Here is a 243,793-nt window from a genome sequence, read left to right as displayed (position 1 = left end):
AGACTAATGATAACCAGTGTGATCAGGGAAGACTATGGATTGTTCTCCAATGACTTTTTTTAAAAAAAAATAGATTTTGCTTTCTGATTTCTACATTTTGTTTAATGAAATCACCATCACAATGTCTTGATAACTTCAGTGTCCTGTTGTCCACTGAGTGCATTTTTGATGTGCTTTCTTGGGCCTGCTTTTGGTCAGGCTTCATAATATATCATTGACAGAGTGAGGATTCCAGTTACTTTTGACCTTATCTTTCATATTTTCTTTACTTTTTAATATTTCCCTGGGGGTCTATTCATTTGGCAGTCTATAGTGGTCTCTGTTCACATTCTGTTCCAGATAATCACTGGAAAAGACCATGATGGTGGGTTTATCTTTTTGCTATAGATTCATATGCATGACACCCCGTTACCAACTCCTCTCTGATTCTCCCTTGCTTTCTGCTGCACCAAATAGAGTAGTTCATGGTGATAGGACCTGCTGAGTCTATCGTTGTTAAGCTGAGTGAAGATGTTCTGTTACCTTGTCACCTCTCCCCGAAAATGAGTGCTGAGCGCATGGAAGTGAGTTGGTTCCGATCTCACTTCTCTGATGCTGTCTACATGTACCAGGATGGGAAGGCTCGAGATGACGAGCAAGCAGTGGAGTACAGAGGAAGGACTGAGCTTGTGAAGGACACTATTGCTCAGGGGAATGTGACCCTGCGAATCCACAGTGTCAGGCTATCCGACAATGGACAATACTGGTGCCAATTTCAGGAAAACCATGAATATAGAGAAGCCAAATCAGAGGTGATTGTAACAAGTGAGTTTCTGGGTTTTGTCTTTTTAAATTTCCAATGGTTAAAAAAAACTGGAGTATTTTGCCCCCACTGAGTGGGCAAGTAGAGGAAGTAATTTCATTTATCAATATCTCAGTTACCAATTTTTTGTCCATAAGTCCTACTCTGTGGTTTTGTCAGAAATAGCAGTGGTTCAGTTTCTAGTTCCTTCCTATTTCTTTTCACTTTTTGCTAATATTTTTTGTCTGAAAAATGTTGAATTGAATTAGATTTAATTCTACCCAATACCATTCAACATTTATTAAATGCCCATTATGTGCAAGGGAATATCTCCAGTCCTGTGGTTGATACAACTATTTATAAATAAAACATGATGCTTGCCCTCATGGAACTTACATTCTAACAGAGGTGATTAAAACATCCAAATAATTCTAAGAAAATATAAGAAGTGCACAACTTCTTTAAAAACTCTGTAGAGGGGGAGGTGATTGGCTTGGCTTCACTAACTAGCTCTATGAGTTTTTTATCTTCATAAAGAAATTTTAATTATAAAGCATATCAACAACCAAGGCAATAACTAAGCTCTAAGTTAAATGTAGGCTCATTTAATTCAATATTACACTTGTATTCCTTAATTTCTGTTACCTTATTTATTGCACGTACCAGAAAATGACAAAAGTTATAAACCTTTCTAATTATTCTACCAGAAATTTCCCAGAACTTAATAATACACTGCATACTCTTAGGGAAAATATAAAATAACTAATTTCAATAAATCCTTGTTCTTAAATGAAGATCACAACAGTCTAAAACATGGTTACAATCTTCTGTTTCAGAACCTGAATGAAAATGCAATGCAGCTATATAATTTGTGCAAGTAACTTAACCTTTACAGGTTCCAACTTTCTTCTTTGTAAAATGAGGAATTTGGAGAAGATGTTTACCCTGTTAAGATGGTTTTGTTCCTGAATCCTTTCTCTGAGATAGGGATTTTAGATCTAATCTAAGGACCCAGGGACAATCCTATCTTAACTGAATTAATGTAGACCAATAAAACTCACCAATAGCATAAACTTCTTTTAGAGTGAATTTCAAGTTATCAGAGTCTATTCTCATCAACATATTTCTACTTCTAAATGTGTGAAGTCCTTGTCACTAAGTCTTCCCTGAGTGATCTAGCAGTTTTTTCAGTCTTAGTTTGGGAACAGAGAAGTACCCCAAGGGACAGAAGGGCAGGAATCCAACCAAAGCCCTGATGCTTGGAAAATCCTGGTCTCTTTCCTCTCTTATCCTCTCTTAGGGGAGAATTATTCTTGCCTGACTCCCGAGCTCTGGTGTATTTCATTTTTCTTTCCTTTCTACTGGCGCTTATTGGTCAGTGACCTTACAAACTGAACTGAAAAGCCCAGGGAATTGGGGAGGGAGAGGATAGAAGACATGAGGGACAATTATTTTAGAACCTCTAGAACTCAACTTCATTGCTTTTTTTCCCCAGGTCTTGGCACTGCCCCTCATATTAGAATGGAGGGGCCTGTGGAAAAAAGGATCCAATTGGTGTGCATCTCAAGGGGGTGGTTCCCAGAACCCCAGGCAAAGTGGAGATATGTTGGGGGAGATGAACCACTTCCCTCAAAGATTCAGATCATGGTCATTGATGGGCTATTTCATGTGGAGATGTCCCTTGTGATTAGAGAAAACAGTTCTGTGAAAAATGTATCCTGTTCCATCTATAATCCCATCCTTGATGAAGAGAAGGTGTCCTTCATTTATATCCCAGGTTAGTGAACAGAATGGCAAAGGGGTTATTGTGGCTGTAAGTGGTGGCTAAGAAGAGAGCTATCTGAAATCTCATCAGAGACTTGGATCCCTTAGGGAGAGAACATTCACTCTGAGGGGGAAATAGCAAGGAATTAATGGGGTTGTGAGGAAGTTAAGTTCCTACTATTAAAAAAGTGCCAATTCTGTATATGCATTTTAATTTGGTTGAGAGAGAAAATGGTTTACTTCTCTTTCCTTTAGAATTTATACTTTAGGGGCAGCTAGGTGGTGCAGTGCACCACCCTGGAATCAGGAGGACCTAAGTTTAAATTCGGCCTCAGACACACAATACTCACTAGCTGTGTGAGTCTGGGCAAGTAACCCCAATTGCCTCACAAAAAACCAAGAGAGGGGGAGAGAGAGAGAGAGAGAAAGAGAGAGAGAGAGAGAGAGAGAGAGAGAGAGAGAGAGAGTGAGTGTGTGAATTTATACTCTAGACCATGGTGGGGAACCTTTGGCCTCCAGGCCACATGTGGCCCTCTAGGTCCTTAAGTGTGACCCTTTGACTGAATGCAAACAATTTGTTCTGTGAAGTTTGGATTCAGTCAAAGGGCTGGACTTGAGGACTTAGAAGGCCACATGTGGCCTTGAGGTGGCAGGTTCTCCACTCCTGCCTAGGCTTTGTGGTTTAGAGAGGAGCCATGACTAGCAATGTAAGCATGTATTGGAGTCCATAATTATTGTTAGTATGGTTCTTTAATATCATTTGTAAATTATATTTAAAAAGATAATTATTTTCACTGTCATCTATTATTTCTACAAATGTTAATTGTGGGTTTTAACTGATGAGGTTACGTCTATTTTTTGTTTTGCAGAAAAGCTTGATGAAGAACTTGGTAAGTTATTTTTCCACCTCAAGAAAATAAATAACACTTTGTCTCTTCTGATATATTCAAGTAATTAATTTTATTTCCACCATTCCCATTTCTCATTTAGAGGAGCCTGTAGTCTTCTTAGGATTTTAAGTCTTTTGACTCCATTTCCTTTAACACTTAGTTCAAGGTTTATTAAAGTTTACCCCTTCCCTCCCATACTCCTAACATTCTTATTGCCTTTTCTTAAAATCTGAAATTCATTCACTATTGCCTCTTCTTCTTGGGTAGAAGGGTGATGGGGCAAAGAATCTCAGATATTGTCATAATGACCAAAGGAACTCTGGAATCCTGGTTCTCCCAGAGAGAGGCCAAGGGGGAAACAAAAACTCCCTGTTTTGAGAGTACCCCATACATAGTTTGTATCCTGATAACTCAGTGAGCACATAATAGTAACTCAATGAATAATTATTAATTGAATTTATTATTTTTTTCACATTCTAAATGCCTGACCAAGTATGATGTTATAGGTGACTCACTTTTTTTTTGCTTTTCTCTGTTTAAAAATTAAATTTAAAACATTAATAGGTATTTATTTTCTCTCCCTGTAAGTCACATTGAAAAGAAAAAGAAGAAAACAAATACAATTTTTTCTAATAAATAAGTATAGTCAAGCAAACAAATCCCCAAGCTAGCCATGTCCAAAAATGTACATCTAATTTCATGTCTTGTGTCCATCAGCTTTCTTTCAGGATATAGGAAGCGTGCTTCATCATCAGCCCTCTAGAACTGTATTTGGTCGCTTTAATGAACAGATATTTTCTCAACATTTTTAAGATGTTGTCCTTGTGTAAATTATTCTTTTGGTTCAATTCACTTTTGTCTGTATCAGTTCATGCAAGTTTTCCCAGTTTTCTTTGAAACTATCTCTTTCCTTGTTTATTTCAGGCACAAGTGTTCCACTATATTTGTATGCCATCATTTGTTCAGCCATTCTGCAATTGTTGGGCACCTCTATAGTTGTCTCTTGTCTGCCACAACAAAAAGCTGCTAAATTATTTTTGGGCAGAGCAGTTCTCTTCCTCTTTTTTCCTTTATCTCATTGCAGTATAAGCCTGGGTTAAACAGTATACAGAGTTTAATACCTTTTTTGGGCATAGTACCAAAGTGCTTAACAGAATAGTTAGACCAATTCATAGCCCCACCAATATTATATTAATGTCCTCCTTTTCCCCCTTACAATCCTTCCAACTTTTTGTCATTTCCCTTTTCTAATCTGATGTGTGTGAGATGAATCTTCAGTTGCTTTAATTTATATTTTTCTATTGATAAGTAATCTGGAATATTTTTTAAAGATGACTATTGATAGCTTAGATTTCTTCCTTTGGAAAATTTCTGTTCATATCATTTGATTATTTATCAATTAGAGAATGGCTCTCAGTCTTATAAATTTGAATTAACTCCTTGTATACCTTAGAAAAGTTATATCAGGTAGTTGGTATACTGGATAGAGTCAGATAGAGATACTTGGAGTCAGGAACACCTTAGCTCAAACACTATCTCAGACACTAGCTGTGTGACCCTGGGCAAGTCACTTAACTTCTTTTTGCTTCAATTTCCTCTTCTGCAAAATGGAGATAATAATGCTATTTACTTTACAGGGTTGTTGTGAGGATCAAATGAGATAATCTCTCTAAAGTGCTTTTTGAACCTTAAAGTACTATATAAATGATATCTATTATTGTCATTATTATATGAGATCTTTCATAGAGAAACTTATTGCAAAGGCTCCCCACCTACCCAATTGACTATTTCCCTTCTAATCTTAGATGTATTGGTTTTGCTTGCACAAAAAATTTAAAATTTCATATAATCATAATTGTCCATTTTATCTTCTTTGATCCTGTCTATCCCTTGTTTGGTCACAAATTCTTCCTCCATTCATAAATCTGAAAGGTCATTTCTTCCTTCCTCTTTTATGATGTGACCTTTCATATCTAAATCATGCATGCATTTGGATCTTATCTTGATATGTAATATGAGTTGTCAGCCTAAATCTAATTTCTGCCATACTACTTTCCAGTTTTCCTAATAGTTTTGTCAAATAGTGAGTCCTAAATCTGTAGCTGTAGTGTTTGGGATGATTGATCACTATACCAGTGTGTTCATTTGCTTCTATGTGTTGTTTACCCAATCTATTCTACTGACTAATTTTTCAGTTTTTTTCAAAGAACTGGTACCATAGCTTTGAGATTATCTGTCGTATAGTTTACTATCTGTGCTTGTAGGCTCCTTTCCCATTAAAAAAATTACTTCTCTTATTTGAACTTTTTTCCTTCAGACGACTTTTGTTATTATGTTTCCTGGCTTTATAAAGTAATCCTTTGGCCGTTTTGATGGGTATGGCATTGAAAACATAATTTAATTTAGATAGTAGTGTCATTTTTATGGTCTTGACTTTGCCTACCTATGGGCAACTACTATTTCTCCATTATTTAGCTATGTCTTTATTTCCATAAAGTATTTGGTAATTGTATTCCTGTAGTTCCTGTGTATAGGTAAAATTCAAAGTATTTTATATATACTGTGGTTTTTTAAAAATAGAATTTCTCTTTTTATTCCTCTGCCCCTTCTTTGTTGGTAGTATACAGAAAAGTTGATGATTTATGTGGGCCTATTTTGTATCCTATACTGAATTTATTGTTCCAATTAATTTTTAATTGATTCTTTAAGATTTTCTAAATAAATCATCATATCATATGTAAAAACTACACTTTCATTTCCTTTTATTCTTTTGCTTATTCCCTCAATTTCTTTTTCCTGTCTTATTGCTATAGCTAACACTTCTAATAATATATCAACTAGTAGTCCTCATGATGATTTGCATGTTGACAGCATGTCAGGTATTTTATTAGGCTTTGTTCCTGATACACCTTTGTTTCCAAGAGGAAAGAAGTAGGTTTTTTTCTCTGTCCCTTTGAGACTTTATTCTATATCCTTTTTTTTTAACATTCACTTCCATAAGATTTTGAGTTCCAAATTTTCTCCCCATCTTTCCCCTCCCCTCACCCCAAGATGGCATACAATCTGATATAGATTCCACATATACATTCATATTGAGCTTATTTTCACATTAGTCATAATGTAAGGAGGCATTAGAACTAGTGGGAGAAACCACAAGAAAGAAGAAGCAAACAAACAAAGAGGTATCAAGGAATGTGCTTCTACCTGCATTCAGACTCCACAGTTCTTTTTCTAGATGGGGACAGCATTTTCCATCATGAGACCTTTGGAGTTGTCTTGGATCTTTGCATTGCTGAGAGGAGATGAGTCTGTCAATCTTAGTCATTGCACATTGTGGCTCTTACTGTGTACAGTGTTCTCCTGGTTCTGCTCACTTCACTCGGCATCAGTTCATGTCAGTCTTTCCAGGTTTCTCTGAAATCTGCCTGCTCATCATTTCTTATACCACAATAGTATTCCATTACATTCATATACCACAACTTGCTCAGCCATTTCCCAACTGATGAGCATCCCTTCAATTTCCAATTCTTGGCCACCACAAAAAGAGCTGTTTTAAATATTTTTGTGCATGTGGGTGCTTTTCCCATTTGTTTGATCTCTTTGGGATACAGACCTAGAAGTGCTATTGCTGGGTCAAAGTGTATGCACATTTTTGCAGCCCTTTGGGCATAGTTCTAAATTGCTCTCCAGAATGGTTGGATCAGTTCACAACTCCACCAACAGTGCATTACTGTTCCAATTTTCCCCACATCTTCTCCAGCATTAATTATTTTCCTGTTTTGTCATGTTGGCCAATCTGATAGGTGTGAATGTGGTACCTCAGAGTTGTTTTGATTTGCATTTCTCTAATCAATAGTGATTTAGAGTATTTTTTCATATGATTATAGATAGCTTCAATTTCTTCATCTAAAAACTGCTTGTTCATGTCCTTTGACCATTTATCAATTGGAGAATGACTTATATTCTTATAAACTTAACTCGGTTCTCTATGTATTTTAGAAATGAGGCCTTTATCAGAGATATATTCTATATGCTTTTGAGGGAAAGAAATGCTACATTTAATGTGGGGCATGAAGAAAAAAGTGCTGAATTTGGAGTCAGAAGACTTGAATTCAAGTCCCAGGTCCTCTAGTTTCATGAGACTTTAGGGAAGCTGCAGGATGAATGCCTGAAAAGCACTTGTTAAGTATTTACTATGCATCAAGAACTCAGCTAAGCATTGTAAATACAAATACAAAAGTCAGTCAGTTCCTGCTTTCAAGGAGTTCTAGTCTTAATAGGGGAAAACAACATGTAAGGCAATGGTGGCAATGAAAGGGTGCTCTGTCCTAGAAGGCACAGGGATGGTAAGTTACACCATTAGGTGAGTTTATTGACATGGTTTCTCCAAAGGTTTTGAAGTTCAATTTTCTCACCCGGGAAATAGGGATAGTAGTACTTATACTACCAGCCTTCCCAGGTTGTTACGAGTATGAAATGAGATTATCAATCAATCCACCCAGTTAACAAACATTTATTATTTGACTTCTTTGTGCTGGGCACTGTCCTAAGTGCTGTATGTACAAAACCAAAAGTGAAACCTCACTGTTCCCAAGAAGCTTAACATCAAATGGGGAGGACAGTCATACATATACATATAGGTACATGTAAGACATGTACGAAGCAGATACAAGGTAACTGGGGAGGGAAACACAGTGACAGCTGGAGAGACAAGGAAGGGCCCCCAGAAGGTGGTAGTGGAGATAAATGTTCAAGAAAATCAAGAGCAAAGAGAGAATTCTAGACACGGCTGTAATGTAATGTATTTAATAGCTACAATAGCTGGGGAAGGGGGAAGGGCAGTAGGGAAGAGTGCTGGACTTGGGGTCAGGAAAGCCTGAGTTTAAATCCCAACTCGGACATTTATTAACTGTATGACCTTGGTCAAGTCACTTAACCTCTCTGAGCCTCAGTTTTCTCATCTGTAAAGTGGAGATAACAATAGCATTTACCTCATAGGGTTGTTGTGAGGATTAAAAGAGATAAGTATAGTACTTCACAAACTTTAAAATGCTATATGAATATTAGTTATTATAAAGCTCAGTTTGTATCATTATTATTATTATTTCTTCCATAGCAAATCTGCCTTACTCTTTAACTTGCTAACTCTAGTTTGAGCTTTTGTTTTCTACTTTCTTAAACAGCTCTGAGAAAAGTGATTGGACCTGCCCACTCCATTATCACCAGTCTGGGTGAAGATGTCTTGTTACCATGTCACCTCTTCCCTGAAATGAACGCTCAGCACATGGAGGTGGGCTGGATCCGATCTCAGTTCTCTGAAACTGTCTACATGTATTGGGATGGAAAGGATCAGAAAGAGGAACAGATGGCAGAATACAGAAGAAGAACAGTATTTACAAAGGACACTATCACTGATGGGAGTGTTACTTTGAAAATCAGAAATATCAGAGTTTCTGATGGTGGTCAGTACCAGTGCTATTTTGAGAAAAACCAAGTGTTTCAAAGAGCAATGTTGAAAATAAAAGTAGTAGGTAAGTTATTGGTTTGTATTTTTATATAATAAATTGGATAGCATTTCATATCAAAGAGTATTACTAATCTGTAGATTACAACGTGGAGTATTTTTGCATCTATAGATTCCTCATTGTCATGCTTTCACATAAATTTGATAGATTTGGGGGCTAACTCTTAAGTTTTCAATTTCTTCCATCTATTCTTAATGTTTATTATTGACTTTATGTAATTGCAGCTGGAAATCAGAATCTCCAGTTAACAGGGAGGGGTAAAGACAAATTTATTTTTTCAAACTTTGTTGACTAGAGTAAATAAACATAGAGCAGAGGTGTCTTGGTGATTCAGTGGATGGATTAGAGGATGACATTAATTCTGACATCGTGAAACAGAAAAAGCAAGACTGAGGATATTAGGAATTAGATTTCTAATATAATTTTTCTACATTAATTAAAGATTCAGAAGTCCATCTACTAGAATCCTCTGATGAGAAATCTTCAGTCTTTGTATTGCTTCTTCTCACATTTCTCTATTCTCTATTTATTCTGTTTATTAATTCTCTATTTACTTATTTATTTTCTATTTTTGTACTCACAACTTAGTTAAAGACTAAATGGAGAAAAAAACATTAAAAAAGAGAACATATGTTAAAAAAAGAGACAGATCAATGAAGGAAAACTAAAAATCTATTGCAAAAACATGTGCCATCTCCTGTGTGTATGTGTGTGTGTGTGTGTGTGTGTGTGTGTATACACAAGATACTTTATTCTCTGCAAAATTTTACATGCTGAGGTCAGTTGGGCTTGGGCAGATGTTCTCTTATGTACAAAACTGAAGAAAGTGGGTCTCTGCAGAGAAGTCCAAATTTGACTATGATAGAGAATGGAATAAGAGGAACAAATAATGTGATACCAGGGATTTATCTAGTTGTGCATTGAGGTGGTACTAGGTCTGGAATTAAGGTAAAAAGAAATGAGGCTGTTCTTAGTGGTAGTCACTTCCATGTAGAGGTTGCCTATTGGGCCTGGAGAGTCTTTTATACTACATCCTCCTACTGGGCATCTGAAATGTAGGGACTCCTGGGGCAGGCCATTGTCTGTTTTACCAGCTCCACATGTTCTGGATTCATGGGTATGAAGCTTCTACTGCTCAGTTTATAAACTAATGGAAGGCAAGATTAAGGGCTGTTCAGAAATAGGGATATGCACCTCTGTCTTGACAGCCAAGGTTTCATCTTGGCTTGGGGCTCAAGAGCTGTAGTTAAAAAATTTTATTACTAATTTGTATAAATGTATAAAACTTTTTTAACAGCTAGAGTTTAAACTGGATGTAGGATTTTCCTTTGTCCTAGGCTTATTGAAATTAAATTAAATGAGCTCATTTAAGGTCGGGTGTTAGTTGAATTTAGGTGTCTGGAGCAAGAATCTCCAACCTCTCTAGGGGGAGAAAAGTGGGGATGGGAAAGAAGGGAAGGGGGGGACAAGGATTTATTTAGCATATATTATGTGTGAAGCATTATGCTAAGCACTTTAGAAGTGCTATTATGACCTCAATTTTACAGTTGTGGAAACTGAGGCAGACAGAGGTTTAAGTGACTTTCCTGGGGTCACACAGTTAGTATGTGTTTGAGGTCAGAGTTGAATTCAAGTCTTCTTGACTCCAGGTTAGGAAATCTTCTAGTTCTCTATCCACTGAACCACCTAGGTTCCATAGAAGGAAATAGCAAGAGAAAATAACACTCAAAGCCAAACCCAATGGGAGGAGATTATTTGTTGTTTCTCCTTCATTCTCAAAGAAGACCAATGACGTGGGGTGATGTTTTGACTTGTGTATGAACTGGATTTAAGAGATGATAGGTGTGTTCTGAAGAGGAATCAACCTCTCTAACTTCTAGAAAAGAGGAAAGAAAGTCCTTTTCACTCCATCTCTGCTCTCCATAGGTTGGTTTTACATGAATTACCTGGCTAAGTGAGTTCTAAGACTCTCTCAGCCCACCTCTCCAAATATTCCAATTTCACACACACAGCTATGTCCTAGGAATGGGTACCTATTCCTGGCTGTTCAAGGAAGAGAGAGAAAGATGGGAAATATGGATAGAGAGTATAATAGAGTGGGGCTGGGAAGCAAAAAGTTTGGGAGGTAACATGGGTCATATTCATGTCTACCCTTACTGTTGTATATGTTTCTGTGAAAATTTCAGGATATTTTCCTGAGAGTGATTTTTTTAGACTTAGGAAACCAGGACGAATATTGTGAGAAAGATCCCCAGATATGTAGCCAAAACTTTCCACTCCTTTAGTCTGAGATCAATATCAGGGATTTGGGAGCCAGAAGACTTTGATTCCTGGGTCTACCATGTATTAGCTTTTACATTGAACACATCACTTAAACCTTCTAAGACTCAGTTTCTTTACCATTAAAATTGTGCATTACCTACTGTATTGTTACAAAGATAAATTCTTACATGTAAAATTGTTACAAAGATAAATTACAGTATACGTGGGAACAAAGTGCTAAATAAATGTTAACTATTACATACTTACGAAAGGTGTTCTTCCCTTTCCCACTCCTAGTTATCCTGTATCACCTTCATACTCCCAGCATGAGGGGAAGTAGGACCTTGGTCATATCTGCTGCTCTCGCAGGGTTTGCTGTTCCCATTATCTTTGATCTCAGGAGTCTGGTGATTGTCACACAGTTTGCTGTCTTCTTTTTCTACTTCCTGTGGGATCCGTGGAGGTGTTTGCTCTTCCTTCTTTGTGTCACTTTTTCCTGTGTGTGAGACAGCTCATATGCACCGCTTACATCAGAGAACACCTAGGTATATTGTCAATCTGCCCTCAGCCCATAAAGCCCAGAGGAGTTGTTGGGATTGATTCATAACCCCCTTTCTGTACTGTACCTATTTCTCTCCTTTCCCTCACTTAGCTAATTGAATAGTCCCTCTAACAATTTCTTTATCTGTAGCTATGACAAAAATTGAATCCAGTGTTGATGGACCTGCTCAACCTATCCTTGTCAGGCTAGTAGCAGATTTCATGCCATGGAGGACTTTTCTAAGAAGAACACAAAGTGCATGAAAATAACAAGATTCTGCCCCTATTTCTACCTTTCTTGTTCATATATCATGATGATGCTGAAGGGGCATGAGAGCAAAGGTGGGGAAAATAGTGGGGAGGACAGCATTAATGAAGGAAGTCATTCTGGAGGGAAACAGTAGTGAAAGTATGCCATATTCAAACCTCAGGAGATGACCATTTTTGGTCCCATTTCTTGGAAAGTGTGTGTGGAGAAGCCACACTGGAGATGAAAATATAAATTCAGATGTTTGGTTTGGTAGTTGGTGATTCTCAGTTTCATTTAAAGCAGTGGCTATATTGAGATTCACCAATACCTTAATGGTAGCCCAGATCCAATGTGATTCATAACCCCTTCTCTGCTTCAGTTTGAAATTGCAACATTTCCTAGGAAAGTGTTGAATAAATTTTCAATTCTTGAGCCTGACATTCAAAGCCATCCATTATATAGCCCTAATTTAACTCTCCAATTTTAGCTTCCAATATTCCCTACATACACCCTCTGCTCCAACTAAACTGATTTCTTCTCTATAGATAAGTATGAAATACCACAGACTCCTCTCTGTCTTTCCTTACAAATTTTCTCCGTTTGGAATCCCTTCCATTTACTCACTTATCCAAGTCCTTTAAAGTCCAGTTCAATTCTTTGAACCCTTATGCTCTTTGTTGTCTGTGCCCCTCACACACAATTCTTGAATGAGTGCTTTCAATTGGGAGATGGGCTGTATTCCTCTGTGTATTGCTACATAAAACTGCTCCCATGAACATTTTGTTTACAATGATTACCTGTGTGTCTCTGAGTGACACTTGCTATAGGTGATTGACAGGTAATTAAGATGCAAAGAGGTGGGAAATGTATATAAGGCCTTTCAGGTAAAATGCGAAAAATAAACAAAGCTCATGAGCAGAAAAGCTGGTTATTAATCTGTCCCAATTCTAAAGAGGTGGAAAGGATTGAGAAGACCAGATGTCTCCCTGGAACAAGCAGCAGGCATCTCTACTTTAGGCCAATGGAGCCTATAAGCTAAGGGGTGAATCTGGGCTTACAGCTGGGTTGGATATGCTGTGGGGTTCCAGAGAAAAATACTCTGAAACAGAAAGACATTTTGTATATATCCTTGAATTTCTGAATGAATTTATTTTTTATTTTTTAGTTACAAAGACCAGAATATCAGCAGCTGGGCTTTGGGTATGTGTGGCTCTTTTCATTTGTTTCATCATAAATAAAGAAATTAATTGTCAGAAAAAAGAGGGAGAAGACACTGGAAACCAGCACGTATGCCAAAGAGAATGTTGTCAAAGAGAGACCTCAGACTGGGAGCAAAACCAAGTAATTAGAGCGTCATTGAATAAAGAGAACTATGCAAATGGACGAGAAGAGAAGAGAGACTCAGGAAAAGACTCAGAGTACTGGGGAAAAAGTGAATACCTAGCCAAGGAGAGAGAGTCACTGACTAAAGTAATAGACTCCTTGTATAAAGAGAGAGAATCCTTGGTTACTAAGAGAGAATATTTGAATAAAGAGAGAGAATCCTTGGCTAAAGAAAATGATTTCTTGACTTAAGAGAAGGAATCCTTGGGTATAGACAAAGAGTCATTGGCCAAAGAGAGACAATTCTTGGCTAAAGAAAGGGAATCCTTGGATACAGACAGAGAATTCTTGGCTAAGGAGAGGGAATCTTTGCATATGGACAGAGAATCCTTGGCTAAAGAAAATGAATTCTTGGTTAAAGAGAAGGAATCCCTGGATACAGACAAAGAGTCATTGGCCAAAGAGAGAGAAGTCTTGGCTAAAGACAGGGAATCCTTGAATACAGACAGAGAATTCTTGGCTAAGGAGAGGGAATTTTTACATATGGACAGAGAATCATTGGCTAAAGAGAGAGAATCCTTGGCTAAAGAAAATGAATTCTTAAAGAGAAGGAATCCTTGGATACAGACAAAGAGTCATTGGCCAAAGAGAGAGAATTCTTGGCTAAAGACAGGGAATCCTTGAATACAGACAGAGAATTCTTGGCTAAAGGGAGGGAATCTTTGCATATGGACAGAGAATCATTGGATAAAGAGAGACAATCCTTGGCTATAGAGAGGGAATCCTTGGATACTAACAGAGAGTCATTGAATAAAGAGAACTATGCAAGTAGACAAGAAGAGCAGAAAAACTCAGGAAAAGACTCAGAGTACTGGGGAAAGAGTGAAAACCTGGTCAAGGAAAGAGAGTCATTGTCTAAAGAAATAGACTCATGTACAGAGAGAGAATCCTTGGATACAGAGAAAGAATCCTTGGATACAGACAAAGAGTCATTGGTTAAAGAGAGAGAATTCTTGGCCAAAGAGAGGGAGTCCTTGAAAACAGAGAGAAGGTCATTGAAGAAAGAGACAAAGTCCCTGGGTAAAAAGGGACAATCTTTTACTCCAAAAGAAGAAGTTCTTGGTAAAGAGAAGAAATTTCAAGTTAAGAAAAAAATGACTCGTTTAGGCCCTCTAAATTTGTTAAGGAAAAAGAAAATCTAGTCAAGAAGACAATACCAGGACACACGTAACATGACAAAGAAGGTTGTGCCACAAGATATATATAGGATTTTTTTTTTGAGACATATGAGTGAAGGATGATAAGTGACATAATCTCATCAAGGGGAAAAGGAGGGCCAGCCCTTGGAAGAATCAATGGAATTATTGACCTCTGGAGTAGAGAATCTCTACCAGTATTCATTTATTTAGCTTGTCCTAGGGAGATCTCCCAGAGACTTGGGGCTCTGCTTTGCTTCTCTGCTTTCCAGGCCTACCTGGAGGCAGGAAAAATTTCCTCCCAGAGACATCTAGGCCTAAATTTGGAAAGCTCCTGACTTGTTTGTTTCTTTTTTGCCCCTCTCCTTTCCCGGCACAGGCCAGGCACGAAATTGAGGATAAATGACTATGAATGAATAAGACAGGAAGGAAAGGAAGGAAAGGAAGGAAAGGATCATGGCTTAGTGGATCAATGGATGGCCTGCCTTTTTCTCTTCTCTTGTTCCCTTTACCCTTATCCCAGGAAATAGGGCTGCATCCTGGTGCCCATTCTCCTGTTTGGGACCTGTGGCCTGTGAGCCACTGAGGAAGTCAGAGCTGAGATGAATCTGGCCTTCCTGGGGATCTTACCTAGAATCTGGGGTACTGGGTAGTGACCTGCAGTAGATACTCGCCCAGGAATACCCAGGTAGTCAGTTGCTTTGTCCCTCTGCAGGGCCCTCCATGAGGATTATCAGCATAAAAACTCTTATTGGTACTCTGACTGGTACTGTGATTGTCATAAACATTGCCCCTTTGTAGACAAGTTCTATAGTAAGTTCCCCACATGGGGAAAACATGGAATCACTTCCCTTTAAAAAATTTTTTTTAAAAGAATGGTCTGGAAGTGTATCAGGGGTCTAAGAGACCTCAAGCGAAGGTGTATCCTGGTGGACAGATTAAAATCTCAATATTAGGTAAGATTTTTTTCAAATGTTCAGAAAAAAATCTACCAATCCTCACCCCCCATTTTAAACTTTACCTTAGACTTGTTCTTGACCTTGACCTTGACCCTGAGGCCCATCCAACAGTAGGAAGAGGCCTAGTTAAACTGCCCTGGCTTTCTGGGTGGGTAATAGCTGGCCCTGAGGGTCTCCATCTACTTCCATTCCTTTTCCTGGACCTACAAAAGATCTCAGAGCCTGGGGGCTCTGCCTTTCCTGGTATGGCTGCAGGCAAGGAAAGGATTCCTATCTAGAGAGAGCTAGGCCAGGAGTTAGAAGTCCTTAAACTTCCCTGGTTCTTATCTCTCTCTCCCCTTTCTCAGAACAGGCCAAGTCTCTGAAAACGAGGGTGAGTGAGTGAGCTGAAAGAGTAGTTGAGTTGATGCATGATGACCCTGGCTACACTATTTCTTGTCTTTGTCTTCCATTTTTTCTCCCCCTCATGTCTCATTTCACTTATAATTTATTTAACTGAATCTTCGTGAGCCCTAGAACCAGAGCTGTAAAGACTTTTCAGAATGGAAGTGTCAGTTGTTCAGTCAGTCAATAAACTTTTATTAAACACATATTATGTGCCAGGCACTGTGCTAAATGCTGGGGATACAAAAAGAGGAAAAAGACAGTTTCTTCCCTCAAGGACCTTCCAACCTAATGGAGGAATCAACAAGTAAACAAATATATACAAATATATCCATAGGATAAACAGAAATAATTAAAGAAAGGGAAGGCACTAGAATTAAGAAGAGCTAGGAAAGGCTTCCTATAGCAGGGGGATTTTAGTCAAGACCTAAAGGAAGCCAGGGGATCTAGGAGGTGGAGATGAGGAGGGAGAGCATTCTAGCAATGAGGGAGAGCCAGAGAAAATTCCTGGAGCTGAGAGATGGAGCATCTTGTTCAAGGAGCAGCAAGGTGTCCAATGTCACTGGATCAAAGAACATGTAGTGGGGAGTGAGGTGTAAGAAGACTGGAAAGTTGGAAGGGGCCTGGGCTATGAAGGGCTTTGAACATCAAACAGAGGATTTTGTGTTTGATCCTGGAGTTGATTGAATGGGCTGGAAGGGAGGTGTTGTATGACATGGTCAGACTCATGCTTTAGGAAAATCACTTTGATGGCTGAATGAATGTAGGATGGGTTGGAGTGAGAAGAGACTTGTGGCAGACAGACCCCAAGCAGGCTATTGCTATAGTTTAAATATACAACGAGAGAGCCTGCACTGCAGTGGTGGCAATATCAGAGGACTGATGCAGAAGGGGGGCCATTTGAGAGATGCTGCAAAGGAGGAATTGACAGGTTTTGAATATGAGGAGTTAGAGATAGTGGGGGGTTGAGAGACACCTAGGTTTCAAGTCTGAGGCACTGGGAGGAGGATGTTGCCCTCTACAGTAACAGGGAAGTTAGGAGGTGATGGGAGGGGGGAGTTTAGGGAGAAATATAATGAATTCACCTTTGAACAATATTGAGTTTAAGATGTCTACTGGACAGCTAATTTGCAATGTCTGAAAGGAAGTGGGAGATGCAAGATTGGAGATCAGCAGAGAGATTAGGGCAAGACAAATAGAGTTGAAAATCATCAACTTGGGGCAGCCACCTGAGTTCAAATCCAGCCTCAGACACAACACTTACTAGTTGTGTGACCTTGGGCAAGTCACTTAACCCCATTGCCTAGCCAAGAAAAAAAAAGAGAGAGAATGATCAGCGTAGAGATGGTAATTAAATCTAGGGGTACTGATGGAATCATCAAGTGAGGTAGTATAGAGGGAGAAGAGAAGAGGGTCCAAGACAGAACTGTGAAGGACACCTCATTTAGAGGGCATGATCTGGAGGAGGATCTAGCAAAAGAGACAGAGAAGGATCAGTCAGACAGGTAGGAGGAAAACTAGGAGAGAATGGTGTCCCAAAATTGTAGAGAGAAGAGAGGATCAAGGAGAAAAGGGGCAGTGATATTGTTAATAGCTGCAGAGAGTTCAAGGAGAATGAGGACTGAGGGAAAACCATTAGACTTGGCAATAAGAAGAGCATTGGTAACTTTGAAGAGGATACTTTCAGTGGAATGATGAGGGAACAGGGATGTGAAGGATAGAACCAACTAGGGTGATTAGAAGAATTAATAATCTCTTAATTTTCAGTGTTCCTTAGAGTATGAACTTCTTTTCATTTCTTTTTCAGTTGCTCTCCAGGAAGAAACTGGTAAGTTTCATTTTTTCTTTTAAATTTGACTCTGGTGCATAGAGTGCCAGCCCTGAAGTCAGGAGGATCTGAGTTCAAATCTGGCTTCAGATACTTAATACTCCTTAGTGTGTGACTCTGGCAAGTCACTTAACCCCAAGTGCCTCACCAAAAAAAATCTGACTCTGCTTTTATGACCCTTCTCTGATAAGTGGTTTCTGGCTTTGTCTAACGTGTATATGTCTCTCTCTTTCTGTGTGTTCTTTTTTAGAGAGAAGAAAGGCTCTGTACCAGGCAGGTGAGTGACCCTTATGTTTTCTCTTTATTCCCAGAGAAAGGAAAATAAATATTATTCCTATGGGATTGAAGATGAAGAGCCTAAGGGGAAGGTTAGATCTCTTAAGGTTATTTCTTACCAAGGCAATGTGGTAAAAGGGAAATAGTCTTGTGTTTTCAGTCAGGGGATTTCGGTTCTAATCAGAAGTATGCTACTAAAAGTTTAACTGCTAGTTCTCCAGAAAAAAAGTACAAAAAAAAGACATTTTAAAAAAAGTTTAATGTGCATTATTAACATTTTTCTATCACTTTCTTAGGCCTGTGCAATAAGCAATAAACCAAACTTTGATTTTTGCTGATTTCTGAAGTACAAATGCTCACACTAAAAATTTAACAATCTACTCTTAAGGCTGGTATGAGTTGGCTTCAGCTCATCTCTGGCCTTGAGGAAATTGCTCATCTTCTCTGGTTCTCAGTTTCCTCATCTGTAAAATGAGGGGTTTAGATGAGATAAACAAGAACCCACATTCCTAGGGTATTTCTAGGAGTCCCAGATGGCTCTCTGTTGTCACCTCTGCACATGGGGGAAAGTTATAGTGAGAGGTAAATCCAGGTTAGGCCACAGAGTTTAAAAAAAAAGTCAGTCATTAAAATGTATGTGACACTAATAAGACAATATCTAGGCTTCAGAAATTTGGTTTTCCCTTCCTCCCATTCACATCTGTCAGGACACTGATGAAAAACCTTTCTCTCTATCCCAAATAATTTTTCCTTTGTGCTTGTCTGTTTCTTCATCAGACTGGAGAAAGGCCCACCTCTATGCTGGTAAGTGATGCTGTTATTCTCTCTTGTCTGTCCTCATCAACACTGGGATAAGACTTATTCTATATGGCTTCAGAGAGCATTGTGGTGGTAACAGGGAGAGCAGGTGAATGACATGGCTTTAGAAAAATCACCTTGGCAGCTGAATAGAGAATAGAGCTGAAAGAGATTAGAGCTAGGGAGACTATTTAAAAGCTATTGTAAGAGTCTGAACACTGAATTAGGGTTGTGGGCATCTGAGTGAAAGGAAGTGCAAATATATGAGGGATGTCATGAATAAGAAAAGGTCTTTAGATTTGATAATTAAGAGGACACTGATAACTTTGGAGAAGGCAATTTCAGTTGAATGATGAGGTTGGAAGTCATATGAGGCAGCTAGGTGGCAAAGTAGAAAGAGCACTGGTCCTGGAGCCAGGAAGACCTGGGTGAAAACCTGATTTCAGATACTTACTAGCTGTGTGACCTTAGGCAAGCTACTTATCCTGTTTGCCTCAATTTCGTCAAGTGTAAAATGGGGATAATAACAGTATGAATGTTGCAGAGTTGTGAGGATTAACAGAGATAATATTTGTAAAAGTGCTTAGCACAGTGCCTGGCATATAGTATGCACTATATAAATGCTTCTACCCTTTTCCCTTTCCCATATTTCAAAGGGTTTTGAAGAGAGTGAGAGGAGAGGAAGTAGAGGCTCCAACTGTAGATGTAGATGAAGAGGAATTGAGTCACAAACAGCAGGAGAGTTGTGAGATTCCGGCTGGTAGGAATGGTAAGATCAAATGAGAGTTTCTTAAAGATGGGGAGATGTGGGTATTTTTAGCTTGCATGGAAGGAATCAGTAGATTGGGAAGGCTGAAGATAAAAAAGGGTAGGGATAATAATGGGAACAATTTGCTGGAGGAGTCGGAAGGATATAGGATCACGGACACTTCCCAAATAGTTTGCCTTGGCCAGAAGGGCCACCTCTTGATCTGAGACTCTAAGGAAGGAGGAGATAAGGAAAATATCTGAATGTTTTGATAGGAGGAGGGTAGGGTGCCATAGGAGGTTGAGAAGAGGAGAAGAGTTATTATTATTACTCCTCTTCCTTAATCATAGCCTGGAACATTACTCTCATTTGTAGGGCACCACACTTTAGAATGAACATAGACAAGCTGGGCACATTCAGAGGAAAATGATCATTGATGGTGAGAACACAGGAATCCTTACCATGTGAAGAATAGTTAAAGGAACTAGAGAGGAATAGACTTAGAGGGACATGATCTCAGTCATCAAGTATTTGTCTGTTATGAGGAAGAAAGATTAGTTTTGTTTTGTTTGACCCAGGACGATGGGGCTAAGAGCAAAGGGTGGTGGCTGGAAGAATAAGGAGGTGCTGGCTAACAATTAGAGCTACTCCAAAGCAGAATGAACTAGCTACAGAAGTAGAGAATTCTCCATAGGTAACAGTCTTCAAGCTGAAGTTAGACAACAACCTGTCCATGATATTGTAGAAGGGATCATTGCTCAAGTAGAGGACAAGATGACTTCTGAGCTGCCTTCCAATTGGGGGGCTCTATGAGGAGAGAATTCTTGAGCTGAATCTTGGAGGAGAAGGATATGGAAGGATATGGGAAGGAAAAGATAGTGATGGGGGTGATGGTGGTAGTACGGTGTGGTAAAAGGAAATAGGAATTGAATAAACCAAAGACTTGGATAAACAGCACATACAGAAAATGGAGTAAGCCCTGAGAAAGTATTGAAGAAAGAGAGCTGATAAAGATCACTCTGCGGGGCAGCTAGGTGGTGCAGTGGATAGAGCTCTGGCCTTGGAGTCAGGAGGACCTGAGTTCAAATCTGACCTCAGATACTTGACAGTTACTAGCTGTGTGACCCTGGGCAAGTCACTTAACCCCATTGCCTAGTTAAAAAAAATCCCTTTCCTCTCCCTCCCTCCCAAATCTGGGCCTTTATTCTTTTCCATCACACTCAGACCATGTTGAGTAATAGATATATGGTTTCCTATGAGGACAGTTTACAGAAGATGCTCTTCTCCTCACAATTTTCCCAAACTAGAGGGAAATCTTATAAGAACAGAGCAGTAGGGAGAGAGAAAGATCTTCATTCAGGGTATTTTCAGAGAGCTTTCTTGGGAACACTACCCTTTAGGAAAAGATCATGAAAATAGAAGCTGAGCAAATCCATGAACCCCTCAGAAGGTATGTTGTGAGACTCTTCTCATTGCATATTTGTGCTGTTTCTTTTCAGACTGGAGGAAAGAACAGTTCCAGGCAGGTAAGTAACTTGAGTTTTCCTTTTAAGTCTCAATCCCAGTTGCTTTGTTGATAAGTGGAGGGGAGTAGATTAGGAGAGGATGTTCTTATTTTGAAATAAATAGAGAGACTTCCAAAGATAGGAGAGAATGGGGGAGGAAAGAGGGCACTTCCTCAATACATTTTTCCAGACTTCTAACCCTAGGAGATAAGAAGGTAGCTCTTTGGGGAGGGTAAGAACAGGTGTACCAAATTCCATAAGGATGTCAATAAAGGAAGAGCAGCCAGAGACCTGATGATCATCACAATTGCCCAAGATCCTTGTCCTGTCTCTTAAAACTTCACTAATCTGTCTAAGTCATATCTCTGTGATTGTTGAGGTCAAGTTGAATTAGGCAACTATCCTTGAGAATCACCAGAAATTCTCCAGACTGATCTGGCTCCGTACCCCTCCTTAGAATCAAGCATATCTCAGTGACACCTTGCAAGCCCCCTGGGCCTCCTTGTCCCCTACATCATTGGGTCTGTTGCATTTAAAATTGTTCAGTCTGCAAGAAAAACCACTGAGGCAGAGCTCTGAGCCAATGGTACTTTATTAAAAGGTCCATGGTCCATTATAATGAAGTGGACCTCAGATCTTCCTCACAACATGAGCTGTTCCCTTCCTCCAGGAACTTGGTTTTACAGTGCTTGATACCCAGACAACATAGGTCAAACAGACCAAAAATACAGAATCTCATTGGTTGGTAGAACTTGATCTTGACCCTCCAGGAGGTTCAACACAAAATACAGAATCCCATTGGTTGACCAACAGGCCAATGAGCAGACCCTAACATACGTATCTTGACTTATCAGGAGGTCCTGATGAGCACATCCATGGAATGGTAGAAATGCAGACTGCAGGCTGGCAACCAGGCCCATTTGTTGGTCAAGTGCTCATGGTCATCTCCCCATGCTGGGCAGTGGAGAGATGACAACAGATGGAGGGGCAACAAAAATAGGTTGGGGGCTTTCCATGTAATTGAGTCATTTCCACCACACTGGGCTTGGTCACCATAACAAGGAAAAACAAGGGTAGAGGTCCTCTAGTTGGCTTCTTATGATTAAGCAAGTGAACTTACAATCTGCAGTTTATACCTCTGAGGCCTAATATCAGAGCTTGTAATCTCTAGCCCTATGAAATCATATAAAACTGACTAATGCTGATTGGAATAAAATGGGATTCCAACAAAATAAGGGTCCAATTAATCATCTATCACAGGACTGATCCAGCATTAACCTCATAGCTCTTTTTTGCAGTGCATGTGACTCTAGATCCAGACACAGCACATCCAGAACTTATTTTGTCTGAGGAATGGAGACGTGTTATCCGGGGAGGACGTCCTCAGAATTTCCTTGACACTGCTAAGAGATTTGACTCTCTGCCTTGTGTTCTGGGCCAAGAGAAAATCACCTCAGGGAGACATTACTGGGAAGTAGAGGTTGGAAACAGAGGTGACTAGGAGTTGGGTGTTTGCAGAGAGGATGTGAAAAGGAAAGGAGAGATCACAGTGTCCTCTGAGAATGGCTTCTGGGCTCTCAGGCTATCTAATGACAAATATTGGGCCCTCTCTTACCCTCCAACTTGCCTCTCCTTGAGACAGATCCCTCACAAAGTGGCCATTTTCGTAGACTATGATTTTGGAGATGTCTCATTCTACAATATGAATGATGGATCCCATATCTAAAATTTTACTTCAGAGTTCTTTTGTGGGGCCCTCTGCCCTTACATTAGGCTTTGGTCATGTGACCAAGCTCCTGTGACTGTCTGTCCAGAGCCTTAGAGAAATTTCCTATCTCTACCTACCTGCCTTCCCTCTGGTTCTGGAAGGGGTGTGTGTGTGTGTGTGTGTGTGTGTGTGTGTGTGTGTGTGTGTGTGCATGCTTAAATCCTTAGACCAAGTTCCATCCTTGTTCCCTGTCAATTCTTCTGTGTCTAATTGGGTACCACTTTCCCCCTCCAATTTTGTTTCTGACTGTCTCATGTTACAAAATAAAATTCAATTGGTTTTTGCAATGCTTTAAAAGTTAATTCTTTTAGGTTATTTCTCCATCAGCCTGTTTCTTCCTTCCTTTCCATGCAAGGTATGATGCCAGAAGAAAGGAAATCTTCCTTTGGGTTCTTTCTCTGTCAGGAAAAATAAGACAAAGTTTTGTCTCAGGGGGCTTCTCTCTCTGCTTACTCCTCTTAATTATAAGAGTATAGGATTCCAGGACTTTGAAGAGAAAGACACCTTAGAGATCATCTAGAATCAGGCCCATTAATCATTTTTTTTCCTTAATAGTATTTTATTTTTTCCTTTCAACATTCACTTTTGTAAAATTTTGAGTTCCAAATTTTTCTCCCTCCTTCCTTCCCATTTTCCTTCCCCCAAACAGCAAGTAATCTGATACAGGTTATACATGTACAATCATGTTAAACATATTTTCATATCAGTCATATTGTGAAAGAAGAATCAGAACAATAGAGAAAAACAAGAAAGAGAAAACAAAAACAACAAAAAAGGTGAAAATAATATGCTTCTGTCTGTATCCAAACTCTATAGTTCTTTCTCTGGATGTGGTTAACATTTTCCATCACCAGTCTTTTGGAATTGTCTTGGATCATTGTATTGCTGAGAAGAGCCAAGGCTATCATGACTAATCATCTCACAGTGTTGCTGTTACTGTGTACAATGTCCTCCTGGTTCTGCTCACTTCACTCAGCATCAGTTCATATAAATCTTTCCAGGTTTTTCTGAAATCTACCTGCTCATCATTTCTTATAGCACAATGGTATTCAGTCATTCCCTAATTGATGCTCATCCCTTCAATTTTCAATTTTCTGCCGCCAGAAAAAGAGCTACTATAAATATTTTTGTACATGTGGATCCTTTTCCATTTTTTATGCTCCCTTTGGGATACAGACCTAGTACTGGTATTGCTGGATCAAAGGCTGTGGTTGCACACATGACAAAGTTGAGTTGGCCCTCAAAGTTTAAGTGCTCAGTATCCTTCATTTCTTTTGATTTGATTTTCTGACATTTTTTGGTATTTGATAGCATTGATCCATAGGTTATTAAAACTCTTAATGAACCCATGTATACCAATGAGTTCTACTTCCCAATGGAGGAAACTGAGAGCATGTATGATCTTATGGTTTTCTTCTTTTATTTCTAAAACTGAAATACACGATAAGAAAAGAAAAAGAAACACATTATAAACTTAAACACAAAATCTTAGATACAAAATAAGAAAAGAAAAAAAGTATTGCCATGTGCGCAGCAGAACATAAGAGAGGATTCAAAATATACAGCAAAAAATTTCCATTTCAAGAAAGTGTATATGATGAATACTATACATTGTGTTCAGAGCTTTCTTTATTTCCTTGTAAGTTTTCTTTTGTTCTCTGCTGTGCACTTTTTAGTTTGTTCTTTTTTTCCCACTTCCTCTCCCTGGCCCCCCGGCTATTGTTAAGTAAGGATATATTTACATACACATACACATACATGTATACATACATATACACATCTAAAACATACTTATATATGTATACATAGATGCATACACATCTAAATAGATATTTAAATATATATACATATACACGCACACACACATATATGTGTATATACCTATACATATATATATACATACACTTACATACACGTGCAAATACTTAGATATCTATAATCATACTCACATATAGACATATACATTCATATGCGTCTATATAAGACCCTATTATACTTGTTTGTCCTCTATTTCTCTGAGGCTGGAAAACATCTTCCTTCATGAGTTGAAGTCTTTCCATATTTTTCCAAGTCTACCAACTCATCATTTCCTACACCACAGCAATATTCTAACCTTATACTGTCAAGTTTTTAAATAGTCTAAAACAATATTAATATGGCTGACATATACTGCATGATTACTACCCCTATTTTTTTTTCCTAATAAATGCTACTTCTGATGTTTACTTTATTTTGTGTCTATCTTCTATTTCCTATCCTTGTTGGCTCCTCTACTTCTCTGAATCTTTGTGACCCCATTTGGAGTTTTCTTGGCAAAGATACTGGAGTGGTTTTACCGTTTCCTTCTCCAGATCATTATACAGATAAAGAACTGAGGCAAAGAGGGTTAAGTGTCTGAATTAGTAAGTGTCTGAGGCCAGATTTGAACTCAGGAAGATGAGTCTTCCTGACTCCAGGCCCAGTACTCTGTCTACTGTGCCACCTAATTACCCATAACTTTTATATGCACTGGGAAACAAAAAAATTGTGATACTTACTTTATTTCAATATTCGTTTTATTGCAGTAGTCAGGAACCAAACCCACAAACCAGCCCAATTTCTGAGGTATGCCTGTATTCCTGATCAAACTGATGTCCACACCATTGTTTAAATTGGAAGACAAAAAGAAAAAAAAAGCAACTTCCCATATACATTTTCTTATGGACAAGTAGATCAGTGGGGTTGGGTGAGATATCACTGCAGGGCTTCTTTGGGCCCCACAGAACAATTGATCACAGGGGAAACAGAAGCTTTAAAGGGATGTGCCCTAAATATAGAAGGCAGGAATCATTCATCTTTTGCTGGTTCTGCGGGGCTAATGTTAGCTTTGATAACATTAGGAAAAAGCTCATAAGCTCATTCTTCAGAAGGTTTCTCTCTCCCTTCACCATCTCCACAGATAAGTGATTTTGTTTTAGTTTGTGTCTGTTTCTCACTCCTTCTGTCTCTTATGCATGATGCACTGCAGAAGTTCATTGAGGACAGGCACCATTTCAGTTTTTTTGTACGTGTCCCCAGCACTTAGCTCTGGGCTAGCATATGTAGCAGGCACATTAATGTATAATGAATTTAATCATGTTGAGTTTTCTCCATTTTTTTCTCTGCCTAAAGCAAATCTGTAGAAATGGAGAGGTGAAGAGTGAGCATGTCTCTATAACTGCCCAGAGGAGAAGAGACTCTGACCAGTGGACTCTAGAATGACAATGTATATGACAGGCTTGTCCCAGTAGGGAATTTCATCATGGTCTGATACTTCTAAAGACAGCCAAATTTTGTTCCTTGATCTCTAAATAGCCCTCTGCTTAAAGAGATTCTTGGAATGCTATGATACTGCAAGTCCAGAAGGGGAGACTGATGAGTACATGTGGATTTATATTTTTTAATGGCAGTTCTGTCCCACAGAGAAATGAATAAAGTGGTGTGAGGTTTGTAATTGAGACCTGAGTGAGTTTGGTTTACTCTGAGCCTGTTGCCTTTGAACCTTATTATCCTTGAATGAAAACCAATGACATTCTGAGATACCATATCCTGGATTCTTGGAAACAACCATATCACAACTTTCTGAAAGGCCCAGTAAGACAAACCTCAGAGATAATTATTTCAAAGTTCTTTGTCATTGACTTAATGATAATTATATATGACTATCATAAAAGAATTAATGGTTCAGTCCAAAGGTCCTCTTCCCACTTTTATTTTTTTTCACTTTTTCTCACTGAGCCCTATAGTGGATAGAAAGCCAGCAGGACCTAGGTTCAAATCCTGGTTCTGATACATACTGTCTATGTGAACCTGGGCAAGTCATTTAACTTCTCAGAGCTCTAGGCAACACTCTAACACTATAACTTGCAGAGTAGAGGTACACCTGCATTAAAAGATGAAGCCCCTCATCTCATTGCTCATATCAATGAAGTCACAGGTCCAGTCCCTAACACACACACACACACACACACATGCACACTAATAATGCTTGTTTAGCTGGTAAGCAAACAGGACTTGCTGTCAGTCATTTGGCTTTCCTTCTGACTTTGTGTGGATTGAGTTCCCCTGCCTTTCTCTCTCTTTTAAAATAATATTTTATTTTTTCCAAATTACAGCCATCTTCCAGATGAATTTTGCTATTATTTTTTCTGGCTCTATAACAATTTTTTTGGTAGCTTGATTGGTATGATACTGCATAAATAAATTAATTTAGACAGAATTGTCATTTTTATTATGTTGGCTCAGGCTACCCATGAACATTTTCCCAATTGTTTACATTCGACTTTATTTGTGTGAAAAATATTTTATAATTGTGTCCATATAGTTCCTGAGTTTGCCTTGTCAGGTAGACTCCCAAGTATTTTATATTGTCTAGAGTTGCTTAAATGGATATATTTGTCTACAGTTCCTTTAAATGTTACTTCATTTCTATCTCTTGTTGCTGGACTTTGTTGGTGATATATAGAAATGCTGATGATTTATGTGGGCTTATTTTATATCCTGCACCTTTGCTAAAGTTGTTTATTATTTTAACTAGATTTTTAATTGATTCTTTAGAATTCTCTAAGTAGGCCATCATATCATCTGCAAAGAGTGGTAGTTTTGTTTCTTTATTTCCTATTCTAATTCCTTTAATTTTTTTTCTCCTCATTGCTATAGCCAGCATTTCTAGTACAATGTTGAATAATAGTGGTGATAATAGGCCTCCTTGCTTCATCCCTGGCTTTATTGGGAAAGCTTCTAGCTTACCTCCATTACAGATCATGTTTGCTGATGGTTTTAGATAGACACTACTTATCATTTTAAGGAAATCTCCATTTATGGATGCTTTATGGGTGCAGTATTTTGCTAAAGGCTTTTTCTGCATCTATCGAGATTATCGTATGATTTCTGTTGGTTTTCTTATTGGTATGGTCAATTATGCTGATAGTTTTCCTAATATTGAACAAGTCCTGCATTCTTGGTATAAGTCCCATCTGCTCATAGTATATGATCTTTGTGATATATTGCTGTAATCCCCTTGCTAGTATTTTATTTAAAATTTTTGCCTCAATATTCATTAGGGAAATTGGTCTATAATTTTCTTCCTCTGTTTTTGCTTTTCTTGGCTTAGGTATCAGCACCATATTTTTGTTATAAAAGGAATTTGGTAAGACTCCTTTGCCTATTTTTCCAAATAGCTTACATAGCATTGGAATTAATTGTTCTTTAAAGATTTGGTAGAATTCACTCATGAATCAATCTGGCCTAGGGATTTTTCTTAGGGAGTTCATTGATGACTTGTTCAATTTCTCTTTCCAGGAAGAGTTTATTTAAATATTGTATTTCTTCTCTTAATCTGGGCAATTTATGTTTTATAAATATTCCTTCATTTCATTTAGATTGTCATATTTATTGGCATATAATTGAGCAAAATAGCTCCTGCTTTAATTTCCTCTTCATTGTTGGAGAATTCACTCTTTCCATTTTGGATATTGGTAATTTAGTTTTCTTCTTTCTTTTAAAAAAAATTAAATTAACCAGTAGTTTATCTATTTAATTTTCCCCCCATAAAGCCAGCTCCTAGTTTTATTTATTAATTCACTATTTTTCCCCCTCAATTTTATTAATCTTTACTTTAATTTTCAGAATTTCCAGTTTGGTGTTTAATTAGAGATTTTTAATTTGACCTTTTTCTGGTTTTTGTTTTTAGTTGCATGCCCAATTGCATGTTGCGCTCTTTCTTTATTTTGTTGATGTACTCACTTAGAGATATAAATTTTTGTCCAAGTACTGCATCCCACAAATTTTGGTATGTTGTTTCATTGTAGTCATTCTCTTTAATGAAATTATTGATTGTTTCAGTGATTTGTTCTTTGACCTACTCATTCTTTAAGATTAGAATATTGCTCCCAGTCAATTTTAAATCTTTCTGTAGCCTTTTATTAAGTGTAACTTTTATTGCATAGTGATATGGGAAGGATGCATTCAATATTTCTGCTTTTCTGCATTTGATTATGATTTTAATGCCCTAATGCACAGTCAGTTTTTGTGTAGGTGCCATCTACCACTGAGAAAAAGATATCTTCCTTTGTATTCCCATTCGGTTTTCTCCAGAGGTCTATCATATTGAACTTTTCTAAAATTCTGTTTAGCTTCTTAACTTCTTTCTTGTTTATTTTTTGGTTAGATTTAGCTAGTCCTGAGAGGGGAAAGTTAAGGTCCCCTGCTAGTATAGTTTCATTGTCTGTTTCCTTCTGTAACTCATTTAACTTCTCCTTTAGAAATTTGGATATTATATCATTTGGTGCATTTATGTTTAGTATTGATATTACTTCATTGTCTATGCCATCTTTTAGCAAGATGTAGTTTCCTTTCTTATGTTTTAAGTTAGATCTATAATTTGCTTTTTTCCCCCCCTGAGATCATGACTGTCACACCTGGTTTATTTATTTTTTATTTTTTTTAAACTTTTTTTTATTGCTTTATAATAGATTCTGCTTCAGCACCTTATCTTTACTCTGTGTGTGTCTCTCTGTTCCAAATGTGCTTTTTGTAAACAACATATTCTAGGATTCTGGTTTTTAAGCCACTCTGCTGTCTGCTTCTATTTTATGGGTGAGTTCACCCCATTCACATTCACAGTTATGATTACTAACTGTGTATTTCTTTCTTTCTATCTTCATTCTATCTTTCCTCCATTTCCTCCATTTCCTCCATTTAGCCTTCTCTCTCTCCTTTCATCCTGTCCCTCACTAGTGTGTTGCTTCTGACCACCACCTCTCCCAATCTGCCCTTCTTTTTTTTTAAATCAGTGCCTTCCTTCTGTTATCTCCCTTGCCTCTTCCCTATAGTATAAAATACATTTCTATACCCAATTAAGTATGTATGTTACTCCCTCTTTGAGCAGATGAGTATGAGAATTAGATTCAAACAATGCCTCCCTCCCCCAATCTTTTCATCCCCTGTGATAGGTCCTTCATTCCTCTTCACGTGATATTTTACTCCATTCTACCTCTCCCTTCCCTCTTCTTCCAGTGCAATCCTCTTTCTCACCTCTTAATTTTCTTTTTTGTTTGTTTTTTGATCTCGTCCTATCAAAGTCAGATTATACCTGTACCCTCTGTCTATATATATTTCTAACTTTGGATCTCTTTTTTGGGTGCATAACTTTACCCAGCCCATCCTTTCTGGGGAGTGATTTTCTTTTTAACTTTGGTCACATGGACTTACTCCAGACAGCTATGGAAAAATTACTAACCCAGAGACATCTTAGTGAAAATAATCTCTATGTTCTGGGAAGTTGTTAAAATAAATCATAGAGAGAGAGGGAAAACCAATTGGTTATGGCCAGATAAAGAGATCTCAGAGTTCTTGAACATGGAGGTGGTGCATTTGTGGGTGGTGGGAAGACCAAGAGCAAAAAAGCAGCTGTCGTAAAATGCCCCCCTTTTCTATAAAAAGTAGAGTAGGTCATGAAAAGTGAGTAGATTGAGGAACTGAATGTTTTGTGTGTTTGGGGGAGTGCCAGTATATATATTGAAGTTCTCCAGTATGAGGGAAGGAGTTGGAGAGGATAGTAGGTGCATGATATTTTTTGATTAGAGTATTAATTTTAACCATTTTGAGGGTTAAAAATTCATAACCATAGCTATTGAAGTTGCTTTATCCTATCTGTTTAAAACTGCCGCAACCTTTAACATTCAAGTTGCATTATCATTTTGAATTTTTTTATGGTAAGTGTTACCAGATGTTCATCTTACCCTAACACTAATTTTAACCCTAATTACATTTCTAATCCTCATTCTAACTGTGTTTCTAATGATAATTATAATTCTAACCCTAATTTCCAATGCTAATTCTGTTTTCTAACTTTAATTCTGTTTCTCACTGAATTCCCTTTTTTGTCTCAAAAATATTATTTGTTGTATGGAATGACTCTCTGGGAAGACAGTATGCTAGGGTGGAAATTATGGTGATGTTAAAAAATAAAAGACATCAAAACTTATTTTGAAAACTTAAAAAAAGATACAGAAGGAATGGTTAGGCACTACTGATATTTATCTTTTAAAGTAGACTTTTATTGGTATATTTTGTATGTATTATATATTATATATATTATCTGCATTTCCCCCTGGATTCCATCCCTTGTCTACTTTCAAAGAGTCATTCTTTATAGATTTTTTTTAAAAGAAAAAACAAAAACAAGAGAATACAAAAAAAAATTCAGGATAACCAAATCTATATATGGAATAAATTTGACATTATATTCAGTGTTTGCTACCCATGTTCCTGCTACCTTCGCAAAGATGTAGGGGATGTGTTTTCTGATATCTCTTCATTTGGGTCAAGCTGATTCTTTACACTTTTTTTTTTTGGTGAGGCAACTGGAGTTAAGTGACTTGCCCAGGGTCATACAGCTTGTAAGTGTCATGTGTCTGAGGCTGGACTTGAACTCAGGTCCTTATGACTCCAAGGCTGGAGCTCTACACACTGTGCTTCCTAGCTGCCCTGATTCTTTACACTTTTGCAACATATATTTTCATTTTAAGGGATTGTTGTTTTATCAATATACATTGTTGTAGTCATTTATGTATGTTGTTTTCTTAACTTTGTCCTTTATACTCTGCATCAATTTATGTAGATGTTTCCATTCTTCTCCGTATTTATCACATTCTCATTTATTACAACATAGCAATATTCCATCACATTCATGTGCCACAATATATTTAGCCATTCCTGAATCCACAGGCATCTACTTTCTTTCCAGTTCTTTGTCAGCACAAAAGGAGCTATTGTAAGTATTTTGGCATATATAGAGCTTTCATTTTTCTAAGTGGCCTCTTTGGGGCACATGCCTATCAATGAAATATGTGAATCCAAGGTTATGAACATTTTAGCCACTTTGTTTGCATAATTCCATTTTAAATCCAAAATGGAGAATAGCCATATGTGTCTGTTAATATGTTGTTTATGTGTCTGGGACACTAAACTCTATCAGAGAAATTTGATACAATTTTTTTTCTCATTTATCCATTTCTCTTCTTATCCTTGATGAATTCATTTTATTTGTGCAAACACTTTCAGTTACATATAACCCAGTTATCTATTTTATCTTTTATAATGGCCTCTATCCCTTGTTTGTTTGTGGGAAAATTGGAACACTAATGCTTGTTGGTGGAGTTGTGAAATGATCCAACCATTCTGGAAAGCAATTTGGAACTATGCCCAAAGAGCTATAAAAATGTGCATACTCTTTGACCCAGCAATAGCACTTCTAGGGCTATATCCCAGAGATCATACCAATGGGCAAAGGGTCCACATGCACAAAAATATTCATAGCAGCTCTTTTTGTGGTGGCAAAGAATTGGAAATTGAGAGGATGCCTATTAATTGGGGAATGGCTGAGCCAGTTGTGGTATATGAATGTAATGGAATACTATTGTGCTATCAGAAATGATGAATAGGCTGACTTCAGAAAAACGTGGAAAGACTTCTATGGTCTGATGCTGAGTGAAGTTAGCAGAACCAGGAGAATGTTGTACACAGTAACAACCACGTTGTGTGATGACTAATATTGATACACTTAATCCTTCTCAGCAATACAAGGATCTAAGATATCTCCAAAGGCCTTATGATGGAAAATGCTATCCACATTTAAAGAAAGAACTATGGAGTTTGAATGCAGATTGAAGAATACTATCTGCTATTTTTTTTTTCTTCTGTTGTGTTTTGTTTCCTCTTTCTGGTGGTTCCTCCTATTAGTTCTAATTCTTCCTTACAACATCACTAATGTGAAGATATGTTTAATAGGAATATATAGGTATAGCCTATATCAGATTGTGTGCCATCTTGGGGAGGGGGGGAGAGAGGGGGAGAAAAATTTATAACTCAAAAGCTTATGGAAGTGATTGTTGATAATTCAAAATAAATTAATTAAAAAAAGAAAAAAAAGAATACATCTCTTACCCGTAGCTGTGAAATGTATACAACCTGTTTCTCTTCTAATTTCTTCATAATATGACTTAAAGTCATGCATCCATTTACAATATATTGTGCAACATGGAATAAAGTGTTTGTCTAAGTCTAATTTCAAGCAGTCTTCTTTCTAGTATTCCTAGTGGTTGTTATCAAATAGAGAGCTCATTCCTAAGTAATTTCTATTTTCCAGTTTACGGAATACTAGGTGATTAAGCGCTCTCTCTCTCTCTCTCTCTCTCTCTCTCTCTCTCTCTCTCTCTCTCTCTCTCTCTCCCTTTCTCTGTAATGAGGGGCCTGCATGTGAGGCCCCACATGTAGAGAGGACTCATGTGTAGTGAGGCTCCATGTGTAGCAAAGGGCTTCTCCCACTCCCCTACCTCTAGCATGGGATTGCTGTTTTGTGCCTTGAAGGGAGGCAGAATAGACATTTCTAGCCTCTTGTCCTCCCACCCTTCTCCAAAGGAAGCTTTTATTCCTTCCAGGAGGGGAAGCAGAAAGTTGGAGCCAGAGGCAACTCTACTCTCCAGACTGTTTCCTTAAATATTGTTAGTCTAGGGGATGTCATTAGGTTCAACACTACTTCTAATTACCATTTCTCATTATTGGAGGGGAAAGGGGACTTCCGGCTCTTTATATCCAAGGCTTGACCCATTTGCCACCAAATACCAGTTTCACAATGAACACACAAAGTGAATAGCAAAGAAACCCATTTATCCAAAATACAGCAAAACAGAAATCAGAAAAGGTGTACATAGAAGAATATATACCAGACTACATAGAGCAAAGGAGCTCTCCCACTGGGAGTGAAATAACTCAGCTCAACTGATAGAGAAAGTTTTAGATTTCACCCAAGGGGAAACTGCCAGAAGTCTTTAGTGTAGAAAGCTAGGGATAGGGACGTGATGGAAACTGCTAGCTCCTCTCACGTCTTCCCAGAGTCTTTTAGCTCTGAAATAGGGTTGGCTTCTTCCATCTTCCCCCTTGAAGCTGGAACCTATAAGGGCTCAAAGTGACTTGAAGCTTAAAGAATTCCAAAGGATACTTAAAAAGGCTGGAAGTCTCCCACTATTATCAACTCTACCCTGTCACTCATTCTGTTTGACAAGATTTTATTTAAAATTTTTGAATTGTTGTTTATTAGTTACATGTGTCCATAGTTCTTCTACAGAACTTTATCCTTCCCTGGTTAAACTATTAGGACTATATTTGTCTTATAAAAGTGTAGTGTATATCTCTGTTTCTATCTGTCTGTCTGTCTATCTATATGTGTGTGTGCACACACACACATGCACACACAGTTGGTTGTTGTCCTTTGTGCTTGAAGAGGACCAAAATGACATCACTATGTCAAGGTCAAGGTCGCACAAGTTACAGTGTGTCTGACTGCGGTTGGGTAGACCACTCTGAGCTGGGAAGGCTCTACAACACGTCCAGCACAAATAGTCCATAAGAACACTTGGAGGGGAGATGGCTCTAAATGTGCACATCTCATGTTTTTTTTTTCCTACCACAATTCTGCTTTGCTCACAGAGCACAGTGCCTTCTTTGTTGCAGTCATGCCATACTGGCTGGTTCTGTGCCAATATCTCCCATGTCTCATAATAAATTTTAAAGTTCTTCTGAGAGACCTTGAGAGTGTCCTTGTATTGCTTCTTTTGACCTTCCTGTGAGTGTTTGCCTTGTGTGAGTTCTCCATAAGATAGTGTGGGGTCCCAATTGGGGAAAAACCATAATATACAGAAAGAAGTGAAAAGCCGTTAACTTAAACTCTGTGAAAGGTAGAAGCCCAGACATGGTAACTTGTTAAAAATCATAATTTAGACATTGAGTCATAAGTTAGATACTGTGAATGATGAAAGCCATTACATGGGCATAGTGACCAGTTCATGTCTACTACATGACCAGCATACAATCTTGTGTTTGGGCATTTACCCATCAACATTGGCTTAATGCCCAAGCTTGGGAATGAGCTCATTACTAAGCAGAAATCCCAAATATCCACCAATCAGTAGTGATGCACTCTCTAGCTCCTCCTCCCTTTGTCTTTTTCCTATAATTATCACTGGAATTTCCTGGGGTCTTTGCGGGGATCCAACCTGTGGTCTGGCTGCCAACCTAGACTGAAGATTGTTAACTCTTGGCAGGGATCCATCATACCTCCCCTAAAGTAAGTAACCCAGTTGATTAAACTACTACCTATAATTAGTCTGGAGCTCCTTATCCTCTTCCTTTGGTATTGAACTCACTCCACTATTTGGGAGGGAAGTACATTATTTCCCAAGTGGGGGAATTCTGGACCTTACAGATATTCTTGTAGGTAAGTGTATGTTTGGCATTCAAACAACATTACCAGCCCATTAGAATTGTGCTCTACTCAGTAGATTTTGAATGCTTGATAGATCAGCTTGAGAAAGGACATTAGTATCTTGCTAGGTGATCTTCAGAATGTTCCTAAGACAATTTAAAAGGAAGAGATTCAGTTTCCTGGCATGGTACTCTTCTCTCCCACATATTCCTTCAGAGCCTCCTGAACTCTGGTAATGCATGTGTCAACCTCATCATTTATGTGTACATCCCTCGAAAGTATACTGCCAAGGTAAGTGAACCTATCCATGGTATTCAGAATCTCTCATTTTGCTGTAACCAATTGTTCAACATATGGACTGTGAATATTAAAGTTGTCATGTAACTTTCTTTCCCCCCCCTTTTTCCCTCCCACTCCCCCCACCCTAGAGATGGCTACAGATTAGACACAAATATATATGTACGTATTTATGTATGTATGAATGTATGTATGTATATGTAAAATCATTCTATACATGTCCTATTCATCAATTCTTTCTCTGGATGCAGATAGAGTCTTTCTTCATAGGTCCTTTGTAGTTGATTTGGGTATTTATAATGGTCAAAATGACTTAGTCATTCAAAGTTGCTCTTAAACAATGTTGTTGTTACTATATACAATGTTCTCTTGGTTCTGCTCATTTTGCTCTTCATTATTACACACAAATTCATCCATGTTTTTCTAAGATCAAGCTCATCATTTCTTGTAGCACAGGAGTATTCCATCACAATCATATACCACAACTTGTTCAGCCATTCCCCAATTGCAGGCATCCCTGCAAGTTCCAGTTCTTTGCCACCACAAAGAGAGTTGCTGTAAATATTTTGGAACACGTAGGTTCTTTTCCTTTTCTCCTAATCATCTCTGGAAACAGATCTAGTAGTGGTATTGCTGGGTCAAAGGGTCTAGGCAGTTTAATAAATCTTTGGGCATAATTCCAGATTCCTCTCCAAAATGGTTGGATGAGTTCATAGTTCCACCAATAGTGAATTAGTGTCCTATTTTTTTCCTCATCCTCTCCAGCATTTCTCACTTCCCCCTTCAGTCATTTTAGCCAACCTGATAGGTGTAAAATGATATCTCAAGGTTGTTTTAATTTGCTGAATTTCAATTTTTAGGTCATCTATATATGATAATAGAAGGTATTTGAAATGTGAGATTCCCTTTGAGGATCTAAGGGAGAACATGGACTGAAATCACACAGGATGAGTAGGTATGGATGGATTATGATCTCCACCGATTTAAGGAATTCCCATGTTCCCTGTATCACTGAAGTGGTTACTGCTCCATGACTGTGCTCCATGGTATACTGATGAAAGAAGACACTTGGGCCACTTACAAAAGAGAGCCCTGTTTTCAGAAAAATCAGAAAACAAGTGTATGCAGATATGTTACTTGTGTGGAGATACAATACAAGCTAGAAACAAACAAACAAAACCCAAAGACTCAAATTGCCAGCCTTATGTCTGTTTTACAGTAAATTTTATTTTTAAAAATTCTCTTTTATAGATTTTATTTTTAATTAGAGGGATACTTGAAGATTATCTGAATGTCACCTCTTGGGATAAAAGAAATGTGTTGATGTGGGGGAAAGGAGAAATTAGGACCTGCAATCTAGCCTGGTGCAAGGAGTGAGTGTCATGTACAGTGTCAGAAAATCTGGTTTCAAATCCTGACTCTGCCCCTTATTACTTGTGAAGTAGTATAGGGCCTGAACAATCAGGAAGATGAGTCTTCCTGTGTTTAAATCTGTCCTCAGATACTTATTAGCTGTATGACCCTGGGCAAGTCACTTCATCCTGCTTGCCTCAGTTTCTCCTCTGTAAAATGAGCTGGAGAAGGAAATGGCAAACCAGTCCAGTATCTTTGGCAAGAAAACCCCAAATGGGGTCATGGAGTCAAACATGAATGAAACAACTGAACAACAAGAGTAACAACAATAGCAGCAGCAGCAGCACATATTTACACACACATATACATATCTATCTCAGAAATAAGACATTTATCAGAAAAATGTCATGCTTATCTTTAGCGTTAGATTATTTATTTTCCAATTAATTTTTAATCAGAGTTTTTCCAAAGTTGCTTACCTTTTCAGTATTGTTGTTGTATACATTGTTCTATTTTTGTTCACTTCATTTTTTATCAGTTCATACAGGTGTTCCCAGGTTGTTCCCCTCCCTCTCCATGAACACATTCTTTTCATCATTTCGAATAAAACAATAGTATTACATCACCTTCATGTATCATAACTTCTTGTTATTCCCCAGTTGATGGCTTCCCCTAAGTTTTAAATTCTTTGACACCACAAAAAGAACTCCTTTAAATATTATGTACATGCAAGTATTTTTTATTTGATCTCCTTATGATATAGACATAATAGATGTACCATTGGGTCAAAAAACTTGCAAAGTTTAATTTTTGAGGGGGCCTAGGACTCCACTAGATCCACTGGAGAAGGAAATGGCAGACCACTTCAGTGTCTTTACCAATCATATACCACAACTTGTTCAGCCCTTCCCCAGTTGATGGGCATTCTCTCAATTCCCAATTCTTTGCCACCACAAAAAGAGCTGCTATGAATATTTTTGTACATATAAGTCCTGTTGGGAGGTTGTTATAGAATTTCCTCCCCATCTCCCATAAGACTTTGGAGCACACTCTCCCACAAATGTACACAGGTTTTGTGAGAGGAGTGGGAACAAGCTTGAAGTATGTTGGGGAAGCATACATATAGAGAGCGCACATGAGAAAGGCTACGGATTACTAGAAATCCTTTCATTTTATGGGGTGTTCACATAGCTCTTTGATTAAATCTCAGAGTCAGGGAACTTGCAGAATACTGAAGCTGCCTTTTTGTCCTCAGTTCATTTCTCTTTGCTCCCAGCTATTGTTTGACACTGATCCAGTGTCTTTAATGGTATCCTCAATGAGGGGAGGATGGCTGCCTCCCAGTACAGGGACAAGGGCCTTCCTTCTTAAGGTGCTCTAGAGATTAGAAGCTCCCAAAGCTTGACCACTTCACAGTTGGAATGCTCCAGTGGGAAACCAACTCTTCAACTGGTTGGCTATTTCATTCATAGTCAGAGTGTGTCAGACTCCTACAACTAATCCCAATACATGTCCTGTGTGGCCACCTGATTTCATCTAATGATCAAAGACTTCACACTTTCCAATTTGACTAAGGACTTGTTCACACTTAATTGGTTGAATCACTCAATAGAGGTGGCTAGGGCTTCTGTAATTACATTAACTGGGATTGTGGGTATAGAACATCTTCCCCCACCCCTTACACAAAGTTTTGACTTTTATTTATTAAGCCCTTAGTAGTTAGATGGCACTTTTTTTTTTGTGAGGCAATTGGGGTTAAGTGACTTGCCCAAAATCACATAGCTAGTAAGTGTTATGTGTCTGAGGCCAGATTTGAACTCAGCTGTCCCTGGGTGACACTTTACCAGTCTCTGGAGATGAAAGTTAAAAACCCAGAAGTAGTTCCTGCTTTCAAAGAACTTAGACTTAACAAGAAAAATTTTCACAGGAATTATTTGGTTAATATAGTAGAACCACAGGCTACCTGTTCTTCCTTCCCTTTCTCTACTTCTATTTTTTTTAAAGTTTTTTTTGAGAAATCTGGATGATAAGAGGTTATAACAGAAATGAAACATTCCTGGAGGGATATCAAAGCACCTGGGATAAAAGGGCCTTCTGAGAAGATATAGCTGAGGTACCTCCAGTAATCCGACGAAATGTTATGGGTTCCCTAACCAAATATCTTTTTGGTCCCCATATACTCTGTCGAGGTATTAGTATAGGAGATAAGAGGAAGCTGGGAGTTAAGTGTGAATCGTGGTCCCCAGTAGCCAAGGGTAATGTCTGTTGAGTCACAGAATTCCTCAAAGATGCGACATGGTTGCTTTCATGGCCAGTGGTTCTCTTGGCTTCCCCCAATCTATGCAACATGCCTGAAGGATCTTTACAGTCAGGGGACCACAAGAGGAAGAAGGGACGTAGGGTACCAGAGAAGGAAATGGCTTGGAATGTGTGGATGTGGGACCCATCCATCACATTTTGAAAGGAAAGGAGCCCAAGGTGATAGTCTAGGAAAACACCAATCCTGTGGGGGGATACCCTGAGGGAGAGAAGCTGAGGAGGTGATGTGATAGCCCAGTACTCATTCTCATAGCAGCCCATAACCCAGAAACCATTCTCAGGTGTCACTTGAATACCTCCCTTTCTACTCACATCTTCTCTGCAGATGCCCAGGAACCACCCAGATCCATGTCCAGCCTCCACCTCCCAATAATGTCTCCCGGAAGTGATTTTCTCCTGGCCTAAAACACTTGGAAGGGATGTAAATCTTTGTGGGTTGTCAGGCAGATTCTGTCTTATGTTTCCACGAGTCACACACCTCCCCTTCTCAGAAAAGATGAGTTCAGGATTAGCTGTTTTTGCATCCAGAGTATTGTTCACTACAAAGAGAGATTAGGAGTCAGTCTCAGAGTTTAAGAAAACATTGATATTTCATATATGGGGAATAAGTTGAAATGAAATACATTAATGCCCTAGCAAGAGAAAGAAAGGCAAGATGGAAATGTGGCATTGATAATGAACCCTAAAAATCCTCACCCTTCTGTTTTCAGCAAGGGAAGCAGGTTTGAATCTGAGCACTCAAACTGTTTCTTTGAGTTACCTAGAAGATTCATATGTGGTGTTCTTAATGAGTGCTTTAATATGTCTGTAAACTTCCACCTTTTGGGTCTTATTCTACCCTCTGAAGGTATTCCCCAGTGGCTCTCCTTGGTTACCCTCCTCTCCATGTGTGTTGTCTCCCCTCATAAGAATGCAATTTTCTTGAAGGTAAGGACTGTCTTTGTTTTTATATTCGTATCCTTAGTTCTAATTGTAGAGCTTGGTACATTTAAAGTGTTAAACAAATGCTTTTTCATACATCCATTGTATTCCGTTTGCACTATTATAATTTAAAGCTATAGAAGGTTTGTTTTTTTAAACTAAAGGCAGTGTTACATAGGGGATAAAGGACTGACTGCAGAGTTGGTATGACCTTCTAATACACGCTGTCTGTGTGACCCTGGGCAAGTAACTTATCTTCTTGGTGTGCCAGGCAACTCTTTAAGGCAATAAATTATAGAGAAGTTGGTGATCTTCTGAGAGTTTTCTACTCCACTGCAAGCACAGGCTTTCTCTCTCTCTCCCTTTCCCCTTTGTAGCAAACGACATGGGCAGATGTAATAACCTTTTGCCAAAAGTGTGCCATCACTAACTGTGAGCTATGCTGTACTGAGTCAATTCTCCTTGCCTCAGTTGTCCTTAGATGACTTGGCAGAAGCAACTTTGTGGTAAAGGATAATGCAAAGTGATAGAAGTCATTCCTGGAAGGCATGATCCTCTATGACTCATTTCATTTTCAAGGGGACATCTTGTTGAAATTATAGCAAAAGTTGAAGTTATGAATTGGAGTGTTAGATCAGACTGTTATTGATACTACACACGGTACCAGAATACAGTAGATGTGAGTCACAGTATTTCCTTCAGGTGCCATGTTAGCACTACATGAGAATTTTGGATATTTGGAGTAAGAGAGAACCTTAGAGCAGGTACAAAGGAGATTCTCCTGGCCCAGGATATGTGGCTATGCTTCCTTCTTTTTTTTTTTCAGCCAAAGACAAGGTTTATTAGAACATCTGCTATATTGGCCAGACTCTTAAGGAATCTGAACATTACTGAGGTGTTGGCTGGATTTTAAGATTCTGAGCATCTTAATGGAGACAAGATGGACCTTATATACAAAAAGACTATGGGAGGGATCTAGGAGTGGCCAAGTAGTCTCAGAGACTGTGATGTAATAGAATGCCAGACACCTGGACCACGTGGCCAAGGGAGAATGGACCCCAGCTAGGATTAAGAATGGGAAGTGGCCAGGGGCCATAGGGAGGTAAGACAATGGAGGGCCAGGCTAGGTTAAGGGTAACAGAGAATTGGGAAATTGGGCATAGCCACAATGAAAGGCCAGGTTTGCTTCCTCCTAAAGGAAGTAGAAAAGTTTGTATTTGATTTCTTCTCATTCTCACTCCCTGGGAGGAAAAACTGGTTACTAGAGGGGAGATGGTGGGACACTTGAGGGGGCGTTAACCAGTCCATCCTAGAATTTGTGATACAGCAAAAGGAAAACTGTATTATCTGACATGTGCCCTAGATTTTGGGAAACAGATTTCAGTGGGTTCAGGGAAAATCTAGATAGGATCTAACTTAGGACTAACATGCTTCTGAGGAAGTCAGTCTAGGAGGGATGAAAAATGCTCAAGAATGAAAATTTGAAGACACAAAGAGAAACAAATTCAATGAGGAAAAGAATGGTATTTTTCTGAAGAGAACTATGTAGATGCACAGGGAATTTATCAATCAACTTAGATTTTGAAAAGAAATGTACAAGTCCAGGTAACAGAAGATGAGTATAACAGTGAGACAAAGTCCTATAAAAACAGTGTCAGGAATGCTAAACTTCAGTATGAGCTGAGGCTGGTGGGGCAGCTAAAGACAACAGAAGGGTTGATTATTTTAAAAAATAAATTGGAATAATAAAAGGATTGAAGAAGGGAGGGCCTTTCTTTGAGGTCAAAAGGTCAATGATAAGTGACAACAAACAGAAGGTAGAGCTGCTTAACTCTAATTTTGTGTCTGCTTTCTCTGCAAGGGAAAGTAACCTTTATAATGAAAATGATGGAACTAAAATTACTAAACAGAGGATTGATACCAAAAATAAGTGAGCAGAGAGAGTAAGAGCAGCCCCAATGAATCACACGTTCAGGTCCCAAGAAGACTGGCAAATGTGATTACTGAGCCATTGCCAGTGATCTTGCAAGGAAGGTATCCAAAGATGAGAGAAAGGCAAATATATAAGTTTTCAAAAAGAAGAATAAAGAAATAGAGAAAGAAAGTGCATAGAGCCTGCAAACTAGAAGCCCATGAGCTTGACTTTGATTCTTGGGAAATTCTAGAAAGAATGATTAAAGGGATGATTATTGGATGTGTAGAAAGGGAAGCAGTGATTACAAAGAAGCAGCATTGCTTCATCATAAACAATTCATGCCAGACTAACCACTTTTCATTGTTTGACAGGATTACTAAACTAAAAGAGGAGGGGAATGTTGTGAATGTAGTTTACCTAGATTTTAGCAAAGTTTTTGATAAAGTATCATATGACAAAAACAGAGAAAGATATGAATTAGACAGTAATAGAATCAGATGGTCTCAGAAATTGTTGGATGACTGGACTCAAGGAGTAGTTCTTAATGGCTCAGCATGAATGTGGTAGACTACCTTAGGCATCTGTCGCTGACCCTGTGCTCTTTAATATTTTTATCAATGACTTCAGCGAATGTTGAGATGGCATCCTCATCAAATTTGCAGATGACATAAAGCTGGTAGGCACAGCTAACACATTGGAAGACAGAATCAGGATCCAAAAAGCTCTTAAGAGGCCCAAGCATAGGGTTGAATCTAATGAGATGAAACTCAATCAGTGCAAAGTCTCGTACTTGGGTATAGAAATTCAACTTCACATGTATAAAAAGGGGCCCCAAAGCATGGATACACAGTAGGCATTTGTGACAAAGATTGTAAGTTTTAGCATACTAAAAGGTCAATATGAGTCAGCTGTATGATGTGTCAATCACAAAAGCTAATGTGATTTTGGGCTGCATTAAGAGATGTATCCCTTTTAGGAATAAAGAGGAGATAATCCCACTATACTCTGCCCTTATTAGAATCATCTGGAAAAATGTTTTCATTTCTCAGCACCAGAAAGAACAGTGTTCTGGAGTGTTCTAGAGGAGGGCAACCAAGATGGTGAAAAGCCTTGAGTTCAAGACATATGTAGTTTGATTAAAGTAACTAGAAATGTTTATCCTGAAGAAAAGAAGACCCAGGGAGATATGACAACTTTGTGGAGGTATCTGAAGGGTTGTCATGGGGAGGAGGGGTTAGACATGTTCTTTTTGGTCCCAGAGTAGTGAAATAAGAGCAATCAGTGAAAATTACAAAGAAGCAAATTGAGTCTTGATGTCAGGAAAACTCACTAATGACCAAAGCAGTGTGAAAGTAGAATGGGCTACCTAGCCTAGTGGTGGTAAGTTTCCTTTCTTTGGAGGGCTTCAAGCAGACGGTAGATGACCACTTATTGCATATGTTATGGTGGGAATTCCTTTGTGTGTAAGTTAGACCAGTTGGCCATTGAGATGCTTTCTAGTTCTCAGATTCATTCTGTGATCCTGAAAGTAAAGTGCTATTGATTTCTATTGCATGTTTGAAGAAAATTAATGCTGCAAAGACTCTAATGTATGTGTCACATTTATTATAGGTGCTATTTATTATGCTGTTGTATGTACTAAGTGGTAGATAACATGCTAGACCTGGAATTGGAAAGACTTGAGTTCAAATCTAGCCTCAGATAATTAAAAGCTGTGTGAGCCTGGGCAATGAGATGTCATGGGCAGGTAGGTGGCACAATGGATTGAGTGCTGGGTCTGAAGTCAGGACGACTTATCTTTCTGAGTTCAAATCTGGCTTCAGATACTTACTAGCTGTGTGTCCCTGAGGCAAGTTTGCCTCAGTTTCCTTATGTAAAATGAGCTGGAGAAGGAAATGGCAAGCTGTACTAGTATCTTTGCTAAGTAAACTCCAAATGGGGTCATGAAGAGTCAGCCATGACTGACCAATAAAACTGTATCTTGTGCAGTTTTTCAGGTTTACAATATTTTCACTGGGTGGGTAGTGGTACAGGGAGGATTTAGAACTTTTATCCCTCTCACTGCATAGATAAGCAAGAACCAGGGGCATGTCCATGTCAAAAGGTTTGATGGATAAAGCCAGAGAGTGGGATTCAAAAGGAGACTGAGTTTGAATGTCAAGAGGAAGATGGAAGAAATGGTACCAATCTCCTGCATATATATTATATGTGTATATGTATATGATGTATATGTATATGTATATGTATATGTATATGTATATGTATATGTATATGTATATGTATATGTATATGTATATGTATATGTATATGTATATGTATATGTATATGTATATGTATATGTATACACACATGTGTGTATATCTATCTATCTATCTATCTATCTATGTATGTATGTATCTATCTATCTATCTTTTTCTGCTTGGAGGGACTATGATATTTAGATGGGAAAAAGTCTGGTTTGAAAGGGCAGAGATGCAGCTTGATGTATTCACTTGAGAGAGGTAATGGAGAGGGTGGAACATAGAAGTGAAAAGATTTCCTGCTACAGCTTTGCTTATTCAAGCCATGTAACATTTAGGAGAAGCCCCATTAGGGAGTTATTATTTGCCATATTTTATTAGTGAAGAAATAGGCTCTGAACTGCCTTGCCTGAAGTCATGCAGTTATGTTTTAACAAAGCCTGGGCTAGAATTTAGGTCTCCTGATTGGTCTGCATAATGGAGAGAATGCTGGACCTGGTGTCAGAAAGACTGGAATTCAAATCCTGCTTCAGACTCTTACCAGCTGTGTGACCCTGGGAATATCACTTAGCTTCTTTCTGACTCAGTATCCACATCTGTAAAATGGGGATACTAGTAGTACCTCCTTCTCAGGGTTGTTCTAAGAGCAAATAGGGATATACACATATGTATATATTATAGATGCATACATACATATGCATAATATGCTTTGCCCAATTTAAAACAGCTTTAAAATGTTAGCGACTGCTAGTAATAATACCCCACTCCACCGCCATAATATCATACTGCTTTCAGACATTGTATTTAATGCCTCCTTACTTCTCTTCTAGGTAGAGTGACACCCCTTTGGAGACTGGGATAAATTGAAGAGAGAAAATTAAGCTCAGGATCTCAGACTAGCCTAGAGAGCTTTTAGAAGAGAATTGTACCAAATCTAATTTGAGACCAAAGCAAGCTCCTCCTTCATTGGCTCAGCCAATTTTTGATTGGACAAAGTGTGTTCAATTAACTCCCACTTTCTGACTCCAGATAAAATGCTAGGATGGGGCTACAGGGTTATTGTGGAGACAGAACAAGATAAAGCAGAAGTGCTTTGTAACCATGACAGTGCTGTGCTTGAGCTGATTCATACTAGCTCTTGAGAGCTGATTGTTAAATTTTCAGTGTGATCATTTATACCTTAGATATAAGCAAATCACAATAAATCATGATGATTTATTGTTTTGTTGATTATCTAGACTTTAGAAAGTGCTGGAGAAAATGATAATAATAAAATTAAACTTAAAAGTGTGTCCTTTTTTTTAAAAAAAAAGTACAAAATTTTTTTAAAAAAGAAAACCAGTTGTTAAGCATTTATTGGCACATCCCTGTATTACATCGTATATAATTATGAGGTATTATTGTCTTCTTCTGCTCAAACTTCTTGCTGTAGAATGGGAATGACCTGGGCTTTCTAAGGCTATGTCAGTGGAACAAAAGCTTTTGTAAGTAGTATCAAGCAAGGAAGTTTTGATGGTCTAGTGATAATTTCTGTCTCTGTGGTTCAAGGACCAACTTAGCTAAAGTTGGAAAAGTTCATTACTGAGTTGGCCTCCAGGTGAGGAAATGCTTTGACTGAGGTACGAGGACATTGCCATCGGTATCTGCACAGGAAGTATCTACAATGATGAAGTCGTTGATATTTTGAAATCCTGAATAAACACTTTCATTTTTTCTGCTCGGAGTTGTAATGCCATCAGTGTAGGGAACACTCAATAAGGAAATTCTCTTTACCAATGCAGATTAGAAACTGCTAAAATTTTTTAAGTAATAGAGAGTTGCCAAGGGCACTGAAAGTTGAAAGACTTGTCCAGAGTCACACAGCTGGTATGAGTCAAAAGTAGAATTTGAACTTGTATCTTCCTATCTGCGAGGTGGGCTCTTTATCTGCTATGCTACCTTACCTCTAGTAGTTAAGTACTGTTACTAACAATAAACACAATGCTCTGTACTAGGTCCCAAGAATATAGGACTTTCTTCACTCAACTGTGACTGAAGGTCTAGGACATAATCATCAGATTACTACTTTGGGGTTTCTGTGGTCCTTGCCATTCTGGGAGCTCTGAGAATTGACCTTGGGTGTCTTTGTTGCTCCCATTTTCACTATAACCATCAGTTGCTGGATGGTTACTGATCTGATGATCAGGAAAAAATGGAGGAGGGGAGTGGGGCATAGTAAAAAAGAATAGAGTAAGCAAGGAGAAAAAGATGGTGAGAAGGAAAAGAGAGATAAAAGGAAAGGGAAAGATGAATAGAAGACAGATGAAAAGAATACAGAGGGGAAGGAGACAAAGAAGATGGGGATAGAATGATATGGAGAGAGACAGGTAAGGAGAGAAGAGAAAGAAGAGGGAGACAGAGGAAGAGAAGAAAGGAAGAGGGAGACATAGAGACACACTGAGACTACATAATAGAGATTCACAATTTGTCTCATATATACAAGGTATATTCATATTATGTCTAATGTATATACACATTTTCATATGTGTTGTAAATACAATATGCAATATATATTGAAAGATTCATTTTATTTGCTATTCAAGTTAAAAATAAAAAAATAAATGTGAGAGAGGAGGGGAGAGAGAGAGAGAGAGAGAGAGAGAGAGAGAGAGAGAGAGAGAGAGAGAGAGAGAGAAAGGGAGAGAGTCAAAGACTCAAAGTGAGATGAGATCTCACAACATTCCACATTCTACACCATTTCTCAGTTCTCTGTCAGTCACCCAGCTCTCCTTGCATCAACTTTTTTTTTTCAGATCAAATTACCTTTTCTATAATACTTGTTCCATGTAAGAGCCATAGTTGCAATTAATAGGAAGAGCCCCAGGGTGAGCAGGATCTTCCAGGAAGAGGTCATCCCCAGTGGTGGTGGCTCTGAAACAAGAACCTCAGGGTCCATTAACTATAGGTGTGAAGTGAATATAGTGCCATCTTTTTGATCTGGATGACTCAGGCACCCTTGGGGATGTTCCTTGTGAACCCCCAGGAAGCTCTAGGTCTGCTTCCTCCTTCTCTGTGGATCCAAAAGCAGCATCAGAGAGGATGCCCCTGACTTCCCTGTTTACTATTCAGCCAAGTCTTCAAAGAAAATATTTAATTATCCTTTCTTCCTCCAACTCCTCTACCAACTTACCTGCACCTGCCCAGAAGTCAGTCTGGGAAGGGGGAAGTACTAACAACTCCGACTGACATTATGCTAAGGAATTCCTTTCTTCTCAGCAGGTGTGTGAGGCAGGTAATGTAAGGACGAAAGCAATATGCTACTTCCACCTTTCCACAGATGGGGAAACTGAGGATCAGAGAGGTTTAGAGAGTTGCAGCTACATAGAGTGTCAGAGCTAGAACTCAAATGCTATAGTGCCTTGGACATAGTAGATGCTTAATAAATGTGTTTCTTCCCTTTACCATTTCCTTACATGATGCTATCTCCCAGAATCTAAAGTGCGTCTGTATGAGGCTGGGGCCTATATGAGAGGGGGACTTAATGGGAGCTGAAAAGCTTAGAAGAATCACAAAACCTGATAACTCATGACAGTACTTAACATTTGCGGTGTCTTCATATCTCTCATCAATCTACTTACTATTACAGTTATTTGAGTACATCATCTTAGTTTATTGCATTTTAAACTCAAGGGCAGAGACTTAACCTTGCTCATCTTTTTATCTCTTCGAGCACCCAGCTTTTAACAAATCCCAACATTTAGTAAATGTTGGCTGAAATTTGGACCTATGTTAAGAAGAAACAGAAAGGTCTTTGCTTTTGAACTAGGAATCCCACTGCAAGGCATATACCCCCCCAAGGAGGTCAATAGTAATAAAAAAGGTGCCTCATACACCAACATATCAATCAATTAATATTTATTAAGCACCTACTATCTACCATGTACTGATCTAGGCACTGGATACAAATACAGTGACCCTTACTTATGACTTTTCTTGCAATTCTAACAGGAAAGACAACCAGAACATATTTGAACATATATAGATTAAAGATGAAAAATACAGACAAATACAAGTAGTTAAATACAGTGTAGTTTGAGAGGCAGGGGATTAGTGATTGGAAGTTTCAGGAATGGCTTACAGAGAAGACTCTAAATGAATTTAGGAGGAGGAAAGGGATTAAGGGCAGACCTGCACAATTTGGCAGTAGGTAGGGGCCAAAATTAAAATAGGCTAAACTTTTTTGGGCTGCAGATAGGTTTTCAGTGTCTCACTTTCCAAGTAAAGATATAATTAATGATTAAACTATTTTGCAAATAAACAACATTAAAAAAGGGAAATTTCAATTAATATCAATTAATTACACTTATTAAGATTTTTGTTTATCATAAAGTCACGTTAATGTTAAGAAAATTACTTTGCTAAGTGGTACATGTTTTGATACATTTGATACATTTTTCAGGTTTTCTTACTGTTTACATTTAGTAATGCCTGAAAATACAGCGAAAAGATATGACTCTCACTCCTCTCAGACTAGAGACAGACCGACAATGGTTGGTTGCCAAGAGTCACGTGGCAAACAGGAGAGCGTGCACAGTGGCAACCTGCCTGCCAAGTTACATGATGGGCACAATAATGACTAGTGGAAGGTGGGTTAAGCGGGGCACAGATAAAGCACTCGTTACATCTTTACTTTCTTTACATCTTCTACATTTTTTGCGGGTTGCCTGAAATACTTTGGTGGGCCACAAATAGCCCATGGACCATATGCTGTGCAGGCCTGGATTAGGTAGATGGGATGGAGAGAACTAACCTGGAATGTAGAAAGCAGATACTTCCTGGCCAAGCAAAGGGTTATAGATGGAACAGATCACATTCTCCAGGAGGTAATTTCTGACCACCACAGATGCCTCCACATGGAATAGACCATTTGTGCTCTGTATCTGGACCTCAGAGAGGGCAGACAAATTCTTTCCCCCAACCTCTCTGCACCACACCAGGGGCTGTGGGAACCATCCTTCTGAAGTGCACACCAGTTGAACTCTTCCATCTTCATTTCTCTTCAGGGAGATCTGAGGGGTTGAGCCCAAACCTGAAAGAGCGAAGACAAGAGTTTGGGGCCTGGGGTAAAAGTAATTGAGGTTTTTGGGGTAGGGTGGAAGGGTGAGCTGGGAAGAAAAAGGGACCCTCGATGTTTGGGTAAAGTCAAAATAATCCTTCACCAAAGTATAATTGGGAGATTGAGACCTTTATTGTTTGGAGGGGTATAAAGGATATTTTCAGATCTAATTGTTTCAGAGTTAGTAGTAGAAAGAGAAAATGGCAACTCAATTCTGTTTTTTGTTGTTGTTTTGTCAAACCTTGGTAGCACATGAGTGAATGGCATAAGGCCAAGAGCATTAAAGGAAAGGCATAGCAAGGGAATATTTTCAAGGAGCAAAATCTTGTGAAATGCATACGTTCTGGTAAAGTCGAATTCAAGGAGCATGATTCTTCACTTTAGCAACATATAATAACAACCACCACAGCTAACACTTATATAGCACTTACACAGTGCCAGGAACTGTGTTAAGTGATTTACAAACGTTATCTCACTTGATATCACAACAACCCTGGGAGTTAGGTGCTATTATTATCCCCATTTTCCAGAGGAGGAAATTAGGACAAACAGAAACTAATTACCTCGACCAGAATTACATAGCTAGTAAGTATCTGAGACTGAGCACTGGCCCTGAAGTCAGGAGGACCTGAGTTCAAATATGACCTCAGACCAAACACTTAACACTTACGAGCTGTGTGACCCTGGGCAAGTCACTTAACCCCAATTGCCTAAAAAAAGAAGCAAAAAAAAAAGTATCCGAGGCTGGATTTGAATTCAAGTCTTGCTGACCTTAGGCCTGGCGCTATATCCATTATGCCACCTTGTTGTTATTCAGTCATTTCTGTTGTGTCTGACTCTTTGTGACCCCATTTGGGGTTTTCTTTGGCAAAGAGGGTGGAGTAGTTTGCCATTTTCTTCTCCAGCTCATTTTACAGATGAGGAAACTGAGGCAAACAGAATTAAGTGACTTGCCCAGGGATCACACAGTTAGTAAGTCACCTAGCTGCTTCTTATGATAAATGGGAGAAAAGCTTCCATTAGTATTTTCTGTTGTAAGGGCCAGAAAGCCCCAGCACCAAACTGCAGAAAGATTCTCTTCTAACATTTAGCAGCTGCTCCAGACCTGGAATCCACGGATTGGAGAAGCAGCAAAATTGGATAAGAGTTTGATGGACCTTTCTTTGAGCTCAATGGTCACTATTGAATTAAGTACCCCAAATATCTTCTTGAAGCCTTTTCAGTGGGAGAAAGAGGAAGAGAAAGTTTGTAAGTTATATTCTTTTCTCCTACTTAAGTGAAGTTACTGGTCATTTCTTTCTTCTTTTTTTTTTTAATTTTCCTTCCAGCTTATCTGGCCTTCTATTTAAAACTGATATTCTCTGTACCCAGGTTCACATTTTCTCTAAGAGTTCATGACATAAAATGAAAAACAGAGTTTATAGCAGGTTGATAGAGTGAAAGACCCAGAAAGGAATCTCCAATTAGCTTGTTACTTCAGGAGAACTTGGTAAAAGAGCCCATCATGAGTACGAAGGGACATAACTGGGCCACAGAGAAAAGTGTAGGTGCTTTGAAAAGTTCCAGAGCCAAAGGGAAACTCTAGATGTTATAAGAACCCATCAGTTATAACACCCCCTCCTCCTTTTTTCCTTGCTTATCAACACACACATACACGCATGCACACACACACACACACACACACACACACACACACACACACTCAGTCACTCACATAGAGGAATTCCTATCACCTGCAGACAGTTCAAAACCCCAAGCCATGCTGCTCCTCACCTGCTACTTTTAGCTCCAAACTGGCTTCCTGATGGATGCCATTTTGTTCAAAACGACACCAATATTGCCCATCATCTGATGTATCAACATTGAATATTTTCAGGATCCCTCTCACTTTGTCGATTGCATGTGTCACTAATAATGTCTTTTTGTTCTTCTCTGTTGCTTTTCTGGTCTCATCAACCATATCCTGATCCATGAGCACAGGAGACAGCTGGGCCTGGAACCATTTCACTTTCAAGTCCTCTGCATTCGTCTCAGGGGAAAGATGACAAGATAAGGTGACATCTTCCCCAAGCCTGGCCACAATGGGATGGGTGGGACAAATGACTTTTAATTTAGCTGATGGTGAAACAGAAAACACAGGTCAAAGAGAATCAGAGTAGTATTGGCAGTGTTATCAGCAGGACTATTTCTAGGAAAGGTCACCCAGTCAGTCAATAAACATTTATTAAGTTCCTATAGTATGCCAGGCACATAAGCACTGAGGAGACAAATAAAGGCAAAACAGTCATCTGTCTTAAAAAAGTTATATTCTAATGGAGGACACAACATGGAAACAAATCTGTACAAACAAGATATATACAAGATAAATTGGAGATAATTAACAGAGGAAAGGCATTAGCATTAAGGAGGATCAGGAAAGGTTTCTTGTTGAAGATGAGATTTTATTTGCTACTTGAAGGAAGCCAGGGGCCAGATATGGGAAGGGAGAATATGCCATGAAAAATGCTCGGAGTCTTGATTTGGAGCATTTTGTACAAGGAACAGCAAGGAGGCCAACGTCATTGGATTATAGAGTGTGAAGTGCAGAGTAGGGTAGAAGAAGACGGTAAGAAGGAGTCAAGTTGTGGAGGACTTTGAATGCCAAGCAAGAGATTTGATATTCGGTAACCAGAGTTTATTGACTAGAGAGGTAATGTGGTCAGATACGCACTTTAGAAAGATCACTTTGACAGTTGAGTGGAAAATGGACTGGAATGGGGAGGAGGCTTCAGCAGAGAAACTGATATAATAATCCAGGTATGAGATAAAGAGGACCTATAACAGTGTTGGCAGTGTCAGAAGAGGGAAGGGGGCATAGATGAAAGATTATATGAAGATGAAATCAATAGGATTTGGCAACAGATTTGATATGAAGACTGAGGAGTCTACGCTGACACCTAAGTAGTGAGCCTTGGTTACTGGGAGGATGGTGGGGCCTTTGACAATAATAGGAAAATTAGAAAGAAGGGAGGGTTTGGGAGAAAAGACAGTGAGTTCAGTTTTGACTGTGTTGAGTTTAAGATGTAGAATATCCAGTTTGAAAAGTCCAATTGGTGGTTGGAGATGCAGTCAGCAGCCAAGGAGAGATTGAAGATAAGCCAGAGAGTGGGGTTGATAGCACCCAAGGGTGCATTCAGGGTCATTCCTTGGGAAATGTGAGCTGAGGGCTATGCTGAGGAGGCTACAGGGAAAATGCCAACCTTAGTGAAATACAGGGCAGAGTCATTCCAGGGCAGAGGGATGAAATGCATGTGTATGTGTGTGTGCAGGGATGCATATGCTACTCCACCTAACCAGCTCCGGCTTTGGTGGGTGGGGTAGAAGGGGGTGTGGGTGTGGGGGGGTGGGGGTGGAGAGAGACATAGATTCTTTGTCTAGATTGCCCAAGGCTGGGGATGGTCTGGGTTTAGGGATAATCTCTCTGTGACATGATGTCACTCTCAGCCCCTCATTGGAGTGAGCTCACTTCTCTTTGTAAAGTCCACCTCTCATTAATTGTTAACCAATCAGAGTTGATTGCGACCTTCAAGAACACCCCTCTTCCAAGGGCATATAAACCGTGAGCCCATCTCCATGACTGTCTTTGACATTAGAGGGTGTCACTGACCTTTTATTAAAAATGTTGGCATTATTAATAAAATGATCAAATTATTCAGAAAGTAGGTCTCTCAAACTTTTTAAACGTCACAGTGGATGGCTATTCAGAAGGAAGGCCACTAAGGACATGATGGCCTTCATACAAGTTCTGGGAATACAAGAACTGCTTTGGTGTAAGAGTATCTTGGATGGCTGTTCAGTGCTAACTCCCCTCTATCCCCAAAGCCTTGTCTCTGCAATGAGAACAATGGGTAGGATTCCTTGAAAAGTGATGATCAGTATCTGGAGAAATTAGAAATGTCCATTACAGACTTGTAACAGAACCTAATCTGAATCCGTGCCAGTCCAGAGAGAGGCTATCCTGAATATATGCACTCTTCGATTTGCGGGAAGTGGGAGTGTGGGATTAGACGATGTGGGAGGACAAACTGAACTTACCAAGCTCCATATGCAGTTTCTCTGAAAAAGAGAGAGAGAGAAATTTTGAAATACTTATATATAAAGGAAAAGAATAGAAATTACCTTTGGGGTATGCAACAAAGGCTTGTTTCTTTACAGACATGCTCAATTCCTAAGGAATTACCATAAAGTCTATGTTGAAAGGGACAGTAAAAATCATTTTGACCAACTTCTCATTCCACACAGAGATGACTTCTGATGGTCTCACTTCTCAGCCAAAGAGCCTTCTTAATGTTAGACAGCTCTAATTATTGGGGAGATTTCTTCCTCAATATTGAACTGAAATCTTCATCCTGCTATTTCTGTTACATCTGTCCTGTATGTTACCCACCTCCAGAGAGAGAACTAATGAACTCAGAAGGTATATTGGAGTACACTTTTTTCCTTTTTTTCCTCTTTCTTGCTTTTTTTTTTTTGGTGGGCAAAGGGAAAGATATGGTTAATGCAGAAATTTGTTTTGCAAGACTGCAAATATTTGTGATGAGTTTTGTCTTTCTTTTGTTCTTTGGAAAGGTGAAGAATTTGGAGCTGAAAATAAAATAAAACTCAATTAAAAAAAGAAATGATGAGGACAGTTAGGTGGTGCAGTGGATAAAGCACCAGCTCTGAAATCAGGAGGACCTGAGTTCAAATCTGGTCTCAGACCAAACACTTGACACTTACTAGCTGTGTGACCCTGGGCAAGTCACTTAACCCCAATTGCCTAAAAATAGTTTAAAAAAAAAGAAATGATGAGAAAATGTGTCATTTTTGAAGGGGTCTATGGCTATTGGTATAGAACATTGTATGTATGGTCAAACTAGATTAGGTGTTATTCCCCCTCCCCCCCACCCCATTTTTTTTGTTAAAAGGAATAACTGAGGGAGGAAGGAAGGATATATTTTGGAAGCCAAAAACAAAGCGTTGATCAAAATTATTTTTTAAAAAGCAAGAGAGAACATTAAGCTAGGAGACCTCAATTCCAGGTATAGATCAGTGATTAACTAGTTAGATCATCTTAGGCAAAGCATTTGATTACTTTGGGCCTTATTTTTATAATTTGATACCTTCTTTCACAAAGTTTTCATAATGATCAAATGTGTAGAAATTCTTTGGGGTAGGGGAAAGCTTATAAAGCAACATATGAATAGCTTAAGGCACAGACAAAAAAAATTGTAAGGAAAAAACATTTCTTCCACTGTCCATGGAAGAAAAAACTACTAGAATAAAATCTGTGAGTTTTAAAAAATGAATTATTTTATCCAGAAAAAAATGAAATGACTAGTGTAAAATTGTACAGTAAATTAATAGTACAGCCATATATGTATATATAGGTGGATAAATATAAATACACCTATGTATATATATGTATATTATGCATATAATATACACATGTAATGTGGTTTTATATATTTACTTATAAATATATTGTACACATAATAATAATTTATGCATATATATGTATATATATATATATATTTTTTTTTTTTCTAGACAAAATAAAACAAAACCTCAGCCAATCCTACCACATTTTTAAGGAAATAAGATTACATTGAAAACCTTAGAATCATTTCTCTGCAAATGTTGCTATTCCTATTTGCGGCAGCAGATATGGCTAGCTCAAGGCCAATGTCAGGATAAAATATTCTCCACTGAAGATAGAGACCATTTAACTTTTAGCTTTATGCCTATCATGTTTCAGCACTTAATAAATATTTGTTGAAATGAATCTCACCAAACTGATGTTTGAAAAATTTCACACCTGATTTGGAAATCACTTCAAAGGGAAATAGTCTCCAAGCTCATGTGAGCCCCAGTTCCTGTGATATATGTTCAGAATCATGCTTCCTTCAGCAATGACATCCTTACCACTCCAGTCTTCTCTTTGACCTCTTTCATCTGTTATCTGGCCACATCAGACCCAACCTGATAAACAGTTAGTGGAGAAAAAGTGGGAGTAGAACCACATGAGTACCATGTGTTCTGTACTCCTCTTGGAAGGGTAGAAACAGGGCAACGTACTGTCTTCCCTCAATATGGTTAGGGTGGGATGGGTAGGGCCAATCACTGCAAAATTATTTATACAAGATAATTACCAAGAGGACTTATAGAAAAGACATGAAGTTTGCCCTTATAAGGTTTCCATCCTCCCCAATGAAGATGAGCTCTGAAAGGCAGGAACTGGCTCTTCATTGACTCATGCTATCCTTCCTTACTTCTCCAATGTCAGAGGCAGTGTGGCATAGTAGCTACTAAGGGAACTTAGAGTCAAGAAGACCTGGGCTCAAGGCTGGCCTCTGAAGTATATTGTTTGTGTATCCCTGGATTAGTCACTTAGCTTTTCAGTGCTCTAGGCAATTCTCTAAGAGTATCAACCTGTATCAGTAGGGAGAATTTCCTCATCTAGGACTTCCCTTTATCAGTGAAATCACAGGTCCAGTCAGTCCCTCTCCTTCTTGTTGTCTTTCCCCATACTCTGATAGTTTCGATCCTATCTATCTTTCAAGATCCAGTTCAAATACCATATCCTCCAAAAAGCCGTCTCTGGTTCCCTTAGCTAGCCATGGTCTTTCCCTTATTTATAGTCTAATTTTGTTTAATTTGAGTGTCTTTCATATGCTTTCAAGTTCTATTTTATATTCCATTTATTTGTACCCATGTCTTAGCACCTTCTATTAGACTTTTTGATAGTGATTGGGTCATTGATTTTTTTGTATCCCTATAATGCCTACTCTGACCACAGGATCTTGTACAAAGTCTGGGCTCAATTGAGTTTTGGTTAAATGGAATTGAATTTGGAGTTTTCAATTCAGTGATGCTTAAGAGTTGCTAGAATGCTTTTCATTTCATGATGATGAATTGAGTGGAGGTGGAGATCAGAATGGGGGATGACTCTTTAATACGTCAAATGTAATGGGATTATAAAGAGGAAATTAGGAAGCCATCCTGCATCTTTGAGGTTATCATCAGGGATGGTAACTGTGCCCTCCCAGACGTTTGCTGCCCTGGAGCCACTATTCATGGTTAGGGACGTTCCTTTGGGTAAACTGAGGACTGACTCAGAATGGCATCGCTTATGAGCTTAAGTACACAAAGTTTTTCCTCCCAAAAGAATCCCAAACATGTCACAGCCTGCCTCTTTTCTTCTAATGACATTAGGAGACAAAGTAATTAATTGTCTGGCTCTATCAACAAAAAAAAACTTAGGAGATGACAGTTCAGTGGACCTTTTCTATCTAGATGATTTTTCCTTTTGGGAAATGAGGGATTTATTTGATCAGCCAGGCATTGTAGTCAATAAAGACTTATTATGTTCCAAAAACAATGCTAAATGCTAGGATGCAAAAAAGGGGGGCAAAAATAGTCTCTCCTCTCAAAGAATGAATATTCTAATGGGGAAGTTGCTTAGTCATTTTTTCAGTCATGTCTGGACTCCATTTGAGATTTTCTTTCTTTTTCTTTTTCTTTTTTTATAAAGATACTAGAATGGTTTGCCATTTTCTTCTCCAGATCATTTTACAGATGGGGAAATTGAGGCAAAGAGTTAGCAACTTGCCCAGGATTCACACAGCTAGTAAGTGTCTTCCTGATTCCAGGCCTGGTGTTCTATCCACTGCACCACCTAGCTGCCCCATGAGGATAGACAACATGCAATTCACTGTGTACAAGTTTTAATATACATAATGGAGGGTAATCTGTGGGGTGGTGAGGAGAAGAGTGGAACCAGGAAAGGCCTATTGCAAAATATAGGATTTGAGCTCAGAAGGATAGGGGTGTGTGTGTGTGTGTGTGTGTGTGTGTGACAGAGAGAGAGAGAGAGAGAGAAGTAGAGAGAGAGAGAGGGAGAGCGAGAGAGAGAGAGAGAGAGAGAGAGAGAGAGAGAGAGAGAGAGAGAGAGAGTAGTTAAGCAAATTCTAGTTTATCAAAGGATATTTTGCAAACAGAATAACAGTGATATAGTTGGAAATCTTAGTTTCCTAAGTAAAAATTTCAGGGTAGGACTCCTTACTTTTTGCCAACTCCAAAATAAAATTCTTTTCCCTATATTTTAGAGAAAAGGGTGTTGATTGGCAGGGGGTTGCCCCCTTTACTCTCATTAAGACTGGCTTTTCATTATCTTTTGTACTTTCTCCATATATACCAGAGCCACACGAAAAATAATACTCTATTGGTGGGAACTACATTTAGGTATAATAGCTATGTATTTAATGTGTATGGGGTGCCATAAATCATCAGTGGCTTCTGGAGAACATTTTGTTGATTGTGAAGGTGAGAGGAAGTGGGTAGAAGCTTGCAGAAATGTGCAGGATTTATTACAACTTGAAACTGACCCCAGAGGTTAAAAGATCTGATAGAAAAATATCTTTTGCCCTTGCAAATTGTATTTTCATCATGTTTATTTGCATAGATTTTCCCCTTCCCCTGATTAGGAATGTTTGAAGAATTCTAAATTCTGTAATTTGGTAAGTTTCTTGGTTTTTTTTAGCCCCGTTAAGAATGTAAGTTCCAAGTTATTGTCTGTGTATTCTCAGCATCTAGATCAATGCTTGGTACATAGTAGGCATTTCTTAATAAATGCTTGTTAATTGATTGCTTGATTGATTACTTTATATCTCTTAGTTTCTTCTAGTAAAGTACTTTTTGAAGAACCCAAACCTGTGTGACTCTGGGTAAGTCATTTAACCTCTCTTTGTCTTAGTTTCCTCATCTGTAAAATGGGGATAATAGCAACACTTACCTCCCAGGGTAGTTATGAGGATCAAATGAAATAATAATTGTAAAGCACTCAGTACAGTGTCTGGTACATGGTGAACACTTTATAAATGTTAGCTATTTATTATTATTACTATTACTATTATGCATACTGAATTAGCCTATTCTTTGAAGAGTGGACATTATTCTCCATGCAAGGCAGCTATGAAACCTCCAAGCTCATTTCTTAGCATCTCTTTCAACCTTTGCTCTTCCATACCTTGCCAGGAGTTACTTTGGCAACGACTTCACAACTTATTTTTCTTTTCTTCTAGAGTTGGACTAAGTACTCTCTTAGTTTGAGGAAGGAAGTGTGCATAAAGTAATTTAATTACTTTATGAAATTTAGAACTCAAATCCAGGGCTTGCAGGTCCACCAAGAAGGAATAAATGGAAGAATTAAAAAGTGAAAAAAAGCTCCTACCTTTGGGCATTATGGTCAGCATTAGAAGACAGACTATGATGACACCAGCCTTGTTCAACATTTTCCCTGGGTCAAGACTCAAAGACACCAGAACTGGCCCAAAGATGGTGATTTTGACCCTACAGAGAGACAGAGCCAGAGAGAGAGAGAGAGAGAGAGACAGACAGACAGACAGACAGAGACAGAGAGAGAGATAGAGAAAGACAGAGACAGAACGACAGGAACACATATACACACAGAGAAAGAAAGAGACAGAGACAGAGACAGAGAGTGAGAGAGAGAGAGAGAGAGAGAGAGAGAGAGAGAGAGAGAGAGAGAGGAGAAGATGGCCTTTGGTCGGGTGGTTCCTTTCCAATTCCCAGTTCTGGAATACAAAAGATAGGAATGGACTTTCCACAGCACAAACCTAAGAGCCACCAGCAATAACTTGACATCACAGACTATGACGATGATTATGAGATACAAGTTCACATTTACATTATGATATGTAATTTCAAACTTTTATAATCTTGTAATTGCCCATTGAGTGTTATAAATAAGGAAATGGAGTCTCAGAAAAATGGAGTGGCTTCCCCAAGGTTATATACCTAGTAAATAATAGAGCAAAACTCCTTATATCCAATTAGGTGCCATATCTTTTGCATCAATTCCTTTCTCTCTGTTCACTTGGTTACCACTGTAATTCAGAAACAGTATCTCTCACCTAAACTACTGCAATAATCAAAATGTCTCCCAAAAATTCAGTTTCTCTCTTCTCCACTTCTTATTTCCCTCTCTTCTCCAATCCACACAATTGCTGTTGATTCCAGCTCCAATGATCTTTCTGCTACTGGTAATTTTCTGTCCCTTTCCTCCATAATAATGGCATCCTTATTGAATGTGTGCAGTTTCTGATGATGTGGAGGCTACTCCAGCAGCCCAATTACTGTGACTTTCAGATATATCTTGTGGTATATCTCCTTTTCTGCTTCTGGTGGCCCAAGCCATGCAAAGGCTATTTGGATGGGAGCTTCAGCTAGTTCTCAGAACAATTGTCTAGGACTATAAATACCTTCTCTTTTTGCTTTACCTGCCACTCTTGGTAGCTCCACACTTTTTTTTTAACCCAGATATTTTCTTCCTGAAATGAGAAGTGCAGTTGGTTGAATGAAGCAACAGGAATGCAACCTTTACCCTTGCTCTGTCCTCATTTTCCTCCCCTTTCCTAACCCTATAGTTAACTAATTCAACTACATGCTGTCACCTGTTCTTTTTGCTCCTTGTCCTAGCAACACTCATGCCCAGACAAAGCCTTACCCTATACCTTCTCTGCTACCACCCTATGGTGGCTGAATGACATTGAAGAAGACACCAATGTGTTGACTGGGTCAAGAACAAATATAAACTTGTTCTCTAATTTCTGCTGTGCCCTTAATACCACAGGGTATTCCTTCTATTTTATTCCATGACTGACTTTCTAGCTCACTCCCTACGTCTGTGTGAGAAACTTCTCTTCTCTCCTTAACTCTCAGGCACTTTTCCCTGCCTTCCTTCTCTGCAGAGTAATTCACTTCAAAACCACTGAGTATACAGATACTGTAGTTATGAGTTCCTTATTCTTCCCTATTTTGCACCACTATGTCTGATTCTCCCCTTCTTTGTTCCAGTCTCTCATGAGGAGATGACTTTTCTCATCAAGATCACCTTTTTTACTTTTGTCCTTGATTCTACCCTTTCCTCACTTCCCTTCAGGGGTTTACCTTCACAATCATCCTGGTCCTTTTCTCATCTTCAATGTCTCCTAATTTTTTGGCCATTTCCCTGCTGTTTAAAAATATACTCATATCCCCCTCATCCTTAAAAAACCCCGCAGTAACAACAACAACAAAACACCTTTTTATGACCCTGCCACACCCAAAGTTGTTGTTTCATATATATACATATATATATACATACATATACATATATATACACATACATATATATACATATATATACATATATATATACATATATATACATATCTATATCTATCTCTATCTCTGTCTCTGTCTCTGTCTCTATCTATCTATCTATCTATCTATCTATCTATCTATCTATCTATCCATATCTTCCATTTCATAGTCACCACTTGTATATGGTGTAGTCTACATTTATGTCTGGACAGCTAGGTGGTGCAGTAGATAGAGTCCTGGGCCTGGAGTCAGGGTCACCTGACTTCAAATCTGGCATCAGATATTTACTGGCTATGTAACCCTGGGCAAATCACTTAATCTCTATTTGCCTCAGTTCCTCATCTGTAAAATGGGAACACAATGGAGAAGGACATGTCAAACTACTCCTGTATCTTAGCCAAGAAAACCCCATGGACTCAGAGTTGTACATAACTGAATAACACAACAACAACAAAGCAGATGAACCCTAAATTTATAAATCCAGCCCTCCTTTCTCTTCTGTGTTCATGACAAACTCATATAACAACTGCCTCTGGATATATCTACTGGGATGTACCATAGACAGCTCAAACTCAACATGACCAAAATAGAACAATTTTTTTTCTCCTAAACCTGTACTTTCTACAAAATTTCCCATTTCCTTCTAGTTACTCAGTTTTGAAACTTTGGGGGTCAACCTTAATTCTTCCTCTTTCTCACCTCTACTCCATATCTAATAAGTTCCATATTTTGTCAATTCTACATCCAATACATCTCTTCTAGTTTAAATCCTCACACTGCTCACCACTTGCACTACTGTGACAGTCTCCTAATTGGATTTTCTCCTGCCATTTGTTTTTCTCCCTAATTTCCCCTCTGCATAGATGCTGAAATAATCTTCTTAAAGCTCATACTGTCCAGGTCAAGGATTTTCAGGAACTCTCCATTGTCTCTAAAACCAAATACAAATTACTCAACTAAGTTTTTAGTATCCATTACAGCCTGGTTCTAGTCTACCATTCCAAACTTATTTCACATTGTTCCTCTTGCCATCTTTTCTATTCTAGACAGACACATTTACTTATTGTTGACTAATCTGGAATTCCACCTTTTGCCTCCATGCTTTTGTCTTCCTCAGTTTCCTCAACTACAAAATGAGAGTAATAATAGTGCCTATCACTCAAGGTTGTTGTAAGGATCAAATGAGATAATATTTGTAAAGTGCTTAGCACAGGGTATGGTACACTGAATAAATGTTTGTTTCCTGATCACCCTTGTAATTAGGGTTCTCTCTTTCCTCAAGTCATATTGCATTTATTAATCTGTTTTAATCATGTACTCTCCCTCAAATCTGCCAGTAAAATATAAGTTTTTCTCAAGTGGGGAATTTTTGTCTTATCTGGTCTTTATATTACTAGTGTTTAGTACAGTGCGTTCCACATATTTTGGGGAAGGGCTTGGATTGGATGTGGGGTTTGTACCTATGATTTCATGGAAATCAATCATGGAAACTCTCAGTATGGAAACTCCCTCCACCAATGCATATGGGCAAGTCATCCGTAATTTATAGTCATCAAGGTCACCTGGGTTCAGTGAGAGGGTGAGTGGCACAATGAATATATATCAAAAGCAGGAGTTGAAACTATGTCTTTCTTATTCCAAGGCCAGGCCTCCATCACATACCTTTCATCTTGGCAGTAGTAGGAATTTAATACATACTTGCTACATTGGATAAAATTGGTTCCATTTGGTGTCACTGAGTACATGCTAGGTATATGGAACATTTCACCATCCTTTCTTTACCTGACTCCCAGTAGCTGCCTTAGCTACACTTTCTGTGGTATGCAGTAGGAGGAATTGGGAGTTAGGAGATTGGTTCATAGTCCTGTCTCCATCATTAACTAGTGTGTGACCCTTAGCAAATCATTTCATTTTGCTGCACTTCAGTTTCCTCATTTGTCAAATGGAGATATTACTTCCTGCCCACCCTCCCTTTTCAGAACTATTGCAAGAATCAAATAATAGCATGTATATGAAGGTGTTTTGAAAAATGGTAAAAGTAGCACATCTGTGCGGGGTTGATGCAAAGAGAATTGGCATTTTTGTTGATAGAAGATGTGACTAGTAAAAGGAATACAACCCACTTGCTTTGCCAGGTTTTTTAAAAAAAATTTGACCTAACTTCATTCTGCCTGTCAGTTAAAGAGGATCTTAGAATTGAGGCAGGTTTCATCACAACATCCATACAGCTCCTCTGAGTTTAGGGGTACCAGAGCCTTCAGAATTTGTCTTGGGCACACATGCTCACAATCAAGGGTTAAATGGTAATTACAAGAAATTTCCTAACTCTAAATCAGTTAGTTGTCTGGGACAATAGATCTTGAATGAACACTGAACAAAACATCAGCAAAAAGGTCAGATTTAATTTCAGCTTGGAACCCTCTCCTGACTTTTGTTAACTGCCCAACTGGGTAACAGCCTTGGCTATAATCCATACTCCTTCACACAACCATCAAATTAAAAATTTGAAAGCACACATTATTACTCTGATCAAGGATTTTCAGTGACTCCCAACTACTTCTGGGATAAAATTCAAATTCCCCTTTGTGGCATTTTAAAATTCTTTGTAAGCTCTTGTTTCTACCTAATTGCACATGTGCTCTATGTTCTAGCCAAAGATCAGGCATACTGATCTCCTTGCTGTTTGCTCCATTTGGCATTTCATCACCTGCCTCCATGATTTTGCACAAGTGTACTCTATGCCTGGAACCCATTACAATGCTATTGCAATAGTACAGACATGAGGTTATCAGAGCCTGAACTAGGGTGGTGTATCCATGTGAGTAGAGAAAAAAAGAATAAATGCTAGGATCTTATGGAGATAAAAATTACAAGATTGGAAATGCTTTGGATATGCTTCAAGTCCAGGATGCTTTCCATTATTCCAGAGTGCCTTTTTAGTGCATTATTTCCCTCATTTTACAAATGAAGAAACTGAGGCTCATTGAGGCTGAATGGGAAGACATTCCAAGCCCAGTGCTCTTTAAACTACAGAATGCTTCTCTGAGTTAAACAGATGAATTAACTATTATTACCACAAGACCAGGCACTTTCTCTAGGATGTAAGGCTATTATGTCAAAAGTTGACTATATTCCCAGCTCTCCAAGCCTATTCCCATATGCCCATTCCATAGCCCCGCTTCCAGTTTAAAGAAAATAAACCACTCACAGGGTATAATCAGTTCTGTCCTGGACCTTCTATTCAGCCTGTCCAATCAGGGATACCTGGGCAGCCATCTATGCACAATAGGCCACTGCCATGGAGATCTACAGCTTGGAACACATAGGGCGGAGCAGCAAGAGGGGGTAGAGGAGAGAAGCAGAGGAGAAAACCAAAGGTTTTCTTCCCTGAGTCCTGGACTCAGTAGGGGTGTAAAAGCCAAGATTCAATAATGAGGTCACTAGTAGTAAAGGCAGAACTAGGCTACCTTTGAGAGCTCTTCTGGGTTTCAACATGAACAGCATGACTTCCCACTGGCTGTGGCCACAGCTCAACCAGAAATGAAAGTTGATCCTGAGCAACAGAGACACTGGACTGATTTCAATAACATTTCCATTGTAGACCAGTAGGACATACTATAGAGTCCTGGGGCAAACCCCAGGTGAGCAAATAGATAAATTTCAACAGCCTTTCCTTATATTTGTAAGTTCTCTCCCTGACCCCAGATGCATAGTGTCCTCATGCTGCTTGGGTGGTATCCTATGCTTTAGAGATTTCTTGAAATATTCCTGCCATTTCCCCTGGCCAAGACTCACTCACCACCTTCCATGGTGTCCTAGTTCCTTAGAATTATGACATCCTGGCTGCAGGATTCTGGAGATGGAAGGAAACTTGGAGATTATCTAATGAAAATCTCTTCTTTTAATGAAGAAACTAGAGTCTAGAAAAGAAGACGAAGCAACTTGAACAAAGCCTCATAGCTAGAGAGTAGCAGGACTAGGACCATAGCCCGGAACTGCTGATTTCTCTTCCAATGTTCCTTTCCCAATAGTGTATTGCCTTTATGGTTGCAAGTTTTATCTCTTCTAGTGATTGTGTAATGTGATGAGAGATTTCCTGGAGATAATCCCTGAACCTAAGGGAGTAACTACAAAGACATTTCACTCACTGAGAAATGTGTGCTCCATTTGAGAATCCATTTGAGTGCCATGACATAGCTGGTTGCCATTTGTGATTGACTGCCATCTGTGACTTAATCTCCACTTGTGTGCTGACTGTGGTGTGTACTGTCAGGAAGTAGAGCAGAAAAAGAGATGAAGTCCTTGTCAACCCAATTGCATAGTGAATCTGGAGTGGGGAAGCACTCAGGAACAAGGAGGGAAGAAGATCACCAAGAAGGGTATGGGGAAAGTGACCTTGAACCAGTTAGCACCCAAAAATAAGATCCCTGTAACCTTTACTTACAAGCCATAAGGTTCATCTTGTGCGTTTTCTGTCAAAGAACAAGGCTTCAACCCCATCTCTGCTCCCATTATCTAGCCTCTGTTTCTGTTCTTCATGTCTCACCATCCCTGACATACTCCCAAGTTTCAATCCTAAGGATTTCCTCAAGTTTGTGTGAGGTAGAAAGATCATTAGTGCAGCGAGGCAGTGCAGTGCATAGAGTGCTGGACCTGAAGTCAGGAAGACTCATCTTCTTGATCTCAAATCCAGCCTCAGACACTTAATAGCTGTGTGACCTTGGGCAAATTACTTTATCCTTTTTGCCTCAGTTCCTCATCTGTAAAATGAACTGGAGAAAGAAATGGCAAACTACTCCAGTATCTTTGCCAATAAAATCCCAAAATGAGGTCACAAAGAGTCAGACATGATAGAAATGACTGAGTAATGGAAAGATCATTGGACTAAGAGCCAGAATAACTAGATTCTAGGGTGGGTTCTATTATTAATATCTAGAGGCATAACCTTCATTTCTCTGAGCTTCAGTCTCTTCATCTGTCAAGTGGAAATAATAATACTGGCACTACCCACCTCTCAGTATTTTTGTAGAAATTAAATGAGTTAAAATATGTATTTGAGTGTATTTGAAGCATTATGTATCATCTAGAGGAATTTGTTCACATTTAGGCCCTCCAGAAAAGCTACCCAGGTTCAAGGTACGGGTCTAAATTCCTATAGTTCACAAGTCGCCACCAGTGTGTTAACTTCTAGTGAGACAAAGTAGTAAGTAGTCTAAAACCAAGACACTGAAACAGTGCGACAAGGAGCACTAGAGCATTTGTGCCACAAATCTGGGTATACTTTCACAAACACATAGAATATCAGTAGAAATAATGGATGTGGTTAGGAGACAAATGTGGAGGGGCACACACATATAGAAAGTATGTGTGAACAGGCATAGTGAATGAAGGATACACACACCAGGAATAGGTGTGGCCCATGTTACCACTAGAGGGACAACTCTTGCCTCTTCTGCATAAAGTCACTCATATCTTTTGGTGATAGCTTCACACTGTTCTTGTTGACCTTTCTTCTTGATGGGAGTTGTATCCCATCTCATCTCTGCTAATCCCCTCTTCTCTCTCTTTGCACATTTATCATTGTTTCCACCTCCTGGGCACCAGCCAGAGTCCTCAGCTACCTCTTCCTCACAGGAACAAGAGCATAAGAGGCAAAGGGGGAAAAAACTCAGTGGCTTTTCTTTCCAAAAAGTAAAGAGAGGTCTTTCAGTTCCCAAATTTAATTTTTAGGTATCAAACTCTTTGGGAGCATGAAATGGTCAAGTTAGCTAATTATCATGCTCAAGCATTTTATCTGTCTTTGAACCCTCTTCCTTCTGCTAATGGGATCTGAATCCTTATTGCATGCATTTATCTCATTTAGGGTAAAAAGATGTTCTATTTGACACTCTCGTAGTTATCCCATGCCCCTAAACCCATTGGGGCCCTGCCAGACAAACCCAATAGAAGCTGTATGTATTTCCCAGTATCTTCCCTCAGTCATCCCAAGGTTCTTCGGGTCGCCCATGCAAAATAATATTGGGGGAGGCAAGAGTAACAGTAGCCACCAAAGCCAGATGCTTTAAGTCCTAGCACTCTGCCTTCAGCCTTTATTTCAAATTCTTGCCTTTATATATACATGGCTAGTAACAAGCTCCCCAGGTCTTCAGTGTCCCTGTAATTATAAATCATGATAGAGAAACTAAGTTATCATCGTCATTCTCATCTTTATTAGTATTGAAATGCTAGAAAGGAGAGAAAGAGGGCAAGAAAATATGGGACAGGAAGAGAAGGGGGAAAGAGTGAAGAAACACTGGGCCATGAATCAAGGAGAAACTGTTCTTTTCTTTTTACATTTTATTTATTTCTATTTTTAGTTTTCAACATCAACTTCTATAAGATTTTGAGTTCTAAATTTTCTCCCCCTCTCCAGTCCCTCCTCCTCAAGATGGCATTCAACCTGATATAGATAATATGTACAATCATATTAATCATATTAAGGAGAAACTTTTCTAGAAAGCCTTGGTGAAAAGAGGTGAGTGGGAAGGGAGGAACTGTTCATTACTCTTTCTAAGGTCAGACGGGAATACACCTATACAAGAGATGTAATATAATATAGTGGAGGTGGTGTGGTGGTAGAAGGACTGGATTTGGCACTAGGAGAAATCTAGGCTTGAATCTTCCTGGGTAGCTAGGTGGCACAGTGGATAGAGCTCTGGGCCTGAAGTCAGGAAGACTCCCTGTCATGAGTTCAAACCTGGCCTCAGACACTTCCTAGATGTGTGATCCTGCACAGGGTCACTCAACTCTGTTTGCTTCAGTTTCCTCATCTGTAAAATAAGCTGGAGAAGGAAATGACAAACCACTCCAGTATCTTGGCCCAGAAAACTCCAAATAGGATCATGAAGAGTTGGACAGGACTGAAACAACAACGACAACGACAAAGTCTGAATCTTGCCTACAGTCCTTACTGTGTGCATGACCATGAGTGACACTCTTACCCTCTTTGCTCTTTAGTTTCCTTATCTGTAAACTGGGCAAAACAATACCTGTACTTTCTATAGCACAGTGTTTTTGTGAGGGCACAAACGAGATAAAGTATTTTGCAAACCTTAAAGCACTGTTGAAATGGCAGTTTTTACCAGGACAGGAATCTTATTCTTTGGTGGGTAACGGTATACTCTTGAGTCCCAAAGCTAGGAATGGAGGATTCCTCTATTAATGGGGTATTGGGGTCAAAAAGATCCCCTATAATCTATGAACAGGCCTAATTTATGAGGTTCCCTGCCCATCCATGGATTCCTTCTCTTGACTTCTAATACTACTCTGGCTCCCTTAAGTGTGAGTGTGATGTATGTATTTCACTATGCATAGCTTCTCCAGGCTGAAGGAGAGAGAGAAGCCTGAAGTCAGGCTGCGGTGCCCTGGAATCTGTTCTCCATGACATCATAGGAAAGTCTTCTCTGAGAGGAAGAGAAAATTGAATAGACAACCTGTCCCCACAGGGCATCCTGTCCATTCAGTCTCCATCTGTCCATATCTTGTACAGCAAGCTACCCAAGAACCACTCTATTTTAATTCTGGGCTTAGTTGAGGGGTATGCTGGGGTCAGCTTTTTATCAGTTCATGAGAGCCAGCTGTTAAATTTTCAGTGTGGTAGTTAGCAAATATCTGAGGCCAGAGTTGAATTCTGGTCTTATTCCAGGGTTGGTACTCTATCCATTGTGCCACCAAACTATCCCGTGGCAGGAGTGAGATCTCTATGCATAAAAAGCATGCATAGCAGCTTCATTTATACTTTAAAAAAACATTGAAACAAACCACATACTTATCCAATGATGGTGAAAAGGGGCAACAAATAGTTAACGCTGCATGTAATGGAATATTTTTTTGGGCCACAAAAAGAACATAAAAGAGACAATAAGGTTTAAGGTAGCACTTTGACAGACTTAGGTCAAGAAGACTTGGGTTTAAATCTTGTCTCTGACACTGTGTGACCTTGGGCAAGTCATTTAACATTTATATGCCTCAAACAACTATCTAGGACTCATCTGCTAAACCATAGGCAAGTTGCAATATGTGTAAACATAGCATATTGCTTAGCACAGTGTCTGGAACATAGTAAGCACTTGGTTAATAAAAAGAAAAAAAAGAAAAAAATAAATTTTCAGTGTGAGTATTCACATCTCTGAAATGGGCAATAAGCACACCTCTGAAGTGGGCAAAAAATAGGTTTTGTCCAATGTCTAAATGTAAGAAAATGATGGAGAAAATGTTGACAATGAAGATTAAAAGTTAAACTTAAAAGTATGTCCTGCTTCCATTCTTCTCCCTACTGTGAGAGCTGGTTGTTAAATATTTACCAACACATCACTGTCTTGGTTCCAATGAAGAATGCTAAGGGATGGTGTAGGAAACAGGCCTTAGGGATGCTCCATTTTGGGGAATGTGATCCAGAATTGAGTTAATCCCTAATCAAGGGCTCCTCTCTTTGTCACTATCTTCAATATCTGAGATGGACCATAGATTTCCAAGCGAGCTTATTGCGAGCACTACTTGAGTTACAAAGCACTAATCCATGGTTGGTTATATTGGATTTGCTGATTTTTTCCAATGGAGGGAGAATGTGGGGGACCATGTAAAGAAAGTTACCCTCACCTAGTGAAGGGGTAACATCTATTTTGTCTGAATTAATATGTGAAGGGCACACACAAAATCATCCAAAATGTTTCAACAAGTAGTTGAGTCTGAAAGATGGCTGAGGAAGGCAGAAGAATGTAGTAAGCAGTGCATTTCTAGCCTCCTAGAAGGTTGGGAACCATAAGTGGCAGGTGTGAGTGGTTGGAGGGGAAGGAAGAAGATGCCTACTCTGGGGAACATGTAGCCTCCAAGATCAACTCAAAAACTCTGTAAGGGGTTGACAAATGAATTACCCAAGCCCCTGCCCCAACAAGTGCCATCTCCTATTTCCCCCTATACCCTCAGTCTTCTTGAGAGAGACTGAAGGCGGAGTGAGGGTCTAGGACTGGGCAACATCTCTGGGAAAATCTTGTTGCAATGGGGCAATGTTCACAATCCCTTCCAAATTTGAGTCTTCTTTGGTCGCAGAATAGGAATCTGTGGGGCAAAAGCAGAAAAGCCCAGTCTGAAAAAGCTGTAGTCCTCCAGTCTTTATTACCTTGTCCCATACAATCATTCCAGGCTTAGGATTAGGAGAACCATGTTGGTCCCAGCAAAGAGTCTTAACTCTGTGTGTGTATGTGTGTGTGTGTGTGTGTGTGTGTGTGTGTGTAGAGACAGACACAGAGAGAGAGACAGAGAGACAAAGACAGAGACAGAGACAGAGGCACAGAGAGACACAGAGATAGAGAGGACAGAGACAGAGAGACAGAAACAGAATCAGAGAGGCAGAGCAAAGGAAAGACAGAGATATAAACAGAGACAAAGAGGTAGAGGCAGAGAAACAGAGAAACATAAACAGAGGCAAAAAGATAGACAGACAGAAAGAAACAGATACAGAGACATGAATCGTAAGGCTATCAGAATGTTCAACATAAGACAGGAATATCTTTACTATCCCTGGTAGAGGAGATGAGGGAAAGTGTATGTTCTCTATATTTTGATAAACTTCAAAATCCTCTTCGGTACTGATGTGGTGTTTGGTGTCAGGACAGAGAGCTTCATGGAGTGTATAAATCCTGTATCTTTACAGAACTCTCTGGAAGGAGGCCACTGATGGCTACAAGAAGCTTGAGGAGACACAGGGGGAAGAGCTTTCCTCTTTTTGTCTCAGGTGCCTGGTCTAATGTATTTTGGTTCTTCTAGAGCTAACTTGGTTCTGGGAGATTGGATTTTAATAGCTCCCTAAATCCTAATGTTTGACCTTATAGGTTCAGTTCCCTCCCTGGGATCAACACAGAAGGAAGTTACAATCAGAGCCAGAGTCCAAAACCTTATCTAAGAACCTCTTCTCCCAAATGGTAAGCTCTGGCACCCTTCTTTTACCTTTCAAACTTCTAAGGTGGATGACAAGTCCCACTCCAAGTAAGATCAGTCCAAGCACCAAGCCCCCAATTCCAGTCAGCATCTTAGTCCGGGCAGATTCAGACTGTGCTCCTGGGAAACACAGATCTTGAGGTTACTATACATCCATCTGCTCTAACTTAGGGTCTCTGCTAGAGGTCCTGGAGCCCCTCTCAGAGTATGGGGGTTTGGAAAAGATTGAGGGAGCCTCTGGGAGGGAAGAAGGGAAATAACAAAGGACCATTTTTGGAATCAGGAATTAAGGGGGCTCATTTTAACCTACTGGTTTCAGATACTAGTTTTTCTACACTGGGGTTTCTAAAGGAGAATCAAGAGACCCTGAAAAGGGATTATCTGTTGCAACTGAAGGCTCATCAGGAAAATAACTGGAGCCTTTATATCTCTTGTAAGGGAGAGGACTAGGATTCCCCATGTGCTCTGCCCTGGAATAGAGATCCTCCAGGAGTTCAGGGTTTATGTTGGAGGGAGCAGATTGAATGTGAGAGATTTCAGGAGACAGAGACAGTACACTCGCTCTAAGGGTCCCTGGAGTCTTCCCTATCTCTGGAGTGTAGGGACCAGGGACTCAAGGAATCAACTCGGGGCAGGTAGGTGGTACAGTGGATAGAGCTCCAACCCTGGAATCAGGGGGACCTGAGTTCAAATCCGGTCTCAGACACATAATACTTCCTAGCTGTATGACTCTGGTCAAGTCACTTAACCCCAATTGCATCACTTGATTAAAAAAAAGAAAGAAATAAGCTCTTACTCCAGTCTACGGTGATAGGGCTCTGCAAGCTGACATGGTCCACATGGCAAGTAAAGACATCTCCTCTTTGGGGGGTCACTTCTAGCATCACAAGGGTCTGGAAGGTCCAGTCACCATTCTGGATTTGGCCTGTGGACAGGACTCCAGACTTTTCTTCTTTTGCATTCCTGAACCAGCTGACCTTGATCTCACCAGGATAGAAACTGGTCACGGAACAGAGGAGCAGGTTGTGGTGCCCAAGTGGTTGTATCTTTGAGGGGAAAACCTTCACTCGGGGCTGAACTAGATGAGACATAGACTCATTAGGAAGATGAACTGGTGTCTGATCTTCTGGCCCTTCCTATCTCTGTAGGTCTGTATCCCCTTAGCCAACCCCTATGACTTTAAGATACTCCTTCCTGATTTCCTTCTGCATTAATTCCTTCCTATGAGGCCTCACTTAGGTGCCATTTCTTTCATGAAAATTTCCCTGATTTCCCCAGATGAAAGGGGAGCCTCTTCGCTCAAATTTTCCCAAAGCACTTTGGAATGCTCATTCTACTTTGTATCATACTTACTTGTGTAAAAATTCTTACTGAAGCCCCTTTAATAGATTCTAAGTCCATTAAGATCAGGGACTAAATTGTTTTTATTGGTATATCTTTAGTGTCTTGCATAGACCTTTACGAATAACAGGTACTTAATTTTTAAAGATGGAATTGAAAGCAAGAGAAAAGATAGGTAAGGAAGGCAGTAGAGTCCAAAAATTCAATTCAGTTCAACAAATGTGTATTATCTACAACCTGCATGGGCAAAGCATAGGATGTCAACATGGATAGAGTAGTGGACCTGGAATGAAGAAGACCTGGGTTCAAATGCTACCTTTGATACTAGCTCAGTCTTAGTTTTGACACTTGACTGTCAAACAAGACAAATATACCTGTACTACCAACTCATGGGGTTGTGGTGAGGCTCAAATGAGGTAATATATGTAGAGAGAGCTTTGCAAACTTCATACATATAAATGTACCTTATTATTATTATTATAATACAATGTGGCATTGAGATTGAAGAAGGTCTAGTGATCCCTCTCCAGTGACTGATCCAGAGTACTGTATTGTTCATTTTAGTTTCAGGACTTAGAAAGTAGCTGATCCCTCTCCAGGTAGGTATAACAATTTAAATAAATGCCCTGAAATTTGTTTTTGATTTCCCCAATATGGGATTTTTTTTTTCACAAGAAAATTACTTAATTGAGTGTTGCTTTTCCTGAAACAAAGATCACCTTGTGTGAACTGTTCCAAAAACACGAGGCTAGATTTTAATCTCTGTCTCCAATTGGTCAAGGAAGACAAGTCATCTGCTCCTGCTGCCCTTTAAAAGTGAAGATTGACATTCTAATGAGTTCAATGGTGGTGGGACTATTTCACCAAACTATATACCACTTTGAAATGGAGAATAGAGAGGTGTCTTGTGACATGGAAAGGTTACACTTGCTATTTATCTCTGAACAACAGCTAGGAAAGTAGAAGCAGTTTCCATATGGTGGTGAAACTGTTAAGTCTAGGCCTCTCCAATCCAGTGGAATGAATGAATAAAGGATTTATTAATATATTCATTTATTGCACATGTATACTATGTGCAAAAGCACTGTGCCAAACCCCAGGGATACAAATAGAAAGGTAAGTCAGTCTCTGCTCTCAAGGCACTCACATTTTAATGAGGGAGTCAAGGGGGAAGAGAAGGGAACACACATTCATTAGATGTTTAATATGTGCCAGGCACAGTGCTAAGTGCTTTACAAATATCAACTCATCTAAACTGTTCAGGAGGTTTCAGCTACAAGTCAGAAGCATCTCCTCTGGGGGCATCACACACTCACCCTTTCCTTCCAGTGAATTGGTCCCTGCTTGCAGGGGTGCTCACAGAAATGCCTGGATATGGCAAGGAAAGAGACAAAAGAAAACCCAATTCTTTCTCCTTCCCCAGAGCCTTTTCAGTTGGTCCATACATTTGTGATTGGAAGAACAACAAAAGCCATGGGAAGGAATGTTCTGAACTACCCACAGAGCTATAGATTTCACCTTCTCAAGTCCTGAATGCTTATACTTGAATCAATTCTTCCCATAGATTTGAGACTCTATATTCAACCTAAGTCTCTTATCATACTAATTTCTCTCTCATCTCCTGAAATGCCCTACTAGTGCCGCCTAAATGGCTTCATGTTAAACCAAAAGGGGCCATCTGGTGCCCAGAGGCCTCTCCCACTGGTCTGGTAATCCTCTAAACAGACCCAGTTTGTGCAGGGGAAATGATCATTGCTTCCCTTTGTCTTTCTCAGTTCCTTGAGTTTCCCCTTCAAGGAACAAGCCCCGCCCTCCCACTGGAGAGAACATGATTTTTCCTTTACCTCTCAGACTTCTTTAGTCCTAATTCTGGCTCAGCCTGAGAAGTCAGGGAGGGATTATTGGAGAGTTTAGGGGAGATGGTTGGAGTTTTCTTGCTCTAGTAATAATGCCTTATATTAATATAGAATTTTATAGGTTTCAAAGTGTTTTCGTATATATTCTCATTCTCTCTTTACAGGAACCCTGTGAGATAGGCAGGACAAGAATTATTTATCCTAACCATAGCAATGAGGAAAACTAGTCTGGAAAAAGTGAGGTGACTTGCCCCAAATTACATGGCTAGTAAGTAGATCAGGATTAGTGACCAGTGAATGTGACTCCTAGTTCAGTTCTCTTTCCACTGCATGTGCCACCCATATCAGCCAAGGTCCCTTTTTTGAGTCCCCTACTCACCTTTCCTTTGCACTATGAGTTTATCATATAAAAGGTAATTGTGTCTGCACACATTCACTATGGACCTTGCAGTCTTGACTATTTCCTTCTGACTGTTCCATTTCTGGACTTGGGATCTCCACAACTCCATTTTTGCCTCAAATAGTCCCACGTCACTGTCAAAGTGCACAAACTCCTTCCGGTCATAGATGAGTCTTCCCACAAAGCGGACCCGTTGGGTTCCATTGGTCATGTGACACTCAGACCTCACCTGATGTAGGTAATTCTCTGGGGAGAGAGACCAGGCTATTATTATAGAGGATCCCTCCCACCAACCTAAGACAAAATTCCACTTCCCTCATCTTTGAGTGGGAGATATTCTTCTAATACTGAATCTTGGTTAAAAACAGGTAAATCTCATATGTGTTTGTGGAGGTATATTAGAGTCAAATTCAGGCAGCCTGATTTGTTCTAGCTTTTCCTCCTTCAGTCACACCTGCCAAGCCTTCCCTAGCTCCTCCTCAGATTTCCCTGACATATAGTCTCCACCAGAAGGTAGATTATTAGCCTTAAATGAGCCATTATAGTTTCCAGCAGGGCAGCTAGGTGACCCCGTAGTACCTAGAATGCCGGGTCTAGAGTCAGGAAGACCTCAGATACTTACTACCTGTGCGACCTTGGGCAAGTCACTTAATCCTATTTGCCTTGATTTCCTCATCTGTCAAATGAGCTAGAGAAGGAAATGACAAACCACTCCAGTATCTTAGTCAAGAAAACCCTCAATGAACTCACAAAGAATTGGACATGATTGAAAGTGACTGAACAAAGCAGTTTCCAGGAGGTGACATGCACTGAGGCTGAATGCCAGGCCAAGCAAATCTCTTTATTCATGCGTGTTCTTCTCCTTACTTATAGTCAATCAATCAACATTTTTTCAAGGACTTCTTATACTTCAGAGCTCTGCGCTAATTATGTGTGAGGTACACACACACATGTGCCTCACACACATATATCTGTATGTATGTACAGATATGTGTATATAAAAATATGTGTATATGTATATGTAATGTGTGTGTATTTCTGAGGATAAAAAAAGAAATGGGACCAAAGTCTCAAAAAGAAACATTTTCTTTGCCAACATGTGGTCCTCAGATATTTGTTTACTGCTTTGATTTCCATCTTGTTCACCCTCATATACTAGGAAGAACTACCTAGCCTTTAAAGTGAGTATGAAATTGCTCATTGCTGGCATTCTGAAAATATGGTCTCATTTTTCCTACTCAAAGTATCGTTCATGGCTCCAAAAAATGTCCCTGCCTCTCTAGTCAGATTGTTCTTCTCATTGTCCCACTTACAAGCCATATTTTTTGTGGCTTCTTTGTCTTTGTTTATGGAGTCACTTCTTCCTCTCTGCTGTATTTATTTATTTGAACAAATCTTAGTTTTCAAGGCCCAGTTCAATTCCCACTTACTCCATTAAAGGCTCCCCCGACAGCTTTGATTCATAATATTCTCCTCACTTCCCTGGCTTCTAGATTTCCATGTCGTGCTGTCTCATCCTGGAACTTCCCTCATCTCCTGGGGCCTCCTTGCCCTGGAATATCCAACTATCCCTGTGGCCTTCTCAACATAGAACGTCCCATTGTAAGGCCTACTTCCTTCTCCCATTGATGAGTTGCTCCTGGAGTCTCCATTTTTGGAAGGTTCAAGGTTGACTTTCACTCTCTTCCCTGTTCTGTTCCTGGCTTCTGGATTTCAAAACCATTCCTCTATGCCAGTTACCTTCACATCTCTCCCTCCCTCCCTGTCTGCCGCTTTTAAGCTCCTTTTTCTATGTTGTCTTCTAGATTAGAAAGTAAGTTCCTTGAGGGTATGAGCTGTCTTTCTTTTTGCTTGTATTTGTATCAGACGTGCTCAGCATAGTGCCTATTAGATTTCATTGTTATTCAGTCATTTTTTAGTTGGGTCTAACTTTTTGTGACCCCATTCAGGGTTTTCTTGGCAAAGATACTAGAGTGGTTTGCCATTTCCTTCTCCAGCTCATTCTATGGATGTGAAAAATGGAGGCAAAGAGGATTAAGTGATTTGTCCAGGGTCACACATCTGGTAAGTGTCTGAGGCCAGATTTGAACTCAGGGAGATGAGTCTTCCTGCCTCTGTGCACTATGGTGCTACCCTAATCTCCAAAGTGCTTAATAGATGTGTGTTTCCTTCCATCCCTAGCACTTGTTATACCAATATTTTAGAGCTTAAAGACTGTCTTATACTGTTTTCTAATTGCTTCATGAATGTGTCTGGTCTCTTTAATGAGATTACAAGTCCTCTGAGGGCAGGGACTGTCTTCTTTTTGTGTATCCCCCCACATTGCCTAGCGTGGTGCTGAGAGTTCAGTGGGCACTTTAAAAAAATCCAATGTTTAAGTAAAGAAAAGGAATAACTTCTGGAATTTTTCTCTCAAAACATAAGATCAAAAACGTCCTCAAGATGGCAGAATGGGGCCTAGCTCAAACACACGGACTTCAGCAAGGAGGAAAAAAGAGCACCAGACCACATAATGACCACGACATCTGAGGAAAAAATATAGTAAGAACATTTTTTCATTTTCCCTTCCCAAGTCTTTAAAAAGAAGTGGTCAGAAGCTTCTAGTTACTGGTGTTGGGGGTGGTGGAGAGGAAGATGAGGACAGGATCCAGCTAGAAAAGTCTGCTTGCAAACACAGCACAGGGAAGCCTTTCCAGTATTTGGACAGTTTTAGCTTAGGGAAGTCTGCTGTTGTATACCCAAGGTCAGAGAGGTGGGAACTTGACCATGGACTAGCCAGAGATATCTAGAGGCTACAGTTGTGTCACACTGACCCTGAACCAAGAGACAGGAGCCTGCCGATTTAGAACCTGGAGGGCAATTATCAGCCTACACTCTGTATTAGGTTGCCTTGGCTTAAATCATTAATGAGTTATAACACACAGTGCTCATTACCCAGGCCACAGGTAATCTAGATCAGGACCAAGGAAGCCCCTACTATTCCTTTTGGAGATGTACAAAGGCTGGCCATGACACAGATTCCCATTTCAGGGGGTAAAACTGGCAAAATGAAGAAATAAAAGTAAACAGTAATGATCAAGAAATACTATGCAGCCAAGAATAACCAAGACACAGATTCAGAGGCAGAAAATAATTCTACAATATCCATAACCAAGTCCTGAAGCAAAGACACAGATTTGCCACAAGCTTTACTGGGATTCCTAGAAGAAATTAATCAAAGGTTTGAAAATGATAATATAAATGAAATGAGACCTCTAGAAGAAAGAACAAGAAAGTTAAAGAAAGTTCCAAAGGAAAGAATTGGAAGGGGGATTAACAGTTTAGTATGGGAGGTGCAGAACCTTAATTGAGTAACAGATTCCTTGAAAATTAAATTGGATCCAAGAGAAATAAGTGAATCCATGGAACACTAAGAAATACTAGAATGGAAATAAAGGCCTGAAAAAAGAAGAGAATGTAATATATTCATATAAAAATGTAATATATTTTTATATTTCATGTAGAAAACAACTCATTTAAAAAAATCAAAGAGAAATAACCTAAAAACCATAGGACTATCTCAAAACTTTAGCCATGAAAAATCACAATTATAATATTTCAAGATAACATGAAGCAAAACTATCCATGCCTATTAGAACCAAAGGGCAAGATGAAAATAGAAAGAATTTTCCATTCAGTTTCTGAAAGAAATCCCCAAATGAAAACTCATAGGAATACCTTAGTCAAAATTCAGAGCTTCTAGGTCAAAGAAAAAAGAGAGCTTGGAATATATTTTTCAACAACACAAAAGATAAAGTCTTACAACCAAAAATAACTTACCTGGAAAATGGGATATAATTTTGTGGAGGGAAAGAGACCTTTATTAAAATAGAAAATTCCCAATTATTCCTGATGGAAAGGACAGAACTGAACGAATGCTTTGAAATACAAACACAAGAGTCAAGAGAAACATAGAACAGCAAATATATTTTAGCCATCAGAAGGAATCATATGATAATGATGTGTTTATATTTCAATAAGGAGAGAAGAAACAAATTTCTCTTCAAAACCCTGTTCTTTCTCTGCAAAGGTCATAGAGGGAGTAAATAAGATAGAAGGTTTGGGAGTAGTTTGTTTCAGTGATCCAAAAAGAAAAAAAGAAGGAAATAGGAATATAGTATGGAAGAAAAAAAAGGAGAAAGAAGCTGAATCTTAACTATCTCACATAATCTGGGTGAGTGGGAGGAAAACTATTTTAAGTGTGGGAAATGATGTGGGGAGAGAGGGATATACTTGAATGTCACTTTTATCTGAATGAGGCAAGGGAGAGTTGAATATATACATTCTCTCTCTCTCTCTCTCTCTCTCTCTCTCTCTCTCTCTCTCTCTCTCTCTCTCTCAGATGTTTCTCCATGTGGCCTAGATATACCTGGCATCCCAGGTATATCCCAGGTATAGAGACTTGTGATTCTCAAGATCCAACCTTCTTTCTGGAGAAACTTTTCCTAGTCTAGGTTTTGTGTCCTATTGCTAATGACACCAGACTAACCAATGCCATCTCTTTTTTCTCTCCCTGAAAGTACTGCAATTGTAACTCTATCCTAAGATCAAGGGCTCTCTTTACATTTAAAGTAGTATGGAAAATAAGAGACATTAAGCCCAGTTTTCTCTCCTAGAGGATCTCAGCCTCTGCTTGCTTTTCCTAGGAAGTAGATGCTTTGTACTTACCTGGAATGTCCCTGCCCCAGGCTGTGGGCCTGCTCAGCACCATTAATAAGACTGTCATACAGAGGCTTCCCAGAAGCTCCACACATACCATATTGGAGACAAGGATGGAACTGGTGATTAAAAGTTGCAGCATGCTTCCAATAAGGTCTGCCCTCCACATCTCGAAAAGCACAATGCCTCTGAATTGGGCAGCTTCTAATCAGGAAACCAATTAGCATCAGATACAAGCAGCAGCATCAGTCACTAGGCAGAACTGTAATGCATGGGTTCCGAATTGACACTTTGCACCACTGGGCACATTTGGCTCTCTTTCATGTGAGTGTCTGAGCATGCTGTGACATGACCCTCCATTCATTCTGTCTTCTGTGCACAGCTAATGCTGGACTAAAATAAGGTCAAGTCATGCATGTGCTCTAAGCAAGCTTTGGAAATTGCACCCTCTTTGAGTCACTGTCTGATGGAATCCATGAGACTCCACTGTAATACATCAATTGACATCACAAAATAAATACCTGAATACCATGGAGAGCAGATTTTCTACTATAGAAAATAAGTGCAAGGGGGCAGATAGGTGGCACAATGGTCAGAGCACGGGCCCTGGAGTCAGGAGGACCTGAGTTCAAATCTGGCTCAGACACATGATACTAACTAGTTGTGTGACCCTGGGCAAGTCACTTAACCCTGATTGCCTTGCAAAAAAAAATAAGTGCAGTCTTAAAAAGTAATGTTACGTTGGGCCCTTTGTATTATATTCTGTGTGTTAGATGTTGAGTCACTTGACTCTCTTGTCCAACTCTGGTCCTGGTTTTTCCCTGGACCCATTCCTCTAAATCTTCTACCACTGGTCATGCTCCTATGTGCATTCCAATGGAAATAACTCAATGCAAAAATTGAGAGGTGAAGAAGAGAGGAAGAGTTTCTTAAGTTAGGTAACAGGTTTTGTTGATGGTTATAGGACAACTGTGCTCCTAGGATTCCTTGTGGATGAGAGGCTTATTTGTCTGTTTTGCTATTTTTGCTACTTTGCTACTTTTCCTCCCAGGCTCACTTCATCTCTTGAGGCAAGAGTTGACAATAGTTAAATGATGCTAATTATTTATATAATAACCCCCTATGCTCACAGTCACCACCCTCAGTACTCTCAGGATGCCCCCAGCACTCTGTTGCCCCAATACTTACCCTGTTCCTTTGAGGTCTGGGCTGTGATTCTTTGGATAAACTGGCCCCAAGTTATTTAGCCTCCCCAAGCTACTGTACTAGGTACATACAGGATTCTTACTTGCTATCCAATCCTGATAAAACCATCTCTGGCTTTAACCCCTAGCATGAGTGAGTCCCATCAGCATAGGGTGTTGTTTTCAGGAAGGAGTAACGCAATCAGAGGAAGTAGTTTATCCCCAGGGCCCACTTCTCCCCAAGCCATTCACTAAATTCTGTTCAGGGTCGGCTAGGTGGTGTAGTGGATAGAGTCAGGAGCATCTGAGTTCAAATTTGACCTCCAAAACTAGCTGTGTGTCCCTGGGCAAGTCACTTAACCCTGTTTGCCTCAGTTTCCCCATCTGTAAAATGAACTGGAGAAGGAAATGGCCAACCACTCCAGTATCTTTGCCAAGAAAACCCCATGGTAGAGTTGGACATGACTAAATGACTGAATAACAAAAACAAACTCTATTCACCTCTGCTTATACTGCATAGCTCCTTATGTATATAACATAGTCATTTACTCACAACTAAAAAAATCAGAATTCATTAGAAAAAAACCAAAATGATTCCTATCCTTGTGTCTCAGACCTAAAATTGCTGCAAGTTCCAAAGAAGTGGAGCATACCCAGGTCCCTGTATTTAGCTATATAATTATACCCGTATTTGTGGGGGATGGAGAATGGGATTAAGTGTCACTCTCACTGACATTACACTAGAGGTAGCACTGGAGGAGCTAGAAAAAGATGTTTGGGTCACACTGAGAAAATTTTAGGCTGTGTTGAGAGTGTTTAAGGGGTGGGGGATATGCAGAGAAAGGATACAATCTCCCCATACACTGTGCATAACTGGCTCATAGTTAGTGATGATTCCATGCTCTTCCACGTCATGCTTCGAAGAAGTTGCTTTGTTAGGCTTTTATCTTGTCCATGTGAGCATGAGTTCTCCCACTGGGTTACAATCTTAAGATTTTATACAATCCTTTAAAAGCAATAAGGCTTTTAGGGGCCGTCCAGGGCAAGCCCCTCATTTTGTACCACAGGAAACTTAGTTCTCAATGTCATGCCCCATGTCATGCAGCTCATAGCACAGCCAGGAAGAGGAATATGTGTCCTAACTCCAAATCTGATGCTTTCTTCCATGCTACTTACTGCAGAAGCAAATAATCTGAGTTCTTCAGAGTTGTATTTAGTGATCAGATGTATTAGTGTTGAGCGTTTCTTTCTGCTGTCTTTCCTTCCAAGCTTTACCAGAAATGGTAATTGAACATGGTCCAACGGTGGTGGCATGGAATGGAGGGAGAAGGCACTTGCTCCAATAGAAATACTTGAATAGCAAATATTCAAATAACTGTTTGGAGGACAGTTAACTCAGTTGACATTCCTCTTTGTCAATTGAATATCTTGGTTTGATAGAAGAAGACTGGATATTATGCATTCTTATGAAAATCCTCATGGGAAGCTTTAGAAATTTACAATTTAAGGATAGATTATTAATGATGCATTTTATGATGTTAAGTCATAATGGGTTCTTGCATCTTTAAGGACTTAAAGATGTTACAAATCACAAAGATTAAAAAAATTGTTTTATGAGAATAAACTGAATTAATCCGGTTATGAAATTAAAATATCTTCTGAAACTACAAAGTAGATACTAGTGCTTGCTAGCATAGACTATTTTGTTTTGTAAAGCTTTTAAAGTTTTTAAGTTTTCAAAAGCTACCAACTAGTAGATTTTAAATGTAGAGGCCTATTGAACTTTAGCCAGACATATATGATTTAATTTCACTTATATATAAATTTGAAACTCCAATACTTTACTTTACTTTACTTCTTTACTGTGTTCTTCCGTCTCCTCTTAGACTCTTTACCAGGCAACAGAGGCATCAACTCAAAGGCTCTGTCTTGATTGGCCAGGTCTTGCTCAGTGGAAATTCCTTCATTCTGGGCTGTTAACCATAGCCAGTCTGGCACCGTATCCTTCTGTCTCAGGTGTTGCAGATTGTGGATTTTTCACTTTTCGTGTCTCTGAAAGGAGAATGACTTCCAGTCTAGACTCAGTCTTGGGGATCCTCATCCTGGCTGCCCTGCTGATCAAACAAAGAACCTGGGCCACTAATGGTGAGACTTTCTGTTATCAGGTAGATTCTGGAGTCCCCAGTGTGGGGCTAACACGCCTCCTCAGGAGTGTGAGGATGGAACTGGGAAACTTAGTTTTCAACATCGTGGCCCATGTCATGTGGGGGGAGCGCAGGTAGAAGAATCTGCTCCATTAGAAACATTTTATTAGTAAATATTCCAATAGTTGTTTGACTCCTGGGACTGAGTTTTATTAGGAGACTAGCTGTACAGTGGAAAGAGTCAGATGCCATCTCTGATGCTTATTACCTGGGTGACTTTGAATGAATCACTTAACCTCAATGGGCCTCAGATTTTCTTACCTGTTAAATGAAGAGGTTGGACTGGTTCCTTATGAAATCTCTTCTAGCTTTAAATCTGTGACCCCTATGCTCTATGACATGTGGAGGTTACCAGGATGGTGTGCAAAATTCTTTGGCTTCTTATTTTGGGGATTGGGATTCATGGAAGGGATATAAGAGGTTATTGCTAAAGTGAGCTCATGCTTTTTGCCCACTGACCTCAGGAGTCTCATATAGAGGTTTACAGAGTTTGTGTGACCAGTCACTGTTCTGTGCTAGAAGTCCCCAGGGAGTTTGGGCCGCAAGAGATTGTCTAGAATGGTTCACATGTGGGCCTGGGAGGCCCTGCAGACCTCAGACCCCTTCTTGAATTTGGGGCCTCCATTCCCTTTGCAACCTTCACAAGACTGTGCTCCTGAGCCACTCTTTAGGCTATGGTGCAGCTTTTTGGCATATGTGTCTCTTTATGAACAAGTCCAATGACCAAATTCCTTACCTACCCCTACCCCACAATCAAGATATATGCTCTGCCAAAAGATTCTCCCACACTTTGTGAATGGGCTTAAATATTTGAAATTGAGACTGTATCAGGAAATCCAGAATGTATAATCCATGAAACCCTCTGGTATCACATGTGCCTGAAGCTAGCCTCCATGCACAAGCCACTAGGAACAGGGACTCAGCAGTAAGTTCAATTGGTTCAATTTGGGAATGCCACTCTAGGCCAGATTTGAACATGGCTTCCATCACTGTTTACTCTTCCGATTGGGGTCTATGTTGTATAGGGGTCTTAGGAGCAACATGAGCCACAGCCCAAGACTCATACTTATAAAAGCCTCCACCTACCAAAATGAGGGCACAGTCCAAGGACACCCAGGTGCCAGGACAATATTCTCAGTGTCACCTCTGCTCACTCCAAGTTTTACATCCTACCTCCACAAAGAACTATCTGAACCCAGATATACTGTCTGCTGCTCCTAAAAACCACGGTGGAAATACCAGTGCATTCAGCTGCTTCTCACTTCACCAGTTCTATTAGTATTGTTTAGGGGGAATTTCTTTGTACAATGTGGTCTCTTCTGCTTTCACTTTCCCCCAGGGAGAACTGATACAACCCTTCTCTACTCCTCAGCTTCTCTCTCTTCCCAGTTCCATTCTTTCTTCTATCTTGCCTCATATTGTTAGTCTTTTCATTTCCCCAAACTACCTTTTTGTGTTTCTTCATCCAATTCCTCATCATTTTGAAACTTCCTCTTTCTTCCTCCTTACCTTTAATGACCAGTGCCTCTATGATCTCTCACTGTCCCACTGCAGACCATGTAATCAGCTCTGTGACATTTGTTCAGACCCACAAACCATCTGGGCAGTACCTGCATGAATTTGATGAGCATGAGCTATTCCATGTGGACTTTGACCAGAAGGAAACAGTCTGGAGGCTTCCTGAGTTTGGGCACATCTTCAGTTTCGATGCACAGATTGGGCTAGGTGACATTGCTGTGGACATGGCTAACTTGAACCAACTTATCAAGCAAACCAACCACACCCAGGCCACCATTGGTATACAACTCTCCCACTCTGCTCTCTTCCCTGGGGTTAGCCAGTGTGGTATTGGTGGGGAGGAGGATACTAGGGGTTCCTGCTCTATAAAACACTTAGACTTTCCCCAACTCATGAGAATTCTGGACCCTCTTAGAAGAAGGTTCTATTTCTAGTAATTAATTCCTTTTCCCTAGAGTCCCTGGTTGGGGTCAGAGGGGATAAAAATATTCAGTCTCTCCTATACATTCCTACACATTCCAGGTTGGTTCAACCTACCTGAAGCCTCAGAAACTTTTTTTTTTTTTTGCTTAGGAATCTTGTTCCTGCCACCAGGGGCATCTGGAGTGAGCAGGACTTGTCCGCACTCACTTGAAAACCAAAGGGCTCAGAAGAAAGGAGATTTTGGGTCCAAATTAGCTGCTAGATGGCACAGTGGATACAGTGCCAGGCTTGGAGTTAGGAAGACCTGAGTTCAAATCTGGTCTCAAATGCTTACTAGATGTGTGACCCTGGGCAAGTCACTTAACCTCTGTTTGCCTCAGTTTCCTCATCTATAAAATAAGGATAATAATATCACCTCTCTCCCTGGATTGTTGTGAGGATCAAATCAGATAATGATTATAAAATGCTTAGCACTGTGTTTGACCCATAGTGAGTGCTATTTAAATGTAGCTATTATTATTATTATTATTATTATTAAATTCTTGGAACTTAGGAAAATTTAAAAGATGATTACATTTAAGATTCACTGTAGAATGAAGCTCCACAGATTTGATTTAGGCATTTAGGGGGAAAGTTTCAGTGCTCAAGGAACGTGTGTTTCCTAAATCCTCTATTTCATGGGAAAGGCAAAATTGCACTTCTGGGATTCAGCTGTGAGGCTATACTGACCATAGGGCCATTCACCAAGGCTGTGTTCTCCTGCAGTGACTCCAGAGGTGACAGTGTTTCCCAAGGAGCCCGTGGAACTGGAAGAACCCAACATCCTCATCTGCCACGTTGATAAGTTTTCACCCCCAGTGGTTAATGTCACATGGTTGTGCAATGGAGAACCAGTCACCACAGGGGTATCTGAGACTGCCTTAATGCCTCGGGATGACTATTCTTTCCATAAGTTCCATTATCTCACTTTCCTCCCCTCAGCCAATGATGTCTATGACTGTGTGGTTGAACACTGGAGCCTGGAAAAGCCACTTTTCAAGCATTGGGGTATGAATCAATACATTGGGGACCGCTGTCCTCCTACCCTCCTCAGTGACTGCTTTCTTCCACCTCATTAAGCACCAAACTCTTCCTTAAATCCAGGTCTCCTATTGCCCCCTCCCCAAATGACTTATGCCTCCAGATCCAATGTGCTAAAATTCAAAACCTCCTATTTTTTATGTGCTCTCTGATCTCATATTTTCTTCATTCCCTCAGAGCCTGAGATATTAACACCACCATCTGAGACAATGGAGACACTCCTCTGTATTCTAGGCCTGGCCGTGGGCCTGGTGGGCATCACTGTGGCTGCCTCCCTTATTATCAAAAGCTTGCACTTAGGCGAATGATGCCTGGCACCACAGATCAAATATCATCTTCTGCAAGAAATCTTTCCCAATCCTGCTTAACCTTACTGCCTTCCCCTGAGACCAGCTCCAGTTTATCCTGTATATGTCTTCCACGTTTGTAGCTGTGTGGTGTTTCCCTCATTAGACTGAGTTCCTTACAAGCTGGGATTGATATGGTTTTGCCTTTCTTTGTATCTACAGGACCTAGCACATAAGAGGCATTTGATAAATGTTGGTGACTATTGAGTGAGTCACCAAAGGGAAAAAAAGTGGAGAGAGATTCAGAAAAGGGAAAAGTATAGTGCAGAGAAACAGGAATCCTGTAGACAGAAGGGCCAGCAGGGGCAAATGGAGCAGAGATGTTACGGCAAGGAAAGGCACGTTAGTGAGCAGAAGATGGGGGTGGGGTGGGGGGGTGAGGGTGATGAGAGCAGAGGAGAGGAGATAGAAGGTTCAAAGAAGAGGAAGTCTGGGGGCCATTGTTCATCAGTATTGCTGGAGACGAGAGTCTTTCTATGAAATATGAGATGGCCTTTCTGTCCTACTGTACCCCCAAGTTCTGCTGTTCCACACTGACTCAAGTCTCTGCTCTCCCACACCCCCATCACTATTCACTAATTTTAAGAAAAGAGGTCTTTGGGAATTTGGAGGGATGGTGATCTATCAGGATTGAATTCTGATTTTTGAAATGAAGGGAACATGGCCTTAGAAGCAGCTGATGGCATTGTGCCATCATTGAGCCCTGGGCCTTGAGACACAAAGACTTGAGTTCAAATCTAACTTCAGACTGACTAGCTATGTAGCCCCGGGGGAGTCATTTAAACTCAGTGTCCTTGGGGATAAAATTGTACCTACCTTGAAGGGTTGTTGTGAAGATAGAATGGTGTTTGTAAAAAGTTCTTGATACAGTTCCTGGCACATGGTAGATATTTTTATAAAGCTATTCCCTTCCCCATCCCCTTATTTGCATTTAACTTTTGTCCTGGTAGTAGATGGGCAGAGGATGTGTTGTAGTTAGTAAGTTAAATTAGTTAGCTAAGTAATTTCTAAGTAAGCTGGGCTGAATACACATATGTACACACACATACACATACACACAGACACCATTAAATCAGGAAGCTTCTCAATTGCCCCAGAGTCAAAGATTATGGAACAGCTGTATGAGCTCAGTTCCCTAGATTAGTTATTATTGTCCAGTCATTTAAGTCATATCTGACTGTTTGTGTCCCCAGTTGAGGTTTTCTTGGCAAAAACATTGGAGTGGTTTGCCCTTTCTTTCTCCAGCTCATTTTACAGATGAGGAAACTGAGGCAAGCAGGATTAAGGGACTTGCCCAGGGTCACACACCAAAATATAGTTTATCAAATATTCTCTAACTATTTAGTTTATATCCTCTCCATTGCAAAGGTCAGTGGCCCAGTAGCCTTGTCTTCTATTCCTTATTTACGCCTATTTAGAAGAAGAGTGTTTGTATGTGGGCTGGGCAGCTGAGAGTATAGACACTGCCCAAATGGAGTAAGGGGCAGGTGGGATAATGCAATTGCTGAGACAATATCATTATGAACCAAAGTAGATTGACCAGCTTATGGAATAGCTGTGATGGAGGAAGAGATATCTGTGAGATATCTTAATCTTCTAGTATACATGAGGGCAGCAACATCTCTTGTTGCTGATCTGCTACCTACAAGGCAATCTTTACCAAAAATCCCGCTTTGAGACAAATTGTCTGCAGCTATTATATGTTTGCAAGTCTTAAATTTCTGTCTTTCCTTGTTTGCTCTAAGACAGAACTAGGCTAGGACTTCAATGAAAGAAGAGCTTTTGATTTGGAGACCAAATTTTGTGGTTAAATGTGAACAGACATCTACTTAGAAAATTTACTTTAACTCTCACGAATGAGTTTGATATCGCAGTGCATTTTCTCTAATCGAATGAAATCTTAGTTTTACTATGTGACATTGAGGTTTAAGTAATCGCAGCAACAATGGGACTTAGCAGGAAGAGTTTCTAGTCAGATGAGGGTAGATCTAATGATTGACAGGTAAGCCAAAACATAGCTCAAGATTAGTGACTGACTGGGGCAGGTAGGTGGTGCAGTGGATAGACCACTGGTGCTGAAGTCAGGAGGACCTGAGTTCAAATGTGGCCTCAGACTTGACACTTACTAGCCGTGTGACCCTGGGCAAGTCACTTAACCACAATTGCTTAAAAAAAAAAAAGGATTGGTGACTGAGTGTTCATAGGCAGCACATTTTTTTTTTATAAGCTCTCTTCATTGAAGGCTATCTTTTTCAAGTGGGAACATTCAGTTACATTGTTACAACACCTGGTCCCAAGCTATGAACTCATAGGAACTCAGTAAATGCTAATTGACTGGCAGTTCTTGTGGCTGATAAAACTCTCTGATCCTCCAAATCTGTCTCTTTTGTCTTCGTTCCAGCCTGTTCTTACCATTTAGTTCTCCATCTTATCTCCCGTCTTTCATGAACCACAATATTATATGAAATTAATTCCCTATGAAATATATAAAATTAATTTTACTGAAAATCTCGATGCCTAGAAAATGTAAACACTCAAGTATCAGAAGGTCAGAATGGGTGGTGTTGCCATTTGGGTAAGACATTATAAAAAGTGCCTGCAAATTACTTGACCATATTATGACATAATTCAATTAAACAAGTATTGATTAAGCATTTAATTTTTTTATTTCATTTTTAATTCACTGTGCAAGCATTGGGGAATATAAATATAAGATTACACACAATTTCTGTTCTCAAGGAATTTGTTGTTTATCCTTCTTTCTTGAGCCATGACATCAGGGAGGTGATGCCATGACACGCAAGTCACCAGCCTCCCTTTCTCCTCCAAAACCATCTGAGTGCAGTGACAAGACATAGATCAGCAGTCTGGAGATGGCCTGGGATGCAGAGGGAGACTTTGGCTTTTTTAAGCTAAGGTCTTTAAGGGTCTCAGTTTGACAGTTTCATATCCGTTCAGTGATTAAGTCTAGGTAAGAATGAGGCAGAGAATGGCCTCTTTTACCTAGTCAAAAAAAAATCATTCTGGGAGGGGAAGACCCTTAGGGTTTCCCGCCAAAATAGAAACAATTGCTATTTATAAACATTCTGAGCCAATCAGGGCCCAAACAATGACCAAGTAGGGCTTGACCTGGGACCTACTGCTCTTGCCTTTGAACTCAGGCAGGACTCCCAACTTCCATCACAGGTCCCTAAGCTATGGCAACTCCAGGTTCAAGATATTCTATGAGTCTGTAGCCACTCAAAAGCCATAGCTCATGAACCCTAATTTATACATTTCCTTTGCTAATCAGTAAGAGGACACAATTTAAATTAAAGAAATTTAATAAATAGTAAGTGAATAATAGGAAAGTAGCAACGCCCTGGGGGAAACCCTCCCACAATACATATACCATCAATGAGAAAAATGGACACATGATGAATATGTGTGCAGGAGCCTCAAAAGAACACATACGACCAGGGCACACATGGAGGGGCAACTTCCCTCCCCTGTTATGTGGTGGCTGATGTCTTTTGTAGATGTCACTGTATTGTTCCCACTGGACTTCCTTCCTCCTCTTATGGTGATATTCTTCTCTTCTGCCTTCTTGTGGTTACATAGTTTCTGTTGGGCTTTGGTAGTTGTGGTCTAGTATTCCTGGTTATATTGTTGTATTGCATGGCCCAGTATTGTAATTGTTGCCCATTGCTTCAAGGTGCAACTCTGTTGAGTATGTCACTGAATTAAAGAAAATTGTTCATGTATTTACTATTTGCTAGGGCAGCTAGTTTGGCTCAGTGCATAAAGTACTGGGCCCAGAGTCAGGAAACCCGAGTTCAACTGTGGTCTCAGACACTAGCTGTGCCATCCTGGGCAATCCACTTAACCTCTGCTTGCCTTAAGTCCACTGGAAGAGGAAGTGGTAAGCCACTCCGGTACCTTTGCCAAGAAAACCTGTAACAAAGAGTTGGACATGACTGAATTACTGAACAACATTTGCTAAATGCTGGGGATTCAAATACAGAAAGTAAAGATAACTCCTGTCCCCATAGAACTTACATTATGACGGTGGAGACAACAGAGAAAGGGGAGTAGCAGCCAGGGCAGAGCCCTATGGTCTGGAAAGTTACATGGTGGTTCAACATAGTCCATGAGGTGACAATGGCAGAATTTATTTGATCATGGTTCCTGGCACCAGAACTATAGAGTGGGAGTTAGGAGGGGTGTGGGGAAATCTACATATACAAAACCAGAACTGAAATAGTATTTCTGGAAGGGCAGTCACCAAGCAGGACAAGGAGGTCCCAGCGTCTAAGTTCCTCCAGGACATGGGTTCTGGTTTGAGTGGAAATGGTTGTGGAAGAGCTGGCTGGAGTGGATCTTCTCTCTACTTCAGGCTTGTGGCTTTAACTAGAATCCAGGCAGGGCTACTCTATCTTGCTCCTTTCTTGGTCTTCCTGAGACTAGTGATACCTGACAGAAACTATGTACTCTTCATAGGAGGTCTTGTAATAGCCTCTGCTTGTTTAAAGCCTCAAGGTTTCTCTGCTATAGGTCTTTCAGAGCTGTGGAGTCAAACTCAAGTAGAAACAGGCCCCTGCAGGCCACAAATTAACTTAGAAAACCACAGAGTAACTATCTATGCTGCATTTTAATTTACTTTGTTAAACATTTCCCAATTACATTTCTACTTTGGTTCTGGCTGCAGGCAGCCTCAGAGTCCTGAGTTTGATATACTTATTTTTGAGGCAGAAGCCTTAACACACCAGGTTATTGAATTAGGGAGGGAAACCAAAACTAAAAATCCAAATATCCTAAGGAGAAACCCTGCATGTCTCTCTTGCTCTCTACACTGTGGTCTGTGTCTTAGAATCTTAACTAATATAGCTTTTCTCTCCATAAGAAGCTATATTTTATGTCCTTCAAGGCCCCTTTCAGATCTAAATCTATGACTATGATGGTAAGTCACAGCACCAAAGTGGCAGATCTTAAATTCTGTCCCTGTAATTTGCCTAGCTGGCAAGGCTAGCAATATGCCTAGCTAATGGTGTTAGTTACAAGGGAATTGCAAACAGGAGAGAATAATGGCTTGGGATGGTACTTAGGGAAACTGTATTTTGTACTGTTTTATTTTAATGCTTTCTTGAGATCATAATCTTGCAATTTTGAGAAAATTATTTTTTTTTGGAGGAGTTGGATGGCACGAGTCATGGAGCACTAGAGATTTCAAAGAATTGAGATTGAAAATCACTCAAAGGTCAAACGTGGGGGCACATGGTGGGTATAAACAGGCTGCAACATAGTACAAAGGGTTATGGGAAAATGTTGTGAAGTAGTGATGTCAAACTCAAACAGAAAGGATGCTACTAAACTATAAATAAGAATTCTTATATGCTGCATATTGACTTAGAAAACCACAAAATAATATTATCTATGTTGTATTATATTACAATTTATTTTGTTAAATATTTCCCAATAACATTTTCATCCAGAGTACTCATGGCTCTGTGGCCTTGTTGCGGGCTGAGAGGTGGAGAGGTTGTGACCCTTCAAAGACTGGAGTACAGGACGGGCCATCTGGAAGGAATTCACAGACTCAAGCATTCTTTAATCCAAGGTGGCAAAGATTTATTGTTATGCTTTTCAGCGGGCAAGGATTCTTAAAGGATCCTGCAACCTTAGAGAGGTGCAGTTAAAGTTTATATAGGATAAAATACAATGAAACATGTGCCCAATATGCTAACTAGGTGAATCAGGGTGGGATGAGGGAGTGGTTAAGGAGAGGTTAGTTCTCAGTTGAAACTCAAGATAAGAAAAATCCCATTATTCAAGAGAGTATCTGGTCCCAGACATCCTGGGCCCAGTGATAGCAAACAGGAAGAATACTGATCAGCTCTATCTGGTCCTGGAATTTGCTGACACAGGAAGGGGTGTCTTTAGTTCACTCAGAGAGAAAAAGATTAATTTAGATTTTTTGGCCCTTGTTGGGGCTCAATTGATCTTGAATGATTATCAAGGGACAGTGTTTCTGAGGCTAGGGAGAAATTGGGGCCCAAGTACAAGCACCCAAACATAAGCACCCAAGCACCCCAACAGCCCTATGTTTGATACCTCTGGAATAAAGAATTTAATGGAAGAAATGTATGAGTAAAAAGGAAGATCGATTTGTCAAGCGATGAGAGCTAGGCATATACAACATTTGCTGAGTGCTGGGGATACAAATACAGAAAGCAAAGATAACTCCTTTCCTCACAGAACTTGCATTATGATGGGGGAGACAACAGAGAAAGGGGAGTAGCAGGCAGGGCAGAGCCCTGCAGTCTGGAAAGTTATAGCCTGAGTGTTCCATTGGTATCCTCTAACTGATACTCTCACCACCAGGCAGACAGATCTCTCTCTTGGCCTTTTCCAGACAAGAGTTAAGCAGTTTGGGCAAGAATGAACAGGTTGTGATCTGTGTCATCCATGAGATCATTTCTAATTGAGTATTCAAAAGTTATTTTTGAGCAGTGTGTGAAGTCAAGTGTTTCAATAACAGTTGGTCTAGGAGGGAGAAAATTTAGGGGAACTATGAATTCATGAACATTGACTTAATCATTTTGAACTGAAAGCCAAGATTCTTGGAGTAACAATAGGGACCAACTCTATGGAAATGCCAGATATTCTACTGGATTATAAGTTATATGATGGCAAGAATAATTTTATATCAGTTCAGTGTACTGTTAAACACATTTTGTTGTTGTTCAGTTGTTTCAGTCACGTGTGACTCTTCATGACCCTATCTTGGGGTTTATTTGGCAAAGATGCTGGAGTGGTTTGCCATTTCTTTCTCCAGCTTATTTTACAGATGAAGAACTGAGGCAAACAGGATTGAATGACTTACACAGGGTCACACAGCTAGTAAGTGTCTGAGGCTGTATTTGAACTCATGAAGATGAGTCTTCCTGGCTTCAGGCCTGGTACTCTATCCACTGCACGACCTAGCTGCACACTGAGCACGTGGTAGGTACTTAATCAACATCTGAATTGACTTTTCTGAAATGATTCTCCGCAACAACCTTGTGAGAAGTGACAAGGACAGGTGTCATTATCTTATTTTTGTAGATGAGGAAGATGAGTCTGAGAGATATTGAGTGAGCCATAGTTACTGAAGGCCGTATGGCTAGTAAAATGCTGAAGCCAGGGCACCTCTTGACTCCATGCCCAACAATACTTAGTTTGATGTACCACACTGCTTCTCTCCTGGCACGATATAGACAATTTCAAACTCTTTTACAAGTTGTCTTCTTGAACTTCCTCAGAAGTGACTTTTAATAAGAACTAGAAGCAAACTCAACTCAATGACACAAACAAGGGAAGTGAGAACACTGATGAGAGAGAAATACAGTTGATTTTTATTTCTTCAACACAACAAAAAAACCCACTCAAAATCCCCAAACCCACATATCTGTTTCCTTCCTCCCCCTCTATGAGGTACATCACCAGAGAGAGGCAAGCACTGGGTAGAAGGTCGGACACTTAGAATGAATGAAACACCAAGGGCCCGGTGTGGACTGGGAGGGTGTTTTCACTAAGTATGTAAACCGTATTTTCAAAAGTGAATGGACTGAGGGAAAAGGAAAGTAAGAAAAGTGCTGTTGCCTATGTTTTGCCATCTGCAGTCCAAGGTGTTCTTGGAAGAGGGGCAGAAAGTGGTGCTGGGATTGGGGCGAGGAGGGAACTCAGTCAACATTCTGGGCTGAACCCTGACAGTAGACTTGTTTGGGCTTGAAGAAACAACCAAGCTTCCTTTGATTTAGGGAAAGGAAAAGGGTTTATCAGGGAAGCCCAGACTTGAAAGTGAGCAGCAAAGGCAGAAGAGGGAGAGATGGTTGCAGAAAAAAAAATTACCTACATATTTCCCAGGGTAATAGTAACCTCTTCCACAAATATGAGAGCTGGAAAGACCTTTAGAGATTGCAAGATGGCAGAATTTGAGAATTAGAAGGGACCCCAGAGGTCATCTGTGCCAACCTGCACCTTGGTAAGAATTCCTTTACAACATACCCCCAAAGTCGTTATCTGACCTTTGCCTGGAGACAGTGGAAGGGCACTCATTAACTCCCAAGGATTCTCATTACACGTTTGCATAGTTTCAATGGTTAAGAAGTTTTCCCTTACAGGGGATAGGCTCTGGACCTGTGACCTCATTTATAGGGGACTCCCTCTAATTTGGCACTTTCTCTGCACCTTATTAGTCTTACAGAGTTGCTTTGAGCACTGAGAGGGGGGAGTGGATTTCCTAGGGTCACACAGCCAGTATTTGTCAAAGGCAAGACTTGAATGCAGAACTTCCTTGCTTTCAGGCTGTCCCTCCATCCACTGCACTGCACTGCCTCTCTTTCTCTTATATCAAATCTTAATCCATCTTTGTGCAATTTCTACCTAGATCTGCCCTTCAGGTTCAAACAGAATGAGTCTAATCCTTCTTTCACATGGTAGCCTTTAAAACTGTTGCTGCTGTTGCTCAGCCAGGTCCTCATTTTTTTTTTTTTGGCAAAGATACAAGAGTGATTTGCCATTTCTTTTTCTAGCTCATTTTAAAGATGAGGAAACAGCAGAAAACAGGGTTAAATAACTTGCTCAGGGTCACACAGCCAGTGTCGGAGGCCAGATTTCAACTCAAGTCCTCTTGACTTCAGGGCCATCGCTCTACCCACTCTGCTACCTTTTGTTGTTATTGTTCAGTTATTTCAGTTGTGTGCAACTCTTCATGACCCCATTTGAGGCTTTCTTGGTAGAAATACTGGAGTGGTTTGTCATTTCCTTCTCCAGCCCATTTTAAGTATGAGGAAACTGAAGCAAAGAGGATTAAGTGACCTGCCCAGTATCAAACAGCTAATAAGTGTCTGAGGCCAGATTTGAACTCATGAAGAGAAATCTTCCTGATTCTGAGTCCAGCGTGCCACCTAGTTGCTTGAGCCTTTATAATACTTAAGATAATTATTATTGCATCTCTTCTTAAGTCTTCTTTAGTTTAAAGAGGATCTATTTTCATAGCTTTCTCAGCAGATCCTTGCATGGAAGTATCTTGAGGCCCTTTACCTTTATTCTGGCAAGCTTCTAGGTGCTCTCCAGCTTTCTGAAATGTGGAATGCAATATTAAACCCAGTACCTGCTCTTCTCTGGCCAGGGCAGAACTCAATGGTACTATCACATACACAATTCTGGACTTAAAGTAGGCTTTTCTTAAGGCCTCCTAAGATCATGTTAGCTTGGGGGTATACTATATCATATTGGTGACTCATATTAAGTTTGTAGTCCACTAAGGCTCCAAGACCTTTTTCAGATTAACTAGTCACAAAGTAATGTAATATAACCCCCTCATTTTACAGATAAACAAACTGAGGGTCAAAAAGTGAAATGATTTGCCCAAGCGATTTTCGTTTGTGCACTGATAGATGGGGCTGGGATCAGACATTTAGTGTCCTATTTCTTCCCATTCCAATTGTCTGCCTCATTTTTGAATCATTCCAATGGATTTGTGCTCCTCAGATTTTATGTGTGCTTGTACATGTGTATAAGGAAGCAGAAGAGGTGGAAAAGCACCACTCAGAGTCACATCCAAGTCTGTCTCAGATGAAAAGTATTTTGAAGTCTAACACTAACTAATTCAGGTAAAAGGTGAATGTTGAATCAAATAATCAGTCGATAGGTATTTATTGAACTCTTCCTACAAACAAACTCATCAAAAAGCTCCACCTGAAAAAACAAAAAAAACGCTTATTTAAAAGGTTTGCAAAGGGCTTTACATGTATTTTGCTGTTGATCCCCACAATAACCCCATGAGGTAGGTGCTATTATCCCCATTTTACAGATGAAGAAACTGAGGCAAAGAGAAGTTAAGTGACTTACCCGAGGTCACACAATAAATATCTGAGGTAGAATTTGAACTCAAGTCTTCCTGACTCCCAGTCCAGTGCTTTATTCACTGTACCACCTAGCTGCTTGAGTTCTTTTATCTCTTAGGATGCTTATGGAACATCCACATTGGAATGTCCAAAAAGCAGTTTATGATGAAGGACTGGAGCTCAAGAGACAGACCAGGGCTGGATATTTATCTGGGAGTCAATTGCATAAAGAAGGTGATTAAATCCATGAGATCTTAATGACATTACCAAGATAGAGATTGTATAGAGAAAAGAGAAGGTCAAAGACAGAGTCTCGGGGCACATGCATAGTTAGTGGGCAAGATAGGGATGCTGCTAACCCAAAAGAGGCTAAGAAGGAATAGTCAGACAGGTAGGGGTAGAACCAAGAAAGGCTAAGGTCACAAAAACCAGAGAGAAGAAGTTGGTCAAAAGTACCAAAATACTACACAGAGTTTAAGATGTATGAGATTGAGAAAAGAATGTCAGATTCTGCGATTAGGAAACTATTGGTTCTTTTGTTTCTCCAAATGTGTTCTGATATTATTTGCTCTACCTCTGTAAAATGTCCTTTATTAGATAAGTTTGATTGCTGTAGCACTAAATCTATAAATTAATTTTGTAAATTTAATTTAATTTAAAGTTCTGGGGCATAGGAATGCTCACCCACACTGAAAATGTAAAGAACCTCTAAGAACAGAGTCCTACATTTTTGAAATGTCACCGTTTTCTCACTAGTTGTTAACAGCCCATTGACTTAATAAGTAGTCGTTGATTACATAATTACTTTTTCAAGTTAATTTAAGATTAATCATTTTAAACATATAGATATTTCCCAACCATGAACTCTGATTATTCCTTCATTTTTTTAAGTTGTTCTTTAACTTTTCTGAGGAGCGGTTTTGAATTATAACTCTTTAAGTCTTGAGTATACCTTGACAGATCTACTTTCATATATTATAAGTTTTGGTAGTTATTTTGGATATGATTTCCCTTACCCTGAATGTTATCGGCCATTTATGTTGTATGTATCTTGTATGCAGTGCTTCACTGGTAAATGTCTAACAACCAACTCTTTGGAGGGAAATGTTCATAAGGCATACTTTTTAAGCTTAATTAGCATTATGAACATTTTTCTTCATAATTTTCTTAAGTCTGGAGAATAACAAATCAATAAATCAAATCCTGATTTATAGTGTTTGCCAATTTCCAAAGTGTAAATACTCACACTGAAAATTTAACAACTGACCCTGTAAGGTACAAAGCTGGCTTCAGCACAGCCCTATGCCCAGCCTCATTATTAGTCCCCATGAAAATGCTCCAAATAGGAATGGGTTCAGAGACTTCAAAAATGGGAAGAATAGTCACTACAAAAATCCTAACCCCTGGGAAAGAAAATAATCTAAGCATAGAACCCAAGGGGAATTCTACTATGGCCTGTGTTCCTGTGACCAATTCAAGAGGAAAAGGTTAGAACCTTTAACACTCTATTTCTACGAATCAATGTTCAAATAGCAGAAACTCATCCAGATTGTGGTATTTACTTTCTTCCCTATTTTACTGCTATAAAATAATGCCCTAGCCTATCCTGTCAGTGATAAAGGTATACCAGAATATCGCCACCTGTTGACTCAACTTCTGGTCTGAGAGATTCCTGATTATTCCATTCAACAGACATTTATGAGGAGAATACTACCTGCTTTAGCACTGTGCTAAATTCTGGGGATTAAAAAACAAAAAGGAAAGAAAATGGTCCCTGACAATAAGGAGCTTATATTTTTTTCTGGCAGGGAAAAAAACATAACTAAATGAATGAATGGATAAATCATTGAATCAGTGACTGCAAGAGCACTTTGTGCAAAGTATCAGGTAAGTGGAAGGGATACAAATCAAATAGCAAAATGGACTGTTCTGACAGGCTCACATTCTGATTGGGGTGATGACACATATAAGAAAGTTCAGTTGTAGGGTGGATAGAAAGGTGTAATGGGACTTAAGGCGTAGTGGCAGGGCCAATGGCAAATCCCAGTGGTATGAAGAGTAAGAAATCCAGTTTGGCTGGAGTATGGAGGGGCGGGGAGCCAAGACTGATGGGCAAACATATCTTTTAAAGTGTTACTTCAATGGATAAAACTGTATCTATTTTTGATATTGAATGATTTGACAGTGTTAAGGTTGGTAGTGGTAAGATCTGTCTTTTTTAGGACTTAAGCGGTTATGATTGCTAAGTAGATAAGGCGCTACTTTGCTGGAAGAGGCAGCTGCTGAGCTTGTGTTCATTGGATTTCCTCCCCTCCCCATCCCAGGGTCCAGCTGGAGGTAGGACTCATGGCCTGAGGGGCACTGCTACTCACAGGGCTCTTAGGTAAAGGGTCCTGGGATGTAGTTTCTTCTGGGGTAGGGGTGGAGTGGAGAATAGTGCTTATGGTTTCATCTGCTTCTCTCAATCTCTAGTCTCTCCTTATTACATATTCATGCATACAAATAAGTAACTGCAAGGTGGATGCAAGATAAACACCAAGTACTTTTAGGCAGCGGTAAGCACTAAAAATCGAACCAGGAGGGCCTGTTGTGGGAGGTGGACTTGGGCTGAGGCTTCAGAGTTTCTAATAATTGCATGACAGGCAGATAAGGAGGAAGAACATTCTAGGCATGGGTCAAAGTCATGGAAATGGGAGATAGAATGCTGAATATAGGGAACAGCCAGAAGGCTGGTGTGGTTGGCATGAAAGGGGATGGTAATGTGTAATCAGCCCAGAAAGAAATGTTGGAGCCAACCTGTTGAGGGCTTTAAATACCAAACAAAAGAGTTCATATTTTACTCTAAAGGTAATAGGGAACCACTGAAGCTTCTTAAATAGGGGAGTAGGTAGTCAGACTTGTGCTGATTATAATATCAATATGGTAGCTCTGTGAAGGATGAATTAGAGAGGAAGAGAAGCTGGATGACTGGAGACCAGTGAGAAAACTATTGCAATATTCCAGCAGAGAATATTGAGAGGCAGTGAGCGAACTCTCACATGCCTTAGTCACTTAGGTGTTATGCCTTCCTCAAGTGGAACTGAACACAGCATTAAAATCCTCTGCTGCTTTTATGTGTTACTGGCTGGGACTCTTCTGCAAGCCCAAGTTTGCAGAAATACTGAGACCGAGTCCCTGAGTCCTAAGTCCTAAGATTGTTGGATCTTAGGTTTGTCAGCTTCTGGTCTCATCACATTCAAGTTTTTTGTTAAGAGCCCCAAGTCTGATCCTTCATGTAGCAATGCAGAGTAATGAGAGAAAGCTGGCCCCAGAGCCAGTAAGACCTGGGTTCAAGCCCCGCCTCTGTTATATACTGGCTGTGTTCCTTAACTTCCCAGTCCTCTCTGTGATTATCTATTTTCTAATTCTTTTTATTTTTAACTTTTACGTATTATTTTGCAGCCAGGTACTGACTTGCGTTGGTTGTGGTCATAGTTATTGCAGAATGGAGTCTAGTGTACTGCCTACCTCATAACAAAGTTTCTTAGCTTCTTTTTCTCTGTTTCTGTTTCTCTGCTCTTATCCATCTGACTGACCACTGACAAATCGTTATAACCCCTCCTATACCATGGGGGGGGAGGGTGCCAGAGACAGCTCAAACCAGCTTTGATTGTTAAATTTTCAGTGTGAGCATTCATATTTTGGAAATCAGTGAACATCAGGGTTTAATTTATTTTTTTCTTGATTGTCTGGACCTAAGAAAGTGATGGAGAAACTGTTAATAATGCAGATTAAATTTAAAAGTGTATCCTGGGTTTTCAGAAAGGTTATTGTTAAGTATTTGCCACCATACCCCTGCACCATCTTGTTTTTTTCTTTTTCCCATTCAGTTGCTTTCCAATCACAAAACCCAGGACAGCAGATCTTTCTTTCCTAAAGTACCTGATTTTGGTCATGCTTCCCTCTGTCCCTTACAGGACAAACAGTCATGTAAAATAAGTGGTAGAGAAATGATTCTCTCAACTCAGAGATTCTCACATGAAACAAAGCACCTGAGTATAGTTTAGGGAATGTCCAAGCCTTTATGTTGCTGCCCATATCCAGAACATCTGTTGGTGTAACTAGGGACAGGTGAGCAGGGTTTGGCCCCTGGTTGTCTTTACTTGAGGGTAATCACCCTTGCAGTGTTCCTTGACTATTGCTTCTCTGTTCTGTAGACAAGAGCTAGGGGAGAAAGGATTTGTTGACTGTGCCAATGGGGCATGGGGCAGACCTCGGGGAGATGAATTGCCCTCCCCACTATTTAACAACCACTAATAGCTTACATGAAAGCCACTTGTGGAGCAACCAGAGAGGAAGTAAGGGTAGGGCTTAATAACTACTTTTATTGAAAGATATGGGATCCATAGAGGTTCCTACATTTCAAGAGAGTTCCTCCCTGATTCAAGCACTACTCTGTGCCCTCCCCTGGCAGCAGCCTCCCTAGCAATAATCTCATAGTATCTCAGGTCTTGGCTACTATCCGGCCTTAAGTCCTGAGATCTCAGGTTTCTTCCTGAGGTCTCCTACCTCCTGCCCTCATCCTTATCCCTGCTCCTTCTCAAGGCACTGGTATTGCAAGCCAGGACCCTGATATTCTATGCCACACAGTATATCATAACTCTCCTTACAATCACAGTTTACTAAATTTATCATAGAAGAGCTTTATTTTCTATTGATCACAAATTGAAATCAGAGCTGATGGAAAATAACCAGGATCTCCAGGCACTCATAGCCACTCTCTCTATTATTGATTTTTAACTGCAGTTACTTGGCCAGCTTCTGTACACTGCAAATCTTCCTTGAGCCTCTACCTGCACTTCTACGGATCTGCCAGCAGGTGGCGTGCTAGACCTTTCTTCTCTCACAGGCTCTGTCTTAGTACTGAAGAAGGAAGCACATTAGGGCATTCCTGTTGGGGAAGGGGCACAGTTTCTCCTGTTTTATAGCTGAAATGCAGTGCCAGATGAGTTTGCCCCTGCTCTGACATATCTCTCATGCTTTTCAGGTCCTACCACCTTCTGGCCTCACGTAAGAATTCGTTCAAGAGTCAGGAACGCATTCTGTCCTTTTCATATTTGAATGGGTTTCTATTACCAACATGGTGCCAAATGCATTGACTTTAAAATTTAGCATCCTCCTTTCTCCAGACGAACTAGAATTGTTTCCCCTATTTGAATGAGCATTTCTCAGAGTTCTAGAAGCTCGCTAACACATCCCAATTTTTCTCTATTTGTGTCACTAGCCCCACAAGTCCCTCTGAATCATAACTGGGTATGGACAGATATTCTAATTGCCTGGAACTACTTCACGCAACCTCTAGAAGTAGACAGAGAAGGACAAGTAATCCCCCATCTGTACTGTACATCTGTAGAGTTGAGAGAAAAAGGGAGAAAAGAAATCCAAGCTACATTTAAATTCACAATTCTTAATATGAGTAGGTGGGGGTGAAATGATTTTCACTGTCCCTTTAGGCTCTGCTGTGGCCCCCTGCAGATCACTCTCCTTGGCACTATTGTGACAGGCCTAAAGAGAAGTGTGATTACAATTATTCTCTATACCATCTGCTAATGTCACTGGCTGACAGCACTTAGGACAATTATTTCCGACAACTAAAACAATTATAACCACAATTGATAGTTTGCTGCAAAGTTACTTGGTATATGGATAGTGAGGTCTCCATATATATATATATATATGTGGTGATAGATTGACCCATTGATTTGTGCACTCAGAGACAAGAACCTTTGGACATCAGAGTACCCTAGAGGCTAGGGGAAAGTGTTAGTAGTGGTAGGGAAAGATTTGAGAGGTTGGCCTATTAGAGAGTGACAGAAATGAAATGGTGTCTGTGGTTCAGCTATAACTCTGTCCCTTCCTTCCTAGACAGTTTCTTGACACACTCAAGCCCAGGAGAAATTAGTGATGTGGGCATTGCTGACAGTATGTAAGCTGAAATGTGGATCAGATAGTCTATCTCAGGAGTGGGGAACCTGTGGCCTTGAGGCCATATGTGGCCCTCTAGATCCTCAAGTGTGGCTCTTTGGCTGATTCCAACTTCTACAGAACAAACTGTTTTAGTAAGGGGATTTGTTCTGTGAAGTTTTGATCAGTATGATGGGAATCAAAGTGCCTCTCTGACTTAGGATGTGGTCATTGAAAATCTCTGAGCTGGGATTCAAGACCAGTTAGAATCTGTGAAGTGAGATGTAGGTTAAGGAGAGTTGAGCTGGGATTTGGGTCAAATAGTTGCTTTGGAAAAATTTCTCATTGACTCATTTAATGGTTGCCAGAAGGGCAGATGTTTGGGAAACCATGAGAAGGATGAAGTGTTTAGTGTTAGGAAAGCAATAGAACAAAATGAGATGTCAAATAGCAGATAACATTAACTATCCTGTGAAGACAGGTGTTTCCAGATATACAAACATCTACCAACATGTACATATATTTGCAAACATTTTCATGATAGTGAGAGGAAGAAGAAGGAGGCCAGAGATGGAAGTTAGAGTTAAAGGGCAGAGAGTGAAGGTTAAAAGATGGAAGTAGACACTGGAGGTCAGATAAAAGTAAGACTTGGAAGTCAAAAGGTAGAGGCTGGAAGTGTTGAGTGAAGAAGAGGGAGGAGGCTGGAATATTAACAATACCAAATCAGTCATTCAACTAACATTTATTAAGCACATATACCAGAAGCCGAGATAAAAACTGAAAATACAAAGAAAGGTAGAAGATAGTTCTTGTTCTCAAGTAGCTCATTTTAATGGAAGAGACAGCATTCAGATATCTATGTTCAGAGTAAATTGGAGATAATCTCAGAGGGAAGGCACTAAGATTAAGGAGGACTGGGAAAGGCTTCTTGCAGAAGGAAGGACTTTGGCTGAGACTTGAAGGAAGCTAAGGAAGCCAGGAAGTATAGATGAAAAGGGAGAACATTCCAGCCTTGGAGAAGAGCAAGTGAAAATTTCCAGAGTTGTAAGATGTTGGGACTGATATGGTCAGACCTATATTTCAGGAAGATCAATTTGAATGAACTGGAGTGGGAGACAAAACAGCAGCCACTGCAATAATTCAAGTGAAGGCCTGAACCAGGGTGTTGGCAGTGTCAGAAGAGAGATGGGAAGATTTATAAGAGATGTCACAAAGGGAGAAATCATAAAACTTGGCAACTTATTGGGTATGGTGGTGGTGAAGGAGAGAGAGGATTAAAGAATGACAACTAGGTTGTGAACCTGGATGACAGGGAAGGTGGTAGTGCCCTCCATATTAATAAGAATGTTATCAAGGGAGAGAGTTTTGGGGGAAAAGATAATAAATTTAATTTTTGGACTTGTTGAGTTCAAGTTGTCTATGAGAAATCCAAATTGAAATGTCCAATAGGCAATTGGAAAGGGGAGACTAGAGGCCAGAAGACTGGATAAATAAATCTTAGAATGATCTGCATAGACATGATCATTGAATTCATGGCACCTGGTGAGATCACCAAGCAAAATAGTCCAGAGGGAGAAGAAAAAAGGAGTCAGGAGGGATCCTTGTGCTACATCTATGGTTCATGGGTATGATGTCAGCAAAGAGTCAGGAAAGGGGACAGAGAAGAAGCAGTTAGGCAAGTAGGAAGAGAAGCAAGAGAGAGCATTGTCACCAAAACCTAGAGAACCTTCTCCTATCGTGGAGAAGAAGGTGATGGACAGAGTCAAAGGCCTCTGTATTATTTGTAACAACCTCAGAGAATAGGGATTCTAGGCCTGCTTCATGGCTTGTATAACCATGACAACCCACTTAAATTCTTTCAGACTCAATTTCCTCAATTTTAAATAATGGAGTTGAATCAGGTCAGCAACTTTTTAAAAACAGGGTGTGTGTGTGTGTGTGTGTGTGTGTGTGTGTGTGTGTGATGGATCCCTTTGGCAGTCTGCTGAAGCCAATGGGTCCCTTCTCAGAATGATGTCTTTAAAATACCTAAAATAAAATGCATAGGATTACAAAGGAAACCAAAGGTTAGTGGAAATAAAGCTGTATATTTTTTCCCAGGCAAGTTTACATATATCCTGAACCTATCCATAGATTGTGGATCCCTGTTTAAGAAACTCTAGACTAGATGATCACTGACTTTCCTTCCAGTTCCATTCCAAGATACTTCAGACGTTACACACCTGCCAATCATACATTATTTATATGTGGGTTTTAGTCATTCATACCAAACTATAAGCACATTAACATCCTGCTTATTTTATTGCAGCTAATTATAGCTGAAGTTCAACGTCTTGTGGGTTTCCACCTGCCAGTAATTTACAGTAAGCCATGTTTATCTGAGAATGCATCAAGAGTTCAGCTGAATGCATATAACTCTCCAGTGTGCTTGCAATATTAGCCCTGATTGGCAAGATAAGGAAGTCTCTGGTCTTGGCATAATAAAAATTAAATTTATTTTACAAAGTTTTGTGATATCTTTATCTCAAATCAAATGTTGTTAGAGTCGGCAGGGACCTTAGAGATTTCTTAATTTTGTAGATGGATTATTTTGCGTATGGACTATTTGTGCCCAAATTGTGGAAGAGCCTTCCAAGCTCATATTGGTCTGATCAGTCATAGTCACACACATTGTATCTTGACCCCAAAATAGTGATGTCATTTTGGTCCTCTTTGAGCACAAAGGACAACAACCATTATCAGCTTTGTAGATGAGGAACTGAAGCTCGCAGAAGTAGGCCATGATCTGAAGAGTCATGCAAGATAAACCTACCAGACTGAACCTGGTCCATGTAAATATTGAGCCCTAATAAGGGGCTACATTTATCAATACATCAGTTTTTTCCAGTTTTTTTCATACTGATTTGTAATCAATGACAAAGTTGCTATGATTTCCTCAGTGAAAGGTAACCATTATGAAATTTAAGAGATTCAGGGAGAAAATATGAAATATGATTTTCTTTTTCTCTTGTTCAGAAAGAAGGAAAATCAGAGTAGAAAAATGGAGTTGGAAACTTGGTTGGACAAAGAGAGCTGGGAAACTGTACTCCTCATGCAAATATTACATAAAGGTAGAAACACTGTAAAGTACATCCTCTCAAATAATTACTTATCAAAGCAATATAGTAGAAGAAGGGAATTAATTTGTACCTAGGTGTTCACATTTGTTTGCATCTTGTCTTATATTGTATCTTTCTCTTTGTATAGAGTGAATTTTATGTTGTTGTTCAAACACCATCATCTATGAGAGGTCTTTCTCAAGCCCCTCCTCCTACCATACTTTAGTGTTCACCTCTAAGTTTACCTTTCCTCTACACTGTATATACCTTATACGTATCTATTTATTGATACGTTTTATTTGCTATTAGACTATAAGCTCCTTGAGGGTAGGGACTTTTTTTGGGCTTTTCTTTGGATCTTCTACACTTAGCACAAGAAAATGTTTATTAAATGATTGATCGGTTTGGTGAAAAAGAGTTGTTTTTCTAGAAAAAAAAAGCTAAAATTCACTAATTTTTGTGCTCTTGATGCTCTCATGCCTTTGGAGAACCCCACAGTTGGATCTGTACACTCATGATTAAGTACCAAGAATCTGCTATAATGAAAGTAGTATTGGCTATGAAATCAGAGAACCTGGTGGCTCTTCTTATTTCCTGTATGACTTTGGGCTAGTTCCTCCATCTCTTTGGACTTTAGTTTATTCATCAATAAAGTGAAAGGGCTAAACTGGGTGACTTCTGAGGTCTCTTCTAGTTCTAAATTTATAATTTGACCTCTGAATACCTGGCATTGTCAGCTCTTGGTATTGTAAGTACAATGCTTATGAGGAAATGATCAGTTTCTAGGGGACACAGCGTCAGAATGTCTGAGTTTGAAAGGGCCTGAGGGGGGGATCTGATCCAGCCCACAAATAACTAGGAACCCTCTCTGCAATACAACAAGAAATGGCCACTCACACTTAAACTTAATTCAGAAGGAAATATGACTGCTGGATCTAGAAAATGAGTTCAGGCATTTATGTATAAATACTGCAAAACAAAGGAAAATAATCCAACGTGATAAAACAGAAGATCCTGGCAAATTTGAGGAGAACATGGAGCCACAACACTTTGTTCCTGAGTGGTTAAAAGATAAATGAGAATTATGGGAGCCTAATTTATGTCCTTCACAGGAAAAATAATAAGCAGAATAGAAAAACTGGAATCTGCAATGGCAAGCCTCACCAAAGAGCAACTAATAGATTGGGGATGCAAATACACAGAAGTGAAGGATAATCTAGAAGAAGAGAAGCAAAAAACAATACCATTAAAAGAAAATACGCTCGTTATGAAAATTGACTATTCATATCCTTTGACCATTTATGAACCGGGTAATGACTCATCTATAAAATGTAGTCAGTTCCTTATATATTTTGGAAATAATTCCTTTATCAGAAACACTTGCTGAAAAGGTTTTATTTTTCTTCTTCATTTTAACTGTTTCTCTTTTAATCATAGCTGAATTGATTTTGTTTGTACAAATCACAATGTGTAAGGATCTAACATTTTAGTGTTTTCTATAGATATAGGAAGACAATACAGTATAGATAGTACATAATTAGTAGATGTATAAGTTTTTTCAGTTCCTATGACACTCTGAAAGGCAGGTGCATTATAGATTGCTGAAGATAAATATAATTCTCTATTAACAGTGCAATTGGCAAGCTGAGATGTAAGTGGTTTTGAAGCTGTTTTGGGGCCCGGCAGCAACATGAGCAGGAAATGAAGGTGCACTGTCTCCATTATGTATGTGTGTGCCAGATGAATTTTGCACTCAAGAATCTGTACATGTATCAACATGCATTCCATTAGCAACTTCAAAAGCAAACCTGGCTAGAGTACTTGCTGAAGCTTGTCCGGTTTTATAAATGGTGATACTATTCTGCTGCTCTGGCTGCTGCTGAGCTGAAGCACAATTTGCCAGTGTTTCCTGCTCAACCACAAGTCCGTCAAGTACAACTGTCATTTGACCAAATTGCACTGCATCTCTCTTGTTTCCTGAATGGTTTTAATTTCTCTTTCACTCCTTCTAATTTTGTATCATGTATTTCAAGAGCTTGTTTCTGACACAAAGCTTTGAAGAGCTTTTCTCCCTCTAGTTTTGTTTCATGTATTTCAAGAACTGGGCAGCTAGGTGGCACAGTGGATAGAATGTAAAGCTTGGAGTTGAGAAGACTCATCTCCCAAGATTCATATTTCTGAGTTCAAATCTGGCCTCAGGTACTTACTAGCTATGTGACCGTAGACAAGTCACTTAAACTTGTTTGCCTCAGTTGCCTCATCTGTAAAATGAGCTGGAAAAGGAAATGGAAAACCACTTCAGTATCTCTGCCAAGAAAATCCCAAACAGAGTCACAAAGAGTTGGGCATGACTGAACGTGTCTCAACAGCAACAACAAAATTTCAAGAATTTGTTCAGCTGAATGCAGATAACTCTCCAGTGTGCTTGCAATATCAGCCCTGATTGGGAAGATAAGGCCATCTCCAATCTGCTGTTGCTCTTCCTAATAAAGCATAAGCTTTCAAAGTGCAATGACTCTAATCCAGATTCTAAGGTGGTCTGAGTTCACTGCTCAAAGTGAACATTTTGAGTTCATCTCCTTTTGGATTCCAAGAATGACTAATTTTCTGTTTTCATAATGATTCCATCTACAGATAATTCTGGAGAGAGAGATAGATAGATAGATACACACACACACACACACACACACACAGAGACAGAGACACACACAGAAAGGGAGGGAGGGAGGGAGAGAGAGAGAGAGAGAGAGAGAGAGAGAGAGAGAGAGAGAGAGAGAGAGATCCCAAAGTAGGTTTCTTTTTTTTTTGGCTAGGCAATGGGATTAAGTAACTTGCCCAGGGTCACACAGCTAGTAAGTGTTATGTGTCTGAGGCTGGATTTGAACTCAGGTCCTCTTGAATCCAGGGCTGGTGCTCTATCCACTGTGCCACCCAGCTGCCCCACCAAAGTAGGTTTTTTAGTTTGGCCTTAGAAACAGTCATGTGAAGCTAAGAGCTTCTGCTGCTCTTGGGCTGTAGTGAAGCTGTGGCCATTTCTTAGTATTCTGATTGTACAGCCCATGATCATTCAACAAGAACTGGAGGTAGAATCCGAGCCCAAGGCTTTCTCTCTTTCTTGACTCCACATTCAGTATTCTTTCTGACAAACCATGTGGCCTCTCTGAGCTTGCAAACCATCATCCTCCTTGCCTGCTGCTCTTCCCTTCCCCCTCCCCCTCCCCTTCCTCATTCCTTTTTCCTTTACCCCATTCTCCCCTCCTCTTCCTCCCTTCTTCCTCCTCTTCTTCTTCTCCTCCTCCTTCTTCTCCTCCTCCTCTCCCTCTTCCTCCTCTTCCTCTTCCTCCTCTTCTTCCTCCTCTTCCTCTTCCTCCTCTTCTTCCTCCTCCTCTTCTCTCATCCCCCTTCCTCTTCCCTATTCTCCTTTCCTTCTCTTCCCCCTTTTTCTGCCTCCTATTCCCATAGCTTGCCCCCTCACCCCTCTGCACCTAGGATTGCCTTCTCCATCCCATAGCCACAGATGCCACAACTGTAGGGACCCCACTTGTGAGCGATCTATGGATCTGAGGGCCCCTGCTGCTGCTGCAGTTTCTCCACCAACTCCAACCCTTTGCCCCCCAATATCATGCCACTTGTGACCAACCTTCCTCTTCACTGGAGTACCTGGATTCAAATGCTGATTCTTCTGCTTTCTACTTGTATGACCCTGGGCAAATCATTGAACTTCATGGGCTCATTTGCCTAATCAATAAAGTGAGGAGGTCAGACTAGGTGGATTTTAGTTCCTTTCAGCTCTAAATCTATGGTCTTGCTTTGATCCATTACCATCTGGACTCTGAAGCCTCTTATCTCCTGAGAAGGGGATACTCTAAGCTTCAGAAGCAGACAGAGGAGATAGAATGCTGGAGTTGGAGTCAGCAAGTTGTTGTTGTAAACATTACTAGCTAGGGGCAGCTAGGTGGCACAGTGGATAGAGCACCGGCCCTGAAGTCAGGAGAACCTGACTTCAAATCTGGCCTCAGACCAAATACTGGACACTTACTAGCTGTGTGACCCTGGGCAAGTCAGTTGCCTAAACAAACAAACAAACAAAAAACATTACTAGCTGTAGGACCCTGGGCAAGTCACTTACCATTTTTCAGCCTCAGTCTTCTCATCTGTAAAATGAGGGGTTTGGACTGGATGGCTTCTAAAATCCCTTCCAACTCAAAATCCATGAGCCTGTGGTCCTTTTTACAGGAAGAATTTTGTCTTAACTTGTTGGAGCCTTTAGGTTTGTTCTTTTCTTCCTATGCCTCCTCCTAATTCTAGGTAATCATGAGGAAGCTTGAGGGGCAGGGAGAGGCTACTTCTAGCCAGTTATGATTCATGGCTAAAGGCCTTGCAATGGGAGATGATAAACGGTTCTCTACTGATCTGGGGAGCTGATTATTCAGTGGGTGAACAAAAGAAACAAACCTCTCTCCTTTTCTGGCTGCCAAATGTGTGAACTCTTTCAAGTGGCAACCTAAGAGTCAAGCGGAGGAAGGTTTCTATTGTTTCTATCTCTCATCCATCTTCCACGCATCCATGAGCACTAGGCGTGCCTGACCCTGCACTGACTTTCCCTTGTGTTTGTTCTTTTTTTATTTTAGGGATAGGGGTGTGTGTGTGTGTGTGTGTGTGTGTGTGTGTGTGTGTGTGTGTGGTGTGTGTGTGTGTGCGTGCACACATGCGTGTGTCCAATAATGGACATATCTAGCAGGAGTGGGCTGCTGGAAAAGAAAGCTCCCACATCAGAGTGAGTTGCCACCTAGAAGAAGATTGGTTCAGGCTTGGATACTTGATCAAACAGTACTAAGCAAAGGTGAAATATAAAATGGATGATTGGCAGTCCTGAAAACTTATTTAAGTCCTAATGAGGCTTAAATATTAATTCCCTAGCCATTACTATAATAGATATAAGTAAAATGACTAAATCCTGTTAATCCTGGCATTTCTGGTAATTCAAGATAAAATTCTTTATGTTTAGCTTTTTCTTTGTGTGTAGGAGAAATTCCCTGCCCCACAGCACATTAATTTAGTACACTGGGCATTTGTTTTCTTCTCCCTCCCCCATTTGGAGAATCCTCTGACTTGTAAGCCACATTCTGATTTACTATAAGCAAAATTCTTCTCTCCACCCCAGTCAAATTGGGTGGGGGAACTAATGAGCTAAAGAATGTGATAAAAGGGAATTCCTCTCACCAGAGGCCAAATTCCTCAGGATTGAAGCAAGTCCAAATCTCACGGCTGGGTACAGAACAAGGAGGAATGGATGTCTCAGCCCTGTGGGCCCGCTGATTGGTGCCTCAGTGCTGAATGCATATTTGGGAAAATATTTGTTAACAGAAAAGACTAACTCTGTAAAGAACAAAGTGAGTATCTTTATTTAAAGAAATAACTGGTTCCATATATGGAGAGAATTTAAGTTATACCTTAGTCTCTATACCATATGTTCTTTGAACAAGCTCAAACAATCAGCAAGCATTTATGGAACACCTACTATGTACCAGGCACTATGCTGGATGATGGGCAATCAAAGATAAAATGAAACAGTCCCTGCCTTTAAGAAATATTTTACCAGGGGAGACAGCATGGACATACCAGCATATATATAACGTGTATACTAAATAAATTCAAAAGCATTCAGTGGTAGGAGAGAGACACTAGCTGGGGGTTTCAGGAAAGGTCTCATGTAGGAGATAGAGCTTGAACTGAGCTTTGAAGGAAACCAGGGATTTTAAAAGGTAGAGGAGAAGTGGAAGTGCATTCCAGTAAAATCCTCTGTGGTCCTTAGTGGTATACCTCGAAGCAGGTGAAAGAAATGGAGAAACGGTATGTTCCTGGAAAGGTCCTGGAAGGGCTATGCAACTAACTGGGGGAGAAGAAGAGGAGTGACTGTAGACTGGAGGGAGGAAAGAGAAACAGCTCTGGGGCTATGGCATCTGACAGAAAAGACCAAAAAAAAAAACCCCAAAAACCAAACCAGTAACCACAAAGATTAAAGAAGCTAAGAAAACAGGAAAAGAGACAATGTCAAAAAGATTTGAGAAAGCAGATAACAGAGTTGAGAAAGCCATGGCCAAAGAGACAAGATGAATATTTTAAATGTAGGAAAAACTTAAATTATTTTTTAAAAGCACAAATACAATGTTATTTGAACATCATGCAATTCACTCTAAATGTAACCTATCCCCTTCCCCACACAACTCTAGCACAAAATGCAAGGTTTGTGATAATGACACATGTAGTTGGGGGAAGGGAACTAAAGAAAGCAGGAGAGAGGAAGAGAGAAATGACATTGGTTCCTAAGGCAATGCTGAGGGTGTGTATGTAGGCAGTTTCTATATTTGGTATGCTGTTTTGAGTCAGAATTTATTTAAAAAAATCTTATTTACTATTTTATTTTTCCCCAATTGTGTGTAAAAACATTTTTAACATTCTTTTTTCCTTGAATTTTGACATAGGTTATACATGTGTAGTCATGCAAAACATATTTACACATAAGTCATTATGTGAAAGAAAACAGAAAAAAAAACCTCAAGAAAAATAAATAAAGTAAAGAAAAAGTATCTTTGATCTGCATTCAGGCTCTACCAGTTCTTTGTCTGGAGATGGACAGCACCTTTTATCCTAAGTCCTACAGAATTGTCTTGGATCATTGTATTGCTGAGAACAGCTAAGTTATTCATAGTAAACCATCATATAATATTGCTATTAGTGTGTATGATGTTCTCCTGGTTCTGCTCATTTCACTTAGCATCAGTTCATGTTAAGTTTTTCTAGGTTTTTCTGAGAACATCCTGCTCATCATTTCTTTTTTTTCCCATTTTATTACTCCCCCCCACACTTAGTAGTATTTTATTTTTTCCAATTACATATAAAGATAGTTTTTGACATTCACATTTATAAGATTTTGAGTTTCAAATTTTTCTCCCTCCCTCTCCTCTCCTCTCTCCAAGACAGCAAGCAATCTGATTTAGGTTATACATGTGCAATCATATTAAACCTATTTCCACATTGGTTATATTGTGAAAGAAGAATCAGAACAAAAGGGAAAAATCACGAGAAAGAGAAAAAAACAAAAGTGAAAATATTATCCTTTGATCTGCATTCAGACTCTATAATTCTTTCTCTGGATGTGGGTAGCATTTTCCATCAGGAATCTTGCAATTGTCTTAGATCATTGAATTGCTGAGAAGAGCTAAGTCTATCATAGTTGATCATCACACAATGTTGCTGTTACTATACAATGTTCTCCTGATTCTATTCACTTCACTCAACATCAGCTCATGTAAGCCTTTCCAGGTTTTTCAGAAATCTGCCTGCTTATCATTTCTTATAGCACAATAGAATTTCATTACATTTATATACTACAACTTGTTCAGCCATTTCTCAATTGATGGGTATCCCTTCAGTGTTCATTTCTTTGCCACCACAAAAAGCTTCTCATCATTTCTTATGAAGTATAATAGTATTCCATCACAGTCATATACAACAACTTGTTTAACCATTCCCCAATTGATGGACATTCCCTCAATTTCCAATTTTTTGCCATCACTAAAAGCTCCTATAAATATTTTTGTACGTGTAGGTACTTTTCCTTTTTTTTTTTTAATCTTTTTGGGATATAGACCTAGTAGCGGTATTGCTTGATCAATGGGTATGTATGGCTTTATTACCCTGTGGGCACAGTTCCAAATTCATCTCCAGAATCATTGAATCAGTATACAACTTCACCAATAATGCATCAGTGTTTTAATTTTCCCACATCCCCTCCAACATTTGTCATTTCCTTTTCTGTCATATTAATCAATCTGACAGATATGAGATAGTAGCTCAGAGTAATTTGTGTTTCTCTCATCAATAGTGATTTAGAGCATTTTTATATGACTATAAATAGCTTTGATTACTTAGTTTGAAAACTGCCTATTCATATCCTTTGACATTTATCAATTGAAGAATGACTTTTATTTCTGTAAATTTGACTCAGTTTTCTACATGTTTGAGAAATGAAGTCTTTATCAGAGAAACTCAGTGTTAATTTTTTTTCACAGTAATGATTACCAACTATGTATTCCCCTCCATCCTATTTCCCCCTGTTTATCCTACTCTCTCTCTCCTTTTACACTGTCCATTCTCAAAAGTGCTTTGCTTCTGACTTTTACCTTCCTCAAACTTCCATCTCTCCTATCATCTTATCTCCTTTCCTTCCTACTTTCCTGTATGGTAAGATAGATTTCTACAACCAATTGAGTATGCATATTATTCCCTCTTTGAGCCAGTTCTGATAGGAGTAAGTTTCATGTGCTCCCCTCCATACTTCTCCCATTTCCCCCTCCAATGTAAAATCTCTTAGAGGCCTCTTTTACATCAGATAATTTAACCCATTCTGTCTCTCCCTTCCCCCTTCTCTCAGTGCATCCTTCTTTTTCATCCCTTAATTTTTTTTAGATAATTGTATCTTCACATTCAACTCATACCTCTGCCTTCTGTCTATGCAATACTCCTTCTAAATGCCCTAATAATGAAAAAGTTTTTGGGAGTTATAAATGTAATTTTCCCATATAAGAATATAAACAGCTTAACCTTTTCAAATCCTTTATGATTCTTTTTCCTGTTTAACTTTTTATGCTTCTTGGAATTATGTATTTGAAAGCCAAATTTTCTTTTCAGCTCTGGTCTTTTCATCAGGAATGCTTGAAAGTCCTCTATTTCACTGAATATCCACTTTTCTCCCTGAAGGGTCATACTCAATTTTGTTGGGTAGTTGATTCTTGGTTATAATCCCCGCTGTTCTGCCCTCCAGAATATTGTATTCTAATCTCTCCTATCATTTAATGTATAAGCTGCTAACTCTTGTGTTATCCTGACTGTGGCTCCACAATATTTGGATTGTTTTATTTTTGGCTGCTTGTAGTATTTTCTTTTTGATCTTGGAGGTCTGGAATTTGGCTATAATATTCCTGGGAGTTTTCATTTTGGAATCTCTTTCAAGAGGTGACTGGTAGATTCTTTCAATTCATATTTTACATTCTGGTTCTAGAACATCAAGGCAGTTTTCCTTGATAATTTCTTTAAAGATGATATCTATGCTCTTTTTTTAAAATCAAGACTTTCAGGTAATCCATTGATTCTTAAATGATTTATCCTGATTGTGTTTTCTTGGTCAGTTGTTTTTTCAATGAGATATTTCACATTTTCTTCTATTTTTTCATTCTTTTGATTTTGTTTGATTGTTTCGTGATGTCTCATAAAGTCATTTACTTCCACTTGCCCAATTCTAACTTTTAAGGAATTATTTTCTTCAGTGAATTTTTGTACATTTTTTCCCCATTTGGATAATTCTACTTTTTAAGGGGTTATTCTCTTTGGTGAATTTTTGTATATCTTCTTCCATTTGGCCAATTCTGCTTTTCAAGGCATTCTTCCTTTCATTGGGTTTTTGCGCCTCTTTTACCATTTGGTCCATTTTGTTTTTAAGGTGTTACTTTCTTCAGTATTTTTTGTGCCTCCTTTACCAAGCTGTTGACTCCTTTTTATGATTTTCTTGTATCACTCATTACTTTTTTTTTTTACAATTTTCCCTCTACCTCTCTACTTGATTTTTAAAATTCTTTTTTTTGAGTTCTTTTAGGAATTCTTTGGGGCTTAAGACCAATTCATATTTTTCTTTGAGGCTCTAGATATAGCAGGTTTGACTTTGTTGTCTTCTTCTGACTTTGAGTTTTGATCTTCCCTGTCACCATTGTAATTTCCTGTCGTCAAATTCTTTTGTTGTTATTTGCTGATTTCACCAGCCTACTTCTTGACTTTTAACTTAATGTTAAAGTTGGGGTCTGCTTCCTGGTTGGAGGGAGCATTGTCCTAGGCTTCAAATCTTTTGTGCTGCTGTTTTCAGAGGTAGGGGGGGCTACAAGTTTTCAGTTTTTCCAAGTTGGTATGATTTAAGGAGAGGTACAATCACTACTCTCCTGGACTGTGCTCTGGTCTGTGATTGGCCACAAGCAGTCTTTTCTGCCCTAAAACTATGACCAGGGTCTCTACTCCTGCTAGTGCTCCTCCTTGTCCTGGGGCTGTGACCTGCCACTGTATAAAGGCAATGCAACAGTGCCAGCAAAGGTTCTCCTGTATTCTCTTTTTGACCAGCTGTCTGATGCCCTTACCATCTGTAGGATAAGAGCTCTGGAAGCTACCACCACTGATTCAGTCCCCCACACCTCCTTATCCCCCCAAGGCATGCCACTGGCTTGTTGGAGCTTGGCCTGCTCTGGATTGCTCTCCACTCTCATCCCAGTGAGAAAGACCTTTTCTGCTGATCTCCTAAGTTGTCTTGAGCTGGAAAATTGTTTTGCTCCATCTTTTTGTTGGTTCTGCCACTCCAGAATTCATTTTTAGGTGTTATTTTGAAGTCCCTGCCTTAACTCCACCATCTTGGCTCCACCCCTAGAGCTATCTCTTAACCAAAGTTTTCTGGGCAATATTTCCATACTACACAGCAATATCCTAGCAATACCACTATCCATAGCAATGTCCTTGGGATAAATAATGTAGAGACTGAATGTTGCTTTCTAGTCTCTTTCATAGCTTAAGCATTGTGGGAACATAATTGTCCTAAGGAAAATTCAATGTAAGAAATGTGATGACAATTTCCTTTCTGAAACTTCCATGGTGAATTCACTTCTGTCTCACTTCAGACAGGATTTGAGGAAGAGAAAGCAAAAGATTGGGGATAATTATCTCAAGAGGAAACAGTTGTGCATAGGGAATATTGAGGACACATAGTTACTTACTGCCATTTCTTTTGCACTGGGATTACTAGAGAGAAGCAAGAGCTACTCTTGATGCTATTGTTAGAGAAGATGAGGCAGGAGGACCATGGAAGTATGAAGTCTGTATCTGGAGTAAACAGCATGGAGTGGTTTGTGGGTTGTGGTGGAACCAAAACAGGTTCTGTTCAGTGTGTATGAGAGCACATCTGAGGACTTGGAAGCCAGAGCAGTATGTGTGTGTGTGTGTGTGTGTGTGTGTGTGTGTGTGTGTGTGTGTGTGTGTGTGTGTGTGTAAAGGAAGTAGAGTTAACTTGTGTTCAGGAGATTGTTTGCTTTGATGGAAATCAAAAAAGGAAAGAGCACTGGCTCTCTGTCTGTGACTAGACCACCAAGAGGCTTAGTACCCTGCAACTTAACTACACAAATTTGGGGAAAGAGTGACTAGCAACTATTAATGTGATTTGGTTTTAAACTATTTATCTAAACTGGTATTTTCTGAGTTCCTTGTCATAGCCACTCAGGAAAGTATCCAGAAGCAGATCAGGAGCTGAGAACATAGGTAGATCCATGAGAAAGGCTTAGTGTTTAGAAAAATAACTTATCTTTTAAAGTTATTGGATTTAGTTGTGTAGCCCATAAGCCTCTCCTCATTGGTGAAGATTGATTGCTCAGTGTTCCATGACTGTTTGAGGGGCAGAATTCTCAAGTGAGATCCTGGTTGTCTTGGCTTCCATCTTCAATAAAGAAGATATGTGGTTCCTTCAGGGAAAGAGAAATTCTGGGAAGAAGTCAGTATGTAGAGGAGCTGGCACCTCCATCATGCATATGTCTATATATGCATGTGTGTATATAATAAATAAATAAACAAATATATATTTATATACATATAATAAAAATATATCTGTGGCAGCTAGGTGGTGCAGTGGATAGAGCTCTGGCCTTAGAGTCAGGAGGAGCTGAGTTCAAATCTAGCCTCAGACACTTAACACTTACTAGCTGTATGATCCTGGGCAAGTCACTTAACCCCAATTGCCTCACAAAAAAACCAAATATCTATATATCTATATCTATATCTATATCTGCTCTTAATTGTAGCCTTCTTGGGAGAAGCGGGAGGAAGTGGGAAAAAAAGAACAAAGTAAAACGTGCACAGGAGAGAGAACAAAGGAAAACTTACAAGGGAACAAAGAAAAGATGGACAGGTCTGAACACAGTGCATAGTATTTATTATATAGGCTTTCTTGAAATGGAAATTTATTGCTGTATATTTTGAATCCTCTTTTACATTCTGCTGTGTACATGGTGATGCTTGCTTTCTTTTCCTATACTGTATTTAAGTTTTTTTTTGAGGGGCTGGACAATGGGGTTAAGTGACTTGCCCAAGGTCACACAGCTAGTAAGTGTCAAGTATCTGAGGCCAGATTTGAACTCAAGTCCTCCTGACTCCAGGGCTGGTGCTCTGGATGCACTGTGGATACAGTGTGCCACCTAGCTGCCCCTGTATTTAAGTTTGTAATAGGTTTCTTTTTCTTTTGTTATTGTTTATTTAAGTTTTAGTATTTCAATTTAAAATAAATTAATGCTAAAAGAGGAAGAAAGAAAGAAAAAAGAAAGAAAAAAGAAAGAAAAAGAAAGAAAGAAAGAAAGAAAAAAAGAAGGAAAGGAGCAGCTGTGTGGTGCAGTGGATAGAGCCCTGGAGTCAGGAGGATCTGAGGCAAGTTACTTAAACCTGTTACAAAAACAAACAAAAAAACAACAAGAAAAAAATAAAGTGTATTTGCATTTTCCCCCTTAGGCCCTATTTCATAAAATCATAGAATCTCAGAATTGGAAAGAACCTTGGCATTCACCTAGTGTAATCTTTACCTAAAACCTTAATTTTCTCTGTAGAATCCCCAACAAGTAGTCATCTAGCCTAGACACCTTCAGTGACATTGACAGAAAATCATCATTTCATTGTCATCATTTTTCAGTTGTTTCAGTTGCATTCGACTCTTTGTAACCTTATTTGGGGCTTTCTTGGCAAAAATACTGGAGTGGTTTGCAATTTCCTTCTCCAGCTCATTTTACAGATGAGGAAACTGAGGCAAACAGGGTTAAGTGACTTGCCCAGGCTCACACAGCTAGTAAGTGTCTGAGGCTGGATTTGAAATCAAGTTTTCCTGACTCCAGGAGTGGCACTCTCTCCACTGACCACCCTTCAAATAGTTGAAGGTAATGATGACTCTCTCCTTATACTGTTCTTCAGGGAAAACATCTTCTAATTACTTCAACTAGTCTTCACATCACTTGTCATTTAGTCTGCTCATCATCTTTGTTGTTGCTTACTAGTTCAGTCACATCCAATTCTTTGTGACAAGTCCATGGGGTTTTCTTGACAAAGATACTGGAATGGTTTGCCATTTCATCCTCTAGTGTGTCACCATTTTTTTACGGATCAGGAACTGAGGCAAATAGGAGCTACACAATTCTTCCAGGGCTACACAGCTACTGCCTTAGGCCAGATTTGGACTCAGATCCTCTGGACTCCAGGCCCAATACTCTATCTACTGTGCCGTCCAGCTGCATCATAAAATGACTTGACCAGGATCATATAGCCAGGATGTGGCAGAGGGAAGACTTGAACCCAGATCTTCCTAACTCCAAGACTGGCTCTCTATCCACTTTACCACACTGCCTCTACTCCATAACCATATCATTTAGCAGACTCTAATCAGTCAGTCAACAAACCCTAAATGTCCCGTTCAGATCAGCTCTTTCTGGATCTTCTCCAAAAGGACCAGGAGGGGTCTGCTTTTATAAGGTTTTCAAGTTCAATATGAAGGGTTCTGCCAGTCCATATTTCCTTGGGCTTATCAAAGTCTGTCTGAGACTTAATCACTCACCTTGAATGAAGTGTCTATTGATTGAAGCCTGGGGTATGATCAATGTGGATAGCCTTAACATATCTAACTGGCCAGGCTTCTCTGATCAAGCGTCTATGTTTAGACTGTGTCCTGTCATTTCCCAAATAGTCAACAGCTGGGATCATAGACAAATTGACCACCCAGAGTACTTTAAAATGAAATAGAAACACTCCTTATTTCTCAAGCGAGTCCCACTATCTACTTTACAGAGTCGTCAAGTCATTGGCAATTTTGCCACCTAGTGGTTGCCCTTATAAGTGCTTTCAGGAAGCCTAGAACAAAGGGGTCTCAGTGAAAGAGCCATTCACTGGGGGGTGGAGAATGGGACACAAAACAACTGAAGCTTGGAAGTATCTAACTTCCTTGCCCTGTATGAATTTCAGGTTTTCAAACATGCTTAAGGAAAATTGATCACTGACAAATATTGAATGTGTAAAATATATGAAAATGAATTATTTTCAAAGGAACATAAACTATCTGGTAACCAATATAAGAATCAAACATTGAATTATAGAATTTCAGAGTTGGAAGGAATCTCAGCAGCTGTCTAGTCCGATGAATACCACCTCCGCCATGAGGAATCAAGGTACATTAAAATTTTCAGTTGCAAACCCTATGGGAGAGTCAGGAGACTCATGCATATATTGTTGCCCTTCAATAAGAACTTCAATTTTTGTCCAGCTCTCTGAATGCTTAAAATCTGATATGCATTGAGCTTAGTGTGCTCATGTAATTGGATTGTATTTAAGTGAGGCAGAGCTGCACAAAGTTATCAGCCTCACTCTCTTTTCCAGAGTCATCCAAGTCCAGTGAAAAGACAAAAGTCTGGACAAATGCCCCAGGATGCAGTGGATGACTTTGGTGGCTCTGTCACTTAAATACATTTCACACACAAATCAACACATCATCTCATGATGTCATCAGACAAACAACTGCTCCTGTAATTGGAAAGTTTTGTTTAAACGAGGAATGCTATGCTTACCTCACTATGTACTCTGGGTTTGTATAGCTTATGATAAACAAAATTATACATTTTCTTTTATAGTACATGTTTTGGAACTCATTCTCTCAGCTCCTACCCACACTGGCAGTCCTCAGAGGGCAGATGCTTACTTGTCCTCCTAGGGTTTAGGGCATGTGTGTTTGTGTGTGGGGGGTCACCAGCCACATATTAAGCACTTAATAAATGCTTCCTGGCCGTCTAATATTATAGCTCACTAGTCCTTCCCAGTGTGCTCACATTTCCTCAATGATTAATAATTGTTATCAATTAGTTAGCCAGATTCAATAGGCTTTTAGAAAGGGGTATTGCAGGGGTGTGGCATGTGGCATGTGGCATGTGGCAAGGGATTTTGTTGAAAGGCTCTTCCTGCCTTGAAATAAATCTTTTTACATCACTCCCTGGGTAGAAAAGGAGGAGGAAGCAATTTGTTCAGAAATGAATGTGATACAATGGCAAGAGACACAAGTACAAATTTTTTTTTGAGGCAATTGGAGTTGAGTGACTTGCCCAGGGTCACACAGTAAGTGTCTGAGGCTGGATTTGAACATGGGTTCTCCTGACTCCAGGGTCGGTGTTCTATCCCTTGTGCCTCCTAGATGCCCCTGAGTACACATTTTTAAAAAAAACTTTGGAAGATATAGGATCATAGTTTTAGAACTGAAACAGATTGTAGAGGACATTTAATACAACCCTTTCATTTTACAGATGAGGAAATTGAGGCTAGATACTCCCCTCTGCCATTCAAAATCACGAAAAGAACGAGGGAGTAGAATTCACATCTTCTTACTTCAAATGTAGTATCCTTAGATTGTACCAGGACTGCCAGGTTCAAGTTACACTTTAGATGTCTCAATTTTGTGCAAAGGCTCTGATAGCACAAAGGGTTCCAAGTCATCTCTGGGTGATTTTTTTTTTTTTGCTTTGGAGTCCTGAGAAATAGAGGAAACAGCAAAGCATAGTTCAAATTCAGGAGCTAAAACCCAGTAAGGGTTTCTACTATCTTCAGATAAAAGAGGGTATGGAGTACATAGAGGTCTTAAACTACTGTGTGCTCTTTGAGGTAGTTCTTTCTTTTGTAGGCAACCTAATTCCTCACACTCCTCCGTCTCTACTCCCATACCACACCCCTTCCCATCACACCAAACCTTAGCCTTGGTGGGGCTGGGCTTGTGTGGGGATGGTCTCAAGATTTCCAAGGGTCCTTGGCCCTCTAAGTAGAACAAGGGCTTGAATCATCCTTGGCTGCCTTCATATTTCATTTCTCCTAATGTGGCTCCAGAGAAAGTGTTATCAACTTAGAGCCAGGGACTCAAGACCATGTCTTTGGAGGAACAGCTTTCATTCCTTGGCCTTCCCATCCTAAGTAGTGAGAGTCCTATTGGCAAGGGAATTTGATTGAGTCTTCTATTATGAGGAGGGGGGAGGTTGCTATGAGTTTTTCTCCTCACTGGGTAATATTATCAACAAGCCTTATAGGATTATTGTGGGTTAAGTGTCATACAAAGAGTTGACTTTTTAGCTGCTTTGGGAGACAGGCATTGGAAATAATACTACTCTAATCTTACAAGTGAGAAAACTGAGGTGAAGAGAAATTAAATAACTTACGTAGCACCACAGAGCTAGAAAGTGCCAGAACCTGGATTCTAAGACCTAAATCTAGTATGCATGTATTTCATTCATTCACTCATTCAACAAAGCACCTTCTGTGAGAAGAATCCTGTGCTAGATGTCAGGAGTGACACCCAGCTTATATATGAGACAAGATCTTTGCCTCATGGAGCATACAATCCACTATACTTGCTGGGTAGGATACACACACACACACACACACAAACACACACACACACACACATTGTTATTCAGTCATTTTTCAGTCATGTCCAATTCTCCACAACCGCATTTAGGATTTTCCTGGCAAAATACGGGAGTGGTTTGTTATTTTCTTCTCTAGCTCATTTTACAGATGAGGAAACTGAAACAAATAGGGTTAAGTGACTTGCCCAGGATCACACAGCTAGTAAGTGTCTGAGGCTGGATTTGAACTCAGGAAGATGAGTCTTCCTGACTCCAGGCCCAGCACTCTATGCATGTAGCATCACTTAGCTGCACCATGTGTTTGTATATCTTTATTATATATATACATGTTAATATATCATAAATATGTATGTATCTCTAGCTCCATCTCTGTGTTTATTTCCCTCTATTTCTGTCTCTATCATGCAAGTGGGTTGGCAATTTGTACTTATGTACAACTCTGCTATCTTCAGGGCTTTCTTTTTACCTGATATTAACCTGGGGAGGGAAAAAGAAAGATGTCCGAAGAAAGAAAAACAGATGAGAATTGGGAAGATGTCTAATTTGGAGAAGACATTGGGAACGAGTCTGTGGGAAGTGGAATCCATTTCCCTCCTCTACTCTTTCTTTTCTCTATTTGTTATGCCCCCTGTGATTACAAGGACATGATAATTTTCCCATAGGTCAGTCTCTCCAATGTGCATATTGTTGAGATTATGGTGAAAAAAACAACAACATAATTTATTTATGATTGTATACAAGTTATGATTCCAGCTAAAGACTTCTGCTGGGCAAAAAGGACTTAAAGCTATTGTATCCTGCCAATATTTTCTCTCTGATAGATATATTCCAGTTACGAATAAGTCAGAAAATGGTGCTGATTCTTTTGTGCTCATTCAAATATGATATTTTATTAATAGCTTCTGTCCTCATTAGTGGCCAATGGTTCATTAAAACTATTGTTTATTAAGGCTGGAGAAGAAATCAGTTGTGATTCTGTTTCTGAAAATTACCAATGATAATTTTTCTTTTTAACAAATTCTTGATGTGCTGCTAATTCATAGGACAAATAGTTTTCATTTAAAATAAATATTACATTAGTTTTTCTGGAAGGACGGGGTAGACGGGAAGGACATAGCCAGTGTAGGCTCAATCCTATGGCATCAGATAAGAGATGCCTGAAAACCCCTGAGGAATCTTAGAACTTTGAGTAGGCAGATCGGCTGGGCCTGACTCTGGGAGAGCCGACCAGTGTGTACTTCTACACCTTATTGTCCCATTTCTCCTCTTTAATGTACAATAACATTTTAATTTTTACTACACAACTCAGCAGATAATTACACAATATCTTATTTTTAACTATTTTTCCTATGAGATGATCACGTCTTTCTAACAAGACTTTTGAGGACTGGACCTGTGTCTTATCTAGCTTCTGAATTCCACAGTACCAAGAACAATTCTGCACACATGAAAACTGATCCATATTGAGCAATTGATTCTCCAGTGAATAGTGATATTGATCTTGAAATTATGTGTTACGAGCAACTACAAAATGGTATGAGTAAATTTAGATCATTAGGCAATGACAAGTCAGAAGATGAATTGTAGTAATTAACCACTTACTCTGTGTGTATGCTTGTAAGAGACAGAAGGGAGGGGAGGGTGGGAGGAAGGGAAGGGAAGGAAGGAAGGAATGAAGGAAGGAAGGAAGGAAGGAAAGAAGGAAAGAAGGAAGGAAGGAAGGAAAGAAGGAAGGAAGGAAGGAAGGAGAGAGACACAGAGAGAGAGACAGAGACAGAAGACAGAGAGAGCAAGTTACTTTCTCTCTTTGGTTTTGTGTTGGTAAAATAGATTAACAAGACTAAATTGAAAGAAATAATTAAATTAAGGTCTAATGAAATAATATATCTGAAGCGCTTTAGAAGTGTAAAGCACTAAATGCATGTAAGAAATTTTTATTACTAGGCAACCTGAAATAGGGGTGGGCCCTAGAGCTACTGCTCTTCCCTGTTTTATGTTGGAAAAAATGTTAAAAGGTAGGTTTCCCCAGAGTTTACATGAGCCAGATACTAAGTAGCCTACTGAATTAGGACAGGAGAGGTGAGAAGTGTCAGCCCATAGAGGAGATTTTAATGAAAAGAAATCAGATTTCTGTAAATGAGATGATTCACACCACTCGGATACTTTTATTTACTGATTTCCCAGATCAGCACAGAGAGGTGACAACCCCAGAAGTGGAGCATTGGAGTAGCTGGTAAATCCTCCTTCCTTTCCTGATCTGGGACCCAGCTGCTAAGCAAATAGAGCAGAAAATATCACACTTCCACAGGCTTTGAGCTTTCTGTGATAACCTTCACCAGTTACACACCTGCAAGTCACACACGTAATTGGTAAGTGTGGATTTAATCACAAACACCAACCACCAAAGGGATTATCACCATATAAACATCCTCCTGCTGTCCTGGCTAATTAGGGTTAGAGCCAAAGTCTTGTGGGTTTCCACCTGCCAGTGTTTGCATCTTATACATCTGAGGATGCTTCAAGAGCTTGAGTAACGTTAAAGATTCCTCTACCTGCTGATCTGAGAGACAAATCTGTCTCTGGTACTGGAAGTGGTGGGGGGTTGAAATTTTGTGTTTTTTGGATTTATATTGTCAACCACTTGTGTGGTACTGTTGTCAATACATTCTCTATCCAGTCTTAGATAGTTAACCTTAATGCTAGATAATCCTGAGTCTTTGTGCCTGAGTTTAAATCAAGACTCTATCATGTACTAGCTGGGTGACTGTGGTAAAGTCTCTTAATATTTCTGAATCTATTTCCTCATTTATATAATGAGATTAATAATGTAATGATGAATAATAATAATGAGAGGCAGGTAGGTGGCACAGTAGATAGAAGACTGGGCATAGAGTTAGGAGGACCTGAGTTCAAATTTAGCCTTAAATGCTTACTAGCTATGGGACCCAGGGCAAATCACTTAATCTGTCTGCCTCAATTTCCTCAACTGTAAAATGAAATTCTCTTTTTGTGAGACAATTGGAGTTAATTGACTTGCTCAGAGTCACACAGATAGTAAGTGTCAAGTGTCTGAGACTGAATTTGAACTCAAGTCCTCCTGACTCCAGGGCTGGTGTTCTATTCACTGCATCACCTAGCTGCCCCCCAAAAATGGGTTTCTTAATAACACCTAACTCACAGGGTTATTGTGAGGGTCTACAGATAGTATTTGTAAAGTAATTAGCATAGTACCTGGCATATTGTAGGCAGATAATAAATGTTTTTTCACTTTTTCCCCTTAATCTTCTTCTAACAACATGAGTCAAGAGGCTTGGTATAATTCTCTGGCTTGCAGGCAATTTACCCCCCGTTCCCAGTTTAGTACTCAGTTCACAGACTTTTTCTCCTCTAACCCTTCTCTCATGCTTGAGAACTTCAATGGATAAGTTACTGTCTTTTCAAATATCCCAAATTCCTGAGTCATCAGTCTCCCCACTTTCCATAGCTCATTTCTTTGTAACTCAGTCAGATGGTTATAGCTTGGACATCAACATTACCCTTAATGGTACCACCATCATAATTTAAAAGAAAAATGATTTTTACATTTAAAAATGATTCATTGTGAACTTAATATTAAACATCAATTCAAGTCTCTCTTCTCTAACCTACCTTCTGCCCAAGATAATCTTATTAAGGTCTGATCATGTAAAACAATTTCAGTCACTTCTGATTGCCAGGCATTTGAAGCCCTCTGAAATCTGTCCTCCACTCACTTAACTAGCTTTCTTTTATATAGTTTCCCTTCCTCTAAGGCTCCCTCCTCTAGGATTACTTCTGACCACATCATTCTTCCTACTCAATAAATTCCAGGGTTTAATAAACTGCTTTTTAACCTCCAGAATGTAATAAAATCCCTTATTTGTCATTTCCAGCTCATACATGACTAGACTTTTTCTGAGCAAATGAGCTGTGTCTGGGATGCAATATAATTGCTCCTGTTAGGAGTAGGAATTGTTTCATTCTTGTATTTGTATACTTAGCACCTAACATAGTGCCTGGCACACAGTATGTACTTAATTAATATTTGTTAACTGATTGATCTTTAATGCTTTTCCTGATCCTCTGAAACTGCTAATACCCTCTTTCCCTCATATTCATTTTATATACATAAACACATTATTACAGCATTACATATGATTCAATATTACTAGCAATATCATTGATTCAATTTCATAGATTCAATGTTATTTCTCAGTCTGTGACCTAATTTTTTAATATTTCTGTGACATTAACACTTCACATAGCCTTTCCTTCCTCCACCTTTCATCCATCAGCAAACATTATCTGTAATGGGGATAAGCTGGAAGCCTTCCAAATACAATCAGGGGTGATGTAAGGATGCCCATTACCACCTCTATTATTTAATATTGTACTAGAAGTCTGAACTATAGCCGTAAAAGAAGAAAAAGAAATTTAAGGAATTAGAATAAGCAACAAGGAGCCAAACTATCACTCTTTACAGATAATATGATGTTATGCTTAGAAAATCGTAAAGAATAATTAAAAAAACTACTTGAAATAATTAACAGCTTTACAAAAGAGCCACACAAATCATAAGCATTTCAATATATTACCAACAAAGTCCAGTGGTAAGAGATAGAAAGAAAAATTCCACTTAAAATAACTGTAGATAATATAAAATACTTGGGAGTCTACTTGCCAAGACAAACCCAGGGACTATATGAACACAACTATAAAACACTTTTCACACAAATAAAGTTAGACCTAGACAATTGGAAAAATGTCAATTGCTCATAGGTAGGCTGAGCCAATATAATAAAAATGACAATTCTACCTAAATTAATCTATTTATTCAGTGCCATACTAAGCAAACTGTTAAAATTTATTTTATAGAGCTAGAAAAATAATAACATAATTCATCTGGAAGAACAAAAGTTCAAGGATATCAAGGGAATCAATCAAAAAAATGCAAAAGAAGGTGATCTAGCCATACCATATCTCAAACTGTATCATAAAGTGGTAATTATCAAAACCATTTGGTACTGGCTTAGAAATAGAGCGGTAGTTCAATGGAATAGATTAGACACAAATTACATTACAGTAAATGACCACAGTAATCTAGTATATGATAAAAGCCAAAGATCTAAGCTTTTGGAACAAAAACTTATTATTTGACAAAAACTACTGGGAGAACTGGAAAAAAGTATGGCAGAAACTAGATATACACCAACATCTCCCACTCTATACCAAGTTAAGCTCCAAATGGGTACACGATTTATACATAAAGGATGATACCATAAGCAAATTAAGAGAGCATGGAGTAGTTTACCTGTTATATTTATGGATAAGGGAAGAATTTGGGACCAAAGAAGATACAGAGAGCATTACAAAATGTAAAGTAGAAAATTTTGATTATGTAAAATTAAAAAGTTTTTGCACAAACAAAACCAACGCAACCAAAATTATAATGAAAGCAGAAAACTAGGAAAGATTTTTTTTTTTTGCAACAAGTATCTCTGATAAAGGGCTCATTTCTCAGAGATATAGGGAACTGAGTCAAATTTATAAAAATACAAGTCATTTCCCAATTGATAAATGGTCAAAGGATATGAACAGGAAATTTTCAGACAAAGAAAACAAAGCTATCTATAGTCATATAAAAAAATCACTATTAATAAGAGAAATGCAAATTAAAAAAACTCACACCTATTAAAGTGGATAACATGACAAAAACGGAAAATGTTGGATGTTGGAGGGGATGTGGGAAAACTGGGACACCAATGCACTGCTGGTAGAATTGTGAACTGATCCAACCATTCTGGAGAGAAATTTGGAACTAGGCCCAAAGAGCTATAAAACTGTGCATACCCTTTGATCCAGAAATACCACTGCTAGGTCTATATTGCAAAGACATCCAAAAGACAGAGAAAGGACCTATTTGTATAAAAACATTTATAGCAGCTCTTTTTGTGGTGGCTAAGAATTGGAAATTGAAAGGATGCCTATCAATTAGGGAATGGCTAAATAAGCTGTGGTATATGATTGTAATGGAATATTATTGTGCTAAAAGAAATGACAAGCAGGATGAATTCAGAAAAACCTGGGAAGACTTACATGAACTGATGCACAGTGAAGTGAACAGAACCAGGATAATGCAGTACACAGTAACAGCAAAATTGTTTGGATGAAGTACTGTGAATTACTTAGGTATTCTCAGCAATACGTTGATCCCAGACAATCCCAAAGGACTAATGATGAAGCATACTATCTGCCTCCAGAGAAATAACTGATATTAATTGAATGCACGATGAAGCGTGCTATTTTTCACTTTCTTTCTCTTCTTTGTTTTTTCTTTTATTTGAGTCTTCTTGTACAAAATGACTAATATGGAAATGTTTTACATAATTGCACATATATAACCTATATCTCTTTGCTTGCTGTTTCAGGGAGGGAGAAAAGGAGAGAGGGAGGGAGAGGCAGAATGTGGAACTAAAAACTTTAAATAAAAATGTTAAAGAAAAATATTATTTGTTTAGTGGATATGATCAGATTCAATCTAACTTCTGATTACTATGTCATTATTATTGGGGAGGGCAGAGGAGGATCTCAAGTTTTACATCCAAAGCTTGATCCCTTTCACACCAAATACCAGTTCCACAATGCATATACATAGCACACTGCAAAGAAACACATTTATCCAAATCTGTAGCAAAACAGAAATTAGAGAAGGTATGCATAGGAGAATATAGAGTGTATACAAAGTGAAAGAGCTTTCCCATTGGCAAAGAGATTAACTCAACTCAACCAAGAGAGTTCTACATCTCACCCAAGGAGAAACTCCATGAAGATTCTACTGCAGCAAGCTGAGGACAGGGACATGGTGGAGACTGCCAGCTCTTCTTATGTCTTTCTAGAGTATTTTACTTCAGTAACCTCAAGTGTGATTGACCTCTTCCATCTTGCCCCTTGAAGCTGGAAACCAAAAATGCCCAAAATGACTTGAAGCTTGAAGAGTTCCAAAGAGATTGAAGGAGGCTGGAGCTCTCCTGTTTCCCCCAACTCTGTCTTACCTCTCATGTAGGGCAGAACCTTTGTCTCTACCAATAAGGAAAGAGTCCCAAGCTTTGGGACAGGGGTTATGTATAAATAACTAACCTGAGATTCAGAAATATTGCCCATGGTCACACATCTAGTATACACTGAACCCCAGGTATGCCACTGCTCTCTCCACTACATTATACTGTAGGATGGATGAATAAATGAATGAATGAATGGATATTGATTAATCACCTTACATGTACCAGACATTTACTAGTCACAGGAGATACAAATGTGAAAAATAAAAGAGTTCCATTTTGACTAAGAAAAGAGAAACATATGTGTAGGAGTGGTGACCAAGGAGGGGTATTTTGGTGTAAGAAGTCACGGGGATGGTAAGTAGAGTCACAACAATAGATACAAAAGAGGAGTCTAGACAAGATGATAGAAAAATTTTGAAATGAGGGAAAGTTTCATGGAAGAGGCACCTGAGGTGGGTCTGGAAGGAAGAGCAGGAATTCAAGAAAGAGAAATGTGAGAGAAGAAGTTCCGGCCTAGAGAATAACCTATGCTAGTGCCCATAAGAAACTGAGATGGCAGAATAGGAAGTGCAATAGCTAATGACCTTTTTATACACACACACACACACACACACACACACACACACACACACATGCACACACACACACACACACACATTCATGCGCTTACCAGTAATTCACTTCATTAGATAATCATCAAGTCTCAATGTTTACACAGCACAGACTTATATGTGCTTGTTTTCTGCCTTCCCACCACTACCCAAGGACCTAAGTTGGCTATGTCCTGGATAATGTTGCCCATACCCTCACAGAAAGTTATCTTCTTAGCTGTACTCTTAAGTCAGACTTCTTGAGAGCAAAAGCAGTAAAAGATGTGAGGATTTATGTAAGGTAGCAAGTCACATAAGGCTCAGTAAGACATAGTCCAGAGGACAGTGATGTCCAGCTCAGGAGCAAACCCAGCGTAGGGCCTTGCACATATTTAGCAATTAATTCATGTTGGTGCCATTGAATCATAGTTTCACTGAGATCCCTGTATGAAGTCCTTGAATCCAATTTGCTGTTTGTCTAGGGTCCTTTTGTCTGCATCCCTCAAAAGTCTACATTCTTCACTCCTAGTCCTAACTGAGGTTACTGATTTTCTCTAATCCCCAAATCATGTCTTTTTATTGGTCTCAATTATGTAGTGAAATTACCTTTTTTTTTCTTTTTCAAATGTTGCCTTGGTTGTATCTAATGAGAAGTGGTGCACTTAATATATGGTCAAATAAACCCAATTGTATCAAAGATGTCCCTGGATCTGACCCATGCAGCGAGTGACATCACTGATTGTGACTGGATTCCTGTTTTGTTGATTATGAAAGTGAGATGGACCCTACATAGGAGTTAGAGTTACACAGATGTAGATTCTTCACCCACTTCTGAGATGCACATTTCATTCCAATCCTCAGAGACAGAATTTTCGTCACAAAGACCTCTTCTCTCATATAAGGAGATATGTAAGGGTGAGAATTTAATTGGTTTTTGAATTTCAGACTGTGGCAGATCAAGTCTCTGATACTGTCTGAAATGGTAAAGGGAGTTTCTATTGGCTCCCAGCACAGGTGGTGTGGTCAGGAACTGAATCTATATACTCTCCTATTACTGTACATCCCTCATTCAGTGCTCTGGGGTGTCTCAAGAGGAGTTATTGAGTTAGAGACTTCAACAGGACTGGGGATGTCAGGATGGCCTTAGAGAGACTTCCTACTGCCCAGATGCTAGTTCTCCTTTTCTTCAGTTTTCTAGTGACCAACTCTGGTAAGATTTCTCTTTCCTTCTTCCACAGGGTCTGCACTATTAGAAGTTTAACTGAGCTAGACCGGTCTGGTGGACTTGGGGACAAATTATCAGTCAGAAAGTCATAATACAATATTTGCCATCTATTTTGGGGAATGCAAGGAAATTACAATGTCCAAATAGCCTTTCTTCTCTTTTGGGGAGCCTTCTAAATTAGTCTTAGAGGGGGATTATTCATCAAGAGAGATGGCATTTGGTCCCAGAATTGGATTATAAGGTCCGCTACTGTCCCAGGAATGGTATGAGCTTTCATATGACTTCTAATATGGCAGATGGTGAAGGAGCTGACAGAAGACCCATGACCCAAGACCCAGGCCTTATGGACCTGCTGCCTTTGGACAGTTCTGGTATATCATCTCAGTGCCATGCCATCCTTTTAAATGACTGAAGGAAATTTAAAATCATTGCCATGTGTCAAATTCAATGTTTGAGTATATAGAAGGAAGGCTTCATACATGAAGCAAGCAGAGAGATGTTCTGACCTAGTCACTCAACCCATTAGGCAACAGATAGCCTTTGTTGAGATTGTGCAGGCCTGGGCTGGGCTGAATAGCTGGGAGGTCATTGTTATTTTGTGAAATGACCTAAGATTTTGTATGGCCTCTCTGTCTGGGAGAGGAGAAATACTGATATCAGCTAGTACAGGATCTACATGACTCTGTACCTGCTGCCTAGTTCTGAGCCCCAATCTAGGACTTGTGCTTTTAAGACCTGTACCAGTCAGTTTAACTACAAGGGCTCACACCCCTCCCTTAACCAAAGTGTTTTGCAAATATTTTGCTCCAGAGGTAGTTTTGAACTCTATCTGAAAATAGTCCTCCCAGCATCTAAGGGACTGCTCAATGACATCCCCATTCTATAGATGATGAATCTGAGAATAAGTAATGTCACCTCATGTCACCCCAGAATTACTATTATGAACAGAGAGGAATGTATCTGGGATCTGGCCAGTGGCTCAGGAGTCCATAAACTCTTCTAATTACCCCATAATTTATATTCCCAAAGTGATTGATTATAAGTTTCCTGTGAATGCTTAGAATTTCACATACTTTTCTGTATTCCCAGCAATGTTAAGCCATATGCATAGTAGGTGCTCTGTAAGAATGCATTCACTGCTTTCATTTGTGCTAACCTTCCCAAGGGAAGAAATTGAGCAACTTACATGCCTCTATTGCTTCCATAAAATCAACTCTTAGCTATAGCGGAAACAAGACTGTTTGTAGTCAGGAGACCTTGGTTCTTCCACTAGCGATGTGAATTTCAGAAAGTTACTTTACCACTTTCAACCTCATTATTCTCTACTGTCACAAAACAGGGGCTTGGAGGAATTTTCTCCAAGGAGTTTTCCTGCTCTGAAATGCTTAATATTTCCTGACCCTCTCCCACTCTCTGTCTTGGCTCCCTCCTGCTCCATCCCCATCCCACTGAGAGGAAGGATACACATAGTATTTTACCTTTGGGACATACAAAGCAGGCATTAAATGTATTCAGGAAGAAAGACAGGGTTGAATTCCCAGTAAGAATCTTTTGGATTAAAACATCTGTTAAGCACCTGCTATGGGCCAGGGAAATGCTGGAGATATAAAGATATTAGGAGTGGAAGGCAAACATGCACACTGACAAGTAAAGGCAAAATGTATACATGGAAGACCCAAAATAACTGTTTTTAGAGGAGGAAGAGTTCCAGGACTTAGGATGATCAGGAAATCAGGAGGTTTAGATGATATAATTTGAGGTAAGATGTGAAGGCTATGGGAATTCCAAGGGACATTAGTAGATAAGAAGACCATTCCCAGTGTGGGGGACAAACTGCAAAAGGAAGCAGATAGGAGACAGAATATCAATTATGGGAAACTGCAAATAGTCTAGTGTGATTACAGCACAGACTGAATGAGGAAGAATAATTTGAAATCATTCTAGGAAGGTAAATTGGAACTAGATTGGAAAGGCCTTTAAATGTCAAACAGAGAGGTTTGTGTTTTATTGTAGAAGCCAAAAGGGGGGGGCAATTGAGATTTTGAGCTGGGTAGTGTCAAGGTCAGCATGGCAGCTGTCTAGAGGATGGATTGAAGGGAAAAGACTAGAGGCACATAGACCAATTTGAAAGTTATTGTAATAAGTTGTCTTGCAGCAAGAGTAACAATAGCCTGAATTTTGGTATGTTTGATTAATATTAAAAGTACAGTTGATAAAACCATTTCCAAGGTCCTTGGTCCATCTAGTTTCTGACGGTCCAAATGATACCTTTCAAAGAAGGTTTCCAGGGAAGCTCATCCACCTGATGAAATTCCCTCCAGTCCAGAGCTATGGTGGCTACAATCCTTGTGAAGGCTATTTCCTCTAGGTATCTTTCATCTCATTTTAATCTTTACTTTGCAGTGTGATTTCCAACTTCATCATTCAACTAAAGCAGCTGTCTCCAAAGTAATTAACAATCTTTTAACTGCCAAATCTAATAAACTTTTCTCATTTCTCATACTTTACAACTTCTCTGTAGTCATTGACACTGTCCATCACCATCTTCTCCTTGATATTTTCTTGTCTCTAGGATTTCATGACACTGCTATCTCCTGGTTCTCCTGCTACCTGTCTGACATCTCCTCCTCAGTCTCCTCAGGCCACCTCCACTAATCATTGATGTTCACCGATGGTATATTCTGGGCTCTCTTCTCTTCACTGTCTATACTATCTCACTTGATGATCTCCTCAGCTCCACTGGGTGAAATTATCATCTTCGTGCAGATGATTCTCAGATCCATCTATTCAAGACTATCCTTTGTCCTGACTTCCAGTCTCACATCTCCGATTCCCTTTTGGACATCTTGAACTACATGTCCTGTAGACAACTTAAATTTAATATGTCCAAAATTGAATTTATCATTTCTCCTTAATCCTTCCTATCTTTGCAACTTCCTATTACTGTGGAGGGCACCACCATCCTCCCATGGTCACATTGCCCTAAGTGTCATCCTCAACTCTTCATACTCTTTTGTCCCACCATGTGCAATCACTTTCCAAGTCCTGTTGATGCTACTTTTGTAACATCTCTCATCCATACCCTCTTCTTCTCTCTGACACTGCTACCACATCATTCTGGATGATTGGAGGAGCCTTCTGGTTGGTCGTGTGTCTCAAGTCTCCATTTCAGTCCACTGTCCACTCAGCTGTTACATTTATCTTCCTAAATAGAAGTCTGACTTTGTCTGGCCCACCCTAAAAAATACTTTCATTGACTCCATATTACCTCTAAGATCAAATATCAAGTTCTTTCAGATTCAAAGCTTTTTGTATCCCAACCTCCTCATACCTTTTAGCTTTCTAATACTTCCTTCCTTCTGCATACTTTTCAATCCAGTGACATCAATCTCTGATGTTCTTTGTACATGACTCTATCTTCTGGCTGTGCATTTTCACTGGTTCCCTCAATGCCTGTAATTTTCTCCCTTCTCATTTCTATCTCTTGCCTTCCTTGGCTTCATTTAGGTACCAGCTAAACACACAGAAACCTCTTATTACCCATCCCCTTAATGCTATTGCTGTTCCTCTGTTGATTATCTTCAATTTATCTTTTTTAAATTAATATTTTATTCTTCTGAATTACATGTAATTTTTAAAAAATTTCATTTTTTATAATTTTGAGTTCCAAATTCTCTCCCACCCTGTCTTTCCTCTCCCATCATTGGGAAGGCAAGCAATTTGACAATGGCTATACATATGCAGTTATGCAGAACATATTTCCATTTTAATCATTGTTGTAAAAGAAACACAGAAAGAGAACTCCATGAAAAATAAAGAAAGTAAAATAATAGCATGTTTTGCTATGCATTCAGATTCCATCTGTTCTCTCTCTGGAGGTAGATAGCTTTTATTTTTTATCATCGATACTTCAGAATTATCTTAGATCTTTATATTGCTGGGAATAGGTAAGTCATTCACAGTTGCTCATCATACAATATTACTGTTACTGTATATAGCATTTTTCTGTTTCTGCTCACTTCATTTTGCATCAGTTTATTTAAGTCTTTCCAAGTTTTTCTGAAAGAATCTTGCTTATTATTTCTTGCAGCACAATAGTATTTGCTAACTATCATATACCACAACTTATTCAGCCATTCCCCATTTCCAGTTCTTTGCCACCATAAAAAGACCTGCTATAAATATTTTTGTATAAACAGGTCCTTTTTCTTTTTCCTTTGATTTCTTTTAGACACAGATCTATTAGTGGCATTGCTGGATCAAAGTGTATGCACAGTTTTAAAGCCCTTTGGGTATAGTTCCAAATTGCTCTCCAGAATGGTAGGATCAGCTCACAATTCCACCAACAGTGCATCAGTGCCCCAAATTTCTCACATTCCCTCCAACATCTATCATTTTCCTTTTCTGTCATATTAACCAATCTGCTAGGTGCGAGGTGGTTCCTCAGAGTTGTTTTAATTTGCATTTCTCTGATCAATAGTGATTTAGAGCACTTCTTCATATGACTATAGATAGCTTTGCTTTCTTCATATGAAAACTACCTGTTCATATCCTTTGACCATTTATGAGTTGGAGATTCTTATAAATTTGACTCAGTTCTCTATATAGTTAAGAAACTTTATCAGAAAATCTTGCTATAAGTTTTTTTGTCTTTATTCTAATAAAGATGCACTGGCTTTTTTGTACAAAAATTTTTTAAATGTAATATAATTAAATTTATCCATTACGAATTCTTCCCTTCACCGCAGATATGACAGGTAAACTATTCCATGCTCCCCTGATTTGCTTATGGTTTCACCCTTCACGTCTAAATAATATATCCCTTTTGGCCTTATCTTGCTATATAGTGTCATGTGTTGATCTATACCTAGTTTCTGCCAAACTGCCTTTTCAGTTTTCCCAGTAGTTTTTTGTTGAATAATGATTTCTTGTTTCAAAAGTCTGGATCTTGCTGTTTAACAAACACAAGATTACTTTGGTCACTGACTACTGTGTACTGTGTACTTAATTTATTCCATTGATCCACCACTCTATTTCTTAGCCAGTACCAGATTCTTTTGATGATTACTACTTTGTAATTTAGTTTAAGATCTGGTATGGCTAGGCCACCTTCCTTCACATTTTTTTAAAACATTAATTCTCTTGATATTCTTCACCTTTTGTTCTTCCAGAAGAATTTTGTCACTTTTTCTAGTTCTAAAAATATTTTTGGTAGTTTGATTGGTATGATACTGAATAAGTAAATTAGTTTAGGTAGAATTGTCATTTTATTATATTGATCCATCCTATCCATGAGCAATTAGTATTTTTCCAATTGTTTAAATCTGACTTACTTCATGTGAAATGTGTTTTGTAATTGTGTTCATATAGTTCTTAGGTTTGTCTTGGCAAGTAGACTCCTAAGTATTTTATATTATCCACAATCATTTTAAATGGAATTTCTCTTTCTATTTTTTGCTGCTGAACTTTGTTGTTAATATATGGAAATACTGATGATTTATGTGCATTTATTTTATATCCTGCAACTTCGTTAAAGTTGTTAATTATTTCAACTAGTATTTATTAGTTGATTCTCTGGGATTCTCCAAGTATATCATCATATCATCTGCAAAGAATGATAGTTGTATTTCCCCATTGCCTCTTCTAATTCCTTCAATTTCTTTTTCTTTGCTTATTGCTACAGATAGCATTTCTAACATATTATTGAATGATATCATACTCAATGTGGGCATCCTTGTTTCATTCCTGATCTCATTGGGTAGGCTTCTAACTTATTCTCATTACAGATAATACTTGCTGTTGGTTTTAGAGAAATACTACTTATCATTTTAAGGAAAGCTCTATTTATTCCTATGCTTTCCAGAGTTTTTAATAGGAATGAGTTTTGTATTTTGTCAAAATCATTTTCTGCATCTATTGAGATAATCACATGATTTTTATTTATTCTGTTATTTATACATTCAGTTTTACTGATGTTTTCCCTAATATCGAACAAGCCTTGCATTCCTGGTATAAATCCAATGTGCTCATAGTATATGAAAATCTTTATGATATATTGCCGTCATCTCCTTGCTACTATTTTATTTAAAAATTTTTCATCAATATTCACTAGAGAAATTGATCTTTAGTTTTCTTTCTCTGTTTTCACTCTTCATGATTTATGTATCCGTGCCATATTTGTGTCACAAAAGGAATTTGGTAGAAGTCCTTTTTTCCCCTTTTTCCCCAAATAGTTTATACAGCATTGGAATTAATTATTATTTGGTAGAATTCACTTGCAAAATCCATCTGATCCTGTAAAAAATTTTTTAAAAGGAACTCATTGATGGTTTGTTCAATTTCTTTTTCTAAAATAGGATTATTTAAGTATTCTACTTCCTCTTCTGTTAATCTGGGGAATTTATATTTTTGTAAATATTCATCTATTTAATTTAGATTGTCTTATTTATTGGCATATAATTGAGCAATATAGCTCCTAATACATGCTTTAATTTTCTCTTCATTGATGGAGAATTCAGCTTTTTCATTTTTGATATTGGCAATTTGGTTTTCTTCTTTCCTTTTTTAAATCAAATGAACCAATGGTTGATCTATTTTATTGCTTTCTCTCCTGTAAAACCAGCTCCTAAATTTATTCATTGAATGGTTTTCTTAACTTCAATTTTATTCATCTCTCCTTTGATTTTCATGATGTCCACTTTAGTGTTTAATTGTGGATTTTAATTTGTTTTCTTTCCATTTTTTGTTTCATGTCCACTTCATCAGTTTATTCTTTCTCTATTTTGTTGATGTAAAGAGATACAGAGAATTGATGTAAAGAGATATAGAGATACAAAATTTCCCCTAAATACTGCTTTGGCTGTATCCCTTAAATTTTGGTATATTGTCTAATTGTCATTTTCTTTAATGAAATTATTTATGGTTTCTGTGATTTTTTATTTGACTCACTCATGCTTTAGAATTAGATTATTTAGTTTCCAATTAATTTTCAATCTATGTTTCCATGTACCTTTATTGAATATGATTTTTATTGCATTATGATTTAAAGAGGATGCATTTATTATTTCTTCTTTTTGCATTTGGTTGTGAGGTTTTATGCCTTAATACATGGTCAGATTTTGTGTAGGTGCCATGTACTGTTGAGAAAAAGGGCTATCATGTCTAGCTAGTAACATCCTATTCAACTCCTTAACTTCTCACTTGCTTATTTCTTAGTTAGATTTATCTAATTCTTAGAGGGGAAAGTTGAGGTCTCTCACTAGTATAGTTTTATTGTCTATTTCTTCCTGTAACTCATTTAACTTTTCCTTTAAGAATTTGGATGCTATACACATTTGGTACACATATGCTTAGTAATGATATGACTTCATTGTCTATGGTACCTTTGAACGAGATGTAATTTCCTTGCTTATCTATTTTTGCTTTTGCTTTGTCTAAGATCATGATTGTTACCTCTGCTTTTTTTGTTTTACTTCAGCTGAAACATGACAGATTCTGCTCCAGCCTCTTACCTTTACTCTGCATGTGACTCTTTGCTTCCATGTGTTTTGTGTAAATAACATATTGTAGAATTCTGGTTGTTAATGCACTCTGCTATCTGCTTCTTTTTTATAGATGCTTGCTCAATTTCCAGCCCATTTCTTGATTCTTAATTCTGTGTTAAAGTTAGTTTCTGCTCTTATGGTGGAGGTGAAACTGTCCAAAACATCACTGATCTCTTGGCCTGTACATGGGTCTGAGAGTAACTACAATTACTGTTTTCTGCCTTGGAACTCTGACAAGTGTCCTGGTTCCCTGTGGCTGAGATCTCTAATGTGCAAATGCTCCTCCTTGCCCTAGGACTGTGACCTGGAACTAAGTATGGGCAATGCAGCAGGGTTCTGTATCCTGTTCCAACAAAGTGTCCCTTGTAATCTCCTTCTGACCCTCTTATCATCTTTGGGCTGAGAAGCTCCAGAAGACACCGCCAAAAATTCAGTTGCCCCCAAGGCCTGCTACTGGCTAGTGCTGGGTGTGGCCTGCTACTTAATGCCTTGTGCAAGGGCTTGGACCCTCACTGCTCCCTTGTCAAATGTGGCACGCATTGGACTACATTCTCCTCTTGCCCTTGAGACAGAACTATCCTGACAAACTTTTAAGATGTCTTGGGCTAGAATATTGTGCTACCTTGTGCTTTTGTTAATTTTGCTGCTCCAGAATTTATTTTCAGGCATTATTTTAAAATTATTTGGAGGGGAATTTGGGAGAGGTTGGTTGAGTCCTTGCCTTTCCTCCACCAACTTTTCTCTGCCTTTCCAAAGGGGACCAATTCATCTTGTGTATAGCTTGTTCGTACAAAGTTAATAATTATTTTAAAAGCAACTAGTATGTACCAGGCATTGTACTAAGCCCTGGTAATATGAAGAAAGGAAAGAAAGCAGTCCTTGCCTTTGAAGAGCTCAAAGTCTAATGAGGGAGACCACATGAAAACTGCTTTGTATGAACATGTATATACAAGAAGGAAACTGACTGTCTGACCTCCAGGCCCTGCATAGGTATCTCAATTCCTCCCTTTCTATACCTGGGGCTCTCAGAGGTTCCTCACTTCGAAGTTGGGAGTGTAACAGGGGATTCTGCTTCCTTTATAGACACAGAGAAACTCCGACTCAGGCAAGGACAGACCCCATGCTCTGGACGAGTGGAGATCTGGCACAATGGCTCTTGGGGGACAGTATGTGATGACTTATGGGACCTAGCAGATGCCAATGTGGTTTGTCAGCAGTTGGGCTGTGGCTCTGCTGTGGCTCCCCTGGGAGGGGCTGCATTTGGCCCAGGAAATGGGACCATTTGGCTGGATGATGTACAGTGCAGAGGGAGGGAGTCCTCTCTGTGGGATTGCCCTGCAAGGCCTTGGGGGCAGAACGACTGTAAGCATGAGGAGGATGCTGCTGTGATATGCTCAGGTGAGTGTGAAGGACATAAGATGGGGCTGGGAGCTCTGAGAACAGATATTGAGATGGAGGACATGGAACTAGAGTTTATATATAAATGGAGCTTCCACAGATCTGACCTCTGGTACCAGGGGAAGCTGTAATCTAATTCTGGGGTCATAGAATTTAGAACTGCATGTAAAATTGATAGTCTTCATCTAAATGTCTTTACTTTAGAGAGGAGGAAATAGAAGTCCAGTGAGATTATCTGGCTGTCACAAGGTCACACAGATCAACAAGTATAACAAGATTAACTAACAGGATTATCAATTATAATTTCCTGGGAAATTTTTGAACACAGGTCCTATGACTCCCAGAACTACAATATCTCTTCTGTTCCCCAGAGCTCTCTCCAGGCTTGTACTGGGGAGAGAGTACATAGGGGATTTGGAACATTTTTGATCTGCTTTAATAGAGTATTTGGGACAGATAGGCTCTGCCTTTTCTGGAGCTCTCCATGCACTACAAATTCCTGGCCAAACTGGTATCTGGTGATTTCTCTGTCTCAATCTCCTGATCCAAGCTGAAAGAAAGTATCTCATTCTCACTGTTTTCTTAGATTTTCACTATCAGAATTTGGTCTTGTACATTTTTATATCTGCTTGAAGGAGTTTCTTGAGGGGAACTCTGTGTGCTAATTCCTGTTATTCTGTCATCTTGACTCTACTTCTACCTCTTCAGGTGTATAGTTTTATACTAAGGCATAAAGGTAGACAAAGGGAGATAGAGTCTCCATTCTGAAGCAAACAAACCTCACAAATGAGAGTATACCAATTGTGAGGAGCAGTGATAAGGCTAACTGCAGAAGTTGGGAGGGATCGTCTGTAGTTAGTGCTTCATTCACTGATATTGAATATTTCCACTAGTTAGTTATATCTCCATGTTGCTAATACTCTTCCTCTGGGTAAAGGAGCCTAATACAACTAACTTGCATCAATAACATTCACTTAGTGTAGCCCAGAAAGATTTATCTTGGAGCTCCTCCTCTAATTATATTATTTTCTGATTATTAAAAATATAGAAGTTTTTCTGATGTCCTCTAAAGATGTTTTCCTGGCAACCAAGAACTTCTACTCTGTCCTAACCATAGTCCATAGCCACATCCAGAAAGCTTATGTTTATCATCATATGCACAAACATCTCTGTAGCAAATGTAAAAGATGCTGCAGTCAAGTGTCAAAGTATTGGGGGCTTGTTTCAGACTCATAGATTGAGGAGAATGGTTTGTACAAAATAGGAATATCAAATCATAACTCTCTTTGTCTCTGTCTCTCTGTCTGTCTCTCTCTGGATCTGTCTCTCTGTCTCACTCTGCGTGTGTGTGTGTGTGTGTGTGTGTGTGTATCTGCCAGAATAATACTGACCGGCCCCACAATTCATAGATCTATATATGTGCTTTGAACTTCCTTGTACTAGCAGTTATATTTTAAACAAACTAGTTATTTTCTTTTCTTCCTCCTTGATTTCCTACTGTGGTGGTGGACCTTAATGTCTTATCATAGTGCTAAAGGAGCATACGTGTTAAATGTTCTTATGCTTTAGCCCCTGAGTCCTAGTTCTCAAACAATCCAGAAGTAGCAGAAAGTTAACCTTTGAAAATATGGAAACTGTACTTGAAATGTGGAATACAGAATTATAGAAACAACCTTGGATATCTCATAAGCCCTTTATAAAGACCTCAAGGCAACTAAAATATAGGCTATTCCAAGCTTCCCTTATCTGAAAAAAAGGAAGAAAAAAGATGAACAAAGCCCAAGAAAATTAAAAAGAAGAGAAAATCTATTTAGAATAACCAGGTCCTTGGGGCAGAGGAGATGGTTACTTCTCTAATGGTGAGATATCATATGAGTCTAATTCTCCTCCCTCAGTGAGAGGCATCCATCCCCTCTGTTGTTTCCATATTCCTCTCCCCTGCCTAAAGCAGTAGAAGGATTGCATTTCCCTACATATGTCAGACGTGCTTTCCCAAAAAGTATGAGGAATTAAGCACCTTCAGTTTTATTTGAGGTTCCATCATAGTCAACATGCTTTCAAGGTATTAATTATCATGTGCTCAGTTAAGTAAAGTTCCTATGCTTCTTCTCTGTTGGGAACATACAAGACAGAGTCTCACATAATTAAAGTATCTCTTTCTGCATCAGGGAAATCTTGGTTTTCAGAGCCACTCACTGGAGGTCTTTTTTGTCTTTCCAGGATTTGTCCAGCTGGTTGCGGGGAATGGGCCCTGTATTGGGAGGGTTGAAGTCAATTCTGGAACAAAACAGGGCACGGTCTGTGATTGGAATTTTACTTTTTCTACTGCCAAAGTAATTTGTGCTGAGTTACAGTGTGGGACTGCAGTCTCCATCATGAAAAGTGCTCACTTTGGAAGAGGAAATGGATACATCTGGGATAAAGAATTCCAATGTAATGGAAGTGAACCGCTTCTGTCATTATGCCCCACAGTACCACTTCCACAGGGGAAATGCAATCACGGCATGGATGTTGGAGTCATTTGTTCAAGTAAAACTTTCACGATGCTTTTATGCTGCTCCCACGTTGTACTTGATACTGAAATTAGAAGGTCACAATCACTTTTCTAAAGCCCAGTCTCCTTCTCCCCAGGGTACACAGACTTTCGTCTGATGAATGGAAGCTCCCAATGTGAAGGAAGAGTGGAGATCCAAGTTTTTGGGGCCTGGAGAACTCTCTGTGACTCCCACTGGGACCTGGCAGATGCCAACGTTCTCTGCCATCAGCTCAACTGTGGTGTTGCCATGAAGCCTCCAGAAGATATACACTTTGGCAAAGGAAGTATCCCGATCATAAGGGATACATTTTATTGCACAGGCACTGAGTCTCATTTATGGAATTGTTCTGTGACTATCTTGGGGACTTCTCCATGTTCCAAAGGAAAAGTTGCCTCTGTGGTCTGCTCAGGTTAGTGAAGGGAAATCTCTAATCTGGACTCAGAGCATATCTCTAGATGGTGGGCCAGTGAAAGCAATGATACACGCAGGAAAGAAAAGGATAGAAGTGTCTACACCCATCAACAGTTATATAACCTTTTTCAGTATCCAATGGAGAGCCATGACATGTGTACATATTTATTTTATATATGCCATCATTCATTCATGACTTTTCATTGGAAATTCCCAGGTAGGGAAGATGCATTATGATCCATCAACTACTTTAGGGGAAAGTGTAGACATATGCCAGTGTGTAGTACTAATAGTGAACAGAGATGTACTGTCTCTGGACATTGGTAGAAAGGACCATGAATGAACAAACTTAAAGAGGAAGGACTAGGAACTGTCTAATGAATGCTTCTAATGAAATATGAAGGGTGTTTCCCCAGAGCATGATTCTGCAAGGACAGAATAGATTAGAGAAGATCATAGACACTGAGATACTATTTGATGTTGGGTGCACCGCATTACAGACACCTTAGAATACAATTCCAGCACTTTACTTTGTTCCTTGAAAATTGCAATGCTGGTCTTATAGGACCGTTTGCAAAAATCTCCTCACTAGTGGAAATTGGGGAAAGCTGGAGAAAAGACAGCTCCTGGTCAGGAAGAAAGAGAGATCCTTAGCCAGAAGACCAGCATCTGTCTTCTCTCCAGCTCTCACTAACTTCATCTCATGAAATCAATTTCCACTAATGAAGAGATTCTTATGTAAATAGACCCTTGAGCCAAAGATTGCACAATTTTATCTTCTCTGTATATTTGTTAGAGGGAGTAAAAGGTGAATTTGGTAAAACCTTCTCCTCAGACATACAAATAGGTCAAGGTCCAGAGCAAAATGTCAGGTCAGCAGTGACAGGAGCAGGATTCTGTAAGGAAAAGAGAGTATCTGTTGAATCCGTGCAGGTCAACCAGAGACAAAGGAGAAAACTTGAGGGAATAGACAGTGAGGTGATGAAATGACTGAGGAAACAAAGGTTCAAGTTCTCAAGCTTATCAGTTTATTAAGCAATACATGCAATTACTTAACAGATCAGGGTCAATGGCCTTTCTCAGCTTTAGCACTAAGAATACAGGGGAGACAGCTTTTTATGCATTAAAAACAGTTAAAGAAGAACAATTAATTAGAAGAAAACAATTAACAAGGATACAAAATTAGGTTGTCTGATTTCCAATTGGAGGAAAGATTAGGGGCTTTCCGAGCTGGGAAGGGGAAAACAAATAGGAGCAATTCCCTGAAATCAGAAAAAGAGGTGCTCCCCAGCACCCAAATTTTCTGTATTCAATCAAGAACATGGGAACAATAACTGATTGAATAGTACTGGGCCAGTTTTCAGATAAAACATGTGGATTGCTTGTGAGAAAATTCATTGCATCAGTTTTTGGATCTGACTGGGTTTCTAGTCAGCACAACCTAGGTCCTTAGTTAAGCATCAGGTAGAGGTGGTCCAGTTCCCAGCCGTAGAGGATTAGGTTCAAAAGATGCAATAATGTTTTCTCCCAATTCTCACAACTGAATAAAGTTTTCTCACAAGATAGAAATTGCACTAGACCCATAAGTGAATAGAAAGAGAACTGAGCTAGCTCCAGAACTGAATCACAAGATGGAGTCAGTGTGGTTCACTCAATTCCCACTACCACTTGCTATTCTAATCCCCTCAGTAGGAAAGTCCTGCCGAGCAGGTGAGAAGTATAGAAACAGGTTAGAATTAGAGGATGCCCCTTTTGCTTGTGCTACACTAGCATCATCTTGGGAAGTCCTTTCTAGTGATGTGTAAAAGTGAAGAATTTTCGCTTTTGCGTTTTCTTTTTCCTTGGTTAGTGAGGAAGCTCAATCTACTAGCATTAAATAGGTGACTATTATTTGAAAACCTCAACCTTTTCTCTATTGAGCTAAGGGAAGAAGAATTCATATCTAGCTATGCAGGGAGAAATGTCTGTCCCTCTAGAGCAAGGATTCCTGGCTAGAGATATCTATTCTTCCTCTCTTTGAGCCACACAATGACATCCCTACATGTGAGAGGGACAGCTCTTTCTACACATGAGGTCTCACCATGCACAGGCCTCTCAACACATAGGCCCCTGGTACAGGTGAGGCCCTTGTCACACAATTAAGAGACCAATTATATTGAAACATACTTATCAATATATTTTCTTATTTTTAAAAGAACAATATTTTATTTTTCCTAATTATGTGTAAAGATAATTTTAAACACTTATTTTAAATTTTTTAGTTTAAAATTTTCTCCCTCCTTAAATTTCCCCCTCCTTAAGCAATTTCTATCAATAGATTATAACCATGTGCATGGACTCCTATTAAAAAACTCTTTCTTTAGATATTAGACATAGACTGGTGGCAGACATATGGTAGTGAGAAGCTACCCTATAGAGTTCATAGGTGCTAGACCTAGCAGAGGGGGAGCAAAGCCTGAGGAAGAATGATCAGCTAGAAGTGCTGCAACCTTTCTCTCAGAAGCTCTTCCTGATAGAAGGTCACATTCTTTTTAGGGCACTTTGTATCTGGAGGGTATGGCTGGAGCTGTGGAAGTGGAACAACAGAACTGTCAATGAGAGCAATTCTGTTTGACCAAGTAGAGCCAAAACATGCCTTCTTAGACTGGAAAATCCCTTTGTCTCTCCTTCACAACCTGTCTCTCTCCAATTTGCGGACCCTCTCTTTCTCTCATCCAGTGCCTTTCCTCAAAGTACATATTTACCTTACTTATCCCCTCCTGGCTCAAAACTTCCAGCCCTGGATCTGAGCTGTGTGCTTTTTGCAGGAAACCAGACACAGTCCCTCACATTCAATAATTCACAGTCTGACCAGGAAAAGGTACCTGTCCTATTTTCAGGTAAGAAAGAAAGTTGGACAATATGAGGAAACCTTTCTCATTCCAGGCTAAAATGGGCAATTAATCTGAATTTCTCCCTGTAGAAAATGGACAGCTTCGACTGTTGAATGGAAGAGGTCCCTGCTCTGGAAGAGTTGAAGTCTACTACAATGGTACCTGGGGGACTATCTGTGATGATTCTTGGGACCTGAGTGATGCCCAAGTGGTGTGCAGGCAGCTGGGCTGTGGAGTGGCCCTCAAAGCCATGGACTCTGCTCACTTCGGACAAGCATCAGGGCCTATCTGGCTAGATGAGCTTAGCTGCTCTGGAAATGAATCCCACCTAGGAGAGTGCCCTTCCCTCCATTGGGGTCGGCATGACTGCAGGCACAAAGAGGATGCAGGAGTCCTCTGCTCAGGTCTGGGCCACACACATCCCACTAACAGTGAGGGACTTATGTGAGCACTTAGGAGGTGGGGCTTAGGGACCTGAGGGAGAAGGAGCTGATTCAGACAGGGAGGTGGAGGACTTCCTGCCCTAAGCAGAGCCCTTCCTAGAGTGCAATTTCAGAGCAAGGCCTCTTACCTGAAGGATGATTTTATTTATCTCCTACATTTGTATAGGTGGGTCTGCACACTTATGAAGATATGTGTGTGTGTGTGTGTGTGTGTGTGTGTGTGTGTGTGTACATGTTTTCTTTATACTTCATTTCCTAGTAGAGTGCTATTCATGTAACAGGTATATAATATATATCTGCTGATTTGCTTTACTATTGGTGGTTCACAGATACACAACTATGAAACTGAGTAGTGAAATCACAGTAAAGGCATTCCTGTCTTTTTCATTGGGGGAGACAAGATAGAAAAAAATGCTCAGAAATATAGAGGAAGGAATTCTGGAGAAAGAAGGTCTGGGGTCTGTGCTATCCAGTGGTGACCCACAGCAGAGCCAGAGAACCTAGTACAATTTCAAGAGGGCAGAAATCCAGAGAATATGGGAACAAATGTCCCTTCTGATTGTGCCATACCTTCTTTTCCATTTACAGAATTCCTGGATCTTAGGCTGGTGAGTGAGGACCATAAGTGCTCTGGGTGGCTAGAGGTTTTCTACAATGGAACATGGGGTAGTGTTTGTTCCAACCCCATGGACTACGATACTGTATCAGTGATTTGCAGACACCTGAGTTGTGGTGCTAAGGGGCATATTGAAACATTGTCTAGCCCCCAAAAAAGTTTGCAGCCCCGGTGGATAGACAAAATCAACTGCCAAGGTCAAGAATCCTTCCTCTGGCATTGTCCATCTCAATCTTGGCACCAGAATTCTTGCCACCGGGAGACGAAGCCTTTATCACATGTGAAGGTAACTACATCTGTCTCTTACGTTTGACTCCTTTTTAATGGAGTTTTTAATCCAAGTGAATTCAATCTATGGACAATATCTAGACCCAAATTTATTTTAATTCATACAAATAAACAATGAAAGAGATCTTGGTTAGTAGGAGTTACGTGACGAAGACCTCAGATTTTTTATTTTACTTAACTAAAACCTTGATGTGAACAAGTTGTGAGTCAGTCTTTCTCTCCTCCTCAATTCCTGTACACATAGCAGGAGATTAAATATTCCTGTAAACACTGTAGCCTCCCAGTTCTTAACATTTCCAAAGACCTTCACCCAACTTAGAGACACAAAAAGATGATCATACTCTTGATCTTGCTATCACCTACAGGTGTTCCACTTACGTGTTTGAGAACTCTGAAATTCCTTTATCTAATCATAACTGATGGTCATTACACCTCTTCCTCTGCCTTGCAACCCCTAACTCTATTTTTCATTTCCACCATGACCTCCACTTCTCAGTTGTTTCCAAGGTCATCATTCCTACACTGACTAAACTCTCTCTTTTCCCCATCTTGATTCCTTGGTGAATCGGTTCATTTCTATTCTATCCTCTTCTATTGAGTCTCTTGCCTCCTCCCTCTTATGCTATCTCCAAACTTCCCTTCCAAGACTCAATCCTAGTTTATTCTCACCATCCACTGCCTTTGCTCCTACTCAGGGAAACCTGAATGAAACCGGAGAAAATCATGAAACTGTGCTGATTGAATTCACCGCAAATATGTTACATAATCTTAACTGTAGCAAGTGAATCTTTTATGCCTCCCTAATCAATTCACTAGCCCACTCTTCATAGTGCCTTTTCCAAACTTTTTCATCCCTTCTTAAACCTCCTGTTCCCTTCCTTCTCATTCTGGTCTCATATTTCACTGAAATAGTTGAAGTCATTCATCAAGAGCTCCCTGTTCTTCCCTACACATATAATATCGCCAGATACTTTTCTGTCACTATCTCTTCCTTCACCTCTGTCTCACATAAAGAGGCAATTTTTAATCTACTAACTACTCCCCTACCAGATACAAACATACGTGCCTCCTCAATCTTCGCAAAAACTCTCACTAATCCATCCATTCCTGTTAACTATCATCTTATATTTCCCTCTCTGTGGTGGCTAAAATCCCTGTGAAGACTATCTATTATAGATGCTTCCACTTCCTTCTGTGTAACTCTCATCTTAACTCTGCAATCTGACTTGAAGCTTCTTCATTTAATTGAAACAGCTCTTTCCAAAATTAATCAGCCATCTCTTAATCATCAAATCTAATCGACTGTTCTCAGTCCTCATACTTTACAACCTCTCTGTAGCTGTTGACACTCAATCACCATCTTCTCTTTCATATTCTCTTCTCTCTAGGATTTCAGGACTCTGCTGTTTCCTGGTTTCCTCCTGCCTGTCTGAATCTCTTCCTCAGTCCCCACAGGTCATCCCCACTAATCATTGATGTTCCCCCAAGGGTACATCCTTTGCTCTCTTCTCTTCATCCTCAATATTATCTCACTTAGTGAGATTAGCTTCACTGGGTTAAAGTATTATCTCTATGCATATGACTCTCAGATCTATCTATTCATGCCTATGCTCTGTCCTTACCTCCAGTCTCACATCTCCTATTAGACATCTCGAACTGGGTGTTCTGTAGACATCTTAAATTTAATATGTCTATAACTGAACTTATTATTTCTCCCTAAACCTTTCCATCCTTTAAACTTTGCTATTACTGTGGAGGAACACCATCCCCCTAGCCACCTGGTCCTAAGAGTCATCCTCAATTCTTCACACTCTTCTGCCCCGCCATATGCAATCAATTGCCAAGTCCTGTTGATGTTACCTTTGTAACATCTCTCATCCATACCCCCTTCTCCTTTCTGGCACTGCTACCACCCTGTACAGGCTCATTCTGGATGATTAGAAGAGACTTCTAGTTGGTCACTCTGTTTCAAGTCTTGCTTCATTCCAATCCATCCTCCACTCAGCCACTATATTCATCTTCCTAAAGCACAAGTCTGAACTCCCCATTTCCGAACAATAACTTTAGTGGCTCCATATTAGCTCTGGGACCAAATATCAAATCCCCTCATTCAAAGCCCTTCATATCCTGGCCCTCTCCTACCTTTCTAGTCTTATAATACTTTACTTCCCTCTATATACTCTTCAGTTCAGTGACATTAATCTCTGCTGTTTTTTGTACTAGGCACTCTATCTTCTGACTGTGCACTTTCACTGGTTTTCCCCATGTCTATAATTCTCTCCTTCCTCCTCTTGCCTTCCCTGGCTTCATTTGTTGTTGTGGTTCAGTCATTTCAGTCATGTCCAGCTCTTTGTGACCCCATTTGGAGTTTTCTTGGCAAAATGTTTTTGCCATTTCTTTCTCCAGCTCATTTTACATGTGAGAAAACTGAGGCAAACAGGGGTTAAGTGACTTGCCTAGAATCATACAGTTAGTAAGTGTCTGAGGACAGATTTGAACTCAGGAAAATGAGTTTGTCTGATTCCAGGCCCAGCACTCTATCCACAACACCACCTAGCTCCTTCATTTAGGTCCCTATTAAAGTCTTACCTCCCACACAAAAGGCTCTTATTGCTTTAATGTTTTATTTAATTTATTTAATGCTTATTCCTTTAATGCTACTGCTGTCCCTCTATTGATATTTTCCAATTTCTCCTGTATATATCATGTTTGCACAAAGCTGTTTTCATGTTGTCTCTCCCAATCAGGCTTTGAGCTCCTTGAAGGCAGGAACTGCTTTTTAAATTTTTTTAAAATTTTAAAATTTTTTATTTTTTGCTCTTTTTTTTGGGTTGAGGCAATGGGTGTTAAGGGACTTTCCCAGGGTCACACAGCCAGTAAGTGTCAAGTGTTTGGTCTGAGGCCATATTTGAAATCAGGTCATCCTCACTTCAGGGCTGGTGCTCTATCCACTGTGCCCCCCAGGTGCCCCCCAGGGACTGCTTTTTTGCTTTTCTTTGTATCACCAGGGCATAGTGCAATGCCTGTACCATAGCAGTTGCTTAAAAATGGTAATTGACTTATTCACTTGACCCTTGTTCTCCTCAAACCCTCACCTGCACATTCAGAGCAGATAGCTGAGCCACCTACTCCTCTAAGGACTGAATTTCATTTCCCTCGCATCCTATAGTGGTCAAAATTTCTTGACAACATGAGACATTTTTCTTCTTTCACTTCCATTTTAAAAAGAAGGACATCCCTATTCCTCCCTATGGCTGATTACTCTCTCAGTGTCTTTTGTCTGGCACTGCCTTATCTAGCAGGCAGCCTTACTTTGCCTCATACTTCTTCACTCTCTCCATAGCCTACTTTGATCTGTTTCCTTACAGAGTCTCCACTTTATGTTCATGTCTCTTCTCTCTAATTACACTTTGAACTCCCTAAAGGCAGGCACTTTGTATTTTATACATACATACACACATACACATATATACATATATGTACATTACATATACATATGTATGTATATAATTTTATATATGTACATACATATATATATATATATTTACTCAATTGATAGCTCATAGTATAAATTCAACAAATCATTGAATGTGATAAAGATGAAGATGGTGCTATTTTGTATTTTGTGAGTAAATTAAGGGATCTTTGGGAATACTGCCCTGAAACAGCAAAACCTATTGCCCAAATGATATTTTAGGATTATCATTAATCTAGCCATTTCCCAATGTCTTGTCTCTGCAGAAAGGAAGGTCATTGACTGCCCAACCTCTGGTAACTGCACAGGTATCTCAATTCCTCCCTTTCTATACCTGGGGCTCTCAGAGGTTCCTCACTTCGAAGTTGGGAGTGTAACAGGGGATTCTGCTTCCTTTATAGACACAGAGAAACTCCGACTCAGGCAAGGACAGACCCCATGCTCTGGACGAGTGGAGATCTGGCACAATGGCTCTTGGGGGACAGTATGTGATGACTTATGGGACCTAGCAGATGCCAATGTGGTTTGTCAGCAGTTGGGCTGTGGCTCTGCTGTGGCTCCCCTGGGAGGGGCTGCATTTGGCCCAGGAATTGGGACCATTTGGCTGGATGATGTACAGTGCAGAGGGAAGGAGTCCTCTCTGTGGGATTGCCCTGCAAGGCCTTGGGGGCAGAATGACTGTAAGCATGAGGAGGATGCTGCTGTGATATGCTCAGGTGAGTGTGAAGGACATAAAATGGGGCTGGGAGTTCTGAGAACAGATATTGAGCTGGAGGACCTGAGGCTATATTGTGCACATAAATGGAGCTCCCACAGGTCTGTCCTCTGGTACCCGGGGAGGCTGTAATTTGATTCTGGAGTCAGAAAATTTAAATCAGAAAGTAAAATTAATGGTCATCATTCTAATCTCTTTGCTTTACAGAGGACAAAATAGATGTCCAGCGGGGTTATGTGACTGCCCTATGGTTACACAGACTAGCAAGTAAAATTTGCTGGTAAAGTTTTGAACATAGGTCCTGTGATTCCCCAACTTACAATACCTGTTCTGTCTTCTAGCACTCTTCTCAAAGTTGTGTTGGGGGGAGGGTATGTAGAGGATTTGAGAACTTTCTTGAGCTGTTTGAATAGCATTTTTGGGCAGATATTCAAATGACAGAAGACTCAGGCAGAATTCAGAGCCAATATGCCCAGCTTGGTCTCTAATGATACCTCCAATTGCTGTTTTCTTTTTCCAGAGAAAAGCATAAGATAATGTTGTGGTTCACTCATTCAGTCATGTCTGACTCTTCATGAGTCCATGAACTATGTGACTTGCCTAGAGTCACACAGCTAGTGTCTGAACCTCTGTTTGAACTCAGATCTTCCTTATCTTCTAGGCCCAGTGCTCTCTATCCATTGTACCACCTACAGCCACCCTCTATTCTAGCTCTCATCAGAGTAGCTCAATACCAATCAATCCACAAGAATTTACTAATAAATGCTTGCTATGTGTTAGACACTCTACTAAGGCCTGGCAATGGAAAGAAAGAAAGATAAAAACATTCCGTGCTTTCAAGCAGCTTTGCAATATGATAGAGGAAACAACAAGTAAATAACCAAATACACAGATGACATGCAGAGTAGAATGAAGATAACTAGAAAGGAAAGCTTAAGCATTGGACATGTCTCGAGCAAACTTCCTTTAGAAGGAAGTATTTGAGTTGAGTCTTGAAGGAAGCGAAGTATGTCAAGAGATGGAGGTAAGAAGGTTGTGCATTTCATTTAAGGAGTACCAGAAAGCCAATATTCAAGTACAAAGATGGAGTATCATTTGTGAAGAAGATGGAATGGGCCTATATAGCTGAGTAGTAGAGTGTGTGAAGAGGAGGAGTGTATAAGAATTATGGAAAGGTACAATGAGAGCAAGTTGTGAAGAATTGTGAAGAGCAGAGAAATTCTATTGGATCCTGGAAGTAACAGGGAACTACGGGAGCTTATTGAACATGGGCATGATGTGGGCAACTAGGTGGCACAGGCCTGGAGTCAGGAAGACTCATCTTCCTGAAGTTCATATCTAGCCTCAGACACTTACTAGCTGTGTGACCCTGGGCAAGTCACTTAAGTCTGTTTGCCTCAGTTCTTCAACTGTAACACGAGCTAGAGAAGGAAATGGCAAATGACTCCAGCATCTCTGCCAAGAAAATTCCAAATGGGTCACAGAGAGTCAGACATGATTGAAAAATGATTTAACAAGAAGAAAAATCATGTGGCCAAAAGTACACTCTAGAGCAGGGATGGGGAACCTGAAGCCTAGAAGCCACATGTGGCCTTCTAGGTCCTTGGGTGCAGCCTTCTGACTGAGTCCAAGTTTGTAGAACAAATCCTTTTGCTTAGGGGATTAGATCTGTGAAGTTTAGATTCAATCAAAGGGCCACACTTGAGGACTTAGAGGGTCACATGTAGCCTTGAGGCAGCAGGTTCCCACTGCTGCTCTAAAATGATCACTTTGACAGCTGATTAAAGGATAGATTGACATGGGGAGGACCAATCAGAAGTCTTTGTAATAGGCCTAGAGATGATGGAGACCTGAACTAGAATGGTGGCTGTATTAGTGGAGAGAAGGGAATATGTGGAGATGGAAATGACAAGATTTTTCAACTACTTGGATCTGTGGGGAAAGTGAGAGTGAGGGTTTAAGGATAGCACTAAGATTGTGAGTCTGAGTGAGTGGGAGAGTGGTAGTGTCTTCTACAGTAATAGGGAAGTTTGGAAGGGGGAAGGTGTGTAAGGAGGAGAAATAACAGGAGATAATGAGTGTTATTTTGGGCACATTAAGTTTGAGATGTCTATGGGACAGGAGGAAGGTTACGTGAGAAATCCACTCCCTATGGGAATTTTTCATGACTTGGAGAATTAACTCCGTTAGGTCAGAGAATCTGCTGAGAAACTTGTGAGCGAGAGGTTGAGGTAGGGGTGGGGAGACCTACAGAACTTTCTTAGAGAATATGTGGCCCTTCCAGAAATTTCTAATTTTAGCATCTGGATTTGGGATCTGACTTCAGCACAGGTCCTCTGACTCCAATCCATGTGGACTCTACGTCTCTTCTTGAGCTTGAGCTGGATGAAAGAGAACTAGATCTAGGAGCCTTCCTAAGCTGTTTGGATGGGGCATTATGGGAGGATGTTCACATAATAGGGAGTTTAGAGCAGAATGCAGAAGCCATGCCCAAACTGTTCTCTACCCGCTTCAGATTTTTTTCTCCTATTTTCTTTCAGTTGAGAAGACAACGTTACCATCTACTACAAAAGGTACAATGCTATGCCACTCCCTTACTGCCCTTCTACAAACTCTGGGTTCATTTGACAGCAGAAACCCTCCCAAGCCTAAAGTTGACCTTGTGGGATTCTTTCATCTCTAAGGAAATCTACTGTACCAGAATTCTGAGGAGCTGTGGTGAAGCTTGTGGGTTGAGGTGGGATTTGGGGGGGTCCATAGAATGTTCTTCAAGAATATGTCACCCTTTTGCCAGTTTCCAGTTTGGAGATGTGGAATTCAGTCCCTACAAGGAAGGATATTCCCTTCACTGTCCTTTCTTGGGCATCCAGGCCCAACCCAGTCCCCTCGACAGTGCAGTTGGGAGGGTTCCCCAGTTTGGGGGTCTTCAGGTTGAGGGTGAGTCTCAGATTTCCCTCCTCTCTCCATACTAATCTCACTGAGCTGTCCTTGGGATTTTGACAACTTCTTTCATTATCCAGAGCCTTATAATTCTTCTTTTCCAAAGGATTAATCACTAAGACAGTTTCTGCCTCTTTGAACTCTGGCACATTCTCTCTGCTTGGGATCCTCTGCCTCATTTTAGGGGCCCTTCTCTTCCTGGTCCTCATCCTCCTAGGGATTCAGATGCACAGAGGGAGAATCCAGCAAAAAGGTGAGCAACCATGGCTCACTGAACAACATGGGAAAGAGTATGGATGAATAAAGGGAGGAAATGAGAGGGACAGGGATTTTAGACAAGGCCAAATAAAGTACTTCAGGACTGGATATTACACACATGTTTTGCTCTGGTTTTCAAGCCCCAAATAGCTGTGTCATTGGCCTAGGAGAGTCTAAGCTGTGAGCACAGAGCTTATGTTCGGTAAGAGATTCCAACCAAGGTCACACCTTATGGGGCTAGGCAGGACAGGCATCCATATTAGAACTAGGGAGTTGCCTGAGTGTGAACAGAAAGTAGATTGAGAAGGGTCCCTGAGACAAATATATGTCAGGTGATGGTCTCAGGCCCAGAGTTTCTGATCCATGGCCATTTGTACCAGCTTTGTCCAGATATAGGGATTCTCTTTCTGAAGCCATGTATGAAGAGATTGATTACTACCTGACAGGGGACAAGGAGGACCTTCTGAGCAGCCCAGGTAAGCGTATCTTCTGCCCAAGGTGAGCATGTTCCTCCTTTGTACACTCTGGACATGAATTATATACTTTGGTCTATGTCAGAATCTATGGCCTTGGCCTCTTCAGACATCTCTGCCTCTACCTGCCTGCTGTAGTTCCCCACTTCCCCCAACATTTTAGGCTTGAGTATCCCAAAAAGATAGTAATATGAAACCAAGGATGAAACCCCCTTCCGTACCCTTAGGACTTTTCCACCCAGATGCATTGTACTGATCTTTATGAGCAGAGCCAGCTCTCTCCTGGACAGCCCTGACACCCTCACTCACCAACAAACTTTCACTTTTTCCCCTACTCTGAATGAAGAACAACATCCTTCTGTTAGGACAACATCACTCATGACATGCTGCAATACTTCGAACATAACTTGTTTTACATTACTAATGTCTTGTCAATCAAGCTCTTCATCGGCCAAACAGACTTCCAGGAAGGTGGCGTAAGAGTTTCTGTCATGTTTGGAAGGTCCCTTAGTCTCACCAGAGCACTTTGATTAATTATCTCAGAGAGTGACTTTTTAATCTTCATCACCAAAGCCTGGCAGTGCCCCCTCTTCTAGGTCAGCCTCCCTGGTGTCAGAACACATTATCACGTTGTTCTGAATTCTGTGGATAGACCCAACCGGGGGAATGAGGGGAATAAGTTTCCTTTTCCTATTTGACTCTGTCATGTTCTTCTCATCAGGCTTTCTTCTGGGCAATGTGAGAGACAAGCTTCCATACTATACAGGGAAAAAGGAAAGGAAAAGCCAACCTGCACTTTCCTCAAGTAACAGGAAAGGGCATGCCTAAAGGCAGGAACTGATGGTTTGCAAGGAGTTTTCTGCTCTGCAGGGCATTAGCTACAATACAATTCTGCTGTCCTCAGCTCCTCCTCATCCCAGACATCCCATACCTCCCTAGGGCAGGCTTTTAAGAGCTCTCTCAATGGGAAGTGGGTACTCACTGTTTGACTCCAAACATGTGCTTGGGAGATAGAGGTTTGGACTGAGGCAAGGGACATGATTCAGGGCAAGGGAGTAAGAGATCCAGGTTTGGTTTAGGGGCATAGGGCTTGAGTTTAGGGTCAGAATAATGATCAAAGAGGCATCAGAATCTGGAGGATAATTCAGGGAATCAGCTTACTCTCTCTTGTGTATTCTGTCTCAGGGTCACTATCACCAGAGCAACATGAATGAATCATGACAGGGCTGAAAGTTCTGGTCCAAGTGATTTCCTCCTTGAAGCTGGGGTCAGTAATAAACAGTGAGGTAATAGAAACTGAGAGAGGAGGATTTTGAAGCTAAAAGAGATGAAGGGAAAATAACAGTAGGGGGACTGAAATATTGTCCTATATGAGGGAGCTTTAGTCCCCTTTCCCACCTTGGTGATTCTTGGTGCAAGGTCAGGCCCTTAACCCTAAATAGTCTTATTTTTCAGCTGAATTCAGCTTTGAACACCTCCTGACTTTACTTTCTCTCTTAAAAAATGCATATTTGTTTTCACATGCACAAGAACATCCCCTCACTTACAGTAAAATGTTGTTGAAAACAAAGCTATCATCCCTCCCTCAGATATCTCAAGTCAGCCTGATGATACCCCAGGTGACAGGTATGATGATGCTGAAGAATTATCTGGGCCTGAAATTCCCACTTTCACCCAGATGAATGAGGAGATTACTCTGGCGTGTATGAATAACTGGGATGAGCACAGGGCATCACACACAGGTGAGTGGTTCCCATCAGACTTACTGACCTGACCAGTGAGATTTTCAGCTATGGGTGAACTTATTTTGGAAGATGAGAAGTTGGCAGTACCTACACATACACATGTGTATAAACACAAATGTGTCTATATATAGATATATTTGTCTATTAAAATGTATGCATACATGTATGTGCACATACTCATATGTGCTTACATGCATTCAAAATATATGTCTCTCTATGTGTGCATATAAATATATATGTACATATATGACAAAAAGATTTTGTCAGTACATTGACAATTCTCTGTGTTGACATTTTTTATGAATATAACTGGGACAATTTTACCCATAGTGATGTGACTAAGCCACTAAATGAGCAGGCCCTGGGGTTCTAAAGCTGCCTCCTCCATTCTCCCATTCCCTTTGACTCCAACCCACCCTCAATGTCAAGAGAAGCCCTTCCATAGCCCTCTCTCAGTCCTGGCCATTCCTGTTCCCTTTCCTGTCCATGGTGCATCTGGAATAAGAAAAGACTATACCCCAAGTCTTGAAGGTGGCCTTCTTTTCACCCATCTGTACCAACACCAAAGGCTCCTTGCTTTTCTTTAGACACAGCTACAAATTCAGCTCTACTTTACTTGTTCTAGGTCAGTCTCCTAAGTTCTTTGGGGGATCCTCTGAGTCCAGGCTGGGAGAAGATAACCCACCAATGTCTTCTGAGGACCTGGGATATGATGAAGCTGAGATTGGTGTCCCTCAGATGTCACTTTAAGACCATCAGCTACAAGCAGTCTCTTAATAAATGCTTATTGAATTGGTGTGGAGTGGAATCAGTTTCCTGTGATACTTGAAGTAGTTTTAGAATTTGCCTGCCCTCCAACACTCTATCCTGAGAGGACAATATTGAGGGTTTCCTCTCCACCCCTTCTTATGTGGTGAACACCTCTCCACTACCCTGAACTCTCCCAGCAGGGTGTGATTTTAGCCTCTATTACAAATGCTTCTCCTTCAAGACATTTACTTCTAAAATTTCCCTCTTTTATCTTTCTTCTTTTCCTATGTGCTCACCCCTAAACCTGCCTTTACCTACATCTTATTCTCTAATCTCCTAATCTCTACCTTTTCTTTCAGTCCTCTACCCACAATATGACTTCATTTGTCTTCCTACCCTTCACTAATAAACTGATCAGCCTTCTCAACTGTTCAGAAAACTTCTGTGCAAGCAAAGATGCTTTATGAAGAGTCCAGGCATGTTTTCTGGGCTATAGAGAACACACCTCTTCAAAGGAGCACCTTCTCTGTTGAATTACCAGACAATAAAAGTTAGTGTTCTCCCATACTCCTCCACACATGGAGATCTCATATTCACTCTCAGTTGAACAGGAGACTTTGAATCTAACATCCTAGTTCTTTTCAATCCCTTCTTCTATCTTCCATAAGAGCCTCCCTTGATTCAGGGATCAATCTATGGCCCTATATGCATCATAGTCTGGGTTTTTGCTTTGGCATTACTCCCCTGACCTAGTTGATGAAAGAAAGTATTATTAGTTAGCAACTATGAGGGAGATCCAGGCTTTTTCCTTGTCCTATTTGCTTGTTTGAAGCCCAGTCTTTGAAGGACATTACTGACCTCTGCCCAAAATTTACCCCACCTAGATCATCTTACCTAGATGAATTTCTGCTCGTTGTGTTCTACCCAGGTTTGGATGGGGATAAATTCTTTCATTAAATTGCACAAGACTAGAGCTAATTTGGAAATAAATTACATGATTAAAGTCATATCTGCCAGCCCCTTATTAGAATAGGTCCACCTTCCATAATAATATTCATTCTCTTTCATTACTTGTTAATGAATCAGAGTCAATTGCCACCCTCAGGAACACCCACTCTTACAATGGCATATAAGTGTTGAGTGGGTTCCATAAAGGTCTTGGACATTAGAGAGTATCACTGATCTCTTTTATTGATATTATGCTAGCCTTATTAATAAAATGATTAATTACCCAGAAGCCATGTCTCTTGAATTTTTTAAATGTCACACTGGTTATAACCTAAATTAAAAATATTTCTATGAAGTTAATTCATCCCACAGCTCCTTCTCTTCCCTGCCCCTTCCAATCCCTGTCCTACTCCTCCCCCAATTTTCACATTGTATTTTATTCATTGCTTTGTAAGATATGGTCTGTTCATATATATTATTCTTTCAATGAACACATCTAAATCACCTATTATATACTCATAGATGCAATTCCTTCTCTGTCAATGATACAGAAGAATGCACATTATAATGTATGGTAAGTTATTAGAACCTCTCACCTCTAGCCAGCCATACAGGACTTATGAGGTGCTTTATTCTGGTGTGAGGTATCACGGTGTATGCATTATGTAAGTCTAGTAGTTGTTGAGGATAGATATTAGTGTGTTGGTGAAGAGAGGCCTTGTTAACCCTTCTATCAGGCCCCCACCCTCACAATGAGCCACACTTCTGTTTTCCCAGCTTCTTCTTCTTCCCTACCCCACCTCCTCACTCCTAGCTTTGGCTTTCTCTCTAGTCATTCCTTCACCCTGCCCCTGAGGGAAGCTTTTCTTTCAAACACATCAGGGAGATGACAATGGGAAGGAAAAAGGCCTGAGGTGGCATCTCACTGTTCTTTTTCAGTCATTTCTGTCATGTCTAACTCTTTATGACCCAATTTGTTTTTTTGTTTTGTTTTGTTTTGGGGGGGGCAAAGATACTGGAAGGGTTTACCACAGAAGAGGAAACAGAGGCAAACAAGGTTAAGTGACCTGTCCAGGGTCACACAGTTAGTAAGTGTCTGAGGCCTTATTTGAACTCAGGTCTTCCTGCCTCCAGGAAGTTTCAGTAGTTTCAGTCATTTCCAACTCTTTGTGCCTCTATTTGGAGTTTTCTTGGCAAAGATACTGGAGTGATTTTCCACTCTATCCACTGTGCCATCTAGCTGCCCCAGTGGCATCTCACATGCCATCTCTAATTCATCCTAGCCCTTATCAAGCTGCTAATTTAGTTTATTTAAGATTGAATCTAATTCTACATTTTTCTCTCCCCCTTCCCCCTTTTAAAATGTGAATCGATAAATACCTTGTCTAGAACTCTGATCACCATGCACAAAAGCCATCCTGGTGAATATATATTGTAGCATAAAATCTTTGATTTCCCTCCTTTGCATTTTACTGCTGCTTCTTTTCCCCCACTCTTTCCAGTAACGAAACACAGCGATTAGCAGTGTGCTGGTTGACACTTTTTCATAGAAAAGCAACAACAGAAAACTTTCAGAAATAGGGCACAAATGTGAAGAAGCACATACATAGTGAACATGTGTGTCCAGGAAATGCTCATAGAGGGGCACACAGATGAGGAACGTGTGTGGCCAAAGCACAATGTGGAGGGGTAACTGATTGATCCAACATTTCAGAGTCAATGATGTCTTCCTGTGATGTCATTGCACTGCTCCATGCTGGTTCTGTAGTCTCCCTGCTGGATGTGGCTCTTTGGACACAAGATCTGTACCAGTCAATGCTCAAATGTAGATCTCATTGGAACTCGTTCTGCCAGCTGTCAGAGGATGTTCTGCCAAACATGGCTCCAGTAGACACTGGTTCAAATCCGCAGTTATATTTCTTTAGAGAGAGCAGGGAATTGCTGAAAGGCCTCTTATTTCCCCTTTAACAGATTCTCAGCCACAGGTACTAATCTCATTAGAATAAAGATCAGTGTTCTCCTGGCTATCTAATGCCCCAAAACTCTTTTCTTTGGACTCCTGTTCGTGATTCAGGAGCTTGTTTCCCTGAATTCACCCTATCTTATGGTAGACATGTCATACACCTCCTAATATCCAATGACTTAAAGGCTATACCACAAACTAGGGAAAGATTATCTGCCCAATATCTGAGGCAGTTAGGTAGTGCAGTGGATAGAGTGCTGGGCCTGAAGTCAGGAAGCCTCATCTTTCTGAGTTCAAATACGACCTCAGACACTTACTTGCTATGTAACTCTGGGCAAGTCATTTGACCTTGTTTGCCTCTGTTTCCTCATCTGTAAAATAAGCTAGAGAAAGAAATGGGAAATGGCTCTAGTGTCTCTGCCAAGAAAACCCCAAATGGGGTCAAGAGGAGTCATACACAACTGAAAACAAGTCAACAACAAAAGTCTTCTCTTCCCACATGGTTGAGTATTCCAGTTCCTAGGTTGTTAAATGAACAGCTGCTAATAAAGCCTCACAAGTTCTTGCCATCTCATTACAAATGTACTGTTAAAAAAGGTCACTTGAGATCAATTGTCAACATTCACATTGCCTATGGATTTGAGAAAGTAATAACTACAGGAGAAGAAGGAGAATGGCTAGATTCCTAGGGAATGGGGGATAGTTTAGCTTGCCTACTTTACTTCTTGTTTCATGGACTTTAGCCAGAGGAGGACTGGAGAAAAGAGACAGCAAGGCCACTAGGTTTCCTCCAAGCAGCTGAACTGGAGTACCTGGGTGCTCTAATTGTAAATTCCAGGACTATTTTTTTCAGGTAGGTGAAAATGGAGAGATTTCAGAAAGGGGAAGTAAGGTGATCTTGGAAGGGAGTGGAGAAAGTAGGTATGAAGACAATGCTGAGAAAAACAAAAGAAGCCCTTGGAAAATTTTGAGAAATGTGGTGAGACCAGAAACTGAAGGCAAAAGGGATCAGCCATTGTGGTGTTGACCAGAATCAGAGAGACTCGTGCTTCCAAGAAATCTAGAGTAGGTTAGGTCAGCTGGAGGCTTGCCAAGCAGTCTTTCTCTTCTGGTTGCCTTGGAGTACTTGGTTTAGGCAAACCTCCAAAGCCTGCAGAACCTTTCCTTTCTTCATCTGCCCTTTGAAAAAAGGAATAATGAATAGGGAGCCCAAATGTGATGAGGCTGAAAGAACAAAGATGAAAGGAGTTTTCTTTTCCTTTTTTCTCTTTTTGGTAAATGAAGGCCTCTTCCAGATCCTATTTCTGTTTATAGAGATTGGGAGTCTCTGGAGAGAGCTGAAGATGGTGGATTGCTGGGCTCAGTAGGGGTGGTGGTGTGGTAGCGGAAGTTGGTTTCATGAATGTAATAGGAGTGCTATCTGGTGGATAAGTACATATATCTCTTAACTTCATAACTGCATGCCTGCCTACTGTTCTGTGTAAAAGACAGAAAGAAGAGTATTTGGATAATGAACCAGGTACAAGTAGGTATAGCTCTGGCAGCACCACTTTGGGCTGTGTTTTAGAAGGAAGCATGAGTCTTGATTGGTTCAGAGACCATGAGTCCTCTATGTTGCAGACCTGTATAAATGGGCACAATTTGTTGGACATTATGAGAGAGCCTTGAGGGTCCTCTCTTAGGATTGTGAGAGAAGGGTTGAGAAAAATGGTATGGACATTGAAAGGTGAACTGGAACCCTCTTAGAGAGGTAGGCATGTGAGGATGAGTCAGAACCTCCTTATGTCCTTTGATTCACAACATGCACCCCCAAGAGACTGTTGAGAGTACACTTTCCCTTCCAGGGGTAAAATAGTTCAGTCTCTCTTCGATTAAGCTGGAATCTTATCTATCTCTCAGTTGAAATTCTCATTTACTCTTGTGTATTCTTTGGCACATTTTAATCTATATAACATTTCTAACTTCTATTATTCACAGGTTTAGATAAAGTGTTTATTCAGTATTCTCTAATCATGGCTGTGTTTTGATTAATCAGCATTTGATGGTATAGCGATAAACTAACAATATTAAATTGAACTCACCATTTTACTCCTTTTGAGAAAAATAAGGTGTGACATCTTTTTAGCCAGACTCTCAAAGCACTGTAAACCTAGACTGGAAATATCGAGGCATGGTGGGTGAACAAAATTCTAGCCCAATACTGTTGCCTGGAACCAGATAGTACACCGCATGGAAAGGCACAAAATAAAATATTAAGACATGGGCCAGGCAGAGCAGTAGGAACTGACTCAGTTTATTCATCTGAGGGTCCAGGATATATAGAGAAAATCCATCCTAACTTCAAAGAGTCCTCCCCATGAGACACTCCCTGAAATGTCTGCTAAGGATGTGATAACATATATTTCCTCCTTATCAGAGTTCCTAGATAGGGTTGTAAATTCCAAGGCTTTTTTCTGGCACCTGTATAGAGGAGTGAATATGTAAATCTAAGGTTCAAAGAGTGGGAAGGAATATCTCAGGAGCCTCCTAGCAGGGAGAGATTTGGAGAGCCCTGCCTCTTAATTATTGAGACCTTTGGGTTAGAGCCTGGGCAAAGGTCAAACTCTGTCCTGGATTTTAAAACCCATATCTGACTCTTAAGGTCAGCCCTCAACACAACACCTTTCTGGGAGATAGGTAAGGAAAGGAAGAAGTATCTTCTAACCATTTCCTTTGTTGTTGTTTGTTCTTATTTCTCAAAGAGGACCATGACATCAGGAAGATGATGCCATGACTTGCAAGAGAATTGGATTTAAGTGAGGGAAGGCTGTGCAAAGTCACTTTTTCTCTGGAGTCATTTGGGTCCAATGATAAAATTTATGAGTGGAGATGGGCACCCACCCACCATTTCTATGCTCTTCTCAAAGGTAGACATAGCTGGCTGTCTTGGAGAGGGGTGGGCCAAGTTGTATTTCACATATCCATAAATTCTTTCTTTCTTAATCTCCTCCAATGAGAAGAGTCTTATACAAATGGACTTTGAGCCATGGGTTATAATGGATAGCAGTCATATATCTCTTACACTGAGAAAGCTGAAGCCAGAAGCAGCTAACTCTGAAATACAGAATGACTTATATGAATCTTCTAAGAGGGAAGAAGAATGGACAAAATTAACCTTGTCAATCAAAAGATATGCAGACATACAGTAAGATGACTTTAAAGGTCTTATCTAAATGCAGGTTCCTCTATGAGAACTTTGAAAATAATATGAAGGGCACCAATAAAGCAAAAGATCAAAAATTTTAAAAGGAAAATGAAATAAAACTCTTTCAATTCTCATGGGAAAAAAGTAAAATCTCATTCTCATTCTTTCATCTACCTTTCCCCTACTTCCTCTAACCTTCACACTGCCCTGAGATGTAGAGGGTAACCTGAGAGTTGTGGGTCCTGAACTGAGAACTGATACCTGAGGGCAGACAGTCCCAGGCCCTGAGTTGGGATGGTTCCCAAATAACAGTCTCTGAACATAGAATGTATCACTTCCTTTCCCACAAACTTTACCATGCTCAATTAGAAATGCAATATTTCTTACCATTTGGTGAAACAAAGCACAACAATTTGTATTTACCAATGTGGAAGCTTATCATGCCTCCTCTTTAGTTCAAACACAATATTAAGAAATATTTTTTCCAGCCTGAATTCCTTTGCAAAGTTTTCCCTCCCAGGAAAGAGCAAAGACTAAGGCTCTAAGTCTAGGAAATGCATCAAGTGTGGAAATCAAACTTATCTCTTGTCTTGTTTAGACTCTTGCTTTCTCCATCAGCTCCGTGTTAAGAGTACTCACTCTTTGCCTTTAATTAGACAATCCTTTATTCTATAGGGAGTACAAAGGTCAACTTCTATCTTGTCCCTTTCTGAATTGTTAGACATTTGGAAAGAGTAGAGTGTAAGTTACTGAGAACATACTGAATATTTTTAAAACCTATCTGTTATTCAGGAGGTTTGGGGTGATAATAGCATGGTCTAGTGGGATGAAATCAGAAATCCTCAGTTTGCTTGACATGACTATTCACTCAGTGTGACCTTGGACGTGATACTTCACCTTTGGGGACCCTAGTTTCATCATCTCTGGAAAAAGAGAGTTGCACTACATGGTTTCAAAGGTCTCAGCTCATTTAAATGATGCCTTAAAGCTTACAAAGCACTTTCTTCACCACAGCTTCTTGAGATGTATAGGAAAAGTTATTATTCTTATTTTGTGAATAACTAAACTGAGACTCAGAATGTTTGCCTGTGGTTATGCCCATGTTAACACAAGTGTTACTGTTCCCATTTTATATATAATAAAACCCCATGTATAGAGAGAGGCCTGTGTAGGGAGATGTCCTTGTGTGGGTCAAAGGGAAGTAGCAGAGATATCTCTCGACTATTCTACCTCCGCTAATTTGAGGGAGATTTTAATTCCTTGTAGTAGGAGAAGGAGGAAGTGGGTCCAGAGACCACTATTTTATTCTTTTTAGAGAGAGGGTGTAACTAAGCTAGAAATATATTTGCTTCTTCAAATATTATTTGTCTATGGCACTTATGTGAAAACAAGTACTATTTATCTAAAACCATCAGCAAACATTATCTGGAATGAGGAAAAGTTAGAAGCCTTCCCAATACAATCAGGGATAAAACGAGGACACACATTATCACCTCTATTACTTAATATTGAACTAGAAATGTTAGTGTTAGTAATAAGAGAATAAAAAAATTAAAGGAATTAGAATAGGCAGTAAGGAAACAAAACTATCACTCTTTGTAGATGATATGATGTTATGCTTAGAAAATCCTAGAGAATCAACTAAAAAACTGCTTGAAATAATTAACAATTTTAGTATAGTTGCAGGATACAAAATAAACCCACATAAATCATCAGTATTTCTATATATCACCAACAAAGTCTAGTGGTAAGAGATAGAAAGAGAAATTCCATTTAAAACAACTGTAGACAATATTAAATACTTGGGAGTCTATTTGCCAAGACAAGCCCAGGAACTATATGAACATGACTATAAAACACTTTTCACACAAATACAGGTAGATCTAAACAATTGGAAAAATATCAACTGCTCATTGGTAGGCTGAGCCAATATAATCACAACGACAATTCTTCCTAAATTAATCTAATTATTCAATGCCATAGCAATCAAACTATCAAAAATTGTTTTATAGAGCTACAAAAAATAATAACAAAGTTCATCTGGAAGAACGAAAGCTCATGGATATCAAGGGAATCAATGAAAAAAATGCCAAAGAAGGTGGTCTAGCTATGCCATATATCAAACTATATTAGAAAGTGGTAATTATAAAAACAATTTGGTACTGGCTAAGAAATAGAGTGGTGGATCAGGGGAATAGATTAGGTACAAATTACGTTATGGTAAATGATCAGAATAATCGGTACATGATAAAGCCAAAGATCCAAGCTTTTGGAATAAAAACTCATTATTTGACAAAAACTGGTGGGAAAACTGGAAACAATATGGCAGAAACTGGGTATATACCAACATCTTACACTGTATACCAAGAAAAACTCTAAATGGGTACATGATTTACACATAAAGTGTGATGCTATTAGCAAATTAGGAGAGCATGAAATAGTTTATCTGTCAGATTTAGGGATAAGGGAAGAATTTGGCAGCAAAGAAGATATACAGAGCATTACACAATGTAGAATAGATAATTTTGATTATATAATATTAAAAGTTTTTGCACAAACAAAACCAATGCAACCAAAATTATAATGAAAGCAGAAAACTAGGGAAAAAATTTGCAACAAGTATCTTTGACAAAAGCATCATTTCTCAGATATATAGAGAACTGCATCCAACGTATAAAAATGTAAGTCATTCCCCAATTCGTAAGTGGTAAAAGCGTATGCACAGTTTTCAGACAAAGAAATCAAAGCTATCTATAGTCATATGGGAAAAAATGATCTAAATCATTATTAGTCTGAGAAATGCAAATTAAAAAAACTCTGAGGTACCGTCTCAAACTTATTAAAGTGGCTAACATGACAAAAAAGGAAAATGTTGGATATTGGAGGGGATGTGGGAAAAATGGGACAGTAATGAACTGCTCATGGAATTGTGAACTGATCCAACCATTCTGGAGAGCAATTTGGAATTATATCCAAAGAACTATACAACTGTGCAACCTTTTTGATTCAGCAATACCGCTGCTAGGTCTATATCCCAAAGACATCTAAAAAAGGGGGAAAAGGACCTGTTTGTACAAAAATATTTATAGCAGCTCTTTTTGAGGTGATTAATAATTGGAAATTGAAGGAAAGTCCGTCGATTGGGGAATGGCTAAACAAGCTGTGCTATATGACTGTAATGGAATATTATTGTGCTAAAAGAAATGACAAGCAGGATGATTTTAGAAAAACCTGGAATTGTTTGAACTGATGCATAATGGCAAAGTGAACAGAAGCAGGAGAACATTGCTCACAGTAACAGCAATATTGTTCAATGAAGAACTGTGAATGACTTAGGCATTCTCAGCAATATAATAATACAAGACAATCCCAAAGGAGTAATGATGAAGCATACTATTTGTCTCCAAGAGAAAGAACTGATATTAACTGAATAAACACTGAAGCATGCTATTTTTCACTTTCTTTCTTTCTCTCATTTGTTTCTTTTTCTCTTGATCAAATTTTCTTGTACAAAATGACTAATATAGAAATCTTTTATTTGGAATTATGCTCAGAGGGCTATAAAAATGAGCATATTTTTGTTCCAGCAATACCACTTCTAGGGCTGTATCCCAAAGAGATCATACATAGGAAAAGGACACACACGTACAAAAATATTTATAGCAGTTCTTTTTGCAGAGGCAAAGAATTGGAAACTGAGAAGATGCCCATGAATTGGGGAAGGGCTGAACAAGTTGTGGTCTATGAATGTAATGGAATACTATTGTACTATAAGAAATGATGAGCAGGCAGACTTCAGAAAAACCTGGAAAGACTTATATGAACTGATGCTGAGTGAAATGAGCAGAATGAGAACATTATACACAGTAACAGCCACACTGTGTGATGACTAACTTTGAAAGGCTTAGCTCTTTTCAGCAAGGCAAAAATCTAAGACATCTCTAAAAATCTCATGATAGAAAATGCTATCCACATCCAAAGAAAGAACTGTGGAGTTTGAATGCACATAGAAGCATACCATTTGCTCTTTTTTTCTTTCTGTTTTGTTTTGTTTCCTCTTTCTTATGGTTTCTTCTTTTGGTTCTAATTCTTCCTTACAAAATGACAAATGTGAAAATTTAAAAAAAAATTAAAAAAAAAGAAATGATGAGCAAGTGGACTTCAGAAAAACCTGGAAAGACTTGTATGGTTTGATGCTTAGTGAAATGAGCAGAACCAGGAGAACATTATACACAGTAACAGCAACATTGTACAATGATAAACTATGATAGACTTAGCTCTTCTCAGCAATACAATGATACAAGACAATTCCAAAAGTCTCATGATGGAAAATGTTATCCACATCCACAGAAAGAACTATGGAATCTGAATGCAGATAGAAGCTTACTATGTGTTTAATGTGTGTTTAATGAAATGTGTTTAATATTAATTTATATGTGGAGCCATATTGCATGCCATTTTGGGGAGGAGGGAGGATAGGGAAGTGGAGAAAATTGAAAACTCATAAACTTATGGAAGTGAACATTGAAAAGTAAACATAAATAAGTAAAGAAAAAGAAATGTTTGCTTGCTGTTTCAGAGAGAGAGAGAGGAGTAGAAAAAGGAAGAGAGGAGTAGAATATGGAACTCAAAAACTTAAATAAAGATATTAAAGAAAAACACATTATTTGTCTACAGTATATGATCAGATTCAATCTAACTTCTGATAACTATGTCATTATTATTGGAGCAGATGAAGGAGGATTCCAAGTTTTATATCCAAGGCTTGATTCCTTTCTCACCAAAAGGAGTTCCACAATGCATATATATATAGCACACAGCAAAGAAACACATTTATCCAAATCAGTAGCAAAACATAAAGCAGGTAAGATATACATAGGAAAACATGTAGTGTATACAGAGTGAAAGAGCTTTCATGGAAGAGGCACCTGAAGTGGGTCTGGAAGGAAGAGCAGGAATTCAAGAAAGAGAAATGAGAGAGAAGAAGGTCCGGCCTAGAGAATAACCTATGCTAGTGCCCATAAGAAACTGAGATGGGACACACACAGACACAGACACAGACACAGACACACACACACACACACACACACACACACACACACACACACACACTTACCAGTAATTCACTTCATTAGATAACCATCAAGTCTCAATATTTGCACAGCACAGCCTTATGTGTGCTTGTTTTCTGCCTTCCCACCATTACCCAAGGACCTAAGGTTGCTAAGCTTTTGATAATGTTGCCCATACCCTCACAGAAAGTTATCTTCTTAGTTGCAGTCTTAAGTCAGACTTCTTGAGAGCAAAAACAGTAAAAGATGTGAGGATTTATGTAAGGTATCAACTCACATAGGGCTCAGTAAGACTCATTCCAGAAGCCAGTGATGTCCAGCTTGGGAGCAAACCCAGCGTAAGGCCTTGCACATATTCAGCATTTAATTCATGTAGGTGCCATTGAATCATAGTTTCACTGACATCCCTGTATAAAGTCTTTGAGACCAATGTGCTGTTTGTCTAGGGTCCTTTTGTCTGCACTCCTCAGAAGTCTACATTCTTCACTCCTAGTCCTAACTGAGGTTACTGATTTTCTCCAGTCTCAAAATTATGTCTTTTTGTTGGTCCCAATTGTGTATTGAAGTTAGCTTCTTTTTTCTTTTTCAAATGTTGCCTTGGGTTGTATCTAATGAGAAGTGATACACTTAATATATGGTCAAATAAACCCAATGTATCAAATAACCCTGGATCTGACCCATGCAGTGAGTGACATCACTGATTGTGACTGGATTCCTATTTTGTTGATTGTGAAAGTGAGATGGACCCAACAAAGGAGTTAGAATCACACAGATGTAGATTTTTCTCCCACTTCTGAGATGCATGTCTCATTCCAATCCTCAGAGACAGAATTTTTGTCACAAAGACCTCTTCTGTCATATAAGGAGATATGTAGGGATAAGAATTTAATTGGTGTTTGATTTTCAGACTGTGGCAGATCAAGTCTCTGATACTGTCTGAAATGGTAAAGGGAGTTTCTATTGGCTCTCAGCACAGGTGGCGTGATTAGGAGCTAAATCTACATACTCCCCTTCTATTACTGTACATCCTTCATTCAGTGCTCTGGGGTCTCTCAATAGGAGCAAGTGCATTTAAGACTGCAGCTGTACTGGGGATGTCAGGATGGCCTTAGAGAGACTTCCTACTGTCCAGATGCTAGTTCTCCTTTTCTTCAGTTTTCTGGTGACCAATTCTGGTAAGATTTCATTTTCCTTGACTGAGCTGGATTGGGCTGCTGGACCTGGGGAAAAATTATCATTCAGAAAGTCATAATGTAACACGTACCATCTATTTTGGAGGAATGCAAGGAAATTACTATGTCCAAAAGTCTTTTCTTCTCTTTTGGGGGGCCTTTTCAATTAGGTTTGGAGGCGGATTATTTATCAAGAGAGATGGTATTTGGTCCCAGAATAAGATTGCAAGTTCTGCTACTGTCCCAGGAATCATCTGAGCTTTCTTGTGACTTCTAATATGGCAGATGGTCAAGGAACTAATGGAAGACCCATGACTCTGCATCATTTAGGCACCACTGACCTTCTGCCTTTGGCCTGCTCTGGAGCATCATCTCAGTGCCATGTTATCATTCTAAATGACTAAAGGAAATTTAAAATTATTGCCATGTGACAAATTTAATATATGAGTATATGGAAGGAAGGGTTCATGCATGAAGCAAGCAGAGAGATGCCCTGACCTAGTCACTCAACCCATTAGTCAATAGATAACCTTTGTTGAGACTGTGCTAGTCTGGCCTGGGCTGACTAGGTGGGAGACTATTGTTGCTTTGTGAAATGATTTAAGGTTTTGTATGGCCTCTGTGACTGGGAGAGGAGAAATACTGGTATTGGCTTCCACAGGATCTACACGACTCTGCATCTGGTGCCTAGGTCAGAGCCCCAATCTAGGGTTTGTGCTTTTAAAACCTGTACCAGTCAGTTTAACTACAAGGGCTCACACCCTTCCCTTAATCAAAGTGTTTTGCAAATATTTTGCTCCAGACGTAGTTTTGAACACTGTTCTCTGGAATTAGTCCTCCCAGAATCTACGGGACTGGTCAATCTAATTCCCATTTTATAGATGATGAATCTGAGAATAATTAATGTCACCTGATGTCTCCCCAGAATCCCTGTTATGGACAGAGAGGAATGGGTCTGGGATCTGGCCAGAGGCTCAGGAGTCCATAAACTCCTCCAATTACCTCCTAATTTTATATTCCCAAGGTGACTGATTATAAGCTTCCTGTGAATGCTTAGAATTTCATATACTTTTCTATATTCCCAGCAATATCAAGCCTTGCTCACAGTAGGTACTCAGTAAGGATGCATTCACTGCTTTCATTTGTGCTAACCCTCCCAAAAGGAAGAAATTGAGCGACTGACATGCTGCTATTGCTCCCATAAAATAAACTCTTAGCCATAATGGAAACAAGACTGATTGTACTCAAGAGACCTTGGTTCTGCCACTAGCGATGTGAATTTCAAAAAGCTACTTTACCACTTTCAACCTCATTATTCTCTCTTGTCAAAAGAGAGGGATTTGGAGAAATTTTTGTAAGGAGTTTTTATGCTCTGAAATATTAAATATTTCGTGGCCCTCTCCCATTGTCTGTCTTGGCTCCCTACTGCTCCATTCCCCATCTCACTGAGAGGGAAATACACATACTATTTTAGCTTTGGGATGTACAAAGCAGGCATTAGATGTATTCAGGAGGCAAGACAAGGTTGGATTCCCAGTAAGAATCTTTTTGATTCAAATATCTGTTAAGTACCTGCGATGGGCCAGGGAAATGCTGGAGATATAAAGATACTAGTAGTAGAAAGGAAACATGCACACTGAAAAGTAAAGGCAAAATATATACAGGGCAGACCCAAAGTAACTGTTTTTAGAGGGGGAAGAGTTCTAAGAATTGGGATGATCAGGAAATCAGGAGGTTTAGATGATATAATTTGAGATAAGATATGAAGGGATATGAAAATTCCAAGAGGCATTAGTAGATAAGGAGACCATTCCCAGTGTGGGGGACAAACTGCAAAAGGAAGAGGATGGGAGACAGAATAGCATGTTTAGAAAACAACAAATAGTCTAGTGTGACTACAGCACAGACTGAATGAGGAAGAATAATTTGAAATCATTCTAGGAAGATAAATTAGAACTAGATTGGAAAGGCCTTCAAATGTCAAACAGAGGGGTTTGTGTTTTATTCTAGAAGCCAAAAGGGGGAGCCAGTGGACATTTTTAAGCAAGGTAGCATCAAGGTCAGCATGGCAGCTGTCTAGAGGATGGATTGAGGGGGAAAGACTAGAGGCACGCAGACCAGTTTGGAAGTTATTGTAATAAGTTGTCTTGGAGCAAAAGTAACAATAGCCTGAATTTTTCTAATATTCAAAGTACAATTGATAAAACCATTTCCCAAGCTCCTTGGTCCATCTAGTTTCTGATGGTCCAAATGATACCTTTCAAAGAAGGTTTCCAGGGAAACTTATCTAACAGACAAAATTATCTCCAGCCCAGAGCTGTGGTGGCTGCAATCCTTGTGAAGGCTATCTCCTCTAGGTGACTCCACTATCTTTCATCTCATTTTCATCTTTACTTTGCAATCTGACTTCCAACGTCATCATTCAACTGAAGCAGCTCTCTCCAAAGTAATTACCAATCTCTTAACTGCCAAATCTAATTAACTTTTCTCAGTTCTCATACTTTACAATCTCTCTGTAGCCATTGACACTGTCCATCACCATCTTCTTCTTGATATTTCCTCGTCTCTAGGATTTCATGACACTGCTCTCTCCTGGTTCTCCTACCTATCTGACATTGCCTTCTCAGTCTCCTCAGGTCATCCCCACTAATCATTGATGTCCATCAAGGATATGTCATGGGCTCTCTTTTCTTCAGCTCCACTGGGTGAAATTATCATGTCTAAGCAGACAATTCTCAGATCTATCTACTGAAGCCTACCCTCTGTCCTGACTTTTGGTCTCACATATTCAATTCACTATTGGACATCTTGAACTAGATGTTCTGCAAACATCTTAAATTTAATATGCCCAGATTTGAATTTATTATTATTTTAAATGGAATTTCTCTTTCTATCTTTTGCTGCTAGACTTTGTTGTTAATATATGGAAATAATGATGATTTATGTGGGTTTATTTTATATCCTGCACCTTTGCTAAAGTTATTAATTATATCACTTAGTATTTTTAGTTCATTCTCTGGGATTCTCCACGTATATCATCATATCATCTCCAAAGAGTGATAGCTGCGTTTCCTCATTGCCTCTTCTAATTCCTTCAATTTCTTTTTCTTTGCTTATTGCTATAGCTAGCATTTTTAGTACAATGTGGAATAATAATGTGCTCAAAGTGAGCATCCTTGTTTCATTCCTAATCTCACTGGGAAGGCTTCTAGCTTATCCCCTTTACAGATAACATTTGCTGTTGGTTTTGGAGAAATATTGCTTATCATTTTATGGAAAGTTCCATTTATTGTTATGCTTTCCAGAGTTTTTTTTTTATAGGAATGAGTGTTGCATTTTGTCAAAATCTTTTTCTGCATCTATTGAGATAATCATATGGTTTTTGTTCATTTTGTTATTTATACAGTCAATTGTACTGATGTTTCCCTAATATTGAAACAGCCCTGCATGCACAGTATAAATCCAATGTGCTCATAGTATATGAATATCTTTATGATATATTGCTGTTATCTCCCTGATAGTATTTTATTTCATTCTTTTTTTTTTTGTCAATATTCACTATGGAAACTGACCTGTAGTTTTCTTTCTCTGCTTTCATCCTTCCTGATATATGTATCTGTGACATATTTGAGTCATCAAAGCCATTTGGTAGGATTCCTTCTTTGCCTGTTTTTTGAAGTAGTTTATACAGCATTGGAATTAGTTGTTGTTTGGTTGAATTCACTTGTGAATCCATCTGGTCCTGGGTATTTTTTTTTGAAGGAACTCATTGATGGCTGGCTCAATTTTTTTTTTCTAAAATAGGATTACTTAAGTATTCTACTTCCTCTTCCGTCAATCTGGGAAATTTATATTTTTATAAATATTCATGCATTTTACTTAGATTGTCTGATTTATTGGTATATAATTGGGCAAAATAGCTCCTAATAATTGCTTTAATTTTCTCTTAATTGGTGGTGAATTCAGCCTTTTCATTTTTGATACTGGTAATTTGGTTTTCTTCTTTCTTTTTTTGAATCAAATTAACCAATGGTTTATCTATTTTATTTTTTCTCCTCCACAAAACTAGCTCCTAAATTTATTTATGAGTTTAATTGTTTTCTTACATTCAATTGTATTCACCTCTCTTTTGATTTTCATGATTTCCAATTTAAGGTTTAATTGTGGATTTTAATTTGTTTTCTTTCTAGTTTTTTTTATTGTTAGTTGCGTATCCACATCATTGATTTGTTCTTTCTCTATGTTGTTGATGTAAGCCTTTAGAGATCTAAATTTTTCTGTAAGTACTGCTTTGGCTGAATCACTGAAATTTTAGTATGTTGTATCATTGTCATTTTCTTTTTCCTTTTTTTTTTTCTCTTTTAATTTTTTTTCTTTAGGCAATTAGGGTTAAGTGACTTGCCCAGGGTCACACAGCTAGTAAGTGTCAAGTGTTTGGTCTGAGGTCAGATTTGAACTCAGGTCCTCATGACTTCAGGGCTGGTGCTCTATCCACTGCGCCACCTAGCTGCCCCTGTCATTTTCTTTAATGAAATTATTTATTGTTTTTATGCATTTTTATTTTGACCCACTCATGCTTTAGGATTAGATCATTTAGTTTCCAATTAATTTTCAATCTATGTTTCTATGTCCATTTATTGAATATAATTTTATTGCATTATGATTTTAAAAGGATGCATTTACTATTTATGCTTCTTTTTTGCATTTGGTTGTGAGATTTTATACCCTAAAACATGGTCAGTTTTTGTGTGGGTATCATGTGCTGCTGAGAAAAAGGTCTATCATATCTAACTTTTCTAGTATCCTATTCAACACTAACTTTTTTCTTGCTTATTTCTTGGTTAGATTTATGTAATTCTGAGAAGGAAATGTTGAGGTTTCCCCACTAGTATGGTTTTATTGTCTTTTTCTTCCTGTTATACATTTAACTTTTCCTTTAGGAATTTGGATGCCAAAACCTTTCATGCATATATGTTTAGTAGTGATATGATATCATTGTCTATGGTACCTTTTAACAAGATGCAGTTTCCTTCTTTATCTCATTTATTAAACATCTATTTTTGCTTTTTCTATGTCTGAGATCATGATCGCTATCTTTGCATGTGACTCTTTACTTCAAGTGTGTTTTGTTGTTTACAACACATTGTAGGATTCTGGTTTTTTTATCCACTCTGCTATCTGCTTCTTTTTTTTTTTATTGGTGCTTGTTCATTTTCTAGCCTATTCTGTATATATATATATATAATTAATATTATATCAATATTGATATTTAACTCTGTTAAAGTTGGTTTCTGCCCCCATGGTGGAGAAGACATTGTGTGAAACATCGCTGCTCTCCTAGCTTGTACTCTGGTCTCAAAGTGACCACAATTACTGTTTTCTGCACTGAAACTCTGACGAGGGTCTTGGTCCCCCATGGCTGGCATTTGTAATGTGCAAATCCTCCTCCTTCACCTAAGACTGTGACCTGCCAACTGAGTATGGGTAATGCAACAGAGTCCTGCGCCCAGTGCCAGCAAAGGGTCACTAGTAATCTCCTTTTCACCAGTCATCCAACCCTTATATCATTTGTGGGCTGAGAGCTATGGAAGACACTACCACAAATTCAGTTGCCCCAAGGCCTGCTACTGGCTAGTGCTGGGTGTGGCCTGCTACTTGCTGCCTTGTGCAAGGGCCTGGAGCCTCATGACAGGCTTGCCTAGTGTGGCATGCATTAGACTGCATTTCTCTCTTGCCCTTGAGATGGAACTTTCCTGCCAACCTTTTAAGTTGTCTTGGGCAGGAATATTGTTTCACTCAGTGCTTTTGTTGGTTTTGCTGCTCCAGAAATCATTTTGTGGCATTATTTTAAAGTTGTTTAGAGGGGAATTTGGGAGAAGTTGGGTGAGTCCTTGCTTTTGCTTCCCCATCATTGCTCTGCCTTTCCAAAGGTGTCTAATTCATCTTGTATATAGCTTCTTTGTACAAAGTCAATAGTCACTTTTAAAGCAACTACTATGTGCCAGGCACTGCACTAAGTAATACAAAAAAGGCAAGAAAGCAATCCTTATCTTCAAAGAGCTCCAAGTCTAATGGGGGAGACCACATGAATACAGCTTTGTCCGAACATGACATATACAAGAAGGAAATTAACTGCCTGAGCTCACATCACTGCACAGGCATCTCAGTTCATCTGTCTCTATAATGGGGCTTTTAGAGGTTCCTCCCTTCAAAGCTGGGAGTGTAACAGGGGATGTTGCTTCTTTTCCAGACACAGACAAACTCCGACTCAGGGGAGGAGAGACCCCATGCTCTGGACGAGTAGAGATCCGGCACAGTGGCTCTTGGGGGACCGTATGTAGTTATTTATGGGACCTAGCAGATGCTCATGTGGTTTGTCAGCAGCTGGGCTGTGGCTCTGCTTTGGATGTTGTGGGAGAGGCTGCATTTGGCCCAGGAAAAGGGACCATCTGGCTGGCTGGTGTAAAGTGCACAGGGAAAGAGTCTTTTCTGTGGGATTGCCCTGCAATTTCTTGGGAGTCGCGTTACTGTACTCATGAGCAGGATGCTGGTGTCAGGTGCTCAGGTGAGTGTGAAGGACATAAGATGGGGCTGGGAGCTCTGAGAACAGATATCGAGCTGGAGGACATGGAACTAGAGTTTATATATAAATGGAGCTTCCACAGATCTGACCTCTGGTACCAGGGGAAGCTGTAATCTAATACTGGGGTCATAGAATTTAGAACTGCAAGTAAAATTAATAGTCTTCCTCCAAATGTCTTTACTTTAGAGAGGAGGAAATAGAAGTCCAGTGAGGTTATCTGACTGCCACTAGGTCACCCAGACTAACAAGTATAACAAGATTAACTAACAGGATTGTCAATTATAATTTGTTGGGGAATTTTTGAACGCAGGTCCTATGACTTCCAGAACTACAATATCTCTTCTGTCCTCCAGAGCTCTCTCCAGGCTTGTACTGGGGACAGAGTACATAGGGGATTTGGGAACTTTTTTGATCTGCTTGAATAGAGTATTTGGGACAGAGAGGCTCTGCTTTTTCTGGAGCTCTCCATGCACTACAAATTCCTGGCCAAACTAGTATCTGGCGATTTCTCTGTCTGTCTCACTCTCCTGATCCAAGCTGAAAGAAATTATCTCATTCTCACTGTTTTCTTAGATTTTCACTATCAGAATTTGGTCTTGTACATTTTTATATCTGCTTGGAGGAGTTTCTTAACTCTACTTCTACCTCTTCAGGTATATTAAGGCATAGAGGTAGACAAAAGTAGATAAGAGTCTCCACTCTGAAGCAAACAAATTTTATGAATGAGAGTATACCAATTGTGAGGAGCAGCGATAAGGCTAACTGCAGAAGTTGGGAGGCATCATTTGGAGTTGGCCCTTCACTCACTGATATTAATCATTTCTTCTCCTTATTTATATCTCCATGTTGCTACTATTCCTTTGCATGAAAGGGTCTAATACAACTAAGGTGCACCAATTCCATTCCCAGTGAAACCCAGAAAGATTTATCTTGGGGCTACTGCTCTAAGTGCATTATTTTCTGATTATTAAAAAAAAAATAGAACCTCTTCCAATGTCCTCTAAAGATGGTTTTCTGGCAAACAAGAGCGTCTACTCTGTCCTTACCATAGTCCATTGCCAAATCCACAAAGATTATGTACATCATCATATGCACAAAAATCTCTGCAGCAAATGTAACAGATGCTACAGTCAAATATCAATGTACTGTAGACTTGCTCGAGACTGAAAGATTGAGGAATGGTTTGTACAGAGTAGAACTATCAAATCATAAAAAAAGATTCATTCGCAGAAGTGATTACTTCCTTTACAAGTCAGCACAAATGTCACCTGTTTTCATCTCTCTTCCTCTCTCTCTCTCTCACTCTCTCTGCATCTCTCTTTATCTCTCTGTGTCTCTCCCTCTCCCTCCCTTTCTCTCTCTCTCTTTCTCTATCTATCTATCTATCTATCTATCTATCTATCTATCTATCTATCTGCCACAATAATACTGGCCTGGCCCCACAATTCATAAATCTATATATGTGCATTGTACTTCATTTTACTGGCAGTTGTATTTCAAACAAACAAGTTATTTTCTCTTCTTCCTCTCTGATTTCTTACTTGGGTGGTGAACCCTGATGTCTTATCACAGTGCTAAAGGAGTGTGTGTGTTAAATGTCCTTATTTCTTAATGCCTGAGTCCTAGTTCTTAAACATTAAAGAAGTAGCAAGAAGTTAACCATGGAAAAATATGGAAACTGTTCTTGAAAGATGGAGTGCAGAATTATAGAAACCACACTGGATATCTCATAAACCCTTTATAAAGACCTCAAGGCAAATGATATATAGTCTATTCTAAGCATCCCTTATCTGAAAAAAAAGGAAGAAAAAAGATGGACAAAGCCCCAGAAAATCAAAAAGGGAAAAAAACCTATTTAGAGTAACCAGATTCTTAGAGCGGAGGAGATGGTTGCTTCTCTAATGGTGAGATATCATTAGAGTCTAATTCTCCTCCCTTGGTGAGAGGCATCTATCCCTTCTGTTGTTTCCATATGCCTCTCCCCTGCCTAAAAGAGGAGAAGGATTGCATTTTCCTACATATGTTAGACATGCTTTCCCAAAGAGTACCAGGAATTAAGAACCTTTGGTTTTATTTGAGGTTCCATCATAGTCAACATGCTTTCAAGGTATTAATTGTCATGTGCTCAGTTAACAAAGTTCCTATGCTGCTTCTCCCTTGGGAATACACGAGACAGAGTCTCACATAATTAATTGTATCTCTTTCTTCATCAGGGAAATCTTATCATTCAGTGCCATTCACTGGAGTTCTTTCTTGTCTTTCCAGGATTTGTCCAGCTGGTTGCGGGGAATGGGCCCTGTGTTGGGAGGGTTGAAGTCAATTCTGGAACAAAACAGGGAACAGTTTGTGATTGGAATTTTACTTTTTCTACTGCCAAAGTCATCTGTACTGAGTTACAGTGTGGGACTGCAGTCTTCATCATGAAAAGAGCTCCCTTTGGAAAAGGAAATGGATACATCTGGGACACAGAATTCCAGTGTAATGGAAATGAACCACTTCTGTCATTGTGCCCCACAGTACCATTTCCACAGGGAAAATGCAGTCACAGCATGGATGTTGGAGTCATTTGTTCAAGTAAAACTTTCACGATGCTTTTATGCTACTCCCACATTGTACTTGATACTGAGATTAGAAAATCACAATAACTTTTCTAAATCTCTGTCTTCTTCTCCCCAGGGTACACAGCCTTTTGTCTGATGAATGGAAGCTCCCAATGTGAAGGAAGGGTGGAGATTCAAGTTTTTGGGACCTGGAGAACTCTCTGTGACTCCCACTGGGACCTGGCAGATGCCAACATTCTCTGCCATCAGCTCAACTGTGGTGTTGCCATGAACCCACCAGAAGATGTTTATTTTGGCAAGGGAAATGTCCCGACCATAGGGGATACATTTTATTGCACAGGCACTGAGTCTCATTTGCGGAATTGTTCTATGGTTATTCTGGGGACTTCTCCATATTCCAAAGGAAAAATTGCTTCTGTGATCTGTTCAGGTTAGTGAAGGGAGATCTCTAATTTGGACTCAAAGCATATTTCTAGGTGATGGGCCTAACTTGGCAGCTGTATTTCAAACAAATTCTTTTCTCTTCTTCCTCCCTGATTTCTTACTGTTGTGGTGGGCCCTCATAACCTATCATAGTATTAAAGGAGTGTTTGTTAAATGTCCTTATTTCTTAGCACCTGAGTCTTAGTTTTCAAACATTCTAGAAGTAGCAGGAATTTAGCCTTGGAAAAATATGGCTACTGTACTTGAAATATCGAGTGTGGAATTATAGAAACAGCCTTGAATATCACATAAACCCGTTATAGGGGGTTTGCAATGATACATGCAGGAAGGAAAAGGATAGAAATGTCTAAACCTATCAACAGTCAGGTAACCTTTTTCAGTGTCCAGAGGAGAGCCATGGAATCTTTTCCCTGATAGCAAGTATGAAGAGTCCTAACCATGTTGTTGGGGATCCTATATGGCATTTGTACATATTTACTTAATAAATGCCATTATTCATTCGTGACTTTTTTTGGGGGGAATTTTCAGGTAGAGAAGATATCTTGTGATCCATCAACTCCTTTAGGGGAAAGTGCAGACTTGTACTAACGTGTAGTACTGATAGTGAATAGAGATTTGCCAACTCTGGATGTTGGTAGGAAGGACCAAGAATGAATAAACTTAACCAGGAAGGACTAGGAATTGTCTAAATTCACATGAAGTGTGTTTCCCCAGATCGACAGTCTGCAAGGCCAGAATACATTAGAGAAGGTCATAGACATAGCAATACTGTTTGATATTGGTGGACCAGGACTTTGTTCCTTGAAAATTGTGACCCTGCTCTCAAAAGGCCATTTGCAAAAGATCTCCTCATTGATGGAAATTGATTTCAGGAGGGTCAGAGCTGGTGAAAGCTGGAGGAAAGAGAGATCCTGAGTCAGAAGACTAGCATCTCTCTTCTCTGTAGCTCTCACTAACTTCATCTCATGAAATCAATTTGCACCAATGAAGAGATTCTTATGCAAATACACCCATGAGCCAAAGATTACATAATTTTATCTTCTCTGTATATTTATCAGAGGCAATAGGAATTGAATTAGGGTAATAAATCAGGGTCTAGAGTCAAACATCTAATCATGGCTCAGAGGAGCAGGATTCTGCAATGAAACGAGGGCATCCGTTTGATCAGTGCAGGTCAGCCAGAGACTGGGGAGAAAACTGGAGCAAATAAATAGTGAGGTGTATGAATGATGAAATGACTGAGGAAACAAAGGTTCATACTCCCAAGCTTATCAATTTATTAAACAATACATTCTAATTGCTTAACAAATCAGGACCAGTGGCCCTATTCAGCTTTGGCAATAAGAATACAGGGGAGACAAATTTCAATGCATTAAAAACAATTAATCAAATTAATAAGGATACAAAATTAGGTTATTTTACTTCTAATTGGAGGAGAGATTAGGGGCTTTCCAAGTTTGTAAGAAGAAAACAAATAGGTGCAATTCCCTGAAATCAGAAAAAGAGGTTTCCCACTCCCCTCCAAGTGTCTAAATTCAGTCAAAAGAACATGGAAACAATAACTGATTGAATAGTACTGGGCTAATTTTCAGAGAAAACATGTGGGCTGCTTATCAGAAATTTCTTTGCCTCAGTCTTCGGATCTGACTGCGTTTCTAGTCAGCACAACCTAGGTCCTTAGTTAAGCATCAGGTAGAGGTGGTCCAGTTCCCAGCCGTAGAGGATTAGGTTCAAAAGATGTAATAATGTTTTCTCCCAATTCTCACAACTGAATAAAGCTTTCTCACAAGATAGAAATTGCACTAGACCCATAAGTGAATAGAAAGAGAACTGAGCTAGCTCCAGAATTGAATCACAAGATGGAGTCAGTGAGGTTCACTCAATTCCCACTACCACTTGCTATTCTAATCCCCTCAGTAGTAAAGTCCTACAGAGCAGGTGAGACATTTAGAAACAGGTTAGAATTAGAGGATGCCCCTTTCACTTGTGCTGCACTAGCGTCATCTTGGGAAGTCCTTTCTAGTGATGTGTGAAAGTGGAGAGTTCCTGCTTTTATGTTTTCCCCTCCAAGTTAGTTAAGAAAATCAATCTCTTAGCACTTCTTAGGTACCTAGTATTTGAAAACCTCAACCTTTTCTTTGTTGAGCTAGGGAAAGAAGGAATTCATATCTAGTTATTCCAAGAGAGATGCCTATCCCTCTAGAGCAGGGATTCTTGACTTTCTTCGGGCCATGGTCTCCCTTGGGGTAGCCTCAAGACTCCTTCTGAAAATGATGTTTATAACTGATCTCCCCCACCAATTGATGTCAGAACAATCAGAAGTTAGATTGAACCTGATCATGACCCCTAGACTAACAATATTTAAGGGAGCAGATAAAAATAATTCTAGCCTGGTACCCCTTCCCTCTGAGGAGAGTAAAGTGGTGTCTGTCCCCAACCTCTTGCTTCCCCTCCTGGTGGGATTTATAGTCTCCCTTGGAGAAGTGGAGGGGGAGAAGCTAGATAGAGTGGCAGCTAGGTGACATAGTGAATAGAGTGCAGGGATAGGAATTAGGACGATCTGAGTTCAAATTTGATCTCATACAATTACTACCTGTGTCTCCCTGGGCAAGTCACTTAACCATATTTGCTTCAGTTTCCCCCTCTGCAAAATGATCTCGAGAAGGAAATGGCAAACCCCTCTAATATCTTTGCCAAGGAAACCCCAAAGGGGGTCTTGAAGAGTTGGACACAACTGAAATGACTGAACAACAAAAGCAGGGGGAGAAGAGGGCTAGAGATGTCTATTCTTCTTCTCTTTGAGCCACACAATGACCCCCATGGTACATGTGAGAGAGGCAGCCCTTTCTACACATGAGGTCTCACCACTCACAGACATCTCTACACATAGGCCCTACCTTTAGGTGAGGCTGTTCTTAATTGAAAAAGAGACCAATTATACTGAAACATTGTTATCAACATATTTCTTTTTTTCTCTTTTAAGATAATATTTTATTTTCCCCAATTGCACATAAATACAATTTTTAGCATTCATTTAAAAAAATTAGTTCCAAATTTTCTCCCTCTGCCTTTCAACACCCCCTCTGTAGATAATTTTTATCTATAGATTTTAAAACAAATTAATGTATTCCAAATAAAAAAACTCCTTCTCTAGGGGCAGCTAGGTGGCACAGTGGATACAGTTCTGGCCTTAGAGTCAGGAGGACCTGAATTCAAATGTGGCCTCAGAAACTTGACACTTACTAGCTGTGTGATCATGGGCAAGTCACTTAACCTCGATGATTGCCTCACCAAAAAGCAAAATAAAAGTAAAAAACAAAACAAACAAACAAAGCCAAAAAAACAAAAATAAAAAACCTTCCTGCTCTAGAGTTTAGACATAGGCTGGTGGCAGACATATGGTAGGGGAAAGCTACCCTATTCAGTTCATAGGTACTAGACCTAGCAGAGGGGGAGCAAAGCCTGAGGAAGGATGACCAGCTAGAAGTGCTGCAACCTTTCTGTCAGAAGCTCTTCCTTATAGAAGGTCACATTCTTTTTAGGGTACTTTGTGTATGGAGGGTATGGCTGGAGTTGTGGGAGCAGAATAATAGAACTGTCAATGAGAGCAATTCTGTTTGACCAAGTAGAGCCAAAACATGCCTTCTTAGACTAGGGAATCCCTTTGTCCCTCCTTCACAACCTGTCTCCTCTCCAATTTGCTGACCCTCTCTTTCTCTCATCCAATGCTTTTCCTCAAAGTACATATTTACCTTACTTATCCCCTCCTGGCTCAAAACTTCCAGCCCTGGATCTCAGCTGTGTGTTTTTTTCAGGAAACCAGACACAGTCCCTTATATTCAATAATTCACAGTCTGACCAGGAAAAGGTACCTGTCCTATTTTCAGGTAAGAAAGAAAGTTGGACAATATGAGGAAACCTTTCTCATTCCAGGCTAAAATGGGCAATTAATCTGAATTTCTCCCTGTAGAAAATGGACAGCTTCGTCTGTTGAATGGAAGAGGTCCCTGCTCTGGAAGAGTTGAAGTCTATTACAATGGCACTTGGGGGACCATCTGTGATGATTCTTGGGACCTGAGTGATGCCCAAGTGGTGTGCAGGCAGCTGGGCTGTGGAGTGGCCCTCAAAGCCATGGTCTCTGCTCACTTTGGACAAAGATCAGGGCCCATCTGGCTGGATGAGCTTAGCTGCTCTGGAAATGAATCCCACCTAGGAGAGTGGCCTTCCCTCCGTTGGGGTCAGCATGACTGCAGGCACAAAGAGAATGCAGGAGTCCTCTGCTCAGGTCTGGGCCACACATATCCCATGAACACTGAGGGACTTATGTGAGCACTAAGGAGATGAGGCTTAGAGACGTGAGGGAGGAGGAGCTGATTCAGACAGGGAGGAGGACTTCCTGCCCCAACCACAGCCCTCCATAGAGTTCAGTTTCATGGCAAGACCTCTTAGCTATAGGATGAATTTATTTATCTCTTCCATTTGTATAGGTGGGTCTCTGCACTTAGGAAGATGTGTGTGTGTGTGTGTGTGTATGTGTGTGTGTGTGTGTGTGTGCATGTATTTCTTATACTTCATTTCCTAGTAGAGTGCTATTCACAGAATAGGTATACAATACATGTCTGCTGATTTGCTTTGCTTTTGGTGGTTCACAGACACCCACTTATTTTGAAACTATGAAGCTGAGTAGTGAAATCACAGTAAAGACATTCCTGTCTTTTTCAATGGGGGAGAGAAGATAGAGAGAAATGCTCAGAAATATAGAGGAAGGAATTCTGGAGAAAGAAGGTCTGGGGTCTGTGCTATCCAGTGGAGACTTCCCAGCACAGCCAGAGAACCTAATACAATTTTGAGAGGGCAGAGACCCAGACAATATGGGAACAAATGTCCCCTCTGATTGTGCCATACCTTCCTCTCCATTTACAGAATCCCTGGATCTCAGGCTGGGGAGTGAGGACCATAAGTGCTCTGGGTGGCTAGAAGTTTTCTACAATGGAACATGGGGTAGTGTTTGCTCCAACTCCATGGACTACAATACTGTATCAGTGATTTGCAGACATCTGAAATGTGGTACCAAGGGGAATATTGAAACATTTTCTAGCCCCCGAGAAAGTTGGAAGGCCCGGTGGATAGACAAAATCAACCGCCAAGGTCAAGAATCCTTCCTCTGGCATTGTCCTTCTCAATCTTGGCACCAGAATTCTTGCCACCAGGGAGAGGAAGCCCTTATCACATGTGAAGGTAACTACATCTCTCTCTTTGGTTTAACTCCTTTTTTAAAAATTTGTTTTTTAATTTTTAAAAATTAATTTGTTTTTAGTTTTTAACAATTACTTCAACAAGCTTTTGAGTTTTAATATGTTTTCCCTCTCCCTTCCAGCCTCTCTATTTTGAAATAAAACTAAGAGCTGGTTTTATGATAAAACCAATAAAATATATAAACCTTTGGTTAATTTAATTTAAAAAAAGAAAGAAGAAAACCAAATTACCAGTATCAAAAATGAAAAGGGTGAATTCACCACCAATGAAGAGGAAATTAAAACATTATTTAAGAAGTATTTTGCCCAACTGCATGCCCATAAATTTGACAATCTTAGTGAAATGGATGAATATTTCTAAAAATATAAATTACCCAGATTAACAGAAGAGGAAGTAAAATACTTAAATAACCTCATCTCGGAAAAAGAAATTACACAAGTCATCAGTGAACTACCTAGGAAAAAATCTTCAGGGCCAGATGGACTTAAAAGCGAATTCTATCAAACATTTAAAGAAGAATTAATTCCAATACTAAATAGACTACTAGAGAAAAACAGGTAAAGAAGAAGCTTTACCAAATTCTTTCTGTGATAAAAATATAGTGTTAATTTCTAAAATGGGCAGAGTCAAAACAGAGAAAGAAAATTATAGACCAATTTCCTTAATGAATATAGATGTAAAAATTTTAAATAAAATATTTGCAAATAGATTACAGCAATCTGTCTTGAGAATGATACACTATGACCAGGAAGGATTTATACCAGGAATGCAGGTCTGGTTCAATATTAGAAAAACTATCAGCAAAATCAATCATAACAACAACAAAACTAATAGAAACCACATGATTACCTCAATGGATGCAGACAAAGCTTTTGACAAAATACAACACCCATTCCTATTAAAAACACTAAAGAGCATAGGAATACATGGAGTTGGGGGGTGGAGCCAAGATGGTGGAGTAAAAGCACTGACTTGCTTGAGCTCTCCCCCAAACTTCCCCAAGTACCTGTGAAAAATGACTCTAAACAAATTCTAGAGCAGCAGAACCCACAAAAAGACAGAGTGAAACAAATTTCCAGCCCAAGACAACCTGGATGATTGATTGGAAAAGTCTCCTGAGCTGGGCTGTGAGAGGAGCACAGTTCAGCTTGGGCTACACAAACAAAGATGGGGCCTCAGCAAAACTGGAGCAGTCCTCAGGTCCCTAGAAGTATCTCTGAAAACAGCTGCAGAAAACCTCCAAAGCTTGGGACAGTACATTTTCCACACTGGAAGCAGACCCTTACCTTAACAAAGAGTTTAAAACTCAAGTAATTGTCTGGGATCATGAGCAAACAGCTCCAAAAAAAGTCAGAGCATAAAATCTTTCTTTGATGAAAAAGAAGATCAAAACATACAACCAGGAGAAGACAACAAAGTCAAAGCTCCTACATCCAAAGCCTCCAAGAAAAATATGAATCAGTTCCAGGACATGGAAGAACTCAAAAAGGATTTTGAGAAGTAAGTAAGAGAAGTAGAGGAAAAACTGGGACGAAAAATGAGAGAGATGCAAGAAAATCAGGAAAACAAGTCAACAGTTTGCTAAAGGAGACCTAAAAAAATATTGAAGAAAATAGCACCTTAAAAAATAGACTAACCCAAATGGCGAAAGAGGTCCAAAAAGCCAATGAGGAGAAGAATGCTTTAAAAAGCAGAATTGGCCAAATGGAAACAAAAGTCCAAAAGTTCACTGAAGAAAATACTTTCTTAAAAATTAGAATGGAGCAAATGGAAGCTAATGACTTTATGAGAAATCAAGAAATTGTAAAACAAAGCCAAAAGAATGAAAAAATAGAAGACAATGTGAAATTTCTTATTGGAAAAACAATTGACATGGGAAATAGATCCAGGAGAGATAATTTTAAAAATTATTGGACTACCTGAAAGTCATGATCAAAAAAAAGAGCCTAGACATCATCTTTTAAGAAATTAGCAAGGAAAACTGCCCTGATATTCTAGAACCAGAGAGTAAAATAGAAATTGAAAGACTCCACTTATCACCTTCTGAAAGAGATCCCCAAAGGAAAACTCCTAGGAATATTACAGTCAAATTCCAGAGATCCTAGGTCAAGGAGAAAATATTGCAAATAGCCAGAAGGAAACAATTCAACTATTTTGGAAGCTCAATCAGAATAGTACAACATTTAGTAGCTTCTACATTAAGGGATTGCAGGGCATGGAATATAATATTCCAGAGGGCAAAGGGGATAAGACTACATCCAAGAATCACCTACCTAACAAAACTGAGTATAATTCTTCAGGGGGAAAAATTGACATTCAGTGAAATAGAGGACTTTCAAGCATTCTTGATGAAAAGACCAGAGCTGAATAGAAAATTTGACTTTCAAATACAAGACCCAAGAAAAGCATGAAAACATAAACAGGAAAGAGAAATCACAACCAACTTATTAATGTTGAACTGTTTAAATCTCAACATGGAAAAATGATATTTGTAACTCATGAGACCTTTGTCAGTATTAGGGTAGTTGGAAGGAAAATTATATGGATAGATAGATAGATAGATAAGATAGGATAGATAGATGACACAAGGTGATTTGAAGATGAAGGGGTGATATCTGGAGAATAAAATTAAGGGGTGAGAGAGGATTATACTGGGAGAAGGAGAAAGGGAGAGGTAGAATGGGGTAAATTATCTCATATAAAATAGACAAGAAAAAGCTTTCACATTGGAAGGGAAGTGGTGCAAGGTGAGAGGAAATGAATGAATTTTGTTCTCATCAGATTTGGCTTAAGCAAGGAATAACATACACATTCAATTGGATTTGGAAATCTATTTTACCCTAAAAGAAAATGGGGGGTAAGGTGATAGGAGAGCCATGGGATAATAGAAGGGAGGGCAGATTGGGGTAGGGGGTAATCAGAAGCAAACACTTCTGAGGAGCAACAGGGTTGAAAGAGAAAATAGAATAAATGGGAGTTAATCAGAAGCAAACACTTCTGAGGAGGGACAGGGTCAAAATAGAGAATAGAATAAATGGGGGGGGCAGGATTGGACGAAGGGAAATATAGTTAGTTTTCCACAACATGACTACTATGGAAGTGTTTTGCATGGCTACACATGTATAACTTGTATCAAGTCAATTGCCTTCTCAATGAGGGGGGTTGGGGAGAGAGGAAGGGAGAAAATTTGGAACTCAAAGTTTTAAAAACAAATGTTAAAAGTTGTTTTCACATGCAACTGGTAAATAAGATATGCAGGCAATGGGGTATAGAATTCTATTCTGCCCTACAGGAAAATAGAAGGGGAAGGAGAGAAGAGAAGATGGGGTGATAGAAGGGAGGGCAGATTAGGGGAAAGGGTATTCAGAATGTATGCCATCTTGGGGTGGGGGGAGGGGAAAGATGGGGAGAAAATTTGGAACTCAAAACCTTTTGGAAGTGAATGTTGAAAACTAAAAATAAATAAATTAAAAAACAAAAAAAAATAAATGGAGTCTTCCTTAAAATGATAACTATCATCTACTTAAAACCTTCAGCAAGCATTACATGCAATGGGGACAAGCTACAGGCATTTCCAATAAGATCAAGCACGAAAAATGATGTCCATTATCACCAGTGTTGCTCAGTATGGTACTAGAAACTTCAGCTTTAGCAGTGAGTGAAGAAAAAGAAATTTAAGGTATTAGAATAGGCAAAGAAGAAGCAAAGTTATCACTCTTTGCAGATGACATGATGATATACTTAGAGAATCCTAAAGAATCAAGTGAAAAACTAGAAATAATAAACTACTTTAGCAAAGTTTCAGGTTATAGAATAAACCCACATAATTCACCAGCATTTCTATATATTACCAAAAAATCCTTACAGCAAGAGATAGAAAGAGAAATTCCATTTAAAGTTACTGCAGTTAACAGAAAATATTTAGGAGTCTACCTGCTGAAAGAAATCCAGAAAGTATATGAACACAACTACAAAACACTTTTCACATAAATAAAGTGAGATCTAAACAACTGGAAAAACATTAGTTGTTCATAGGTAGGCTGAGCTAATACAATAAAAATGACAATTCTACCTAAATTAATTTACTTATTCAGTGCCATACCAATCAAACTACCAAAAATTATTTTATAGAGCTAGAAATAATAATAAGATTCATTTGGAAGAACAAATACTCCAGAATATCAAGTGAACTAATGAAAAGAAATGCGAAGGAAGGTGGCCTAGCTGTTCCAGGTCTTAAATTGCATTATAAAGTAGCAATTATCAAAACTACTTGGTATTCCCTAAGAAATACAGTGGTGGACCAGTGGAATAGGTTAGGTATGTAAGACACAGTAGCCAATGACTATAGTAATCTACTGTTTGATATACCCAAAGACCTTAGCTTCTGGGATAAAAACTCACTATTTAACAAAGAATGTTGGGAAAACTGGAAAAGAGTATGGCAGAAACTGGGTGCAGACCAAAATCTTACACCATACACCAAAATAAAGTCAAAATGGGTGCACAATTTAGATATAAAGGCTGATACTATAAGCAAACTCAGAGAGCAAGGATGAGTTTACCTATCAGATTTATGGAAAACAGAAGAATTTATGACCAAACTAGAGATAGAGAACATAATGAAATGCAAAATCGATAATTTTGTCTACATTAAATTGAGAAGTTTTTCCACAAACAAAGCCCATGCAACCAAGATTAGGAGGGAAGCAGAAAACTGGGAAAGAGTTTTTTACAGCCAACATCTCTGATAAGGGCCTCATTTCTAAAATATATAGAGGACTAAGTCAAATTTATAAGCATAAAATTTATTTCCCAATTGATAAATGGTCAAAGGATAAGAACAGGTAGTTTTCAGATGAAGACATTAAAGCAAACCTGTCTCCCCTATCTTCATAAAAAACCTCTCACTTTATCCATCCATCCCTGCTAGCTATCATCCAATGGGACCAAGCTGTGAGGAACTGTGAAGAACAGAGAAATTCTATTGGATACTGTAGGTAGCAGGGAACTACAGGATTTTATTGAACATGGGCATGATATGAGTAGCTAGGTGGTACAATCCTAGAGTCAGGAAGACTTATCTTCCTGAAGTTCAAATCCAGGCTCAGACACTTCCTAGCTGTGTAACCCTAGGCAAGTCACTTAACTCTGTTTGCCTCAGTTCTCCAAGTCTAAAATGAGCTATAGAAAGAAATGGAAGATTTCTCCAGTGTGTCTGCCAAGGAAACCCCAAATGGGGTCACAGAGAGTCAGATATGACTGAAAAATGATTTAACAACAACAAAAATCATGTGGTCAAAAGTCCACTCTAGAATGATCACTTTGGCAGGCACGGGGAGGACCAATCAGAAGGCTTTGTAATAGTCCTGGAGATGGTTGGGACCTGAGAATGGTGGCTGAATTAATGGAGAGAAGGGAATATGTGGAGATGAAAATGACAAGATTTTCTAACTAACTGGATCTGTGTGGAAAGTGAGAGTAAGAGTTCAAGAATAGCGCCAAGATCTTAAGTCTGAGTGATTGGGAGGATGATATTGTCTTCAACAGTAATAAGGAAGTTTGGAAGGGGGAAAGGTGTGTGAAGAGGAGAAATAATGGGACATAATGAATGTTATTTTGGACATATTGAGTTTGAGACATCTATAGGACAGGAGGAAGGTTATATGAGACATCCATTCCCTATGGGAATCTTTCATGTCTTGGAGAATTAACTGTCAGGTCAGAGAATCTACTGAGAAAATTGTGAGCAAGAGGTTGAGGTAGGGGTCAGGGACCTACAGAATTTTCTTCAAGAATATGTGGCCTTTCCAGAAATTTCTAATTTTGGCATCTGGATTTGGGATCTGACTTCAGCACAGGTCCTCTGACTCTAATGCATATGATCTCTAAGTTTCTTCTTGAGGTTGAGCTGGATGAAGGAGAACTAGGAGACCTAGGAGCCTTCCTAAGCTGTTTGGATGGAGCATCATGGGAGGATGTTCACATAACAGGGAGTTTAGAGCAGGATGCAGAAGCCATGACCAACCTGAGCTCTACCCATTCTTCCAACGTTTTTTCTCCAATTTTTTTTTCCAGGTGAGAAGTTGCCATCTACCACAAAAGGTAAAATGCTCTGCCATGCCTTTACTCTACTTTTGCCAACTATGAGTTCATTTAACAGCAGGAACCTTCCCAGGCACAAGGTTGACCTTGTGTGATTCTTTCATCTCTAAGATCTACTGTACCAGAATTCTGGGAAGCTGTGGAAAATCTTGTGGGCTGGGGGTTGAGGTGGTGTCTGGAGGGTCCACAGAATGTTCTTCAAGAATATATCACCATTCTGCCAATTTCCAGTTTAGAGATCTGGAATTCAGTCCCTATAAAGAAGGATTGCCCCTTTACTGTCCTTTCTTGGGCATTCAGGTCTATCCCAGTCCCCTCTACAGTGCAGCTGGAAGGGGTTCCCATTTGGAGGGTCTTCAAGTTGAGGGTGAGCCTCAGATTTCCCTCCTCTCTCCATATAAACTCACTGAGCTGTCCTGAGGAGAATTTGATAACTTCTTCCATAATCCACAGCCTTATGATTCTTCTTCTTCAAAGGACCTAAAACCTCTTTGAACTCTCTGCTTGGGATCCTCTGCCTCATTTTAGGAGTGCTTCTCCTCCTGGTCCTCATCCTCCTAGGGATTCAGATACACAGAGGGAGAGTCCAGCAAAAAGATGGGAAAGAGTGTGGGTGAGTGAAGGGAGGAAATGGTAGGGACAGGGATTTTAGACAAGGCCAAATAAAGTACTTCAGGACTGGATATGACCCACATGTTTTGCTTTGTTTTTCAGCCCCAAATAATTCCAACTGTCTTTGGCCTAAGAGAGGCTATGTTTGAGCACAGAGCTTGTGCTCTGTGAATGCCTTATGGGCTGGGCAGAAGAGGCATCCATATTAGAACTAGGGAGCTGCCTGAGTGTGAACAGAATATAGATTGAGAAGGGCCCCTGAGACAAATATATGTCAGGTGATGGTCTCAGGCCAAGCGTTTCTGATGCATGGCCATTTGTCCCAGCTTTGTTCAGATATGGGGATTCGCTTTATGAAGCCGTGTACCAAGAGATTGATTACTACATGACAGGGGACAAGGAGGACTTTCTGAGCAGCCCAGGTAAGTGTATCTTCTGCCCATCCTCCTCCCTTAGACACTCAGGACAGGAGCTATATGCTTTGGTCAGTATCAGAATCTATGGCCTTGGCATATTCAGAAATCTCTGAATCTACCTGTCTGCTATGGTTTTTCCCGTCCCACTTCCCACAACATTTTAGTTTCCATTTCCCATTCTCTACATGTGCAGGCAAGTCCAACAACCAATTAGGAGCTCTGAGCTTCATCTCCAGGGGGGAAATGGCCAGAGCTCTGGGTTCTTTTGGTTCTGATGTTCTTTTTTCACTCTGAATCCGACTGATTATAGTGCCTATAAGTTCATGATAGGACCCTCATAATTTCAGGTCCAAAGATGCAATGATTTCATTTCTCTAAAGAGGATAGCCACCTCAATAGAATTTATTAACACTATTATACCATTTCCTCTAAATCTGCAGCTTTCTTGGTAAGAACAGAATTGGAGCAAAAAGACTTGAATGTCTCAGAAAGATAATAACATGAAACCATGGATGAAACCCCCTTCCATACCCTTAGGACTTTTCCATCCACATGAATTATACTGATCTTTATGAGCAGAGCCAGCTCTCTCCTGGCTAGCCCTGACAGGCTCACTCACTAACAAACTTTTAATTTTCCGCACTTTTTCTCCTACTCTGCATGAAGAACAGCATCCTTCTGTTAGGACAACATCACCCACAACAAGCTGCAATTTTTAGAACATAAGTTGTTTTACATTCTAATGTCCTGTCAGTCAAGTTCTTCACCAGTCAAATATGAAGACTTCTAGGAAGGTGGCATACAAGTGTCTGTCTTGTTTGGGAGGTCCCTTAGTCTCACCAGAACACTTTGATTAATCATCTCAAAGAGTGACTTTTTTGTTCTCATCAACAAAGACTGGGAGCGCTCCCTGGTGTCAGAACACATTGTGACATGGTTCTGATGTCTGTGGATAGACCTAACTTGAGGGAGGGGAATGAGTTTCCTTTTCCTATTTGATTCTGTCATGTTCTTCTCATTATTCGATATGAGATACAACATTTCATACCATACAGGGGAAAATGAAGGAAAAGGCCAACTTGCACTTTCCCCAAGTGACAATAAAGGCAGGACTTAGAGGCAAGGACTGATGTTTCCCCAGGAGTTTTCTGTCCTAGAGAGCATCAGCTACAATACAATTCTGCTGTCCTCAGCTCCTCCTCATCACAGATTTCCCATTCCTCTCTAAGCCAGGCTTTTAAGAATTCTCTCAATGGGAGTTGTGTCCTCTCTGTTTGACTCCAAACATGTGCTTAGGAGACAGAGGTTTGGACTGAGACAAGGGACGTGATTCAGGGAAAGGGAGGAAGGGAGCCAGGTTTGGTTTGATAGGTGGGTAAGCCCCTGAGAGGGACATAGGGCTTGATTTCAGGGTCAGAATACTGATCAAAGAGGCATCAGAATCTGGAGGATAATTCAGGGAATCAGCTTACTCTCTCTTGTGTATTCTGTCTCAGAGTCACTATCACCAGAGTAACATGAATGAATCATGACAGGGCTGAAAGTTCTGGTTCAAGTGATTTTCACCTTGAAGCTGGGGCCAGTAATAAACAATGAGGTAACAGAAATTAAGAGAGGAGGATTTTGAAGCTAGAAGAAATGAAGAGGAAAATAACAGTATGGAGACTGAAATCATTGTTGTATATGAGGGAGAATTTGTCCCCTTTCTCATCTGGGTGATTCTTAGTGCAAGGTTAGGTTTCTAATACTTACCCTAAGTAGTCTTATTCTTCAACTGAATTCAGTTTTGAACACCTTCTGATATTCCCTCATATGTTAAAAAACAAAATAACATATTTATTTTCACATGCACAAGGACATCCCCTTACCTACAGCAAAATCGTGTTGAAAACAAAACTATTGTCTCTTCCTCAGATATCTCAAGTCAGCCTGATGACACCCCAGGTGATGGGTATGATGATGTTGAAGAATTATCTGGGCCTGAAATTTTCCCTGTCACCCAGATGAATGAGGGGGATACTCTGGGACCAACCAATGAATGGGATGAATACAGTGCATCACACACAGGTGGGTGGCTCCCAACAGACTTATTGACCTGACCAGTGAGATTTCCAGCTACCAGTGAACTTATTTTGGAAGATGAGGGGGTGGCACTACCCATACGTACACATGTGTGTAAACACAAACATGTCTACACACATATGTGTTTGCCTACCTAATTTATGAGTACATATATGTACACATACACATATGTGCTTACATACATTCACGTGTATAAGTGTATATATATATGTGTGTACATATATACATATATTTATGCTGAAAAGATTTTGTCAGTACATTGAGAATTCTACGTATTGACATTTTTTCAAGAATATACCTGGGACAACTGTACCCTCAGTGATGTGATTAAGCAACTAAATGAGCAAGTCCTGGGGTTCTGAAGCTGCCTTCTCCATTCTCCCATTCCCTTTGACTCCAAACCACCCTCAATGTCAAAAGAAGCCCTTCCATAGCCCTCTCTCAGTCCTGGCCATTCATGCTCCCTTTCTTGTCAATGGTGCATCTAGACTGAGAAAGGATTCTGTACCCAGGTCTTGAAGGTGGCCTTCTTTTCACCCACCTGTACTACCACCAAAGGCTCCTTGCTTTTCTTTAGCCACAGCTACAAATTCAGCTCTACTTTACTTGTTCTAGGTCAGTCTCCTGAGTTCTTTGGGGGATCCTCTGAGTCCAGGCTGGGAGAAGATGACCCACCAATGTCTTCTGAGGACCTGGGATATGATGAAGCTGAGATTGGTGTCCCTCAGATGTCACTTTAAGATCTTCGGCTACAAATAGTTTCTTAATAAATGTTTATTGAATTGGAGTGGAGTGGAATCAACTTCCTGCGATACTTGAAATAGTTTTAGAATTCACCTGCCCTCCAACACTCTATCCTGAGAGGACAACGTTGAGGGTTTCCTCTTAATCACTTCTCACGTGGTGAACACCTCTCCACTATCCTGAACTCTCCTACCACAATGAGATTTTTGCCTCTATCAAAAGTGTTTCTCCTTCAGGACCTTTAATTCTGAAATTTCCCTCTTTTATCCTTCTTCTTTTTCTATGTCCTCACTCCTAAATCTTTCTTTACCTATATCTTATTCTCTAATCTCCTGATCTCTACTTTTTCTTCCAGTCCTTTAACCACAGTATGACTTCACTTGTCTTGCTACTCTTTACTAATAAAATGGTCAGCCTTCTCAACTGTTCAGAAAACTTCCATGTAAGCAAAGATGTTTTATGAAGAGTCCAAGCATGTTCTCTGGGCTATAGAGAACACACCTCTTCAGAGAAGCACCTTCCCTGTTGAATTATTAGACTATATAAGCTAGTCTTCTCCTCTACTGCTCCAGACATGGAGATCTCAAGTTCATTCTTGGCTGGACAGAAGACTTTGATTCCAGGATCTTAGTTCTTTTCAATGCCTTCTGCTATCCTCCATGAGAGCCTCCCTTGATTCAGCAATCAATCCTTGGCCCAATTTGCATCATAATTGAGGTCTTTGCTTCAACATTGTACCCCTGACCTGGCTGGTGAGAGAAATGGTTATTAATAACCATCTATGGGGGAGATCCAGGCTTTTTCCCTGCCCTATTTCCTTGTTTGAAGCCCAGTCTTTGAAGGACATTACTGACTTCTGCCCAAAACTTACCCCACCTAGTCCATCTTACCTAGATGAATTCCTGCTCATTGTCTTCTACTCAGGTTTGGATGAGGATAAATTGTCTTTCATTAAATTACCTAAGGCTGATGGTTAGTTGGAAGTAAATGACATGATCCAAGTAATATCCTCCCGGCCCCTCATTACAATAGGTCCACTTCTCATTATAATATTCATTCTCTTTCATTACTTGTTAACCAATCAGAGTCAATTATCACCCTCAGTAACACCCACTCTTCCAAGGGTATATAAGCTTTGAATGTGTCCCATAAGGGGTCTTTGGCATTAGAGATTGTCACTGCCCCTTTTTATTGATAACAGGCTAGCATTATTAATAAAATGATTAATTACCCAGAAACCAAGTCTCTTGAATTTTTTAATGTCACACTGCTTATAACCCAAATTGAAAATATTTCTATGAAGTTAACTCATCCCACAGCTCTTCTTCTTCCCTGCCTCTTCCAATCCTTGTCCTACTCTTCCTCCAATTTCCACATTGTACTTTATTAATTGCTTTGTAATATGTTCATACACATTATTCCTTCAATAAACATTTCTAAAGCACCAATAATATGCTAATAGATGCAAGTCCTTCTCTGTCAATGATACAGAAGAATACACATTATAATGTACAGGAAGTTATTAGAACCTCACACCTCTAGCCAGCCATCTAGGACTTATGAGGTGCTTTCTTCTGGTGTGAAGTATCATGGTGTATGCATTATGTATATCTAGTAGTTGCTGAGGATAGATGTTAGTATACTGGTGAAGAGAAGCCTTGTTTACCCTTTTATTTGTCCCCCACCCTCCTAATGGGCAACACCACTGTTTTTTCAGCTTCTTCTTCTTCCCTACCCCATCTCCTCACTGTTAGTCTTGGCTTTTTCTCTAGTCATTCCTTTGTCCTTGCCCCTGGGGATAGCTTGTCTTTCAAGCCTAGCAGGGAGAAGACTATGAGAAGGAAAAAGTCCTGCAATGATATCCCACTGTTGTTTTTCAGTTATTTTTGTCTTGTCCAATACTTTATAACACCATTTAGGGTTGTTTTTTTTTTTTGAGAGGGGGCAAAGATACTGGAGTTGTTTGACACAGATGAGGAAACTGAGGCAAACAAGGTTAAGTGACTTATCCAGGATGACACAGCTAATAAGTGTCTGAGGCTTTATTTGAACTGGGGTCTTCCTCCAGGGAGTTTCTGTAGTTTCAGTCATTTCCAATTCTTTGTGCCTCTATTTGGAGTTTTCTTGGCAAAGATACTGGAGTGATTTTTCTACTCTATCCACTGTGCCATCTAGCTGCCCCAGTGGTATCTCACATACCATCTCTAATTCATCCTAGCCCTTATCAAGCTGCTAATTTAGTTTATTTAGGATTGAATCTAATTCAACATTTTTCTTTCCCCCTTCCCCAGGCTTTAAAATATGAATCAATAAATACCTTGTCTAGAGCTCTGATCACCATGCACAAAAGCCATTCTGATGAATATATATATTGTAATATAAAATCTCTGATTTCCCTCCTTGGCATTTTACTTCTACTTCTATTCCTTCACTCTTTCCAGTAATGAAACACAGACATTAGCAGTGTGATGGTTGACACTTTTTCACAGAAAAGCAACAACAGAAAGCAAAACAAAATCTTCAGAAATAGGGCACCAATGTGGAAAAGCACATACACAGTGAACATTTGTGTCCAGGGAATGCTCATGGAGGGGCACACAGAGGAGGAATGTGTGTGATCAGAGCACAATGTGGAGGGGTAACTGATTGATCCAACACTTCAGGGCCAATGGCGTCTTCCTGTGATGTCATTGCACTGCTCCCTGCTGGTTCTGTAGTCTCTCTACTGGACACGGCTCCTTGGACACAAGATCTGTATCAGTCAATAGTCAGCAGTAGGTCTTGTTGGAAGTTGTTCTGCCATCTGTCAGAGGATGTTCTGCCAAATATGGCTCGAGTGAACACCAGCTGAAATCTCTAGTTATATTTCTTTGGAAAGAGCAGGGATTGCTGAAAGGCCTCTTATCTTCTCTGCAGAGATTCTCCGCCAGGTACCAAGTTCATTAGAATAAAGATGAGGATTCTCCTGCTTTTCTAATGCCCTAAAGCTCTTTTTTTTTATTCCTCTTCCTGATCCAGGAGCTTAAGTTTCCCTGACCCCACCTTAGCTTATGGTAGACACGTGGTACATCTCCCAATATCCAATGACTGAAAGGCTATACCACAATCTAGATAAAGATCATTTGCCCAATATCTGGGGCTGCTAGGTAGTGCAGTGGATGGAGTGCTGGGCCTGAAGTCAGGCAGACATCTTCCTGAGTTCAAATCTGGCCCAGACTCTTTCTAGCTGAGTCACTCTGGGCAAGTCATTTGACCATGTTTGCTTCAATTTCCTCATCTGTAAAATGAGCTAGAGAATGAAATGGCAAACCACTCCAGCATCTTTGCTAAGAAAAGTCCAAATTGGACACAACTGAAACTACTATATAGCAACTACCAAATCTAACAGTATCTACCAGCATGTTTCTGAGATACATCCCTATTGCTATAGGTTACTTCCCCCAGAATTTTGTGTGTTTATATATGTGAATCTTGAAATATTTGTGCACGCACATATACCAACATATTTTGATACATCAAAAAAGCTGTGATTTCAATTATGTGAATGCAGATAATAACCCATCTACCCCACATTTATGGGGTATGACAACTGACCATTTTCTCATACAGTTTTTTGCAGAGAAATTATACTTTGTGTAATAGGGTCTACCTTTCACTTATGTAACCAGCATTACAGTATTAAAGAGATAGTGTGGTTTAAAAAGGGGATGGGGGGTGGGGAGATGCCTTACATTAAATAAACCTAGTTCCAAATCTGGGCACTAATGTGTGGTAGTTTATTGGCCATGGGCAAGATATTTAGTCTCTCTTATTTTCAGCTTCCTCATCTATAAAATGGGGATAATAATTGTCCCACTTGTCTCATAGGGTTGTTGTAAAGAAAGTGACTTGTAAACTTCAGCATATCATTTAAATGTGAGATAGTATTATTATAATAAACTTTTCTCATTTATTTATCTATATATAACTCAAGTTTCTATCCAAGCCTGGGATATTTTGCATACTGATGCATGATTCTGGATTGTTGGAGAGAATGCTGATGCAAGGCTATGTGTCTGCAAGAGGGAGGATTTGGTGCAAGAGCTTTTGACAGATGTTTTTTCCTCAGAAGGATATGCATGATGGGCAGCTCTCTTATGACTGACTCCAGGCACAAACAGAAAGAGAGAAAGAATTTGGAAATTGACTTCCTCTATTTGATTGCAGCTTTGGAAGCTACATATCTGCATTCTATATATAGACATTTCTACATATGAATTCTTTCAGCTATTCCCAAGTTACACCTAAATAGAAGCACACAAAATATCCCAGGCTCAGCTGGAAACCCATATTACATATATGGCTGATCATTCTTTCCATCTTTCTCATCTTTCTCTGCACAATTTCCTTTTTTTATTTCAAGCTCCTTAAAGATAAGGACTGAGTAGTTTTATTTTTGTTTTTGTTGGTTTTTATTTTGGCATCACCACTGCCTAAGACTTAATAAATATTTCTTGAGTTGAAGTGTCTTTCTATTCCTCTTCCAGACAGCAAGGAATGTTTACATATAGCTTTACTTAGTTATAGACTTAGAATTTAGTGGGCACAGAAATTTCACATATGAACAATCACTTGTGTACTATGTGGGATTTAAAGAAATACTTTGTCCCAAAAGAGATTTAAAAAAAAAGGAAAAGGACTCTATATGTACAAAAATATTCATAGTAACTCTTTTCTGGGGACAAATAATTAGAAATTGAGGGGATGCCCATCAATTGGGGAATGACTGAACAGATTGTGGTATGTGATTATGATGGAATACTATTGTAGTATAGGAAATAATGAGCAGAATGCTCTCAGAGAAACTGGAAAGACTTATATGAGCTGATGCAAAGTGAAACGTACTATGTACAAAATAACAGCAATATTGTAGGATGAATGACTTAGCTATTCCCAGCAATACAACGATCCAAGACAGCTCTGAAGGACTTATGATGAAAAATGCTTTCCATCTCCAGACAAAAAAAATGATGGTGTTTGAAAGCAGATTGAAGTATATTCTTTTTTTTAACTTTATTTTTCTTCAGGTTTTTTTGTCTGTTTTCCTTCACAATATGACTATTAGCTTGCCTTCTCAATGGGGGTGTGGGTGGGAATGGGATGGGGGAGGAGGAAGGGAGAGAATTTGGAACTCAAAGTTTTAAAAATGAATGTTAAAAATTGTTTTCACATGTAACTTGGGAAAAATAAAATAATAAATTTTTAAAAGGAAAAAAAGAAATACTTTGAATAGATATATGACCTATTTTGCTATTCTCTCCATTTATCATATTTTAAAGGAATAATTATAGAATTATTGGTTTTAGTCAATAAACATTTATTAAGATTCTATTATTTGGTAGGCACTGTGTTAAGCACTGGAGATATGAAAAAAAAAGGCAAAAGACAGTTCCTGCCCTCAAGGAGGTCACAATCTAAGGGAAGAGAAACAAGCTGGAGAGCTGAGAGATACAGTGTCTTTTTGTGTAATAGTAAGAAGGCCAGTGTTTCTAGATGAGAACAACAGAGAAAACAGATTTGGCAAATGCTGAGTTGGAATGAAAGTCATGATTATGGAGAAAAACAAAGGTATCAAAAACCAAATTAAAAACATTTGGGATCAAATGCCAAACGACCTATTGTCAAAGAAAAAATATTAATACTATATATAGATATATACATATGCATATATATATATATACACATATATGTAATATAATACTATAATTTGCATTTTAGGCACAAATTTGTCAAAAACCACTCATTAATTTCACATTAATCTAATATCCAAGCAATTTCTAGCTAGAGAGTTAATCCAAAACAACATAGTTCCATCATGTCCGAGGACATGTCTCCAAGATAATCAAGGCTAATTACTTCAGAGGATGCAGAAGGCAAGAGTCTAAACAAGAAAAGCGATAAATTTGATTTCCACCTTTGATGCACTTCCTAGACCTAGGACTTTAGTCCCTATTCTTTCCTGAAAGGAAAAAATTTGCAAAGGACTTCAGACTGGAGAAAATATTTCTTAATATCATGACTGAACTAAAAAGGTTTTGATAAGCTTCTGCATTAGTAAAGCAACAAGTGAAGTTGGTTTTGTTGTGCTTTGTTTCAACAAATAGTAAGAACTGTTGCATTTCTAATTGAGAGTGGTAAGGTTTGTGGGAAAGGAAGTGATATGTTTAGAGACTATTATTTGAAAACCATCCCTGGGACTGTCTGCCTTCAGTCATCAGCTCTCAGTTCAGGATCCACAACTCTCAGGCTACCCTCTGCACCTCAGGACAGTGTGAAGGTTAGAGGAAGTAGGGGCAGAGGTGGATGGGAGAAAGAGAATGAGATTTTACTTTTTTCCCTTGAGAATTGGAGAACTTTCTTTTCATTTTCCTTTTAAAATTTTTGATCTTTTGCTTCATTGGTGCCCTTCTCACTGTTTTCAAAGTTTTCATAGAGGAACCTGCATTTAGATAGGACCTTTAAAGGCATCTTACTATATGTCTCCATATCTGTTGATTGACAAGGAAAATTTCCTCCACATAGCCCCCCCCCATTCTTTTTCCCCAATAGAATCTCCATGTAGATCATTCTGGATTTCAGAGGTAGCTGCTTCTAGCTTGAGCTTTTTCAATGTAAGAGATATGTGGATGCTATCTATCATAACCCATGAATCAAAGCCCATTTGCATAAGACTCTCCTCATTGAGAGAGATTAAAAATGAAAGAATTTATAGATATGTGATATATAATTTGGTCCACCCCTCTCCAAGAGAACCAGCTATTTCTACCTTTGAGAAGAGCACAGAAATGAGGGGTGGGTGCCCATCTCCACTCATCTTGATCTATATTTTGCCACTGGACCCAGATGACTCCAGAGAAAAAGTGACTTTGCACAGCCTTCCCTCACTTAAATCAAATTCACTTGCAAGTCATGGCATCACCTTCCTGATGTCATAGTCCTCTTTGAGAAAGAAGGAGAAACAACAACAAAGAAAATTGTTGGAAGACGCTTCTTCCTTTCCTTACCTATCTCCAAGAAAGGTATTGAGCTAGAATTATGTTCACCCACCACACCTCCATATTTCCAGTCCAGGTTTACAGTCCTTTGAGAGTTCCAGTTAAAAAGATGCCACACCTTATTTTTCTCAACAGGAGGAAAACGGTGAGTTTAATTTAATATTGTTAGTTAATCACTTATCCCATCAAATGCTGATTAATCAAAAGACAGCCATGATTAGAGGATAGGGAATAAACACTTTATCTAAACCTGAAAGTAAACAGAAGTTAGAGCTGTTATATAGATTAAAATGTGCCAAAGAATACACAAGAGTAAATAAGAACTTTAACTGAGAGATAGATAAGATACCAACTTAATCAAGGAAGTAAATTATCTCACCCCTGGAAGGGAAAGTCTACTGTCAGTAGCCTATTGGGGGGTGCAAGTGTTATTAATCAAAGGACACAAAGAGTTTCTGGCTCATCACCACATGCCTGCCTCTCTAAAAGGGTTCACCTTTCAATGTCTCTGTCTCTCAAATTCACTCTTAACCCCCTCCTCCAAGATTCTCTCTTAAAAAGTCCAACAAACTGTGCCCACTTAGACAGATCTGCAACACAGAAGACTCATTGTTATCTCTGAGCCAAGCAAGAGTCATGCTTCCCTCTGCACACACAGCCCAAGGTAGTACTCCCAGAGTTATACTTTATTTTTACCTGGTTCATTATTCAAATATTCTTCTGTCTGTCTTTTACACATAAAAGTATGCAGGCACACAGTTATGAGATTGAGAGATATATGTATTTACACCAGATGGCACTCCTATTACATTCATGAAACCAACTCCCCACCCACCCACCCACTACCACCATCACCCCTACTCAGCCCAGTCTTCCACCTTCTTTGGTTCTCTCCAGAGACTCCCAACCTCTATAGGTAGAAATAGGATCTGGAAGAGGCCCCTAATTACCAAAAAGAGAAAAAGAAAAGAAAAAGAAAACTCCTCTCATCTTTGTTCTTGCAGCCTTATCACTTTTGAACTCCCTCCCTCTGCATACCTCCTTTTTTCAAAGGATAGATGGGTAAGAACAAGGTTTTGGAGGTTTGCCTAAGCCAAGTACTCTGAAGAAAACAGAGGAGAAAGGTTGCTTGGCAAGCCTCCAGCTGACCTGACCTACTCTAGAGTTCTTGGAAGTGCCAGTCTCTTTGATTCTGGTCAACACCACAATGGCTGATCCTATCTGCCTTCAGTTTATGGTCTTATTACATTTCTCAAATTTTTCCAAGGCCTTCTTTTGTTTTTTCCTCAGCATTGCTTTCATGCCTCCTTTCCCCACCCCCTTCCAAGATCACCTTGTTCCCAATTTCTGAAATTTCTTCATTTCCTGATACCTGAAAAAAGGGCTTTGGAATTTATGATTAGAGCACCCAGGTACTCCAGTGCAGATATTTGGAGGAAACCCAGTGGCCTTGCTTTCTCTTTCCTCCCGTTCTCCTCTGGCTAAAGTCCACAAAACATGAAGTGAAGTAGGCAAGCTAAACTTTCCCCCATTCCTTAGGAATCCAGCTCTTCTACTTCTCCTGTAGTCATTACTTTCTCAACTCCACAGACAATATGAATCTCCTTACACAGACAGCTCTGCTGAGTTCTCAATTCTCATGCGTGGATAGCATGAGGGATACTTGGACAGCAACAGCCTTGCCACTACAGGAGTTCATTGAGATCATTGACAGTTACAGGTTTAACAGAAAAGGGATGGGTTGACACACAGGCAAATCCAGATAGTTTTCCCTCTCTGCTAGGTAGATATGGGCTAATATAAGAAGTCTGGCTAAACCAAATTGAAAGTTCATGTATGTGATAGAAGAGATGGTGATGGAAGCTTTGGTGAACTGTGAAATAAGAAGCATGCCTATTGTCTAGAGCAGAAGCAGCCTCCCACAAGGAAGCTCCATTTGTCTAAGAGTTGCCCATCCTGATTTCATTGGCAAACTGCCCTATTTATCTACCTGCCATCTGTTTATCTAATATCTATTTAATCTACTGATCACTCAATCAATCTATTTGGCTGGTTACACAAGTGAAGGGTAGACTCCATTACACAAAGTAGAATTTCTCTGCAAAGCGATATGGGAGAAAATAGTCAGTAGCCATACCCGATAAAGTGTGGGGTGGGTGGGTTGTTATCTGCATTCACATCATTGAAAGCACAGCTTTTTTGAAGTATCAAAATATGTCTTCATGTGTGTAGGCATATGTGGGTTCACAAATATTTGAAGATTCATAGGTATAAATACACAAAATTCTGAGGGGAAGTAACCTATAGCAAGAGGGATGTGTCTCAGAAACATGCTGGTAGATACTGTTAGATTTGTAGCTGCTGTTTAGTAGTTTCAGTCCTGTCCAGTTCTTTGTCACCCTATTTGGAATTTTCTTGGCAAAGATGCTGGAGTGGTTTGCCATTTCATTCTCTAGCTCATTTTACAGATGAGGAAATTGAGGCAAACATGGTCAAATGACTTGCCCAGAGTGACACAGCCAGTAAGTCTTTGAGGCCAGATTTGAAATCAGAAAGATGAGTCTTCCTGACTCTGGGCCTGGCACTCTATCCATTGCACTACCTACTTGCCACAGATATTGGGCAAATAATCTTCACTTAGTTTGTGGTATAGCCTTTCAGTCATTGCATCCTGGGAGGTGTATGGCATGTCTATCGTAAGCTAAGATGGGGTAAGAGAAACGTAAGCTCCTGGATCACAAAGAAGAGTCCAAAGAAAAGAGATAACAAAGAGAACCCTCATCTTTATCCTAATGAACTTGGTACCTGTGGCTGAGAATCTCCTGCAGAGAAGATAAGAGGCCTTTCAGTAATCCCTGCTTCCTCCAAAGAAATATAACTTGGGATTTCAACCGGTGTCCACTGGAGCCATATTTGGCAGAACATCCTCTGACAGATGGCAGAACAACTTCCAACAAGACCTACTGCTGACTATTGACTGATACAGATCTTGTGTCCAAGGAGCCGTGTCCAGTAGAGAGACTACAGAACCAGCAGGGAGCAGTGCAATGACATCACAGGAAGACGCCATTGGCCCTGAAGTGTTGGATCAATCAGTTACCCCTCCACATTGTGCTCTGATCACACACATTCCTCATCTGTGTGCCCCTCCATGAGCATTCCCTGGACACAAATGTTCACTGTGTATGTGCTTTTCCACATTGGTGCCCTATTTCTGAAGATTTTGTTTTGCTTTCTGTTGTTGCTTTTCTGTGAAAAAGTGTCAACCATCACACTGCTAATGTCTGTGTTTCATTACTGGAAAGAGTGAAGGAATAGAAGTAGAAGTAAAATGCCAAGGAGGGAAATCAGAGATATTATACTACAATATATATATATATTCATCAGAATGACTTTTGTGCATGGTGATCAGAGCTCTAGACAAGGTATTTATTGATTCATATTTTAAAGCCTGGGGAAGGGGGAAAGAAAAATGTTGAATTAGATTCAATCCTAAATAAACTAAATTAGCAATTTGATAAGGGCTAGGATGAATTAGAGATGGCATGTAAGATGCCACTGGGGCAGCTAGATGGCACAGTGGATAGAGTAGAAAAATCACTCCAGTATCTTTGCCAAGAAAACTCCAAATAGAGGCACAAAGAGTTGGAAATGACTGAAACTACTGAAACTTCCTAGAGTCAGTAAGACCTGAGTTCAAATAAGGCCTCAGACACTTATTAACTGTGTTACCCTGGGTAAGTCACTTAACCTTGTTTGCTTCAGTTTCCTTATGTGTGGCAAACCACTCCAGTATCTTTGTCCCCCCCCCAAAAAATAAACCCATCCCAAATAGTGTCATAAAGAGTTGCACATGACAAAAATAACTGAAAAACAACAGTGAGATGCCACCTTGGGCCTTTTCCCTTCCAATAGTCTTCTCCCTGATGGGTTTGAAAGACAAGCTTCCCCTAGGTGCAGGGGCAAAGGAATGACTAGAGAGAGCCAAGGCTAACAATGAGAAGTTGGGGGTAGGGAAGAAGAAGCTGGGAACACACTGGTGTTGCCCATTGTGAGGGTGGGGGCCAGATAGAAGGGTTAACAAGGCTTCTCTTTACCAACATACTAACATCTATCCTCAACAACTAGTAGACATACATAATGCATGCATCATGATACCTCACACCAGAAGAAAGCACCTCATAAGTCCTACATGGCTGGCTAGAGGTGGGAGATTCTAATGACTTACCATACATTATAATGTGCATTCTTCTGCATCACTGACAGAGCAGGAATTGCATCTATAAGTATATAATAGATGTTTTAGATGTGCTTATTGAAAAAATTATTTGTTTGGACAGATGATATCCTACAAAGCAATGAATAAAATACACTGTGGAAATTGGGGGGAAGGGCTTAGGATAGGGGTTTGAAGGGGCAGGGAAGAGGAGGAGTTGTAGAATGAGTTAACTTCATAGAAATGTTTTCAGTTTAGGTTATAAGCAGTGTGACATTTAAGAAGTTCAAGAGACATGGTTTCTGGGAAATTAATTATTTTGTTAATAATGCTAGCATATTATCAATAAAAGGGTTCAGTGACATTCTTTAATGCCAAAGAGCCCTTATGGAACCCACTCAAAACTTATATGCCCCTGGAAGAGTGGATGTTTCTGAGGGTGGCAATTGACCCTGATTGGTTAATAAGTAATGAAAGAGAATGAATATTATAATGAGAGGTGGACCTATTCTAATGAGGGGCTGGGAAGATATGACTTTGATCATGTCATTTACTTCCAATTCACCCCGAGCCTTGGACAATTTTTAAAAAAAAATATTTATTTTTAGTTTTCAACATTTACTTCCACAAGATTTAGAGTTCCAAATTTTCCCCCCATCTCATCCCTCCCCCCAATGCCAAGATGGCATGCATTCTGTATACCCTTTCCCCTAATCTGCCCTACCTTCTATCTCTCCCCACCTTCTCTTTTCCCCTTCCCCTTCTATTTTCCTGTAGGGCAGGGTAGATTTCTATACCCCTTTTCCTGTATTTCTTTTTCCTTAGTTGCATGTGAAAATGATTTTTTAAACATGTTCTTAAAACTTTGGGTTACAAATTTTCTCCTTTCCTCTTTCCCCACCCATCCTTATTGAAAAGGCAAGCAACTTGATACAGGTTATACCTATGTAGTCACACAAAACACTTCCATAGTAGTCATGTTGTGAAAAACTAAGTATATTTCCCTTCATCCTATCCCACCCTCCATTTATTCTGTTGTCTCTTTTGATCCTGTACCTCTTCAGAAGTGTTTGCTTCTGATTACCCCCTCCTCCAATCTGCCCTCCCCTCTATTATCTCCCTTCTCTCTTGTCCCCTTCCCTCCCATTTTCCTGTAGGGTAAAATAGATTTCCATACCCAACTGAGTGTGTATGATATTCCCTCCTTAAGCCAAATCTTATGAGAATAAAATTCACTCATTCCTTCTCACCTTCCCCCAATTCCCCACCACTGTAAAAGCCTTTTCTTGTCTGTTTCATGTGAGATAATTTATCCCAATCTACCTCTCCCCTTCTCCTTCTTTCAGTATAATCCTCTCTCATCCTTTAATTTTATTCTCCAGATATCACCCTTCATCTTCAACTCACCCTCTGCCCTCTGTCTGTCTGTCTCTCTATCTACATATAATTTTTTCCCTCCAACCACTCTAATACTGAAAAAGGTCTCATGAGTTACAAATATCATCTTTCCATGCAGAATGTAAACAGTTCGACTTTAATAAGTCTCTTCTGATTTCTCTTTCCTGTTTACCTCTTCATGTTTCACTTGAGTCTTGTGTTTGAAAGCCAAATTTTCTATTCAGCTTTGGTCTTTTCATCAAGAATACTTGAAAGTCCCCTATTTCACTGAATGATCATTTTCCCCTTGAAGGATTATACTCAGTTTTGCTGGGTAGGTGATTCTTGGCTGTAATCCTATCTCCTTTGATCTCCGGAATATTATATTCCAAGCCCTGTGGTCCCTCAATGAAGAAGCTGCTAAATCTTGTGTTATCCTGATTGTGTTTCCACCATACTTGAATTGTTTCTTTCTGGCTGCTTGCAATATTTTCTCCTTGACCTGGAACGTCTGGAATTTGGTTATAATGTTCTTAGGAGTTTTCCTTGGGGGATCTCTTTCAGGAGGTGATCAGTGGATTCTTTCCATTTCTATTTTACCCTCTGGTTCTAAGGTATCAGGGCAAGTTTTCCTTGATAATTTCTTGAAAGATAATGTCTAGGCTCTTTTTTTGATCATGGCTTTCAGATAGTGCAATAATTTTTAAATGATCTCTCCTGGATCTATTTTCCAGGTCAGTTGTTTTTCCAATGAGATATTTCACATTGTTTTCTATTTTTTCATTCTTTTGGATTTGTTTTACAGTGTCTTGATTTCTCATAAAGTCACTAGCTTCCAATTGCTCCATTCTAATTTTTAAGAAAGTATTTTCTTCAGTAAGCTTTTGGACTTACTTTTCCATTTGGCCAATTTTGCTTTTTAGTGCATTCTTCTCCTCATTGGCTATTTGGACCTCTTTTGCCATTTGCGTTAGGCTATTTTTTAAGATGTTATTTTCTTCAGTATTTCTTTGGGTCTCTTTTAACAGGCTGTTGACTTGTTTTTCATGATTTTCTTGCATCACTCTCATTTCTTTCCCAGTTTTTCCTCTACTTCTCTTACTTGTTTCTCAAACTCCTTTTTGAGCTCTTCCATGGCCTGAGACTGATTCATAGTTTTCTTGGAGGCTTTGGATATAGAAGCTTTGACTGTGTTTCTTCTTCTGGTTGTATGTTTTGATCTTCTTTGTTACCAAAGAAAGATTCTATGGTCTGACTTTTTTGGACCCTTTTTAAATTCATGATCCCAGCTAATTACTTGAGTTTTAAACTCTTTGTTAAGGTACAGGTCTGCTTACAATGTGGAGAATGTACTGTCCCAACCTTTGGGGGTTTTGTGCAGCTGTTTTCAGAGATACTTCTAGGGACCTGTAAATTTTCAGTTCTTCCAAGGTGGTATGAAAAGGGGTGAGGTGTTTACTCCTTTCCTGGCCTGTGCTGTGGTCTATAAGTGACCACATGCACTCTTTTCTGCCTTGGAACTGTGAGGATTCCCTCTCCACCAAGGCACAAGCTCCACCATGCCAGCCCTACTCCTCACTCCAGCACCGCCACCCAGAACTGTGACCCAGATCCAAGCACAAGCAAAGCAAGAGAATCCTACACCAGCAGAGAGATACCTGCAATCCCCCTCTGATCAGCCACTAGATTCCCCCTCAGACTGTGGGCTGGAAGCTCCAGAAGCCCTGCCACCCCAGGGCTGAGCTTGGGACTGGGGCTGGGACCACGCTTCTCTCTCTCGAAGCAGTCACAGACATTTCCCACTGACCTTCTGAGTTGTCTTTGGTGTTAGTGGGTTGAGAAGTCTGGAAATTGCCACAGCTGCTCATGATTCAGTCCTCTGAGGCCTACTCCAGGTTCACTGAGGCCTGCCTTGCCTGTGCGCCCACGCTGAACTGGGCAACTCTCTACCCTTGGCACAATATTCCTTTCTGATCAAAAGTCCAGGCTGTATTGGTCTGTAAATTTGTTTCACTCTTTCCTTTTGTGGGTTCTGCCTCTTTAGAATTTGTTTAGAGCCATTTTTTATAAGTATTTGGAGGAGTTTGGGGGAGAGCTCAAGCAAGTCAGTGCTTTTACTCCACCATCTTGGCTCCGTCCCCTTAGGCAATTTAATGAGAGAATTTATCCGCATCCAAACCTGAGTAGAGCACAATGAGCTGGAATTCACCTAGGTAAGATGGTCTAGGTGGGGTAAATTTTGGGCAGAGGTCGTAATGTCCTTCAAAGACTGAGCTTTGAATAAGGAAATAGGACAAGGAAAAATGCTAGATCTCCCCCATAGCTGGTTATTAATAATAATTTCTCTCACTAGCTAGGTCAGGAGTACAATGTGGAAGTAAAGACATTAATTATGATGCAGATATGTTCATGGATTGATTCCTGAATCAAGGGAGACTCTTATGGAGGATAGCAGAAGGGATTGAAAAGAACTAGGAACCTGGTATCATAATCTTCTGTCCAGCTGAGAGTGAACATAAGATCTCCATGTCTGGAGGAGTAGAGGAGAAGACTAGCTTACCAGAGTGGTAATTCGACAGAGAAGGTGCTTCTCTGAAGAGGTGTGTTCTCAGTAGTTCAGAGAACATGCCTGGACTCTTCATAAAGCATCTTTGCTTATACAGAAGTTTTCTGAACAGTTGAGAAGGCTGATCATTTTATTAGTGAAGGGTAGGAAAACAAATGAAGTCATATTGTGGGTAAAGGACTGGAAGAAAAAGGGGAGATCAGGAGATTAGAGAATCAGATATAGATAAAGGCAGGTTTAGGAGTGAGGATATAGGAAAAGAAGAAGGATGAAAGAGGGAGATTTCAGAATTAAAGGTCCTGAAGGAGAAGCACTTTTGATAGAGGCAAAAATTTCACCCTAGTGGGAAAGTTCAGGATAGTGGAGAGGTGTTCACCACATGAGAGGTGATGAAGAGGAAACCCTCAACGTTGTCCTCTCAGGATAGAGTGTTGGAGGGCAGGTGAATTCTAAAACTATTTCAAGTATCGCAGGAAATTGATTCCACTCCACTCCAATTCAATAAACATTTATTAAGAAACTATTTGTAGCCGAAGATCTTAAAGTGACATCTGAGGGACACCAATCTCAGCTTCATCATATCCCAGGTCCTCAGAAGACATTGGTGGGTCATCTTCTCCCAGCCTGGACTCAGAGGATCCCCCAAAGAACTCAGGAGACTGACCTAGAACAAGTAAAGTAGAGCTGAATTTGTAGCTGTGGCTAAAGAAAAGCAAGGAGCCTTTGGTGGTAGTACAGGTGGGTGAAAAGAAGGCCACCTTCAAGGCCTGGGTACAGAATCCTTTCTCAGTCTAGATGCACCATTGACAAGAAAGGGAGCATGAATGGCCAGGACTGAGAGAGGGCTATGGAAGGGCTTCTTTTGACATTGAGGGTGGTTTGGAGTCAAAGGGAATGGGAGAATGGAGAAGGCAGCTTCAGAACCCCAGGACTTGCTCATTTAGTTGCTTAATCACATCACTGAGGGTACAGTTGTCCCAGGTATATTCTTGAAAAAATGTCAATACATAGAATTCTCTATGTACTGACAAAATCTCTTCACCTTATGTATGTATGTATGTATATACAAACATATGTAGACCCACGTCTATACACTTGAATACATGTAAGCACATATGTATAGGCACATATGCATATACTCATAAATTTGGTAGTCGAACACATCTGTATATAGACATGTTTGTGTTTTCACATAAGGGTATGTGTAGGCAGTGCCACCCCCTCATCTTCCAAAATAAGTTCACTTGTAGCTGGAAATCTCACTGATCAGGTCAATAAGTCTGTTGGGAGCCACCCATCTGTGTGTGATGCTGTGTACTCATCCCACTCATTGGTAGATTCCAAAGTACTCCCTTCATTCATCTGGGTGACAGGAGGAATTTCAGGCCCAGATAATTCTTCAGCATCATCGTACCCATCACCTGGGGTATCATAAGGCTGACTTGAGATATCTGAGGGAGAGGTGACAGTTTTGTTTTCAACATGATTTTGCTGCAAGTGAGGGGATGTCCCTTGCGCATGTGAAAACAAATAAGTAATTTTTTTAAGATATAAAGGAGTATCAGTAGGTATTCAAAGATGTATTCAGCTAAAGAATAAGACTACCTTGGGTTAGAGTTAGTGACCTAACTTTGCATCAAGAATCACAAAGGTGGCAAAGGGGACAAATGCTCCCTTATATAGGACAATGATTTCTGTCCCCATACTGTTATTTTCCCTTCATTTTTTTTATCTTCAAAATTCTGCTTTCTTAATTTCTATTACCTCATTGTTTATTACTGGCCCCAGCTTCAAAGATGAAATCACTTGGACCAGAACCTTCAACCCTGTCATGATTCATTCATGTTGCTCTGGTGATAGTGACCCTGAGACAGAATACACAAGAGAGAGTGAGCTGATTCCCTGAATTATCCTCCAGATTCTGAAGCCTCTTTGATCAGTACTCTAACCCTGAACTCAAACCCTATGCTCCTCTCAGGGGACTAGCCACCTATCAAACCAAACCTGGCTCCTTTCCTCCCTTGCCCTGAATCATGTCTCTTGCCTCAGTCTCAACCTATATCTCCCAAGCACATGTTTAGAGTGAAACACAGAGTACCCAGTTCCCATTGACAGAGTTCTTAAAAGCCTATCCTGGGGAGGTATGGGATGTCTGGGATGAGGAGGAGCTGAGGACAGGAGAACTGTGTTGTTGCTGATGCCCTCCAGGGCAAAAAACTCCTTGGGAAACATCAGTCCTTGCCTCTAAGGCCTACCCTTTCTTATTACTTGGGGAAGGTGCAGGTTGGCTTTTCCCTTCATTTTCCCCTGTATGGTATGGAAGCTTGTCTCTCACATCATCCAGAAGGGACCCTGATGAGAAGAACCTGACAGAATCAAATAGGAAAAGGAAACTCATTCCTCCCATGCCCCAGGTTGGGTTTATCCAGACTTTTCAGAACAACGTCACAATGTGTTCTGACACCAGGGGGCACTTAAAGAGGGGTGATGAGGACAAAAAATCACTTTTTGAGATGATTAGTCAAAGTGTTCTGGTGTGACTAAGGGACCTCCCAAACATGACAGAAACTCTTATGCCACCTTCCTGGAAATCTCCACGTTTGGCTGGTAAGAACTTGATTGATAAGACATCAGTAATGTAAAACCAGCTATGTTTTAAAAATTGTAGCATGCCCTGGGTGATGTTGTCCTAACAGAAGGGTGCTGTTCTTCAATGCAAAGTTTGTTGGTGAGTGAGGGTGTCAGGGCTGTCCAGGAGAGTGGGCTCTGCTCATAAAGATCAGTACAATTTATGTGGATGGAAAAGTCCTAAAGGTATGGAAGGGGGTTTCATCCATGGTTTCATGTTATTATCTCTTTGGGACACTCAAGCCTTTTTGCTCCAATTTTGTTCTTACCAAGAAAGCTCCAGATTTAGAGGGAATGGTATAATAGGGTTAATCAATTCTATTGAGTTGGCTATCCTCTTAGAGAAATGAAATCATTGCATCTTTGGACCTGAAATTATGAGGGTTCTATCCTGAACTTGCAGGCACTATAATCAATGGGACCCAGACTGACAAAAGAACATCAGAACCAAAAGAACCCAGAACTCTGGGCATTTTCTCTCTAGAGATAAAGCTCAGAGCTCAGAATTGAGTTGTTGGACCTGCCTTCACATGTAGAGAATGGGAAATGGAAACTTAAATGTTATGGGAAGGGGGTGGGGTGGGGAAAACCATAGCAGATAGTTAGAGTCAGAGATTTCTGAAGATGCCAAGGCCATAGATTCTGGTGCTGACAAAAACATTTAGTTCATGTCCAGAGTGTCCAAAGAAGAGGGATGGGCAGAAGATACAGTTACCTGGGCCACTCAGAATGTCCTCCTTGTGCCCTGTGAGGTGGTAATCGATCTCTTGGTAGATGGCTTCATAAACAGAATCCCCACATCTAGACAAAGCTGGGACAAATGACCATGGATCAAAAATTCTTGGATTGAGACCATCACCTGACATATATTTGTCTCATGGGCCCTCCTCAATCTATTTTCTGTTCACACTCAGGCAACTCCCTAGTTCTAATATGGATGCCTCTTCTGCCCAGCCCATATGGTATGACCTTTGGAATCCCATAACTAACACAACGTCTGTGCTCACAGCTTAGCCTCTCCTGGGCCAGTGACAGTTGGAGCTATTTGGGGCTTGAAAACCAGAGCAAAACATATGGGTCATATCCAGTCCTGAAGTACTTTATTTAGCCTTGTCCATAATCCCTATCCCTATCATTTCCTCCCTTCACTCACCCACACTCTTTCCCATGTTGTTCAGTTCCCCACGGGTTGCCCACCTTTTTGCTGGATTCTCCCTCTGTGTATCTGAATCCCTAGGAGGATGAGGCCTAGGAGGAGAAGGGCCCCTAAAATGAAGCAGAGGATCCCAAGCAGAGGGTTCAAAGAGGCTTTAGGTCCTTTGGAGAAGAAGAATCATAAGGCTTTGGATTATGGAAGAAGTTATCAGACTCTCCCCAGGACACCTCACTGAGGTTAGTATGGAGAGAGAAGGGAAATCTGAGGCTCACCCTCAACCTAAAGATCCTCCAACTGGGGACCTCACCCAACTGCTCTGTAGAGGCAAGTGGGATAAGCCTGGATGCCCAAGAAAGGACAGTGAAGGGACGGTCCTTCCTTATGGGGCCTGAGTTCCAGATGTCCAAACTGGAAATTGGCAGAAGGGTGATATATTCTTTAGATTCTTTTTTTTCTTTTCTTTTCTTTTTTCTTTTTTTAGGTAATTGGGGTTAAGTGACTTGCCCAGGGTTACACAGCTAATAAGTGTGAATTATTTGGTGTGAGGTCGGATTTGAACTCAGGTTGTCCTGACTTCAGGGCCAGCGCTCTATCCACTGCACCACCTAACTGCCCCCTAGACACTGTTTTTCTTTTCCCCTTTTTTTTTTTAGTTTTTTTTTAGGCAATTGGGGTTAAGTGACTTGCCCAGGCTTACACAGCTAGTAAGTGGTAAGTGTTTGGTCTGAGGCTGGATTTGAACTCAGGTTGTCCTGACTTCAGGGTCAGTGCTCTATCCACTGTGTCACCTAGCTGCCCCTTTGTGCCACCTAGCTGCCTCTTGGGTGATATATTCTTGAAGAACATTCTGTAGACCCCTCCAAACCCCACCTCAATGCCCAACCCACAAGCTTCTCAGCAGCTTCTCAGTATTCTGTTACAGTAGATCTCCTTAGAAATGAAAGAAGGTCAACCTTGGGCCTGGGAACATTTTTGTTGTCAAATTTACCCAGAGCTTGTAGAAGGGGAGTGATGGAGTGGTAGAGCATTGTACCTTTTGAGGCCAATGGCAACTTCTCAACTGGAAGAGAAGAGGAGAAAAAAAATCTGAAGATTGGGTAGAGCTCAGGTTGGGCATGGCTTCTTCATCCTGCTCTAAACTCTCTATCATGTGAACATCTTCCCATAATGCTCCATCCAAACAGCTTAGGAAGGCTCCTAGATCTCCTACTTCTTCATCCAGCTCAAGCTCAAGAAGAAACTTAGAGATCATATGGATTAGAGTCAGACGACCTGTGCTGAAGTCAGATCCCAAATTCAGATGCCAAAATTAGAAATTTCTACAAGGGCCACATATTCTCTAAGAAAGTTCTGTAGGTTCCCCCACCCCTACCTCAACCCCTTGCTCACAAATTTCTCAGCACATTCTCTGACCTAACAGAGTTAATTCTCCAAGACATGAACGATTTTCATAGGGAGTGGTTGAGTCATATAGCCTTCCTCCTATCCCATAGTCATCTCAACTCAATGTGTCTAAAATAACACTCATTATCGCCTGTTATTTCTCCTCCTCACACACTTTCCTCCTCAGAAACTTTTATATTACTGTAGAAGACACTACCACCCTCCCAATCACTCAGACTCTCAATCTTAGTGCTATCCTTAAACACTCATTCTCACTTTCCCCACAGATCCAGTTAACTGGAAAATCCTGCCATTTCCATCTCCCCACGTTCCCTTCTCTTCACGAACACAGCCACCATTCTAGTTCAGGTCTCCATCATCTCTAGGACTATTGCAAAGACTTCTGATTGGTCTTCTCCTTGCCAATCTATGATAATTTTAGAGTAAACTTTTGCCCACATAATTTTTGTTGTTGTTAAATCATTTTTCAGTTACGTCTGACTCTCTGTGACCCCATTTGAGGTTTTGTTGGCAAAAATACTGGAGTGGTTTGCCATTTCTTTCTCCAGAGAATTTTACACGAACAAACAGGGTTGTGACTTGTCCAGGGTCACACAGCTAGTTAAGTGTCTGAGACTGGATTTGAACTTTAGGAAGATGAGTCTTCCTAATTCCAGGCCTGCACCACCTAACTATCCACATCATGCCCATGTCCAATAAAATCCTGTAGTTCCCTGCTACCTCTAGGATCCAATAGAACTTCTCTGTTCTCCACAGTTTCTCTTAACTTGGTCTCATTGTATTTATCCACGATTCTTATATATTACTCCTCTCTACACACTCTACTACTCAGCTGTACTGGCCCATTCGCTGTTCCTCACACATGATACCCCATCTCTATACTTGAATATTGACTTTTGATTTTAGCCACCATAGGAAGGGAAAACATAGGATGATAGCCAGCAGGGAGGGATGGATGGATTAAGTGAGAGGTTTTATGAAGATGGGGAAACAAGTATGTTTGTGTGTGGTAGGAGAGTAGTTAGTAGACAAGAATTGCCTTGGCAAGAGGAAGGGTCATCTCTTTATGTGAGACAAGGGTAAAAGAAGAGAAAGTGACAGAAAGTTTCTGGGTGAGATGATATGTGGAGGGAAGAACAGGGAATTCTTGATAAATGGCTTTGACTTTTTCAATGAAATAGGAGACAAGGATGAGAGGGAAGGGAAGAGGGGGTTTGAGGAGGGATGAAACAGTTTGGAAAAGGCACTATGGAGAGTGGGTTGGTGAATCAATTAGGGAGGCATAAAAGATTCACTTGCTACAATGAGGGCCCAATAGGATTAGGTAACATATTTTTATGAACCAAGTCAGCATGGTCCCATGATTTTTTCCAGTTTCATTCAGGTTTCCCTGAGTAGGAGCAAAGGCAGTATGTGGTAGACATACACCAGGACTGAGGCTTGGAAAGGCAAGTTTGGAAATAGTATAGCAAGAGACTCAATAGAAGTGGATATAATAGACATGAACTGGTTCACCAAAGAATCAAGATGGAGAAAAGAGACAGTCTAGTCAAAGTAGGAATAATGACCTTGGAAACATCTGAGGATTGGAGATCATGATGTGGATAAAGAATAGTTAGGGGGTTGCAAGACAGAGGGAGAATTGTAATTACCATCAGTTATAAACAGATAAAGGAATTTCAGAGTTCACAAATAAATAAGTGGGTGATAGCAAGATCAAAGGTATGCCCATTGTCTCTAAGTTGGATGGATGTTTTTGGAAATGAATAAGGTGAAGAACTGGGAGGCTAGGTTGTTTGAGGGAATATTTAATCTCCTGCTATGAGGGCAGGAATTGTGGAGGAGAGAAAGACTGACTCACAATTTGTTCACATCAAGTATTACTCAACTTAAATAAAAAATCTGAAGTCTTTGTCATTACCAACTTAGGTCTCTTCCACTACTTACTTGGATAGATAAAAATAAATTTGGGTCTAGATCATGTTCACAGATTGAATCCACTTGGACTAAAAAAGTAATTCCATTAAAAAGGAATCAAACGGAAGAGACAGATGTAGTTACCTTCACATGTGACAAAGGCTTCGTCGCCCTGGTGGCAAGAATTCTGGTCCCAAGATTGAGAACAATGCCAGAGGAAGGATTCTTGACCTTGGCATTTGAGTTTGTCTATCCACCGGGCATTCCAACTTTCTTGGGAGCTAGAAAATGTTTCAATATTCCCCTTGGCACCACATTCCAGGTGTCTGCAAATCACTGATACAGTATTGTAGTCCATGGAGTTGGAGCAAACACTACCCCATGTTCCATTGTAGAAAACTTCTAGCCATCCAGAACAATTATGGTCCTCACTTCCCAGCCTGAGATCCAGGGATTCTGTAAATGGAGAGGAAAGTATGGCACAATCAGAGGGGACATTTGTTCCCATATTGTCTGGGTCTCTGCCCTCTCAAAATTGTATTAGGTTCTCTGGCTCTGCTAAGGAGTCTCCACTGGATAGTACATACCCCAGTCCTTCTTTTTCCAGAATTCCTTCCTCTATATTTCTGTACAATTCTCTCTATCTTGTGTCCCCCATTAAAAAGACAGGAATGCCTTTACTGTGATTTCACTACTCAGTTTCACAGTTTCAAAATTAGTGTGTATCTGTGAACCACCAATAGAAAAGTAAATCAGCAGACATGTATACCTATTCTGAGAATAGCACTCTATTAGGAAATGAAGTATAAGAAAATATACACGCACACACACACACACACACACACACACACCCACATACACCCCTTCATAAGGGCAGAGACCCATCTATACAAATGTAGGAGATAAATAAAATCATCCTTCAGATAAGAGGTCTTGCCTTAAAACTGCACTCTAGGAAGGGCTGTGGTTGGGGCAGGAAGTCCTCCTCCCTGTCTGAATCAGCTCCTCCTCCCTCACGTCTCTAAGCCCCACCTCCTAAGTGCTCACATAAGTCCCTCACTGTTAGTAGGATGTGTATGGCCCGGACCTGAGCAGAGGACTCCTGCATCCTCTTTGTGCCTGCAGTCATGCCGACCCCCAATGGAGGGAAGGGCACTCTCCTAGGTGGGATTCATTTCCAGAGCAGCTAAGCTCATCTAGCCAGATGGGCCCTGATCCTTGTCCAAAGTGAGCAGAGACCATGGCTTTGAGGGCCACTCCACAGCCCAGTTGCCTGCACACCACATGGGCATCGCTCAAGTCCCAAGAATCATCACAGACAGTCCCCCAGGTACCATTGTAATAGACTTCAACTCTTCCAGAGCAGGGACCTCTTCCATTCAACAGACGAAGCTGTCCAATTTCTACAAGAAGAAATGCAGATTAATTGCCCATTTTCCCCAGGAATGAGAAGGGTTTCCTCATTTTGTCCGACTTTCTTTCTTACCTGAAAATAAGACAGGTACCTTTTCCTGGTCAGACTGTGAATTATTGAACATGAGGGACTGTGTCTGGTTTCCTGCAAAAAGCACATAGCTTAGATCCAGGGCTGGAAGTTTTAAGCCAGAAGAGGATAAGTAAGGTAAATATATACCTTGAGGAAAGGCACTGCATGAGAGAAGGAGAGGGTCAGCAAATTGGAAAGAAGTCAGGTTGTGAGGGAGGGACAAAGGGATTTTTCCCAGTCTAAGAGGGCATGTTTTGGCTCTATGCAGTCAAACAGAACTGCTGTCATTGACAGTTCTATAGCTCCCATAGCTCCAGCCATACCTTCATATACAAAGTTCCCTAAGAAGTCTGTAACCTTCCATAAAGAAGAGCTTCTGAGAGAAAGGTTGCAGCACTTCTAGCTGGTCATCCTTCCTCAGGTTTTGTTCCCCCTCTGCTAGCTCTTGCACCTATGGACTGTATAGGGTACCTTCCCCTACCATGTGTCTGCCACCAGCTTATGTCCAAACTCCAGAGCAGGAGTTTTTTACTTGGAGCACATGAATATGTTTTAAAATATATTGATAAAAATTGCTTAGAGAGGGGTGTGTTTATGGAAGGAAAGAGACAATTTGGAACTAAAAATTTCAAAATGAATGTTGAAATCATCTTTACATGTAATTAGGAAAAAATAAAATACTATTTTGTAAAAGAAAATAAATAAATGAAATATATTAATAACTATATTTTAGTATAATTGGTGTCTTATTTATGTAAGGAGAGCCCCACTTACAGATAGGGCCTATGTGTAGAGGCTTATACAGGGTGAGACGTCATGTGTAGAAAGAGCTGTCCCTCTCACATGTAGCATAGGGGTATCATTGTGTGGCTCGGAAGGAGGAAGAATAAACACTCTCTTCTCCCCTTCTTGTTGTAGGTCAGTCATTTCATTTGTGTTCAGTTCTTTGTGACCCAATTTAGAGTTTTCTTGGCAAAGATACTGGGGTGATTTGCCCTTTCCTTCTCCAGATCATTTTACAGATGAGGAAACTAAAGCAAATAGAGTTAAGTGACTTGCCCAGGGACATGCAGAGAGTAATTGTCTGAGGCCAAATTTGAACTCAGGTCTTCTTGACTCCTGCACCTGAACTCTAAAAGCACCACCTGGCTGCCTCCATACCTAGCTTCTCCCCCTCCACTTCTCTGAGGGAGACTTTAATTCCAATCAGGAGAGGAAGCAGGAGGTTGGAGCCAGAGGCTGCTCTACTCTCCTCAGAGAGAAGGGGTAGCAGGCTAGAATTATTTTTATCTACTCCCTTAAATATTGTTAGTGTAGAGGGGCAATGATCAGGTTCAATCTAACTTCTGATTGTCCTGACATCAATTGATGGGGGAAATCAGTTAGAAACATTACTCTTAGGAGTCCTGAGGCTACCCCAAGGGAGGCCATGGCCCAAGGAAAGTCAAGAATCCCTGCTCTAGAGGGATAGGTATCTCTCTTGGACTAGGTAGATATAAATTGAACTATTCGTATCTCTGATGAGAAAGTTTTATCAAATTCAACTTTTACTCCCTCTAACAAATATACAGAGAAGATGAAATTGTGTAATATTTGGTTCAAGGGCCTATTTGCATAAGAATCTCTTCACTAGTGGAAATTGATTTCATGAGATGAAGTTAATGAGACCTGGGGAGAAGAGAGATGCTGGTCTTCTGGCTCAGGATCTCTCTTTCTTTCTGACCAGGATCTGTCTTTTCTCCAGCTTTCACCAACTTTGACCCTCATGAAATCAATTTCCCCCAATGAGGAGATCTTTTGTAAATGGCTTTTGAGATAAAAGTGTCAATTTTCAAGGAACAAAGTCCTGGAATTTTATTCTAAGATGGCTGTAATATGGTCCCCCCAATTTCAAATAGTATCCCAGTGTCTATGACCTTCTCTAATCTATTCTGTCCTTGCAGAATCTTGCTCTGGGGAAACACCCTTCATATTTCATTAAAAAAGTTCATTAGACAATTCCTAGTCCTTCCTGTTTAAGTTTGTTCATTCATGGTCCTTCCTACCAATGTCCAGAGCCAATACATCTCTGTTCACTATTAGTACTACACATTAGTATAATTCTACACTTTCCTCTAAAGTAGTTGATGGATCACAATATATGTTTACTACCTGGGAATTCCCAAAGAAAAGTCGTGAATGAATGATGGCATATACAAAATAAACATACACAGTTGCCATGAATAATTCCTAACAACATGGTTAGGATTCTTCATACTTGCTATCAGAGAAAAGATGCCATGGCTACCCTCTGGATACTGAAAAAGGTCACCTGACTGTTGATGTGTATAGACACTTCTAGTCTTTTCCTTCCTGCATGTATCATTGCGTTCACTGGCCCATCACCTAGCGATAAGCTTTGAGTCAAAATTAGAGATTTCTCTTCACTTACCTGAGCAGACCACAGAAGCAACTTTTCCTTTGGAACATGGAGAAGTCCCCAGGATAGTCACTGAACAATTCCATAAATGAGACTCGGTTCCTGTGCAGTAAAATGTATCCCTTATGGTCGGGACACTTCCTTTGCCAAAATATACATCTTCTGGAGGCTTCATGGCAACACCACAGTTGAGCTGATGGCAGAGAACATTGGCTTCTCCCAGGTCCCAGTGGGAGTCACAGAGTTCTCCAGGTCCCAAAAACTTGGATCTCTACTCTTCCTTCACATTGGGAGCTTCCATTCATCAGACGAAAATCTGTGTACCCTGGGGAGAAACAGACAGGGCTTTAGAAAAGTGATTGTGATTTTCTAATTTCAGTATCAAGTGCAATGTGGGAGTAGCATAAAAGCATTGTGAAAGTTTTACTTGAACAAATGACTCCAACATCCATGCTGTGACTGCATTTTCCCTGTGGAAGTGGTACTGTGGGGCATAATGACAGAAGCGGTTCACTTCCATTACATTGGAATTCTTTATCCCAGATGTATCCATTTCCTCTTCCAAAGTGGGCTTTTTTCATGATAGAGACTACAGTCCCAAATTCTAATTCAGCACAGATGACTTTGGCAGTAGAAAGACTAAAATTCCAATCACAGACTGTGCTCCGTTTTCTTCCAGAATTGACTTCTACCCTCCCAATACAGGGCCCATCTCCTCCAACCAGCTGGACCAATCCTGGAGAGACAAGAAAGGACTATAGTGAGTGTCCCTGAATGACAAGCTTTCCCTGATGAGGAAAGAGACACAACCAATTATGTGAAACTCTGTTTGGCATATTCCCAAGAGAGAAGAAGCATAGGAACTTCCCTTAACTGAGCCCATGACAATTAATACTTCGAAGGCATGTTGACTGTGATTGAACCTGAAATAAAACTGAAGGTGCTTAATTCTCAATACTCTTTGAGAGAGCAGATCTGACAAATCTAGAGAAATGCAATCCTTCTACTCTTTTAGGCACATGTGAACAGCAGAGGGAGTGGATGCCTCTCACCGAGGCAGGAGAATTAGACTCACATGATATCTCACCATTAGAGAAGTAACCATCTCCTCTGCCCTAAGAACCTTATTTTAAATAGATTTTCTCTTCTTATTAATTTTCTTGGGCTTTGTTCACCTTTTTTCTTCATTTTTGTCAGATAAAGGATGCTTGGAATAGTCTATATTTCAGTTGCCTTGAGGTCTTTATAAAGGTTTTATGAGATATCCAAGATTGTTTCTGTAATTCTGCACTCCATCTTTCAAATACAGTTTCCATATTTTTCCATGGTTAATTTCTTGCTACTTCTTGGATGTCTGAGAACTAGGACCCATGTGCTAAGGAATAAGGACATTTAATGCACGCTCCTTTAACACTGTGATAGGTTATGAGGGTCCACCACCACAATAAGAAATCAGGGAGGGAAAAGAGAAAAAAGACTTGTTTGTTTGAATTATAATGGCCAGTACAATGAAGTTCAATGCACATATATAAATTTGTGAATTGTGGGGCCAGGCCAGTGCTTTCCTGGCATATCCATATCCGTATAAATGCATATCTATCTATTTATCTATCTATCTATCTATCTATCTATCTATCTATCGATCTATCTATCTGTGTGTGTGTACATATGTATGTATATATATGCATATATATACATATATATGTGTGTGTGTATATATACATATTATATATGCAGAGAGACAGACAGACAGATAGACAGACAGAGATACAGAGACAGAAAGAGAGACAGAGAGGGAAGGAGAGGGAGAGAGAAGACAGAGAGATTAAGAGAGACATAGAGTGAGAGACAGAGAGAGACAGAGATAGAGATAGAAAGACAGAGACAGAGAGACAGACAGAAAGAGAGACAGAAAGGGAGGGAGAAGGAGAGAGAATGGAGAGAAAGAGAGAGGAAAACAGGTGACATTTCTACTGACTTGGAAAGGAAGTAATCACTTCTGCAAATGAATCTTTTTTTATGATTTGATAATTCCACTGTGTACAAATCATTCTCCTCAATGTATGAGTCTGGAACAAGTCCACAATACTTTGACACTTGACTGTAGCATCTGTTACATTTGCTATAGAGCATTTTGTGCATATGATGATGAACATAACTTTTGTGGATTTGGCAATGGACTATGGTAAGGTCAGAGCAGATGTTTTGGTTGCCAGAAAACCATCTTTAGAGGACATCAGAAAAGGTTCTATTTTTTTAGAATAATCAGCAAATAATGTACTTAGAGCAGGAGCCCCAAGATAAATCTTTCTGAGCTACACTATGTGAACGTAATTGGTACAAGTTAGTTGTATTAGGGACCTTCACACAGAGGAATAGTAGCAATGTAGAGATATAAATAGCCAGAGGAAATGATTAATATCAGTGAATGAAGCGCCAACTCCAGATGATGCCTCCCAACTTCTGCAGTTGCCTCGTCACTGCTCCTCACAATTGGTATACTCTCATTCATAAAGTTTGCTTCAGAATGGAGACTCTATCTTCTTTTGTCTACCTTTATGCCTTAGTATAAAACTATACACCTGAAGAGGTAGAAGTAGAGTCAAGATGACAGAATAACAGGAATTAGCACACAGAGTTTCTCCCAAAAACCTCCTCTAGGCAGATATAAAAAATGCACTAGACCAAGTTTTGATGCAGAACATCTAAGAAAAAGTGATGATGAGGCATTTTTTTCCCACCAGCTTGGGTCAGGAGAGTGAGACAGACATCTAGAGTGAGAAATCTCCAGATACAAGTCTGGCCAGGAATTTGTAGGCCATGGAGAGCTCCAGAAAAGGGAAAGGCTATGTGCCCCAAATACTCTATTCAAGCAGATTAGAAAGGTTCCCAAATGTCCTACATATTCTCTCCCCAGTGCAATCCTGGAAAGAGAGCCGGAGGACAGAAGAGACATGGTAGTTTTGGGAGTCACAGGACCGGCGTTCAAAAATTTCCCAGCAAACCATACTTGTTAGTGTGTGTGCCCCTGTGGCAGTTATATAACCTCACTGGAGTAGAGGTTCTATTTCCTCCTCTGTAAAGACATTGGGATAATTACCTCTGATTTTACTTTGAGTTCTAAATTCTATGACTCCAGCATCAGATTACAGCCTCCCCTGGTACCAGAGGCCAGACCTATGGAAGCTCCATTTACATGCCAACTCTAGCCCCATATCCTTCATCTCAATATCTGTTCTCAGTGCTCCCATAAGCACATCTTATGTCCTTCACACTCACATGAGCATCTGACACCAGCATCCTCATCATGTTTACAGTCATTCTTCCCCCAGGGCTCTGCAGGGCAATCCCACAGAGAGGACTCTCTCCCTGTGCATTGTACATCATCTAGCCAGATGGTCCCATTTCCTGGGCCAAATGCAGCCTCTCCCAGGGAAGCCACAGCAGAGCCACAGCCCAGCTGCTGGCAAACCACATTAGCATCTTCTAGGTCCCATGAGTCATCACATACGGTCCCCCAGGAGCCACTGTGCCAGATCTCCACTCGTCCAGAGCATGGGGTCTTTCCTTCCCTGAGTCGGAGTTGGTCTGTGTCTGTAAAGGAAGCAGAATCCCTTGTTACACTCCCAGCTTTGAATTGAGGAACCTCTGAGAGTCCGAGATATAGAGATGGAGGAACTGAGATACCTGTGCAGTGAGCAAAGGTTGGGCAGTCAATTTCCTTTACACACACACACACACACACACACACACACGTCCTGTTCGGACAAAGCTGTTTTCTTGTGATCTCTGCCATTAGACTTTGAGCTCTTTGAAGCAAGGACTACTTTCTTGCATTTCTTTGTATCACTGGGGCTTAATACAGTGCCTGGTACATAGTAGTTGCTTAAAAAATGATTACTGACTTCATACAAACAAGTTATATAAAAAAGAATTGGTCACCTTTGGAGAGGCAGAGGCAAGATGGTGGGGTAAAGGCAAGGACTTTCCAAACCTCTCCCAAATATCCCTCCAAACAACATTAAAGTAATACCTCAAAATAAATTGTAGAGTGGCAAAACCAAAAAAAGCACTGGGGGAAGCAATATTTCCATAAAAGACAACCTCAAAGTTTGGAAGGTAAGTTCCATCTCAAAGGTAAGAGGGAAATGCAGCCCAGTGCATGGTAAGCCTGCAGTTGAGGCCCTATGCCCTTGCATAAGGCAGCAAGTAGTAGGCCGCATCCAGCACTATCCAGAAGCAGGCCTTGGAGGCAACTGAATTTGTGACAGTGTCTTCTGGAACTCTCAGCTCAGAGACAATAAGAGGGTTGGACAACTGGTCAGAAAGAGATTACAAGGGACCCTTTGCTGGCACTGGGTGCAGGACTCTGTTGCATTGCCCATACTCAGTTCTAGGTCATGGTCCTAGGGCAAGGAGGAGCATTTGCACATTAGAGATCCCAGCCACAGGAGATCAGGACACTAGGCAGAGTTCCAAGGTGGAAAACTGTAATTGTAGTTACTCTCAGACCAGAGTACAAGCCAGGAAAGCGGTGATGTTTCTGACAGTGTCACCTCTACCACAGGAGGAGAGACCAATTCTAACAAAGAATGAAACATCAAGAAATAGGCTGGAAAATAAGCAAACACCTATTAAAAAGAAGCAGACAGAGTGGATTATAAACTAGAATCCTACAACATGTTGTTTACACAAAACACACTTGAAGCAGAGAATAGCATGCAGAGTAAAGGTAAGAGCTGGAGCAGAATCTGTTATGTTTCAGTTAAAGTAAAAAACAAAACTGAGGTAGCAATCATGATCTTAGACAAAGCAAAAGCAAAAATAAATCTGATTAAATGAGATAAGCAAGGAAACTACATCTTGTTAAAAGGTACCATAGACAATGATATCGTATCACTACTAAATGTATGCGTACCAAATGGTATAGCATCCAAATTCTTAAAGGAAAAGTTAAATGAGTTACAGGAAGAAATAGATAATAAAACTATACTAGTGGGGGACCTCAATTTTCCCCTCTCAGAATTAGATAAATCTAACTAAGAAATAAGCAAAAAAGAATTTAAGAAGCTGAGTAAAATGTTAGAAAAGTTAGATATGACAGACTATTTTCTCAGTAGTACATGACACCTACACAAAAACTGACTATGTATTAGTGATGCAATAAAAATTACATTAAATCAAGGGACATGGAAACATAGATTGAAAATTAATTCAAAACTAAATAATCTAATTCTAAAATATGAGTGGGTCAAATACAAAATCATAGAAACAGTAAATAATTTCATTAAAGATAATAATGAGACAACATACCAAAGTTTAAGGGATACAGCCAAAAGAATACTTACGGAAAAGCTTATATCTCTAAAGGCTTATATCAACAAAATAGAGAAAGAAGAAATAAATGAAATAGACATGCAACAATAACAACAACAACGAAAAGCTAGAAAGAAAACAAATTAAAATCCAAAATTAAACCCTAAATTGGGAATCATGGAAATTAAAGAAGTGATGAATAAAATTGAAGGTAAGAAAACCATTAAACTAATAAATAAATTTAGGAGCTGGTTTTATTGTGGGAGGGACAATAAAATAGATAAAGTATTGGTTATTTCAATTTTAAAAAAGAAAGAAGAAAGCCAAATTACCAGTATCAAAATGAAAAAGTTGAATTCACCACCAATGAAGAGAAAATTAAAGTAATTATTAGGAACTCTATTGCCCAATTATGTGCCAACAAATCAGACAACCGAAGTAGAATGGATGAATATTTACAATAATATAAATTTCCCAGATTAACAGAAGAGGAAGTAGAAAACTTAAATAATCCTATTTTAGAAAAGTAAGTTGAATAAGCCATCAATAAGTTTCTTAAAAAAAAAATCCCCAGGACTAAATGGATTCACAAATGAATTCTACCAAACAACAACTAATTCCAAAGCATAAACTATTTGGAAAACCAGGCAAAAAAGAAATTCTACCAAATCCCTTTTATGACACAAATATGACACAGATACATAAACCAGGAAGAGTGAAAACAGAGAAAGAAAACTACAGATCAATTTCCCTAGTGAATATTGATGAAAAAACTTAAATAAAATACTATCAAGCAGATTACGGCAATATATCATAAAGATATTCATGTACTATGAGCACGTGGGATTTATACCAAGAATACAGGGCTGGTTCAATATTAAGAAAAAACATCAGTATAATTGATCATACAAAAAACAAAGTAAATAAAAATCATATGATTAGCTCAACAGATCCAGAAAGCTATTTTGACAAAATACAACACTCATTCCTATTAAAAACTCTGGAAAGCATAGGAATAGAGCTTTTCTTAAAATAAGTAGTATTTTTCTAAAACAACACTGAGTGTTATTTGGAATGGGGATAAGCTAGACGCCTTCCCAATGGGATCAGGAATGAAACAAGAATGCCCACTTTGAGCATGATATTATTCATCATTGCACTAGAAATACTAGCTATAGCAATAAGTGAAGAAAAAGAAATTGAAGGAATTAGAAGAGGCAATGAGGAAACAAACTGTCACTCTTTGCAGATCATATGGTGATATACTTGAAGAATCCCAGAGAATCAACTAATAAATACTACTTGAAATAATCAACAACTTCAGCAAAACTGCAGGATATAAAATAAACCCAAGTAGATCATCAGTATTTCCATATACTACCAACAAAGTCTAGCAGCAAAACATAGAAAGAGAAATTCCATTTAAAATAATTACAGCCAATATAAAACACTTGGGAGTCTACTTGCCCAGACAAACCCAAGAACTATATGAATGCAATTATAAAACACATTTCACATGAAGAAAGTCAAATTTAAACAACTGGAAGAAAATATCAATTGCCCATGGGTAGGATAAGCCAATGTAATAAAATGACAATTCTACTTAAACTAATTTACTCATTCAGTACCATACCAATCAAACTACCAAAAATATTTTTAGAGCAAGAAAAAGTGAAAAAATTCATCTGGAAGAACAAAATGTCAAGAATATAAAAGGAATTAATGTAAAAAAAAAGTGAAGGAAGGGGGCCTAGTCATACCAGATCTCAAATAGTATTACAAAGTAGTAATCATCAAAATAACCTGGTACTGCCTAATAGATAGAGTGGTAGATCAGTGAAATACATTAAGTACACAATGCACAGTACTTGGTGACCAGAGTAATCTTATGTTTCTTAAACAGTAAGATCCAGACTTTTGAAACAAGAACTCACTATTTGGAAAAAGCTGTTGAGAAAATTGAAAATCAATTTGGCAGAAACTAGGTATATACCATCACATGACACTATATAGCAATATAAGGTCGAAAGGAGCATAACATTTTTTAAAAATTATTTTACTTTTAGTTTTCAACATTCACTTCCGCAGGTTTCTCCACTTCCAAATTTTCTCCCTCTCTCTTCACTCTCCCCACCCCAAGGTGGTGTGCTTTCTCAATACCCCTTTCCCTAATCTTCCATCCCTTCTATCCCCCCCTTCTCTTATCCCTTTGCCCTTCTATTTTCCTGTAGGGCAGAATAGAATTCTATATCCTACTGCCTGTATATCTTGTTTCCTAGTTGCACGTGAAAACAATTTTTAATATTTGTTTTGAAAACTTTGGGTTCCAAATTTTCTCCTTTCCTCCCTTCCCACCCACTCTCATTGGAAGAAAGCAACTCAACAGAGGTTATACACATGTAATCATGCAAAACACTTCCATAGTAGTCATGTTGTGGAAAACTGACTATATTTCTCTTCATTCTATCCCAATCCCCATTTGTTCTATTCTCTCTTTTGACCCTGTCCCTCCTCAGAAGTGTTTGCTTCTGATTACTCCCTCCCCCAATCTGCCCTCCCCTTCATCATTCCCCAGCTCTCTTATCCCCTTCCTTCCTATTTTCTCATAGGGTAAGAGATTTCCATAAAAGGGACATGTTATTTAGACATAAAGGGTGATACCATTAGGTGAGCATGGAATAGTTTACCTGTCAGATCTGTGAAGAATTCATAATGGATAAATTTGATTATATTAAATATTAAAAGTTTTTGCACAAACAAAACCAATGCAGCCAAGATTAGAAGGAAGACAAAAAACAGGAAAAAATTTTATAGCAAAATTCTTTGATAAAGTTTCTCAAACATGTCTCTACTGAGTCAAATGTATAAATGGCCAAAGGATATGAAAAGGCAGTTTTCAGATGAAGAAATCAAAACTAACTATAGTCATATGAAGAAGTGCTCTAAATCACTATTGATCAGAGAAATACAAATTAAAACAACTCTGAGGTACTACCTCACACCTATCAGATTGGTTAATATGACAGAAAAGGAAAATGATAAATGTTAGAGGGTATGTGAAAAATTTGGAACACTAATGCACTGTTGGTGGAGCTGTGCACTGATCCAACCATTTTGTTTTTGTTTTTGTTTTTGTTTTTTGTTAGTGAGGCAAATGGGGTCAAGTAACTTTCCCAGAGTCACACAGCTAGTGAGTTTTTTTTTTAATGTGTCTGAGGCCAGTTTTGAACTCAGGTCCTCCTGACTCCAGAGCCAGTGCTCTATCCACTGTGCCATCTAGCTGCCCCCAAACATTATACAGTTTTCAGACTTTATGTATTTATTTATTTATTGGCTAGGCAATGGGGTTAAGTGACTTGCCCAGGATTACACAGCTAGTAAGTGTTATGTCTGAGGATGGATTTGAACTCAGGTCCTCCTAAATCCAGGGCCAGTGCTCTGATCCAACCATTCTGGAGAGTGATTTGGAACTATACCTAAAGGGCTATAAAACTGTGCATACCCTTTGATCCAGCAATGACACTAATAGATCTGTGTCTAAAAGAAATCAAAGGAAAAAGAAAAAGGACCTGTTTGCACAAAAATATTTATAACAGCTCTTTTTGTGGTGGCAAAGAATTGGAAATTGAAGGAATGCTCATCAATTTGGGGAATGGCTGAACAAGTTGTGGTATATGACGGTTAGTGAATACTATTATGCTGTAAGAAATGATGAGCAGGATGCTTTCAGAAAAACTTTGAAAAACTTACATGAACTAATGCAAAGTGAGGTCAGCAGAACCAGGAGAATGTTATAAACACTAACAGTAATACTGTATGATGATCAACTGTAAATGACTTATCTTTTCCCAGAAATATAAAGATCTAAGATAATTATGAAGTACTTACAATAAAAAATGCCATCCACTTCCAGAGAAAGAAAAGATGGAATCTGAATGCATATGAAAGCATACTATTATTTTACTTTCTTTATTTTTCTTGAGGTTTTCATTCTGCGTTTTCTTTCACAATAATGACTGAAATAGAAATTTTTTTTGCATAACTGTACATGTATAGCCGGTATCAAATTGGTTACTTTCTTAATGATGGGGAGGAAAGGAAGGTTGGGAGAGAATTTTGAACTCAAAATTATAAAAAATGAAAGTTAAAAATTTGTTTTACATGTAATTGGGAAAATAAAAAATTAATTTAAAAGATAGATTGAAGATAATCAAGAGAGGAATAGCACTAGCATTAAGAGGGTGGATAATATGAGGTTTTTGTGTAGACAGCCGGACTTCATCTGGGACATGAATGAAACCAGGGAAGGCAAGAGATAGAAATCAGAAGAGAAAGAGTTACAGACATGGGGAGACCCAGTGAAAATGCACAGTCAGAAGATAGAGTGTCTTGTACAAAGAATAGCAGAGATTAGTGTCACTAGATTGAAAAGTATGTGGAGGGAATTAAAGTATTAGAAGGCTAGAAAGTAGAAGGGGGCTGGGATATGAAAAGCTTTGGATTTCAGAGAATTTGATATTTGATCCCAGACATAATTTGGAATCACTGAAGTTATTGTTTGGGGGTGGGGAGGTAACATGACAGACTTGTACTTTAGGAAGATAAATGTAACAGCTGAGTGGAGGATGAACTGGAATGGAAACTTGAGATGGAGTAACCAACCAGAAGGCCCTTGCAATTGACCAGACATAAGGTAATATGAGTCTGCATCCAGGTGGTAGCAGTGTCAGAAAAAAAGAAGGGGGAACTCATGAGAAATGTGATATCAGTAGGACTTAGCAACTAATTGCATATGGTGGGGCAAAATGGAATGAAGAGTTGAGAATGAAACTTAGGACTAGGTTACTGTGGGAGGATGGTGGTAGCTTCCATAGTAATAGGAAAGTTACAAAAATGGGAAGGTGTAGGACATATTAAATTTAGTATGTCTACAGAGCATCTCATTCAAGATGTCCAATGGGGAATAGGAGATGTGAGACTGGAAGTCAGAACAGAGGTTAGGCTTGAATAGATTGATCTGCAAATCATCTGCATAGAGATGATAATTTCACCAAGTGGAGTTGATGAGATCATCAAGTGAGACAGTATAGACAATGAAGGGAAGAGAGCCCAGGCCATACCCTGGATGAACACCAATGATTAGTGGGCATGACCTGAGGAGATTGAAGAGGAGATGTCAAACAGGTGGGAGAAGAACCAGGAGAGATCAGTGTCATGAAATTCTAGAGACAAGAAAATATCAAAGAGAAGATGGTGATGGACAGTGTCAATGGTTACAGAGAGATTGTAAAGTATGAGAACTGAGAAAAGTTAATTAGATTTGGCAATTAAGAGATTGGTAATTACTTTGGAGAGAGCTGCTTCAGTTGAATGATGATGTTGGAAGTCAGATTGCAAAGTAAAGATGAAAATGAGATGAAAGATAGTGGAGTCACCTAGAGGAGATAGCCTTCACAAGGATTGCAGCCACCACAGCTCTGGGCTGGAGGGAGTTTGGTCAGTTGGATCAGTTTCCCTAGAAACATTCTTCAAAAGGTATCTTTTGGACCATCAGAAACTGCATGGGCAAAGGACCTTAGGAAATGGTTTTATCAACTGAACTTTGAATATTAATCAAACCTATCAAAATTCAGGCTATTGTTACTCTTGCTGCAAATCAACATATTCCAATAACTTCCAAATTGGTCTGTGTGCCCCTAGTCTTTCCCCTTCAACCCATCCTCTGGACAGCTGCCATGTTGACCGTGACACTATCTTGCTTACAAATGTCCACTGGCTCCCCCTTTTGGCTTCTAGAATAAAACACAAACCCCTCTGTTTGACATTTGAAGGCCTTTCCAATCTAGTTCTAATTTATCTTCCTAGAATGATTTCAGATTATTCTTCCTCATTCAGTCTGTGCTGTAGTCACACTAGACTATTTGCTGTTTTGTAAACATGATGTTCTGTCGCCCATCCTCTTCCTTTTGCAGCTTGTCCCCCACATTGGGAATGGTCTCCTTATCTATTAATGCCTCTTGGAATTCCCAGATCCCTTCATGTTTTACCTCAAATTATGTAATCCAAACCTCTTGATTTCCTGATCATCCCAATTCCTGGAAGTCTTCCCCCTCTAAAAACAGTTACTTTGGGTCTGCCCTGTAGATATTTTGCCTTAACTTTTCAGTGTGCATGTTTCCCTTCCACTACTAGTATCTTTATATCTCCAGCATTTCCCTGGCCCATAGCAGGTACTTAACAGATATTTGAGTCAAAAATATTTTTACCGGAAATCCAACCCTGTCTTGCTCCCTGAATACATCTAATGCCTGCTAGGTACATCCCAAAGCTAAAATAGTATGTGTATCCTTCCTCTCAGTGAAATGGGAATGAAGTAGTAGGGAGCCAAGACAGACAGTGGGAGAGAGCCATGAAATATTTAACATTTCAGAGCAGAAAAACTCCTCATAGAAAATTTCTCCAAGCCCCTCTCTTTTGACAAGAGAGAATAATGAGGTTGAAAGTGGTAAAGTAGCTTTCTGAAATTTACATCACTAGTGTCAGAACCAAGGTCTCTTGAGTACAATCAATATTGTTTCCATTATGGCTAAGAGTTTATTTTATGGAAGCAATAGAGGCATGTAAGTTGCTCAATTTCTTCCCCTGGGAAGGTTAGCACAAACGAAACCAGTGAATGTATCCTTACTGAGCACCTACTATGAACAGGGGTTGTGATTGCTGGGAATTAAAAGAGTATGTGAAATTCTGTGCACTCATGGGAAGCTTATAATCAGTCACCTTGGAATATAAAATTAGGGAGTAATTAGAGGAGTTTATGGACTCCTGAGCCTGTGGCCAGATCCCAGATCCATTTCTCTCTGTCCATAACAGAGATTCTTGGGAGATGTCAGGTGACATTACTTACTCTCAGATTCATCATCTATAAAATGCGGATGGGCTTGACCAGTCCCTTAGATGCTGGGAGGCCTAATTCAAAACTACCTCTGGAGCAAAATATTTGCAAAACACTTTGATTATGGGAAGGATGTAATCCCTTGTAGTTAAACTGACTGGTACAGGTCTTAAAAGCACAAGCCCTAGATTGGGGCTCTGACCTAGGCACCAGGTACAGAGTCATGTAGATCGTGTAGTAGCTGATATCACTATATCTCTTCTCCCAGTCACAGAGGCCATACAAAACCTTAGGTCATTTCACAGACTAACAATGATCTCCCAGCTAGTCAGCCCAGCCCAGCCAGCACAATCTCAACAAAGGCTATCTATTGCCTAATGGGTTGAGTAACTAGGTCAGGGCATCTCTCTATCTGCTTCATGTATGAAGCCTTCTTTCCATATACTTATATGCTGAATTTGACACTTGACAATAATTTTAAATTTCCTTTAGTCATTTAAAAGGATGGTATGGCAATGAGGTGAGGCCTCAAAGCAGGCCAAAGGCAGCAGGGCAGTGGGGCCTAAATGATGCAGAGTCATGTGTCTCCTATTAGTTCCTTGACCATCTGCCATATTAGAAGTCACAAGAAAGCTCAGCTGATTCCTGGGACAGTTGGTGACCTTACAATCTAATTCTGGGACCAAATACAATCTTTCCTGGTGAATAATCCTCCTATAAACCTAATTGAGAAGGCCGTTCAAAAGAGAAGAAAAGACATTTGGATATTGTAATTTCCTTGCATTCCCCAAAACAGATAGAAAAGTATTATGACTTTCTGGCTGAAAATTTTATCCCAAGTCCAGCAGCCCAGTCCAACTCAGTCCAACTCCTAACAGTGCAGACCCTGTGGAAGAAGGAAAGTGAAATCTTACCAGACTTGGTCAACAGGAAACTGAAGAAAAGGAGAGCTAGCATCTGGGCAGTAGCAAGTCTTTCTAAGGCCATCCTGACATCCCCAGTACTGCTGCAGTCTTGAATGCACCAGCTCCTCTTGAGAGACTCCAGAGCACTGAACGAGGGATATACAGTAATAGGAGGGGAGTATATAGATTCAGCTCCTGACCATACCACCTGTGTTAGGAGCCAATAGAAACTCCCTTTACCATTTCAGACAGGATCAGAGACTTGATCTGCCACAGTCTGAAATTCAAAAACCAATTAAATTCTTACCTCTACATATCTCCTTATACGAGAGATGAGGTCTTTGTGACAAAAATTCTGTCTCTGAGGATTGGAATGAGACATGCTTTTCAGAAGCGGGTGAAAAATCTACATTTGTGTGATTCTAACTCCTACGTGGGGTCCATCTCACTTTCACAATCAACAAAATAGGAATCCAGTCACAATCAGTGATGTTGTGGTCGTGGTCAGTCACTCATTGCACTGCATGGGTCAGATCCAGGGGCATCTTTGATATAATTGGGTATATTTGGCCATATATTAAGTGCACCACTTCTCATTAGACACAACCCAAGGCAACATTTGAAAAAGAAAAAAAAAAGTTAACTTCAATACACAATTGGGACCAACAAAAAGACATAATTTTGAGACTGGAGAAAATCAGTAACCTCAGTTAGGAATAGGAGTGAAGAACGTAGACTTCTGAGGGGTGCAGACAAAAGGACCCTAGACAAAAAGCACATTGGACTCAAGGACTTTATATAGGGATCTCAGTGAAACTATGGTTCAATGGCACTAACATGAATTAAATGCTAAATATGTTCAAGGCCCTATGCTGGGTTTGCTCCTGAGCTGGACATCACTGGCCTCTGGACTGGGTCTTATTGAGCCCTATGTGACTTGCTAACTTACATAATTCACACCTTGTACTGTTTTTGCTCTCAATAAGTCTGACTTAAGAGTACAGCTAAGAAGATAATTTTCTGTGAGGGTATGGGCAACATTATCTAGGACATAGCCAACTTAGGTCCTTGGGTAGTGGTGGGAAGGCAGAAAACAAGCACATATAAGTCTGTGCTGTGTAAACACTAAGACTCAATGATTATCTAATGAAGTGAATTACTGGTAAGTGTGTGTATGTGAGTGTGTGTGTGTGTGTGTGTGTGTGTAAAAAGATGATTAGCTATTGCGCTTCCTATTCTGCCATCTGAGTTTCTTATGGGCACTAGCATAGGTTATTCTCTAGGCCTGGAACTTCTTTCCCTCATATTTCTCTTTCTTGAATTCCTGCTCTTCCTTCCAGACCTATCTCAGGTGCCTCTTTCATGAAAGTTTCTCTCATTTCAAAATTTTTCCATCACCTTATCTAGACTCCTCCTTTGGACCAATTGTTGTGACTCTACTGACCATCCCAGTGAATTCTTTCACCAAAACACCCCTCCTTGGTCACCACTCTTATACATGTATTCTCTTTTCTTAGTCAAAATGGAACTCTTTTATTTTTGGCATTAGTATCTCCTGTGACTAGTAAATGTCTGGTATACACAGAGTGATTAATCAATGACCATTCATTCATTCATTCATTCTACAGTATAATGTAGTGGAGAGAGCAGTGGCAAACCTGGGGTTCAGTGTATACTAGATGTGTGACCATAGGCAATATTTCTGAATCTCAGTTTAGTTATATATACATAACCCCTGTCCCAAAGCTAGGGACTCTTTCCTTATTGGTAGAGACAAAGGTTCTGCCCTACATGAGAGGTAGGACAGAATTGGGTGGGGGGGGAGACAGGAGAGCTCCAGCCTTCTTCAGTCTCTTTGGGACTTTTCAAGCTTCAAGTCACTTTGGGCATTTTTGGTTTCCAGCTTCAAGGGGCAAGATGGAAGAGGTCAATCACACTTGAGGTTACTGAAGTAAAATACTCTAGAAAGACATGAGAAGAGCTGTCTTTCTCCACCATATGGTGAAGTTGTATACTAATTCAGCCATTCTGGAGAGCAATTTGGAACTATGCCCAAAGGACAATAAAGCCATGCACATCCTTTGATCAAGCAACACCACTACTAGGTCTGTATCCCAAAAAGATAAAAAAGGGAAAAGGACCTGTGTGTAAAAAAAATATTTATAGCAGCTTTTAATGGTGGCAAAGAATTGAAAATTGAAAGGATGCCTGTCAATTGGGGAATGGCTAAACAAATAGTGGTGTGTGAATGGAATGGAATGAGCAGGTGGGTTTCAGAAAAAACCTGGCAAGACTTCCATGAACTGATGCAAAGTGAAGTGAGCAGAACCAGAATATTGTACACAGTAATGACAGCATAGTGTAATGATCAGCTGTGATAGACGCAGCTCTTTTCAGCTACAATGATCTAAGACAATTCCAAAAGACTCTTGATATAAAATGCTATTCACATCTAGAGAAAGAATTATGAGGAGTCTGAATGCAGATTGAAGGATACTCTTTTCCCTTTTTTTTGGTGGTTTTTCCCTCTTGTTCTGATTCTTCTTTCACAACATGACCAATTGAATATTGTGATTGCACATGTATAACCTATGTCAGACTGCTTGCCACCTTGAAAAAGGGGAAGAGGAGGGAGGGAGAAAAATTTGGAACTCAAAATCTTATAAAAGTGAATGTTGAAAACTAGCTTTACATGTAATTGGAAAAAATAAAATACTATTAAGTATGCGGGGGTAATAATACAATGGAAAAAAGAAAGAAAGAATGAGTGGGATGCTCTCAGAAAAACCAAGAAATGCTCACATGACCTGATGCAAAGTGAAACGAACAAAACCAGAAGAACATTGTGCACAGTAACAACAATATTATATGGAACTACTATGAGTAACTTAGCTGTTCTCAGCAATACAATGATCTAAGACAATCCTGTAGGGCTTAGGATGAAAGGTGCTGTCCATCTCCAGACAAAGAACTGGTAGAGCCTGAATGCATATCAAAGATACTTTTTCTTTAATTTCTTTATTTTTTTGTCTATGTTTTCTTTCACAGAATGACTTCTTTGAAAATGTGTTTTGCAGGACTATACATGTAAAACCTATGTCAAATTGCTTGCCTTCTTAATGAGACAAGGAAAGGGAGAGAGGGAGAGAATATGGAACTCAAAATTTGAAGAAAAAAGAATGCTAAAATTGTTTTTACATGAATTGGGAAAAAGAAAATATTAAATAAGATTTTAAAAAATAAATTCTGACTCAAAACAGCATACCAAGTGTAGAAACTGCCTACATGTGCACCCTCAGCATTGCCTAGGTACCAATGTCATTTCTCTGTTCCTCTCTCTTGCTTTCTTTAGTTCCTTTCCCCGAACTACATGTATAGTTATCACAAACCTTGTACTTTGCACCAGAGTTGTGTGGCAGATGGGATAAGTTACATTTAGAGTGAGTTGTATGATGTTCAAATAACATTGAATTCCTGCTTTTTTAAAAAAAACTTTTACGTTTTTCTGCATTTAAAATATTCATCTGGTCTCTTCGGCCATTGCTTTCTCAACTCTATTATCTGCTTTCTCAAATCTTTTTGACGTTGTCTCTTTTCCTGTTTTCTTAGCTTCTTTAATCTTTGTGGTTATTCCTTTAATTTTTTGGCCTTCTCTGTCAGATGCTATAGCCCCAGAGCTCTCTCTTTTTCCTGATCCTCTCCTCCCATCTACAGTCACCCCTCCTCTTCTCTACCAATTAGTTGTGTAGCCCTTCCAGCCTTGTCCAGGAACATACCATTGCTCCATTTCTTTCAAGGTATACCACTGAGGACTCATCCTCTGCTTTTACTGAAATGCCCTTACACCTTTCCTCTACCTCTTAAAATCTCTGGTTTCCTTCAAAGCTCAGTTCAAGCTCTATCTCCTCCACAAGGCCTTTCCTGAAACTCCCAGCTAGTGTCTCCCTCCCCCCACCAAATGCTTTGAATTTATTTGGTATACACATTATATATATACTGATATGTCCTTGCTGTCTCCCCTGATAAAATATTTCTAAAAGGCAGGGACTGTTTCATTTTATCTTTGATCCCCCATCATCCAGGATAGTGCCTGGTACATAGTAGGTGTTCCATAAATGCCTGCTGATTGTTTGAGCTTGTTCAAAGAACATATGGTATAGAGACTTAGGTATACCTTAAATTCTCTCCATATACGGAACCAGTTATTTCTTTAAAGACAGTTACTTACTTTGTTACAGGGTTAGTCTTTTCTGTTAGCAAACATTTTCCCAAATATGCATCCAGAACTGAGGCACCAATCAACTGGGCCCAGGGGGCTGAGACATTCACCCTCCTTGCTCTGTACTCAGCTGTGAGATTTGGACTTGCTCCAATCCTGAGGATTTTGGAATTACCCCATCCAATATGACTGGGGTGGAGAGAGGAATAATTTTGCTTAGAGTAAGTTAGAATATGGCTTACAATTCTAAGGATTCCCCCAAAGGGGGAGGGGGAATAAAAGAAATGCTCAGTGTACTAAATTAATCTGCTATGGGGCAGGAAGTTTATTCTGCACACAGAGAAAAGTTGAACACGAAGGATTATATCTTGAATGACCAGAAATACCAGGATTAACAGGATTTAGCCATTTTACTTATAACTATTGTTATAATGGATTAGCACATAACCAAGTTTTCAGGACCGCCAATCAGCCATTTTATATTTCACCTTTGCTTAGCAGTGTTTAATCAAATACCCAAGTCTGAACCAATCTTCTTCTGGGTGGCCACCCACTCTGACGTGGGAGCTTTCTTTGCCAGCAGCCCACTCCTGCTAGATATGTCCATTGTTGGACACACAAACACCTTCTCCTGGCCTCAGGGTACTTGGATGGCCAAGTACTCTTGGTTCTGAGTACAAAAATCAATGGATCAATCTATCATGTATGTGGTGATATATATGGATATATATATATATATCCATATATATGTATGGAGATATAGATATAGATATACACATACAAACATACATATATACATACATATGCATACACACATATTATATATATATGAAATATATAGAGACATGGAGACCTCAGTATCCATGTACCAAGTGGCTTTGTAGCAAACTATCAATTATGATTATAATTGTTTTAGTTGTCAGAAATATTTAACTTAAGTGCTGTCAGCCAGTGACATCAACAGATGTTATAGAGAATAATTGTAATCACACTTCTCTTTAGGCCTATCACAATAATGCCAAGCAGAGTGATCTGCAGGGGGTCACAGCAGAGTGGAAAGGGACAGGGAAAATCATTTCACCCCCCAGCTACTCATGTTAAGAATGTCTACAGATGTGCAGTACAGGTGGGGGATTACTTTTCCTTCTCTGTCTACTTCTAGAGGTAGTGGGTAGTAGCTCCAAGCAATTAAAATAACTGTCCATACCCAGTTGTGACTCAGAGGGACTTGTGGGGCTAGTGATACAATTAAAGGGAAATTGGAATGTTATCAAACTTCTAGAACTCTGAGAAATGCTGATTCAAATAGGGAAAACAATTCTTGTTTGTCTAGAGGAAGGAGGTAGAGTCCATGCGTTTAGCACCATGTTGGTATAGAGACCCATTCAAAAACGAAAAGGACAGAATATGTTCCTGATTCCTGAATGAATTCTTATGTGAGGCCAGAGGGTGGTAGGACCTGAAAAGCATGAGAGAGGTCTGAGAGCTGGGGCAAACTTTTCTAGCACTGCATTTCAGCTATAAAACAGGAGAAACTGTGCCCCTTCCACAACAGGAATGCCTTAATGTGTTTTCTTCTTCAATGCTAAGATGGAGCCTGTGACAGAAGAAAGGTAAAGAAGTGCCATCTGCTGGCAGATCCTAGAAGTGCAGGCGGAGGCTCAAGGAAGATTTGCAGTGCAAGGAAAAATCAATAATGGAGAGAGTGACTGTGAGTGCCTGGAGATCCTTGAGTCCTTTGGGTAAAGGTTACTCTAGCATTTGTGGTTATTTTCCATCAACTCTGATTTCAATTTGTAATCAATGGAAAATAAAGCTGTTCTTGGATAAATTTAATAAACTGTGCTTATAAGGAGAGTTATGATATCATACTATGTGGTATGGAATAGCAAGGTCCTTGTTTGCAATACCAGTGCCTTGAGAAGGAGCAGGGATAAGGATGAGGGCAGGAGGTAGGAGACCTGAGAAAGAAACCTGAGATCTCAAGACTCAAGGCCGGATAGCAGCCAAGACCTGAGATACTATGAGACCATTGTAGGAAGGCTGCTGCCAGGGGAGGGCACAGAGTAGTGCTGAATCAGGGAGGAACTCGCTTGAAATGTAGGAAGCTCTATGGATTCTATATCTTTCAATAAAAGTAGCTATTAAGCCCTACCCTTACTTCCTCTCTGGTTGCTCCACAAGCAGCTTTCATGTAAGCTATTAGTGGTTGTTAAATAGTCTGCCCCATGCCCCATTGGCACAGTCAACAAATCCTTTCTCCCCCAGCTCTTGTGTAGAGAACAGAGAAGCAATAGTCAAGGAACACTGCAAGGGTGATTGCCCTCAAGTAAAGCCACCCAGGGACCAAACTTGTCCTAGTTACACCAACAGATGTTCTGGATATGGGCAGCAACATAAAGGCTTGGACATTATTCTACCACTTACTTTACATGACTGTTTGTCCTGTAAGGGACAAAGTGAAGCATGACCAAAATCAGGTACTTTAGGAAAGAAAGATCTGTTGTCCTGGGTTTTGTGACTGGAAAGCAATTGAATGGGAAAAAGAAAAAAAAAAGAAGGTATAGGGGTATGGTGGCAAATACTTAACAATAACCTTTCTGAAAATCCAGGATACACTTTTAAATTTAATCTGCATTATAAAAAGTTTCTCCATCATTTTCTTAGGTCTACTCCATTAAGAAAAAATAAATCAAACCCTGATGTTCTCTGATTTCCAAGGCATGAATGCTCACACTGAAAATTTAACAATCAAAGCTGGTTTGAGCTGGCTCTAGCACCTCCCCGCCCCCCATGGTATAGGAGGGGTTGTAAGGATTTGTCAGTGGTCAGTCAGATGGATGAGAGCAGAGAAACAGAAACAGAGAAAAAGAAGCTGAGAAACTTTGTCATGAGGTAGGCAGTACACTAGACTCCATTCTACAATAACTATGACCACAACCAACGCAAGTCAGTACCTCACTGCAAAATAATACATAAAAATTAAAAATTAATAAAAATTAGAAAGTAGATAATCACATAGAGGACGGGGAAGTTAAGGGACACAGCCAGTATATGACAGAGGCGGGGCTTGAACCCAGGTCTTACTGGCTCTGGGGAGGGCTTTCTCTCATTACTGTGCATTGCTACAGGAAGGATCAAACTTGGGGCTCTTAATGAAAAACTTGAACGTAGTGAGACCAGAAGCTGACAAACCTAAGTTCCAACAATCTTAGGACTTAGGACTCAGGGACTCAGTCTCAGGACTTCTGCAAACTTGGGCTTGCAGAAGAGTCCCAGCCAGTAACACATAAAAGCAGCAGAGGATTTTAATGCTGTGTCCAGTTCCACTTGAGGAAGGCATAACACCTAAGTGACTAAGGCATGTGAGAGTTTGCTCACTGCCTTTCAATATTCTCTGCTGGAATATTGCAATAGTTTTCTCACTGGTCTCCAGTCATCCAGCTTCTCTTCCTCTCTAATTCATCCTTCACGGAGCTACCATATTGATATTATAATCAGCACAAGTCTGACTACCTACTCCCCTATTCAAGAAGCTTCAGTGGCTCCCTATTACCTTTAGAGTAAAATATGAACTTTTTTGTTTGGTATTTAAAGCCCTCAACAGGTTGGCTCCAACATTTCTTTCTGGGCTGATTACACATTACCATCCCCTTTCATGCCAACCACACCAGCCTTCTGGCTGTTCCCTATATTCAGCATTCTATCTCCCATTTCCATGACTTTGACCCATGCCTAGAATGTTCTTCCTCCTTATCTGCCTGTCATGCAATTATTAGAAACTCTGAAGCCTCAGCCCAAGTTCACCTCCCACAACAGGCCTTCCTAGTTCAGTCAATTTTTAGTGCTTATCACTACCTAAAATTACTTGGTGTTTATCTTGCATCCACCTTGCAGTTACTTATTTGTATGCATGAATATGTAATGAAGAGAGATGGGAGATTAAGAGAAGCAGATGAAATCATAAGCACTATTCTCTACTCCACCCCTACTCCAAAAGAAACTACATTCCAGGACCCTTTACCTAAGAGCCCTGTGAGTAGCAGTGCCCCTCAGGCCATGAGTCCTACCTCCAGCTGGACCCTGGGGTGGGGAGGGGAGGAAATCCAATGAACACAAGCTCAGCAGCTGCTTTTTCCAGCAAAGTAGCCCCTTATCTCCTTCACAATCATAACCACTTAAATCCTAAAAAAAGACAGATCTCACCACTACCAACCTTAACACTGTCAAATGATTCAAGATCAAAAATGGACATAGTTTTATACATTGAAATGACATTTTGAAAAGATATGTTTGCCCATTCATCTTGGCTCTGTGTGATATCATGTCAAATCGAAATGACTTGAATATTTCTTTGCAAAGTAAAACTAAGTCTGTATGTGATATGTGGCAACCCCTCCCCAAAACTAAGTTTTTTGAAAAAAGCTATCTTTTTTCAAAACACTTCTTCATCAGAAGGAAATTTCAGATTAACATTTTCCTAGGTTAGCAAAGGTCAGTGATGAGCCAGATGATATTATACTAATCATTTGAAAAGTATGTAGCTGTTATAGACCTGTTATTTGGAGAACACAATGAAAGGTTGACTGACTTTGAGAACCATGAAATCACACTCAAATGAGCATTTCAGCCTCACCTGGTTGATATCACCAAGGCACCTAAAGAACTACAGATGCAATTCATTGAGTTCTCAGTAGATGACATTTTAAAGTCATTGGTGCTAAGCAAGATCCAATCAAAATATGGAAAAGTGCCGTAGAATACCCATGCCTTTAATAAGATGCCCTCAAAATGGTTTCTAGCTTTTCAACCACTTATTACTATGAATCCACATTCTCCCACCTAACCCAAATCAAGATGTCTGTAAGGTCACAAATGACTGATACCCACCTAGAGGATTAACAGAAACTGCAGACCTCCATACTACAATCAAATATTCAAATGCTTTCCAACAAAAAGCAGACACAATAAAGTCATTAAAAGGTTAGTTAACTTTAAAATAAACAAAGTTTTCAGTTTTTGAAATTATTAAGTATATAACAGTTAGATGTTTACAAAATAATGTATATTTTAAGTATATCTAATTGAAGTTTCTTGAAAGCAACCTTTATTTGATTACAGGTAAATATTAATGCAGCCTTCCAACATGAAAAGATTCCCCACCTCTGGTATAGAATCTATTTGACTCAATAGAAAAATATGAAGGCAAGGAAAGAGGAAATATGGGCAAGGATGTTAAAAGTGACAGGGGATTAAGGGAGGCAATGCTCAAAAGCAAAATAAATTGTTGAGGAGGGACAAGATATGAAGAGAAAGATGAACATAAGAAAATAGGATAAAGACAAATACACAGTCATCATAACTGTGGATGAAAATAGGATGAGCTCACTCATAACATGGAAGCAGATAGCAGCATGGATTAAAAACCAGAATCCAACAATATGTTATTTGTAAGAGACATTCTTGAAGCAGAAAATATACACAGAGTTAAAATAAAGGGCTGTGGTAGAATCTATTGCACTTCAGCTGAAGTGAAGAAGGCAGAGGTAGCAACCATGATCTCAGACAAAATGAAAGCAAAAATAGATCTAATTAAAAAAGATACTAAGGGAAACTACATTTTGCTAAACAGCACCATAGGCAATGAAGTATATCACCTTTTTTTACAGCAAGTTTCTCCAGTTAAGGCCTCATTTCTCAAATATATAGAAAACTAAATTAAATTTATAAAAATAAGAGCCAATTAATAAATGGTCAATGGATATGAACAAGCAGCTTTAAGAAGAAGAAATCAAAGCTATGTATAGTCATTTTAAAAAAATTCTCTAAATCACTAATGATTAGAGACATGCAAATTAAAACAACTCTGGGGTACCACCTCACACCTATCAGAAATGACAAATGTTGGAGGAATTTACGGAAAATAAATACACTCACAAACTGTTGAAAAAGAAAAGAACAGTGAATAATGAATAGTGAATAAATACATTTTTTAAAAAAAGAAAACTCCTCAATTACTGTGGAATGGAGTTGGACATGAAGCTGCCTAAGGAAGAATGAAGCAGTCCAATTTGAAAATGGAACAGATGGGAGCTTCTGTGTAGATCAATACTGGGATCAGCCCGTGAGTGGCTGCTATATTTTCAGCTAAGTCAAGAGAGGGAAAAAAGTCTTTTTCCATCACCACCAAAACAAAAAAAAAAGGAGGAAATGACAAACCACTCCAATATCTTTGCTATTTCCTTCTTCAGCTCATTTTACAGATGAGGAACTGAGGCAAACAGGGTTAAGTGACTTGCCCAGGGTCACTCAGCTAGTAAGTTTCTGGGCCAGATTAAACTCAGGTCTTTATGGCTCCCAGCCCAACACTCTATCTACTGCACCAACTAACTGCCCAAAGGATGGTGTAGAGATAGTCAAAATGAAGATGAGCTCAGAGTATTAGTATTAGAAAAATATTTTGCTTATCAGATGCATGTGAATAATCAAAGCAGTTGCAAGAGTGGAAGGAACGGAAGGAACAGCATTCATCTTTTTTCACTCCAACCTTTCCAAAGAGAGAGGACCTAGGAACCCCTTTCCTGTGGTGAGGAGGGACTAACACAAGATTTATAATAATAGTTAGCATCTCTATAATGCTTTAAGTATGCAAAGCACTTTACATCTTGTCTTTAAAGATCAAGGGAAATGCCTCTTTAGGTCAGGGAAAGTTACACTCACAACATAGTGCAGAAGTAAGCAAGGCAGCCTACAGTCTATTCCAGGGGCCAGGAACCAGCTTAATCACTGCCTGATCTCTCAGTCCTTGACTTCATACTCTCAGAGAAGTACAAGACTATGGGACTACACTCAGTAGCTGGGAATACTAAGACTTAACAGAGGAGCAGTCACTATATAGACCC

General features: G+C 39.6%; 6 protein-coding genes and 1 long non-coding RNA gene across 13 annotated transcripts; 4 read left to right on the top strand and 3 right to left on the bottom strand.

Moving 5' to 3' along the window:
• The first annotated feature begins 453 nt into the window (after positions 1–453).
• Positions 454–22,851, top strand: BTNL2 (butyrophilin like 2). The gene is given in 9 exon segments (XM_078155689.1): positions 454–804; positions 2,277–2,558; positions 3,415–3,435; positions 8,619–8,966; positions 13,589–13,969; positions 17,682–17,702; positions 18,756–18,782; positions 21,024–21,050; positions 22,328–22,851. Coding segments are annotated over 9 exon segments (1,971 nt in total). The 5' UTR covers positions 454–464.
• A 14,284-nt stretch (positions 22,852–37,135) lies between these two features.
• Positions 37,136–78,859, bottom strand: LOC110199334 (H-2 class II histocompatibility antigen, E-S beta chain). 7 transcript variants are annotated; one of them, XM_020974122.2, is made up of 9 exons: positions 78,684–78,859; positions 73,956–74,222; positions 71,176–71,457; positions 70,389–70,499; positions 53,295–53,315; positions 50,994–51,335; positions 48,915–49,193; positions 46,928–47,035; positions 37,136–39,588 (listed from the first exon to the last, which is right to left on the bottom strand). In XM_020974122.2, the coding sequence occupies exons 1-9, from the start codon at positions 78,841–78,843 to the stop codon at positions 38,798–38,800; spliced, it is 2,361 nt and encodes a 786-aa protein (XP_020829781.1). In that variant the 5' UTR covers positions 78,844–78,859; the 3' UTR covers positions 37,136–38,797. The 7 variants fall into 7 exon arrangements, with proteins under 7 accessions (XP_020829781.1, XP_020829782.1, XP_078011575.1 ...); XM_020974127.2 differs by having other exon boundaries at positions 39,502–39,588; positions 46,928–47,048; XM_020974123.2 differs by lacking the exon at positions 46,928–47,035.
• A 2,971-nt stretch (positions 78,860–81,830) lies between these two features.
• LOC110199373 (antigen WC1.1-like) lies at positions 81,831–149,930 on the top strand. The gene is made up of 11 exons (XM_020974170.2): positions 81,831–82,003; positions 83,617–83,859; positions 84,769–85,050; positions 138,376–138,690; positions 140,911–141,219; positions 141,322–141,636; positions 144,446–144,517; positions 144,601–144,915; positions 145,543–145,856; positions 149,600–149,641; positions 149,735–149,930. Exons 1-11 carry the CDS (start codon positions 81,922–81,924, stop codon positions 149,840–149,842), a joined length of 2,397 nt encoding a protein of 798 aa, XP_020829829.2. The 5' UTR covers positions 81,831–81,921; the 3' UTR covers positions 149,843–149,930.
• Positions 93,970–108,821, bottom strand: LOC144457612 (uncharacterized). Its single transcript, XR_013487074.1, has 2 exons — positions 108,470–108,821; positions 93,970–95,150 (listed from the first exon to the last, which is right to left on the bottom strand). It is a non-coding gene; the product is annotated as an uncharacterized LOC144457612 (long non-coding RNA).
• Positions 149,931–149,999: 69 nt separating the features above from the next.
• On the top strand, positions 150,000–156,260 carry LOC144457611 (antigen WC1.1-like). The gene is made up of 5 exons (XM_078155447.1): positions 150,000–150,049; positions 152,589–152,621; positions 153,627–153,722; positions 155,309–155,461; positions 156,090–156,260. The coding sequence occupies exons 3-5, from the start codon at positions 153,662–153,664 to the stop codon at positions 156,212–156,214; spliced, it is 339 nt and encodes a 112-aa protein (XP_078011573.1). The 5' UTR covers positions 150,000–150,049; positions 152,589–152,621; positions 153,627–153,661; the 3' UTR covers positions 156,215–156,260.
• An 18,476-nt stretch (positions 156,261–174,736) lies between these two features.
• LOC144457672 (antigen WC1.1-like) lies at positions 174,737–193,352 on the top strand. The gene is made up of 10 exons (XM_078155688.1): positions 174,737–175,118; positions 177,402–177,710; positions 177,813–178,127; positions 181,957–182,028; positions 182,112–182,426; positions 183,065–183,379; positions 189,476–189,502; positions 190,441–190,536; positions 192,445–192,597; positions 193,228–193,352. Exons 1-10 carry the CDS (start codon positions 174,737–174,739, stop codon positions 193,350–193,352), a joined length of 2,109 nt encoding a protein of 702 aa, XP_078011814.1.
• A 17,771-nt stretch (positions 193,353–211,123) lies between these two features.
• On the bottom strand, positions 211,124–223,116 carry LOC110199362 (scavenger receptor cysteine-rich type 1 protein M130-like). Its single transcript, XM_078155687.1, is given in 8 exon segments — positions 211,124–211,988; positions 215,799–216,110; positions 216,742–216,790; positions 216,792–217,078; positions 219,572–219,807; positions 219,809–219,875; positions 219,987–220,295; positions 223,071–223,116. Coding segments are annotated over 8 exon segments (1,509 nt in total). The 3' UTR covers positions 211,124–211,785.
• Positions 223,117–243,793: the final 20,677 nt, after the last annotated feature.

The sequence above is a fragment of the Phascolarctos cinereus genome, unplaced genomic scaffold (assembly GCF_003287225.1).
Source record: "Phascolarctos cinereus isolate Bilbo 61053 unplaced genomic scaffold, phaCin_HiC Scaffold_5;HRSCAF=322, whole genome shotgun sequence".
NCBI lineage: Eukaryota > Metazoa > Chordata > Mammalia > Diprotodontia > Phascolarctidae > Phascolarctos > Phascolarctos cinereus.
Note: the sequence above shows the minus strand (reverse complement) of the source record. Positions and strands in the feature narration are given on the sequence as shown.

Coding starts and splice junctions, on each gene's coding strand:
- LOC144457611 (XM_078155447.1), top strand. CDS start 153,662: ATGTATGAAGAGATTGATTACTACCTGACAGGGGACAAGGAGGACCTT. Junction 153,723..155,308: donor GGACCTTCTGAGCAGCCCAG/GTAAGCGTATCT, acceptor TCCCTCCCTCAG/ATATCTCAAGTCAGCCTGAT. Junction 155,462..156,089: donor GCACAGGGCATCACACACAG/GTGAGTGGTTCC, acceptor TACTTGTTCTAG/GTCAGTCTCCTAAGTTCTTT.
- LOC144457672 (XM_078155688.1), top strand. CDS start 174,737: ATGGGGCTTTTAGAGGTTCCTCCCTTCAAAGCTGGGAGTGTAACAGGG. Junction 175,119..177,401: donor TGCTGGTGTCAGGTGCTCAG/GTGAGTGTGAAG, acceptor TTGTCTTTCCAG/GATTTGTCCAGCTGGTTGCG. Junction 192,598..193,227: donor ATACAGTGCATCACACACAG/GTGGGTGGCTCC, acceptor TACTTGTTCTAG/GTCAGTCTCCTGAGTTCTTT.
- LOC110199334 (XM_020974122.2), bottom strand. CDS start 78,843: ATGTGGAGGGCAGACCTTATTGGAAGCATGCTGCAACTTTTAATCACC. Junction 70,500..71,175: donor CCCTATCACCGTAGACTGGA/GTAAGAGCTTAT, acceptor TGTGTTTCCCAG/GAGCACAGTCTGAATCTGCC. Junction 49,194..50,993: donor TTTGGAGCTAAAAGTAGCAG/GTGAGGAGCAGC, acceptor TCGCTCTTTCAG/GTTTGGGCTCAACCCCTCAG.
- LOC110199373 (XM_020974170.2), top strand. CDS start 81,922: ATGACTTCCAGTCTAGACTCAGTCTTGGGGATCCTCATCCTGGCTGCC. Junction 144,518..144,600: donor GGTACCTGTCCTATTTTCAG/GTAAGAAAGAAA, acceptor TTCTCCCTGTAG/AAAATGGACAGCTTCGACTG. Junction 144,916..145,542: donor TGCAGGAGTCCTCTGCTCAG/GTCTGGGCCACA, acceptor TTCCATTTACAG/AATTCCTGGATCTTAGGCTG.